Genomic DNA, 288,358 nt, shown 5'->3' with positions numbered 1-288,358 from the left:
AGACGTTTCATTTTCTTGTCAAAAATCATGGGAAATTGAACAAAAATTTTGACTTGTAAAGTTACTAGATCCAATGTCTGACCAACTTCAATCCGTCATAACTTTGTCGAAACTAAACCGATTTTCAAGCGGAATGTCATTTTGATCATGGTTTGGCATTTTTATTCATTCTGCATTTAAACTTTATAAACTTTTAAAAAAAAATTATTTTTTGCTAAAATCCGATTTTGATGCTAAGGGTACCCCCTTTGAAATTTTGAAAATTGAAATTTTTAAATCTTAAGCTTTCACTTTTATTCAACTCCTTACATCATAATTAGTATAAAACAACACTTAAAACTGGATTCTGAGACGTTTCATTTTCTTGTCAAAATCATGGGAAATTGAACAAAATTTTGACTTGTAAAGTTACTAGATCAATGTCTGACCAACTTCAATCCGTCATAACTTTGTCGAAACTAAACCGATTTTCAAGCGGAATGTCATTTTGATCATGGTTTGGCATTTTTATTCATTCTGCATTTAAACTTTATAAACTTTAAAAAAAAATTATTTTTTGCTAAAATCCGATTTTGATGCTAAGGGTACCCCCTTTGAAATTTTGAAAATTGAAAATTTTAAATCTCAAGTTTTCACTTTTAATCAACTCATTATATCATAATTAGTATAAAACAACACTTAAAACTTGATTCTGAGACGTTTCATTTTCTTGTTAAAAATCATGGGAAACTGATCAAAAATTTTGACTTGTAAAGTTACTAGATACAATGCCTGACCAACTTCAATCCGTCATAACTTTGTCAAAACTAAGCCGATTTTCAAGCGAATTGTCATTTTGATCATGGTTTGGCTTCTTAATTCATTCTGCTTTTAAATTTATTTAAGTTCGTAAAAAAATGTTTTGGCTCTAGATCTAAATCTAAATAAATTCCTGAATATAATGTACAAAATTATAAATTAATAAGTATTACAATATTATGACTGATATTTTGTATCTGTAATTGTGACTCATCTTTAACTTTAAATATTGAAATGTCTTCAGATTGATGTGCCCATCATGGATTTACAAGCTGACACAACACAGCCACTTAGCAAATCTTAAATTTTTTTTTTGTTTTTATTTTTATAAAAGAGAAGTTGAGTTGAATCTCATGAATGACTGGGCAGCTTCCATTCATGCAAACTGGTAGCCAATTGTCTGCTGCAGCTTATTGGCGCCCATAAAATTGGTCAACGATCGCTCCATTAGTTGCCAGTCCCTGCCTCTTCTCTTCCACTCTTCTCGTGCTCTGATCGTGCCCCCTTTAAGTTCCCCCTTGTGTTGTAATTGTCAACTGGCACGATCACAGCAACATCAACAGCTCATCAGGCTCAGGGGCTTGAGCTTAAACTTGGGTTTCCTTCCAGCCAGTCTGACAACTCAATAAACACACACACACACACACACACACTTACAGAGTGTTACACCTGACCACAAAAAGCCATTGCCAGAGTCAAAGTCAGAGATTCCTCTGGTTCTCGTCCTCGTCTCCTCTCATCACGAAACTCTTTGATTTCATTTCGTTACGTTTGCTGTGGCTTTTTTGCATGCTTATTGCCCGTTTTGATTGCAGGCGCTACATTCTGATTCTCAGTCCAATTCCAAGTCCCTGTCCCTGTCCCAGTCTCAGTTCCAGTCCCAGTGCAATTCGCAGTCTCAGTCGGTGCGAGTTCCTGGCCTGTTAAGAAGGCGTTAAATGCATGATTTGTGGCCACAGTCGGTTAATGGTAATGAAGCTGATGGTCAGTAAGCCAAACAGCCAAACAGCCAACAGCCAAAAGCCAAACGAGTTGACGGCTCGCCCATCCTCATACGATTTTGCTTTTTATTTCAATTAAGCCGCTTTTTTTGCGAAATGTTTTTACTTTATAGCGCTCTCACGATGTTTTCTGCAATTTCCACCTGAATTCTGTTACACACCGGTGAAGGGAAGCGGAAATGAACAGCCTAAGCTCACAAATGATGAACATTTTCAAGCAAAATAAGGATAATAACTCCATTAAGAAATCTAAGCGCAGCACTTATTGAATTAGTTAGTACTTATAGCTGTGCAAATTAATTTACTGTTGCTTTATAAGTGGGTAATTAATCTCTCGAATTTAAACAATCGAATAACGTGCTAATTAATAAACAAAATAAAGTATGATTTTATTACGTTAATTAGTACTATGGATACATTATCATATGTGATTGTACATTCATATTTACCCCCTAAGTGGGAAATAAATGGCAGTCTATTTAATGCTAATTTTTTGCACTTCATCCAAGCAGCTATTAAATTAATTTCTAATATTTAAGAAGTACTCTAAATTAAATTGGTTTCAATAATTTTCATTTGCAAGGTAAATTATATGCGTTGATTTTATCTGTGATTAGAAATATAATCTGAAATATTTTGAAAAGTATTATTTTACAAATAAAGATGAAGTCTAATTAAAAATGTAAAAAGTTTTGGGAACACATTACCCACCTTAAAACATAACTAAAATACTTTTGATATTATGATTATCTTATAAATTATTAACTTACAGTTCCGTTAAAAAAATACCTTTAGCTCAAATGAAAATATTGAATTTTTTTAAATTATTTGATATACGTACATTCAACATTAAACACAAAATATTCTATCCTTGAAAGCTATTTAAAAATCAATTTAAATTATTTAGATTACTTTATAATTTTTTTTATGATACCCATAGATATTTATTTCCCACACTTAAGCATCTTCAGTTTACTTATTTTGGATGGGTGGCATTTAGAAAGCTTAGTTTTGGAAATTAAAAGAAGTGAGGCATTGTTATTGTTTTTAGACCATCTAAGCGAAGTGTGGTTGTGTGACGTCATAGCCAAATTCGACACAAATGGCGCAGTTTAAGCTGCCAATAAGTAGACGAAGTGTATATCTATCTCCACAGTGTACGAGTACAGTGAACACCCAGGGGCGTCATGGTCGGCATGCAATTTGTAGGTCAAGTCTGGTTCGGGCTAATGTTCGCTGCAAGAAAGCAGTGCAAGAGAGGGGGTAGGAAGGGAAGGAGCGGGGTCTTTTTTTAAAGTGTGTGTAGGTGTTGCTGTCGCCGTCGTTTGCTGCATAAACTTTTCGCAGCCGTCAACGCCGTCGTCGCCGTCATCGTAGTTGTTGTTGTTGCTGATGGTTTTATTATTGTTGTTGTTGTGGCCAACCTTGTGCAACTTTTCAGACAGCAAAAGAAACTGCAACAACAACAAAAGCAACAGCAGCAGCATATTTAACTGCAGTCGGCGGCGGCGGCGGCGCGAAAACTACAACAATTGCAATGCCAATGGTTTGGGTTGGCCAAATGGCCAAATGGCCAACTGGCTGCCACGGCATCATAAAATTTAATTTCCTGCGCTTAAAGCTGGCCCAAATATGCCTCGACTTGAAGTATGCCCTCCGCTCTGCCTCGCACCCCTCCCCCCTTTTTTTATTCTCCTCCCTTCCGCTTCCCTCTTGGCCGCCCACTCAACGGCAGCCCGTTTTAATTGCGCTTTCATTAACGCGACTTTGATTTATGGCTACCGCGTTGCCAAAGGTTTTTTTTCCAACGATTTCTTTTGCAAATATTTAAACATTTTTTCTCCCTTCCTCTTCGACTCTGCCCCCTCTCTCTCTCTCTTTCTCCTCTGTGTGTTGTTGTGTTTGCGGTGTTTATATTGGTTTTTGAACACAGCTCGCAGAGAGCTTTTTGTTGAATACTTTTCGGTAGTCAATTGCCTTAACCACTAACAACAACCACAGCCACCACAACAACCACAGCGACCACAGCCACCACAACAACAACAACAACACGCAACTGATCAGCCGTTTACAAAACTCCTTGATGCTTTTGTTGTTGTAGCTACTGTAAAGTTATTGACTTTACAGACCGCAACTTGAGTGACTAAATAAACTGATATTTTTAGCTCCATGATGAGCCATCCTACAGTTTGGAAAGTCTGCACGATGAACTATCGACTGCTCTTAGACTTACCGTAACACAAGCTTTAAAGCTGATTAAAAATGTACCTTTTATTATTAGAAATATCCGTGGAAGCTATGACAATGGATGTCCACAATCAATTGATTTATGAACAGTTTTCTGAACTGGAATAATATTTTGAACAATTTCTATAAAAGAAAACAGCTCAATATTCTAGAGAATATTTTCTCTTTGACATAGTAAGGCATATATGTGACATAAAATATTATGATATGTTAAGAAAATTATATAAATTATAAGTTGATTAAAAATGTTGTACAAATGGTTATGCAGTTTATATATGTCAAATTTCAATCAATATAATTGATATCCAAATTATGTTTAAAATATTAAGTACTAATATTTAACTATCATTCACTTTTTTCAGTTTCAAATTCAAATTCAATTTTCCTTTGTTAATATTCAATTGATTTAACTTGTATATAAAAGTTTGTCTTAAATATTTAACTAACACTTTGAAATGTCATTAATTTAAATTAAAGTTGAACTTAAATATGTATATTGATTTTAATAAATTAATTTAAAGTAATTGATTAAGAACTTATATGTAACAATTATTTATATTGTTTTTTTCTTGATAAGTTGTAAGCGAATTGATTTTAATATTTAACTTTAATTTATGTATTATTCGTCTAGCTAATTTAAATGTTATGTAAACTATTTGTTAAAAGTATTTTTATTTATTATGCAACTTTTAGTTATGTGTTCTCTGTCAGCCGCTGGCAAGTTGTGTAACCTTTTTGATTTGTTGGCCCTCTTCGGGTTGAGCATATTGAAACAGCTGTTTGGGATCAGTGGTCAGCTTGGAGAAGTTGAATAAACATAAATAGGTAAACAGACGCCTCTATCGACTGTCGACTGTTTGACGCCACTCGGAGTAAGGCTGCTCACAGCTGAGGTGGATGTGAATGTGGATGCAACGCCCACAAGTTGCAGTCGCAAGTCGCAAGTCGAATATGCAAAAATTAGAAATGCAAATGCAAATGCGACGCGACGCGACGAGACTCGAGTCAAATGCTCCGACAACAGCAACAGCAACAACAGAGACAACAACAAAGACAACAACGCTGACGAAGTCGTTGTCCATGTGGTTGTTGTTGTTGCTGTTGACTTTTGATGATGCGCATGCGCAGCTCGAGCGCTAAAACGTGCGGCCACGTCGCAGTCGCAGTCGCGGTCGACGTCAGCGTCAGCGTCGCAGCGCACATTAAGCAGCGAGCACGTGCGCGCATGCGCAGCAAATAACTCGTCGTCCCCTTGGCGTCTAGGAGAGCAGAGTGGGAGCCTGTGGACCAAACAGCCGCATCCCTATATATGCCACAAGAGCGAAAGAGAGCAATGCTTGGAGCAAGAGTTCCCCACTCTCAGAGAGGGGAGTGAGAGGGAAATGTGAGCATGCCAACATGCCCAACTACTTTGTTTATTAATTCTTTTGCGCATTTTTTCGCGCTTGGCGCGGGATTTTTGTCGGTTTGCCGCCGGCGTTTTGCCAAGCAAGCTGGCCAAGTTTATTGCCGGTTTTCATTAAGAGATTTATGGCAGCAGCAGCAGCAGCAACAGTCGGCAGTCGGGACAGCAGCTGATGCTGATGCTTGCACTTGACCGAGAACGCCGCTGGCGTCCGTTCACGGTCTGTGCAATAAAAAATTTAAATTTGAAATTCTATGCTGCACTTGCTCCGACTTCAACTCCAACTCCGACTCCGGTTGCCGTTGCTGCCACTGCCACATTCAGTATTTGTTCTGCGATAGCCATCGCAGCTCTGGGCGACCTTGTTGCCTTCCATTTGCTTGCCAAAATGTCAAGCGACGCGTCTGCGTTGTGTGTGTGCGTTGTCTGTGTGTAAGTGTGAGTGTGAGAAATAATTTGGCTACACTCAGAAAAACATGCAGATTTTAATAGTTAATTAGGATAAATTCAAGTACAACAGTTTTCAAAGCGAACTAAGTTTGAAATTTTCAAGACAGAGTACAATGATCTCATTTAAAGTCCGCTGTTTGGAATCCTAATATAATTAAACTGAGTTATTTTTATGGGATTAAGTCAATGGAACTAGTTTAGTATAGATATCTCTGTTTTTTCTGAAAATATCTCAACCAAACTCACAGATTTTATATATTTTGTAGAGCCTTATAAGTTCTGAACAAATTTGGTAAAAATCTGACAATTTAAATTAAAGATCTATTCATTTAAAAAGGTATATATTTAAATACAGACATACCTAATTTTAGAATGGCATATTTTTCTAAGTGTACGGACCAAACCACTTGTGTGGCGTTTCTGCCCCCCACCCACCTCTGCGGTCATTCCAGCTTTTATTTATACGTTAAAAATGTGCGCAAACAACGGCGCAAAATAAAAAAATCATTTTGTTATGAAAACGCGCAAAGTGGTTGGCTTTGACACTGCGCGGCTGCCGATCAGCGATCAGCGATCAACGATCCGCAATCCACAATCCACAATCCACTATCTACGATCGACACAATCCACACACAAACGCTGGCTCTTTGACTGCAGCTGCTGGACATTCGCGTTGTCACTTCAATTTGCTTGCCAAAGTCTACAGCGTAGTTGGCAACGCTATATGTCTTCAAGTGTGTGTGTTTGTGTGTGTGTTTGTGAGTGTGTGCGGCAGCAGTTTATAAAGCCATTAATAACCCGCGCATTTTCAACAGTTAACTCGAAACTGCACACGAGACAATGTCATGGTTCATACATCAATTGAGTTTGCTTATTAGAGAAGCGTATAGCGAGAAGAAAGGAGCGAAGAGAGTGTAGAGTGGAACGTGGAGCGTGTAGAGAGATGATTGCGTGTTTACACAGAGGCAAGCATTCGATATGTGCGAGGGCAGCTAAGCAAGTTAATAATATTGAAAATAGATTAATTTTAGATATTTAAGAAACATCATAGTAGATCACCAATTCTTAAAAACTGTTCAAGTTTGTTAAGTATACTATGGGAAACGAATTTTGACAACTAACTTGAATTACTAGATTTTTTTCATGTCTATTTAAAAATAGATATCTTAAATATTTATTTGGAAGATATTTAAAGTTAAATTAACGTCAATCTGACCTAAATATGTGTAATAGATATTCTACTAGATTGATATACATTATTATATGGCTAAGAAATCTTTCAATATAATAAAATTAAATTTTATATAAATAAGCAAATAATCATTTTCAACAAAACAAATTTTGTCTACTTTTTTTACACTTTAACGCATCACTCTCTCCCCACAACTTATCAAGCTACTCTCTGGTTTGATACCTACCTATATTCATATCTCAGCAATGTTCCTTATAAAGCATACCCGCATTATTTGTCGAGGTGTCTGCTGATCAGCTCAGTAAGTGCCTTGTCGAAGGTGTCGTCTCTTCCTCTCTCTCCCTCTCAATATATTTATGGTTCTCTCTCTCGCTCTCTCGGTTGTATAAAGTGTCTCGGTTGATTCGCTTGCATTTGAAAAGAGTCACAGCTTAATTCGTTTGTGGGTGTTATTTGTGGGTAGTTAAAATAAATGTTCGTCACGAGAATTCGACGCATTCGCAATTTGCCATCAGTTGGCCAAGTGTTGAATGTTGTGAACTGCGTTAAAAGTCCATTAATTTTTTTTGTAATTAGTGTAGTTTTCTAGTTTAGTTTTATCGGGTAACAAGAGTGACATACTCGTAGTTCATCTACATATTGTATTTTATCTATAGGTGCGAGTTTCAAACTAACAACTTTGTATATCTTTTAGTTTCTATTATCTTTTGTTGTATTTTCTTTTTTCTTTATTTTTGGAACTGTCGCACACGAACGCACAACGGCGAGAACTTTTAAAGAAAATGAAAATTCCCAAAGGAAGCATAGATAATGAGCACAACACCACCCCAGTGGATATACCCCGACCCCGACCATTGAAAACTCGCCCAGCCGCAGCAAGTGTGACCGACCAGTCGGACTGACAGTTTGACAGACAGTCAGACAGTCAGTCAGTTGGTTGGTCGGTTGGTTGGTCAGACCGTTGGCCAGTTCGTCGTTGCGACGGTTCGACTTTGGCCGGTTGTTGTCAGCCATTTTGTCGAGGCACAATGGCAGCGGAGTCCAAGCATATTGCCATTGTGCCTCCTCCTCCTTCTCCTCCTCTTCATCTGCCACTTGTCTCTCTCCTCTACTCTGTCTCGAGTCGACTCTCTCGACTGGGTCGTCATTGCCTGTCTCTGCTTTTGTTTTTAGCCATTGTTAGTGGGCTCTGTTGCTGCCGCTTTTGCAACATTTGAATGATTCTCGTTGGTCGTGTCAGTCCCACGGGTAATTATTGACACGGTTGTATGCACGCAGCCCAAAAAATACTCACATACACACACACACACACACCAACACAGAAGAGAAACTGAGCAACAACAACAGCAACAAAACGAGCACAAAAGCAACGCGAAATAATAAAAAAGTCGACTCGAAATAATAATGAAAATGTCGGCATTCGGCATTGCATAGCAAAGGGAATGTCGAGGTGCTGCAAGGTGGCAAGGTGGCAGGGGAGCGAGTCTTTGTGGTAAGGTGGTGCCACTGAGTGGTGCGGCGAGGGTGACTCCGATACCGCTCGCACTTAACACGCACGCCAACATTAAAACCAATGAAAACTACAATTTGCCAGCTTATATTACTAATTTTTTATCATATACTACTCCGACTCAGTAATTTGAATGCTTTTACGTTTTTATAGCCTTGTGTAAAGGGTATGGAAACTATGTCACTGAGTTTGTCACTGCTGAACTAAAGAACCTATAAAAGCGCCCAACAAAAAAAATAATTTTGTGAATACATTAAAGCAATGATAATGACTGAAATAATAATTAAGTCTTAGAACTATTTTTATTTTAAGTAATTCGGTGCCTAAATAATAAACAAACATTAAAAAGAATACCGTATAATCTATCTAATTTTCCTAAAATGAAGAATTAAAGAAAAATTTTATATTTTTCATAAATAACAAATTGCTCTCCTTTTTCCCAGAATACTCTTTACTGTGATATGATACGATGTTTGTATAGTTTTCCAATATTTTTAATTTTTGTGTGAATCCTTTATTCTTTCTGCTGTATATTTTAAAATATCAGTTAATATTTTCAAACATCCCATTTAATTTCCATACAAATTATATGATATGTTATAATATGCTAGTCTTATAGTTTTTCTGTCCTCAATATTTCTATTATTATCTTATCCCTTTTTAAATATTTCATACTTTTATTCAATTTATTTTAATAAATTTTCTTTGAAAAAAGAGAATTCTAATGCCGTTTTATTCCTCTCAGAGTTACTTAAGTAGTTGAAAATGTTATATAGCATAGGGGCAGGTTTTTATCTATGTGGGTGTGTTTAGTGTGTGTGTGTGTGTGTGCTGTCAGCAACAACCCCAAAAAGGCAGGTGGCGTCGTATACAAACATGCACACATACTCATATATGGATAGGCTCTGTAGCCATGTTTCTTTTCGCATTCAATTTGGATATTGTTGTAGATGTTATATACCTGTAATTAAGAGATCTGACTATAAACATATTGTTCAAGTGCACAAGGCGCAACGCGAGGGTGTTAGAAATGAAAAAAAAAGTATTTCAATAATTTCTATACACAATGAGAGGCAACTTCGTGAAGCGCGTTGCAAGAGTTCAAATTGACAAAAAATGATAATAATAAAGTTAAAATATATGTTTTTTTTTATAAAATATAATATGAAGCCAACGCATAAATAAACATTATTGCACTTACGCTTCTGTATTATATGAATGTGAATAATTTGGTTGTTTACATTTATAACTTATGAGAGGTTTCCCCTTCTCTCTAAAACTGGCTTTCAATTATGCGCATTTGGAATTTGTTTGTTTTATTCTGCAATTTGTTTTTAAATTTTTATTTTGATTTTCGTTAAAAGGCTGATGCAATTTTTATGCAAAATTACTAACTGAAATTTGTGAGAGATTTCAAAATAATAATATTTGCCAAAATAATATGCATTTAAATTATGAGCTTAATGCAAATATCGTGCACCACATTAGAGCAAAAGGGCAATGAGACAAATTGACACTTTAATGATTTTGTTTTCGAATGAATGCGAATACTACAAAAGATAAAACAAATCAAATTATGGAGAAAAGTGTGTGATTTATATGTGCAACTAAATTTTTATATTGCCATTAACAAGATTATAATATTAATTAATTAATTGCAAGTAAATATAAATTTTTTTGTAATTTTTGGGCTCTTATCACCCCGTCATTTGGTTAATAAGCAATGACCACGGCGGTCATCTCGTTTAAGGCCCTATAAAAACTGAATCAAATGAAATGCCTTTTAATGACAACTTTCATTAACGATCTCCGAGTAACAACAACAAATTTACAACAGGCAGTAAGGTTATTAGTTAATTGTGACGTAGGCAATCACATTATAATATGCCCACTTAATTGTTAATTGCTTTTCGAACACTTTAAACAAACAAAAATAATACCCGCAATTATCGCATATCGCAATGAAAGTCGTAACCAATTGGGAATCGGTCAGTATCGAGTCTCGGTTATCGCGAATCGCGTATCGGGTGCGAAACAAAACAAAAGTCTCTGTAATATGGCTGTAAAACTGTCAAACCCAATGACTCATAAACTGTGAATGGCACAAGCCGTCATTTACGACCGCCCGTTAATGCTAATTAAATAATAATAAAACAATGTCCTTTGATCAAATAAAATGGTTCACTTTTTGTTTTTTTTTTTTCGAATAATATTCTTTTTTATTTGTTTTTTTTTTAAGTTTTCTGTTTGTTTTGTTTTTGTTTTCTTGGTTTTTAATTTCTCTGTGTAGGTGTATGTGTGTGTGTGTTTGGGTGTACGTGTGTGGGTGGAATGTACCGCTTTGTTGACTTGGTGCATCCATTGTTTTATAGCATAATTTATTATACAATTGAGGGCATGGCTTAATCTTAAATATTTTCTCATCTTCATAATATTCATCATCATTATCTTTATCATTATCGTTATCTTTATCAACTTGGACAAGTTCTCTCATCTCATTCGATTTCGATTTAGTTTTCAACATACCAAACAAAATAACTAAAAAACAAAAAAGTATTTGTATTTTAATTACACCCAAATAAAATCAATGAAAACCAAAAGCATTTTTATGTAATATTTAAAAAGTTGCATATTTACTTTATGTCTTTTATTCTTTTATACAATAAAAAATTAAAAAACGGCCACTTTTATAAAAGTTCTTGTACGTATATCAAAAACACGAAGCACGTTTTATATTTTTTGTTTTTTTTTCTTCTGTTTTATACACATCTATTATTTTTGTTTGAAATAATTTCATTTTGTATTTTAAATTTACATCAATTTTATATATTTTACAATTTAGCATTTTTGTTTATTTGATTACGTTTCAATTATATTTTAAGATTTAGCTACGTGTCTGTGTGTTTGTGTATAGGTGTGTGTGTGTTTATATATATTCGATTTGCTTAAAGAGAAAGTACAGTACTTACTAAGTAACTAAACGTCATGTGCCTAATTTATTAAATTATCGCCTAGAAATTACAATTTATTATTATTATTTATGAATATTTTTTGCCTTTTTTCTTAATCGTTTTTTTTCTTTTAATATTTATTAAAAAATCTACAATTGCATTTAAAGCTAAAAATATGACTTAACTGTAGTTTTTATTTACAGAATCTTTTGTATTTTCTTTTCGTTTATTTTTGCAATTTAATTTTAATTTTTAAATCATTAATTTTTATGTTGTGGTTTCCGCGCCGCGCGTTAAATTCTAAATTCTGTGTATGTTTTTTTTTTTGCATTTTGTATTTTGTTTATAATTTTTAGAGTACAATCTACTGGCTATATTTGTATATATAGTTATAGTATATATATATATATATATATATATGTATCTGCACGGCCGCTTTTTAAACTAAAACCCTAGCTAGAACCTCGAGTCTTGGGTGGCGGTTCGAACCACAGTGAGCACTCGCTACAAACATTATTTGCTAATATTTATATTTGTTGTTTATTTAACTTGTTTTTAGTTTCGTGTGTATTTCTTTGCTATCAACTGGGCGACAAGTTGCAAGTGTGGAGAGTGTGGGATGGTTTAAGATTTACCTTGCTTGGTGGTAACGCAGCTGAAGGCCAAAGGTTCGATAATATATGGTATATATAGATACATATATTGTAAGTAATTAGTATTATTAACAATTAATCTTAACACTTGTCGCACTTGTTTACTCATTTCTTTTGTTTAGCTAGTTATCGATATTGACTTCAATCCGATTGCGATTTAATTTAGATTTAAAAACAACATCACTTGGTTTCACGTTTGATTTGAATTGCGTGTTTTTTTTTTCGTTTGTTCATTAATTATATAAATTTTAAAAAATTTTTACATTTGAATTGTTTAGAAAGTTTTGGAAACTTTAACGTTTTAACAAAAAAATTAATTAAAAGAGGGGGGCAGCGAAGGAATATCAACTATATGCTAAATTTTTAACTCATCCAATTGATCCACTTGATCCACTTAGTTTTTGTATTTGTTTTTGTTTTGTTTTTGAAGTTGTAACACAGATTAATGCACTGGTAGAAATTTGGGGTAGTAGCAGCTGGGCAGCTGGAGAGGATCTATGGATCCTAAAGCTGCTCGCGCTTGCATTGCAGTCACGGCCACCCGTCCGGCATTGTGTCCTAGGAGGACTCGTAGCCAAACCAGGCGGCCGACGAATGCTATTCACCACCGGCACCACCGCCACCGCCAAAGCTATTGAAATGACGCACTGCACCCGGCGCGGCGGCGGCACCAAATTGCAGACTTAGCTCGAAGAGGCGACGGGCGTGCAACTGTTGCTGCTGCTGCTGGTGATGATGATGCTGCTGGTGATGATGGTGCTGATAGTGATGATGATGCTGATGCAGTGCCGCCGCCGAATGGGCATTCAAATTGAGATGACCACCCAGCACACTGGACGCCGAGCCCGCTGGCGATGCGGCACTCGGCGGTTGCAGCGGCAATCCACTGTTGCTGCCGGCACCCGGCGACAATTGTGAGCTGTTGCTGCCGCTCGTTTGCTGCGATTGCAGATGTTGCGCATGCGGATGCTGCAACTGATCGCTGGTGTGGAATAGATGCGGATGATGCGCGGGATTCAAGTGTGGATGCTGGTGTGGATGATGTGGATGGTGGGCGTGCTGATAACGCATGGGATCCATGTACATGGCAGCTGCTGCAGCGGCTGCAATGCTGGATGCCTGTTGTTGTTGTTGTTGTTGTTGCTGTTGCTGCTGTTGTTGTTGCTTTACTTGCTCCTCATTGCTGTTGTTGTTGTTGTTAGTGCTTGTATTGTTATTGTTGTTATTGTTGCTGCTGTTGTTGTTGTTATTATTTGTCTGACCACCAGCTGAGGAGCTGCCCAAGGGACTTTGTGGTGACATGACTTGTCCCTGGCTTGTCATCGTCACCGAGGATCCCGCACTGGAAGAGGGCGTATTGGGCGTGTGTTGTTGTTGCTGCTGCTGCTGCTGCTGTTGTTGTTGCTGCTGCTGCTGCTGCTGTTGTTGCTGTTGCTGTAGGTGTTGCTGCTGCTGTTGTTGTTGCTGTTGTTGCTGTTGCTGTTGTTGCTGGTGCAGACTATTGTTGTTGGCAGGAGTGGACGCAGCTGCAGCTGAGTTCGACTCCTGGATTTCTGATTGCTAGTGAGCCGCCAATTGGTGTGCCGACTGCATATTCTGGGGGCTCAACATGGGCGGACTGTGGCTATGCGAGTGGTTGCCCATCGGGCTGCCGTGCATGTCGTGGTGGGAGTGATAGCCACCATGATGCATATGACCCGGTGGCATGCCATCCATCATATCCCCACCCAGTGTATTTGGCGGTGTCATCCGCTTCTCCTTCTGCCGCCGATTGCAGAACCACACCCGCACCACCTCCTTCTCCAGTTGAAGGGAGTCCGCCAGCGAGGTGATCTCCTGGGCCGATGGCTTTGGCTGCTTGTGGAAATGCTGCTCCAGGGCACCCTTAACGCTCACCTCGATGCTCGTGCGTTTCTTGCGCTTGCGTCCCTGGGCGGCGATCTTATCGATGCTCGTCGGCGATCCTGTCGTCGAGTCCGCCTCCTCCAGCCACTTTTGCAGCAGCGGCTTCAGCTTGCACATGTTCTTGAAACTTAACTGTAGAGCCTCGAACCGGCAGATGGTCGTCTGTGAGAAGACATTGCCATACAGGGTGCCCAGTGCCAGACCCACGTCCGCCTGTGTGAATCCCAGCTTGATGCGTCGCTGTTTGAACTGCTTGGCAAATGCCTCCAGATCATCGGATGTGGGCGTGTCCTCCTCACCGCCACTAATCGTATCGCGATCCCCGCCCCCGCCGACGCCCATGTGATGGGCGTGTATGTGCAACTGTGGCGACTCGCCGCGCAGCGCATGATGCAGTGGCGCCACCTGGGCGGCATGATGTGCCGGATGATGGTGCAGCATGCCATTCATGGCCGCATGATGGTACTGCAACGGCGAACCGCCGGTGGGTGCATAGTGGCCCGCATGTGGGGCATGCCACGCGGCTGCCGCATGGGGCGAGGCCATGCCCTGTTGGATGCGCGTCTGTTGCGACAAATGTGACATCTCCTGCTTGACGGAGTCAACGGCAGCAACGGCGGCGGGATGATGATGCGTCGTATGGTGTGTGGGCAGCGACCACGTATCCGGATGCAATGCACTCCAGCTGCCCAATCCGGAGCCGGGCGTCAGGCCGCCCAAGCTGTTGCCCTGCCCCTGGCCCTGCACCTGTCCATTGGGCGAGGGCGACGATGGCAACTGTTGCTGGTGTGCCGCTGCCGCAGCCACAGCCGCATGATGATGATGATGATGCTGCATGTACTTCATCTCCCCAGCATCTGCGGCGGAGCGGGGCGAGGATGTGTGATAACCACCACCGCCACCGCCACCGCCGCCGCCGAGTGCCATGTCGAGATCACCGCTCGGCGGTGTCATATAGGAGGTAGCGGCCATCCCCACCGCTCTGGGGCTGTTGAGGCCCTCCACGCTGGCGGGGTAGGGCTCCAAGTTGGGGCTCAGTTTAACGACTTTGTAGACCGATCGATCGAAAGGAAGACCTGAGTCCCTATGCTCATTCCACTCAAACCGTGAGGCAACCGTTTTGAAGTCTTTTACTGGCAACGTGGCGACCAACAAATTTGTGGGCGTGGCGGGCGGGGCGCGACGATCGCGCGACTCGCACACACACACACGACACACTCAAAGCACACCCGCACACACACACACGCACACACGCCAGACAACACAACAAACTCAACAAGTTTCGTCACCGACGGCGTAACGACCAAATTTGTTGAATTCTTTGCTTCGTTTTATTTTCAGTTTATCAAAATTTGGTTACTTTTTATAACAGTTGTAATTTGCTCTTGTTGTTGTTGTAGTAGTTGTAGTAGTTGTTGTTGTTGCACTTATTTTGCTTGCTTTCAACACTTGGCACTTGTTGTTGAATTTAATAACGTTGTTGTATTCAATAAAATATTTGTATTATATTTTATAATTTCACTGTTGTTGCTCTCCGTAATCGTTGTTGTTTTATCGTTGTCAAGTCACAAACACATCGTGGCAATTTTCAGATATTGTGTAGATTGCGCTATTCAGAATTGTGATTGAGATTTTTCAGAGACGCCGCACATAACAGAGACACTGACAACTGAGAGACGCAGATGAGCCTATGGGACAAATTCACGTGCAAACTCGTAGAGCTATCGAAGTGAACTAACGTCATGCAGCGGCCAACGGCGCTACGTAGACGGCGCTCTCGACATTCAACAACGACAACACACACACTCGCACACACTCGCACACACACACACAGGCGCACGCACAGCGTAAACCAGTTTTCAACCCGTCTTCCAATATGCGAGGCGTGCAAGCGAGACGGCTAAACTGCCACTGAGCGAGCGCAAGCAGCGCAAGCGAGATGGCCTGAGAGAGCGCACAACGACTGGAAGTCGACTTGCGCTCTATTGGGCTCTACAGCGACTTTCCAGTGACGCCCACCAAACGCAGACTTCGTCACATTCCCATGCAGAGTGACATTTTTAATTGCCTGCTCTAGCACAAGGGAGAGCGAGAGCGCAAGAGAGCATAGGCATATGTAGATGTGCCTGTGTGTGTGCATGAGTATACATGTCTCTGTGTGTGTGTGTGTGTGCCTCTGTCAGGCATTGAAAGCTTTTGCTAAGGACTGAAGCTGAATTCAGGAAGCTTTGTTCAGTTTGCTATCAACGCTCTTTGGGCAGCCAACTTTTGCTTCCATTTTGTTATTGTGTGTGCCTGCGAGTGTGTGTGTGTGTATGCTTGTGTATGCTGTTGGAGTTGGGCGTGTGCATTGGGCAAATGGGCAATGGGCGGGCAAATGCAACTGGCAAACGGACAATCGCACAATCAGACAATCGGGCGAACTGGCAATGGACAACGGTTAACTGGGCAAACAAAGTCGCTATCTACCGATATTTATATATATACATTCGTATCGGATCCATCTAACGCGTCCGAGAACAACTGTAAAATCAGTCCGCACATTAATTGAATTGTATCGCGAGCCAATAAATTTGCATGCAAATCTTACAACCTTTTAATCTTCGTCCAGTTTCGTTGAGTTACTTTGTTTTTGTTATGCATATTTGTCAGTTACTTTTCAAAGAAAGCTCCATTGTCTATACAACTACTTAAAGTGAGTGTGTGTGTGTGCGTGTGTTTAAAGCATTCTCCTTAATAGTTATTGATTTCCAACATCCATCGCGCGCTTATTTTATTGATTTTATTTGATTTTCGAATTTTACAGTATTTTTATTTTTCACATCCATTTGCATAGATTGCGATTTGGATATGGAACAAAACTCTTTGTCGTCTTTGACATCTTTGTCGCCCTTTGTGTCTCTTCCTCTATCTTTCTGTCTGTCTATTTTTCTCTCTGTGTGACAGACATTGTTGCTGTTGTTCGGCTTTTGATTTAATAGAGCGTCCAAGCTAAAAATAGCAACAACAAAAATATATCATAATAGCAAAGCACATTATGTCGTTCATTTGATTGTGCTATCAAAGTTTCCACTTTGCGCCTAACGAATATGGCCTAAAGGTAAAGCAATAGTTCAATACACTGACAAAAATGTCAGTCAAATATTAATCAAAGATTCTATTCTCTCTTAAAATATCCGATTTACTTATACCAAAACATTATATCACTAAAAATATTTTATTTTATTAATTGAAATGAAATTACAATTTGAAGAAAATAAATTGCTATTATTTATATGAATTTATGGAATTGTTTTCTTATTTGAAATGACTAATTTGTTATAATTTTTTACATTATAAATTTAAGACAAAAAGTATAAATTAATAAGCTTAAAATTTTAACTACTTTATATTATAAATTATAATGAATTTGTGACTGTCAGCCGCTTCCTCCAATGGATTTAAGAAAAAACGCGCTAATTGTTCAAAAGTCAAATAAAAGTGATAATTTCATTAAATTATGTTTCAACAAAATGTATCTTGAATCTTTTCAAATAAAGTATTAAATGAGTTAACTACTAACTAAATATACTCATAATATAAGATATTATCTTTCATTAACAACAGGTTCGATATGCTTCAATCATTTGCCGGTATTACAGTTTGTCTAGACACCCTTTTGAATTCTAAATATTGTCTTTGCTTTAAACTTTGTGCCACATTATGTTTTTTTATCCGCTCTCGCATGCATTACTCTTGCGGCAGGTCAAGCGTCCAGTTTGTGTCAAAAGTTATGCAAACTAAGGTCAACGCCATCAGCAACAACAACAAATAAACACACAACAACACACACAAAACACACCGTCAAGTTCAACAATATTTGCATCACTTTGCTTAAATTTTTGTTGCCCTTTTTTATTGTTTCTGTTGTTGTTGTTGTGTTGTCCTTTTGGCCACACACTTGGGCATAATTAATAAGCCGCAGACCGAGTTAAACAGTCGGAGTCACTGCGTCAAAGTTTGTCACTCAACGCAGCAGCAACAACAAAAACAACAACAACGGGAACAACGGTCCTTGGGAAAATTTACATGATAATTAGGTGGCGGCGCTAAACAACAACAACAGCAGCGAGAGAAGTAAGAAAAAAAATGTATTTAAATTTCAAATGTCGAAAAAATCCTGTTTATTTCACGCTCTCCGACTCTCCGGCACTCCGGCTTCGACACTCCGGCTCTCCCACCTCGCCCCTGGCCCCTGGCCCCTGGCCCTCGGCATATGCTAAATGCGCACGCGCCGCGTTGGTTTTGTGGCCATGAAAGGACTTGTTGCATAATTATGCGCCGCATGCGAGTAAATAAAAAACAAATATAAAAAAAATGAGTGAAAAAATTTACTAAGCGTTGTATTTATGAATGAAGATCTCTCTCCCTCTCTCTGTCTCTGTCTCTATCTCACTCGCTCTCTCACTGCCATTGGCGCCGTTGATTTTGATGATAATGAGCTTGATTAGCATTTTGGCTGCATTTTTTTTCTGCCACTCGGCTCCGGTTTCTCAGTTTGCTTTCAGTTCGGTTTCAGTTTCGGGTCTCCCTCTCGCTCTCCCTCTCTCTCTCACTCTCGCACCTAGCTGTCTGGCCGGCGCACTTGCTTATAATTATTAGCATAATTTTCTTCTTATTTTGCATTAATTTCTGTGTGTGTTTGTTTGTTTATTAAGCAGCAGCAACAACAACAGCCACATAGATATAAGTATTGTAATAATGAATAAAATTTATATATATATTTATACAAAGTTTTGCATCTGTTTTGGTAATTAAAGTGCCATATAATTTTGAGAGCAGACATAAACTGGTCGGGTTTAAGCGCTTTATTTATCGCCCCGCACAATTAAGGCAATGCGCGGGAGGAGAGACTTTAAAATGGCAACATTTGAGTAGCTCATTGTTGGGTTATTAAACTACACCTAACCAAAAAAAAAAAGGCAAAGCAAAACAACAATTAAGTGCATTGAAACAAGTCCCAAAATGTACACAAATTAACCTAGAAATGTGTGTGATTAAGGAATTCAGGAAATTCTACACACAATTAAACTAATTGAATTAAGCAATAAATAAAGAACTTTAAATTCCAGATAAAACTTGTAAAAAAGATATTAGTTTTCTTCAGTTAAGTCATTAACAATCTTAACATTTTTTTAATATTTCAGAATTTAAAATTATAACAAATTTTTTAATTTAAAAACATTCTTTGAAAATTCTGAATATTTTAGTACAAAATTGTATAATATAATACGAATATTTTTTCTATAATTTGGTTGCATCTATGAAAATTGATATACAAGTAACTGTAATAATGATTTCCAGGAGTATCATCTTCATAATATTTAAAGATTCAAGAGTATTCACAATTCAAAAAACTTAAAAAATATGGATGAGATACGTGTTTTTTCTACTCATATCATCTTTATCATTTTAATAGATTGCTTTGCATTCTTAATCCCTACTTAATATGCATCCTCTTCACCCCTTCTGCGCAAATATTCATTTGCAAACAAAACGTTTCATTAGATACGTCAAAACTCAGCTGCAACTTTCAGGGGCAAGCGAAAAGACAACAACCAACAACCAAAGCAGGGCCATCCCATCAGATAGTCGGTCAACTCTTTACCATATGCCCAGCTCAAGAAGAAATTGCGCGCCAAAAACATAAGAGACACACACACACAGATATAGACTGACAGGAAATATGCACAACAACAAGACATCAATTGAAGAAGCTACCCAAGACAAGGCAAGACAACCCCTTTGGACTCAACCCTTTTTGGCAAGGTCAAAGAAGCGACTCACGTAGGCAAATTGCATAGGCAAATGTGGAACTCGAACTTCCCTTTAAAATCTTTTTTGCATAGATAGATGCAACGAACCATTTATCATTTTTTTCCGTTTTTGGGCAATTTGAAATTTGTGCAATTTTGCGATTTTGCATGCAACGGCCGTTAAAGTCTCGGTCTTTCTCTCTGCAATCAGGAAACAGGCCGCTTATCCTTTGGCCTTTATCCTTTCACTTTCGTCTACCTACAGACACACACACACAACCCTAGCCGAGCCAACAGTTTGCCAAATTCCTAAACACACACACACACAGACACAGGCATCGCTGTCATATGCAAATTAGCTCAGACTTAAAAAAAAATAGAATAGAAAATTTTCGAGTCCCGCCAAAACATAAAATACGCAAACGGGGCAGCAAATGGCAACGGTTGTAGCTACACTAACAACCGTCAGTTCGTCCTGACCCCGATCTCTGTCTGGGTCCTGGTCTGGGTATCGTCGATTCCAACCCATCCCCAGTTAGATGCCAGTTAAATGCATTTTTGGTGCGCCTCATTGGCTTTGGCATTGAGCGAGCGACGCGAGCAACTGTCAATGAGACCAAAGGCAAAGGGCAAATATGCAAATTAGTTAGCTGTTTTTTTTTTTCTTTTTTTATTTATTAACTAATTTATCTCTGCGCCGCTGTGACACGTCCGGATCCGCGTTTGTGTCCCATAGGCAACCCGCCAGGGTCGTGAAATATTGGCGAATGGCGGAAACAACGCAGCAAAAAGCGTTGCAACACCTGGATACATTTTTTTTTTTTACTTTACCGCGGTTTTTTATTGCCCCTTCCCGTGTGTGGAGGACATATTGTGCTTACGATGATGACAGTCGCCATTGATGTCGCTAAGTAGTTGCTTAAGTAGATGATAAAAGCGAAAGAGTTGTTTTTCTGAACAACTAAAAGGATTCAAGTTGAAGTTGGTTAGAACATAATTAACAATTTTTAGTTAATAAAAATAAAACGAATTAGCCATAATTTATTCAAATTAAATATATAGATATATTAATTTGAATTATCTAATAGTTAGAATTCTAATAATAAAAAACTTTTCTTGCATAAATATATTAAATAGCACCGTACTATATTTTTTAGCTTTTCTGCAAAAATCTTCAATAGCTAATTTCAGAAATGTAAAATTATCTCTAAAAATCTAATCCTAGAAAAATATTAACTAGCTTGTAAGGACAATATATGTGTAAAAACTACAAATTTGTTCAAAAAAATACAAAATTTCAAGCAAAAGGAAAAAATAATAATCTCCGTACTTAAATTTGTATACATAATAATTATAATTTTCTTATCATTACTCTTTTATTATAACTAATCTATTTTCTATTACTTATTACAATGCTGTTGACATGCTGAAACTCACTTTCATGCTTTTAACTCTCTTTTTATTTTAAACATCGAAATGAAAAGTCGAAAACGGAAAATAGAAAAATGAATAATTCATTAAAATGTTAAATAACCATAAAGTTGAGATTTGTGCTCTCACTTTCAGCCAGTTAATCGTTTAAGGCCCTAACCCAACCCACTGGCATTAGCATTAACGCTTATGGATCATCGCTGAGAGAAATTAAAATCCTGTTCACACCCACTGAAAGCGACGTGGTTGTCACAGTGACAGGAAGTGGCGGGGACTGAAACCACTCTTTCCTATATCGACTGAAGAACAAAAGGAAAAAAAAACATATGTCAATAAAAATCTTTTAGATATTCATTTGCATAATGCAGTCAAAAGGGCAAACGTTGCCTGAACCAACGATGGAGTGCTCGTTGGTTTTCCTGTCATCGGACTCAGTCGCAGACCCAGACCCAGAACTTTTTCCAGGTGAGGACTGAGTTTAAGCGACATAAAAAAAAAAACAACCAAGCAACATCAAAAAGACGACAACTGCAACAACTACTACTATTACTATGGCACGCATGTTTATTTCCTTCGACAAAAACAAACGCGTCGATATGATATCTGAAAGGAATGGGTAAAAGTTGCCTCACCAGGGGTGCATATCATTAGTGCTACAGCATAAAAACTGACACACATTTTCCGACTGACACTTTTTTATGAACTCTGTCTCTGCTTCTGCCTTTGCCTCTGTTTGTTTGCCTGCCGCACATCAAAGGCCAATCAACTCGTCCAACTAACTCGCACGAATGTGTGTCTTATCGGAAACGAGGAAGCGGAAGTCCACCCTTAACCCTTAACCCTTGCCTTAGCCTGTGCACAAACCCTGAGCTGAGGTGTGTGGTGAGTTTCCTTGGTTGCCATAAACAAACACATCACACGACGCAATTGAGAGAATCCTTGAATGGAAAATAAATTAATTAAAAATTATTTAATTAGTGAATACAAATCTTTATTAAATGAAATTAAAAATAACTTAACAGTGAAAAACATTCAGCATTCTAAATATTTTTTATACTTTAAGTTAAAATACAGTTTTAAAAAATAAAAAAGAACAAAAGGTTTTGTGGCATGCTGAATATTAAATATATTATTTATTTACTAATTGAGAGTATCCATTAATAGAAACTAATCTCAATAAACTGTAGACAGATAAAATTTCTGAGAAATAAAATTTAAAATGCTGAATTTATTCTTTGAAATAAAATTAAATGAGATAACTGTGCTAAAAAGGAGTATTTAAAATATAAATTATGTTAAATATTATATGTTCTACCCTTTACAATTATTGCAAAAGTAAAGTTTAAATTAAATTAAAATCTAAATAAAAAATTAATAAAAAAAGTTTTAACTAAATCCTTCTCAAACTTATTAAAAAAAGCAATTTTTCAAACTTGATAAAATAAAATATAAGCAACTAATTAAAAATCTTGGCTGAAATCAATCAGAGAAATCACGTAATGCAATCAGATCAATAAATCAATTTGAGTACAGCATTTTGGCGGAATTTAACTGCATCATTATTGCCGCAGCCTGCCTGCAAGTGGCAAGGGATCTTGTGGGATCTGTTGTCGTAAAACTGCTCTCCGATTGCATAATTTGGCCAACGCCTTTTAATTGAAACATAAACGCCATTTTTATTGCAAAAACGCACGCGCTAAATGATTGAGGCATTTTATTTATCGTAAAAACAAGTGAAAAAAGAAGCAATAAGCGACGCAATTTGCGCAGAAATTGCAAATCGCCCATAAGACATAAATGAAATTTTTATAATCGAAACGAGACACTGACGGAGGTCGTCACCGGTTACGCATGCGCCGAATTTTAGCGTCGTTTGGATGTTTTTTTTTTTTTCTGGTTTGGTGGTACTCGTATTATTTAAACTGTTAACTGTTATTGTTATTAAGTTTTGGGCCAGTGACAGCGTCAAGTTGCTGCCGACAAAGCCACGTTTTGACGCCCCAACGTGACATGGCCGAGTTGCAGACTTCAAGTTGAAGTCGGAGTCAAGGATAACGCGCTTTGATCTTCGTCGGCTAAAAGGCTAAAAGACTAAAAGCCAGGTCGGCGGGGGTGTAGCACGTGCAGTCTCTCACTCTCTGGGGGCGATGCTATCAACTCTGTAGGCTGCTGCTGCTTTCTTTAATAAGCACAGGCTAAAAACTGAAGCTGCGAAGGAAAAAAAAAACAAAAGACTTAAGACACAAACGCGTTTTCATTGCAGCCAGTCTGCGATGCTTTACACCTGATAACCGAGACAACAACGAAGACGACGACGACAACGCATCGACGCACTCATTGAGGTCTGCGGCAACAGGACTGCAACTATGCTATGCTGCTGTGATGTAATCAGACTGCTCTTCCTTTCTTTTCTCCTCCACTGCGGTTGCCGATTTGCCGTACGTGATATTGTTAAAAGCTTTTAATTGAAGTCATCTGCTTGCTCAAAACAGGTAGCTGCCTCTAGAGTCATCGTCATCGTCGTCGTCTGTTGCTGCTGCTGCTGTTGTTGTTGCTGCTGTCGATGTCGAGCATTTTTATGATTAAACTAATTTTTCTTGGCCGCTGCTCTTATAGCAGGTGATGTGGCTCCAGTTCCCTCCGCCTGCCAAGTTATTTTAATAAACTGCGCTACGTGCCACGCATTCTGAAAGACGATCAGTTTCAATTTTATTATTGTTGTGGCAGCCACCGTTGACTTTGCTGTTGTTGCTGTCGCTTTTAGATTATTTCCAGCACTTGTAAGTGTTTGTTAGAAGGGAGTGCCACCAACAACAACAACTGACTGACTGACCAAACCGCAACGTGCTCATTTAACAGTAGCCAACGAACGTCTCTCTCATAACAACTTAAGCCTGAATCAAATATTTTAATGATAGACATAATGGACGAAGATCCCAGAAGCTCTGCACTGTGGCGCTTGCGAAACAAACGAAAAACATTTATAGAAATCAATAAAAATGTTTAGTTGATAAATATAGGAGATATGTTAATGGAAATTCAACTATGTATAAACAATTGCAGTTCATTCCCTTTTCAACTCGAATTCATGCTACACCCTTTGGTAATTCACAGAGTTATCTTTATTGCCACAAAAGTTGCAACTTTTTTAGCCTGCACTTATAAGTCAATTTACGTAGTTCTCCGCAGGACTTTTGCGTATGCGTAATGCATATAATTTGCAAGAAGGCAGTCTCAAAAGACTCTCTTCTGTTGGCTTGCGGCATTTAAATAAAGTTGTGAAGTAGCGCATAAAATAAATAACAGACACTTGACCAGCTTCAACTACGCTCTATGGATTAAAATCAATGAAAATTTATACATCTCCATATGGTTGCTTATGGATACTAGCCAGCAGCCAGGCCATGACTTGCATAGAAGATACAAGATATGCGATACAAGATACAAGATACGAGTCATAACTATGTGCAAGACCATTTCATTTTTCAACAATTGACCAAAAAATACGCCTCAATAATCAAAAACGGGGCGTGTCCCGTTTGGGGGCCACAACTAAAGTAATGAGCAGTTCGCCACGCGCTCCTTAAAACCATTCCATGAATGTGAATACGAACACGAATACGAATACGAATGTGAATACGAATGTGAATGCTCAAAAGGCCGCAAGGCAGCTGGGCAATGAGAGGACTGCTCCAAAGGAGCCTGCACTCGAGCCTATAATTATAATTGAAATCAATTGATTTATTTGCGTTGCCAAGTCGCAGTCTATGCCAAAACGCATAAAGCCATAAAGAAAAATGGCAACAATACAATTTCTGGATTGATGTTGTTGCTGTTCTTTGGACTCGTGTGTGTGCCTAATTGTTGTTATTGGCCTGGCTGACTGGCTGACTGGCTGGCTGGCTGGCTGGCCAAAGTGTGCCGCTGGCCAAGTTTGTTGGCCCAGGCTAGGCAACGATGACGACGACGACGATGACGACGTCGATAAGGTCATGAGCAAGTGTCAATGCAGAGCATAAATTATTTAACGGGGCGTTGCAATGTTGAAGGTGGTGCATGAGGGCGCCGAAAGAGAGGAGTAGGAGGCTGCTTAGATAAATGTTGCACATAATGGTTTAATGTGTGCTGAGGGCCAAACGAGCAGCGTGATTGAGAATTAAACAAACCTAGACAGGCCCAAAAGGTAAGCGAAATGTAAGGATATATTGTCCATATAAATATGTTTATTGTTAAAATTATAAATGTTTAAAATACAATTTATTTGTTCATTCAGAATAGACCAAAGCTTGACTTGTCAATAATGTAAGCGCAATATAAAAAGAATTTTCTAACATTTATAAACAAAAATTTATATATTTACATATTTCATATTTATTTCAAAATCAAAGTTATTGATCTATTTAAGACAAATTAAATAACAGATTTATTCACAAAAACTTTTTTATTTAGATATATTTTTTCAGTTAAATTTTAAGTCAAATTTATTGATCTACTAAATACAAATAAAATAAGAGATATACCAAAAACAGGCAAATAAATTTCTACTAAGCTGCCTTCGTAGTTCTCACACAAGTTTGAATTAAAAAAAATTTTATAGTTTTTAAATTACAAAATAATGTAATCTTTAGAATATGCACATATTTTATTTATAATAAAGATTAAAATAGAATAAAAAAATAAATACGTCAGTTGAGTGTCTGTTGAATCATCATTTACTTAATATTTTTGCTCTCCCTCTACATTCCTGGCAATCTATTCAATCTTCACAAGCAACACACAACTGCACCTGCTGCTGCCTGTTCTCTGCTCCTACAAACTTCACTTGTGTGTGCGTTGTTGTCAACGACAGTAGCTTTTGTCTAAAAAAAAAAACAACCTTTTGTGGGCACCGTTGTCCATTCCTCAGGCCCCGATGCCAGTTGTCCGTTGTCCGTTGTCCGATGCCATGCCAACCTGTCTCACATTTCAAAATACATAATTAAGTATGCACAGCGAGTTTGTTAGATAAAAATCTTAAAAACCCTTAAAAAGCTTTAAGCGCCTAAGACACATACACACACTACCACAACTAAGAGAGAGAGATGGAAGAAAAAACCCAAAAAATAAAAAAAAAGAAGAAGAAGGCAACAACAAGTGGAGGGGCAATACTTGATGGATAACTTGATGAGTATCGGATAAGTTGTGGGGACTTTGTAGCACAGCATAAATGTGAGGCGCGTATACATAAAATAGTCGAAAGGCAGCAGCAATAACAAATAACAACAACAAGAACAACAACGACACGTAGTCGATGTATGATACGAAAACACTTTGGCGACAATCATGGGAAAGATTTGGTTTTTGGATTGCTTTGGTTTGGTTTGGTTTGGTTTGGTTTGGTTTGCTTTTCGTTGTGGCTATCAAAGCGGCCATTAAACGAACGGCCCAAGAGGTCAGCGCGATAACGAGCGAAAGCTAAGGTGGTTCAGGTGGTTGTTGTGGTAGTGCTGATAGCATTGGCTGACGCAGCTGGTGCTGATGGTGTGGGCTAACATCGTTTAACGAAGTCGATTTGTAACAGAGCTTTCACATGTGTCTCCAAATTCGAAAACCTAAAACTAAGAAAAAATCAAAATAAAATACCAAAAAGCAACAACTTGGACGGGCCAATCAGTTAAAAGTTATAACGAAACGAAAATCAAGTCAACAACAACAGCAAATCAATAAAGTTCCCAATGCCAAATGAAACAGAGAGAGAAAAGAAACTTAATTAAAAGGTCGCTGTTAATGTTGTTAATTTGAAAATATTGTCGAAGGAAACGGCTTACAAACACACACAACAATATCAATGGGGACAAAATACAAAAGATTCAACGTTATAAAATCGTAGAGAAACGCAATAAAAAACAGCAGCCGAAGCAGCTAATTTTTATGGCGGCCCCAGCTCAAAAGGCTTACAGGCGCTGACAGACATCTCGGCGGGATCTGGACAGCGGACACTCTAATCAAGCCTACAAGCAGGTTATCATTCCAAATTACAAAAACACAACACAACAACAAGGCAAACAAAAATAAAAGCCTCAAACAACTCGGCTCTTTTGCATGTGACAGCAAGTTCGTTGCCTAAGTCATTCGTTTCACATTGAAGTTGCACTAAATTCTTGGCTTAAGTTCAATAATTTAAATTCTGATAACAAGTTCGTTGGCCTGCTGTTTCATAAAATTTGATAAATATTGCAAAATTGAACCCAATTACGTGTATCAATAATTTCTCACATTAATCATTAAAATTAAATAAATGTTTGTTAAGCAAAAAGCAGCCTAACAGATCAATATATATTTATATTTTGCGGGAAGAAGTTCAACAGCTTTTTGCAAAACTATATAAAAAAAGAAAATGAGCGGTTTGTATTTTGTTAAAGCACAGATTTTTTATGTAAGCTTTATAAGGTGATTATCATTTTTTAAGAATTAAAATTTATTAAAAAATATAACTAAACATTTAAAATATATTTTAGAATCCTTTTTCCAAATAGATAATGAACTTTGGAGAGAACTCTTCTTGCTTTAAAGAAAACTATTACTCTAAAAAAATGTAAGAAAAAAGATTAATTATTTCTTATTTATTACTTTGCCTTGGGTACAACAAAATTATTCTAATAATAACAAAAATGAATAAATATAGTATAGTATGCGCCACATTATGGGGTAACACTCAAATGCGTTCAAATGGCGTCCATTTTGTGTGGCAATGGCCTTAAGAAAATTTCACTGAATTTTCAATGCGTCGTCGACGATTTCCTCAATCAAAACGAAGGCATTGAAACTGACACCACAGCAATACACCGACAAACTTGAAATACACAATAATGTAATAATAATAATGCATATAATGCATATAAAGAGAAAAGAGTGGCAACAACCACAACAACAACAATTAAAAACAACAACAACGTTAACAAAGGGGGCGGGCGGTTTGGGTCGATTGCTGCGTGGCCTCGGTTGGGTTTTTGGTACGCCCGAATGGCGATGCACGCACACCAGCACACACACATACACACACAGACACCAACACACGCACAGGCAATGTAACTTCAACCTTCAATTGTATGTAGTTGTTGCTGCTGCTGCTGTTGCTGTTGGTAGTTGTGCCGCTGCCTGTCACGAAACGTTATTCGTGCGGCCATGCGAGTTCACTGACTGCCTCCCAAGTACGCCAGTGTGTGTGTTTGTGTGTGTGTGTGTGTGTGTGTGGTGTGTCTTTTGGTGCTTTTCATATGTACACATTGTAAATTGTTGTTGCTGCTGTCCGTTCGCTTTGTTTTCATTGCTCTTTACCACAGCAAGAGTAACAGCAACAACTACAACAGCAACACCAAAACAACAACAACAACTTACCACAGCGGCCATATTAACATGCCTCTGAGTACAGTTTGCACCTGCAGCTACGTCAAAATCGTTAAAACTTTAACGACAAAAAGGTTCTATTGCCGAGCATTGCACGTGATTGAATCGAGCCACAATTAGACAATCCGCTCACGATCGCAGCTACAAGAACGCAAACAAGCAAAGACATAAGTAGGCTCCCCCTTCTCAAAAGCTAAAGAGAGAGGAGGAGTAATAGATGGTCTTAGAAAAAATTTCCAGCTATGTGTGTGCTAATTGATTGTGGCCACAATAATATTTTGGCAATTTGCCTGATTGCCAACACTTAGAGTGAAGCAACAACAACAATTCATGGACAGCAAACAACAACAGCATTGACTCATTATTTATATGTTTTGAAGGTAAGAAATATTTCGCATGCCTATTGATTTCGCCAATTTAGTGCGTCTTCCCTCTCGCTCTCGCTCTCACTCTATCCATCTCTGTTGTAGTGCTTTAAATGTTTAAATAAAGTAATCAGTGAAAGAAAAGCTTGAAGAAACATGCGGCTCGTTGTTGTTTAATTGCTTCACCTCATGCAAGTGGCAAGCAGTGAAGAGTGTGAGAAAACTGTGAGGCATGTTGTTGTTAATGTTGTTATTATTATTATTATTGTTGCTGCTGATGTGCAATTAAAAATAATATATGTATGTACTTCCATACACATACTATGTATGGATTCATTAGTTATTGTCTAATTGGTGCATATAACGAAAGCATTTGAAATATTGCCAAAGAAAAGGAAATAATAATAATAGACAACAATAAAATTTAAAATATAATCATATTTTGTATGTACTAGTATATTTTTATTTTATTTTTTATATTTACATTTTTATTCATATATTTTTTTCTTATATGTGTATGACTTGGTTTCTCAGAAGAATGTTGCTGGCCAATTGGAATTGATTGATGACTTCCTCCGCTGAACATAACGACCTACTGCCTAACTGCATCCCTAAGCAACGCAGCCCGCACACAATTAATTGACGCCACCATTTGCCATTTTATGATCAGCATTAAAGAAAGGAATCCGTCGTTATCCGTTTGACTTTTACGAGGCTTATCAGGAGCACCACATTTGATACCAACGTGGCACTGCCACTGCGACTATGGGTCATAAAGAGTCGCTGCAACAAATTGCGTCTCGTGCAACTGTGCGCCCACAAATCTTATCCGCCAGATGCACAAGATAGTGTCAGGCCCCGATTCAAGACAACGACGCTCAAGTGTTAATCTGCTGCTTAATGTGCGAAAAATGTACAAACATTCTTGAATGAAGACAGTCGACGATTCGTTGAGCAATGAAATGAATTTTATTTTCAATTTGGCTGCATAAAATCAAAGTTGCCCCAACCTAAGCAAAGCTGCCACTTTTTTATAGTACAGGTTGCTACTAATTAATATGCATGAACTGAGACTTCCTCTGCCGGCTACTTGTGCACGTTTCGAGGCATCCATCCAGTCTATCGCTCAGCTCAGATCTTGCTTTATATTTTGTCCAATTTCTTATGAAAGTTTTTTTTTTGGTGATGCTGGAAGAAGGCGTCGCGCATTTAGAACTCAATTAAAAAGCGGAAGTTTTTGCAATCTCTCTCCCCTTTCTTGATCTCTCTCTCTCTCTCGCTCGCTGCGAATCTCCACGCCCTTGACAGACATTCCATAGGCATAAATCAGCGTTTCGAGCAGACAAACGAGTACATATCTCACTAATAGCAGCAATTGTTGTCAATTTGCCACAAAACAGGCGCGAAAATGCAGACATAATTTTGTTTGTTTTTTTGCTGTGCTTCGCCCCGTCGTCAATGTTGTTGTTTTAGTTATTGTTGCTGTGGTTAACACACCTTGACAATTGGCTGAATTTAAATTGTTATAAAAATAGAATATGTCCCAAAACACGCGCCGCCAGCTAAGCAAATCAACAATGCAGTCGCTGGAGTCGCTTGGCAAGTTCGTGTCTTAAGTCTTTTGTTTTTTTCTGATTTTTGTTGTTTTTTTTTTTGGCGACAATGAAAGCTAGCGTTGCACTTTAGTCTCCGTACCCCTGTCTCCTGCCCGCACCCAACCCTGCGTCTGCGTCTGCGCATACAAAATGCCATTAACAATTTGTGCACATAGCCCCAACAACAAAAACAACAACAATAAAAACAACGACAACTACAACGAAAAATACTAAAAATCATAAAATGTGTACCACGCACAACGCACAAAGCTCTTAAGCGGCACAACACACATATTGTGTACAAGAGTTTTGAATTTATTTATGTCGGCAATTATTTTATTTATATTGTCATTGCACACACTCACACACATATATACACTGAGTTTTTGCAGTCTGATTTCGTAGTCAAAATATGTTCCCAACTTATGATATGCCACTCGCTTCTGTTGTCGCCGGAGCTACTGGTATTAATACCGCAAAACGACAGACGACAACAACGAAGACGACGACGACGACGACGACGAAGACGACGACGTTGGCGACTGCCAAAATGACACAGAACATGTGAGAAGAAGTATGGAGGAGGTGGAGCAATAGCAGTTAGTAGAGGCACGTATAATAGCAATGGCGCTTTAGGGAATAAATACAAACACACAGCTAATAAACGCTGTTTAGGGAGGACTGAGGAATTTATTTGTCATACTGAATCATAAGATTCTTTCATTTCTTTAATATTCGATATATAATTTTACTGTATCAAATTTTTTCTACTTCTTTTTTATATTATTTATAATGTTATAAAATTAATTTTTTAACTAATTATTAGTATATCTTTCGATTAAAATTTTCCTTTAAATCTAATATTTAATCTTTAGCTCATTTTTCTCATATTAGCATTTGAATACGTCTTAGTCTAAATCGCATACGTCAGAATTTAAGCAGTAAAGTCTTTTATGCATTTACGCCTACACAGAACGGTCGAGCAACAACAACAAAAACCACCTATGGCCACGTCTCGCAACTGTCACCAAATAATGCCCAGCAGCACCACCACCTCCAGGCAGCAGCAGTTTACACTAAACAACAGTAGCCCGGATTCGAGACCGAGTACAAACCACAAAACGACAACCACAAATACATTTTTGAAGCGAAACACCAAAAAAAATCGCATTTCAAATTCAAAACGCGATTTTTGCCGAGGTTAAACTATTTTATCATTGTCACAAACGGAATTTTTCACCAGCAATCACCTCGATCCGCTGTCCACCTGCCCGTACCCTTGCCCCTGCCTCTGCCTCTGCCCCTGCCCCATGCCGCAGCCACAGCCCCTCTGGCAGTGGCCACCGTTTGGCGATGCGTGCGAAAACGCAGCAAACACAACAGCAACAACAACCACCAAGAATAACAACAAACCGATCGGTGTACGTTTTAGGGCGTTTTCTGGCCACGGTTTTCTTCTTCTGGCCTCCTCATAAGTTTTGCGTACGCAGACAAAACCCAAAACAACGACGATGATGGAGACGCAGTGAGAAGAGACAGAGGGGAATGGGCAGGGGGAGGGGAAGGGAATGGGAGTGTAAGACGGTGACGGAGACGAAGTGGGACTTGGTTTATATCTCTTCATTTGCTGGCCCGTCCAGTTATTTATTGTATTTTACGTTGCTGTTGCGGTTTTTGTTACTGTTGCTGTTGTTGCTGTTGTTGTTGTCGCTGTTGCTGCCGTGTGTTGCTGTTTAATTGAAGGCCAAGAGCTGCCGCATTGCTGCATGCATGGCAAGCATGTCCTGGTTGCAATCGCAGCTGATGGCCACTGGCCAGACATGCCCTTATTTGCGCTGCCAGCCAAAACGGCCAGTGCATAAATTATATGGACAGCGTTTATAATACCCTTGACACAAGTTAAATATCCATAGTTTTCTTATCATCTTTGTAACGCCCAAGGACCAGAGAATCTATTATTTGAAAATCTAATATATAATCTAAAAAGTCTTCAAACTTTTCAAAATAAGTTTGAAAAAATAAACTTAGATTAAGGGATAGAAAAAACCTGACTAGCTCAAGAAAAAAAATAAATATTAGTTAATTCATTTTAAGAACTGGGAAAGTAAAATTTTCTTAGCTAAAAATAATATATATTAAAAGTAAATTGTTGTTATTAAATTGTTGTTTCAATTACAATTGTGCAAGAAATAAATAACAAATAAAATATTTAACACTTGATTATTAAAAATAATTTTATTTATTTCTGCTTATATTGTAAATAAATAAAAATAAGAAAAGCAACCAGACTTACCCTCAACTACATCAGACACTTTAATATGTATTCATTTATCCTAAAATAAAATAAAACATTTATAAAAAAATTAATAGCAATTATACATTTATATTTGAGTAAAGTCATACAAAATGTAATCTTATAAAATGTATGTCAATTCAAAAGAAGGTTTTCCATTGACACAAAACCTTGTAGAGTATTTTTCTTCCACGTTTTTTGGCATTGGTTTTCTGATTTTGGCCTGAATGATTGTTTTGATGTGGAAAATACATCTGATATACATATGTATTTACAATGAATACATGAAAATATCCAAGTATACACTCATACTCATACTCGTACATATACATATTTGAGTGGTGTGGGGCAGGAGAACTTGCGCAATGATCCGATCCCTACTTAGAATATGTAGCAATTGTTTTGACATCCATAAAACATGCGCTCGATTGGCCTCCTTAGGCAACGTCGCTCTAGATCATGCAAATCGCATCCGAAATCAATTAAAATGCAACAGCCAGGCGATAATCAAACTTGGGTATCCAACTCTCTAGGCTGGCGGTGCCAAACATGTCGTCATTTCCCTCTCCTTCTCTCGCACTCTTTCTCTCTCTCTCTCTGTCTCTCTCTCTCTGGGAGGAGGCAGTGATAACAATCTTGCTACTGACACTTATATAAGCAGTCAGCATCCGACTGACAGACATCGATCAACGACATTAACGCTGCATATATTGACATAAATTACACGATACCTTTGCTGCCTTCCATTTGTCGCATCTCTTCTCTCCCTCCAAGCCCTTTACAGCCGCATGTGACTATGATCTCAGTTGTTTTTGTCATTGTTGTTGTAGCTTGTGTTGTTTGTTAAACGATAAGCCCAAAAGTCATCGCCATTTAAACCAAAAGCAGCTCCAATCCAACACCCCAAAGACTCAGCTCAAACCACATCCACATTCGACAATTCTCATCCATAATCTTTGTCCATATCCACAATCCACAATCCACAGCCCACAATCCATCCCCAGAGCGCGTCAGATACGCATCAACGTTTGGCTAAACGCTATCCACTTTTGGGTTTTTCTTTCATTTTCATTTCCCAACGAGTGTTTTTTGTTGCAGCTCACAGAGTGTGACACTGTACTGGGATCCCCCACTCTTTCTCTCTCTCTCTCTCCCCACCTTATCCCCCTTGGCAGCGTCACAGATCGATATGTTAAAAACTGCGATTAAATGCGACAACCGACGGCTGCGTCTGCGAGTTGTGACAAACTTTGATTGACATGGCTTTTGTATGTTGGCAACAGCAATGCATCGAATTGCAAGAACAACAATCCGAATCACAATCACAACAGAGCTCCGAATCTCAGCTCTGTTTGTGAGGAGAGGGCGAAGGGTAAGCAAGATCTGGCAATTGTTGCAGCTGCACGGCGAAACAAAGACAGATCCTATCTGTGCTGCCGAGTACCGAGTTGAGACTGAGTAATTTCAGTTTGCCGCATTCGAGAGTTCCACTCAAATACGATTTATGTAGATTGTCAAATAATTCTACGCTTAAGTTTCCAAATGTTTATTACTGGTATATTTTCAATAAGTTGCTAAGTTGTATTATTTACTTAACTTTTTCTTTTTATTTTATGAAGCAAAGAAGAAATAAAATATAAGCCCTATGGGGTCTGTCCTTTTTGCACAAATCATAATTACGATGTTTAAACATTATGTATGTAAAAAGTAAATGTTAAAGTACAATTAAAAAAGGCACGTTTTCTCGTAAGTTGTAGTTTGAAATATGTACTATTTCGGTTGTTGATCGACTCTTAAAAGTATGCTATATATGAATTTATTATTTAAAATTTCTTCTCTGCTACTTAAAGATTTTTAATCTAGCTAAATATATTCATATCTGCAGCCAGAGACTTTATTGAAAACAGTAATTAATCAAAAGTAATTAATTTGAACAAGTCTGAATTCTGAATATTTACCTTTAATATTATCTGAAATAATACAAACAGGAAAAAAGCAAATTAGTTTAAAAAATTGATTTGATTTGATAAAAGCAATGACATTAACATGAACAATATTTATAGATAGTTGCATTTTAATTCTCAAGAGCGGTTCCGCAAGTAAGGATTTACAAAGTATTCATAATATAATAAATATTTAAAAATAATGCACAGATCGAAAATCGAGAAAGTAGAAACAACAACAACAACAACACTCAAGTGGGAAACAAAAGCAAAGTTGGCAGGCAACAGGCATAAAAGTCGTGATACTAACAAATTTCATTAATGTACAACAGCGGCAACAAGTTGCAGGCACGGCTGGCAAAGTATCGACTCGCCTCAGCGATGGCAACCTCATGCTCATCCTCATCTCCATCCTCATGCTCATCTCCTGCAGCATCATTGGCTACGGCGATTCCATTCATAAAACGGGCGCACTCTGGCATAAAAGGCAAACAAGGCTGTGGGGCAGCTAGAGAGGGGGAGAGTGGGAGAGGGGATCGAATGGGGCATGCAACAAACACTAAGCGCATTGCATGATTTTGCATAATTTTATGTAAATTTCGCAGGCGGCTCAAGACTTGCCAGCCGAGTCGAATGCGCGCAGGCGCAACAGCAACAACAGCAACAACAACAACAACAGACACAGACAGAGGCGGGGGCGTGGCAGCGTCGGGATTTGTTGCTGCTGCGGCTGCGCCTCGACGACATGATATATGCCACATGATGACCACGACTAAGCAGCCAATGCGGCAAACAGTAGCAATTGCTTTTGTTGTACAAGGACACGATTATGCACAGGATTCGGTCAAGGAAAAGAGAAGGAGGAAGAAAGAGTTAAGATGCCGACTGAGGTCAATTTATGCAAAGTGCAAAACGTGGCTCAGTTCAGAACAAACAGAACTGAAACAAAAGCAATGCACACATTTTTATATTATAAACAATTTTTACTCAACAAAATACGTAAAAGAAACTTCATTTTCAAGGCGCAGCGACATGCATATGACAATGACAAGGAGCAGGTAACGAAAAAATAATAAGAAACAGGAATTTATGTGCAACCAAATGGACACAAAATATTGTTTAGGGCATATCGAAACAGGCAACAGTTCCGCGTAATACAGACGAACAGAATGTGGGCAGCAGCCCCCACACGTCCCCTAAATGCACAGTGGAACAAATACGAAATGAATGGGGCTAAATTATACTAGTGATTAACTGTCATTTCTTGTTCTTGACTCGACTATTGGTGCTGTTAATTCAAATGCTTCAATTTGAATTTATTTAAAATATTCTGCTGTTTTTCTAACAATAATTCTTTTATTAATTTTTTTTTCAGTTCATAATTTGTATTTAATATTAATTTTAAATTTTAATTCCTAAAATAATTTTTATTCCTAGTAACTTTTTTCTTTGTCGACTGCTTTTAGTCGTGCATAAAAAAGAATAAATAAATAAATGCATATATTTTATCCTATACTGTTCCAAAATCTGCAATGTCATACACTAATAATAAAAGTGGGCTTAAAGTTAAAATTGTCGCAAAGTAAGAATTTTCATCTATTAAATGCGTAGGAAACCATATTGAATTTTAGAGAAGATATTTCTGTACTTTCAGTGGCTTTCTCTTAAAGCTATATTATTTTACAAATAAAATATTTATTGAAACTATTTATAATTTTACAAATCGGGATTTTTATCTTTTATTTAAATGCATTTAAATTTTTATTTTGAAAGGAAATTTCTAAGAATAAAATACAATTAATTAAATAAAATAATTATCTGATAAGTTTTTTAGCCAAAAGTATATTTTACTCCTACTTTAAATTTTGAATATTATTTAAACTCAAGTCTTCCAATTCCTTTCAGCCAAAAGTATTCATGTAAAATCATTACAAATTACAATAAAGTTCATACCAGTGTGCTTCGATGTAGTGCTTGTTCTTTGAATTGAAGTTGCCTGCCGGTAAGTTGGTTGCCGTTTTGCTGTTTGTTGTGTTGTGAGGCTGCACGTCAACGTCAACGTTGAACGACGAGTTGTTGCTGCTGCTGCCCCGAGGCAAAGAATCAGCTTCAACTTCAGCTTGAGCCTCAGTTTCTAATCAGATTCAGATGTCGTCGAAAAATGCGCGACGCGCTGGCCATTTTAGCCCCGTTGGATGTTGGACGTTGGTTGTTGGATGTTGGACGTTGGACAACCGCCCGGTTGGCGGCCGCGTAACACGGTAGTTGAAGTTGATGCAGAAAACTCGGCTTGTTGCAGCAACAGAATGACGAAGTCATAGCCGCGATGCGATGCGTCAATTTTAGATTCAACAAAAATGATTGCAATGCATGTTGGCTGCCCAGGAAGAGAGCAAGCGACAAGCAGAAGGAAGAGGGTAGAAGGCAGAGACAGACAGACAGACGGACAGACGGACAACAAGTCAAGACACCAACCAGTTTTTGGCCAGAGAGCTACACAGCCAGGGAGTCGGGTCTCAGCGAGAAGGCAGTCAGTTGGCAGTCGTCTGTCAGAGCAACTTGTGAAATGCCAATTTATTCGTTAGCAAATATTGCATCTGATAGAACAACAGCAACAGTGAACCCCTCGCAACTCCATCTGCAACTGCAACTGCAACTTTGACTTGGACTCTGAGTTGGAGTCGGAGTCGGAGTCAGAGTCTGAGTCTGGCAGTGGCTGTGATTTGAGTGCCAGTGCAACATATGCAGACATGACTGCCAGGACACAAAAGCCCATGGATCGCAGACAGTCTTGGCCCTGGCTACTGAATCATGTGTAAAAATCTTAAGTGCAAACAATTGTACGCGTTTATCGTGTCTCTGGGGCGACGACCACCATTGAAGCTAAAAACTGAAGCTGAAACTGAAGCTGAAGCTGAAACTGAAGCTGAAGCTAAAACTGAATCTTCAACTGAGACAAACTAAAGCTGGAGCAGACGGCTGGCAGCCAGAGATTCCGTTTAATTAAGCGCGCTTTTGTGAAAATTGGTTTAAGCATTTTTTGGAAAGCCCTTAAGGTAGGCACATACTTACTTACGATCCATCCATCCATCCATCCATCCATCCCATCCCATCGATCGATCGATCGAACGGATTTTGCCAAAAAATGAAAGAAAGACAAAAGAGTATCCATCAAATTGATCAAAGCTAATAAATCATAAAATGCCACAAAGTTGAAAAATAATAATAATAAACAAAATAACATTTTGAGCTTACGCGTAAGCAAAAGATGCGCACGGCTTTTACTGGAAATTGCCCGCAGAGGGGACAGGCTCTCAAATTAGTTTTTGGCCCGTTCGTCGCTCGTTGTCCGTCGTCCGTCGTCCGTCGATCGTTGCCCCCTTTGAATGCTGACCCAATAATTATGCCCCTTTGCCCAAGAAACCGAGAGTGAAACCTAAGCCCCAAAAACTAACGACGGACAGATACATTCTATATCTATAAGATACAATTTATTAGGCCCGCGGCTGGCAACAAACATTTTTGCTTATCACTATGTTACTAAGCTCAAAGTTTTAAATCTACAAATGCTCTAAGCTGAAAACATAATGGCTAGCATATATATATGACACTTTTGTTGTAGTTATAATAAAATCATTATTATAACAATTATATCAATACACATAAAATAAATATTTTGAAAAAGAATATAAATAATCAGCTGCCACGAAGAACGTTGCTCAGATTTCTACAATTCTTATAATTATTATTTTTTTTTTATTAAAACCTTAGCTACGAAAACTCTATAATTTAAAGCTGAAAAATTTTGCCACTTACGAAGATTCTTATTGCTCTTTCTGCCCTTATATTCATAAATATCTTTATGTAGGGTATTAACTCTGCGTTATAAATTAAATTAATAATAATCTTTCAATATACTTGCTATTTCCCTTTTAACAAATGCCTGAAATTGTTGGCCAAATAATTTGTGTCTTGTATTTTATAGCACGCGACACAGATAAAAAGAGAGATAGAGAAGGAGAGAGATAGAGAGAGAGATCTTCCAAAAATAGTGCCCCCAGGGGCAAATGTCACACCGAAGCCATGTCTAGACATCTTCTATGTTTGAGGTGGATTCCAATCCGAATCTCAAACTGACCGGGCTAATCAATTTTAAATGTGTTTTTGCGTGTCAATCGCTTGTTTGCGTGCCGACTTTTATTGATATGTTTAACTTGTTGTTGTTGTTGCTGTTGCTGTTGCTGTTGTTGCTATTGTTGTTGTTGTTGTGGCAGTGGTGGCAAGGCATTTGTTAATAATTGGCTGCTCGCCTTGAGATTTGATTGTTTTGAGTGAAATTCATTTGATTTATTGCACAAATTATGGAAAGTATCTAAAGGCGCTCGCGACCACAGACCCCTAAAGGCCTGTTAGGTATTCTACAAGCCTTGCAACAACAATAAATAAATGCAACAATAACCATAACACTGGCAACAGTACTCACAACAACAACAACAAAAATCTACTTTACACTTGTCGCTGACGCATTTTACAAATTTGGCACGCTTGACCATAAAAAATGGTCCGAGCCATTTGCAAAAAAAAGTGTGAAACTGCAAATGGCGTCGCCTTGGTTAGACAAGCTGATTCTCCTTCCCCGGCGCACCCTCTTCACTCCCTGCCCCCTTGACATAGCCAACTCTGGCTCTTGCCCCGTTTGGCATGGCATCGATTAGCATAGTTGTTGTTGCCCAGATACTTGGACTTACTTATAGACAGATATATAGATATCGTATATGCGCTAACAACTGCATTAGGGCTGCGTCAGGGGCGGCCAGGGGAAAGGGGCGTGGCAAGCGACAAGTCGGCCACGCGCTGCAACGGAAGTTCAACTCATTTGGCCAGCGGCAAACGGAAGGGATTTCTTTTTAAGCGCATCCTGGACACACGTCGGCCAATGTCTCCCAGGACAACTTCATTGATATATGATTGTGTTTGGAATACATTTTTTAGACGACTTCCTGTGCCTGTCTTTTGTTTGCGGCCAAGTGTAATAAATTTCAGCTATTCTCGAAAATTTGAGGTTGACTTTTATGAAGTTGGCGCTCGCATAATTCCCAATTTAATCTTCACACGCTACCAGCTATCATTGGGCCCATAAAAAAAAGCTGAGTATATACTATATTTATTTTCTTGTATAATTAAAAAGCGCTTTACGGCTGCTATGTTTTGACCAAAATTCGAAATTCAAATAAACCTCAAAATCTTCATCAATAAACTGACGAAAAATTACGATGCGAAGCAAATAAAAATCTCCAAAAAAAGCCAAGCTGTAAACATTATAAACCAGTCTGGAGACAACCCACGCAGTGCCACCCAAAACTCTAAAAAAAAACAAAAACAAAAGCAATGAAGAATCAATACCCCAATTCCTCCAATTGATTGGCTATATGCTTAATTTCTTTCATAGTTGTATTTTTATGGTCTCCACAAAATGATGTTTGTATCCCGACTGCAATATGTTGACAATAAACAAAAGATGGTATACTCAGTTGAATGACTGTTGAAAGTTTGATGAAGTGAGATTGTTGAGGGGCATATATTACGACCAGTTATGAGCACGGAATGGGACATAAGAAGGGGAATTATTAAACATCAATTTGTAGGCATCGTAAAACCAAAAGGATGAAAAAAATTTAATATGAAATCGGTAATTTTACGATATTAATTGGGGAAACTACTGTTTATGTGATCTATTATAAAGAGGTAAACCACTTGAAGATTTTTAAAAGGCGGAACGGCTTACAGAATATTAAAAGCATTTATGTACTTAACTTATAATAAAAATACATATAAAAAAATATTATTTTTTTATTTCTTTTCATCTGTTTCTAACAGCCATTAATAAAAATGTGGTTAATAAAATAAAAAAAATTTACTTATGATGATTGATTTATCAATGTTCAACTTTTCCTGTTGATACATATGCTTAAAATATTATTCTGATTTTAAAATAAATTTGGAAATTTAAACAAAGGAAGTGCACTTTAAAGGTTCAATAGAACTTCCTAAAAGAAGTAAATTAATTTTAACAAAATGCTATGTTGATTTAAAGGGAAATTTAATTAAAAGAAATAATACAATCCTTGGAACTGTTAAATGCTAAAGATATTTAGAGAAATAATCGTCACCTTCCAGATTATAACTGTACATTCTACACACACAATAATCACGTTTTAAATCTTTATAGAGATAGTTTCAATCGGAATTTCCACGCCTCTGTCCGCTACGTGAGATATGTTTATATCCCATATAATGATTGTCACGCACATCCTTAACACTTGTTCACTGTAAAAATGCAGGAATAAAGACAGGAACAAGACTTTCCACACATTTCCATTGTTTCCAGCTAAAACGGAAGTCGACTTTGTGGTGACGGTGAGGTCACACTATAATGAACACCCTCTAATAAAGACTTCACGTAGTTTTTGCCCAAATTGAGTTATGAGCGAAAACAAAGACGACAACAAGCCAAGTAGAAGATCGATTACGATCAGACAAATACACGATCATTTACAACGTTGTCCTTTCTCAGGAAAAACAAGACAAGTGTGGCAAGGATTGCAGGTACAACTGTTGTCAAGTTCTTGGAAAGGACTCGGACTAAAAGTGAAAGTGTGAGATGTTTATCCTGGTGGCGCCTAACGGTGAAGCAGACCTTATACCTTTATGAAGGCAATGGGAAACTTGGCTAAAAGCAAACTGCTATCACAATTGGTCACAATAAACAAAACAGCGCACCCAAATTATAATAAATATAACAAATTTTCGTTTGACTTTTAATGACAAATCGTGTACGTTTATAAGAAATGCAAAGCACGCAAACTTTGTGGGTTTGTTTTGGGACAGTTTGCATGACTGGAAATATTTGTGGTATTATTGATTACCAACATTTGCCACAGAAATGACTCTTTAACATCATTGCGACTGACAGACAAATGTGCCAGCTAAGTGAATAGCTGAGTTCACTCTGTCAGAGAGTCAGTCGGAGAGTCAGAGAGTCAATGCGTCTGTTAACCAGACATTAGACATTGTAATGCCCTAACTGCTCCCTGACTCCCATGTGCTAATTTGCATTGGACTTGCGGTGCGAGTTTAGGCTCAGGTTCGGTATTGGTATCGGTATCCGTATAGGTTTTGGTTTCGGGTCGCGACTTGATAACAGAGAACGTTCGATCGCTACAAACTATAGAGCGGAATAATTTAAAAAAAGCAAAATACAAAAAATACAAAAAAAGAGTCCGAAAAAACATCCAAATAGAAAATGAAGTAAAAATAAAAATAAAAACGCGATCGTCTGTTCGTCAACCGCAACAGTAACAGCAACAGCAACAACAACAATAAGAATAAACAATATAAATGGCCGCATCGGAATTGCTAATTTGCTATTGAGTTTGGCTGGCTCGCTTTGAGTTTTGTATGATGTGTGGAGAGCTTGGGTCTGGGTCTGGGCCGAGGGCCTCGAAAACGGCGTGTTCCTGGTACGTCTCCGTCCGTCTCCGTCCGTCCGTCTGTCCGTCTGTCTGTCATGTCTCTGACGACATTTTTGATTTTTGTGCGACATTTTTGACATGCGGATGTGCCATGTTAACGAGTCCCCCCTGTACCCATTCCCATTGCTCTCACTCTACCTTTCGAAGACAACTGTTTTAAGCCAAAAAATATTGCCTGGCATGGCAAACTATTCGCACAGCTGCAAACTTCAAATTGCAATGCATAAATTCTGAGGCCAGCACAAATCCTTAGCCATTTACAATAAATTGAATTCGACCAATGCTGTTGCGGTCAAGTTGCCCCCTCCCCGCTGCTGCCACTGTCCAGCAATCAAAGTTGCAACCAACCGAAATGCTTGAAAACCGCAGGAAATTCGTCGAATTTGCCATGCGGTCAACTGGTGGCTCAGCCAGCAAAAAGGATGCAGGACACAAGAAGCAGTCCTTACTGCTGCTGCTGCTTCTGGCCATTGTTGCCTGTGTCCTGTGTATTTGCCACATTCCCAATGCTGCCGAGTTGCCGAGCTGCCAGAATGCCGAGTGCGTTGGCGTATGCATAATTGATGCGAATGTTTGTGGCAGGACCTGTGCTTAGATTCTGAAACCGTTTCTCATAATTAAGTCGAACAGACCCCCCCCTTGCCCACTTCCCTTAAAAAAAAAGAGAAAAAAAGTGCATGCCAAAACCGACAAAAAGAAGCTGCTGGCAAAACAGAAAGACAACAACAAATGCACAAAGTATATTGAAGCTGAGATTTTTTCCTGTGGAAATTGTAAATGCAGTTTCTCGCCCAAAACCACAATATAAAATACTAAAAAAATCTTATTCCGTAACTTTAATTTTAAAATCAAACAAATAGTGTTATAATGTAACATTCACTTTAAAATAAAAACATATATTTAAAAAGGAGCTGTATTAAAAAAAAATCATAGCTCGTAGCTTTAATTTCTAAATTAATGAAAAAATTGTTTTCTGTAACTTTCATTTTAAAATAAAAAAAATATATCAAAATCCGTAGCTTTATTATATTTATATTATTTTAAAATCAAAAAAAAGAATATTTGAAAATCAGTTATATTTTAAATGTTTTGAAAAATTTTGAAAAACGTAAGAGAAATAAAAACGTATTCCATGTATTTACATGGAGCCTATTTACAACACATTGATTTTTTTATAGTCAATAGTAAAAATCAATAACTAAAACAGACAACTAAAACTACTTTAATCTTTATTATCCTTATTGCAGCCAGTTTTATTTATAGAGATCCGCATTCAACTGGTTTTTACAGTTAGCGTCTTAAATTTTATGATGTATCTAACGTATATCCAATTTATTATTTTATTTATATATTTTTTTATATGGCGCCGACAAACCATAAAAAAAATACGCAACAGCCCGCAGAAATTTACAATGTACAATAGTTTTGTTTTTTATGTGTTTATGAGAGTCAAACCGTTACCTAGATGGTTTATTTCCAATTTTCTTTTGGCCTGAACAGCACACACAATCTGTCAGTACACGGTAGGGCAATAAATTAATCAAAATTCGAGTGTGTCCAGTTGCCTAGTTGCCTAGTTTTCTTTGGAAAATTGCAGCTCACACCTACACAGAAAGATCTGTAAATGATTTGTTTGACAACAAACACAGTGGGACACTGAGTCTTGGCCTTTCGCAGAAAGGTAGCCCCGTCCAGCTATCAGTGCAAATGATCGAACACAAAACGTTGTGGAAATTGCAGTCAAAGATTATCAACATCGTCGTCAGCGTCACCAGACGTCGCCAGGCATCGAGAGTCATCGCCTGTGTGGCCATTTCGAGTGGGCATCATTAACCTTTTAAATGCCAACAAAAACAACTGAAACGAGGGACGAGTTGAGACCTCTGCAAATGTCAAACGTCATGGCCCTTATTGATGTTTGCTCGATACTCGGCCCATTCCTATGATCTTATTAGGCAGCCAAATACATACATAAGTATACTTATATGCATTGTACAAAGGGGTACACACAAAAGGACACCAGAGTCTAACGGCGACACACGCGTACACCAATTATCACCCACCCCCATCGAAGTACGATATTATTCGTCTTCTTCGACATAAAGGCAAACGTCATCGTTGACAGGCAAGTCATTGCTCAATGAGAGCCCTCAACTGGGCCCAGTGTTAATGAATAAGCAAAACAATAAAGGAAGGCAATGTAATTTCAACAAAACATTTATTTCTTATTCCTTTCCGATTAGATTGACCCTTACAATGCCGGCAATGAGCCGCTCAAATGACAAACATTTCAAAAAATAATACATTTAGCAAAATAAGGGGAATTTAATTAATTGGCAGCACTGCTATCATGATTTTATGTAAATGCAATTAATGAATAAACGAAATGCATATAAATGTTAAAGGTCATTTTTGGCTTAACGAATAGTCTATTTAGCAACATTTTTGAAAGAAAATAATGTTTTAGCCTCATACTGTTTCTTTCAAATATAACTGTCTTTGTACTGCTTACAAACTGCTTATCTACGCTGTAAACCAAGCAGTATACTACCAACTGCTTGTGTTAACTGCTTCACTTTTACCGTGCAGTTCAATGTTAATAACATGAATCGTTACTGTAATGCCAAATTCAAGCTGAACTTTGCAGCAGTTTCTGTAAAAAGTGAATGGCTGCAAATGATATTAAGGCAAAACGATTGAAATTTGACTGCAAGATTAGGAATAGTTTTCACGGGAGTGTAATATTTTGCGTGACACTATAAATATTAAAATAACCTTCATAAATAAAGATATTACAGCTTTGTAGGCCCTTAATGTGTTCGCCGTGTTACTTTTGCTGTACAACGTCCTTGTCTAGTTTATTTAGTTTATTGCGGAGTTAGTCACATCATAGATAGCACTTACTGCAACATCCTCCCGATCCCAGACCACACAAGGCAACAGTTAAACAATGCAACAATGCCGACAATCAATTCCCATGGCAACCAAGAAAATTCCGCCGTTGTTGTTTATTTTGGATACGTCGCAGTAGAAACATAACAAAATGTCGAGAAAGACAACAAATTAACGTTAGTTATTTGTGAAATTTTAATTTTAAATTTAATGCAAATGCTAAAAAGCAAATCAATCAAACGCTTTGTAAAATGTGTCAGTTTCTAGACTTTTTATATACGTAAAATTAATCAACAACTTGAAATATTATATATCTGTAAATTATACATTATAAAAACAAAAAGTATACAGAACCACAAAAATGCCAACGATTCCGAAGCGTGCTACCGTGGGCAGCAAAGGCACCGGCATGGAGTTCCTCAGCACGGGAATCACACGCACGGAAGTCACCGAGATGCAACTGAAATGGCAGGACAAACCCTGTCCTGCCCCACCCTGCAAACAGGCCTTCTGGTGGGCCAGTCAGCCAAAGCCCGTCAAAATCAAAGGTTGTCCCAAGTAAGTTTACACAGATTTCCTTGTGGGTTGAAAAAGGGAATCTATATACGTCACTCCAGAGAGGTCAATGAATCCATCAAAGAAAACAGAAAACGAAAGTTGTTGTCCACTCATAAATTGCGTAAATAAATTATTAAACCATTGCTGGGTATGGTCAGATAGGAGCTCAATGGCCAAGTTTCCAAGCACGCATTCTAAATGGGAACTTTCGTGTATTGTCAGCTATTTAGGTATGAAGAAGCAGAACTATGATATGATGGTTTGTTGGGTGCTTAAAACTTAAATTGACGTAGTTTATAGTCGTAAATGCCGTTAAATGCAAAAATAGACAGGTTAATATTGCGATATTGGTGACAGACTTGGGTCAGATTAAGGTCATTTGATAGATAAATGAAATAAAATAGGATAAGTTTTCTTTTAACTCACAAATTGAGATATTTACGAACGTGTTGCAAATGAAATTTAAGAATATTATATTACTCAAGAACTCGAATACAAAAAAAATTAATTGCATAATATTTTATATTTGATTGTCTATAATGAATGATCATTATCTTCAGTAAGATTCCTTTGAAAGTTAAGAACTTCATTTTTAACTTTGTAGGACTTTATTTATTATTTTATATCATTATTTGATTACTTAATTTAAGAGAATTAAAAAAAATTTGGACACATAAAATTATATTTTTTATTAAATTGAACCAAGGCTCAAACCCCTAAACCTACTTCAGAGTGTTATCATATATGTTTCTTATATAGTGAAATGCTTCTTCTGTTATTCCCTGCAATTACATGATTAAATTTTAGGACAATTCTTAGATATGTTTGTTGATGTTTCTTTTGAATTGATATAAAATTACAATCTAAAATTCGCGCCTTTTTCTTGTAATTAATGCTGCAATTAAAGATACTTGAAATAGGCTTTGATTCCATCTTTGATTCCATTTCCACTCGAACATTACCTTTGACCTTTGTGACAGCCACGCCAGTTGCTTGCGACACATCGATAGGTTCCAAGAAACCAACTCAGCTGCTTCATTAATTCCGCTTATCAGCGGCCCACGTCAACCCTGGGAGCTGGTTAGGGCGGAACTTGCGATTGACCTTGGCCAGTTCCAGGTAGACGACCCCAACACCCACCTTATTTCAATGTCAGCGGCAAATGCGTGAAGTCATCTTTAGTTGGAGTGGGTGACTGGGGGATTAGGGGATTGGGGGATTGACAGGAAATGCGCCACTTGACACAAGCAGTTGTTATATGAAAAGCTTTGGACTTTGCCAATTTCAAGGACACCGCGTGGTGTCAGAGCATGGAGGACAGCCAGGAAGCACTTTTAATTGGAAACACACACAAAGAGTTCAACTAAGTATAACTATGCCAACGCCAAGTGTTGGAATACATAATGTGGCATGCAAAAGGCTTTCTTGGTAGCGCGAATTTGGCGGCATTTCAATTGTGCGGCAACAGTCAGCAAAAGGCCGTTAATTGTTGGCAATGGTGGGAGTTTGTTGGGAGCCAAAGCACTCGCCTCAACCCTCGACCCACAACCCTTAACCCTGTGGCGCAGACAGCTGACCAGGCGATGGGCGATGGCTGCGGCCGAGCACCGAGCACCTAACACCGAGAGCCGTGGTCATTTGGCGTTCGCCAGTCGAACCGTGCGGTACAAAACGCGTGCTCCTTGCCGTCCAGCAACAGGACAAAAGGGGCAGCAAAACAACATAACAAAGGAAGGCAGAAAAAAAAGTAATATTGATTAACATTTTCGTGTGTCCGTGTGTCGGAGTGTCGGAGTGTCGTAGTGTCGACTGTGGCTATTTATAAGACGGCAAATGCGAAGCGAGTGATTCAATCGGATCATGCCAGAGACGAGCAACAGCCCCAAGCAGCACATAAATCCAGAACACTTCCCACAACAGAACAATAGACCGGAGCAGCGGGCACAGAACTTTTCCTTTGCCAGCAGTTATCCCTATGCACCAGGACGAACCAGCAACAACAATAGCCACAACCACCAACAATCCCCCTACAACGTGCAACGCTATCAGAGTCCCTATAATTTCCAGCACGTGGTCACCAACTCCTTCTCGGTGCTGCACAACTCCGTGGAGGTAGATTCCGATAATAATCCGCATAATCCCAAACCGAATCAAGCCATAGTGCGTCCCATCATACGTGAGCCAGTGGAACATGTAGAGTCACGTGCTGCGGCAGGTGCCTCATCCAGCAATCCACCATTGACCACGCGCTCCTTTTTCTCGAGGAGCACACAGGAGGTGCGCAGCTTTGCCGATGAGCTGAGCCAGAAGTTGCGTTTCCTGGCGCCGGAGGAGAACTACGGACGCGGTGGTAGTGGTCACAGCAGTGCCGGCAACGTCACCGGCGCCTGGAACGACATCACACGCCAAATGGAACGTCCACGCTTCGAGACAACGGTGCCCACGGGCATCTTCCTGCCTCCGCCCCATGAGCTGCAGTTGCTGCCCGCGTCCATGTTGCGACGCCATGTCTATGCCTACTCCTCCTATCCCATGATCTTGCACAGCTACTACAATGCCAACAACAACCAAAACAACCAGAACAACCTAAACAAGGATAACAAACCAATGCCTGCAGCTGAAAAGGAAAACAAGGCAGCGACAACAGCAACAACATCGACAACGGCAACTCGTCAGAATGGAGTGCGTGCCACAGCCGCTGTGGCAGCTGCCACCGCTGCCGCTGCTTCTGCTGCTGCTGCTGCAGTGTCCTCCAAATCCGAATCACTGTCGCTGGCCGGAGGTCTGCACATAACCAAGGCCCAGTTCCAGCAGCAACTGCAGCAGCGACGCAACGGCGACAAAAGGTAATAAGAACTTCATAAAAGGAACCCAAGTGAGCCTGACTATGAAAGACCCTGTACTTTGTTACTGCGACTGTGTTTAAACCTTTTACGTCGAATCATCGGTAGTATGACTCTTATCATATGTGACAAAAGTCAAGCTTTTATTTTAAAATTTCTCTTGTTATTTGTTTGCTTTCGATAAGCAGAAGAGGCAAGAAACGTAGCATAATTCAAAAAGAAATTTGGACATATTCCTTCAAGCTATAGGAACTTACATTCCAAGATTTGGGTCTCTAGCTCCTATAGCTTCGGAGATCTGAGTTTTATGCCAAGGTTTCCGTTCGAAACTTTATTAAATTTTTATTCTCACTTCTTCTTATTTTTTCCTGATTTCAAAGTCTTAAAATAGATTCTTATAAAATCCAATTTTTTAAGGAATCTAACTTACATGTATGATTTCATAATTTTTTATTAATCTATGATTTTTTACTCAAAGTATGGTGCGTTATAAATACCGCATAAAATGTATTATTCACATACGCATATTTCCCACATCGACAAACCTAAAAGACCCTTTGTATGTTTTAAATACAGGGTCTACCAAATATAAAAAAAACAAGCAAGGCCCAAACACCATCCCAAGTGCAAAAGTGGGCCAAGAAGCAGTTCGAAATATTACCATAAATTCAAACACGCGTGAGAGGGCCACATACTTATTTTGGCGTTTGTCCAGTGGTTGGGTGGCTCAGTAGTTGGTTGGTCAATCCTCTCACCACAGCCTTATATCGATTGCTGCGTCAACAATTCAATTAGAAATGTGCTACAATAGCTTTGAAATTTTCAACTCAAGTGCTGATTAATTTATTTAGCGCATTGTCGTTGATAAAACGTTTTTAACCCCCTCCTGATCACCTAATCTCACCCCCTCACATATGGAAGGACATCGACATCGTTATTTGTCATGCAACGGGCCTCTGGACTTTGATTCTCTTGCTCTACCTCTCTTAAATAATTTAAATCAAGATATTGTTGGCTCCAACAACAACAAGAACCGTAAAAAGAGCCTTATAAAAGAAGAAAACCAAAGGCAACAACAAAAAACCCGAACTGGGTGTGAAGTAAGGCAGCAGGACATTCATTCTACATATGGCATTTGGATCCACAAAGGCATGAGAATATAAATACCATCTAGTGCCAGTAAATTTACTCGTATTTATAAGTGTACATACATGTGGACATATGAAAAACTTTTGCTGCTGCCTCATTTTCAGTGAATGGTATTCTTATTTTATAAATGACCTCAATATGTACATACATATATGGGTTTCCTTTAATTACGTATTGTAGTCGGATAACTCATAATGATAATCTCATATTTGGATACCTTTATCTATATTTATTTCCCTTTGACAATCCTAGGATAAATGATCGCTATAATATCCTGAATGCCCTTAATTTATTCAATTAAAACTAAGTAATAGTGATTAATAATCAACGATTTAATATTTTTGCCTAGTTCAAAATTTTATGAAATTTTGTTAGTGTAGATTATATCTATTGAATAATAATTTTGGACTGCTTTTAATGATTCAATTTTCATTTGAAAATCATAAAATAACTCTAATTAATCTCCTTAATCTCTTTAATAACGTATATAGTATGTTTTTAGGTATACACACTTATTCATATATGTACATTTATATATCTCAAGCTACTGCGGAAATTTCGGTCTTCTGTGTAAAATGTAAATTTGACTTATGACCAAAATACTTAAGCAAATGAAAAGTATTTCAAGTGCCACCCAAACAATTCCCGTAGAGTGCAATTCCATTTTTGCTTTGGCTACTCTACTATAAAATCGTACTCGTATCTGAGTCGTCACTTTGGTTGATTGCTTTGTTCTTCAGGACCCAGACCCAGTGAGAATCGTATGGAGTAACCCCGGATTCGCTCGCTTCACACATGCGGATACCAGACATTTGCCATTTGAGGCCGCGGCTGCTTGGCTGGGAACTTCAATGTGACTTCCTGTTTGTGGGCCAGTTTTGTGCGCCAACAAACTCGAAAATTTGCATAGGTCACGAGTTCAGGTTCCAAAGCCCAAAGGAGTGCAATGTCTGACAATGTTATATATATAGCTGTACCACAACCTTATGCCTTATACCTATACATATATGTACCTATGTGTATTTCTCTATGTACATATATAAATTATCAAGTCATAAATAACTGACCAGTCCAGGTTCAACTTGTGCTCCCTTAAAGCCATTGTGCAAAATGACTTTAACCGTGTTTCAGCAGCTTAAAAGTGGGCTATAAACTGCCCCAACCATGTGACCCAAAAGTGTAGTGAACTTAACGGAAATTGATTCAAATCGGAGATGTCTTGACAAGCAAACGCCCCATTGCAAAAATTTGATACTTATCGCCTTGAGAGTGCAACAGATTTGGGTCTAAAACAACAAATCAAGGGGTGTTCGAACTGGGTCGAGGTTTCTTAATTGACTGCTACTATAGTTTTAACTCTTTGCAGGCCCGTCGTTCCACCGCCAGAGCCTTACATGAACATGATGTACGACCGTCGCGTCATAAAGGGAAGCAACTTTGGAACCCCGACAATGATTGCAAGTGTGCACCGATAGCAACCCTGACCCATGACTAATCGCTTTCCTGCATTTACAGGCGGACGTGGATCCGTTCGACAAAGCTGCGGAATTACGGCGCCGTAATATGCTACGCAAACGATCGATGCAGTGCCGCAATCAACGCAATGTCCTGGGAACACCGCCACCGGTGAGGGGCAGAAAACACGAAAACATGCAGACAGAGAAGTACTTGGAGAAGCTGGTACAGCGTCCGCCAGAATTCTCAGTGGACACACAGACGGACCTCTTTCTGGAGAAGCCACCAACACCGCCATATGTGCCCGCCAAGGTGGGCATCGATGTGGGCACCGAGATTGCCGATGGCGAGCTGTTCCACTTTGATGCCGAAGCTCAGCCCATCATTGATGTGCTTGTGGATGCCTGCATTGAGCAAAGCATGCTCGAAGTGGCCCATGAGATGGAGCTCCAGGCACTGCGCCGCAAGCAGGAGGAGTAAGTATTTGACAAATCATATTCTAGCTATAATCTTAATATATAAACTGCAGATTCCTGGCTCAACGCGAGGCGGAACTGGCCGAACTGCGCCGCCTGGAGGCCGAAGAGCTGCGCCTGCAGGCTGAGAAGGAGCGTCGCTTGCGCCAGGATGCCATTGCCAAGGAGCTGGATGCGGAGATGCAAAAGAGCGTTACGGCGGCTAAGCTGCTGCAAGGACACATTGCCAGCCTGGTGCCAGAGGTGCTGGAAAGCATTGAGCCGGCCAGTGATGCAGTGAAGAAGGAGCAGCTCATCAAGAATGTCTGCCCCTGGCTGTCTGCTGAGGTGGCCCAGGAAGTGGGCCACATAGTCGACTCACGCGAGATTCTCACAGCCATAATACAGGAGATTATCAAACAGCGCGCCACCGCCTACATGGGCTACAAGGAGGGCGAATCCGAGCCATCGGCGTCGGATGCGGGCATTTGTGAAGAGGAAGGTTGCATGACCGACGGCATGGAGACGTGCGCCTGTGAACCGGAAACGGAAATGTCCGACTGCCCAGAGGCGCAGCCATCGTCGCCGCATCTATAATGAAGGACGGAAATATGAATAAAATGCGATATGATTTGGTTTAGTTAAGTTTTGAGTTTGAGGCCCATCCGGTGGTCGTAAAGTGCATACTAAGAAATCCAAAGAGCCGCTTTGTCTTGTGTTTGGCAACACGCGGACGCGTCTTGGCCGCATGTTGCCACACACAATAACATAGACGCCAAATCGTTGCATCAAAAGTAAGCCAATATTGTTAAAGATTTATGTTTTACGCAAATTATCAACAAATAAAGCGATACAAAAAAATGGTACAAATATGTACTAAAAAAAACCTAAAAAATACCAAACTTGCCTTAGCAATAGAGTTGTAGTTTTGTTTAAAATTAGTTTAACATTTTACAAATTTAAAAGAAAATCTCAAATAATTAATCAAGTTCTTACAAAAAACTCTGCGAAAAATTTAAAAATTCCAGCTTCAATATTACAAAAATTAAAAGTAAATGTATTTATTTTTAAATTGATCATTTTTAACTAAAATGGTACATGCTGCCAGATCGAAAAATTATGCTGGCAACCATTCGACGAGGTGGCAGCACTTTGGCTTTGTTTGTAAATCAGCTGTGCCGTCTCGCTCTAAGCATTCATCATGTCCAAAATATTTACACCTACAAATCAAATACGCCTTACAAATGTGGCCATCGTAAGACTTAAGAAGGCTGGCAAGCGTTTTGAGATTGCCTGCTACAAAAACAAAGTGTTGTCCTGGCGTAATAACAGGTTAGCGACTATTATTAAATCACATGGTTGCCTATTAACAAAATTAACCAATTTAGCGAAAAGGACATTGATGAAGTTCTGCAAACACACACAATATTCACAAATGTGTCCAAGGGTCAAGCAGCCAAGAAGGATGAACTGCAGAAGGCATTCGGTGCCAAGGACGAAACAGAGATTTGCAAGGAAATATTGAGTAAAGGTGAACTGCAGGTGTCGGAGAAGGAGCGACAAAGTGTGTTGGACTCTCAGCTCAATAGTATAGTGAACAGTGTGGCGGCACTTTGTGTAAATCCCGAGACACGTCGTCCATATTCATCATCGATCATTGAGAAATCCCTCAAGGATGCACACTTCTCCGTTAAGATGAACAAAAACATCAAGCAGAACACACTGGAGGCCATCAAAATGCTCCGCGAGCACATGCCTATTGAGCGTTCTCGCATGAAGTTGCGCGTGACCTTTGCCGGCAAGGAAGGCGGTGGCAAGTTGAAGGAATCTGTGGTCAAGCTGGCCAATTCCGTGGAGCACGAGGAATGGGAAGACGCCACCTTGCATTTGACGCTGCTCATTGATCCAGGACAATATCGCGTCATAGACGAGCTGGTGCGCAACGAGACCAAGGGAAAGGGTCTCCTGGAGCTGCTGGAACTCAAGGAAGTTGTGGAGAGCGACGAGTTGTTTTAGATGTGATTACATTTTTATATAAATCATAATTGGATATTAATGTGAACATAAAGATTTAAAGAATAAATGGTCGATCCTGGTGGAGGTTGCTTCATTTGCGCTTCTTCAGGTTCTCAAAACGACGCGATAGCTCATCGAAATCTATTTCATCATCGTCCTCACGCTTGCCACTGACGGGCACATCCGGCAGATCGTTGGGCACATTGGGCAACGAGGGTAAATCCAATGGTGGCGGTGCACTGGGTTGCTCGGGTCCACCAGGCGGCAGCTTGGAACGTGGTTGTGGTTTCGGTTTGTTGGCATTCTGCAGCGAGAAATCGAAAAATGAATGAGAAATTGTATGAGATGGATAATATAGGGTGTCTATGTCGTCGGTCAAGTGCGAGTCGCTGACCTGCAAGTTGACAGGATTAATCGAGGAGTAACGTGGCGGCGGATCGTGCGGTTGGGGGCGCTGTTATGCGAAATAAGAATGCAAAATAAAATCATAAATAATAATAACAAAAAGATATGTAAATATGTATCTCAAGCAGCGGGAAGCAGGGGGATTAGATAAGCAGGCACAACGACAATGACTCATGGTATTCTCTACACTTACACGCACATTGAGAGACGTCACAGAACAAAGACATCGGAGATATTGATGCAAATTGGGTTACAATGAGGGGGAAAACAAGAAGCAAGTTAGTTTTGGAATAGGTCCAGGCGTACTACATGGGGGCAAACCTACCAAAATGTTTTCATCCGGACTGCCAGAGCCATCCGACTGCTCGGGACTGCCTTTAGTTTCGTGCTGTAAATTCCCAATCATGCAGAGACATGCTAATTACAGCCAATACATTCTACGAGAAGCGTTTAAGCTAAGAATAGACTTACATTAATAAAGTTCGTATTCAAATCCTTCTCCTCGGCGCACTTGCTCTGCGCCGGAGTCGGCTGATTGGGCGGTATGTTGTAGGCGAACGGCGGCGGCGGCTGTGCTGCAGCTGGAGCGGCACAGGCGGCTGCTCCGCCTCCACCACCACCACCACCTCCACCAAAGGGTGGATAATTAAATGGCTTGCTGTTAGGAGGAGCTGGCATTTCCGGTAATTGCGGCATTGGCGGATAGCCAATGAAACCCATTTGTGGTGGACCTGCAGCACCACCTCCACTGAGATTATTGCGGTCTGACAAATCAATGAGATGAGCCTGCGGATCGGGCTTCTGCTCCTCCTGCATCACCTGTGGATCCGGCTCGAATTCGATGTTGTAGTTCTTGGCAATCGCTATCAAATAGTTCTCCACAAGCAGCTTGGGCGGTGCCTGCAATGTCAGCTTGTGCATCAGCTTCTCCGACACGTAATGCTCTCCGGTTGCAGTCCGGGAGTGTTCCCCGAACTGTGGACCATACTTGTGCACAAAAATGTCGGAGATGACTTTCAGCTCGGCCACGTCGCTCTGCAGACGGGGACAGACCCACACGAGACTGGACACGGGTTCGGCTATGCCAGCGTCCAGTTCCTTCATCTGCTGAATGAGTCCAAAGCGTGCCAGGAGAAGATCACAGTACATCTCCACAATTTCCATGGCCTCCACCAAATAATCCTCACTGCAATTTTCCCAGTTTAAATATATTGTCACTATTCACTGTAGTCATAGTTCTTACCGTATAATATGCTCCACCCGGATTCGAGCCCGTTCAGTTTTTCCTGTGGCGAGATAATCGGCAATCTCCTTCCTCGATTTCTGTGTAATCTCTGCCTTCTTCTTTTCCAGCAACTTGAGACGATTCTGCGCCAAGCGCAGATTTGTCTTAAGCTTGTTATAGTTGGGACCGCTGGAGAACATTCTGTCACCTGTAGCTCTTTTTACTGAATTCTATTTACAATAATTTTCTTTTCTTTGTGAATGATTCATGAACTAAAGAAAACAAACTGTGTATGTGACGTCACGAACAAGTGCTGCCAACTATCCTAGCACAAAATAGATTAAATTTAGCTCAATAGAACGCTCATTGTTCACTGCTGAAACCTTAGTTGCCATTTTGTGTTTTTTAATTCTAACAAAATATTAAAAAATCTACAAAATTCTAAAAAAAAAAATTCTGCTCAAGTTTTGAAAACTCTAGCTTTTATATTAAGAAAAATTCAAAAAACTATTTTTGCCGTTTGCCAGATCGGAAATTTTTTTCTGGGAACAACCTTTTGATCCAGGTGGCAGCACTGGTTGTGTGTTGTTGCTTCATCTCCTCTTCCTCTTCACAATAAATTCGCAAGAGCTGCGCGCTCCTTTCGCGCTGCACAAAACATAGTTCAAACTGGCATTAAATCAAATTTTAATTAGCAGTTATACGTGTGCATTTGAATCGGTTAACCATGTTGTCAATGTGTATTGTGAAGGCAAAACTGTCGCGTTCGCGATTAGTTAATAAATGTGTGAAAATTAAGAAAACTCCAGTGATAAGTGGCTTTCAGTCATTTAGTGGTACCACAAAATTGATTCAGTGCCCTACATGCCAAATAGAGGTACCCCTCTATATTAGACGGAAACGCGCTAAAGGCAAACGTCGATAAAAGTGCAGAACAAAACGGAACACTGAACATGTTTGTAAACAGCTGTATCTGAAAACGCCGGCAGAGGGCGCGCGCGTGCATCCCTCGCTTGTTGGCATTGCCAACTGCAAGTAAACGCCATATTTGATTCTGCCTCGTCGCTTTGGTGTTTGTTAAAGAAAGCGAATTTTCATACAATCTCGAGCATAATTTAATGCTGAGACATATTTTAACAGAAATTAAAAAAGAAAGAGAAATGATTTGATAGATAATTGTGGGTGCAAGTGTGTTTGTGTTTAATATTGCAAGTTGTAAGGCGTAACAGCAGCAACGATTGGCCAAGGCCCAAAAAGGTAAAACGACGAGCGATGCGAAAAGGAAAATTGCGATGTGACGTCACAGACATACACACGCACATATGTACATATGCAGCGTACATACTTATGCTTGTTGTTGTTGTTGTGTATTCTTAGTGTAATTTATGTCTGCATTACAGCACTTGCCATGGAGCAATACATAGTACCGATTGAAGATACACAGCCCGTTTATTCGGATCTGCAAGTGGTGCAAGTGCCGCACGATGAAGTTGGCGTAAGTAACACAAAAACAAACAACAACAGTGAAAATTCTTAATACTTATCATTTGTTGTTGTTGTTATTGTTATTGTCTTGCAGTCTCTTGTGCTGCAGGACGATCAGCAATTGGTGTTCAACGATCAGCAGCAGGTTGTTTATCAAACCGCTGCCCCCGCACAGTATCAGCAACCACAACAGAATTATATCATTGGTGCCGAGCTGCAGCAGCAACAACATCCACAGCAGCAGCAGCAGGAAGTGCAACAGCAGCAACAACAACAACAGCAGCAGGTGGTTATGCATCATCAGCATCAGCAGGTTCACTATCAGCAGCAACAAGAAGCCCAACAGCAGCAACAATTGCATCTAGAGCAGCAACAGCAGCAGCAACAATATGTACAACAGCAACAGCCCGCCATTCAACACACTCAACAAATCTACTATACATCGGATCAGGTGTTGCAGCCCAATACAATTGTGCAACATGCCTCGATGCAACAACTGCAGCAGCAGCAAAAGAAGCAACAGCAACAAGTACTGCAACAGCAGCAACAATACCAACAACAGCAACAACACCCCGCCTATCAGCAACAGAGCACAGCATTGGTGCAAACCAGTCCACAGCAGCAGCAACAGCTGCTACAAAGTCCACAGCATCAGCAACAAACGTTGCAGCTGCAAGCATCGCCCGCTCAACAGCAACAGCAGCAACCACAACCACACCAACAGATTGTCTACCGCATGACGACAACACAACAGCAGCAACGCCAGATAAGCGTAAGTATCTAAGAATAATATTTATTTAAATGATTAGCCTAGTAAAGAATTTAAATTGTAATCGCAATTGTATAAACAAATTCTATTATATTAAGAAATATTCCGTCGTTTTTCTGTCATAATATTTCAATTGTTAACACAAATTTTATTTCAATAATTTTGTGATTTGTCTTGAATTTTACAAATATTCCAATTACCCTCAAGTCTATCGTTATAATATATCCAAATACAGTTCGCTTTAGCGACCTTTAGATTGCATCTCTTGAAAACTAAATTTCAAACAATAAGAGGTTGTCTTGGGAAATTTAATATTGTCAATTTTCGACTGTTTCTTTACTATGGCAACTATATATATTAGTCCGATTCTAATCAAATTTGCAAGACAACAGAACACAAAAATTTGTTTATATTAAAGGTCGCATATAGTTATCCGATATAAAGATTTAGTACGGATTTAGACGGATAAAAGTTTGTATATAAACAAAGGAATTATACAGTTAGTCAAGTAATTACTTAATGTATGAAATATAATAACACGTTATAATTTATGCAAAATAAAATATGGTAAATTTCTATTACTAACTTTTACTAACTTTTTATGCTTCTTGAGGTTTGACAAAGAATTTCAAAGCTTCCTATAATAAAATGACTTGGTATAATTCATGTGACAGTAGAAAATTTCCTAGAAAGCGGTATAGGCTATAGGTCGGATATATTAAGTTTGTTGAAAGTATGTAACAAGTAGAAGAAGGGTTAACAGACCTCATTAAATATATATATTATTGTCTTTATACTAAGATCCGTTGTATTTCTATCTTTAACAGCAGATGCTAAACAACACGCATGTGATAGTGCAACAGCCGACGGGACAGCAGGTGTTGATACAGGCGCCACAGCACCAGGAGCTGATAATGCGCCAGGCGACGGCCATTCCACAGCAGGGAATCAACATTCACTCGTACAACAATCGTGTGGTGTACACCACCTCACCGCAACAGCAGCAGCAACAACAGCACGTGCTGCAACATGTGCAACAACAACAACAGCAGCAGCAACAACAACAGCAACAGCAGCAACTTCAGTTGCAGGCACAAACCGCACATCTTGTGCACACACGTGTGGTGCCACAGCAAACGGGCAACGTTGTCTATCAGCAAGTTCAGATGCAAAAGAGTCCAATGCAACAGCAGCAGCAGCAACAACAACAGCAGCAGCAGCAGCAACAACCACAGGTGGTGCAGCAACCGCAACTGGTGTCAACTGCAACGCAGATGGTGCGTGCACCATTCCGTGGTAAATCCCCTCGAGGGGGAGCTGTCATCGCCAGACATCCGACTGGCACTGTGATTGCAACACGTCCGGCGTTAACGCCCACCATAATGCGACCCGCAAGGCCAAGGGGAGGAGGTGGTGGCCTGCAGACCGTTACCGGGGGAATTGTGAGGAGCGTGCGTCCACAGGGAGTGAGGCCCGCTCGGACTCAGCTCGTGGTGCAGGCAAGTCCTGGCGGCGAGGGTCCAACGATGCAGATTGTGACCCAGTCACAGATGACGAAACAGATAACCATAACGCATCTGGGGCAACCCGGAACTGTGACGGCGCCTGGCCAGCAGATGCCGCCGCGTCACGTCTATCGGCATCTGGTCAGCGATGCCTCTGGCAATCCTCAGCAGCAGCAGCCGCAGCAGCAACACCAACAGATGGTCGTGATGCGTCAACCATTGCGGTATCGTTCAGTGGCAGCACCTGCGCCCACAGTGGCTGCACCTGCTCCTAGCAACAGCAGTAGCAGCGGCAGCAGCAGCAGCATGGGATTGGATCTGGAGGAGCGCATACAGGCAGCGGTGGTGAAGAAGGAGCAGCAGCAGAAGCCGCCTGCCAATCTGGCCATGCAACTGCCCACGGCAGGCAACACCACGTTGACCACCTACTATCAGCCGGGATCAGCTGCCAACAGCAGCAGCGAGGAGGAGCAACAGCAGCAGACACATCAGCAACAACAGCAGCAGCAACAACAACAGCCAGGAGTGCGCACCGCAAGCGGCAACAGCATGACGCTGGCAGAGTTCAAGAAGCGTCAGACACTAGCAACTTCACCAGCTCCAGCTGCCACGCCCACTGCCGGATTGACGCCCATGCGTCAGCCCACGCCTGGCACGCTGGTGCGTCCAGTGCCCAAGCTGTCGCAGGCGGTGCCACAACAGCAGCAACATCCACAGACGCTGCCACAGCAGCAACAGCCGCAGCAGCAACAACAACCCAATGCTGGCGCTGCGCGCATCCCGCAGCCTCAACAACAACAGCGACAGCAACAACAACAGCAACATGTTGCTGCTGCCGCGCCCCCGCAACAATCATCGGTGCAACAGACGTCGCACAACAACTACGAGATTCACTCGCAGCATGTGCTCAACAATCGCGCTGGACAACCTATTGCAGATCGGGATCGCAACAGCGCCAAGATGTTGGTCATCCTCGCCTCCGGGGAGCAGCGTCTGATCACGTTCACACTGCCCAGGGAATCGTGTACGGTGCAGGATCTGTTGGAGCAGGTGTGTGTGCCCTTTGACAACACGACGACCATTCAATGTGTGGAGCATCGCGGTGCTAATGTGGATTTCGTGGTCACCGTTGGCTTCTCCGTCAACGAATCCGCCAGCGAGCTTATCTCCCGCGCCGAGGAGAGTCTCCAGATGAATCGGCAGCAGGAGAATGCAGCTGCAGCAGCGGCGGCGGCAGCAACAGCTGCTGCAGCAACAACAACAACTCCCGCATACACTCAACAGCAGCAACAACAACAGCAGCAGGCAACAAATGCTGCTGCAGCTGCAGCGGATCAGGTGAAACGAGATGCGGCAACGGGAATCGCAGCTGCTCCGGGTGCAGCTGCTGCAGCGGAGGGACCCAAGTTGATCGATGGCTACTACGCCGTCTGTCAGTCGTGTGGCTTCACTGGCGTCGATCATGCCAAGTGCGAGCGCTGCAGACGCGTCTTCCAGGAGCCGCCCAAGCGGATGTCCTATGTAACCAAGTCGAATGCTACGGCTGCTTCCATTGCCGCTGCCTCCGGAGTCTCTTCCGTAGCCTCTTCCTGCGAGACATCGGTGAAAACCATCGAGAAGAAACGGGAAATAGCGCGCCCCAACAAACAGCTGGGCACAGGAGGAGCATCCTCCTTCGGACCCGGCACCAGCAACTTGCGGGGCAGGGGCATGGCCATGAGAGGCGGGCGAACGAGAAGCGGACGCCGTGTTGCCGAGGTGGATCCTGTGGTGCTGCTGAGCAGCGAGGATGAGGCGGAACAGGATGAGGCGAATGCCGATGGCAACGTAAGTGCATCCCAACTATCCCAATATTTAAATATATATACTTATAGAAATACTTTCACAGTTTGCCGCCAACAATGCCAAACACAATTCCAATGGCACTGTGCATCAACTGCCCGCCGCCTTTGCCTGTGAACCATTGCTGCCCGAGGTGGACGAGGAGGCGCTATACAAAGGTGAGTAATCAATCAGCACTTTATTAAATTTAAATATTAAAATATTGCGACTCTATTGTGAATAAGACGACTCTATTGTGAATAGAGCGTGTGTTTATGCAACCCTGTGCTGCTTAAATTGCTATGTACATGGCGTGCTGTTATTTTGCTGTTGGTAATGCCGCTCACTTTGCACAGTAGTTGCCGTCTCAAGCCGCTAGAGGGCGCTGTAACACCACGCCATTTTTAATCAAAAGAGAGGCAGAAGAAGAAGCACACAACATAGCACATTAATTTGACAAGTTGCGAGATTGTGTTGCATTTTGACGAAATTGCAATTGCATTTTAAGACCTACTCTTATTTTTACTCAGTGTACATTTTTATTTATGCTTGACCATATAATTTTTGAATAAACAACAAAATAATGGACGATGACGGTAAGAGTTGTCTGCGATAATAGAAAGCAACTTGTAACCAAAAAACGAAAAAATGTGACTGTCGCCACATGTGTTAAAAAAATATATTTAAAGAAAACCTGATTTTCTTTGTGTAATTATTAAATAATATATTTGGTTGCAGATTTTGTGCGTGGAGATGTTACAGATCAGTCTGATACAGCCGAAGGCGAAGCATTCACCACCGAACTCACCTGCAAGTGTCTGCGTCTGATGCCCTATCGGTTCCACCTAACTGAACCGGTAAATGTCCTACCTCTTTTGTTGCTGACATTCCATTATTTACTTATACATTTTCTTTTCGACTACAGATCAGTCTCACCTCCAAGGGTCTGCGAATATCGGGCACAATTCCCGAAAAGGATGAGAAATTCGTGCTGCACATTTACAAACGTGAGGTTATTAAAGTTATTGCACACTTTGCCAGCTCGGAGCAGGCACAGCCTCTGGTCACACTCTACATGCTGAAGACCTGCGCTCAGTATGTGAAGACGCAGCTGCAGCTGCCCGATGATCCCCCCAATGAACGTAAGTAACAACAAATTAGAAACAACAACACTGGTGAGCTGATAAGGTTGAAAAATTATGCTATTAATGCAAAAAAATCAATTGAGCTATTCACTTCTATTTTTAATTACAAGTTAATTACAAGAGCTATTTTAAAGCTCAATACAATAGTCTTGGACTATCATGATAAGTATATAAGTTATTAAGCGACTGGACCAGGGTATCTTGTAGTCTAGCACTCTCGACTGAAGCTTGCTTTAAATTTGTAAAAAGATATATCACAATTCATATGATTTTCCAATTGTAGCCTAATATTTAATCAGCCCAGTTTCTCAGTTATAATTTGCAAAGAGAATTCTTATCAAGTATTTAATAACGTTATTCTCTCCTTGATTTATCCACAGAATTTGCCGTCAAGTGGCAGGGAAGTTTACACGAGCGTCGCCTTATTCTGGTCTTCGATACGATCAGCATTCCGGCACGGGAAACTATCAAGTCCATGTTTAGCTTTGTGGATGAGATTTCGGCTAGTGATGCAGCGGAGATCTTTGATCGCATTGCTGACTCGGATCGCAAGGTGCTGGACAAGCCGACACAGTTGCCGCCACGACAGCTGCGTCCGGATGAGCAAGTCAGTCTGTTGATGTATCCGCCCAAGGGCACGGGCGGTCTGTGCATCCGAATGGAGGATTATGTCTGCCTGACGAAGGAGTCGTATTTAAATGATATCATCATTGACTTTTATTTGCTCTGGCTGCGCAACACGCTCATTCCGGAGGCGCAACGCGAACGAACGCACATCTTCAGCACGTTCTTCTACAAACGCCTGACGACACTGACGCGTCCGGCGGATATGAAGCAGACGGCGGCACAAAAGCGACACGCCCGCGTCCAGAAATGGACAAAGCTGGTGGACATCTTTGACAAGGATTTCATCATAGTGCCGATTAATGAGCAGTCCCACTGGTTCCTAGCCATCATTTGTTTCCCCTGCCTCAAGGGACCCGTTACCTATGATACCAATCAACCCGTAGAGCCGCAGCAGCTGAAACGACCGCGTGGCAAGAAGGTATCACTTCAGATTGGAAACACAACCATCACGCCGCTGTCGAAACGGGAGACAGTCACTCTGCCGACGATGCCCAGCGAAATCTGTCGCATTGCCGACGACGAGAGCGAACGGGATGAGGCCGAGGGAGACGAGAGTGACATGGCCTCTGAGGACAGCGAAAACTCGAATCAAGCGCTCAGCAAGGATGCCACATCCGCGACAGCAACGCCTTCGCCGGCGCCAACACCTCAGTCATCTACTGGACCCGCCCGAGTCACCAATGATGATGTGCCGGCTGTGAAGCAGCCCCTAATCCTCATCTTTGACTCTCTGGCGGGCGCATCGCGGAGTCGTGTGGTGGCAACGTTGCGGGACTATCTGACGTGCGAGTATAAGATTAAGAAGCCGGATGCGCAGGCGCACATATTCAATAAGGACAACATGCCGGGACATTGCGTCAAGGTGCCACAACAGAACAACTTTACCGATTGCGGGCTGTATCTGTTGCAGTATGTAGAGCAGTTCTTCAAAGAGCCCATCAAGGATTACAGACTGCCCATCAAGCAATTAACGAATTGGTTCGACTTCCTAACTGTGACCAAGAAGCGTGAGGACATTGCACAGCTGATCCAACAGCTAATGGACGAAAGCAATGCACATCAGACACGCCTCATTCTGCCAGTCATTGAATTCCCCACACTCAATGGCCAACTCGTAGAGTATCCCGAGGAGACGGAGAGTGCCGAGTTTGAGGAGGAGGAGGGACACGAAGATGAAGATCATACAAGTGATGCGGTAAGTAATTCCTTAAGAGCCCTAAAAATGTATATCAACTAATGTATCTACATTTCTAATGACAGCATGACGACAGTGCCAACACCGAGATGGAAGTGGATCCCCCGGCGGAGGAGTTGCAGTCACAGGCAGCAGCAGCAGCAAAGACGCCAACAACAGTGACTACAAATTCCACAAACACCAACGCCAATGTGATGACGGGTACCACAGGACGTCGTTTTGTTCTAAAGCGACGTCTCCAAAACGGTGCTGCCTCCGGACCAGCCAACAATGCAGCGGAGAGCAACAACAATGGCAATGGCAACGGCAATCAGCTCGTTCCACAATTGATAAGCTCGCCCGCCCTAAGCAACAACAACAACAGTGCGTCTGGCGGTACCCTTGTATCGAACCGAGTGACCGGCGTTGGAAGCGGCAGTCTCAAAATACGAAAGATCGAGCCGTAGCAGATGGGGACAGATCCAGTTGCAGAAATCCCTCCGCTGCAGCTGTTACAGCTGTTGCGTCCATTGTAAATAATGCAGATGATATATATTTTAAATTTAATATGCGCCCCTCAACACACACCATTCATAAATTAAATTAAGTTTAAAAACACTCGTCAAATATAAAGAAACTATATTAAAAGAATATGTTGCATTCGTTTTCCATTTGCTGCTGCAGTTTTTGGGGAGGCTTTTTCCGATTTCTAATGCCTCCGATTGCCGCCCTTGCCCAAGAACCGAACCAGTTTGCGGTTGTCATGTAGGCTAGAATAGTTGCCATGTATATTCGCTGCCGTCACGAGCAATAGCCCATGTAGACTATATACATGGTGAGACTCCTGGAGTCATTCACACCTCTATTAAATAAATATCAATCAAACTTACACTCAAATTTTGAGTCTCTTAATTATAAAGTTTCAATTGATTAGAAATCTAAGATTTAATGCAAATTAATGTAGTTTTGAGTACGTGTTCCCCGCGGTAGTTGCCATGTAGCTAGCTAAGAATACATGGCACGCTACATGGCATACACACACACACGCACACGTCATGTATTGTTCGGCCTCAAAAGTTGGGTTATGTTTGCATGTCAACAGCAACAACAACAGCGGCTGTGGGTCGAGGGAAGAAGACGAACGAATGACGGCACAAAGCAAACTGCCAAAAACCGCTCTGCCTGCTTAATTCAAAGCGCGCATTTTTGTGTGTCGTTGAAATGTATTGGTGAGCCAACATCAATCGGTAATAATGTTTAAGTTTGTGTAATCTTCATAATTAAAAACGTTAATTGTTTATTTTAATTTTGAATTTGTTCTTTTTGTTGTTGGACACTTACCACTGTTGCAAACTTAGCTATTTTATAGCTTATTGTGTCTAGTTTCAGTGTTCGTTTGCTAGAAAAATTTCTAACTTGCTATTAGCTGAAAAACAGGCTAATTTAAATATATTTTCAACTAAGTTTTGCTGTTAATATTTTTGGTAATAATGTGCAAAGTGCCCACAAAAACAAATTAAGGTGCTTTCCGGCTGGAAACAGCTTTGGTTCCGCCTAAAATCTTGGCAACACTGGTGTGGAAACACTGTTTTAACCCAAACGCTGCCACCCTGCAAAACTTTTTAGTCTGGCAACATGTACCATTTAACTAAATGGAAAATCATTCGAAAATTTGACAAAGTACTAGCAGTTTCATAAAAACCCAAAATTAGATAATATAATGGTGCATATTATGTTGAATGCTGGGTGTTTGTTATGTTTAGGGGGAGAAGTTTTGGCAGTAACTGATGCCAAATTCCAAAAGTTCCAGTTTATATTGATATAAAAGTTTTTTAAATATACAAAATGCGGTAAGTTCAAGAAGAAAACCAGAGAATGTCCTTGTTTTTTAGTTTTTTTATATATTTAAAAAAAAAAATTTTTTAAAGTTTATTTACAAAAAAATAAATGCAAGCTTGTAGGAACTTTACTAGTCTATAACTTAATTTCAGTCTTCGATTTAGGGCTCAGGGGTCTTCTCCAGTAGCTTCTGGTGGATTGAGGTGCAGTCTTCCGTCTCCATTGAATTTTCCTGCTGCTTTGAGAACATCTGCAACAAAAAAGAGCAAACGTACGAAACAAAAAAAAAATTGTTCCTAATTCAGTCCAAAAGTCGTTTTCATGTGTCGGTCTCCAAGTTCTCTTGGTCTATCGCTCCGTTGTGGAGCACAAGTTGTGGCAGTATTTTTTTATTTTGATAGAAAAATTTCAGTTGTGGAAGTCAATGGAACCAGAAGATTTAAGTCATATATGTAGTTGTATTTATACGTTAACCAAATGGTTGAAAAATATCACATAATTATATATCACATACCCAAGGATAATCCTTGGGAAAGAAATTTTTGTGTTCAGTCACAAGTTTGAGTATTGTTATCAACTTTCTGTGCAGTCCGGGTTTAATTTGGTTTAAATTGTGAGTTTAATTTATGAGTGCTGTCGGCTTCTTAAGGGTGAGAGGAGGAAGATGCGGAGTGGGAGTGAGGGCGTTTATCGATACGCAACTCCGATTCCGATTCGATTGTCATTTGCGCATTTGCTGATTAAAAAGTCCAACTCTCGTTTGGGGAAATCACAGCACAGCACAGAAGGGGGAAGCACACGCACACACACAATGCACACACACACACAGAGATCACTGCTTTGATTTATCATCATATCATCATATAAAATAGTTAGTTAGTTAACGTTCTTGTTGTGTATGTTGTTGTTGTTGTTGCTGTTTGCTGTTGTTGTAACGTCTCTTTTTAAATAAAGTTCACATTTTGTGCTTGATATATATTTTTTTTCTCTCTTTTCTGTATTTTCTTATTTTGTGTGGTTTAAAATATGATTTTTTGTTTTGTTTATCATTTTGTGGTTGTAATTTGCTTATTTTGTAAGTTTTTTGTTTTATGTTTTAATTTATAGAACTTTCTTTTCGCAAGACAAAGAGCTAAGCAAAAGAGAGTGAGAATAGAGAGACAGAGAGAGATTTAGAGAAGGGAGAGAGAGTTGGAGTGTTGTGTATACGATTATTGGATCATTTCAATAATGCGGTATCCGATTTTTGGGTGGGTCCAATATTATTCCCGCTGCTCACTTAGATTACGTTTCATTATCATTAGCATTATCGTTATCATTTTCGTTATCATTTTCATTGCAACTTTGAAGACTTCTTCACACACGCGTCACTTTTCTGTGCATCAACTGTGGCTGAGGATTAGGAATTGGATTTTTCGCGCACTTTTCTCTTTTGTTTTGAAATACCCGTTAACAATACTCAATATACGCTCGATACACTCAACGCCTGGCGTCCCGATAGCTGCGTTGTCCACCACCACCACCACCATTGCCTCCGCCACCGCCACCACCACGCTCCCCACGAAATTGTCGCGAAGATCCGCTGCGGTTACCACCATAATCGCGTCGTCGACCGCCGTTGTTGTTGTCACGATTGCCGGCACTGATGCTGGGCACTGTTGCACCGCCGGCGTTGCCACCGCCGGAATTGCTGCTGCCACCACCGTTGGCAGCGTAGCCGGGAAAACCAGGTGGTGCTGCCACGGTGGGCAGACCGGCATTCTTCCAGGCGGCAAAGTCCTCATAGCTGGGCGCCTTATCGAAACCCGGCGGCGGTGGCCGCATCGGTTGTGGTGGCGGGTAATCCGGCAGCGGAGGTGCTCCGGGTCCGTCATAATAACGCACCGGTGGCGGCAGTTGCTCGTACATCGATGCAGGAGCACCCGGGGGCAGTGTGCCTGCCGCTCCTGCCGCCGTTGGCATGGGCAGCTGTCCGAAGGGCGGCACGAAGGGAAGAGGCGGCAACTGGCCGTGCATATTGCGTATGTAGTCCGCGACGTAAGCCTCGGCGGCAGCAGCTGTGGACATGTAACGCTCCCACGATGGCATCCCCATCTCCCCGGCTGCAGCTGCACCGCCAGCCATCTGCCTGTAGGGAGAACCACTGCGTTTGAATCCTCCTCCTCCGCCGCTGCTGGGCATGCCCATGCCCATGCCATGATGGTGATGATGATGGCGATAGGGTCGCTGGTGATGATGTGGTGCACCATGGCTGCCATAGCTGCGCTTGTGCCGCATCGGTCCCAGCTGACTGTTGCCGCGTCCTCCTCCTCCTCCTCCTCCGCTGTGACCACGACTGGACAAGCTCCTTGGTGCCTTGTAGATGACGTGGATGCCCTTCTCCCGCATCACGCGTGCCGTCTCCTTCGACTTGCGCAGAATGGGCGTCAATTCGATCTGTTCGTCCTCGGGAAACAGGCGACACAGCTCGCCGCCAATCTTCGGCTCAATCTCCTGACCATCTCGTCCAATCTTCACCGGTTTGCCCTCGTTCCACGAGTTGTGCAGATGCAGCGTTGCATTAAACGACAACTCCTTGCGACAAATCCAATCCAGTTCAATCACACCACCCAGAGCCTTGGGAGAAATGCTCGGCGGCAGCACCCAGGCCACCTGTGGAATATCCCGACGCGACGGCGCTGCCATGCGAGCGAAGCCCGCGAATTTGCCTGCCATGGAAATGGAAAGAGAGAAGAGCATAGACTTTAACTGCTGATAAGAAACAAAGTTATCTTTTGACATGCCGAAGATTTGATACCTTCAAAACCATAAGATATTATACAATGTCTTCAGGATGTATAAGATACTACCATGAACCCCATCTCTCAGATTGGCTGAGATATCTTAAAAAACATTAAAGTTTTCAAAACTAAATTTCGAATATTGACTAAGAATATACAAATTTGGAAATAAATATTACAATCCTTAAAAAGGAACAAATTGGTTAGGCCAAAATTAGGAAAAGTAAATATTTTTAGTAATCAAATACTTTTCATTTCGACTTTTTCAGTTTTTCCTACTACTGTTTAATAATATGGTCAAGTTTAAGAAATACTTTTAAATAGGAACCAGCAAAAAACAAAACACATTTTGTTACTAAAAAATGTTTATAGTGTTTAGAATTATCTAGAATCAAGGAGTGTCTAGTAGACACTGACTGCATATAAATATTGAAATTAATATACTTTTCGATTTGAGTTACTTTTCGATTTATAATTATTACATATTACTATATAATTTCAAGTGGAAAGGAAATTAAAAATATAATGAATAAACCAACCAGTCAAAAAAAAATCAAAGCAACTTTTTTTTAATGTTATTTAAATAGATTTGTCCTAATTTTTTTTGTTCTCCGCAAGTTTTTTGAGAGGTTCCTCATAAATTTTAAATCCTAATTCATTTTTCCTTATTTGTCCATCATTATGTTGGTTTCTAAGGATTTTATTCCTGTTTTGACTCACCGCTTTCGTTGACTGAGAATATGAGCAGCACATTGCGGGCTTCTTTGAAGGCCTGATTCAGATTGGCATCATTTTGGGGCAAGGTTGCCCAGACGCTCTTGTTCTTGGACAACTGGACATTGTCGCTGTTGTTGGACTTGATGAGAAAGAAGCGAGTGTCGCGGAATAAATAGTTCAGCTTGGTCATGTAGTCATAGGACTTTTGGGAATTGTTGCCACCCCCACCTGCTCCACCTCCGGCATCCTTCTCAGGTGTGGAGCTCTTGGAGCTGCTGCTGGGTTTTGCGGCCTTGCCGCGAGCACTGCCATTGCGTTTGTGCTGTGTGCCCGAATCCGAGTCGGAGGATTCGCTGTCGGACTCCAGAGCAGGCAGATGGGATGGCTTATCATCCTCGGCATCGCTTAGATCGCTCTTGGCACCTGCTCCACTCACATTGGCAACATTGGTGGAGCTGCTGCTGCTCGTGTTCTTCTTGTTCCTCGACTTTTTGTTATCGTCTCCATCCAGCGACTTGGAGTTGGACTTGTCGTCCGTCTCCAGGGTTTTCTTCGACTTGGACTCGCTGCCATTGGACTTTTTCTTCTTTTGGCCATTTAGCTCGCTGGGCGAAGCGGATCGCTTTGATGATGATTTCTTGGATGATTTACTCTTGCTCCCCGAAGATAATGTTGTTGTTGCTGCTGCAGTTGTAATTGCAGTTGTCGTCTTGGTAGCAGTTTCTTTAGCGGCTTTGGTGCTGGATTTGGACTTGGTCAAGCGCTTGCTGCTCCTGCTGCCCTCGACGGATGACGGCGCCGTGCTTACCGAACTGATGCTGGGCTCGGAATCGGATTGATCCATGGATCCGCCTCGCGATTTGGATGCCTCACTGCGCGTATCAAACGAGTCGAAATCCTGCAGTTCCTCAGCAATGTCTGCCTCATTCTCGTCCAGGCCGAGATGTACTGCGTCTAAATCGGCCATGTCGCGCATCGGCAACTACTCAATCCCACGTAGTAGATGCAATCAATGGTATTCTGTTTGTTTACCTGCTTTCTTGTTGTTGCTGTTTCTTTTTTGTTTTTCTTATTATAGTACTACGGACTGCTTGGCGGCGACTTTTTTATTCCTCTCTATCAGTTCGTTCATTCATGCGTGTGGGAGTGAGACAGCGTGCGGAGCAGCGGAAATAGACATAGAGAAAAAAATGCCAATCGATTTAGCAAATAGAATCTGCACAACAAACGATGTAAAATACACACAACTCAACACTCACTTGCTGCCTGTTGCATGCAAATACGTTGCAGCCTTTTTTCAAACTTTATTGCACTTAATTTCAAATTTTTCACAGCGTTAATTATTCTATTATTAAGAACAAACCTTTTTACACCGATTTTGCGTCAACAGATACAAGGGACCAATGGCGGTAGAGGAGTGCGGCTATATGTATATGAGGCGAATGCAGCGTTTCATTGCGTTTTTACATAAATACATATTTGCTTATCGATAAATATTTATCGAATATGTTAAACATACAATTGATCATTAAAAATGATTTCTTTTTATATACAAATCGAAATAAAAATTGAATAAATTATTGAATTAAAATAAGCTATAAATGTCGTAATTTTTCTGGAAACCAATGCTACCACACGTTTCAAAACTGTGGCGCCACCTTTTGTCTGGCTGCAAAACATGAATGCGCCACCTGTGGCTTAGATTGCGACAAATATAGTTTTGCTTTGCATTTCTCGATAAAATAGCATCAGCTGATTTATCGATAGGCAGCAAAAGAAAACAAAGAACAAGTGTTGACAAAATAAAAACAACACGGTTATTGAAACTAATTAAAGCTGTACATTGACTATTAATCACAGTGACTCATTGGAACGTGAAAAGCTTTAATTTTTGCCAGAATGGCTGCAAAAACACCAAAAGAGAACGAACCGCCCACTTACGAGGAAGTCATGAGTGCGAGTGCGCCGCCATACCCAGGTGAATACTTGTAACTTGAAATTATATTGGAATTTAACTTTAATTAAAGTATTTATATTTTTCAGATGCTAGACTCATAGCTGGAGTACATCATGGTGCACCGACAGCGCCACCAAACATGTCCACTTATGGAGCTTTTGAGACAACGCCAGTTAGTATTGTGGTGCAGCCAGCGCCGACTTCGGAGATAATTGTCATTGGCGGATGTCCATCATGCCGCATCGGTTATCTGGAAGACACATTCTCGCCGCTTGGCTTATGTTGTGCAATCTTCTTCTTCCCCGTTGGCATTATCTGTTGCCTGGCAATGCGAGAGAAGCGCTGCAGTAACTGCGGTGCAACGTTCTAGATTGAACTGCACATGGTGAAATTATCATAGGTGGCGTCCTTACTCACCACAGCCTCTTTGGAGTCTTTGGAGTGGAGTGCAGAGTATGGAACTATACATCTTACTCTATTTCTCTCAGTGTGGTGAATAGATATGAGGGCAGAGGTGGGGCGAATACGCCACCTAATATAATTTCATAGTGGAACATCAATTGTTATTATTGAAAAGTATTGATGACAAACTGGAAACTAATCCCTCACACATTGGACTGTTTATATATTTAAATCACAAAAATTGCTAACCGTTAGCTTTGTTAATAATTAAACTATGTATGTATACACGTACCATATGTAAATATGAATCTGTTGAGGCTCCTTTGACGGTTCTCCTACTCCTACAGCCGTCATTAGCCTCGCCCAGACATTACATTCCATCGGTTTATCAGTCCAGCATTGATGTGGATGTGGATGCTGCTGTGGTCTCGAGTCCAGCTTCCGTTCAATTTAATTGAAATATAATGGGGGCGGTTTTAAATTACGACGCTTGTTTGATTCGCTGCCTTTTTGCGCAAATATTTTGCTCTTTGTGAAATGTAAACAAGTGTTTAATGTTGACAACAGTAAGCCCGACTTTGGCATACCCTGTAAATAATAAAAAATTCATAAGCGTGACACGTCAATTATAAATTTTTTAAATTACATTTATATTATATTATCTTAAACCGAGTGATTTTTTATTGTGACTTGGTCCTAAATATACAAATATATGTTTCTCAAATTGTTCTATTGATTTTTCCAAATACTTTAAAACTTAGAGTATTGTAATCCAGACTGGACCAAAGACAAATTTTCTAAAAAAAAATGTATTTTAAAAACAAACTAAGAGAAATGGTATTTTTTTTAAATTTAAATTCTTTATCAAAAAAATAACCGCATTAAAATCATAGAACATTCCCTATAAAGAGTTAGGACTCTATTGTTACAAGATCTTTCCAACTGCTTATACTCCCTTTACCATTTTTTGAGTGGTCTACAAAGTCGCCGGCATTCACATCCGCCGTATGGGCGACTTCCAGACTGCAGTCGCAAAAGTCTCTCGCCTAGACATGTCCAAATTATCAGCTCTGCTGCTGTTCCTCATTTCGCTCGGTTCAGGAACTGTTCCCACTTTCGCCCGCTATAATGTGGTGATGGTGATCTTCGATGATCTGAGACCGGCTTTAGGTGTTTATGGCGATACTTTGGCACAGACGCCACATCTGGATGCCTTTGCCCAAGGAAGCACCATTTTCACGCGAGCCTACAGTCAGGTGAGCTAATCCATGGAGATCGTTTGGACCACATTCAGTGTGCTTCTCCCATCAGCAAGCGCTGTGCGCTCCCAGCCGCAATTCTCTATTAACCGGACGACGACCTGACACCTTGCATCTGTACGATTTCTACAGCTACTGGCGAAGCTTTGTGGGTAACTTTACCACGTTGCCGCAGTACTTCCAGGAACATGGCTACTATACCTACGCCTGTGGCAAGGTCTTTCATCCCGGCCTCTCCTCCAACAACAGCGATGACTATCCGCTTAGTTGGTCTGCGCCCGTGTTCCGACCCCGCACCGAGCAGTTCATGAACTCACCCGTCTGTCCCGATCATGGAGGAGGTGTGCTCCGCAAGAATTATCTTATATGCCCAGTGAAATTGCAAACGCAGCCATACAAGACGCTGCCAGATATTGAATCCGTCACGGAAGCCTTGAGATTTATTGATTCCCGCAAGCGAAGTCGTCAGCCGTATTTTCTGGCCTTGGGTTTCCACAAGCCGCACATTAATTTCCGCTTTCCCAGGCAGTTCCTGGAACATTTTCCCCTCGGACAGTTCTACAATTATACCAAAGATGCAGTGAAGCCACCAGATATGCCAGATGTCGCGTGGAATCCTTACACCGATGTGCGTTCCCGCGATGACTTCAAGAACAGAAACATCTCCTTTCCCTACGGTCCAATTTCCGAGTTGCAGGCGGCTCAGATCCGTCAGGCTTACTACGCCTCCGTTGCTTATGTGGATGATCTTTTTGGCAAGCTGATGTCTCGCCTGGATCTGGATCACACTGTGGTTGTTGTGCTGGGTGATCATGGCTGGTCCCTGGGCGAGCACGCCGAGTGGGCCAAGTACAGCAACTTTGAGGTGGCATTACGGGTCCCGCTCATCATACGTAGTCCAGAGTTTCCACTGATGCAACCACATCGCTTGCATAGCATCACTGAGCTCCTGGACGTGTTTCCCACGCTAGTGGATCTTGCACATTTGCCTCCACTTCCAGTCTGTAATAGAAGCAGCTCCGAGGAACAGTTGACTTGTGGGGAAGGCAAGAGTTTGTACCCTCAGCTGCAGGGAGTGGGCTTAGGTAAGTTCTCCATGATCCCTCTGGGATATTTATACTCTTGCAGAGGATATAACAATTTTTAAGGAAATTGAATTTAAATCGTCGAGAATTTTTCGTATCTTTTAAATTCTTTCATGAATAGAACCACTATTGGAAATCATGTTCATTCTGATGATAAAAAGGTCGAGTGTTTGAAACTAGTTTTTGTTATGTTTTGGAAAACGTAGAAAGGATTTTTGTATACTCTCTCTCTTAAATAAATACTTCTCACCTGCAGCTGAGGACTACGTCGCCCTGAGCCAATATCCACGTCCTGGCATGCTGCCCACAAAGCATCCCAATAGTGATAAACCCAAGCTGCGTAATATCAAAATCATGGGCTATAGTCTGCGCACCGATTTCTACAGATACACGCTCTGGGTGCGATTCCATGCCCATAACTTTAGTCGTGGTGAGTTTAAAGAGCGTTCCAATCGGAAAGCCGTATCTAATTAGAATCAATTTATACTGACAGACTGGCATAATATCTACGGCGAGGAGTTGTACGATCATCGCATGGACTCCGGCGAGGAGTTCAATCTGGCGTCGCTGCCGGAGTTCAATGCTATACGTCTTCATTTACGCCAGCAACTGATTAAGGCCGTTGGCTAAAGGGGTTCTCTTTAGTTATGTATTATTTCTAGACTAATGCATTTGCATAATACGAATAGTAATAAAAACAACAACAACACAAATATCTTGTAGTCATAATTGGAATTTAATACATCCGGCTTGACGGCGTTGCAAGCCTATCCATACATATGTAAGTATGTGTGTGTGTGTGTACTCGCACATACTTTGGGAGTAATTTTTCCCCACTCCAGTCTTGTCGCAGTTCGTGCCGCGCATGCGTGACTTGTGTCCATTGCCTTTTTGGCTTTGTTACTTCGTTTTGTGAATTTTTGTGAATGAAATTTTTATTCAACGTTGGCGTCGTCGACGCGTTGGTGTTGCCGTTGACAGCGACGCGTCGTCTCCGTTGGCGTTGCGACGCCCAAGCCAAAACTCAAGCCAAAAGCATAGCTAAAATTCATAGCTATAGCTAACATATAACCAAAGAGGCCAGCTTTTAATTTCACTGTCGTCGTCGCCGTTGCCGTTGGCGTCGCAGCTGCAGCTGTTGCCAGGCGGGTGAAAATATGCTGGCACTGCTCTGCCGCTCTGCTCCTCTGCTGGGTAATTAAATCTGCAGTCGACAACGCATCGCTTGATCAATCGCCCACCGCTCTCTGCTCTCATCCACACTCACCATACAAAACTCGCCATTCATCTCACCACTTGCTCTTCATACACAGTTTTGCTCTCCAATTGTGCATATACACACACACACACACACACATGCATAACTGTGCCTGTATTTGGCGTGGGCTGCGTTAAAGTCGATATGTTGGTGGCTTCGCTTGTTATATGGCCATATGGGCCGTGTCTTGAGGTGATTAAACTGAATTTTGGCAGCGCTTTTACCCGCATCGTACTCAAACTCAAACTCACACGTTCTCGTACTAGGCGACTGTGAACCACATTTGCTGCTTTGTGGCTTGCATAGCGTATCGGGTATGGCGAATGGGGGTGTGGCAGATGCCATAAATTGCATTTGTATTTGCCTACTCTTTGTGGCCAGAAAAAGTGCATTCGTTTGAAGCACTATCTTCTTAAATTGAGGGCTCAACTTACATGTGAAAATTATAGAATTTGATGCATTTACAAATATCGAGTTTTCCTAAATCAGAATCAAAATTAAGGCCAAAAAAATGATAAAACTGACATTCCGCAAGGAAATCGGTTAAGATTTGACAAAGTTATAACAGTTTGAAGTTGGAGATAGGGTGTTGAGTGTCAGGGTCAGCATCAGGTAGTGAAAAAATTTACAGTGTTGGAAAAAAAAATAACATTTTGCAATTTTGATGCAGAATAAAAATATAGGTGAAATAAATATAAAAACGACATTCCGCAAGGAAATCGGTTAAGTTTTGAAAAAGTTATGACAGTTTGAAGTTGAAGATAAGGTGTCAAGGGTCAGGGTCAGCATCAGGTAGTGAAAAATTTACAGTGATGGCAAAAAAAATTTAATTTTCCAATTTTGATGCAAAATGAAAATAAATGTGAAATAAATATAAAATCGACATTCCGCAAGGAAATCGGATAACATTTGACAAAGTTATGACAGTTTGAAGTTGGAGATAAGGTGTCAAGGGTCAGGGTCAGCGTCAAGTAGGGAAAAAATTTACAGTGATGGTAAAAAAATAGCATTTTCCAATTTTGATGCAGAATAAAAATAGAGGTGAAATAAATATAAAATCGACATTCCGCAAGGAAATCGGTTAAGTTTTGAAAAAGTTATGACAGTTTGAAGTTGAAGATAAGGAGTCAAGGGTCAGGTAGTGAAAAAATTTACAGTGAAGTCAAAAAAATTTAATTTTTCAATTTTGATGCACAATGAAAATATATGTGAAATAAAAAAAAATTGACATTCCGCAAGGAAATCTGATAAAATTTGACAAAGTTATGGCGGTTTAAAGATTTTGATAAAGTGTATAGGGGATAAAATGTATGGAAAAGAATGGAAATTTGAAGCTAGGCTTGGATAAGCGTGTCAGTACTTAAAGGGGACTAAGTTCGCATTATGTATGAGAATTTATGGCATATTAGAGATCTAGTCTGACAGATTTGCAGATAGATACGAGTATGATAGACTGGCAAAACAAAGATATATTTAGTAAGTTGTATAGCTTGTAGATAGACAGGCTCTCAAGCTGACAAGTAATTTTGAGCCACAAACACACACACATGCACACTCACAAATAATGTGAATACTTGTATAACTATAATGTGAGTATGTGAATGAGTTTGAGTTTGTAGGTTGTTGTCGTCGTCGAGGTTGTTGTTGTTTATTTCTAAGCTAATTCAAATGCGTGGGCGTCCCAAACGAAATTGCAAAATATGCGTAGGCTGTTTGTGAATATGACTGTGAGTGTGAGTATGTATGTGAATACTGGTATCGCTCCTCCATTCTCCATTCTCCATTCTCCAATCTCCATTCTTACCTACGCACAGTTTGCGAGCAACTGAACAGCAATATGACAGTTCCCTAACTTTAGAGACAACTCGTCGTCCCGTTGAAGTTCTTATTCAGTGTCTCTCTCTCTCTCTCTCTCTCTCTCTCTCTCTGTCCCTGTCTAAAGCTAAAACCCAAACCCAAAAGCTAAAGCCGTAGTTGCCTCGGTACAAAAAATGCTAATTTTCGTTGACATGCCATAGTTTGGCTAAGGCTAATGACGAAGGTTGTTTGTTAGCTTTGTCAGTTGATTTAATTTTTTCATCTTTTTTTCTCTTATTTTCCTAGTTTTTTTTTTCTGACTTGGCTAGTAAACTTTGTTGCCCATAACTGGTTGCCATGTGTGCAGGCTGGATAGGTAAACCGAGGGCTCTAAATTTCTTTTGACGGAATCTCCATGAATTAATGTTGTACCGGATTATGCCAACTGATCATCATCATCATCATCATCGTTAGTGGCCTCTCCTCAGGTGTCTGCCACTTTATAGTCGTATATATACTTTAATTTAGTGTATATGTATTTGATACTTATGCCCCAACAGATGTCAAGCTGTGTCAAGCTGGAAATTTTGGGTGATTACTTATGGTGATCACCGGATTTGAGCTGACAACTGACAATGCCAAATAGATAAACTTAAAGTCTTTTATATCTTGAGATCATATTGATCTTGCCAGCAACTCGCATCTTCCCTAAAGGATTCACTTGAACAATGAATTGATATTTTGATTGATTCGGTTAATTTCAATCGGTTCCATCTGTTTGAAAGATCATCTTTCCTTCAATGTCAAGGCCTGATCGCTTCATCAGTGCGTATCACAATCGGTTCTCTGCCAACTACAAAAAACTACAAACTACGGTCAACAATGGACTTTGGCCATAAAAAGAGACGACAATGCCAAAAAAAGAAATTGGTCAAGTAAAAAAATTTTGAATGAAATTCCAGCGATTCAGACAAACAACAACAGAATGAAAAAAAAAAATTAAGAAAAAACGAAAAAAAAATATAATAAAGAAACGAGAAGAACAAGTAAGAGTGCACTAGCTTAGAGTGACTGGGAGATACTCTATAATGCAGCCAGATATTCTATATACATATAGTCAACTAATTTGACTGACCAGTTACAAATTTCACAAAAAATTTAATTTGTGTAGATTTTTTTTACAATTACTTGATTTTAATTTAAAAGTGCTCTTGTTATATTTTTGAAATTTTGTTTAGAGATTTGGTAATTCTTCTTCTCTTCCATGAAGGGTATCAACTGAGTTCCTCATTCATGTGGGCCTTATAAAAGTGATGAAGATTACTAACCGCCTGTCTTGTAGCAACAAAATAATTTATTGAAATTCAAATTTATTACCTTCAGCTCGGGCTTGGCCCAGCTTGTCCCCAGCTTGGTCAACTTGCAGACTCTCTTAGTGTTTTTCTGCTTCTTTTTTTTGGTTTGGTTTGGTTTGATATTTTTTCCCGTTTTGGCTGTGAAGCAAAACCAATTCAGCTGGAATGCAACACATATGGCCCAGAGCGTTAAACATAACTAAACGAAACAATCAAGAATGAGTGTAGAAATTCCAGAATGAGCCCACGCAGCGAGCAGTCGAAGAGGGTAAAGCCCGAAGAGAGTAGAGGGTAGAGTGTAGATGGTAGATGGCAGGGGGTCGGAGATCGGAGATCGGAGATTGGGCGTGGTGTTGTATGATCAACGTTTAGCTGAACGGATTACGGAGTAAAACGAGAAAATATTTGCTGCTTGCTGACTTTTTACATGTGGCATAAACAAATACGAGTACGCTGTGCAAAAGCAGCAGGATCAAGGAGGGAGGTAGGGGCAGCAGTAGAGAATGTACTGCAGAGCAGGAAAGAAAGAGAGAGACCGAGAGAGAAGGACAGAGGAGAGTAAGACCAAAGGCAAATAATTTGAAAAGCAATACAGGCAGCCGCTGTAACGCGTGCTAAACAAGTTTCTCGATCGTTGAATCGCCGCATCGGAGATCGTCTTTTGTCTTTCAGTTTGTCTTCAGTTCATGTTGTTCTTTTTAGACCCTGTACTTTATAATGTACAATGAGTCTAATAAGTGTGTGTCAAGGAAATTGGAGTTATTTTCTCTCAGTTTTACTAAGTGAATACAGGGCTAAAATCCTTTCTTAGAAATTTTCTAGAGAATATTTTGAAAAAACTCACAAAATACAGTCTGCAAGAATCATAAACTAAAAATTCCAAACATTTAAACTGGCATAAATTAAACAGTATCAAATCCTCGGCGTTATTTAATAATACTGGTAGTATTACTTTTTTTTGTTTGTAAAATCAGTGCAGGGTCTAATACAGTCGGGCACTCTAAACTTTTATTTTTTCCACTAGTTTTTTTTTTTTGGTTGACCAAAAAAAGGGGTAGAGGTTGAAGTTGAGCAGAGCTTGGACTTGCACTGGATCTTGTCCATATAAAAGACATTGAGAAATTGTTTTCCTTTTCAGTTGGGTTTGCTGCTGCTCCTTTCAGCCAAGTTTTTATGATTATAAATATTTATGCTTTGCTTGGGCAAGGTTCTATCTTAGTCTCTGTCTTTGGGTCTGCTGCCTCAATTCAAATCGACGACGAAATAAAAATCTCATTTTTAACCGACAGACAAGAGCACAAGATCCGAATGAACCAGTCCCTATCCCTAAACGTCTTTTGCTCTCTCTCTCTCTGTCTTTGTTTTTGTCTCTGTCTCTGTCTCTGCCTGATCCTATTATGCGTTATTTACGGCCAAATAATTCAAATTAAGCAGCGCATGCGCAGCTTGAATACGAGTATCTTTCCGATATCTTGGGGATATCAACACCAACAATGGGTCTAACAATGGATCCAAAAAAAGGGGCCGCGTGCCAAAAAATTTTATGAACTTCAATGAGGGAGCAGTTCCTGGAAGCATACGCCTTTAGTACTTATAATGCCTCTAGCTATAGTTTGTTTTTTTTCTTCTTTGTTTTTGTTGTTGTGATTGTATTATCAGACAGAGAGCTGAGCAATGTTGTTGTCGATTTCGATTTCGATTTCGATGTCGGCTCGTGCTGTTCGAATGCTGCTGACGTTGCCAAAAGTTTACAATTAAATGATTTAAACAATGTGATGTGTTTTGCCCGTTTTACGGCTTACGGTTTACGGTTTACACCTGTTTGAGTTCAAACTATAAATACCCATGACGTTCATAAATATATCCACGGTTCGCCTCAGATTCGAGAACTGATTCCCCCTCTCTATATTCAAATATGTGTGTATCTAAAAATGTACTCACTTCCACTTTGTCGATTCGACGGCCCTCTCACTGTCTGTCATTATTTTCCATTTGAGTACGAGTATTTCAATGTTTTTCCCAATATTTCACGCCTGAATTTAATGAGCATTTCAGGTAGCCGTCGAGCGGTTCGAGCCAATTGCTGGCGCCAGTTTTTCGCTAAATGTTATTCGAAATATTTGCTGATGGGCGTTCCTTCTTCTTCTTCTTCTTCTTCTTGATTTTGTTCTTCTCCCCTTCCTCTTATATTTGCGGAAAATTTTGCAATTCGTTAATGTTTCGGCTGAGATGTGTTTAAATATTGTGAAAAGTTTGCTCGCAATTACGAGTATAATCTTAAAATAGTTTCCCATGATGGGTCAAAGGTCATAGGTTAAGTGTAGGAGGAGGAACTGACGAAAACTGGATTGAAAAGAATGGAGATCTGATGATTATTGCTTGTATTCATTTGTTTATTTATTTTTAATGTTTGCTCAGAGCAGTTAACCAAAAGTAATTAAATATCAGTGATCAGACTTATGTTCTTTAGGATCGAAACTAATTTCATATAAAATGCATTATCTTCTGCAACTACAAATAAATGAAAAAGCATTGTAATTTGTAATTGTATACATATGGATAATTGTATGTTTTATACTTATATGTATTCAATTCGCATAAATCTTTTTTTGATATCTTTGTGCTTCAATAAAAATCACACACATCGCGTTGCATTTTCAATGAGCGGTGCGGATGGAGGCGTTTCCTCAACCGATAACAAAACTAAACATGTTTAGTAAGTAAAATCAGGCACATACATATTTACATATGAATAGATATGTACATGTGTGTTGAGAGCAGCTGGCAGCCACTGTTGCAGCTTTGAGTGTTGTTGGTCTAGGCCAGGCGACCATAGGGCAGCCATTTAGCATACATGCGTGTGTGTACAGTGAATGAAATAATTATGTGGCACACAAATATACGTAAAGTAATTAAAATTTATTTGGTATTGATAAAAATGTGCAAGTTATTTTTGAATTAAAAACCGATGTTTTATTTTACTAATATCTTAATAAATTTCCATATAAAAATTACTAGAATATCAAAACAATCGTTACTTACTTTGTTAAATAAATATTACATATAAGCTTAATCTAAAATTAAATATTTGTTGGATTAAATAAGATAATGAGGTAAAGTTAACGAAAATTTGTTTCTTTTTAAACTGTTTAAATAACTACGGGTGTATCAATACTTTATCTAAATATATTAAAATGTTTGTCCTGACTGACTGAGCCAAAACAGTAACTTCTAGGAGTCTGAAATTTTTGCACAAATAAATCAATCCATTAACTGTTAAAATACTATATGTATAAATTCTCAAATAAAAAAATCTATTGATAGTATTGTTTAAAGGTTTTTGGCTTAACAACTAAATAATTGCGCGACAATAGTTTTTTGACATGAAATTATAAAATGTAGTATTAATATTGACATTTTAACCAAAATTAAATAATTTTTGGAGTCCAATAAAAATTAAATAAATATACAAAAAAAATTAAAAGTTTTAATCAAACAAATTTTAAAATTGGAGATGCACCAATACTTAGTTGATTCACTGTGCGTGTGTGTGCATATGTATTATTGTAGCAACCACTGGCAGCAACAACAGCAACATGCAGGACAGTGTGGGGCTATCGTTGTTGTTGTTGTTGTTCTTGTTGCTGTCGTTGTCTATCTTGCGGATTGATGGCAGAGCCACAGAGAGGAAGTGCTCTTCCGGTCTTACAAATGAAAATATTTATTTCTCTTTTGTTTTTTTTTGTGATGTTGATGTTGATGTTGTTGCTTTTTATTTTTATTTTTTTTTTATTTTATTTAATTTCATTTTACGAATAGATTGCGTTACGCATACAGAAAAAGGCAAACGGCAAAGTGTTTTTGAATAAGCTTGCGGATGGACAGAAGAGCTGAATGAATGACTAGGGTCTATGACTAGAGCTTGTACTTGCATCTGTGTGTGTGTGAGTGCTTGTGTGTATCTGTGTGCTTGTGGTGGGTCTGTGTAGCTGGTGGCATGTTTAGTGACGAGCTAAACTAAACTCTACCTTGCGTATACGTGATGTACTTGTGTGTTTGTAAATGCGATTTATTTATTAGCACCCCACAGTAAGCACCGCACCAAAAGCAGCTGCAAAAACAACAACAATTGACAACAACAACAATCGCAACTATTACTTTAAAAAATGCCGCGGTTTATTTGGATAAACATAAATCCAAGCGACACAAACACATTATCCCACACATTCGAGTCGATTCGAAACGAAACGAAAACCGAGTAATTTGATATTCAGTGAGCATCTGCGCAACAGCAGCAGCAACAACAACAATAGAAGTAGCAGCAGCAACAACAACAACAACAAGTCGATTTTACAATTTGAACATTTACATTTCCATTTGCATTGATTGTGCATGATGAATCTATGTGAGTAGACGACCAACGCACACACTTACATTAATTACATACATGTACATATAATCACACCCAACTAAACCGACTATTTGGCTTTTGTTGTATTTTAAGGGAACTCGAGTTCCTGTGTGCAACTGTATGTGTTTGAATTCCATAAGCAGGAGTATGAATACTATGAATTGTATGAGTGCTATGAATGCATTTGGGGAGGGGGACTGGGTGTCCCATTCCTGTTGCTTTTACATTTACAGTTAGCAAAAGTTAATTAAGTTGATATTCATAAAAAATTCGGAGAAAATTATGTGGCACTGCTGACTTCCAAATTGACCCCAAGCTCATATCCAAGAATGCCACATGCACACACACACACACGCGCTCGTATGTGTGTTTCTTCTCTGTGAGTCAACGCACGTTGTGGAGAATTCCTTGACCGATTTGATTAATTAATTAAAGCACAACCCTTTTGTGTCACGCTTGATTCGCGGATAGGGAGCGCAGTAGGGCTGGGGGGATGAGGTGTCTCCTAAAGTGTCGGCATTGTCACTTTTAAATACCCGTTATGACATTTTTCAAATATTTTGGCGACCTTTCGCTCTGAACTTGGAATGATGCAAGCTTATAAATGAGTCAGTTTTCAATATGCGACAACAACATTACATTCGTCACAGTTTATATTGTAAATTTGATCATGACTACTTAATCCATAAATTGTAAAGTCGAAATTTTTTGGAAAAATGAGTAAGCTCCAATTAAATTGAAATTGAAGAAATTATCCCATTAATATTTCTTCGACTAGGTTTTGAGTAGAATTTTAGAATATTATTGGCTTTTTTAAGATATAGACATTACTTTGTTACTTGCCTTAATTGTTTTTTAAAGAAATTGTAAAATATCCATTAATATCGGGCATAAATAAAAATATATTCACATTATTCAACTGTTTTTTTTTGTACAATATAACTGTGCTAGTAAAAAATCAATACGAATTTTACAGCCCGAATTTAAATTATATCTTTAAGCAGAAGAGCTTACTAAATTTTTGGATTATCTTTTCATTTTTATTTTCTTCTGCACATGCTTAACCCACCCTTTTTATCAATACTTATGAGTGCAGGGTATAAGAAGATCAGAAAACTACTCTTACAACAACAACAAAAACAACAAAAGCAGCGAATGAACTTTTAATGACCTTAAAGGACGTAGCAAAAGTGTTCTGTGATTTTTCTAGAAAACTGAAAGCAGCACAAGAAAACCCAAAAGCAGCAGCAGCAACTGAAGCAGAGGCAGTGGCAGAGGCAGAGGCAGAAGCGAGATAAACAGAAGCAAAGCAAAGGCAAAAGAAGTGCATAATAATAAGTGCAACACTCGAAGGAAGCTGTTGCCACACTCCACCAGCCCCTGCAACAACAGCAACAGCAACAACAACAACATCAGCAACCACAATGACAAAAACCAGAACGGTCAGAGAACAAGCAATTCTTATCCAAATGTGCCGGCAGTGAATGCCGCAGTCGCAGTCGCTGTCGCAGCCGCAGTCGGAGTTGGAGACGCATACTCAAGCCCAGGCTCAGCCAACGACTGCGACTGCGACGCCAAGTTGGACTCGCGAGAGAGTGCGAGTGTGGTGAGAATGGGGAGAGGAGAGCGGCGTGTGATCAGGTTGGCGTTGCTTGTTCTCTTTGCCTGCGTCGGCTGCGACGTCAGCGTCTGCGTCTGCCTCTCCCATTGTTGACCAGTTTTCGTGTGCTTCGCTGCAGTTGCGCCGCACGCACTAAAGACGATGACGAAGTTTTCTTGTACGTATTTGGTTTATTTTTTTCTGCTGTCTTCTTTTTTCTTTTCTTGTGTACAGCTTTTATTTGTATTTTTTATTATTTATCATTATTTTTACTAGCGTCATCGTTCACTCGCACACACACACACACATACACAAAAAGTGGGCTACCGTGCTACGCTCTGCTCTCGGCTCTACACTGTGCAAAATACTGCTGAGCTTTTAGTTTGGCGTCGCTTCTGCGCACGCGCTTATTGAATGCTGCAGCGTATCATTTTCAAATGAAGGCAATGCTAAAAACAAATAAACATACAAATATTATTCTGTCCAAAGTATACGACTTATTCTACGCTCTACAGTTCGCTTATATTAATTATAAGTAATTGGAGCTGCAGGGTATTTTCAATTCGTTTGCTTATAGAAACAACAAGTGTTTCTTGTTAAATCTTTCGCTGCCTCCCAAAAATAAACAAATCTTCCAGATAAATTTAAAGTCGACTGTCGCACTTTTGGCATACTGTGAATACTCTTTATTCATTTTTTAATTGCAGAATAAAGCTCTGCTGTATTGAGGTTTTTGTTGCTATTAAATATTATTATGAATTTTTTAAATTTAGTTTTAAATTCTATACATACACAGATACATATTTATTATATGATTTCCTATACGAATGTCAAAAAACATTGCTCAAAATATGAATATAGGAACCATTTAATTTCAAATTGATAATAAAAAAAACAATTTTATACTGTTATAAGAAAATAAAAGTGAAGAAAAAACAATTGGGATGATTTAAAAAAAGTAATTCATTAAAGCAGATATCAATCAGACCAATTCGTTTTAAAGTTAGTATCCAATGTATCTCTAAGTCAGGCAGAATTTGTTATATAATATGTTATATTTAAATGTATATTTATGTACGTTTGTTTGTGTTGCTTTCCAAAACCAATGAGACTGTGAGTCTGATTTTAAGACTAAATCTTATCCGTAGTTTGTCCAGTTGTATGTTTGATATTTTATTAACACCCAACACACACAAACAGTCAACAAAGTTTAACACGTGTCTGAGGAATATTGTGTTGTTGTTACAACTTCACTGTAAGGTTCACTCCTTGGAGAAAAATAAAGAATTGCTAAAGATGTAAGTCGAAGGCATTTAGAGAAATAGTCAAGCTGTTTGGCATGAAATGAAGCATCAAGTCCAATCAACTTTACTTTAAAGAGAGAGAGAGAGAGAGAGAGAGAGAGAGAGAAAGCGAAAAAAGAGAGAGATATGATATTTTTGAACATGCTGCGAAGGAAAGCTTAAAAAAAGAACCAACAACCAAAACAAACTGTATCTCTGAGGCAGTCGCTAACAATTTGAGCAAACATAAAGCAGCAGCACAGTGTGTAAAGAGAGAGAGAGAAAGACAGAGAGAGAGAGAGAGAGAGAGAGAGAGAGAGAGAGAGAGAATAGAGGGGAGTGGTAGATCGGAGCAGTTCAGTCAAACAGAAACCACATACCAACTACAATTATTTGTTAAAAGATTACTTGGCTTAAATACTAATGTGTACATACATACAAAACTCAGATACTGTATGTCTAGATCTGTGTGTGTGTGTGTGTGTGCTCGTCGCGCACTCGCATGACCTTGTGAAGGATGTAACTAAGAATGTGCGACAGTGCCGCAAAATGTATCGTCAAGCAAGAGCAACTAACCAAATAAAGCAAAAGTCAGGTAACAAACAGCAGCAGCAACAACAACAACAACAACAAATATATATATATATCTGTATATATGTATGTATGTGTGCATGTTCGTGGAGAGTCAGTCATAAAAAGCAGCGACCGAGTTCGAGTCCAAATTGGAGTTGGACCTCTTAAGAATGGGCGAAACAGCATTGAGAAAGAAAGCCTGAATGCCAGAGACGGCTTAAAAGCAGCTTGAAGTCAAGATCTTTTCGAGTGCGTTTCCGCTACTCAGCAATATCATCATGATGATCATCATGATCATCATCATCAACTTTATCATGATGATGATGAAGCACACGGCAGCCACATAAACTGCCAACGCCATTTAAGTCATAATTTAAGCCACATACCAGACGTGATCCTTCACAGATTGCATCGCGTGCTCATTCGTATATTCCCCTCCACTCCCCTCCTCTACCCTCCCCTCCCCACCCCTACCACGATGCTCTCTTCTCTTCCCGTGAAATAAACTGAACGGAAAAACGACTCGTAATCGTACACATTCATAAATTCACATCGTTACTTTGGCCAGATCGAAGCGTTTCTTATAAGGCAGAACAGACTTGTCAATATGCTTCGAGTTTTCAATTTACTCAAACGGAATCTCTTTCGATAGTATCACATACGAATTCCGTGTTCTTTTTTTGTGAGAATTAAGAAAACCAATATTAAAGAACGTAGAATTTAAATTAAAGATACTAATATAGTGTTGAAATATAAACGGAAACACATATCTGGATATTTATTTAGGATAAGCATTCAGAGTAAAAGTTAGGCGGTTTTGAGAAAAATATTTTGGATAAATATGCTATATTTTATTAAAAACATTAAAATATGAGATTTTTGCATTGTTCTTTTTTTCCCAACTTTATTTATTCTCATTTTAATTTCCTAATCATTTTATTAGTTTTTGGTTCTTAATTTTTTTATTTTAAAATTACTCGTAAATCCTTTCTAGTTTTGATTTCCTAAATATGAGATTTTTGCATTGTTTTTTTTATTAACTTTATTTTTTCCTATTTTAATTTCCTAATCATTATATTAATTTTTGATTCCTAATATTTTTTATTTTAATATTTCTCGTAAATCCTTTCTAGTTTTGATTTCCTATACTCTGTGTCCAAATTCTTTGTATTCTTAGTATTTAATTTAAAATTCTTATAGGAAATCCTCTCGATATATTAATATGTATATCTGAGAGCATGTTTTATATTGTCTGTAGTCGTAGTAGAAGTAGGAATATTACTGTGGACCAAGAACGCTGTCGCCGCATATAATTTGGCACATTAACAAGTCTCAAATTTCGCTTGAGTGTGCCGGGATCTGTGAGTTCTACTCGTAGGCAGTCTCACTAGGGGTCTCTCATTTGTTGTTGTTGCTGTCTTTGTCCCATCATTCCCACGCATCTGGGCACGTACGAGACTCAAGCGAGTGTGTGGAGTGATGTGAAGTGGAGTGGAGTAGAGTGGTTGCTAAGGCTATACCCAAACCAGATCTGTAGGAAACAAATGTCAGGCGTTTATGTTACAAGTGCCAGCCCACGAATCGACCGAAATATCCGTTAAGCGTTCGTTAAGCAGTCTCTTCGTTAAACAGTCTTTTCGTTAAGCAGTGTGCGCGCATGCGCTACGACTGCGACGCCGGCTGCGACGGCGACAGCGACGGCGACAGCGACGGCAACTGCGACTGCAGTTCTCTTTTGTTTTCGTTTGATGCGTTGAACATGCCAAAGGAGCACATGGTTTACTCTCGCATCCTGTCAGCTCTTGAAAGTGCAGCAACAACCATTCTTATCAATCTCTGAGTGGGCAATAAACGTACAGCGACAAAGACCAAAGGGTAGAAAGCTCTCACTCTCTCACTCGCTCTTCCTATCTCTCCCGCTCAGGCACACTTTGTAATTAATTAAAGAGCCGCTGCTGTTTGCCGCTGTCGCAGCTATGGTGACTGCGCCGCGACGTAGGCGTCTCTGTCCGCAATTCCCTCGGTGCGGCATTTACATAGGCATATAAAGCTTAATTAAAACAAATTAAAGTGATTGCCATTTAGTTTGAGGTTAATTGCATTAAATGCGAAAATAAAAGCAACACAACCGAAAAGTTCCTTTAAAATATGGAACAATAACAATTGCAGCAATCATGTTGCAAATGGGCGAATCAACAGATCCACAGTCCTAATCATAATTCAGATGTCTTGCACGCAATATTAATCAATCAACATGTAAAACTTCATATTCTTACTTATTAAGCAATTTTTAAAACTTTTATATAAAAAAAAGTAAAACCATATTTTTTGTGTTTTTTAATACTTTTACCTATTTTTTATATAACTTTTTATTTTGCCACATCTATCCTTTTTTAACGGGGCTTGCCTGATTAACCTGATTGTAAGGTATTTAAAGTAATTGCCTATTTGTAAATCTTAAGATGTGTATGTTTTATTTTATCTTAACTGAGAAAGGTAGCAGATCCCCTAGGATCAGCAAATATTTTATTAATTGAATATATCTATATAATCAAAAAGTAAAAGTAAAGATTTAATTTTGTAGCATAGTGTAATTGCAGTTTGCATTGTCAATGAGATTGGTAGATATTTTATTTAATTAAGAACAGATCATTCTTACAAATTTCTCTGATGTAATTTTGTTGCACAGTGTAATTGCAGTTTGCATGCTCTCCGGCACTTTAGCCCCGTTTCTTGGGATCTTTTCACGTTAGAAACTTATGCGCATCTTGTCAGCACATAAATTCTCATTATAGTACGAGCATATGTGCAATGTAAATATATATGTACATATGTATATGTACGTATGCAAGGGGTGATTGCAAATTGTAGACCAATTGGACGACATGGCCCGATGGCACTGAACTTTTGTGCTTAATTTTTTTGATATACTCTGAGAAAATTGAGCATGCCAATATATCATAGAATTTATAACAGATATATATATATATGTATGTGTATGTATAAAATAAATACATTTATTTATGTATCAGTATCAGTACACTTGTTAGACATATGAAAATTGTATCTTTTAACCATGCCAAGGGCTTCGCACTGAAGTTGCGCTTTGGAAGCCGGATGAGCATTAATTGCGTTGATTTTGATTGTCGCTGTCGTAGTTGTCGTAGTTGTTGTTGTTGCTCAGTGTGCAGTTGTCGCGAGTTATCGACGCGTGCTGTTGTTGTTGTTGTTGCTGCTGTTGCTGTTGCAATCGCAGCTCTGGCAAAAGCTGCGGGCTGCAAATGCGTGGCTGGTTCATTGGACTGCATACACTACACTACATACTCTACACTGCACTACACACAAGCAGCCGCATGCGCTGCTGGCTGAATAGGTAAAACTTTTATACTGAAGTCGTCAATGTGATGCTGCTGTTGTTGTTGTTGATGATGTTGATGTTGTTGCTGTTGTTGCTGTTGCTGTTGTTGTTGCCTTGCTGCGTGACTGTTGCGAGCTGCCTGCTGCTGTTGTTGTTGTTGTTGTTATTGCTTTTTTAGACACAATTTCCGGGTCATTGACTTGGACTTGGAGCATTTCTTCATTGAATTGCGTATGTAACTGCAACTGTGTGTGCGTGTGTGTGTGTGTGTGGGGATGTGTGTGTGCCTGTGTGTGTGAGCAGCAACACGATCAATAAACGAGACAAGCCAACAACAACAACAACAACAAGCCACACACAACGACGTTGGGCTAGAAGAAATACGATAAAATAAAGTATGTATGAATGCTTTAGTAAAAACTACTAGACTACTACATACCCTGTAAAAATAACGCACAGTTATTGTTGTAATTTTGACGCATTATTAGTGCAGAATACGATCCTTTATTACAAGAGAATTAGTAGTTCAAATGTCAGGAGCTTCAACAAAATATCTTAAAAGAAGTTTAAGAAAAAATTTGGAATTGTATACAGAATAGCTCGATACTGGAGTGTGTAATATCCTTGTATTGTTATTATTTTAATTACATTTTTACATAATTCTTTAAGTTCATAAAACTTCTGGTATTTGTATTCAATTTCTTAAAATAATTTAAAAAAATTTAAACATAGTTTTAGCAAGATTTTTAAAAACAAATTGAAGTTTTATTATTATTTCGTATTAGACAAAAGATAAGAGGTATTCTTTCAAGTGTCTAAAATTTTATTAAGTTATTAATTTTATTAATGATGAATTCATGAATTGACTTCATCGTGTAATCCGACATATAAAGAATCTTTTAGATTGCAGTTAGGTTTAGCAAAGAGGGGCGGTAGCTGTTGTGGTTATGTGAACGGGGCGTGGCAGCGTTGAATGCTGTTTGTTGTTGTAGCTCTTTCTGTAGTTGCTGTTGTTGTTGTTGTTATTGGAGGACGAATGCCGTGTGGAGTGTAATGCCAGAAAAAACAGTAAACGAGGCAGAGAAGGCAGCCTGAAAAGAAGAATATTATATCAACAACAACAACAACTGCAGATAAAACCATGCAACCGGCAAGGAAGGCGATAGCAACGACAGCACAAAACTAAAACCCGCTGCTCACCTGCGCAGCCTCCGCGCCTTAAAGAGAACCTGATCCCTAATGGCCAGTGTGAGGAGAAGACGCAGTCTCTCCTAGTGTCTGTGTCTGTGTCTGTGTGTGTGTGTGTGTGTGTGTGTGTGGAAATCAAGTGTAGCAAGGCAATGTGAAGGTAAAAGAATAAGAGCAGCGGGCTTGAGAAAGAAGGCAAAGAAGGAGAAGCAACAAGAAAATAAGAATGAAAATTTTATACTAAATTGACGCACATCAAATACTCTTACAAAGACATTACTTATTGGGTTATTTGCATAGTTTTATTTAAAAAAAAAACAATGCAAGCTGATATCTATTGCGAACTTTTCAAGAAAAGCGACAGTAATCCAAATCTAAAGAATCATTATAATATTGTATACCGTTTGGGTTAATAATGGATAAAGAATTCGACTAAGAGAAGTCAACCAGAAATAACTTAAAATAAAATTTAGAAATTGATTAAACAATGAAAAATTAAAAAAAGTTTAAGCTAGTGGTGTTGTGAAAAGTTTTCACTGAAAATCAATCAAATTTGGGAAAATATAAATAATAACAGTTCTTTATATTAAATTCTTTTTATCTCCTTAACTATAATCTTTATTTTTTTTAACTAATCCTATGAAGCCTATAGGTAACTGTAATAAAAAAAAGTAAAATACCAAGTAGAGTTACTATTTTTATTTTTAAGAATAAAATATGTGTAATTTTTTTTTTTTGTTTTTTTTCGTTTTTCTCAATGAGTTACATAGCTCATGTGAGAAATGTAACATTCTCGTCTAGAGTATAAAGAAATAAACTGAACGCGTCACGGAAAACTCGTTAATGCAGGCGAAGATTTCACTTGGAGGTCGGTCTACCAGTGCCAGTCCAGACCCACCTAAGTCCCAGGCATTTTAATCAGCGTGTCGCATAATTACCGGATGCTGTTGAACGATGCTGTCGGGACTGGGACTGGGACCGGGACCGGGATCGGGACTGGGACCCAACGCACATGCCAAGCGTAGAAAGACAGAGAAAGAGTAAAAGAAGAGAGAGAGAGAGAGAGAGATCGAAAGAAATAGAAAGATAGTGAGAAGAAGAAAAGAGGGAGCGGGAACTGAAGCTAGAGGGGCCGAGATACATATATGTACATATTCAAAATCATAACAAAAAATGATGGATGAATTGTCGCGCTGCTTGACTCCAATAAAAATAACTGTAAATGCTGCTAGCCCCCGACTGTAGATTTCTAGGGGGAGATCAGCAGACGTCGCCGTTGCTGCAACAGCCAAATTAAAATTATGTTGCATGCTCACAAACAAAAAAAAAAAAAAAATATTCTAGTTATCTGTGCGAGACTGAGACTGCAGTGAAAGTTGCTGCGACTGTCTGAATTCGAAGTATTGAAAATATTAATAGAACAAACTTGTTTTGACGGAAATGCACTTTACTTTATTTATCATAGCCGGCAGAGCAGAGGAAAGCCGAGCAAAGCAGAGCAGAGAGAAAAGCAGAGCAGCTGCTGCGCGTAGCACGTTGCACGTTGCGCGTTTGGGATGAATGAAGCAACATGTGAAGAGAGGGTGCAGCATCCTACCATGTCGATGATTCTGATTCTGTTTCTGATTCCGATTCTGATTCTGATGATCGTGCTGCTAGTTTCGGTGTACATATGTATATATGTACACATATGCATCTGTGTATGTCGAATATTTATGTATGCAGATTGATGGCCGGAAAAGATAAAGTAGCGGGGCAGTTTTCAACCAAAACTGAGTGCAAATACTTATCTTAGGCTTTTTTTTTTTTCAATTTTGTTGAATTAAAATTATTAACTCATTGCAGTAAAATAAATAAAATATGCTTAAAATTATTATTCATTTTTTTTAATATTCCTAATTCTTATTTAAAATATTTTAGTCAAATTCACAAATAACTTAACAGAATTATAAATGTTTGAATAGAAAATAACTTAGAAATTTAATTTGCATATTGTTATTAAATTATACAAATAAACAAGTAGTTAATTTTTAGTTTTTTTCGTTTCAGTTCATAATTTAAATTTAATATTAATTTTAATTATTAATTATTAATCTAATTTTTAGTCTTATTTGCAGTATCTTAATTTTTTTGCCGACTGCATTTAGTCGTGTATTAATAAATAAATAAAATATTACTAAGTGTAATAAAAATAATATATTTATTTATTAAATAGGATCTTAGTTTTTAGAAATTTTGAATGGGGCCGCAGAGTGTTAAAATTAAGCTTTCATCTATGCATTTCATTGTTGCCAAAGCTGTAATTACAATGTTTGTCAACATATGTACATACACACACGTACATTGCTCTGCCATTGCCAGATGTCTTTGGGAGAACACTTGACATCATCAACAATGCTCATCAGTTGCCCTGAGGCCCTGAGCCCTCAACGAATCTTGTCAAGGTTTATTACAATGTAACCACAAAAGCCGTTGGCATCAAGCGGCTGTCATGAAATATTAGAAACGCCAAACGCAAAAGTGCTTAAAACAACAACAACAACAACAACAGCAACAACATCAGGAAAGTTGTTCATGTTGCACATGATGTTGTTGTTGTGATTGTGATTGTGGTTGTTGTCGAGAGCCAAAGTTCAAGTAAGGTTGAAACCATTTGTCGGATTAAATACGCGCCGCGGTAATTATGTGCTTCGACTTGAAGCAACTGAGCAACCGCAACATACTCGTTGTAACATAGACATAGACAACAAGGCAAACAAACAAACTGACAAGATTCGACCTACCCACTCCCCACTCTCCACTCTCCACTCCCCAATTCACATCCCGACTTTGGCTTTGACCGAAACAAGTTCCAGAGTGGAAATTGAACAACACCAGCGATAAGGCAGCCGCACAAAAGTGTCAAATGAATTTGTCGCACTCGGGCAATCGGACTCGGGACATGCACAACAACAAAAGAAACAACAACAGCACACATTACAATAAAACAAAACAACAAAAATACAAATTTAACTGCCGAAATGACGAGCCAACAACGAGACAATCAAACAATCACGTGAGATTCTCTTGCCTCTAGTTCCCCACTTCCCACTCTTCAATCACCCACTATCACACACTCACACACACACACATACTTGTGTATTTGTGCATGTACAGGTGCTTCCGTTGTAGAGCGGATATGCGTATTTGTTGAATTTCGTTTACACCTGTTGCACTTACACGGAAAGAACATCAAAGAGAACTTCAACGAACATCGAACAAGGAGCGAGCGACGAGAATCGAGAATTGAGGGACGAGATACGAGATACGAGAAACGACGAGCAGTGCATACACAAACCACAAGCGACTTCCGCTGCAGAGGCAGGATCAATCAGAGTCTACATCTGGGACCTGTTTGCTTCGTTCGATCGGATCGTGCATCGTGGTGGAGTGAGTTGGCGTTTTTATTTTTAATACCCTTGCGCAGGGTATTTTAATTGTGTCAAGAAATATATATATGTAACTCATTAAAATACGCTTGATATACTAATGACCTAACCACAAAAAAAGGCGACATTTAGAAAAAAAATTGTTATTTTAAATTACATATTTTAATATTAAAAAAAAATAGTTAAAAAAAACTTTTAGCCCCAAAAATAAGCGACTTACGATATTAAGGCGTTTAACTATTGATCTGTCATTCAGGAGCTTCCAGCATGTCTGTCTGTTATATGTATTATTATGCATATGAGCTGTAAATGCAGGTCTTATATAGACATATATAAGTATATACGCATATATTTAGACTATACACACTGATAACGCTTCCTGGCCCATGTTCATTTCAGCAGTCGATTAACGAGAACGCTTCACCTTCGGGCAGCGATGACAGAGGAGCATCGCAGTCGCTGTCGCTGTTGCAGTTGCAGTTGCAGTCGCTGCTGCTGTCAGCGTCGGCGTCGCCGTCGCTGTTAACGTTGGCGCACAAAACAGCGGTAATTTTAATGCGGGCGCACACATCAAAATGCAGTTAGACTGCCAATCAAACTTGAGCTCATGTGTGTGTGTATCAGTGTATGTGTGTGTGTATGTGTGTGTGTGTGTGTAGAGGAAATGGGGTATGCCGCGTTGAAAATACTAAAGACAGGAAATGACCCCTAGCCTATCTATAAGGCGCATATCTAAACTTAAATGTTGTGTGTCAAGATAAATACGAATACTCTCGTATATCTAAACTGAATAATGTTATACATACGAGTTTGATAATACAGATTTATTTACTGATTTGTCTTAAAAATGCCAGACATGTTTTGGCTACTTTTCAGTCACATTTTCTGTGGAAACTCTGGGAAAGTATTGCCATCAATTCACGTATTCGCAGTAATTTGAACTGATCATCTTTCCCCCCATTTAATCCATTTACCATTTGTGGCACTTGGCAACCGTTTGCGGCTGTTGCAATAGTTCAGCTTTTGTCGCTTCTGTCCGTCTTATCAACTTCATTCATTAGAGCTGTCATTGCAATGTGTGTGAGTGTGTGTGTGTGTGTGTGTGTGTGTGTGTGTGTGTGTGTGTGTGTGTGTGTATTTAGTTATTGAGAGAGCAAACGACCCATTACAGACTTGCATGCTATATACTCACATCGTTAAATATAGCACACTTCAATAAAATCAAGAAAGAAAGGCTATCTTTGGCACGTCGAAGACTTAATACCCTTGCAGAACTCTCTACTCAATATTCGATCACATTTATATCAAGGTTTACAGATTGATAAAGATATCTCAAGAAACAAATGACTTTTTTATCCTAAGACTGGTTTTTGATCGATATGGAACTAGTCCAATTTTATTCAAATTTTATTCACGATGTAAATATAACAAATTTCCAAGTACACGTGCTGTGGGATTGGTTGAGATATCTCAAGGAGTAAAAAACTTTTTCTCACTGTAGACAAATTTTCGAATTTTAAGTACGATTTTATCCGAAATTATTTTGGCATGTTTACGTTTCCAGTTCAATTTTATCCAAATTTTAATCAGGATGTATTACAGATTACTAAATATAAGACTTAATGGGTTATCTCAAAAAAAAAAAAAACCGAAAACCTTTTCAAATAATTTGTGATCATGATGCGATTTGACCTATTCCGACATATTTGGCGCCTGAACGAAAAAGACCCACCTCCTCCAAGTTTTATTTAAGATACCTTTGATCGGGAATATACTATCTAATTTCTAGTGTCTCATCCTTTGATGCGTTACACATTTCGTGATATAATGGTAATACCCTGTGCAAGGCTATAAAAATGGCGTGGCAACGTTTCAGTTCGGTTTCCATTCATCAATATAAGAAAGCGACCCAAACTGTGTCAATCAGCAGCAGTAACGACAACGACAACGACATCAACAACGACAACAACGACAACGATGAGGCAAATACCAGTTTCGAGCGAATTGGCAGGTCTCGTGCTCTTATCAGACCCGTTCGCCATCTCAGTTTGTTTGTTGGGTGTGTAGTGTGCCGCAAAGTCGCCGCTGATTACATTTATTTTTTTCTGCTTACTTATTTTTTGCATAGGCAAAGGTGACCCGGCGAACTGTGAGGCTATCAGCGTCGACAAACATGCACGCATACAAACACAAACACACACACACACACACACTCACACACGCACACGCAGGCATACAGACATACTCTCACAGATGGACTCTCTTCAGTTGAGCGTTTGAAATTTACGTTGGGTTGCTTGGTTTGACTGACCGCGCGAATTATGATTGAATAATGTGTGCCCACAACGAGGGTCGTAGTCACTTGGCAGTCAATTATGCAAAACGGTTACTGCACTTTGCATTAATTAACAGCAACGGCAACAGCAACAGCAACAACAACGTAAACAACAACAGAAACATTTGCAAACTCTTTGCTGCGCTGTCACACAATTTGCACGTGTCATGCTTAGACCCCTAAGCTCAGCTTACAGAGCAAACAGCTGTTCGCCGCAATTGAACAGAGAGGGAGAGGCAGAAAGAGAGCGAATTGACAAGAGAGAGAGCAGAGGCAAGTGCTGTTGCTGTTTTGTTGTGCTGCGCTGCCTCCCTTCCAGTTTGAGTGAAATATTTCGCAGTTAAATTTAAATTGAATGTGTGTGTATTTGTTTTGCTTGTCTGTATGCCTGTGTGTGTGTGTGTGTGTGTGTGCTTGTATGCTTGCAACATTTTCAGTAATTTAAAAATAAGTGCGCCGACGACCGGCGGCCCCAAATAGCATCCGCGAAATGCAGTAGCAGCAGTAGCAGCAGCAGCAGAGCAGTAGCAGAGCAGCAACAGCGCTGCAGCAGAAGCAGTCGCAGTCGCAGTTGTTATTGTTGCCTACTGGATAGGCCCATGTGATGCGTCTGCAGCATAAGCGAGTGAGCGAGCGAGAGAGAAAGATAGATAGAGAGATGAGAGTTATGGCCGCGGGGTTGGGGCTGAAGAGCAGCAGGCTCCGGTCTCCGGTCGGTCCGTGTGCGCGAGATAAACAAACTGCCAGTTCACTATCAATCAAATACCGGAAACAGCTGCTTTAGTTTTATTTTGCCATAGCCATTTGGCACAGCAACACACACACACACACAACCACACACACATACACAGAGAGAACTCGGAGGCAGACAGACAGCAGTGACTTAGGCGACGGCTGCATCGTCGTCCACGTCATCGTTCATTTCAACGTGGCATCTACATATACATACAGTTAGTCAAGAAAGAGTTTTGACAAAACAAAAATTTAATTTTTTGAAAATAACCATATTCGATCAAAATAATTTTCACCTTTTTTAAAGTCGTTCTAAGGACCACAGACAATGTCGAAATTTTGTTATTGTCAAAGCACTTTCTTGACTAACTGTGCATATGCATATGTGTTTTGGAATAATAAGAAAAGAGACTGGTAATATGTATTTAGTATTATATGATTTTTTTTATTTTGTAGTTTTTAACGGAACATACATTCTAAAAACATTACATAAAGTTCTTCTTCATTCACCTCTTCATCATCTGCCACATCATCATCTTTATCATGATCATCGACTACTCAGTTTATTTAATTATATTAAAATGTACAAATAAAATAAATATTCTTTATGTATAGCTTGTATGTACTTGTATGTATAGTGTCTTAGATACTAATCGTTTTACTTAATATTCAATTTTTCTTGTTTTTTTTTTTTTTGTTTGTTTTTCACTATGTTTAAGGAGTTTTTTCTTTTAGTTGGTTTTTATGTGTGTTCTTTTTTTTGTGTTTAATAGTTAGGATTTAAGCATACGTACATTTTTGTTGTTTTTCTTTTACATATTATTACTAAGCTATTAGCTTACATATTACATATACATTTATAACATATGGTAAAATGTTTGTTGGTTTTTCTTCTTTTCAACATTATTTGATGTTTTTATTTTAGAAATTTGTTTCTTGCTGTTTTTCGCCTTTGCTAATCGGGATTGGTTTTTGCTCTTATATATTTTCTAGTTCTGCACTTATATAAAATTGTAGTTGTTGTTGTATTTTGCTGCATTTAGTTAAGATTTTGTTTGGTTTTTCGTCATATTCTTTTTTATTTTGTTGTATATTTGGAATTTTTCGTGCATTTTGTGTTTGTTATTAGTAATTTACTGCTTTTATTTACATTCCATGTTGGGGATAAGGGAATTTATTTTTACAATAAAAAAACAATGATAACAATTTGTCGTATAAAATACATTTATAAGAAATTAATTTTTATCTTTCGCTTCATTGGTTTTTATATTATTTTTAGTAATTATGTATAATAAAGTATGTTATCAGTTTCTTCGCTTATTTTCCTGTAGTAAAGTAACCTTTTTATGGCCAACTGACTTTTAATTCCCAAATAGTACATGTATAAGCACATTTAGACTGATCTAATAGCTGGACTCCTACTTGTAATATTCTGTAATTTGTTTCTCAAACATAATATTACCCATTAAATTCGTACCGTACTTTCAGTATAATATATTGTGCATAATTAGTTCATTTAATTTTACTTTTTCTACAACATCAAAAATGGACTGGTTGGTATCTTAAACATTTTGTCTACATTTGGGACTTGTTGTAAGTATACGGTATATGTATAAGATATATTTTTCAATTCGATTTTAATCGTTATCGCACATATATTTATCTAAAAATTTCAGGTTAGGTTCTTCCAAATAGTTCAGTTGTTGCTATAAGAAAACCAAGTTTACTTTATGGATTGTAATTAATCGAAAAGTCAATTGAAATGGAATTATATTTATTTGCATTGAACAGACGAAATGATACAGAAAAGCAATTGGCAAATAAAAGTTTGTACAAAAACATGAAAAGCTTCCTCGATATAAGGTTAACGTGAATTGTCTTCAAGATCTCGAAACATATAAATAATGAAAACATTAATTAATAAATCGTTCGAAAAATGTTAATTTTAATGCGTTTTCTTGGTTGTTGTTGGTGTCGCTCGTTTCAGTTGCTCATTCATTAATTAGTTTGTTTTAAATTAAGCGAAAATTATTTTTTAAATAACATTTCTAATAATTAATAATTATCTGTTTGCAGTCTTTGGTTATTTATTTTTTCTTTTCTTGTTTTGTTTTCATATATATATATATATTTTTTTTTAATTTTAAATCATACATTAAACATTTGTATATCTTTAAATCATACATTAAATATTTGTATATATATCTTTAAGTCATACATTTAATATTTGTATATATAGGCGTATATATATAGAAATTTCTGTTGCACCCCTAGCGACTTTCATGTGTGTGACGCGTTTTTTAGCACTAAGCAAAAAAACGCGCACAAACCGCGCCCGCGACTATTTCCGTTCCCGTTTCCGTTTCCGTTGGCGCCTTAGTAATCCGGACTGGAGTCGAGCAGCCGCTTCTCTGGCGTCAGATCGCCCTTGCGGAGGATGCGACTGGCTGCACTGCAGCCATGATCGAATCCCTTGCCATTGGCCTGTCCTCCATTCTGTGCCCCATTGTTGCCGCTGCCATTGAGGTTGCCCCCGATGCCGTTGCCGCCGCCGCCCAGTGGCACAATTGGCATCATGCTGCTGGTGGAACCGATGCCACTATTACCGGAGTGCTGGCAACGACATCCGCGTCCGGCAAATCTCGCATAGCACTTCTCGCAGAGCTTGATGCAACCGCGCATCGGCCAGTAACACCAGAGGCAGGGCAACACGATGGACAGGGCTCCCAGCCAGCCCCAGCGTTGGGTGCGCTTGTAGGGGCCGCAGGAGCAGGGATTGTCGACGCAGGGTGTTCCGGTGCCATCATCGCAGTCCATGTCATTGTCCCGGGCGCAGTGATAGAACAATGCCTTCGCACAGCACAGACAGGAGGCATAATCGATGATCGACTCGGCACTGCACAAACATGTCTTGTTGCACACCCAGGTCTGGGGCAAAGGTCGTGGACTCTGGCACTGCTCGCAGCGACACAGTCCGCAGTGTGGACAGACAATCGGATTGAGCAGCGACGGATCACCGCCCATGACAATGGATGCACCCAATTGTCCCCCGCTGCCGGGCAGAGATTGTTGTTGCTGCTGCTGCTGCTGCTGGTGTTGCAGCAACTCCTCCAACGCATGCATATGCTCCTTGCCGGATGCGGGCTGTTTTGTTATCGGTTGCGTTATCGGTTGCACTGTCGCCGCTGCGGCAAAGCCAAGTCCATTGCGTGGCTGCGCCGGCGGCGCAAATTTGGAGGCGGGTGCTTTGGTGTGACCATTTAACTGTTGCGCATGTTGCTGGTGTTGCGGATGCGTATGCGTATGTTGCTGATGCGTATGATGATGTTGCTGATGTTGCGCGGGAATTGTGTGCAAATGCGAATGTAATAAGCCATCGGTGCCATCGATGCCGCCCGCTGACGTTGACGTTAACGTTGACATTGACATTGACGTCGACGTCGACGTTGACGTTGCTGAGCCTGCAGCTGCCGTCGTCGCCGCCGCCAGTCGATTGATGTGATGATGTCCTCCTGCTCCTCCTGCTGCTGCTGCTGCTGCTGCCGAATGTGTCTGCTGATGATGTTGTCGCTGTGGCAGCAACAACAAATGATGCGTCGTTGTCTGGCCATTATCCTGCTGGCCAGCGGGATGCTGCGCTCGTGTTGCATGCTGCAGCGGTGTATCCACATACACATTGGTGAGCCTTTCGGATTCGGGTCGCGGTTGCGCCAGCGTGACGGGGGAGGCGGGCGGCTGACCCGTTGACAACAATGACACGGGCTCAGCGCTTTGGAAATGACTAAGGAAGTTGCTGTTGTTGCTACTGTTGATATTGTTGCCAGTGTTGTTGTTGTTGTGGTTGCTGCTGTTGTTGTGGTTGCTGCTGTTGTTGTGGTTGCTGCTGGTGATGCTCAGCAGCGGCACTGGCGGACGACGACGCGTAAAACTGGACGTCGATCCGGTGCTGCTGTTCGCCGTCGCTGTCGATGAGGAGGCGTTGCTGCTGTTGCGGCTCAAGCTGCTTGGACGCTGTGGCAGAAACGTCAGATGATGTATCTGATAATCGTCGATATCGGCCGTGGCAGGTATTATCGATATTATGTTGTTGTTGGTGTTATGGTTGTTGTGGTTGTTGTGGTTGTTGCTGCTGCTTGTTGTAATACTAGAATGTTGCTGATTGCAATTGTTGTTGTTGCTGTTGCTGTTGCTGCTGCTGCTGCTGATGTTGTTGCTGCTGCTGCTACTGCTGCTGTTGTTGCTGTCGCTTAACGCTGTTGGCTCCGGCGCCCTTGGTCGATGCACGCGCGGTAGGAGCTTTGGGGGCCGGGGTGGCGCCAAGGGATCGCCGCCATTTCTGCGATCCATGTAGTGTTGTAACCAATTCCAAGCAACAGCCTTGCACTGCTAAGGCCCCTCTTCCTCTTCCTCTTCCTCTTCCTCTTCCTCTTCCTCTTCCTCTTCCTCCTGCTCTGCTCTCTGCTCTCTCCTCTCCTCTGCACTCCTCTTCTTTAGCCCCTCAATAATTGCTGAGCCCTCGATAATTGCTGTGCCCGAAATCGGCTCGATTTGCCTTCATCCTAGCACGTTCTTTTCTTTTCTTATCGATTCCTTTTCTCTTTCTCTTTTCCAAATGCAGCGTCGATTGCTTTCTGTAAGAAAAACCAAGAAAAAAGAATGATACATTAACAATTAAGTTTCAAATTCAAATATCGGTTAAAAAAAACCGGAATATATTCATTGATTTCTAAAACGAACTACTTAATAAGATCAACATTTAGATTTAAAATCTAAATTATCGTTTTTTAAGCTAATTTGGATTTTAAGTTTAAATATTACAACAAATTTGAAGTTATTGCTAGATTGAACCGATCCTAATCGTTATACATGAATCGGTTAAACGGTTGTTTAGGATTGAATCGGGTTGGGTATAAAAAAAACAAGCTATGTTTTGGTTAGGGTTTCAGTTACAATAACCAATTTCAATCGGTTATTACCGGTTAAAGGTTACAGTGATTATCCCTGGCTATAACATTATGTTTAAGGTTAAGTAGGTAAATCAGTCAACAATGTATTGCTTTAATTTATGTTTGTGAATAATTTCAATTTCTATTATATTTGCATTTTATAAGCAACTGCCTCCAAATGGCACGTTCATATTCTTAGCGAGGGGGAACTCTCCCCCTGCCCCACCAGTTTAAGTGCCCTTGCAACATGGCACGAATTTGTTTATATACATATGTACTATATGTATTTCAGTGCCAAGTAAAATTATCTTGTTATTTGTTATTGTTATTGTTGTTATTATTATTATTATTACTCTGCTTATGTAGTTTAAAATTTAAAACTTTTCTTCATATGCGAGTAAATTTCATTGTTTGTAATTAATTTCGCGCTCAGCCATAAAAAGCAGCAACAACAAAATAACAACAATATTAGCAACTACAAAATAACAACAACAACATTAACTTTGGTCAGCTCAACGCCCAAGAAGAAGGTCAAAATCTTTGGCGTGACTTTTGTGTAAACATAATAATGCAAAGCTTTTTATAACTCGCACTCAAACGCTATTTAAAAACGGGTATGCATGTATATAAACTTGGCTTTATTCTATAATTGAAGCTTAAAGTTATTTATAACTTAATTTAAATTTACATTTAATAATCCTAGTTTCCAATTTTATTTAATTTATTTAATAAGTTTTTGCTAAAATTTTAAATTTAATTAATTATACATTTAAATAAATAATTAATCATTTTATTTATTTAAGAGGTATCCCTTATTTGATCACTATGCTGTTTTACTTTTATTTTAGTTTTGTCTTAATAAGGTTTTCAACTCTCTCGAATTGGCACTACAAAAATTAAAATTCACTTGAATTTGCTGCCTTGGACACATGATATAACTCGGGATCATAACTCTAATTCTCTGTCTTATTGTAACTTTTCTAATTTAGACTGTGTTATGTTTTTGTTGAAGGGTATGAGAGTCATGTTTAATAGCAATTCTGCAGAATTTGAGTTAGAATTGTTTTCTAAAAGTTTTACAAATGTTGAACCAATAATCTCTATTCAAATAATTTGAAATGACCAACATTAACAGCTTTTAAATAATAAAAAAATAGTTGTTTTGTTCGATTCTTATTATTTTATTATTTATTAAAATGTTTCAATAAATAAACTTTTACTTCTGGCTGCGCTTTTGCTGATGATATGATAGTGCATATATTATAGAAATATTGAGATACGATTGTATATGTTTACACATAATTAAACCCGTGGCACGAGTCACAAATAAGGAAATACAGGAAATTAATAAGCTTCAATAAAAGAGCGAAAAGTATGCGATTCACAAACAGACAAAGATTATCTATATCTATACCTAAAAAATGCCGATAAAAATCGCACAAATATTGTGATTTTTATTATTATTACTGTTATTATTAATAATTTTGCAGTTTACAAAATAGCAAGGAAAAAACAACGGCAAAATGAACACAACAAATGTTCTTAATGGATCTTTATAGATTCACCTTTACATAAGTAGTATACATAAATGTATATATTTATGTGAGTGTGTGTGTGTATATATGTAGAGACGTATTAGTGTGTTGGTATAAAAATTAACACAAACGCCCACTTATTGACGTCATGTCCGGTACTCAAAAACAATTTTCGAGAATGACCACAATTGAGAAAAACAAAATCGAAATAAACAGCCAACAGATGAGGAATGGGTTTCGAGGGGGGCACTAGAGAGGGGAGAGTGGAGGTGGAGGTGGGGCAGCTGTGGCAGATCGTTGCTGATTGCCAATAAGAAGAAAAGCGGCTAAGAACGGAACGAAGCGTGTGTGCGTGTGTAAGTGTGTGTTGTGTGTGTTTGCCAATCGTTTTGCCTGCTTTTTGCTGTAAACGTGATTTTGAGCATTTCGTTTGATTTTTCTTTAATTTCTCACAAATTCAAATTTAATTTTACGAGCATGTTATTGTCAGAATATTACCAAATTATTTAGTAATTTATTAGCAAACAAAAAAAAATTAAAATAATAAATACAAATATGGAAATAGAGATTTTTAATGCTCTTACAATACTTATTCAATTCATTTGTAAACTATAAATAAACAAATACGTATATAAAATATGTTAATAGCTCAAATACTCATGAACTGATTATAATAGAGATATTAACTACATAAATTGTATTAATTGAAAGTTAGCCAAATAATATTGAATAATTTTAAAATTAGCATGCATGAATAATCGAAATTATAAATCATAGGAATTATTTGAGATATTTAATAGCACTTATAATTTAATGGCAATTAATAAGTATGATTTGAAAACTCATGACACGCCCTAAAACCCAATTACCGTGCACCACAATAAAAAAAGAAACAAATAAAAATAAAAAGCAACAACAAAAAATATATAAAATAACACAAAAAATAAAAACACGCAATGCCAAGATTTTCGATTTCATTCTTAAATTAATTGGCACAGCCGAACAACAATAATAAAAACAAAAACAAGCACAACAACAACAACAATAGCATCACGTAATTTAAAAAGATTTTTCGTATTTTTAATTGCTTTAGAATTTCAGTGGTGTTGTTGTTGTTGTTGTTGTTGTCTCATTTTGATTTTGGTATTTTTATTTTTATTTTTATTTTTGCCGCCAACAGCGAGAACGAAGCTGGCAAACTTTGACCTTGGAGCGCAGTGTAGTGAAAAAGTGCTGCCAATTTTTTAAGTACATAGCACATTTTATTTATAACATTTGTTGTCAGTGTTGTTGTTGTCTCAGATGTTTTTGTTGCTGTTCATTCAGCAACGAAATGTAGCATTTGAATTTGAAACGTTTTCATTAATAAGTGAACTTGACGTTGCGGGCGCCACGAAACAAGTCACAAGTCGCAGTCGCAGTCGCAGTCGCTGCTGCAGTCGCTGTCGCAGTCGCCGTCGCCGTCGGCGTCAGCAGCAACGTCAGCATCTTAGTGACGTTGGTGTCAACATTTTTGTTGACTTCATTGAAACGATTCAAACGGATTCGACGGATTTGCCAATGTATTTGTATTTTGTTTGCCTGTTTCTGGTTTCTTGTTTGTTGTTTGTTAGCACAAACAAGTGTTTCAATTCAAATAAAATTATTTAAAGCAGAGACAACCTGCGACAAGAGCAGCAACAACAACAACAGCAACAACAACAACAGCAACAACAACAGATCGTTGCGCTTTTAAACTTGTAAAAATAAAAATAAACGCAGGCAAATCAAATGCAAACAGGTTTTTTTTTTTCTCAGTCTTCAATGTCTACTCGTTGTTGTTGTTGTTGTTGTTCTTGCTATTGTTGTTCTGTTTAAAAAGCCGGCGACTTATATTGGGGAGATGGAAGGGCAGGGAGTGGCAAGAGGGCGCGCCCCGTTGCCATTTATACACAACATATATATATTTAATTAATTGCCGCAAAAGAAATGTCAGCATGACCCAATTATCATAAAAACAAAACATAAAACCAAACCAAAAAAAAAATAAAAAAAAAAAAACAGCCAGCGTTAATAACGTTAATATTTATATGCAATAATTAATGGAACATTATGAACATTTAGCTAAATAAAAGTGGAAGCTGCATAAATTGTGGAATTATGGCTGGCAATAAAAAACAGCAAATAAAATGAGGAAACAAACGATAATAATATTAATAAGCGCCTTTCATTATAAATAAAAAAAAAAGTAATTAAATGAACTGAATCTAAATAAAACGCCTAGTTAATGTTATTTGCACTTGGCATTTGCCATGCATTTAATATATATTTGTATATACATACATTTATATATGCACAATTTGCTGAACAATCAATAAAATAGAACACTTTCGAGGCAGTCAGCAATGCTAGTATATAAATAATAAATATATAATTAATATATATATATAGTATATTAAAGTCAGAGTTGGCATATTTTTCAATGTATAACTGCATAACTTAATTAAAAATAATTTTTAATGAAATTATATACATATGTATAGATATACAATGTAGAAATGTGTTGAATTGAGAACAAAATGGGGAAAAGGCAACAGAGATTTATGCGGTAGAAAATATGTTGCCTTCTTTAATGCATTTTGGCGCGACGGCTGCTAAAAATATGTACGGATATGCCTAAAGCACGCGTGCAACAGATGCAGATACAGATACAAAGATACAAACATACAGCTGGAGATACAAACACAGAAAGCGACAGCGACAAATGAAAAACCTACACAGGAAACACTAATGACTGCAAGCAAAAGAGCTGCGGTAACGGCAAAGAAGTGGCAAAAAAAAAAAATGAAATAAAATAAAAATAAAGAACGGAATGGAAAGGAAGGGAAAACAGGGAAATCAATCGGCATGTTGGCTGTAGAATGAGGCATCCCAGTCGAGAATCATTGCCACAGTCGGAGAGCACAGATCATTAAACTATTTAAATGCCCGACAGAACGGCAGAGCGACAGTGACAGACGGACAGACAGACAGACAGACGGACAGACAGACGGACAGCTCAAGCCAGAGACTGGAAACTGGAAACTGAAAACTACGACTAAAAACTGAAAACTGAAAAGCAGACACAAGTAGTCTAAAAGGCCATATGTTGTGGATTTGCAGCAAAGGCAGCAAAGGGCAGCTAATAGTTTTCAAAGCAAATGAGCAGCACATGTGGCAAACACACACACACACACGGAGAAGATACAAGATACAAATACAAGCACACTTAAAGATACTCACGCATGCGCGCATCTGTAGCTCTACATAATGATGATGTTGCTCATTATGATGTTTGCTGCTTTTGTCCATTTTATATTCTTTACTTTTATAGTAATCATTGAAGCTAACTTGGCTGACAAGAGAAGCTGGGAGAGAAGAACGCACAGCAGAAGATCAAATCACCAACAAATGAGACTGAGTTGGGCAACATCAACAACAAAACTGGAAACGTGTTGTTGTTACTCTTGTTGTACAACGTTGATGTTGCCTGAATGAGAAAGAAGCCCATAAACTACAGATGATCGACCTCAAGATTTTCTTGCACTGATTGTCGTCGTTGTCGTTGTCGTTGTAGTTCTCGTTCATGACGAACTTGGCTCTTACAATTTTCTAGCCAGATGTATCTGTATCTTTAGCTGCAGCTCTAGCTGTATCTATGTATGTGCATCTGTGTATGTGTCTGCGTCAGCTGGTGCATTAGCAGTAGGTAGGTAGGTAGATAGATTTCAGGTAGAATCTCTACACTCTGTTGTTATAATGACTAAAGTGAGTTACAGTTAAGTGGCAGCCAAAAAGGAAGCTGCAACATTTCTTGTTGTTGTATTCAGAGTGCGTAAGTGCTGTTTCATTGTTGTTGCTGCACACCTTTTCCCAACAACAACAACAACGACAACAACAACGACAAACCTTATAGGTAGTTACCCTCACAACAGATGTTTTTACAAATTTTCATTCAAAATGTTCGTTCACGCTGTTGCCAGACCAAAAAGGGGAAATTTCTGATCTAAGAAAAGCAAAAAAAAAATCATTGAAATAGCCAGGTTTTTGTCTATGAATCAGGTTTTCCCTAAAAGAAATTGCCTCTTGATAGCTATAAAATTTCACATTACATTGAGACAGAGATAGATAACAAATTCAACTATATTACAAATGATAGAAGTATAGTTCACATAAGAAAACTGCAAATTATGCAGTTGAAATTGATGTGATCAATAAAAACCTGACATATATGCTCTCAAGATGATTTCTAATTTGATATATTTAAATAATTTCTTTGAAAAAATAATAAACATTTCTGTTGAATTACATATATATTTTTAAAATGATTAAGCCCAATAAATATAATTGTTTATATATATATCTATTTTAATTCATACCAAAACTCATTTTTCTTCATAAGATTAGAAGAAAAACAAGAAAATTTAATTTTTATTAGTCAAATAAAATATCTGATTTTTTTTTTGTTATTATGTGAAAGTAGTTGACTAATTGTATGTTATAATGCTACATTAGTTAATTTGATATTATAACATTTTAAAATAAATTATGCGTTTGAGATAGGATTTATACAAGGATTTTGCCGTGAAAGTTAAAAAAAAAAAATATAACGCTCAGTTTAAATATAGCACGACTCTGATGTGCTTCAAATATAATAATAATAAAAATATGTGGAGTAATTGTGATATTATTATTATTACAATTTTTAATATTATTAAACAGACTTTAAGTAATTTTCAGCAGTTTATTTATTTTCTACATATTAATAATTGTGCATGTAAAATCTTAAAAATATGCTGATTAAGCATACGTTTTTTTCTCATTTTCAGAGACTTGAGCTTGTTTTCATTGCGCCCTTTCTTTGATATTGTTGTTGTTGCTGTTGTTGCTGGAAATCTATTCGTATTAAATTCCGTACACGTTAATTCCATATTTATTTAAAAACCCTCATCTCTGCTTACTTCTGCTTCATCTTCTTCTTCAAGCAAGCAACGCCCACAATTTGCCGAGTTGCCCCCTCCAAAAACAGAACACTAATAGAGCCATAGACAAACATAACGTGAGTGTGGTAGAGAGATAAAGAAAGAGAGAGAGAGAGAGAGGGAGATGGAGAGAAAGCATACACATAATTTTCTATATCAAATTTTCGTGTGCTGTTCAAAAATTCCGGTCACATCCTTACACGCGCAACGCCCACGCAGCACAAGGCGACGTCGACGTCTGCGTCAGCGTCAGCGTCGACTGCGCAGGCGACAGCTGGCGGCCGCTCTCTGCCTATCAACGTATCTACGTCCTAAAGACATCGGCATAGACAACAATGTTCATTGGCTTGCCCAGCACACAATAAAAAATAAGGAGAAAAGAAAACAGAATACGCCAAAATGAAATAGGCGAAATTCATGACATGCTGATGATGACGTCAATGACTCACACACACATGCACACACTCATACACGTGAAAGGAACGCCAGCACGTCTGTCGTCTGCATCTTTGTACCTATGTATACATACATTAATTTTCCCCACTTTTATAGAACGCCAATGCTACCAAAAATAGCAGCAGCAACAACAACATTAACAATAACAATAACAACTGTGACAACGACAATGAGAGCAAACAACGACAGTCTTCTTTGGGGGCTCAAAGAGCGGCCAAAAAAAAGATGAATTCCCAACGCCCGACATTAACCTGACCCGCCTTAACTTGCCCTGAAGTACACACACAAGCACACATACACACACACACACCCACAACAGACACTCACACACACACAAACAGCTGAGCAGGCAAAAGTTTATCAAAGCATAGAAACAGGCGCGTGACTTGAGGGCAGCACACACACACACACACACACACACTTTTATAGACTCACACACACACACACACATACAAGTGTAAAGAGTCGCAAACACTTGACTGTCTGCGCTTTGCTATTTTTAGCCACACTTTTTGGCCAACACAAAAACGTAGCATCCCGCCCAACACTTTGCTGTGTATCCGTATCTGTATCTGCATCTGTATCTGTATGTGTATCTGTGTGAGTATCTGACAGATACAAAAAGAGGTGAGTGTCGCTTAAAGTGTCTGCCGTGCCATGAATTTCTATAAGCCAGGACAATAACAGCGTGGGCTCGTCTCAAGACGAAAACAGAAGCAAAAGCTATGGCAACTGTATAAAGATGGCCAAGGATCTGTAGTTGTAGGCAGACATGCATACATATAGACATGTACATGCATATGTATGTGCTTTGACACCTACAGGTGGCAAAGATCGCGCCTAGCCTAGACACTCCTGATTCCCTCCTTTTCTCCTGTATTCTGCCTGTGGCATCCACATCAAAGGCCGCCATTCAGTTTTGACAGGTTTTTTGGGCGTCATCTTTATACATTCTTATTTATTTCTATTTTGCTATCGTTTCATTGACGACATTCTCTCTACGGATTTGTTTATATATGTCTATATTATGTATAGTATACAATATATAGTATATATTCAATGGCGCTCGATTAATGAGCATTTTGTATGCGCTTCTCGAGCGACAACTATTTGGGTGGCCAGCAATTTGGGAAGAATTCAAAGTAGACGCCGCTTAACAGAATTACGAGACATGTCAAAACTAACAAACGAATGGCAACTTAAAACGGACACAGTAAAAGGGGGAATTTAGGGGTTAATGTGTAGGAATGAATGGACAGGGAATAAAAATATATTGTATTACATTTTAATAGAAATTACAATAAATGGTCTAGAATGTGCTTGGAATAGTCAATAAGCTGTCTAACTACATGATAGATACGTGTTTATATTTTATTATGATTCTAAAACGATTACTACATAAAAATCAATTACAACCCAATTGTGTATTTAGAATTGAAATGGAATTTAAAAAGATTTTCATTGAATGAGCAATAATACTTAAAAAAAAACAAACTCAGTTTAATTGAATTTAAATTCGATGACAATTTAGAATTATAATAATTTAATATTAAAAATAATAACTAGCACCAAAAAATCTATCATAATATAAAACTGATTCAATTAAGAGCAAAGCTTACATTTCTTTAAAAACTTTTGAAGCTATAACTTTTGTTTTTAAAGCGACAAATTATACTATGACAGAACAGAGTTAAAACAACTGAGTTAAGTCTAGAACTTATCAGTATAGATAACAAATTGATAAGTTGCACTACAAGCTGAATTGACCCTTATTTTGTTTACAATCTCTGAGAACTAGTATTTCTGAAGTAAACTCAAAAGTAAGCTAAACAACAAACGACGAAATCAACAAAATATTCTTATAGCCAGTGTGCCATTTGTTTCATCATCATCTTCAACATCATCATCATCATCATCATCCATTGCAATGCCCTACAGTAGTTGTTGTTGGGTTTATTTTTAAAAATTATAATTTTCAAAAATAACAATTTTGCGACGACAAAAATAATTAAAATCACATGTTTGCTTGCGGCATAAAATGTTTTCAGACTTATTCAATTTTTTTTTCTCTTTTCTTTTAAATATATGCATGTATTTATTATTTTGTTTCTCTTCTTCTCTCCTGCTCTCTGTATCTGTCTGTCTATCTGTGCTTTCCACTTGCTTTTGCTTTTGTTATTTTTCTGTATTTTTGCTCTTTTCTTGGCTTTTCACTCGGCGTTTCGCTTTGCTGGCAGCGCAAAAAGCCGCAGAAATTCAGCTTTTTCATCAAATTAAATTATTTGTCTACTTACATATTGATATGGGCATATAAATACGAGAATCTAAAACTATGTAAGTACACATATATATGTGTATACTTTGCAGATCTTAATTCTATTGCCGAAAGATCAAAGTTGACTATACTAAGATCACTGTTTAAGTGACAGCCTTTTGACATATTTAAGTATAATAACATTTATTAAAAAAATATATTTATTTAAGTGCTAATATTCAATTATAAAATATAAGAAAAACTCGAAAATAAAAGCTGTGCATTTAAAGATGATTTAAATACGAAAATCACAAATTAATAGTCTTAAATATATTGCATCCTTTTAGAAGTCGAGTATTTAAGATAAACCCGAAAACAGCAGCATATTTTTTAAGTAAAACTATAAATTAAAGGTGAGGCTCCTATAAAAAGGTGGTCTAAAGATTATAGATTACTTACTAAATAAAACTAATTGTTTTTCTTTTGTATTAAGTTTAAGTTACCTGTTCTGTCTTTGTGTCATAATAATCGAGATTATTTCTATGTACATATTATTATTTATCTATTGTAGATGTGTATTTTGCGCATTTATTATAGTAATACATGTGTGTAATTTAATTGTTGCTTTGCTTTTCTGAATTTGCGTATGTTCCTCCTCAGTTGCCACAGTTGCCCCAATTGCCGCAACTTTGGGGCAAGTCATGAAGCTCATTGGCCATGTTTTCTGTATTCTGCGTCATCAACGAGATTGTAGATTTCAGAGAATGTTTGGCTAATGCTTAAAATACCAACTTGTTGTTGCTCATATTTATTTGGCTAATCAAAAATTAAATATATTATTATTTTTTTTTTTTTATTCTGAGTGAGAACTTTGCGTTCATGAATGAATTTTGCTGTTTGTAGAATATTTTTGGCTATGACATAAATAAATATATGTATGTATTTGTGTATGTCAAATAAATTTAAATTAAATTTTATGCCAAAATGATAAAACTAATGTAAATCATGTTTCCATTTCAACAAAAACACAATTTTAAACGTTCTCTTTGGTGAGAATACTGAGGAACAGGGGAATTGGTTATCAGAACAGTAGAAAAAGTAAAGAAAACAAAAATATATCAAAATATATCTGATCGAAATCAAATTCATTTCCAAAAAAAATGCAGTCACGAGCCAAAAAAAAAAAGAAAAAGAAAAAACGCTCGTCAAGTAATCGTAATCGTATGTGGAACGCAGAGGCCATCGATCAAAAAATAAAAAATATAAAAAAAAAGTAAAGAAAAAAACAACAACAAAATGTTAACATGCCCACATCGAACTTATCGGCTGAAAAGTTTTTACGCCTCTTCATTTATTTTCGGACTCTCGACTTCTTCGGGCCGCAATACCCCCCTCCCTTACCGCTCAAGTGGTATCGCATGGTGGCACCTCTGGCTACGTTCTTACCCCTCCCCCCTCTGCCACTCCAATGGCAAGTCAGCTCCTTCAGTTTTTGGGTCTGATATTATAAGCGTGTGTCAGTGACAAATAGAAAGTAAAAGCCATACGAAAGTGTAACGCTTATCGAGCGGATGCAACTAAAAAACAAAATAAAGTATCGATGACGAAATCGGGCCATAAATAGAACCTCTTTTGCCCTATCCTATGCTTATGGAGCATGCAGTCAGTTCTCAAAACCCAAACCCGAAACTGAACCCGAACACCGCACGTGATATTATTATATTTAGTTGCCTGTTAAGATTAAAGAGCGAAACTTGCTTGGAACGACTTTGTGTATGTTTTCAACACTTTTCGAGTGCTCAGGTGCTGCATGGAAAATGACAACAATGAGTGAAAAACTGATAACTGATTAGACAACTGCCGGTGGCAAATTTACTGAATGGAAGTCCGATAATCATTTCACTCTTATCAGCAAACGGGCAACAATGAAACTAAACGAATGATCGAATCGATTTAACTCGAATAAAAACAAATCGAATCGATGAGCGTTAAAATCGAATCGCATTTGATTTTGATGATTATATATAGACAATAATTTTGCTATAATTTTATACTTAATCTGTCCGGTCGATCGGAGCGAGACAAACAAAACAACAGCTGCAATGTCAGTTAAACATTTTAGTTTTATATTTCCTATATAGTTATGCAATCAAGTACTAGAATAAAGCATTTATTTATACATTATTCCCAGGCGAAAGTACTAAAAATATTTCCTCATAAGAAACAACCTTAGATTAAATCGATTTATTCTTTGTAGAAATTCAAGCTTAAGAATTATCGAGCATTTCCAAGTTTATAGTTTGGATAAACTAAGAAAATATTGTCATTTGTTTTCATATTGACTTTTAAAAATCAAATGTTAAAGTTGAAGTTTTTTCACGTATTTCAAAAACAATCCTTTTCCAGGTTTAAATATGCGTTACTATGATATATGCATATATAATTATGAACATGCACACGTATTTGTATAAAAGTTAAGTAAGATTTGCATTTGTCACGACAAATCTTTAAGAATGAATGTCTCTAGTCGTACTCATATATGCAATATTGTGCATTTCCTGATAGATAGAGACTTGGCGTGAAGGTTACCACCCGCTTATGGAATTTATAAAACTAAACATTGGTTTTCCTACAACTTTTATCTATCATTTAAAAAAACTGACTGAAACTTACATTGATTTTCAAAAGCAATCCAAAGTAAATATCCAATGCAATAATAATGATTTGTTTCGATGCGAGATGATGCAGTTATAATCCGTTGTGCGATCGAAAATCGTTTAATAATGATATATATCCAATTAATGATGTGCTCGTCGTATAATCGTATAATCCAAAGTTTCCGTTTATTTTTTTTTTTGGGGCTAGCACTGGTCGCTCGGATTTGGCTTTAATTTGGTGGCTTTTAATTCTACTCGCGATCGCGACACACAATACATATGTATTTGTATATATGTATGTGCATACGATGTACATATATACAAATAGAGACGGTCGTAGAATTGCTTTTTATTTTGTTGTTGCTGTTGCTGTTGCTTTTTGTGTTATTTATTTAGCATTTATGTACATACTAAAAAATATTTTTTATTCGCTTTGCTGGTTTTTTTTCGCATTTCATTCACAAAAGTAAATTTAATTAACACAAAACGCGACGTTGACAGCGACGCTGGCAGAGCAGGCGACTGTTACAGGTTTGCGTGCCAAAAATATAATAATAATAATAATATTAATAATGAACGTTTGCGGCAGCGGCAACGACGACGACGACGGCGACGACGGTGACAACGGCGACGGTGACGGTGACAGCGACGGCAAACGACGGCGTCGTTTACGTTGACGGTGACAGCGACTGCGGCTCACACAAACACACACACACACAAGCGCTCGCACACATGCACATCAGCGAGCACACGGACACACACACACTGAGGCGAGGGCCACGTCGACGACTGTAGATGTGAGTGTCGCTTTGTACCTGTATCTGTGCGCTACGACACAACACTACAGTAAAAAAAATATTTTTATGCAATTTTATATAGACAAATTTTGTGTGTCGTTGTTGTTGCTGTTGTTGTTGCTGTTGTATTATTTTTTTGCTTAACACGTTTTGTATTTGAATTGAATTTTTTTCTGTTTTTTTTTTTCTCGCTAGATATTTTTGCCGTGCTCGTTGTTTTGTTGTTGTTGCTGTTGTTTCTGTTGTTGCTGCTGTTGTTGTTATTGGTGTTGTTGGTGTTGCTTTTGTTGGACTTTTAAATAGACGTCGATTTTCTTTGCGCAATTTACATTTTTAGGCACATGATTTCCATTGGAAGCAATTTGTAATTCCAAAATAGATTTTCAATTGCAATTGCAATTCATTTTTTTATTTTTGATTTAAACAAACACACTTTATATTTAGCACAATATTATTTAATTCTTATTGATTTTCAACTTAATTATTTCGTCGTTCGTTTTGTGCGAATGAAATTGTTGTTAAAAATTGTTTCAAGTGAATTGTTTTAATATGCCAGGCTAAAAAAAATTGTACTCTTCGCGGCAGCCGCTCTGCTCAGCTCCGTTCACGTTGCACTGTGTACACGCTCAAAGTTTTTGAAGCGAAATGAATGCCGAGTTCGTAGCGACGTACTGGCAACCGATGGATTTTTTCAACGGCGAATTCAATTCATTCTGAAATTGTGTGTGCGGCGAACAGAGCGCGCTGAGCGCGTCGCTGTGTGAGTGCGTCGCGAACCCAGTCGGACTCGAAGGCATGCCAGAAGCAGTGCTTGCTGACATGTACTCAACAAAAAGAGACAGCAAATAGATGTAAATACGTAAAATCAGCTTATGGGTATTTTCAAATATTTTTCAAGGCCTAACCGCTTTAATTCTTCGTTTTCATTTTAACTTTAGCATGTTTAAAAACATTGTGATAATATTTATACACAGCTCTAATCACCAACTCAAGGAAAACAACAAAAATTATACGATTTCTATAAAAATGCATTGTTTTGAAAACACGTTTCGCTATATCCGACTGGGTCTGCTTATGTATACTTTTATATTTGTATGCCTGTATTTGTATACATGAACATTAGTATCTGTGTGTGCGTACACACATATATAGTTGATCATTTACGAGAGCTAAGAGCGAACTCGCTCTTTGACTCAATGAATTCGCCCGACTCGCTGCTTGAGTGACTATAAAGCAATTTTTAACCACACAGCATTGTGAGGCGACAACACATGGTCGGCCTTTCTCAGCTCCCCCCTTCGGCTTGCAGCGCCCGTGTACATCCCAGGCCGAAGCCTATGCTGCGAGCGGCGGCGACGACGACGACGACGACGTCGACGAATTTTCGTACTAACAAGTAGGAACGCTACAGTCGAGCTGCTCCACTGTTAGATGCCCAGTATCACTTAACTTTGCAGTTTTGTTTAGTAAATAAAAGAAATTTAAATAAAAGTTTGCAATTCAAAACTTAAAACTTGCTGTTTAATTCAAAAAATCAGAAAATAAGCAGAAAACTCAATTGCATAATTTAAAAATTCAGTTTAAAATAAGAACAAGTGACAAAAATTAAGTAAAATATATGTGTATTACAGCTACACATTTAATCAAAACATTGCTTATTCTTAATAACATGGCTGCAGCTTTAAAATGGCTCTGGAAATTCAATATGTTTCTTCCATATTCTTCTTAAAAAATTTTGTATAAGTTCTAGACTCGGTCACAAAATCAATAGTCTGTGTACCCTTTGCGAACTGGGCGAAAAACCAACCGGACGTTGCCGCCACCGCCACCGCCACCGCCGTTGCCCCCCGCTGTCCATTGCCCGATACACGATGCCCGTCAGCAGCAAGCGACGGCAACATAAGCTTTGGGGCTGTGAAGCTTTGTCGCTGTGTGCGTGTATGTGTGTGTGAGCGAGTGTGTGTGTGTCTGTGAGTGTTGGGCGCTTCGCTGCGATGTTGTTGTTGTTGTTGGTGTGTAAAAAACGGAAATTGAAAATATGCCAACTTGTAGGCGCGCTCGCTCGCCGCGGCCATGTTGTTGTTGATGACGGAACAGAACGGAACGGCAAGGCATGACAAGGGTGGGGAGGGCTGGGGTGGGGGGAGGCACTTGTGACAAAATTCATGTCAGTTTTTCATTCATTTAAATTTAAAAGCAAACAGCCACCCCCTGCAGGGTGCCCCCACAGACATTAAAAAACACACAGTGCTGCCTACGCTGAGAATCCAGCACACTGAGTGTGTGTGTGTGTGTGTGTGTAAGTGTCTGTAATTCCCAATACTAAAACCAATTTCAATTCCAATTCAAAATTTAAATTCAATCACAATCTTCCCCCTGCTCGATATTGTCGATCTTTTTCAATGAATCTGTTTCTCAGTTGCATATTTTCACCAAAATATTTTTTAGCGCTGTGCCATAAAATATCAGCCTCAATGAGCGTTGTTGTTGCTCTTGTTGTTGTTGTTGTTGTTGCTTCTTCTCTATCTGTTTCGCTTTGGCTGCCAATATGAATGAAAAATACGCACACATCGAGGCGAAAGTAGCTACAAAACCACGGCGATGTTGCTGCTGTTGTTGTTGTTGTTTTTGCTGCCTATGCATGGATAGCTGCAGCTGCCAAGTGTGTATATTTATGTACATATGTGCGCGCGATTGTCAGTCTGCGAGTGTGTGTGTGTATGGGTGTGTGTGTATGTGTGCGAGTAAGTATCTGTATCTGAATGTTGCATGAGGTAAGCATAAGTTGTTGTTGTTCTCGTACCAGTGTGGTGTGAGTGGAAAAGTTAACAATAGGCCAGATCATAGACACAAATCATTCACCTGTGCAAGAAATTATAAAAGATGGTTTAGCAAATAAATAATACACATGTTGGTATAAATAATTTTTGTAGTTACAGATCCCTTTTTATAAAGTCCACTTAAAATGCATAGAAATTATTGTCAAATATGTAAATATCTCTTTGATAAAATTGAAATGGACTTAGAAAAAAGACCCTTGAAACTAAATAGTAAAAATTTAAAATAGTATGAAAATTTCATTATATTTTTTTTAAAAAGAAATTTAAAATAAATTGGTTTGCTTGGCGACCTTTGTAATTCTTGATTTTTATTCTTATTTCAAGCTTAAAATATATTTTAAAGTTAACTCAAGAAAAAGCTGAAAATTGACATATAACATTTGTATCTAATTATGTTTTATAAAAATTATTAATTTATTACTTATGATATTCCCAAGTTCATAACTAGTATCATTCACCTTTTAACCCAAACGCACTTGGAATTTGAGCAACAGTCGCGTCTCCAGTGTGAATGATATTGAAAGGCAAACACATCAACGACTGGTTCAACGTTGTCTGGCTGGTCTCTGGTTGGGCTGCTGTTAATGTTGTTGTTGCTGTTGCCGATGTTGATGTTCGGCAGAGTTGCCGAGTGCTCTGCGCAGCCAATATGAAAAAGAAAAATACACGTCTCTGCGGCGCGTTGGCAACTGTGCGCAACGACTTCAAACTAAAAATCTCAAAACCAGTAGCACTTTTCTTGGCTTCGACATAACAAAAAAGAGTGCGCGGCAGCAGCAACAACAACAACGACAACGACGATGGCAACAACGACTTCGTCGACGTGCGTTGAAAACAGCAAAAAAAATAACACAACAACAACACAACGACAAAAAGTTAAAGCGAGCGTGAAGTGTTGTTTGTTGTCTAATAAGCCAAGCCTCAAAAAAATGAAAAAAAAAAAAAGAAACGGGGTAGATAGCAGAGAGAAGCAAATCGGATCGACTGGAGATAACAACTAAAGAAAAAAAAAAATTAAAAATAACATACATACTTGTGACATAGACTATTGGGTGCCTAGCCACAGATTATTAGCCTGAACTTTTCAGGGCAAAAGGAAGTGTAGCGAAATCGTTGACTACAAATACGAATAGTTTTAGTTATAGCATACTATCAAAATGGCTTATTAAACATGCCTACATAAGTATGTATATATGTAACTATTACACATACATACATACAACAATCTGCCTGTATATATACGTACACTCACACTCACAACATCCACAGTCGACACTCGAAACTTCCTCTCCAATGCCACAAAACTCAACTCGGTTGAGCGAGCGACAAATCACAGCGCAGCGAAAGCGAATTCGCGAGAGTCAATTGAATTGTCTGAGTGAAAGAGAGGCGTGCGGCGAATTGAGAACGACTCGCTCACTCACTTGCCAGAGTCGTTTTTATGAATGAAACCGATTATAATGAATGGAGGCCTGCGCTGCCAGCGACGCTGCCCCGCTGCCGGCGTCGCTGCCATTGTCGTGTGGGCTGGCAAAGACAAAATTTATTTTCTGTTTTTGTATTATTTAAAATTGTTGTTGTTTTCATTTGCTATTTTACTTAATGTATTAATATTTATTGTGTTTTATTTCTCTTTTTGTTTGTGTAAATTGTTTACGCTTTTTTTTGGGTGAATTATATATTTTTTTCTTTTTGACCAGGTTTATGCGTGAATAATGGTCAATATTCGATAGACTTGCAGTCGCCCCAAATCAGACAAGGCAACAAGACGAGCTACTTACTATGTCGACAATTTTAAAACTTAATTTTATGGAAATTCTTTAATGAGTACACACACACACAAACACACACACACGCAATATTTGGGCATAATGAAACTGCGACAGTTTTTGGTAAATAAGTTGCCCACATCTTCTGATGAATGTGGGCGGAGCGGATGGCTGACAGCAGGCTGCCAATCTGGTATCTGGTATCTGTTAGTTGCGACACTTCTACATGCGAGTATACATATGTTTGTTGGTATTTGTATGTAAATCTAACCGTCGGCTCATTTAAAGTTTCGTTCTTACCCACTCAAAACTCTAGACAACAAGTTCTCTTTTTTCTTCATTTTAAGTTTTTCCAAACCGACTTCTTTCTGGCTGCCAAAAATGGTTATAAGTTTCAAATTTGATGAATTGGGTCAGCTGATAAAATGCAAATTGTTTAATACGCAAACTTTTACTGTCAAACATTATCGATTGTGACTTGGGGACATTTCAAAGGTTTCGTTTTCGTTTTTCTACAGACAAAAAAAAATATATATATATATATTTTATCTATCAGTAAATATCTGTGTCAATCGATCCAAATATTTGTTTCAGAAAATAAAAAAATGCATCTGTCGCAAATTCGAATTTTGTTATTTTTAAGCAGATACTTCAGAGTTTTTATAAAAAAAGATTGAACTTAATATCGAATCGAATAAAAAATCTTTATTATATCAAAGAAAGTCGCACAACTAATTGAATTTCCTATCTTATCTATACGAAATTCTGAAATTTGTTACAGCCAATTAGTTTGAGCATATATTGTATAAAACTCATGTCATATCCATACTCTTAAATGCCTTAAAAATTAACCATAAAACTTCCAACTTTATGCGGTTTTCTGTGCCCGCCCAAGAGAGACCTATAATAAATGCATATTTAAATTACAGACAAATTTGGACTCGTCGTAGGTTTAAAATCTTTGCCAAGTCAGCCGAAAATTGTTAAATGTGAAGCATTGGCTTTGGACTCGCCTTCAGTGTGTGCTTTGTCTGATTTGCATATGAGTGGATGTATGTATATATGTACAATGTGCATACATACATATATATTTTTTTATATGTATGTAATAAACTTGGAAAGTGCCCGAAACCGACGGCTTTGGTGGTTTGATCCGAAAGCAACAAACGCATGAAAAACTGTTTGACTTTTCAATATCTTAGCTTAACAATTTGTATTAACAACAGAGTTATAGCCGATGTCAACCCACAATTCAAAATTAAAAATTTAATATTTTCTTTAAAGCTTTAAATGTTATAGGTGTATAACTTTCATTTTAAAATATACAAAACAAAGAGTAAATTAGAGTGCATATATAAAATTTTAGATTAAACGGAATCTGAATACTTTTCCAATTCAAGCACTGATTTCAGAGAAAGGTAAGCCAATATTTTAATGTGATCAGTTTTAAAATGTTATGCATTAATGAATCTCAATAATTTTTTTTATTTGATTCAAAAAAATTAAGTAGTAAGCATTTTATTTAATTTTAAATTCTGCCGCACGTGACATTTTGCATGTCACATTTTTTTTCATCATTCATTTTTTGTTTTTCTTTTACTTTCTGATGAAATATATTTAAAATTTTTTATTTTTGTAATTAATGTGTTTTCATTGCATATTGATTAGCTTTGTAATGCTGGGAAAAAGATTTCGTCAAGTAATCATTATAATGAATACTCTTCATTTTGGAAGTCAATTTTCAAGAAAACTTGCAAAAATATAGAGTGAGTTTTTTTACTAATTTATTATGTATTTTCAGTTTTTGGGTGCATTTGACGATCTAAAAAAAAATTAGTTCGTTATATCTAGACGCTATATTGAACTTTCGTTCACTTCTTGAATTTCGGCGGAGATTTACTCAACTATTTATATTCGATTAGGTTCAATTTTTGGCTATTTGGTCATCAAATAATATAAAAAAAAACGCGATTAAGCTAAAAATATTGAATTTATAAAAAAACCCATTTATAGATGACAAAAGAAGAGGAAGAAGATGCCGAGAGGTGGATAATAAAATATTATCGTATTGTGGATCAACAACAGTCTTTATAACCGTCAATTAGAGCTGAATATCTTAAATTTCTTGCCAAAATTCGAGTAGAAATAAATAAAAGCACATGTAATTTAAATTAAATAATAAGCTACTGATTTTTCTGTTTTAAATATTTGATAGACTTGAGCTTTGAATGTCATTGAGTGTAAGTTTTCTTGAGTAGTCATTTTTACCATTTCTTTTTTTTTATCATATATACAGTTTAAGAAAATGACATATTTAAAATTGATTTTAAGCTGCAGATACTTAACACTTACTCCACTAAGTGTTTGAATTTATGCCTGGCATGGTTACCAGTTTTATGTTTCGATTTGAATGAGAAACCCTTTCGATCTGAAGTTACAGGGAAACTGTGAGGGTGTTACCAACAGTTGGCCAGACATTCATTCAGGCTTATTCACATACACAAATGTGTGTTTTTGGTTGGCCATAAATGGCGCTCAGCAGGCAGCGGTAGCTGGCCAAAATAAAGACAGTTGACACACCCGCGGAATGCCAAAGATTGTTGCATGCCTCATGCCAAAATGTGAATATGTTGCAGGCGCAGACGCAGCCGCAGCGATGCGAATGATCGCAGTTGGAGAATGAGTCTGAACCTGAGCCTGGAATGCCATGCAACAGTAGCCACATCCGCTGTCAACTTGGGAAATTATCGCAGTTATTCACGCAGCTCTCTGCCTTTCCCCCCTTTTCCCTTTCTCCCCCTCTAAAGTAAGCCCAGTCTTGTGGCTGCTCGCAAAGAATTGAATTTGATGTGAGCTTATGGCAACGCCCCGACTAAAGGTCCACACAAAAAGCAAAACTGTGTCTGCCTGATCTTGATTTCGAGTCATTATGATACCAAATTTAAAAATATAACTCCTTGCCTACCTAACTCCGACTCGGACTCCAGCACCGTCTTCCTCTGACTCTCCTACAATGGGGCTTATATGTTGACTTTACCGATCTCTACAGCCCCAAATTCAACAGGCAAATTAAACCAATTCAAATTTTTTTTTTGCTTTTGTTTTTTTTTTTTTTGTATTTTCAGATTCGTTCAGCTGTTGGAATTTGTCGACTACTGTTTTGAATTTTTTCGCCATTGCCCAAAGATGATTATCTGGCATAAGTCGAGTTCTCAATTAAAAACCTTTATGTCAAGACCTTAACTAAGCTGTTTTTTCTCAGAAACTAAAGATAGGAGTAGAAGGTAAAGTTATGAGCTAAGATGGCAATCAAAGACTTTTGTAAATAAACTGATTAAAATTTTAAGAATTATATCTAACAGATTGAATATAAAAGGCCACAAAAGTAGTAAACTAACTATCTGTAAATATTCAAGTGAAACATGTAGAGTGCATTTCAAAAATTCAACAGAAATTTACTCACAAATTATTGGAATTACAAAAATACAGTTTATATATCAAACATTGCAACAGTTCAACATTTTAAAAATATATCTCTTCAGAAGAAGACAATGCCTAATAGGGGAGTACTTGTGAAGTAAAGAAAATCCCTATTACTATACATTTTTTTATTTAATATTTTTCAAAAATCTACGTCAAAAATAATAATCGTAAATATTTTTATACCCGTTACTTGAAAAATAAGTAAAAGGGTATATTGTGTTCGTTGGAATGTATGTAACTGGGAGAAGGAGGCACCTCCGACCCCATAAAGTATATATATGCTCTTGATCAGCATCAACAGCCGAGTCGATATGGCCATGTCCGTCTGTCCGTCCGTGTAAGCGCCTAGATCTCAGAGACTATAAGAGATAGAGATACCAAATTTGGGACACAGATTTATATAGACCCCACGCAGGTCAAGTTTGTTTTAAACGCCCCGTTCCGCCCCGCAAATCGAAAAAAAACACACCACTCCCACAGTTTTTAAGATAATACAGTTTTTACGGTAATTAACGTTTTCTATTAATATTATCTATAATATCACTTTATCTCAGCAAGATCGGATAGGTAGAACGGGAGTAATAGCTAACCAAATAATAAATAAAGTTATAGTTGCAATACAATCACCTAAAAGTATGCAGTAGCTTTTATCAGGTAGTAATTTCTTTAAAGTACTTTGATGCATACTGAAATAAGTAACGGGTTTCTTATGGTCGGGATCTCGGCAATCTCTATATCTTTAAAATAAATAAATGAACTGTTGATCGAATTTATATTAATTTATATATGTATTAATTCCCAAATGAAAAAGATAAATAATGCAAAGGTGATACAAGCAATTTCCAATCAATACGAAATATTATTATAAAAATATTTGCCATCCCTATAGCCGACACAATAACAATACCCAGTTGTCGGAAGAGTCATGGCGAAATCTGAGAATTTGTGATATCGCAAGAGCTATCAAGAAATACCCAAAGGATATTCGGCGAAAAATGTGTAATCAGGAAAAATAATACGAATACTCACCAATTAATGGATAGCTGCGGTGGCGACTTCGAGTGTTTCAGATGAATGTCACTCACTATTCGTTTGAAAGTTTCTTACACTTGTACATAACAAGTTGATGCTATAATTGTTAATTTAAATAACTTATATAGTTGTTAAAAATGTGCTATTTATTTTTAGTATACTTTGCTTTAATTTGGTTAACGGACTAATTAATTAGTTGGTTAATTATGTGCAAACACTCACTAATTAGTTTGTTAAAATGTTTAGTTATGTTGAAGGGAATAATTGTTAGTTATATTACTTAATAAACTTTTTCACTTAAGCACTATATTTAACATTAACTTTAATTGTTGGTTAGCGTAATGAGATTACGTATACGCAATGTGCGACAATTTAGTGAATTTCGGTTAAATTATGTTGTTATCTTTTGAGTTAAGATGTTTTGCAATTAATTTGCGACTTCTGAGAAGCTGCGATGCTGACCAAATTTGCTGGAATGGATATGCACAAGCACAGGGAGTTGTACACAGAGTGGACTATATCCTGACTGAATAATCGGAGAATCGCAGAAACGCAGAGATTGTACGTTGAATGCAGTTTGACACTCGTCCAGAGACTGACACGACCAGAGACTGCATCGCCATTTGCATCGAGGAAATTGGCCAAAAGTCTCTGGGCTGCAGTTGCCATCGGCTGGCAACCGAGTCAATGCTCGGCAAAGCAACCGACGGACGACAGGATGCGACGACAATTGCACGACGAGTTCAACAGTGCTACGAAGTGCTACGAAGTCCTTTCGGATTGGGTTGGACGTGTTGCGTGGGATTCGAGTAAAGGTCTCATGTTGATGTGGCAACTGCAGCTTCACTTGCTGCACTTGCTCCATCCAATCTTTGGTTACTTTGCATTCAAATGGACAGAGCAGTTATGCAGTTTTTGGATGCATAATTTGATTTGCTCAAGAATAGCGCAAGTTCCCGATTTTCTGACCCTGACCATGCAGCTCATGGTTCACCCTAACCCCAAAGCGTATACTCCCCGCATCCGTCCCTCTGCTGTTGCCGCTGCCGTTGCCGTTGCCGTTGCCGTTGCAGCCAATGAACGTGCTGCATTCAAGGTCAACCGCTTTTGACGGCCATTTTGAAAATATTTTGCCGTTCAATGGCCGCCCGTTGCAAGCTGCACTTCCTGCCCAATGAGCTGGCCCTGAGACCGGAGCCCGCCCGCTGCGTTGGCGTCGTTGCCTTGGCAACGTCCTTCGATAGGCGTAACCTCGACATTGGCTCTGAATTCAGCTCCGCTTGGGGGTTGCTACTGCAGCGGCGGCTGCACTGAGCCCAAGGTCACCAGCACAACAACCAACAAAAACAAGTATACATCTCTGTTTATATATCTATATATATATATATATATATGCCAGATTTGCCAGCTGATATCCAGAGTTACCGCCAAACACTCAGATTTCTATCGAATTCATTTAATCGAATGTGCGCGTATTTTTATTCTGCCCCTTTTACTGTCCATAAATTATCAGCGAAACATTTAGATCTACGTATACATATACACGTATATAAATATTCAACGACATCCGGTCAAGTGCCACACCAAACTTGGCGTCGACAGCCGTGCCGCGTTCAACCAGCCAATTTGTTTGCCCCATCAAATTTATAAGACAACAAATATTCTTATTTAAGTACACACACACACACTCAAATAAAAAGAATTTTAATCATAGCTGCATCGTTTTTTCATATCTCAACAATAGATGTATTTATATGGACGTCGAAAACTAATTATCGCTGTTCAGTTGATTTGTAATTCATAATTATATTTATTTTCATATCCCATAATATTTTACCGATCTTCGTGTTTAATATCATTTCGGTTACAAGTATTTAGTACTTAAAATTTATTCTGCATTAACATTATTTTAGTTTGGCAAATTTACTTTTTTCTATAATTTCTGTTTACCCCTTAACATTTCTTGGATTATTTTAAACTTTCATAATATTATCAACACTTAATTAATTTCTATACCGAATATAATTTTGGACACTTTATGACCTCTCCATTGAATATTTTTTTGAGTATCATTTGGTATCATTTTAGAATATCATTTGGGTCATAATATTAAAAAACTTTCATTTGTTCAGGATGACTGCAATTTTCATCGGGGTGGTATAACTATTTTTCAAAAATTCTATATAAATTACAAAATATATAGATAAGGATATAACGATCTCTTAGTTCCAATATTATTGTAGTCCAGAGTTAATCGATTAAAAAAGTCTAAAATGAAAGATCCTTGTACGAGTAAAGATCGAATTTATAGAAATGAATGTAATATCTATAAATAAGTTAAAAGATACAAAAATAAACGACAATTAATTACGATGCGTACAATTTGAAATTCATTAAACAAAAAATGCTCACTAGCTGTGTGTGAGATATACATATGTACGAGTATGTAAGAAGTATATCTGTGTAATATGTATTTAAGTATTATGTATATGTGTAATATGTATTTAAATTGGCCATCCGATTTGTGAGGCTGAGTGGCTTTGACTTTGCTTTTGGCGTTTCTGCGGCCTGTGCACAAAATCTACAATGTACAATAAATTGTGCGCCGCCTGACGTCACAAGTGTCCTAGATAATCAACAACAACGTCGAGGTGAAATGTATAAACATGAAATCATGGCAAACAAAATACACGTACTCGCACAACAGATCCACAAACAAACAAACTGTGGAAAAGCACGTGCAATTGGCATTTTTGGTAGCGGAAACTGAAAGCTAAAGCTGAAAGTTGAAACTGAACTGCGATTGACGTTGATTTGAGTTGATTTGATTTTCGTTTTGTTGGCATTTTTTTTTTCAACAAATCTTTCACTTTGACTTTTATTTCTCCTTTCATTCATTACACAGATACTCAAAAACATAGATACAAACACACACACACACACCCAAATACCCTAAGCATTTAAGCAGCCTCACTTAAGTGGGCACGAATCCTTTGTAGCGGCCAAAGCTCGTTTTTCTCAATGAAATTTCCACCCCCATCCCCACACCACTTACACCACCCACTTCCCCTCTCACCGCATGCAGCAGCAGCAGCAGCAGCTACAACAGCAAGAAGGTTGCGGCACACAGCCGCATCGCCGCCTGTTGCCCTAGTTCCACATTCCACACATGACGCAGCCACAACAATAAAACAAAGAGCGGCCTTTGTGGATGCCATTCAGTGCGCCTTGTGAATGAAATTCCTTCTCTCTCTCACTCTCTCCCTCTCCCTCTCGCCCTGACTCTGTCTGCGCCGCTCTCTCTGCTCTCTTGCAGATAGCTGCCGTTTTTCAATGGGCAGCCCAGTTTCGTGGCGTCATTGAATACGCCTTGAGTTCATCCTGTCTGCCCTCCCTGACCTCTCCAGTCCTGTCGCCCCGCTCAGCAGGAGTAAATTGTATTGTCATTTCTCTGGTACGAGTATATGTGTGTATTTAGCAATTTCAAGATAATTCTTTATGAACATACACAAAACTAGGAATGTACTTACATCAGAGCTTTATTAAGTAACTTAACTTTCTACTCAGTTTCTGAACCAGAAAAGTATTCGTAATTTTTTTTTTAATATAGGCATGTTTTTTAATCCTTGAATTGACTTTTTGCTCTGTCTATTTATATACAAAACTTGGTACAGAACCATCTTTTGGCTGCAGGCAGCACATATGCCGGATCGAATCACTTCAATATATAGCTGTCATAGGAAATCGCTCGAAAATGAACATATAGACTGCAAAAATCTATAACTCAACAAACTCCTAGAGGGTAAAAAGCGATCTAGCAAGAGTTTATACAATATTAGCTTTAGAAAAAAATGGTTAGGAAATTTAACCTATTCCCGAGTAGACAATAAAGATGAAAACATATTTTCTGGAAGAAAAACCATAACTACCTAAGCTGGAAAAATATGTAGTGTACAAAAATAAAACAGAGAACGTAAGAATATTCAATCTCATTGAAACTTGCACTACAATTTAAAGAATAAATGAGGCTATAAGTGTACAAGGGACTCAAATAAATCCCTTAAGATGATTTGTATGAATGCAAATCTGACATTTATTAAATTCCTGCCAGAATAATCCGCTCAATTACAAAAGCTGTTGCGTAATCCGATTGCAGGGCCCGAACGAGTCCTTCAACTATAATCGAATCCTGCATTCGTTTCAAGTACACCGTTGGCATTCATTAACTGACGCACTTGCTGCACAACAAACCCCTTTCAGCATGTGCATATGTATGTGTATGTAACATATATATATACATAGATATGTATGTTATAGCCACTTATAACTGTGCCATGTTATGCGAAACAAATGTCCTTCCACGTCGCCAGTGTGCAGGTTGAACGAACCCGTATGGTTGACCCAGATTCTTTAGCCGCAGCCAGAATCGTTGCCAAGCTCTGCCGCTCCCCATTCACAATCTGCAGCATCCATGTTCACATTCACATCCACATCCACATCCTTGGCGCATTCAATGACGGACTATGAATGAAATGGAGCTGAGGCTCCACTGCGCATGCTACTGGGTCAATATCCTCAATGAAGGTTACACGCCCATTTCAGGCGCTTGTGACGTCATTGCTGACATAGTTATTGAAAAGACAGTTGCTGTAGTTTCTTCTTCACATTTTTTTTTTACAACTTTTTATTTTCTTTTTCTTTATTCAGGCGTAACAAAAAATCGCAGGCAAAAAATTGTTGTTTGCTGTTGTGCAAAAAGCATTTACAAATTTGATTTAAAACCTTTTAAGCACACATTGTAAGCGAGACAACAAACCATAAAACTACATAAAACCTACAAAAAATACCGCACAAAGTAAAATCTTCAAGCAGTCTGTAGTTGAGTTGGGTTACAAGTACATAATTGCGGTTCTTCTTGTTGTTGCAGTTGCAGTTGCAGTTACAGATATTTTTGTTGTTGTTGCTTGTTGTTGTACGTGATGTTTAGAGAATCTCAAAGAGCTTCTTCAGCTCGACCATCAACGCCCAATCGGCCTTTATTAAATCATCACGGAAATAGTCCTTGCAAGCATCAATGCTCTGGCGTGATATCTGCAAAGATAAGATATATTATTAGTTTACAATTTATAAATATATACAGATATAGGCAGGATATATACATAAAAACTTTGTTTTATAATTTCTGAGACTGTCTCAACTTTACATCCGCTTACTTTCCAATTCCATTTAATTATTTTATTTGCCAGTTGCATATTAATTTTCATAGCAGACAATTCTTTCAAAGAATTGAGAATTGCATACATATTACCAGTCCCTAGATGGGGCTTTAAATGGCAACGCACAACAATGACAATGCGCCGTGCACATTAAAATGCTGAATAGCATTCGCTATTGTTGCCTAAGCGAAACTCAAGTTTATTATGCAGCTTAGAGTACGAGTACAGCAGACATGCCCCAAGAAGGGGGAGGGTTCTTCCTATATAAAAACGATTAACCAAACCATTTTCAGAGCTGTAAGCGATAAAAGGGTCTCAGTTGACTTTAGGAAAGTAAAGCTCGTTAATGGGAAACAATTTTCTTTGTAGCTTTTCAGGTTGGAATTTAAATTATAGGTATATAAATATTTTTATTTTTTTTTTGATTATTAATTTAACATTGTAATTTCAATTAAGGCTGCAAAACGGTTCTAAACCGAACCTCGTAGTGCCGGTTCGGTTCGGGTTTTTAAGCAGCCTGAACCGGATCACGAACCGAACCCTTCAATGTATTTACTTTGCGAACCCAAACCTAAACCGAACCGCTTTCTAAAATAAAAGGTTCGGTTCGAAAAAAAAAACAATTACATAAATTTAATAGTTTTCGAATATCTTCAAATAAATTTAAAATATCATCAAAATTTATTTCTTTAAAAAAAAATTTAGTTAGTTAAAAATTTAGAGAAAAATGTATAACAATAAAAATATTTTTTAGTATGAAGTGAAACCAAGGTTCTTACCCAAACCATGGTTTCAGGAGGTATATAAACCAATTCGGAAACCGAACCGATGTCCTGCTCTATGGATCGAACTACCGAACCGAACCTTTAACAACATTTTGGAGGTTTGAAGCCTTGATTTCAATATTATATTGTTGTATAATTATGAAAAATAAAAACCGGCTTTTATAGCTAACTTACAACCACATTTTGACATTGATTGCAGTCGATGTGGCTAATGCATTAGACCTTCTACTTATTGCTGCTACTTAAAGCTGTCCAAGTGGCTTATCTAATTTTGAAATGGATACGACAAAAAGGCCAGCAAAAGTTAAAGGGATATACGATGGTATTTGGGTTTTCTGCTGCCTAGGTTTCTCTGTCTCTGCCACTGAACCGGGTCGCCAAATGCGTCAGAATCTCTGATAAAAAGTCAAAGCCACTGAAGCTTCTCTCTCAGCTGGCGGCACAATGCGAAAGCTGAACCCGTTGCACGCAACTGGGTCAAGTGAGTAGCCAAAAGCAACGCAACCAAAAACTAGGTTATTGCTGTGCAATGACGACGACAGCAACAACGACAACGACGACGATGATGACGACTAGAACGGCAAAAGTCAATGAACGACGGAGCAGCAAGTGCATTGCCGTGGAAGGTGAAACGTGACGTCAGCCAACGACCCAGCGAATGGGAGTGCCACTGTGGTTTCTTTCAAACGGACTTTGGGGTGGTTGCCACACCGCTGCCACCGCCCCCACGCCTCCTCCTGCTCACCGCCTCGATCGGGTCAGCCATGACATAATACCCTTTGATAGCATGAAAAGGCATTGAGTGCTATTTTTAGCTTGGCGGCTGTAAATAGATATGAATTGGAGAATGGGTAACACACACACACAGTTACACCCTCATACACACACACATTCACTTCGTCCTTGGCATGTACGTTTATGTATGTTTATTTAAAATATGCAAAGAAGGTTATTATAATTTGCTGCAAGTGTGTCTTGCAGACAAAAGAAGACATCTCTGATTCTATAAAATATATATATTTTCATGATCAGCATTAACAGTGACTTACTCAGTAAAAGTCAAATGTAAATTATTTATTAAAATAAAAAATTTATTCAATTTTACCCAGCCTATTTTTTGGTCAAACTTTAAAAACTTAAAAGAGTAGCAAAATATAAGAAATTGCTGTAATTATTTTTATTTTCGAACAAAATTTTCTTTTTTCTAGCAAAGGGTATCTCATAGTCGCGTACTGTCGTTTTAATTTGTTTTATGTGCGTCTTTTACATCATGTTGCGGTATAAATTTTATTAATCAACTCGGCAGGCAGACAATTTTTACGGCAAATTAATTGAATCAAACTCGCGGTAAAGTGGAGCTCAATGAGCAATTACCCAACGACAGACCATAGTCACTGCCCACCGCCCACTTCCCACTCTCACTTCAAGCAGACACTGCTGACGTCACTGTTGCCAGCGCATTGATAAGCGCCACTAAAATAGCACGAAAATTAAGTTATTATCGATTTGATGAAAATTTCCCTGCCCTCAACCACTCTTGCCACCCAAATGACCTTCGATTGACGTAAGCATTTTTTTAAGTAATTATTATTGTTAATCAAATGATGGCATTGTCCCTGTCCCTGTCCCCGCCCCCGTCCCCGTTGCCGCCTCTGCAATTGTAATTTGCTGGAGCGGAAGTTGCCAAGACCTTTTAACGCCACTTATATAAGTTGGCCCACACTTAACACAACTTGGCCATGTAATTTGATAAGCCAGTTGGCGGCAAATGGAATGAGAATCGAAATGAGGAATGGCGCATTGCCAAAGTTTAAGTGCTATTGACGGTATTGGGGCGATATTAATAATGATGTGATGTTTATTTTACCTGCTGCAGGTGCCACTCAGCGAATGGAACGGAAATCAATAGCAATAGCAACAGATTTGATTGCCATACTAAACTTCAAACCCAACATCTTATCTACAGCTTGACAATTGGCCAATTAATGTGAGAGCTATAACTACAATAGTACGAGCAGTTGGTGGTTTCAGATCAAAAACAATAGTGAAAACTATAAAACATCAATTAATATTTAAATAAAATTTTAGTGTCCTAGAATAAATATGCTTTTCAATTGTTTTTAAATAGATAATATAATTATTGTAAAAATAAAGCATTTTTTCGGACTTGACACCGACTTATGCATCTTACTCTAAATTAGATTTGGAAGCTTAATTATAATATCTTGAAAATTAAGCATATTTTTAGAATACCAAATTTTCCGACTATGGCAAAATAAATTAATAAAGTTCAACTTACCTTGCTAACCAGCATATCATCGGCCTCAAAGTGACGTCCAAACATTTTGGGTGATTCCCCGGGAATCGGTTCTATTTTAATACAAATCTCTTGACCTTTGCGCGCGAATTCAATATTCTTGTGATTCGATTCAATAGAGGTGACTATGCCAATGTCCACAAACTGCAAGAAATTGAAATTAAATATACATAAATAGAGCGTGTACAAAAAATAGAGCAAATGGAAAAGACTCTTGGATTATTATATTATTATGTACAGCAGATAACGCCACAAATAATTGCACATTAAGCTGCAAATAGTTGGAATATGATGAAAAACCCAAATGTCGAAATAGTTAAAATAGTAACATAAAATGCGACTCGGACTCTTATCAAAATACACACACACACACACTCACACACACATGTCTGGCGCAAGCCTTTATTGAGTGTGTGTGTGTGTGTGGCACTTCCTTAACATTGCGACTACTGCTGATAAACGAGCTTGTGGGTGTTTTGGCTAAATGGGTGTTTACAGCGGGTTAGATAACGCCCCCAAAGCAGAAACAGCAACAGCAATAGCAACAGCAACAGAAAACTATATACAGCTCTCTATCGCTGGGCAAAGTCATTGAACCAAATTGTAATATGTTTGTTGTCGTAACTCGTTTGCAACGACAACAACAAATTAAACACAGGAAACTGTCGCCAAGCTAACGCTGCCATAGACTGCGACTGCGACGCTGACTGCGCTGCCAGCGTCGACGTCGACGTCAACGTTTCCTGTGGGCGCCCCAATGGCGGCCACGTCGCCGTTGCGTTCGTTCGTATTTCATTCAAACCAAATAAATTATTGAAATTTTTTTCTCTCTTTTTTGGCTTGTTGCTATCGGTGCAAATAGCTACAACACATTTACATACATAGGGAGACACAGACACACATAGATACACACTCACACAGTCACTTAGAGACATTGGCGCAGTGTGAGGGGCGCATTTGTCACCATTTCCTGTCGTTGATTACTCATACGCTCCGTTTTCAGTTTTTGGTCTGCTCGTCGCATTTTTCATTAAATGTGTTAATTTATTGCCATTTCCACACAATTTTACTAAGAGTGAAAAACTGTTAGCCCTACACATTGCCAAAGGTTTAACGATCATATCATAATCAGTTTGTTGAATTAACTATAACTGCGAGTAGTTTGATTATTAGTTGTACAGTGGGTAATGTGTGTGTTTATCTAAAAATATGATTTATATATTTTTTACAGACCGGATGTTGTCTATTTTCACACAATAACAACAACAACAACAACATGAGCATAAGGCGCTGTCAGCTTGTTTTAATGTTTGCGCAAAATCACAATTTATTAAACAATTTATGAGACGCACTTAAACTATTTTATAGATCATATTTAAGATACTTTTTGTATAAATACACTTGTAATTAAAACGCAATCTTTCTACCCTATTTCTCAAATTTCCAATTTATGTTTGGTTTTTAGGTTTAAAATTTCTGTTTATTTTAAATTAAATACATTAAAAATTGAAGATACTATTGTAATAAATAACGCAATAAATATTACTTGGTCTCCTTCTCCCTTTCCCTACCATTCTTCTTGACTCTTTCACTCGATCTCCCTCTCAATCGCTATCTCTCTTTGTCTTTGTTTCATTCTTTATCATATTGTGCTTTGTCTTTGAAGCTTAAACTGCAGTTGTCAGCAGGAAACACTAAATTAGCTGCCGGCTGAGAGAATTACGGCATTTCGACACATAAATACAAGCACATAGATAGAATATACGTCTATGTATGTGTATGTATCTGGCAAAGGCAAATCAGAGTGCCAAAATTTGCGACGTCCGTCGAGAAATACACAACAACAACAACGTCAACACAAAAAGATACATTTGTGAAACACGCTTAGTTTTAGTTTTAGCTTTAATCGAATCGCTCACAAATTTCTGCCAACCTCATCAAGAATGGAGAAGAATGAAGTAGATTGAAGAAATCTTCGCTTTTCTTCGCGTCTAACAGAAGTCGACAGCTAGAAGATTGACAACAAGTTCTTTGCTTCTTCAATTATTCAATTCAATGGCTGGCTTTCAACATTTACTGTTTACTGTTTTTCTATGCAATTCAAATGAATCCAAGAGCCTAGCATAAACAACAAACAATCAACAAAAGATACAACAACAACAACAACCATACCAGCAACAACATTCAGAGAGCTTCCTACGTCATTTACGAGTGCTGACTGTATTTGGTTTTGGGCGTCGACTTATTCGACACTTGGCGCTGATTCGAGTGCTTGGCCTAAAGCCCACGTGGACTAGGCCTTTATATACACAGACAAGCTGGCAGTCTTACTACCATTTATATTCGCCAACTTGGCCTAAAATACATTTCAATAATTTTATTTATTATATTCTTTATCTAATATAGGCTATCTTACTGATGCTTTTTCTACTCTAGCTATCAAAGCTCGAATTAAGCTAGGCAAAAGATACATTTGCAATAAGATTGTGCAGTTGAGAATACGGCTAGTGGATACATTTGTAACTCAGCAACAATTGTCATTTCATTAGATTCCAAATTATACAATGCACTAGAGTTGAGAATAAGTCAAGTTGCAGTTGTAGTTGCTCATCTGCAACGCCTCGGCAATTTGACTGTAACTTGAGGGCTGTCAACAGCGTTAACAATGGCAACAACACCTATTGAATAAGCCGGGCAACAGAGGCAGCCACCACGTTTCCAGCTATCAGCCATATGTCTAGTCATGCTCATTAGCATCCGCTGTGAATGCAGCAAACGCCCACATAGTCAGTCCACATAAACACTAACAACAACACTAACAGCAACAACAACAACAACGGGATAAACATGGAAAAGCTCGTAGGAGGAGACGGCACAAAGGTCTTTCTTTCACTCACAGGAAGTCAGTGGGATTCAAATTGAAGTATCAACTCAGGTGGGTGCTGCAAAGTGCCAACGGTGGCCAACAACACTAACAACAACTACAACACCTTTGCATTGATAACAACTATGATAAACACACTTCGTTTATGAAGTCTCCTTTTTAAATGTTGTCGGAAACACTTATAGATACATTTATCAGGCATCAATACGAATATGAATCCAAGTGCAAAACAATAATGAATGAAAACACATCAAGTAATAAGTGCTATATAAAATAAGCTCGATGATCGATAAGAATCAACTGCAAATGCCTGATAAAAACAACAGCTCAATTGCAATCCCCTAATTTTGATTGACCATTTGGCTGACCGGCCAAATTGACTGACTGACAGACTGACTGACTGATTAAGTTGATTGAGCACTCTAGGAAGTGATTAAGCCAAAATTGAAATATTTCAAGGTGAGCAACTCGTCGCTTTGGCATTATGCAGTCAATTGTAGTTCAAGGTTCTTTACCAGTCTGTCCAAATTTATAAATACTTAAACTTATTTTTAATTTATCATACACATAATGAATGAGTATTATGAAGAGTAAACATTTAGATGACAAGAAAGTTTTCCATATTTATATTTGTGTTATATTTATATGTTTGAGTCTTTCAAGATGAAGAACTTTTCAATAGTTTTCCGATTGCAAATATATATTTTGTAGAATTTTGAAATGTACATATCTTTGATCTTTCAAAACTTATTATTTCAAAATATCTCACATCCCTATCAAGTCATATTAACATATTATTATAAATGTTTAAAAATGTTTTTATAATGTATCTTTTATAACAAAGTATCTAGCATCTCCATAAAGTCATTTTCGACTTGAATCGATTTTTGATGAATGATGTGTAGTAAGTAATACGCTAAAAAATGTAGAGTTTTAAAAATTTAAAGTTTTCCGAGATTAATCGCAATTTTAATGAATTTAAAAGAATACAGTATCCATATCGATTTTCCATTAGAAAGAATATAAATATTGTCATTTATATGGCCTGTTTAATGTCCATCTGCACAAAGTTAAGCTCGTAAACGTAATTGTAATCATTTTCAATCAAACTCCAACACTTATTTTTATATGACGCGTGGAACTCGACTAATTGGCCACATGACAACGAAATGGCCAAGCGGCCAACCTCACCAGACAAACTGTCAGCCCTTTTTGGTTTATTGTTCTACTTTGAGAAAGACGTCGTGGGCGTCAGCGTCGACGACGTCTTCAATTTTCTGTAGTACGAGCATATAACGTTGTCTGCTTCTTTCTCAAATTCTACGGGTTGCAGAATGCCAGACACGTACGCCTGCGAATCGAGCGGGTTCCCGCCTCATCTCTCGTTGCGATTAACAAACGTCAATTAAGTATATTTATTTTGGGAGCGCGTGTAACCAAAAACACAGAAAAAGAGACGAAAAAAAAATGAGAATAATATATACACACACACACACACTGGCATACAGAGAAATGCTTTGCTCCAACAAATACGTATTTATGCGATTTTCCGCCTTTTGTGCAAATTCAGCATATCCGGCCAAGAAACTGAAATGCGACGATGTCGAAGGCGACCAACTGACCAAGCGACCCATCGTCAGACCGACGACGACGACGACGACGTCAATTCCAAGCCACAAAATGAAACAAAACAGAAAAAAAACAAAACTATATGTATGGCGAGTAATTTGCTAATTACGCCAATTTCTTTTGTTGTTGCTATTCATTACATAGTAAATTATATATATACAAGCATATACATAAAACAGTGTATGTATGTCTGCAGACACACATACAAACATAGCCGATATAGATACAAATACAGAAACAGATATGGAGACAAGTCGAGGAAGACAGAGCGCAAAAAAACGCGTATCTAAGCGGATTTTATTATCTTATCGCAAGCCTGAATGACTTTCAGTCTCTTCACATGTGCATGTGTGCATGTGTGTGTGTGTGTTTGTGTTTTTTTTTATGACTGTGCAAACTACACTCGAAACATGAAGCGCTCTAGGCGGTCGCCTAGCCAAACAACAGGAAATAAGCATTTTTATGAATGAAACGACTGCGAGCGAGATACAGATACAGATACAGATACAGATACAAATACAGTTGCAGCTACAGATACAGATACAGATACAAATACAGATTCAGATACAAATACAGCTGTAGATACAGCTAGAGATCCACTTACAGTTACGTGCAAAATGTTTAGCTTAAGTGAAAATCCACAAAATCATGTTGTTTTATTGTACACTTATACGTAGATACATATGTATGAATGGTACATAGATACATATACGATGTGTGAATCTATTTCAAAACTTGTTTTTATAGTTTTCTATTAGCGTAGATTTCATTCATGGGCTCTTTGCCGCAGTTATTGCTGTTGCTATTGGTTTTTATGGTCTGTTTGCTCCACTTTACATTATACGCTTTTATTATTATATGTATCTAAGTTGATTTTTTTTTTTTTTTTTTTGTTAGATATGCAGAGCGATGTGTTGCTGTTGTTATTGTTGTTGTTGTTGTTCTGCTATATTGCGCCTACACAAATTTCACCATGAATAAATACATATGTATATTCTATGATAAGCACACACACTCACACACACACATGAGTTGAGTCAACGGACCATTCATAACTTTGCACTCATAAAATTTCCGTTTACTTCCGGCTAAGAATACACACCTGCCCATGTCTTAGCATTTATGAGAGGGTTTTTCAAGAACTTCCTTCTGCTTAACTCCCTCTTACTGTCTGCACTTTGTGTCGTTCGTTCACTTCCGACTTGACTGCAATGCCACGCCTCCTTGTAGGAGGACTGCCGACGTCAGCAAACACACACTCACACACACTCACACACACGCACACACTACCGCCTTCAAGTGCTTACTTAAATTTGGAGCGGTTAGCTCATTTTCCTATCTTTCATTCACATTCACAATCACATTCACTCATTCATTCTGTCTACGTGCGGAAGCATTCACATCCGTTCTGCCGCTGCCAACGGCAACGTTGCCTACTTCCGTTCTGTGGCAGTTGTTGTTGCTGCTGCTGTTGTTGTAGTTGTTACTGCTGCATCAAATTGCAACCCGCATCTGCCGTTGCCATCGACTGAAATGCGCTTCCGCAGTTGCGCCTCAGCTGCAACTTCTTTTCCATTTCCATTTAATAACTTCTTCCGATTCTTAGCGCTGTTTCTACCGCCTTTTGATTGTTGTTGTCATTGTTATTGTCACTCCCATTGTTGTCGTAATTCTCAAAAAATTCTCCTTTGTCGCTCACGTCTTTGATTCTTAACAATTCCAGCAGCAAATATGACGCAGCTGCCTATTGATAAAGTCGAGAAACAAAAGCAAGATTGCTCGAAATGAAATACCCTTCCCACATTTTTAATACATACTAACTCAGATTGAACTTTATTCTAGTATTATTTTAAGATATCGAATAAGATACCCTTTTCTACATTTTTATATATTAAGTATAAGTAAATATTAATTTCATAATTTATTCTGAGCTCCAAAATATGTATACGAGTATAAACGCAGAAATTTTACCCTGATAATTGACTTACCCTTTCTCACATATTTCACGAATAAATTTTGATTCATATTTAACGTTATTCTAGTAGTACTCAATAATGTATAATTAGCAGTTACATCATTTTGGTGTCTACATTCCAAATTCCCAGGCCAAGTTGGCCAAGTTTGCAAACGGAAGTTATACGCCCATGTGGTCTTAGCAATTCAGGGAACCGTATCAAAATCTTTGCCTGAAATGCGACGGCACATTCGTTAAGTACTCGAGATCCCCTATAAGGGGGACACCCTTTCACAATACTTTGGAACCGGGAAACGAAGCACAAAAAGAGAAAAGTGCTACTATACAATAAGTATTCGTAGGTAATCAAACCACGGCCCGGTGGCATTTAATTAACAAAAAAAAAAAAAAAACCGGCAGTTCGTTGAAAAAGCTTTCATTTCCGGTCGAACAACACTTGTGCATATACTCGTACTCGAACTCAGTATCAGCGGCAAAAGCAATAACAAAACTGAAGGCATGAATGAAATTATTAAAAGATATCGATCGCCTCTGTTCGATCTTGCAACCGAAAAAAAGAAACAAGTGGCAACTGGCAACCGGCAAGTGTTGCAGCCAGCAGCACAGGAGCCTGCTCAACGGGTAGCAGCAACAGCAAAAAAGAAACAAAAATGCAAAACTACCTACAAGATACATCTACATCTGCATGCACTACAACAGCAACTGCAGATACGAAACTGCTTCACGTCTGAATTAACAAAAACTTCGCTTTCTTCGGGCTTTGGTTTTGGTTTCGTTTTTGCTGTGCGCATTAATAACCGTCTCTAAGAAGTCAACCAGACTAGGCACTCACTCTATATGCATACAAATGTGTGTGTGAATAGAAATTAGTTATAGTAGACGCAGATACACATACACATACACGAACAACATACATATATCAAGTGATTGTCGGATTTGGCGCTGAGAAACGCCTCCAACTTCCGTTCGCTGTTTAGCTCGGCTTTTAAATGCAGCCAGCGTAGAAAATTAGCAACACAACATTAAAGATACACCTCGAATGTCGCAGTTTAGATACCCTTGCAGAAACGAGTATATTTATTTAATTAACCAAATTCAACTAACAGGGGAAACTACACTAAAAAAGAACAAATTGCCTCAGCTTCTTAGCTGATCGTACTTATTTTTTTTATCAACTATTTAGATATATTTTTTAAGATTAATAATTTAATATAAAACTAAATAATGATCTGATTTTAATCAAAAGTTAATTCAAACAAAAATATTGTAAGTAACTTAATTGATCATTGCTAACTATAATTCAAATATGCATAATTCACAATACTATTTTAAGCTTTATTCAATTAAAAAATCACTTTGAATCGATATGTAAAAACTCAGCAGATGGAATCAATACCCTATACCGACACAGAAGTAAAACTTTGATATAAAAAAAAAGTGCATACCCTCATTAGCCCCAGGGCAACTGTTGTCAAACGTGTATCTCAAATTACATTACACACTTTGACACTTGCAGAGACGATTGACAAGCTGGCCCAAATGTCGGCCTCAATTGACCTAAGGTTAAGGGTTGAAGCACGCGCAACGTGTAAGCCAAATATCCAACAGTTGATCGACAAACCGATCGATCGAAAGACCAAAAACGGGAAAAGGAAGTGGTTTTTGAAGCACAGTTGGTCAAATTGCGTATGAGAACGGAAGTTTTGGTATCCAACGAAACAATTACCGCGGCGCTGAAACAAAGGGCCATCTTATTATTATTTTTTTTTTTTATATTTCGAAGCTGGCGGCCAAGTGGTTAAGTCTCTGTCATTACAGATTTAATTATATAATTAATAAAGGCAATCAATGGCAGGGCAGGGCAGGGCAAGGCCTTGCTCTGACTTTGGCCCTCCTGTTCCAATGTCTATCCCTGACCATCTGGCCATCTGGTAAGGCAAACCGATCAACCGACACGCACACGCGGCAGTCGCTCCAAAGGAAGTTGGACCCCTTGTTCCAAGTCCAAGTCAAAATCGACGGAAATCGCGAGGCAATGGATAAAAAAGAACAAGAAAAAGAAACAACAACATTGGCGACAAGCTCTACACTGAGAGCATTCTTCGCAGAAATAACGTGCACATCTAAAGTAGAGTTGATTGGGGGCTCACATGTTTCAACCTACAGTTCGGAAAGACTATAGCAGCTGGGTTGATGAGCTACCCGACAAAGAGCATAAATAGATGGAGCAATAGCTCCTAAAAATTATGTAGATTTTCGTATTTCTTCCTTGCATAAAATAAAAGTGAAGTAGTATGTTAGTTACGGTATGAAATGTATCTGAATGAGTTTTTCAACTTCGTTGTAGGATATTTTCTGAAAAGATGACATTACGAGTAATTCGCACAGATCTCCTTTAGTTCTGTTGTAGGGTATTTTTCAAACTGGCATAAAGAATTTAAAAATCTGTATTAATATACTTTTGAAAGAGCTGCAAAAAAAAAGGAGGAAAATGTTAAAAAGAATGACGATAAATGACGGGAAGCGCACAGCTTAGCTGCGCTCTGCTGGATAATTGAGGAAGTTATAATTGCCAATGAAGCCAACTCGACAGACAGCCGGACAGACAGGCGGACAGACAGACGGACGGGAGACCAAGCGACCGTCCAGGCGATCAACTCTTCTCCCTGTTTAACTTGGCAAAAGTCAAGCGGAGAGCACAAAACGGAGGCAAACCCTTTGCTAAAAGATTCTTGTTGCTGCAGTAGCCATTCAAGTTGTCGTCGTTGTTTTCTTCCTCGTTGTTGTTGTTGTTGTTGGTTTTTGTTATTGTGGCAAGAGGAAACAGTTATTGTTGTGTCGTCTGTGACGACGGGAAACAGGACATGTCTTCGCATAAATTGAGGCGAGCGCAATCCAAAACGGAAGGACAAATAATTGAGCCTCAACAATCACATACATTTTATTTTGCAGCAGGATATCAAAATGCACAAAGGAAATGCACAACAACGCGTCAAAGGAAAGAGTCGCAAAACCAAAGAAATATCTCAAGCATTCTGAAGTTCATTTCGTAAAAGAATTTGGCAAATGAGCTGACTATAAACTTGGTATTCAGAGATACATACATATATATCTAAAGTTATATATATTATTTCTTCAGCGCAATTGCATCACGAGAGCATTGACAAATAAACAATAAAAAAAAAAAAAAGAATAGCCAAGTGTAGCAGACACAACAAACACAACACGCACCTGTGTCAACAATGAAAGCCTCGAGAAAGAAGCCCGAAGTCAGCTACAAAACCAAACACACAAAACCAGCGCCAGAATGACGCAGTTTATAAAGATGGGCCCTTATAAACACACACACACACACACACTCTCTCACATCCATACACTTTGTATCTAGATACTTGACACGCTTTTGAAGAGACCAGAGACAAGGATTTTCATTGTGTGCTCGCACAAGTCGCAATAGTTAGAATGATACCGAAAGTGGAGACCCTGTCTCTGTCCCTATAGATAGATAGATAGATATATAAATGGATGGATAGATGGATGGATGGATGGATCTACAATGCTTGGTCATTCAATGAACCTTTTGTGGCACTCTCGCAGAAATAGTTAAATATTTGCTTGACTTTGCTCTGTCCATATTGTACTTACCTCTTTGCTGGGCACACAGATTGGCGTTCCCACTTTAACTATGCCATTTTCTACCATAACGCCCATGACAATCGGATCGCGGCTGTTGAATATGAATTGTGGCAGTATCTGTAAATGGAATGTGAAGAAAATGAAATTTGATCAGATTCTGATATTGATATCCAATGACTCCAATAAATAGTAGCTTAAATTTAAAGATTGCACATAACAAACAAAAAATAAGAGCAAATTAAGCAGTCTTGGAATAAAAAAAAGGACCATTAGCAGAAAATGTTTCTGAATAACAAATCCTAGTAAATGGAAAAAGCAAAGATTTTTTTTTAAACTAAGAATTTAAGTCAAAAAAATGCGTAAAATCAACCAAATTTATTTATTTCCCATTTCTCTTGAGGATCAACCATATAGTCCAAATACTTATCTTGCTTAAATTTGCTTTGTTTCTGTAGCTTTAACGACTAAAGATGGTTTCAAATGGTGTTACGCCTGCAGCAGGCATTGAAACAAGCTCAAATAACTATAGAAAAAGTGGCACAGAGAACCCAGTGCAAGTTGATATGGGATGGAACGGATGAGGCAAGTTAATAACTTAACTAAACAACGTCATTGTTAAGGCAGTGAGGCCAACTAAGCAACCAAGCAACCGACCACAACTGACATTGCAGCCGTGTGGCATGAACAGCTGTGTACTATGTGTCCAATTAACAGCACAGTGGGAGACGACGATGACGATGGCTGGCTAGAATATATCATAAGTAAGCAAAGTTGATCTAGACTCTAGACTCTAGACTGTAGAGGTCTAGAGGGTCGACTGTGACTATAACCTAATGATTACCTATAAATCAAATACGGGCTGCTTTAACATTATTTGAGCAGGAAGTGTGGACGTGATTCAAGCGTCTTGGACAAGCTTTAATCGCTCGTTCGAGTGGCGTTTCTTGGCCAGCACGCATCATTAGCCTCAGCAAGCGAAAGAGAGAGAGAGAGAGAAATTACCCCAGCTGGAGATCAACATTTGCAGCAACAACCACAAATCCAGTTGATTGCATTTTACACCTGTAGCTTTTGGAATAATTACGTTTCGATCGTAGTTACATTGAGAATAAAAAGGTTTATTATATTTAATAACACAGAAGACTTAATACCCTTACAATACAGATCATTCAAACACTGAGGAAATTTTTTATATATATTTATTATAAACAAAGAAACCTTATCAGTCTGTAGTTCTTTACTTACCTTTAATTTGCATGGAAATACAGCTATCGATCGGAACTCTTCGCGTTTCTTCTGCTTTAACTCCTCACGGAAGGCGGTGAACTTGTCAAACAGATGATAGATAATGTCCGCTTGGAAGATTTTAACACCCAACGAATCTGCCATTTCCTGAGCCTCTCGCTCCACTTTCACATCGAATGCCAAGATTGTTGCATATCTGACGGCGTTAAGAAAAAAAATAAAAAACAAGAGACAATTAGAGAGATTGGGTTAGTGATCACGCCAAGGCAATTGTGTGCAATTAAAAGAAAAACAAATTAAAGCATCTACCAATTATTATGATACACAATAATAATCATTATCAACATCATCAGCATCGTAATGAACAAATGCATAGTATTGGATTTTGTCTGACTTAATCGCCTAATGATCTTGTCATCTAGGTAACCAGGAAGTCTGTAATAATTGTGATAAAGACAACGTTCTCTGCTTTTCTCTTGTTTCATTTGGTCAGCTTGGGGGTATATCCACTTGCTGTGTGCTTTGAGTGACAGGAAACAGTACATATTAACCCGCTACGTGCGATCGTTTCGACGCGTCACACTGGCGACAGGAAGGGTCTACAAATTGGGTGCCGCTCAAGACTTTTGGCAATACATTTGCAATGAAAATAAAGTTTTTAATATTAGAGGGTTCTTTTTGTAACTAATAATTTTTTAGTGTCCATAATCAAATAAAATAAATGCAATCATTTGAGAAGATTAACCAAAAAGTATAAAAATATAAAATATAATTTGTGTGCAGGCTTTGTACTTTTATGATTCCAAATAAAATCTCATATAATTGGAATTAATTTTGCATATTTGTTCTAAAAGAATGCAACGATCGTTTGGCAAAAAAAAAAGTTTGTAATAATATATACAATTTATATGTGTATAGCATTTATCTCGTTGGGAGGTTATATTTTATATTAGTTGAGAGTGTAAAAAATCACATAAAAGACGGTTAAAGATTTTATTATGTTGCTTGAAGAGATAAATCTGGACAGGCTGGGACGGAATGTTTTTCTTCCTCTTTAGGCAAGAAGGCTCTTAAACAAATTTCATGATCACCTGCAGCGTAAAAAGCAAATTTTTATGGTTTAAAATTCCGCGCGCGTAAGAATCATCAATAAATAAACGGCAACACATAGTAAAAATGTAATATTGAGTTTATAGCCTGACAGTCGAATCGAGTATCTGCAAGATACGCACACTTCAGCGATGGTGGAAGGGAGACAACAAATAAAAGAGTGCTTTAAAAGCATACATATATAACTCAAATGGCTGCGCATGCGCAAGGGCCGGAAATGTTCGGCAGCGGAAACGCCACGTCTATTACATGGGCGTAGATACTCGTACTCGTATGCAGATACAAATGTATCTGAAAGCCGCACATTTCTATTTTTCATTTTTTGTTGTTGGTGTTTCGAATGTGACGCAGTAATTTGAGCGCAGCACTCTCGTAGAATTGTGTGGGCAGAACGAATTGTAAATGTATCTCCTATCTGCGTCCACATCTGCATCTGCATCTGCATCAGTATCTGTATCTGTATCTGCAGCCTGTTGCTGTATCGCTTTGTTGCTGCCAAGCAGAGCACGAAAATAGTTGCCAGTTGCCATTGCAATTGGAAACTTGTCATTAGGGCAAAGCGGAGCGAGAGGATAGAGAGAAGAGAGAGAGAGAGAGAGGTGTTGGCATTGGCTATTTGGCATTTCATTTCCATCACTTAATGGTCAGGCGAAAAAAAAAAAATAAATAAAAAGACTCTAATGAGATAAAGCTGCCGTCAAGGCAAATATTTAAAAAAGGGCTCCCCCCAACCCCCAACGTATAACAATAAATCATGAGGATCGCTGAGCCTGACTGGAAAGTGCATTTTCTGATTGCCGCTAAATGAATCACTTAACCCAACCACAGCAGCGGATTCAGCTCCAGCTTCAGCTTCAGATCTTGTCGGCTTTATCACACGCTCTTCAAAGAGCCGCTTCATTCTCTTATAAGTCTTTTGTTCTCATCCTATCTGAGCTGTGGAGTGTGAGGGGGCAGTTGTGTTAATAAAGTAAAGCTGCAATAAAATTGAAACGTTCTCGAGCCTGTCTTTAAAGTTTAATGTCGATGACTACAATGTTGTCGCACTAACTGATACCATAATAATAATGTGTGATCTGCCTGTAAATACGCTCATTTAAAGGCAAAATTCCACATGAATGTGCTGATAATGATAGCCTGAATTGTAAGAAGCTTTTATGAAGTATACTCTTAAACAAATTAGCATCAGAAATGACTGACTTCATTATATAAAGACTTAAAATTTGGCATCCATTGCATTATAGTAAACTTTTGTTTACCTATCAAGGAATTCAAGTTAGCAGCGAGTAGAACTAAAGAATGACTCTAAATAAACATATAAATTTCGAATCTGAATTTTGATTACTTACTGTGCTTCATGTTCTAGCATAGTTGAAGCCTTCATCACATCACGCTTGACTACGGGACCGATGCGAATGGCGGAGTACTGCAAAGGGAAAGAGAAAAAATAAAATATTAAATACAAAACAATTAGTTGAAAAAAAAGTAGTATAAATTATGAATGTTCGTAGTGTAATCGATAGACTTAAAATTAAAAGACAGATTTAATTACAAATTAAATGCATTCATACATTTTAGTCTACTTAATTTTCTATCATCTCAATGGAGATCAAAAAAGAGTTTTACACTAAGCTGGCATAATAAATGAAATCGGAAGTTTATTGTTGGTTTGAAATTGTAAGGCATAACAATAGAACGATGCGTAAAATAGAACGATAAAGAATGTAATTGTAGAGCGGACAAACAACAACCACAATCACGATTGCATGCTAGAATGGCAAACGGAAGTGATAGCAAAATGGGACAAATAATCCACATGGCAACTGGAAACAACGAAATAGAGTCTCTCTCTCTCCCTTTCTCTCTCTTAGCCATAATCGCAGTAGATAGCTGGAAAGTTTCCCCAAATTTGTAGGCGGTCAAATTACGTAGAAGCAAATGCAAAGCTAATTAAAAAAAAGCAAACGATTCGATGACAACGAGGCCAAAAGGTAAAAGGTCGTACTGAAAGCCTGACACCTTCGAATGACGTCAACACTCAAGGCTCACACGTTGGCACTTTCGCAGGAGGAGGTCACTCCAAGGGCGTGGTCGGTGCTCAGCACAAGACTTGAAACTAAAATAAATCCAAGAATCGGTCAGCTCAATTCGTCAGTCAGTCAGTCAGTCAGTCAGTTCGTGTCATTTGCTACAAAAATGGAAAGAAAATAGCTGCTTAATTTTCTCAGCTTTTCAGTTCAGCACGTTCCGTTCAACTTCCGTTCTTCTATGCATACAAGTAAGTACTCGCATCTATTATCTGTTTTCGGACTAACTTCCTTTGCTGTTTGATTTCATTAAAAATGCGGTCGCAACGTGTTTATGAATGAAAATTAAGCAATAAGCTCTTCAAACTTCCATTGTGTGTGTGTGTGTCTGTGTGTGTGTGTATACGATGCAGGAAGAATTACTTCCGCTGTTGTTGTTTTTCTGTTTTCATTTATATGTATGAACATTTACTCATTCATTCATTCATTTACTCATTCACTCGCTGGCCTGTTCACTCATTCACTTTTTTTTTTGTTTTTGTATACCCTTAGAGAAGATACTAGCAGTTAGACATAGCATTTGTCACTGAAGCACGTTAATTTGAATGATGATTAAATTTAGCCCTATTTCGTTCCTAGTCTTAGTCTAATTCGTTGTTAGACTTATACTATTATTATTATTGATCTAACTAGCAAATATAATTTTATATACCCATTTAGTATCAGAATAATAATTGCTAGAATGTATCTAATGATGTAATTATTTTGTAAAATATATATACCATATATTATAATTTATTTTATTTTATTAAAAAGAAATTGACAATTTCTATTGCCCCCGAAACATTTTCTAATTCAGACTTTAGAAAATATAAAAGAAAGGGTATTTAGACTTCCGCACGCTTCAGCAATTGGTGCCAGTTTTATAAAGCTGTTGTTGTTATTTCGTGTTCTTGGCAGCAAACTACGTCGCATTAATGAAAACGTTGGCATTGTCTGCTTCTTTGCTCACTTCCTTCCTTTCTTTCTTTTAATGTCGATGTGAATGAAGATGTAAATGTGTATGTAGGCAAAGATGTATGTACATATGTATAATAAAGTGGTAGTTGTAGATGTATAAATGTAGTGTATACCGCAAAGCATGAGAAAAAGCGCACAAAACTAAATTCATTCATTAAATTCAGCAAAACAAATTCGACGTAAGAAAAGCGAAGAGTGAGAGAGTAATATTGGGAGAATGAGATAGAGAGAGAAAGGAAAAGGGTTGTTCCGTTTGAACTAAATTTCCAGCTGCTTTTGGGCCATTCATGAATGGAACCCTAACTTGAAAGCTTCACGTTGTTGCCGTCATCGAATTTGCCCTTTAGAATTTTTTTGCTAGCCAGATGGTAAATAGAATCAAAGTCTGAGGAGGCTAAAAAAGTTATGTTTGTGTTTTGTTTTTTTTTTTTGAGAAATTTACGTTACGAATTGCGCACTGTTTGCAATTATTAGAAGTGCAAGAAGGCCAATTATTTTGTTGTTTCATCTGGGTTTCTTAATTTTCCTTCTTCATTCTCTTGTGCCCCTCATTTTGCATTTGGTTGTGGGCGTTGCGCGTTGCGGGTTTCCATAACATTCGCATATTTGCATGCAACTGCGTCTCGATTACAAATTGTTGCCAACGCTGGTGCATGAGCAAATGTGTGTGTGTGTGTGTGTGTGCGTGTGTGTCTCCGTTTGCGAAACCTCTCTGTGTGTATATGTGTGTGCGAATATTGTTGACTTTTAATTAAAATGCATAGGGGAATCAAATTACCTACACATCTATATACATACATCATAGTATATACATTCATGTACTCTTACCTAGTCTAGCTACCTCAAAAACTGGCACTCAATGACGTCGACGCCCGAGGCACAGTGCAACGGCAGAGCCACACAATTATGGCAAAAGCAGCAGGAACAACAACTGCAACAACAATGCTTAGAAATGGGCAAATGCTGCATAATTACATTTACAGCCCAAATACCTGCATTAAACAAAACAAACTCAAAAGGCAGAAACTCCAGGTTGCTTGCTTTATTTTAATACACTATCAAGAGACTACTTTGACTGGTTAATTAAAATTGCCACCAATTATAACTATTTTTTTAATGTGTCAATTAATTATATTTTATTTAAACTATAATAATAATAATAAAACCTATTCTATTTACCAACAGCTATCCACAACATTACGATGTAAATATGCGCTAAATTATATTTTTATTTCATATTATTTTAATTTTACTATACTAAAAATTGTACTTCCTTTGCTATTATTGTAAAGAGTATTTACTGTTCGTTGAGGATTGTTTGTGTTCCAAATTGCTGTTGGGTTTTTTCTGCACAATTTTTCATTCATGAAAGAAAAACGTCACGGACGGACTGGCAGACTCCGAGCTTGTTGTTACGTATATTTTTTGTGCAATTTTTTCATTCATAAAAGAAAGAGATACAAAGTTAGAGACAGATATTGTTTGCATGAATGAAAACAACAACAACAATAACAAATTGCGTTGTTGCGGGTGTTTCTTATGTGGGTACAAAGTACCTATACCAATGCCAAAATAAGTGGGTAATAGAGAAAAAATGCAGCAGTAGCAATAACAACGCCAAGTCGGCCAAGAGTTGTATAAGCAACAAGGCAAACGACAGCGACGAGAGGAGCATAGCTTTTTATGAATGGCAGTAACGTCAGTCAGGTTGGCTACGCTATATTTGGCCGACAGTCGACTGCCGACAGTCGACAACGAGCAGCAAATGTTAATGAAGCCGCTTGCCAGTTTTTCAGTTTTTCAGTTGGCAACAGGCAAAGATTCAAACGGAATTTAGGCAGAGATTGCAGTTCAGGCCGATTGCATAACAGCACAACGACTGTGGCACCACAAACTTTGGGTGTTTGTGCCTCATGTTCATGTGCATGTTGTCTTCTGTTTTCAGCTTTCCGCCTGCGTCGCGTCTCATAAAAATGTGCAACCAACTGAACAGAAAGTCATAACTCTAAGCCAAGTCAGTGGCGTAATGGGAAATGCGACTGCCCAAATTCGATTGCAGCAACTTTAATTTATTTGCAAAATGCATGAAAATTGGCATGCATTCTTATAAAATTAAAACACATCCTGAAGAGGATAGCAGTGTCAAGTACAGCTTGGCAGCGAAGATATTCTTTAATTACACAAATTTATTTTTTCATCTTATTCTAAAATTCAACTTTATGAGTTTAAGGAAACGGACAAATTCAGCTAATTCTTCAACTTTGCCTAAGAGACATGTTATCTTGAAAGAACTTTAAACATTCCTCATTCTGACTGAGATTTTGGCTGTCTTTCGGGTGTGAATTCTTGCGGGGCGAGGTGCTGCTAATGAATTATGGTTATTTATACAAATATTATGGGTATTGCTGTTCTAAGTGAAAATTGTTAATCTTTAGAGTGTGTGACGCACGCGCCTAAGAGCGCTAAACACATGGCCAATAGATGGAAATGGGTAAAGCGTGGAGCAAGGGAGGAATGGAGAGCAGAGGGCCGACAGCAACAAGTGCAATTAATTTTTATGAATAGAAAGAGCGGCATTGATCCGCTGCTGCTTCAGCTGCCGCTTCATCTGCTGATGCTGATGCTGATGCTGATGCTGCTGTCGATACGCCCTGCCGCGTCGTGTTTAATTTATCGAAATGTGTAGCAAATGTTTATTTGATCAATAAAATGAATTACTGTGCGAGAGCAACTGTTAGTGCTTAAGTGTGTGTACATATGTGTGTGTGTGCGTGTGTGTGTGAGTCTGTACAAACAAGCAACTTGTCTACCAAAATGAATGAAACAACAGAAATAATAATAACTTTTCGTCGTGGGTCGCAATTAAAAGCAGCGCAAGTGCCTGACAGAGAGAGAGTGTAAGAGAAAGAGACAGAGAGAGCGAGCGAGAATAAGAGAAAGAGCGACAGTAATGCATGTATTTGTAATTGATTTGTTTTCTATACAATTTATTGTCTGGCTGTTGCTCTTTTCTTTTTTTGGAGACACTTAACTGAGCTTGTTTTTTTTATTGTTGTTCTTACTTTTGTTATTGTTAATGTATTGTGAATTTCTTAAATGCGACGCGCGCTCAATGAAATGATGCATGAGTTGCAACACTCAAGGAAGAAGATTCAACAACAGGGAATAAGTCTCCCAGACAGAACTTGGAGCCAGAGAAGAGAATACTCGAATCGCAAACTTATTACAGCATCAATTAATTAAATCAAGTAAAAAGACATCAATAAATTTGGACAATATCTTTCACATTCTTAAATGTTGTACGAAATATATATGTATATTTTCATATGGGAACTGTATGTTCATAACACACTTTTATACTCTGTGGCATACTCTTTGTCCCAGACACCTATCGTTTCGCATCCGCACCATATTTTATGGGCTAACACGATTTGCCGACGTGTCTGAAATCAATTTTTTGGCAGCCAACAACAGCGACCATAACAAGTGAGTTAAATGACAATTTCCGGTCAATTTGATCAAAGCCAATATAAATTCGGAATCCCAGTTCGTATTTCACAGCGTGGGGGCTTTAAATAATTACGCGAGCGCAACCAAAAACAGATACAAATACATATGTACATATACTGCAATAGTTACATAGTTTTGTGACTTATTAATATAAAGTTAGTCTATAGTATACACTATAAAATACCCTGCCAAAGTTGCAATACTTTAAGTAACTAAAACAATTTATTTATCTAGCTGATAATACCCGACATGACAAAAACTAGCCAGCAACCGTTTGACTGTAGTTTGTGTTGGCGCTAGTTATTTACTAAATTTGGCTTAAACGAGGGCGGAACTTGTTATGTAGCCGGCCGGTGACTGCCCACATTTTCCACTCAACTCATGAATGAATGGCAATCAAGTGGAGTCTGTCTGTCAGTCAGTCAGTCAGTTTGTCAGCTTGGCCATAATCGATTTTTGAAACAAACATGACGGCGACAAATTTAGCATCTAAAATGTGTCTATTGAAATTATATAGAAAGACTGCTCAACTAATAGATACTATATACAATAAAATGAATTTACTTTGTTTAATAACTTGATTAATTCTTTCGTTCAATTTATCTGTTAATTCTGATTCCGGGTATATTTTAAACTATCTTATCATTCATTTTCATTTGCCTCTACTCACTCATTCATTTATTCGTTCATTCAGTCACTCTTTCGGACCCAAAGTTGACAACTACACATGACTCTGAGTAGAATTATGTAAGTATTAGCTAATTTGCATAGTTGTCGGTTGCGTTGGCGTCTGATTTGGATGAAACCTTTAGCATGGGAAAGTGTTGAGGCTGCCGCCTTATAAATAATGAAGATGATGACACTGTGGGAAACCCTAGAAAATGTAGGCTGCTTGCGGCTAATGAGCTTGTAATGCTTTAGCTGGTTTAGCTGCCAAATAAGAGCAAACGTCTTTGGAACTAGTCTTGTTAATAGTTGTACATTAATTTATTTTAATGCAGAGAAATTTGTGTTTTTTAAGAATTTCACTTTATCTTCAAAGCTGTATGTACATATGAATCCCTACTTAACAGAACAGCATCAAAAGCCGAATAGATATAAAATAAATAAATACAATCATATTCGTCGGTAGTCTATGGAACTGATCTGTCGATCTCAGAAGTAAAGTTTCAATAGATTATTAATAAATATCAGTTTAATATCCTCTTTTATTTTGCAAACAAAAATTTTTATCGAGTTCAATTTTGATAGATATAGTCATTATCCTTTTATATTATTACATTATAAAAAATGTCTTAAATTTTATAGAAACTAGACTGAATACTTAAAGCTCCAATACTTAAAACTTAATAACATTAGGAATATATCTTTCGATCAAATCAAACGATATCAAATTTTCCATTTTTCCTGTATATATTGCTAGTCGCCTTTCAAACCCCTTGTGTTGCTTTCGTCACTAGCGTGGAATGACGTCCACTGTGATGGTATAAAATGCAGTGTTGTATTTAACAAATTATTTTAACTGTTGTTACTTCCGTTAAGCATTTTTCCAGCTTGCAATTAATTGAAATTTGAGCTCTTCATTATGCAAATATATGTTTATTCTCGTATAAATGTTTATAAAGTAAAAGACAAATATTATTAAATGAAATTCCTGGCTTCAGGTTGCACTACTGCATTCATTCATGAATACGATGCGGAAAAATGTCTATGTATGGGTATACATACATAAAAAAAAAAAGTGATTTGAAATTTGCAATGTGAGTTTCCATATCCGTTCAGGTACATACACATATACTTCAATTTCAGATCTATACATATTTACATACATATGTAAACGCATTTGGCTGGTATATATAGAGCGCATGATATTTTTAGTTGGGCGTTCAAAGTTTTTCTTGATTGGGGGACAGACGGCAATGGGATGGGATTGTATGGTATGGTATGGTATGAGAGTATGAGAGTATGTGATGGGATGGATAGGCAGTGCGTGTTGTTGGCTATGCGCCCGCCGCATGGCTGCTTGTGGCATGAATCATTCGATGTGGCCGGGATTGTACTTGTAGTTGTGTTATTTGTTACTGTTGTTGTTGTCGCTGATGTTGTTGCAACTATTTGCACCGCATTTATAAAAATACATTTTATGTTTACGCCGTTCTCGACGTAGTCGTAGTCGTAGTCGTACTCGATGTTGTCTGCCGCATTGGCTGCGAGGACGCCAGAAGGAGACGGAAACGCAGGTGGCGACTGGGGACTGAAGCTTGGGCAGACACAGAACGCAATGATGACGACGCCGACGTCGCTGACGACGCATCATGCACTCATAATTTTCCAAAAATACTTTTTGTCTGACAATTTACAACTTTTCGCCATATTTCACTAAAGTCAATTTGTTAAAAATCGAAATCCAAAAGAAAAGTTCTTCAACATTGCATTTATGATCATAAATTCACGGGAAGTATATGATCTAATTAAACATAGGTAAGTTTGGTAGATCGAAAGTAAACTTAAATATTAAGAAATGACTGATTGACTAGCAGATACTTTTAATAGTCTTATTTGGCAATCTTACATGAATTGCGCAAAGATTAAAGAGACAAACTTGGAGAACGATAAAACCGAATTTTACTAAGTATACATATCTTTATAAATTCTGTATGTTTTCAAATTTTCGATCAAAGTTCTTTTACAAACTGGCCGATCGGAATGGTGTAAATTGAAGCCTTTGAATTAAGACATAAGCAAATGTAAATAAGAGTTACGTATTTATCAGTCTATCCGTTTTTTAAATCCTTGCATGGACATGACTCTACATCACAAACAATTCCTAATGAATATATAAACAATACCAAGGGTAACATTAATAGTACATCTTCATCTAATCTTTTTTATAATATATTTATATATAAAGCACAAATTCAAACTGAAAATAAATAGCTACTTACCGGAATCTTGGAAGTGCGCAGAAACTCAAGCAAAGCTTCCAGTGAACCCAAAGTAGAGGCCTGCACATAGACGCCTGACTGAGCCAACTTGATGTGACTCAGGGCGCTCTTCAGTTCGCGGGCAACTTCCTCTCTGCAAAAGAGCAACAGTTAAATGAAAGTTCCAAAAGAGAATATAATGTATCAGTGTATCACCCACTTGCATATTTCGACTTCGTCGGGTTTGTGCGCAATTAGCAGATTGATGCCAGCAATGGCTTTCTCCAGATCCTTGGCAGCGATTTTAACACCTTGAGCCGCCTTCACTTCCTTGTACTCGACATAGGCGTTCTTCACCCGCAGCTCCTTCATAGGCTGTGGCATCAGGAGCGAACGAATCTGTGTGGTTATTGGCCCATCTGTGCCAGCCAAAATCATTGTTTGACCCTCACGCAATTTGCCGTTGATCAGAATGGCATCGATGGTGGTGCCCAGGCCGGGAATAGCTTTCACTTCCAGCACCGTGGCCTGCAGCTCCTCTGAGTACATGAGACGCTTGGCCAGCATATTTTGACAAAAGTCCGTAATCATAAATAGCAAATTTCCCATTCCTTCGCCAGTGATGGCGCTAGTGGGCACAAGGGAGATATAAGTCTTGGGATCTGTGTTTTCATAAAACAGAGCTGCGTTCAGACCCTGCTCGGCAAATTGTAGGATAACATCCTTAGTGCGCTGCTGGAACTCCAATTGAGTGTTGCTCTGCTGCTCCTTGATCACGTCGCGGACATCACGGCGAGGCAGAACTTGCCAGTCATACAGACGATCAATCTTGTTCAGGGCCACAATGAATGGACATTTCTTCTTTTTCAACAGCTGTATGGATTCAATGGTCTGCGGCTCAAGACCGTGCATAATGTCCACAACCAGAATTGCAATATCACAGAGAGAGGAACCGCGATTGCGCAGATTACTAAACGATTCGTGGCCGGGTGTATCAATGATCAGCAGTCCGGGAAGACGATGCACGAAGCTGGCACCATTTTTCACATATTTCGTTTGTTCCTTGATGGCATCGATGGGCACATTGGTGGCACCAATCTGTTGAGTAATGCCGCCCGCCTCCGAATCCTGCACATGTGTGCGTCGCAGTTTGTCCAAGATCTTCGTTTTACCCGTGTCCACATGGCCGAGAACACAAACAACACCGGCACGCAGCTCATCTGTAGTTCGCTTCTTCTCAGCCTCTGCTTGGCGTTTAATAATGCGTGCCTCAGCGCGTAAGCGACGCGATTCGGGATCATTGGCCGTAGTGTCTTCTTTTTCGGACACATCGCTTTCCTCGTCTGAGTCATCGCTTTCATCGTCGCTATCGTCGTCGTCGTCTTCATCGGTCTCTTCTTCATCTGCTGCCTCATTTTTGCCATTGTTGTTTGTTGTGTTGGTTGCCTGAGAGGATTCCTCCTCTGGCTCTGGCTCACTGTCACTGACATCCCAACTCTCCTTAACGACTTCCTTGGGCGCTTGATCAGATGCAGCAGCAGCTGCTGCTGCTTCGGCCGCTTCCTTGGCCGCCGCCTGGGCTTCTTCTTCGGTGGGCTCTTCCTTAGGACCCTTCTTCTTGTTTGGCCTTATGCGGGTTCCTGTAAAACATTTGAATTAATTTTACCATTTATTGAAATCTATTTATTACTTGTTACCTGGCCTGGCTGCACGTCTGTCGTTAGGATCGGGTAATTCGAGTCCCTGCGCTTTAAGCGATTCGAGCAGCGCCTGGGCACGGGCACGATCTTCCTTTTGCTTTTTGGTCAGCAATTTGCCTTCAGCCTTAAGGCGAGCCTTTCGCTCAGCCTCCTTTTGTTTCTTTTTCTCCTTGCGTTCTGCTTCCAAACGCACTGCCTCTAAGCGCGCCTCTTCACGCTCATCCTCAAGGCGAAGGCGCTCCTCCTCTTCTTTGGCCAGACGCTCCTCTTCCTCTTTGCGCTTCTTGAGCTGCTCCTGCATGGCGGCTACCATTGCTGCGGACATTCCTTTCTTTTTGGTGTCCTTTTTATCCTTCTCCTCCTCGGCCTCGGCCTTTTTATCTTTCTTGCCCTTTTTCTTATTCTTGCCAGCCTTGCCTCCATCGTCAGCTTCCTCCGCCTCAGCTTCTGGCCGAGTCACATCCTCTGAAACCGGTTCAGGTTCGGGTTCAGGTTCTGGTGCAGGTGCCTGCACAGGTGTTGGCTTTTGCTTAGGTTCAAGTGCTGCCCGTTGCTTGGCCTGCGCAGCCTCTCGTTTTTGTCTCTCCTTCTTCTCCTTTTTCTTTTGTGCTGCTGTCTTCATGCCACCAGCATCATCATTCTCATTGTCATCGTCTTCAGGAGCGGCATCCTCGACAGTCACCGCTTGTGGTTGTTGTTTCTTGTTTTTCGACTTGGACTTTTTGGAAAACTCATCGGCCAGTTGCTCGGGGGATACAACGGTAGCTGCTTGCGGTGCCTCGCCAGCGTACTCCGCCTGCAGTTCTGCCAGCATCTGGTCCAGATCTTCGTCGTCATCGCCTTTGCCCTTGCGCTTGGACTTTTTACCTTTCTTCTCGTTCTTTTTCTGTGTCTTCGCCGTCACCTCCTCATCATCGGAAGAGATTTGACGCGCCGGCGTTTCATCCTCATCGTCGTCATCGTCATCCAAGAGATTAAATGCTGACTTCTTAGCTGATTTGGCTTGACTTGACTCTTCATCGGATTCATCGTCGACATTCTTTGCCTTGGCCTTACCTTTGCCTTTGACATTCATCTTTTTGACACCCTTTGTTATGGTCTCAATCTGAGCATCATTATCGCTGCCTTCATCCGAATCAGCTGCGGCATTCTTGTTCTTCTTCTTGCCCTTCTGCTGATTCTTCTTGTTGTTTGTGCTCAGTTTCTCCTCCGAGTCAATGACAGGATTGGTTTCACTGCAATAAATGCAAATGCATTATTAACTTGAATAGAAAGTTGCCAACACGCCGTCGTGGCATCTCCACAAACAATAATAACAACAACAACACAATAAGAAAAGCGTACTCACATTTCGTCAGCCGACGAGCCACCCTCGACAGTGGTCAGTATCTCTTTCTTGCCCTTTTTAGCTTTAACCATCTTTCCTGACGCAGTCTCAACACGCTTCTTCTTGGAACACCCACGAAACTCCGAAAGTAATTCACTGCTAAAAGTGTACACGCGACGGATAGGAAACGAGGAGACTCTATCTCTTCCCTTCCAACAACTAGGTATGCAAATAACGACGCGGCTGCTAGCTGATCCCTTTTAAGCGGCAGCACTTTGGTTTCCTTGTTGCGGGTTAACAACTTGCCTGTTTGTATTCAACAAGAATGGGTTAAAATGTATAAATTTTCGCACGTTTCGCCGATTCGGTTAGCGAATACGATGCACCTGTGTGATAGCGGTGTGATAACTTCGATAACGCTATCGATAGCTATGTTGCTTTCTAGTTTTGATAATAGTTAAACGATACTATTTATGTGATACGATATCGATAGTCTTAACAGCTTTTATTTAAATTTTAGGTAATGAAAATTACAGCCATTTAAAAGAGTAGCTGCAAATTTAAAAATTTAAAAAATTCAAAATCAAGAAAAATTTAAAAAGATGTATTTGTTCCAAGAACCATTTTTCACAAAATACCTAAAATGGTACGACTTGCCAGATCGCAAACTTCTTTCTGGAAAAGGTGGCAGCCTTTCTGTTTAAGACGAGGAGTGAGTGAGAGAGAAGTAAAGCAAAAGAAAAACACAGTCGGCTTTAAATCTGGATCTTTAAAACTGACGTTAAATGTAGTGATTAAATTGAAAAACAAAGCTCGTTATTGTTAACGTTAACTCAGTAACCTATCTGACAATGAAGCCTACTCAGCCCAGTGGCAGCAATAGCAGTGCCAGCTGTAATGCCAGCAAGGTAGCAGAACCCATCGAGTATGTGACTCTAATAAGCGACGACTCCGACGGCGAACCGTCGCCCAAACGCAGCATCTCTGGAGGCGGTAACCAAGGCACTGCTCCAACCAAGTCCAAGTTCGACGACGACTCTAACGACACGCCGGCCACCAGTGATGAGCGACGTACAAGCCGGCGTAACAAGCCCAAGGTCGATTATACAAATAAGACTGCAGCAGCCAGTGCAGAGAACGCACCCTGTGACAAATCGAGCTCAGTTTCGTCGGGTAGCAGCGCAGGATTGGCGGAGAAACGCAATAGCTTGCCCTCGGAGCATCGTTCACGTAAGTCGGAGAGTGGCGTTCAGCAGCCGGCGAGCAGTGGGTCTCGTAGTGCTCCACAGAAGGATGCTGCGAACGGAGCCAGTGGTGAGTCAAAGGATGCCAGCACTCCCACAGTGCTGTCGGGACAGGAAGGCGCCGTCTTTCAGTCGCGATTGCCCTTTAGCAAGATGACGCCCAACGAGGAGGCCTGCTTTCCGGATATCAGTCGCTCCGGCATACTTGGCCATCGGGTATTCCTCAACATACGTAATAGTCTGCTCCATATGTGGGTTGATAATCCCAAAGTGCAGTTGACCTTTGAAAATGCACTCAAATGTCTGCCACCGCCGTTTGACAGTGAGCCAAATCTGGTTAGGCGTGTGCATTCGTTTCTGGAGCGGCACGGCTTCATCAATTTTGGCATATTCAAGCGACTAATCCCAATACCCAGCAAGAAACTTGGCAAGGTGATCGTTATTGGCGCGGGAATTTCCGGTCTAGCTGCTGGACAACAGCTGCAACAGTTTGGCATGGATGTCATTGTGCTGGAAGCACGAGATCGCGTTGGCGGACGCATTGCAACATTTCGCAAAAATAGCTATATAGCGGATCTGGGCGCCATGGTTGTTACTGGGGTCTACGGCAATCCCATGACCATTCTCAGCAAACAGATTGGCATGGATCTGGTGCCAATTCAGCAGACATGTCCATTATACGGCCCGGATGGCAAGCCGGTGCCCAAGGAAAAGGATGATGTCATTGAGCGCGAGTTTAATCGTCTTCTCGAATCGGCCAGCTATATTTCGCATCGTCTGGACTTCAACTATGCTGGTAATAATCCTGTATCGCTGGGCGATGCTCTCGAATGGATCATCAACATGCAGGACAAGGCTGTCCAAGAGAAGCGAGCTGCACACATGCACGAGATCATCGCGGCCCAGACAAAAATCATCGAGCATCGCAAGCGACTCAAGAGCGTTATACAAAGCATTGCCAAGCTCAAGGCTGACTATCAGGCTCTGGTCAACCAACGCCTACCCAAGAGCGCCCACAACGAGACCAGTTATGCCCAGCAGGAATACACAATTCGGATTAATCAAATCAAGCTGGAGGACGCTATGAAAGTCGAAGAAGAGTTGCGAAACCAGGGACAAAAGCTAGAGGTTCATCTACAAGAGATTGAACAAAATGCCCCCAGGTTAGTACATTTATTGTTTTATTATCAGGGAATAACACCGTAACCGTTTTATTTTAAGTACCGGAACTGAAACCGTAACCGAAATTAATTCTCTTTCAAGAACCGAAACACTTGTACCGGTACGGTTGTATAAAGTTGTCATAACTTTATCAAAACTCGACCGATTTTCAAACGGAATGTCGTTTTGATCTTGGTTTCGCCTTTTAATTCATTCTGCATTCAAATTTTAAGTAATTTAAGAAAAAAATTATTTTCGCTAGACTTCGAATTTGATGATAAGGGTCCCCCTTTGATATTTTGAAAATTCAAAATTTTAAATCTCAAGTTTTTACTTTTAGTCAACTTATTATATCGTAATTAGTAGAAAACAACACTTTAAACTTGATTCTGAGACCTTTCATTTTTTTGTCAAAAATCATGGGAAATCGAACAAAAATTTTGACTTGTAAGGTGCCTAGGACCCAAGTCTGACTAGCTTCAAACTTTAATAACTTTGTGAAAACTCGACCGATTTTCAAACGGAATGTCATTTTGGTCATGGTTTCGCTTCTAAATTCATTCTGCATTCAAATTTAAATTCCCTAGATTATTTCGGTTTGATTCCCTGAATATTATATTTAAATGTGTTTCTTCTAGCCAAGTATATCTATCCTCTCGTGATCGTCTCATACTGGACTGGCACTTTGCCAACCTGGAGTTTGCCAATGCCACTCGTTTGAACAATCTGTCGCTAAAGCACTGGGATCAGGATGATGACTTTGAGTTCATTGGACATCACACGACAGTGCGTAATGGATACTCTTGTGTGCCGGTGGCATTAACTGAAAACATTGACATACGACTCAACAGTGCCGTCAAAGAAATCAAATACAACAGCAAGGGAGTCGAGATTGTAGCTGAGAATCTAAAGACATCCAATTCGGAAGTGACATACAAAGCGGACTTGGTTGTCTGTACGCTCACCCTGGGAGTGCTGAAGGTTGCCGTTGCGAATGAGGAATCCCAGCATGCAAACACCGTGAAATTCGAGCCACCACTGCCGGACTGGAAGCAACAGGCCATCCGTCGCTTAGGATTTGGTAATCTCAACAAAGTTGTACTCTGCTTCGATCGAATTTTCTGGGATCCCAATGCCAATCTCTTTGGCCATGTTGGTAGCACCACCGCCAGTCGTGGTGAGTAGCTAAATTGTACAATAGCTAATGACAATTTTAAGACCATTCTAAACTATATTTTTAGGCGAAATGTTTCTGTTCTGGAGCATCAGTTCAACGCCCGTTTTGCTGGCTCTCGTCGCTGGCATGGCCGCCAACATTGTGGAGAGCGTAACCGATGACATCATTATTGGGCGTTGTATGTCCGTTCTGAAGAACATCTTTGGCAACACATCTGTGCCCCAGCCCAAGGAGACAGTTGTCACTCGCTGGCGCAGCGATCAGTGGGCACGCGGTTCATATAGTTACGTTTCTGTGGGCTCATCTGGCAGTGACTATGATCTTCTGGCAGCACCAGTTATACCTTCTAAAAGCCCGGAGCCACACTCCAGTAAGGAGTCCGAAGAACTACCACGACTCTTCTTTGCCGGAGAGCATACGATACGTAACTATCCGGCAACAGTTCACGGCGCATACTTGAGCGGACTGCGTGAGGCTGGCCGTATTGCAGATTATTATTTGGGGTATCCGGAGGGTACTCCCGGAGATATTGGCTACTCGATAAGTGAAGCTGCCAATTCGGTTTCTGTTGGCAATGTTGTCAAGTTGCGTGACCTCTCACCTCGTCTAACTGACTCGCCATTGCCAAAGAAATCTGAGGAGAATCTAAATAATGTCGAGTCAACAGAAATACCCTAAAAACTGTGGTTTTTTTTCAATCGATAATAAAAATAGGCTTAATATATACCTTGGGTAAATAAAAGTTAGTTTATATTTAATTTTATAATTTTTTTAATTTACCTATATTAAAATGCATTTCTTTAAATAAGTAACACCACATGGTACACATTGAAAAATTATAGTTTTTAAATTAAAAGACTTTGTCAAACTGCCAACTCATTCTTAGTTACAATTAATGTTGTTGCCTCTATAGAATAGCGTCAAAGTCGATTATAATCTGCTTTTTTGTTGGCATATGTTGCTTATAGACGATGCCAACTGCATCGAGCATGCGCTTGGATGCTTTATAAATGGATTTTTCAGCATACTTGTCGGATATGTAGAATATTTCTCTGATACCTGATTGAATGATTAGCTTTGTACACTCATTGCAGGGAAAGAGAGTCGTGTAGAGTCGAGTACCGTCCAGACTGGTGCAGTTGCTATTGAGGATTGCGTTTGCCTCAGCGTGTACAACATATAATTTTTTGCAATCCAATGGATCGCTATCACTATTCTTAACCCAAGGAAATATATCATCGCTACAGTTTCGCGGGAATCCATTGTAGCCAATAGCTACGATACGGTTCTGTTTATCCACAATGCATGCTCCAACCTGGGTGACAGGATCTTTGCTACGTTTAGCTGAAAGTAGAGCGGTGGCCATAAAGTAATCATCCCACATTAAATAGTCCTGTCGCTTGTTTATATGTAGCGAAGTTAATCTCTCAGTCGCCAGTGACAAGTCGGTATCTTCTTTTATCAGTTCCTCGGACATTATTCTGGAAATAATTATTGAAACGGTTAAAGCAATTAGTGCTTAATTCATTAGAAAATGCTATATGTGTTCCTCAATTATATTCAGCAGAAATAATGAAGCAACAATAAGAGTGTGCTTTTATGTGAATGTCTCTTTATTATTCATGTAATTTATGGTATAGTCATAAACATTATTATCAAATAACTGAACTATTCAGCAGCAATATACTAGAATTAATACATATGTAATATAATTGGAATTTATAGCAATTGTATTTATCAGAATTTAATGATCCAAATCAAAATGTTTTATTAGGTGCAAACCTAATTCACAGTTGACAGCGGTTGCCTTTATTTTTATTTTAGGAGCTCTTCTGCAGTTGAATGGGATTCTGTTTCAGGTGCAGATATATGGAGCGCATACGTGAGACGTCCTTGCCCGCTTTGTTGACCTTGGGATTAAAGTCGCAGAGCTTGGCAATGTGCTCCCACTCGGTGCCGGGCTCAATAGCACCGTTCTCCAATGAAGCGGCTTGAATTTCGGCATTACGCGAAGATAGTTTAGTTTTTGAAAGCGATTCCTCAATCTGTCGAAGCCAGTCGTCCAGTTCCTTTTTGGACTGTTGACGCAACTCCTCCTTCTTACGTTCCTCCTCGAGATCCTTTTCCTCAAGGCGTTGCTTCTGCTCTTCACGCCACTTTTTGATTTTCTCGGGTTCTTCACGAGACGGTGGTGGTCCCGAGATGCCAACAGGTTCGTTTGACTCGCTACCAATTACTTCGAAGCTGCCCGTCGATGATTCAAGACCTCCTCCAACGGCAGCAGATAGTTCACTGCCCAGTTCGGCACCGCCTCCCACTAAACCGCCAAGTAGTTCATCGTCAGTGGCAAGAGCAGTAGCTGCATTTGTGGCAGATCCTCCCGTTATTTCAGCCTCAAGGTCTCCCAGAACTGATTGCTCGCGGGCCAAAAAGTCTGCTGCTGGGTCAACTTCCTCTTTTGTTGCAAAATCGTCAGCGAAATCCATTTTGTACTCTAGAAATTGTCATATACACATATGTACATACATACATACATAGTAGTTACAGTTAATGGGCGTATTTGTCACTTACACGTATGAATAATGTGTAAAATCAAAGCAAATGAAATCTACACATTTCATACAATATCATTAAAAATACATACCTCTTGCTTTGATTGGTTACACAACTTAAGTTTTTTTAAATTGTATTATTCGTCTATATATACAACTTAAATGAATTGTTTTCTCAGTTTTAATCTTAGTTTTTTTTCTCAATAAAAAATTGTAGAGTTGTATCGTTCTAATGAACAAATTCAACTGAACAATCATGGATTTAGTTCGTTCACTTACTTTAGTGATTAGTTCAAAATTTACTTAATCGGAACGATTTGATCAACGTCAGTTCGGTTTTAAAAAGGCTAACGCGCAATTCAAATGTGAACTTATTATTAGTTTATTTGCAACAAATTAATCATTTAATGCAAATTATTAAATCAATATTTAATAAAATAAAGGCGATCATCGCTATGAAGGTTTGAAGTATGCCACCCATCGGGAGAAGAAGTTATTTTATTTAATTTTAAACAAAATTCGAATTGCGACAACTTTTTTAATTAAAAGGTTGCCGAGGGTTTAAACTAACCGAATTTTTTTCTGGGATGCAAGGTTGCCACCTCGGCTTACAATTTTGTAATTTTGCAAATGTGATTGTGATAATTAAAGTATTTTCACTTGTATTAAGATTAAAATTGTAAAAAGGTAACTTAGCACGATGACATCGTGGTGCTATTTTCATAAAAATCAAAAGATTGGAATAACCACTTTGCGTTTTTACATCACACTTTACAACACTAGATTGATAGCTGAGCAAAATATAATGTACATAAATATGTACATATGTTTGTATAAACATTCATATATACATATGTATGTATGTGCGTTGCTGCGTACGAACAGGGAGTTCAATATGTATGCACACATAGAATGCGTTAAAAATTTCAAAATATCCGAAAGCTCAACTTACCACATAAATAATTACAGAAAAGCACACAAGAAATAACAAATTAAGAACATGAGCCTCAGAAGACGGGTTTTAATGAACCGATTCACGTGTGTATTGCTCATATGAATCACTAGTTCCTTTTGTACTTGATCGGCCATTTTGGAGATTGTTTCACCCACAAAAAAGTTATGCAGCCAAATTATAGAAGTTTTCAAAATAAGTTTACTTAAAATTGCATGGTAAATTTACAAGTGCATAATCGAAGCAAAATATAAAGATGTTTCATCGCAGTGTGAATCTTATGAAGCAGTAAAACGCCCAAGTTGCTTGTTAGTGACTATCTTAAAACGTACGCACACATGTATGTTTGTATGTATACATATACATACATATATGTATATGCATGTAAAAAGTGTTTTCAAGAAAATATCAACTGATGTACACATGCACACAAATGTATTTAATGCATAAAAATAACTAATGCATTATGCAAATGCAAATTAGATAAAAATATTGATTAATTTTTTCGAATTAGCAAAAGTATGACACAGTCTTTCTATGCAAATTGTGCGCGGCATAATTCAGTTTTGTGTGTATGTATATATGCATAGGTACATACATACATACCAATGTACATATCGCGAAACATGCACTTGGCGCAGGGCTGCACACTCTTGAATAATTTTGAAAAATAACTTGGTTGCAGACACATTTATTTGGTTGCGCCTTTTTGGTTAGTGTACAGAAAATCGTCAGCAAGTACAAGTGCATGTGTATGTGTTTATGTGAGTGTGTGTATGTGTATGTAAATAGTAAAGAGCATGCCTGCTTGTATTTTATATATTTAGCCAATGCAATATTAATGATATAAACAAACCTGTTTTCAGTTCAAACACGCCTCATGGATCCCAACTCCAGTCCCTGGTCATACGCTTACAACCGCATTGTGCCCGGTTCAGCCGGTAGCACGGGAGGCACAGCGGAGGAATTTCAGCATCCGCACTTAGCCACCATAACAGCAGCAAGCTTAGCGAGCTTCAATGCAGCTGCAGCAAGTGGCGGCAGTTTTGTGCCGCCATCGCCGATCGGCAGCTATAATCCAGTATTCCAGCAGATATATCATCATGCAGCCGCTGCCAGTGTACAGCCGAAGCCGGCGCATTATGCCTCAACGACGGTCAACACACCGCACCGTCAACTGCAGCAACTGCAGTTGCCTACCAGTCTGGACAAGCAGCTGAGCACATTTCAAAATCAGGCAGCCGTCGCGGCTGTTTCATCAGCAGCCGCTGCTGCCGCCGCTGCCAACAATGTGGCATCGAACTATTACGGTGAGAACTCATCGTCGAGCGGTGCCTCACCTTCGCCTACCACAGTGGCTCTCACCTCAACATCGCTGACGTGGAACACGCCGAATATGCTATCCAATACGTTCCTTGCCATGCAGCAACAGCAGCAGCAAGCCCAACAGCAACAGCAGCAACAACAACAGGCGCAACAGCAGCAACTTAATCTAGTGGCTGACAAAGTGGTGAGTATATCAAAATTGTCATTATCGCAACAAAGAGTTGCAAATGGCCATGTCCGGGAACTTGAAGGGGCTCAGTTTGTATTGACAAAGAAAAAATGTCAATAACATTTGATTTGGTGGCATTTTCTCAGCTTCAACAACACTTAGTGCTTTGGTTTGGCGCTTAAATCTAGACTCGACTCAAAATAGGCCTAAACAACATCTTATAAAAATACTAACACTTAACACTGGTAATTAAAATGATGGACAATGATGAAAGTAGAGTAATTTAACTAGAAATCCTTTTGGTTCATTCAGAAGATGTCACCGAGTGTGGTGTATATTCATATAAATTTGATATAGTATTTGCTGGGCCCCTTTGGACGCTTCCTTGATAACATTGCCTCACCCTCTCATACTTTATGCCTCAACTTATACCTAACTGTCTATGTAAAATGCATATATTTATATAAATGTATCAAAATACCGAAACAACACAAACAATTTCCGTTTCCATCAAATTTATGTACAATACAAAAATTTACCTGACAACCTTCCACGGCTGCTTCAACGAATCTGTAGCAAATCAAACAAGAAAAGACGCAAATCGAAGCGTACAACGAACTAATTTACTTGACCCAATTGCAACAACAACAACAGCAGCAGCAGCAACAACAGCAGCAGCAGCAGGAACAACAACAACAACAGCAGCAGCAACAACAGCAATTGCAACAAAATATTGGTGAGACGGAAACCTACTACACAATAGATGGACAAAAGATAAAGTTGTCTCGCAAGGATCCGCAATCGATACACATCGAACAGCAGAATGTTAGTCCCGCCTATGCGGCACAATACGCGAGTCCCGCATTAAGCTCAGCGGATGGATCACCAATAACGAATTTGAACACTGTCGATGTGGCTGGAGCGCCACATGTTATTGTATACAAGACAACGCCGGCGACGGCAGCGTCGGCGACGTCATCGGCGGCATCCTCATCTGCATCGCCAGTGTCGCGTCGTACAGTGATGAATGTGGCAGGCGCGGGTTCGTCTGCAGCTCCCACAACGGTTGCCTACTCATCTGTGATACAGAGCACACTGCAGCAACAGCAGCAGCTGCAGCAGGTGCAACAGCATTGCTGGACAAAGCCAGAGGATGGGCAGGAGGATATTAAGAGTGTGCTGCAGCTGCATGTCAAGCAGGAGCATCGTCAGCTGGACTATGGCAACGATGCAGCCCCTGGCAGCACGGATACCAGTGAGAATCTCGTGTTTAACCTGCCGCCAGGTCTTGAGATAAAGCAAACATTTTATCAGCCAAGTGTCGTTGATGTTGAGTCGAAACAGGCGCAGTCTCAGGTGCAGGTGCAGGCTGTGGCCCAGGAGCATCTGCTGCCCCAAGGCCGTCGACAGCATGTGGTGGCCAATATGATTATGTCACCCGGGACATCGAGCAGCTTAGCGTCACAGATTCAAACAGTGCCAAAGGTTTGTATTTTATTTGTATGTATTCATTTTCGTTTACTCTTTTTTGTTTGTTCGTTTATGTTTTTACGTTTTTATGTTTGTTTTCTTCTGCTTCTGATTTAAATTTAAACTTTGTTGTGCTTTAATTCTTCATTTGAATCTGCCAGTCAATTAGATAGTTCGGTAATAGCCTTGTTTATTAAGAACTAATCAATTCAATTGTGTAAATTAGTTAAACAGCTTATAGTTTTAAATGTTGCAAAACGTAAGTACAAGTACTATTTTTTCGCTTAACTTCTGTATTATTCTTTTTATTATGATTTAATTCTTGTGTATTTTTTGGAGGCGGCTTTTGTTTTTATTTCATATTTAATTTCATTATGTTGTACAAATTGTTTGACAAAAATCATGTGGTCTATTTGAAACTGTGACGTGACGTTGAAAGTGTCAAGTGTGTGAAGTGTGTGTCTTTGTTGAGGTTGAAATTGCATAAATGGTATTTCTCAAGTCGAATGTCCCAACACTGTTTTTAAAGCAGATTTCCAGATATCGGAAACCATTATTGTCTCTATCTTTAATCGACGCATTTCTTTTTTATTGCTCTGTTGCAGGAGGATGTAAAGCCACCGCCCAAGCCGGCGAAGACGCCAAGGAAACGGCAGCCGAAGAAAACGTTGATTGCGAGTAGCGAATATAGCACAGTTCGAAGTCCACAGGAATCGCAGCATCATCAGCTGCAACAGCAACAGCAGCAGCACAATCAACAGCAACAGCAGCAGCAAAATACGTATTATGATTTCAATAGCAAGTGGAATACGCCGCTGAAAACAGAGAACAATGCGGCGTCGGTGTCGGTGTCTGTGTCGCCAGCGACAACTATAAACATACCCACATATCCGCAGCATAGTCAGCCGCAGCAACAGTCCTCACAGCAGCAGCAGCAGCAACAACAGCAGCATCTGCCGCAGCCCGCACACTTGCAGTCATCGCAGGCGCAGTCGCATCTCACACAGCTTGCACAGTACTATCCAGCATTTCCGCAGCCGATTGCATCGCAGTACACGGCGTGTATGCAACAGCAACAACAGCAGCAGCAACAGCAGCAGCAGCAACAACAGCAGCAGCAGGTGTACACTCAGCAACAGCAGCAGCAACAACAAGTGTATGCCCAACAGCTGCAGCACCAACAGCATCAACAGCAGCAACAGCAGCAGCAGCAACAACAGCAGCAACATCAACAGGATAAAATTGAGTCTGTGCAACAGCAAGATGAGGAAGGATCAAGTTCAGCAGATGCTGCTGCTGCCGAAGCGATCAATAAGGTGATTGTGCCAAACATTGAAGAGGAACTCGACTTTTTGGCAGATGCGAATAGTGCGCCGAAGCAGGGATATGCCAACTCACTGACCACCAATGGACGCGGCACAAACTCTTCGACGAATAATACAAACTTTGGCATACGTAATCCCAACAAAACGCCTTCACCGGAGCCGCCTTCTTCCACAGCGCACGAGTGCAGCAATAATGGGTTGACGCCGGTGTCGACAACCACGCATTGCACATCCAGTGGTGCATCCAGCTCATACAATCCGGCCGCACCGAAGCCTGTCAGCGTGGGCACATCGATTGGAGAAAAGAAGACACAATTTATGGACAGTTATCTCAAGTTTCTGCAAGGCGAACGCGACGATGATCCGCCGCCGGTTGTGAAACCATCGCGCAAGCTTAACTATCCACGTGCTCCATACAAACGTAAAGGGAAAAGCGGATCCGGTGATGATGCGTCCACATCGCAGGCAACAACACCAGGTGCCGCAACAACGGACAACCAGATAGTGCACAATCTGGCCGGTCTTGTTGGTGATGATGGACATCGAATTAAAATACTCTCACAAACTCAAATACTGCCGAAAAAGAGGCCACATGCACAAATGGTGGCAGCGGCGGCTGCTGCGGCGGCTGCCGCTGAATCAACAACTACCTCTGTCATCCAGCATCCTGCAGCTGATCAGACGACATCCTCGTTTCGGCCATATGCCCAGCAACAGCAGCAACAGGAGGCGTCTGCTCTCGGCACTGCACAGCATTTTGTGCAACAACATTGCGCGCAGTTGGGCGGCGGTACTGGGACGGGGGCAGGGAGCGGGAGCGGCAGTCAAGGTATGTTACTTGACCAACAGCATAATTCCAATAAGCACTCTACTATCGCAACTACTGCTGCGCCATGCAACAACAATTACAACAACAACAACAACCACCATCACACAACCGCCGAGGCGCCGCCAACGGCGACGGCATTGGCATCGGCATCCACCATCAACACGGCAGCGGTTAGCGCCAATCCTCATCACTTTATAAATCTGCTTTGGCCATGGCAGCATTAGCCGCGTTTTAATCGCAACCATACATTATACATATAATGACACACTCAACAGACGAAACATATTACGAACCTGTTACCAGGACGGGGACAAGGACAAGGACATGGACATGGACAAGCACTAGGACTAGGACTAGGATTAGAACAACCACCAGACACATGGACATGGACATGGACATGGAAACTGTGCATATGTAAAAACCGAATACATAAACTTAACTTTTAAAAAATTGTTATAAAGACGAAACGCATGAGCAAAAAACAAAAGTAAAAAAAGTATAAGTATTTTTGAGATGGAATAACGAGAACAAATATTATTAATTTAAAAATGAAAAAAAAAAATCATCAAAAATAAAAATCAAAACGTGTATTTTTATTATTATTTACTTAATTGTGAGCCGATTCGGCATGTTGATTGGATCATCGATGGCTGATCCACGGCTCCTCGGTTTCTTCTCGGCAAAGCTAAGGCAAATGGCAATGGCAATGGCAAATGGGTTAATGTTGATGGTTGATGTTGATGTTGATATTGATGTTGATGTAGTTGTTGTTCGGCGCTACGTTTGTTCTGTGCGACGGTTTTGCACCACCTCCACCACATTGATGCTTGTTGCTAACCACTTTTGTGCTCTCCACAGACCCATTGAATATGCCGCCACGTCGGGAGCAATGCTCCCGCAAGGCCAAGGAGAGCAGCATGCACGCACTGCTTTTGAATACGTCTACTATTGGGGAGGGTAATGCGGTGGGTGAGCCGGAGGAGTTCACTGACTCGGACACGGATCCCGTTTGGACGCCGCAGGAGGAAGACGTAAGTGTTACTCGTGCGATGCTCGCTCTCCATCGTTCCTCTTGTTTGTAACTCATTCCATCCACCATTCCACTATCATATTATCAAACAGAGCGATGACGGTAAGGGATATGGCAAGCGAAAAGCGGCACGGCGCATTAAAGGCACCCCACGCAAGAACAACTATTGCCAGCAATCCATGCAATTACAGCATCAACTGCAGGGTTCACAGCAACAGCAGCAGCAACAGCATCTTCATCAGCAGCAGCAACAGCAACAACAGCAGCAGCAGCAACAGTTACATGCCACTGGCGATGCCTACAATTCGCAGCAGGATCTGCAAGGTGGCCCTGATGTCAGCTATGGCAATGCAACAACGGGAGCACCAGCAACAGCTGAGAACTTTAAAGTAGGTTTATCATCTACAGAATATCAATTATTGTAACCTTCATCAAATTTACTTTTTCTGCTACATTTGGGGTCATCAAAAAGAAAATTATAAAATTCTTTTAAAGTACAGCTTTTTTTAAATTGTATAATAATTATTTTAATCATTTTATTCTTATCTTATTATCTCAAGAACTGTTGACTTAAATTTAAAACTAATTAAGAATGAGTAAGAGATATACGTATCAGCATTTAGGTTTTAAAATCGTAGCTGACGTTTTCAGTTAATGATAATAAAGGTCAAATCAGCTCCGAAAAACAGTTTTAAAAAATGATAGATTTAAAACAGATTTTGAAGAAAAGTTTGACAGTAGGAAATTTTTAAAAATTGTTTTCTCAACTGGAGCCTACTATGAATTTGGTGAAGGCTACAATCTGGATGTTACATAATGCTATCAACTATAATTTACATTTCTTGACTTTTGCACAGACTGGCGACTTTATCGTCTTACGCGCGGATTTGGTTAACGACTGGCCAACAATTTGGCAGGTGGACTCCAAATGTATATTGCAAAAGTACGAGCCATTTCGACAGAACGGCAAGACTTTCTATCGCAACATGTCCAAGGTGAATAAATGTTAATATCAATCTCCTTCAGTATTATAAATGTATACTTGTTTATTATTTTATAGTATGCTTCGTGGAATCTAGAAACGAAGAAACTCTACCTCAAAGCTCCCGTGCGAATCCAGCTTCAATCTCACACTGAGACAATTGTTGAGTTTATGCGTTCTGAGCTTTTAGCTGATGATACTGAGCAGTTTATTGAGAAGATAATGGAGGACTATCTGTCTTATCGGGATAATTTTGAAATTTATATACAAACAATGATATCGCAGGCGCTTGATCCAAGCTTTTTCTCTGAGATAACACGCGAGAAGGGTAAGTCTCAACGTACCTATAGAATATACACTTATGGATCGAACAGAAAAATAAAATAATAGCCTGACTAATACCTGCCTTATCCGAATACATTTTTTGACTTACTTTAAACCATAAATATATTGTGTAATATTCTATATTTATATAAATATTTAATTTATTTATTTTATTTTTCTTGTCATATTCAAGATGATTACTTTTTGGGTAGCGTGCGTGTCGTAGACAACATCATGGACAATTGTAAACGAAAACTATTGGCAATCACCCCGTGGACTCGAAGCATTATCTCGTCTATTGAGACTTGGCCAAAGTGTCACGTTTTTTCTGAATGGGTGCAAAACAATCTGACTCAGAAGAATTGTGCTGGCTGCCATCAACCAGGAATCGCCGTTCGTTTCCTGCTATTTGGAGAACCGTATAATCCAAACACGATGCAGACCATAACTCCAGATGCACGGATTGTATACGAGAAAGTAAAAATGATTTTTAAGTGATCAATCTTTCTGTTGCTAAAATTTGTCCCTTTACTTTCAGGATATTGTATTATGTCGAATCTGTGCTGCACGCGCGGATCTCTTCCATAAGATTGCGCATGAGAAGTTCAATCTGTTTATTAATTGTTCACAGCGTGTAACTGAGCAACAACAACAATTTCCGGATAAGACCTCAACCGAAATTCTGAACGATCTGTTGGCTGAACACAACTGGATTGATGAGGCAAGTGATTGTTGTGTTTTTCAATTAAATTAAATTAAATTATCTAAAGATTTTTCTCTAAATTCAGTTGTTTCGAAACATGCGCAATTGTTGGGCTGAGGTTGAGAGCTTGGAGCGACAGAAGCGCTTTCGTGAAGTAATGCAGTAGTTATCATCTATAATAAACACTATGATTTGGAGCTGGACCTGCTTGAAAATGTATTATTGTATACAACAATGCTGCAATAAACTCAATGAGTTGTTAATTTTTATATCGATAACCATATTCTTAAGTTGCTATGCTACATTAAGGACATTTCTCGTATTGCATATTGCATTTTTCTGTCTGCAATCCAACTATCAAGCTATAAATTATGCACATTGCATATATATCTTGTGTTGTGGTCCTTATGCTTCAACTCCATTTAGTTTCATAAGCTTATACTAATTTAACAAAAATAAGAAAATCAAATGTAACTCGGTTAATTTGTAATATTTTCTTAAAATCGAAAAGTCGCAAATCTTGAAATGTTACAAGCGCACCTCTGAACATTGAATAACATGTTTGTCATTAATGCAGACAAAAAAAAAATAGTTGTATTCTTCACATAAAGACACAGAGTAGAATGTATAGATTACTACCTTCTTATTTTTATGTATTTTACCGAAGTTTTTATTCTATTTAGCATTTATTCTAAGTTACATACTTAATGTAAATTTCTTTTGCTCTTAATTTCATTAAATGAATGAATAAATTGCTTGTAAATATAAAAATTCACATAAATCAATTTAATTGCCAAAAACTTTAAATTTGACTAAAATGTGGTTTAGCATTGGATATTGGCGTAAAGAATTAAAATATACAAACTGTCGGTGTTGAACATTTAGAACTGTTTATTTTATTATTTATTTCATATAATTGGGTACACCATATAATAGACATTAGAAATCATATAGTCTTAGTTTTATATACAGCAATGTTAGTTTAATAATAGTTTGACTTTCAATTTAAAGCAGTTATGTGTTTAATAAGTTTGAAATTTTTTCCCCCACACTCAAATCGCAAGAATAATGAAGATTGGAGCAAACATAATTCTTAGTGACGTTTTTTTGATGTCCTAATAATCCCTATATGATAGACATATAGGCAAGTGGTTTTCTCTATTTAAAAGATTGTAGAATTTCAATTTAAAGAATGCGTGTGTATTTTTTTGAGCGTTTAAAAAATTTTTTTTTATTTTATTTTAATTTTATGTATTATTTGCCGATTGATCGACAATTTGTATAATTTTCTTATTGTCGATTTTAACGGATATTTTTCAAGCTCGATTCACATTTTGCATTTACATTACTATTTGAAACAGAGAATTACTTGGAGCTATCTTTCCGTTAATATTCATCGATGATAAAACAGTACCAAATGAGTATAACATGCTATTTGCAGATGTTAAGAAATTACCTATAGCGCAAAGCAAGCAGTCGGACGACCATTTGACAAACTAGCAAGCAGTTCAACCAGCTGATTACATTTCCATATTAGCTCGGCTTGCTCAAATTTTTTTTAAATTTCTCAAATCGCGAAGATGTGCTACAAACTTAATGAAGACAGTTGGACAGTAATCTTACAGTATGTAGGACTGAAGGATCAATTATCATTAATGCAAGTTTCGGAGGAAATGAATACCATTGTTCAGAACAACTGGAGATACATTAAGGAGGCTCACATGGACAAAGATATCCTTGGAGAGTTTAACGAGGAGCCGAATGAAATGCACAATTTCCTAAAGCTCGCCTGTAGATCTCTGCAAAGGTTATTGCTCTATGGGCCATTCCTTAACGAACTGTTACCATCTTGGAAGTCGTACGACTTCCCCAAGGTCCGTAGTCTCGACTGTGCTACTTGGTTCGCATATGAGCATGATGACGATGTGACGCTGCTCCTCACAGAGCTATTTCCAGAGCTCACTAAGCTTACACTTCGAAACACAAACCATGGTCATCATCTATGGAACTTCAGAAAACTTCAGGAGCTGACTTTGCACTCCAGTTCGTTAGATACGCCAACACTTGATAGAATCTTTGGATCGTTGCCATTGCGGAAACTCTCGCTCTTCCCGTTCTGTACTTCTGAGGTTGGTGACCTTTCTCTGGTCCACAAATGCGCCACCCTAGAAGAGCTGCTAATTGAGGACTATAACTTGACGTTCGGAACGTTAAGCAGTTTACTGAAACTGTCAAGGTTTCAACGCTTGTGTTTCTACACGCGTGACTACTATTACAATTATATGCGTAATTTGAAGCATTTGGATCAAGAGTCCAGGGTGCGATCGCTTTTATTTAACTCATGTTCCTGGTATTTCCATGATGATCTGGGCTTGTGTGTTGCGCGTTTTTCAAATCTTTGTCGTCTAGTGGTACAGGATGATGACATAAATATGAAACAGCTGTATATAATTTGTTCCAATCTGAAAATTTTGGAGGAGTTACATTTGATAGATATTCGTGATTTCCCGTTTGCCACGGACATGTGGAACATGGTCGGTGCATGTCGAACCTTAAAGGTCCTTAACATATCTGACAACAAATTGCACGAGTTCTTTTTGGAAGAGAGTAGCACATGTCTAAATAAAGTACTCAAGAGACGTAATGCAAATTCCCCTGTCACTTTTCACGTCCACAAAACCAGACTGGCTAACGATCCTCAGAGGGTAAGTCAATACAATTAATTAAATATTTAAATTACAAATATATGATTAAATTGTTATTTCAGACAATAGATGCACTGCATCATCCCTATTTGAAAATCTCATTTAATCCAGTGCATATAGACACATTGACCATTGAGAAAAGAGCATTTATTGAAACGGAATTTAGACCGTTTTAAAAAAACCTGCTAAAAACCCAAAATGAAGACTGAAGAATTAATTGTGATTGATGCTTTTTTTCTAGTTATTCAACTTGCAAGTTTCTACAGCAGTAAAAATAATAAAGTAAGTTTGCTTACCAAAAGCATTAGAAAAATGTCCAACATAATTCCCAATAAAAATTTAATAATTGTTTTCTTTTTCAATGTTACTTGTTGTATTGGTTTTTAATACATACACATAAAAATAATACATACAATATATAAAAAATTATAAAAAATCAAAAATAAATATACATATATAGTAATTACGCTTTATCGGTATAGTTGAAAAATGCACTTTCTTAAAACCGATGGATCGTAGATGCGTCAAAAGGCGTACCAACAAATATGTATATATGGTACAACGTATAAATATATAGATATATTTGTTGGTTTACCGATAATTTAAAGGTTGTGGCATTGTTGCATCTGTATATCGATTTAAAAGATACGTTCACTATGTTACTAAATTACAGTCCAGTATATTTAGAAATTTGTTATTGCTGCTTATGTTTCTTGTATTTGCTGGTGTTGTTATTTATGGTTAATGGTTTAAATATGCTGCCAACTTTTACGTATTTGTATGTATATAAGGTATAATATGTGTGTTATATGTTTATATATATAATACATATATAAGTTTGCTTAGTTTAGGGGCTAAAATGTATATAGTTAATTTTTGCTAAACGATCACAATGAACAGGCACTCACTCAGGCACTCACATAGCCACTCAAACACTCATACATTCGCATTCATTCACTTATATCTTACAAATTTCGCACTTAGACTTAGGGCGCTGAACTTAATAGCTAAATGGGGGCTCGTTACGTATTCCTTTCATCCAACAGTTCTTGCTCAACGGATTCAAAGGGAATCAGAATCAATTAACAGGACAAGTCGATTCGATTCGATACGATTAAACAGATAATCGTAACCTATTTAATAATTGATGCTCTTTGAAAGTGTTGGCCTTAACTGTCATAATCTGATTGCTTTTTTCATTGCTTTGACAAAAGTTTTTATAAAATTTTGGACTTGCATTTCGTATTGTATATAAGAAGTTCTAATAACATTTTTGTTTCATGGATGAATGACTGAGAGGTGTGGGCGTGCAGCGGACGGGGCGGGGCGGGGGCGTGATATGTTCCACCTCGCGCTGTGCTGCACTTGTTCGCTAGCTCGCTTCGTTTATCGTTGTGGGCAGCGTTTGAATAATCACAGCAAATCGGCGCACACGCCACCGAACCACGCCATATAAAGTGGCAGCAAATAGACGATCAGAGCACGGCGGAGCGACATCTTTTCCGGTGCACTGGAGCTCCTCGTCGCGCCATCTGTTGACGAGTTGTGGACACTGCCGTCGTCCTCCTCATCAGTATCATCATCATCGTCAGCATTATGCGGCTCATCGAGATCATTATGATCGTGTGTGATGTGCGTGGTATGCACCAGCGGATTCTTGTCATCCACATTGGGACGCGATGTATGTGTGGTAACTGACGGATGCGTATCCTCGTCATCATCATTCTCGGCATCTACACGCACCGACGGATGCTCCACGTCTGGCTTGTGGCTGGGATCGAACGGACCCAAACCAGAGCCTTCCTCGTCGTCTTCGTCATCCTCAGAGCCCGAGCCGGAGCCGGCGCCGCTGCCCATATAGGGTTCCTCTGCAGGGCAAAAAAAGTAAACGTTAATACTATAATTAAAAATCTTTATTTAGAAATAAACTTATATCATGATTTCAACCAATATCTGAGATTTTCTCATTCACCAAGTTTATTTTTTTAAGGTTTGTTTATTTAAGCTCTTAAATCTTAATAGCGATTCCTACTCTTCACATACCTTGCTCGCTCCAATCTACATCCTGGCCGTTGTAGGCATTGCGCAGATAAGTGATTGCATTTTTTAGATGGAACAGCTGCGTGGACATCTGAGCCGTTTGCCGTGTGCTCACTGGATTGCCATTAAACTCGGGATTTGAACCATGCTCCGTAGTCACAGAGTGCATATATCTAATGGAGGAACAATGTCTATCAGTGTGTTCTTAAGTTGTTATCCAAGCAAGACTCACCTGTCTATGGTGTGTCCATTCCAGCACATGCCATCCACATCGGAGGATGCAGCTATGTCCTCGTTGCTGCATATCGAGTGTGGCAGATTCGACCAGAATTTCTTGTAGTCCTTAATACGCTGACGTATATCTCGCACAATCTTGTCCAGAATTGGGTCTCTGTTGCCGCCCATATTATCGCCATCATCATCATCGTTATCATTGCGATTGTTCTGTTGTTGTTGTTGTTTCCGTTTCTGTTGCTGCTGCTTGCGTCGTTGCTGTTGACGTCTGTTGCCACCTCCACCTCCACCTCCGCCTCCCCCTGCATTTCCATTGCCATTACCGTTGCCATTACCGTTGCCATTGCCATTGCCAGACATTGTCACCCCCTGCTCCTGCGATTGCGGCGATGTGGACTCTTGGGAACCAGGATCCGCCGCACGTCGCTCGCGAAGCACAATCGCCTCATCCAAGGTGGCATCAATGTCCAATGTGTCTGCCTCCGGAGCGTTCTCTTCTCGCAGTTCCTGCACAGCGGCAGCCGATGGCGCCAGCATCAGTTTGGGATTAGGAGAGCGTTTGGCACGTCGTAAAGTGGGTCGACCACAGCCCTGGAAAACACGATTGGTAATGGACTGGCCAGAATCCTGAAAAACAAAAGTAAATACGTTAAAAGATGATCAAATGTAGGTAACAGGTAGAGCAAATATTTGTTATGTAATTGTGGCTATAAATTAACAATCTTGTTAAAATCAAAAAGAATAAATCTGTAATATATTATACACTAAGTGCATTGTCCGATTGCATTATTAAAGCTTTACAGCAGCTATAGCTATATCCATAGGTTTATCATAATAAATAAAAATAAGATAAGTCATAGCTTGGGAAAAAAAGAAGAAATCAACCATAAAACTAGCATAAAAGCAACTTTAGCAGTGCGACCTGAGACAACTCAGTAAATTGTTTGTCTGTCTGGTCTGGTTGTGTCTTATCAGTAACTCTTTATCTGCAGAACCTTTGCTGTTGACACCAACTGTTTCGACTACCATTTACAGTTGAGGGTCGTGGTAGGGTTCGGTTCGGTTCGGTGTTTGGATTTAGGGCTGGCTCTTCAAAGCGACCGCTTGACACGATTATTTTGGGCCTATCCCAATGTATTTCGCCTGTAACTGTAACTAACTGTAATGACTAACTTCGGAGCTCTCACTGCAATCTCTGTTATGATAAAAATAAACTGCCAAAAGTCAAGAAACTAATAAGAATTAAATTAAAAGCTATTTTGCTTTCGGTCTTTACCCTTTTATGAGGCCGCGAGATAAATGAAAAAACACAAAATAAACGCGCAAATAAACACATTAAAAGCCAAATGCCGCACTATAACAACAACAAAAACAACAATAAGCATAACAACAGCAGCGACAACAACAGCATCACTACACACAAACACACACACACACACACATACAAAGTAGAAATGTATAAATTTTAAATGGAAATATAAATTAAATTCATATGGGAACCAAATGTTGTGCAAATAAATCGTTAAAATGGCAAACAAAACACAAAAATTATAAAAAGAAACTATGAAACGTTTAGGTAAACAATAAACAAGTTCAATGAGGCAAAGAGACTGCGAGGGGAAATTCTTTAAAATATTGTTGTAATCAAAATTCAATAAATTGTGAGAATTATTCATGTGTAAATGTTTTCGGCATTTAATTTGTGCATAATATTTGTGTAGCATTTTATGGCAAATAACACAACGAAACTTAATATTATTAATCAAATTTATAGTTCTCTGTTTGGGCAAAGAGAAAACAAAACAAGTTTAAAGACAAAACTAGATTCTAAAATGTCTTATCCACGCTTAAACGGTTTTCCCATATTTTTTTTTGATGATCGGGTTAGTCAGCTATTTAAATGAGTATGCGTATTAATAAGTCGCGTCCCGTTGACAGCTTTATGAGATAATTTATAACCCAAAGGCATAAACTAAAATCAATAGTTAGACAAAAACGAAAAATAATGCAAAGTCCATTTAATGTTAGAGTTATTTAAAAAATTTTGTTTGATTTAAGTATAAAGCGTAAAGAGTTTCAGTATATAAAACTTTATTGTTTTTTATCTAATTATAAATAATTATAGGTTTGTTCCATGGTTCCGTTTAATTGACTTAGGAATAACTTAATAAATAATACAAATTCAAATTGAATTTGATTTTTCTAAAGTATGTTAATTATAATATTATAATATTAACAAAGGAATAGAAACTCTGACCTAGATTAGCATACACAGTTATTATGCTAAATATTCGTACACTCACCTGGAAGTTCATGATGGCCTCGGAGATTTTGATATTGATGGGTTCCACAACCATCACAATGTTGAAAGAGCCGAGCATACGTTCCGCCACCTTATCCATGGCCAGGGAAAAGTTCTCCCACTCGGCGTCGAACTCATGCAGATAGTGCAGACATCCCTTGATCACATTCACACAATAATTGGTGCATGGTTTCTCCGTGTAGCCCTTGCAAGCGCCACAATGTTGCATTTTGGTCAATGCACCCGTGCAGTCCGGATTAAGACGAATCTGTAAGGGATTATGTGTTGGAATTATGTTCTGGCATCTTTGAGTCTGCATCACTTACGTTCAAAATACGCTTGGAAACTTCGGATGCAGTGGCAAGAGCTTGGCCATAAGTGCGTGTGGCAACAAAGGAGCGTTTGATTTGGACGGATAGTTTGTCAGGCACATCACCGAATGGCTTCAGTTCCTTCATATGTTGGCTGACGCACTGCATGTATCTGAAAGATGTGCAAAATTGTGAAAATTGTTAGTAACATAGTATTTTTCATTGTTGTGTGGGCCGGAAATCGTTGCTTGTTAAACCCAAAGGCTGAACGACTCGCGGTTCACAGATTCTTATGTGGAAAAATTATAAAAACAGTTGGCTGACTGCTCGCCTGCCATATGCTGCATGTTGCACGTTGCACCTACTGGCCATGAGAGATGGCAGCTGCTGTTGCTGCACTTGTAAGGCTGCTGCTCAACCAGTTGGTCAGCAGGCCAGGGAGTCAAGCGGAGTCGCCTCTTTTGTGGCAACTTAGCTGAAACTATTTTCAAATTACTCTGCACACTTGAAGCGCCAAAAGGCAGCTGCTTAGCTGAGGTTGATTGTCTGACAAGAGGGACATCTCAAAAGTTCTACAATGAATTAGATAGTTGGTCAGAAAAGCACAAATGGACATTGACATCTCCGATCAGCGTGGGCAGTTAGAGAAGTTGTTCGCAGAAGATGAAGAAGATCTTGTTGTGATAGAAATTACTTTTTCTGAATCCGATCACAGAGATTCAAAGCTCGGTGGACAGACGATTTAAGATAGAGTATTGTTTAAGTGAAAACCCCCTATTATTAATATAAATCCTAACTGTATGCAACATTTTTTGCATATCATTGGATTTTAAAATTCATAGATACGAATTATACAAATTACAATTAATATTGAGTTTTCGGTTAATAGCGGGTTCATTAAACTGCTGTCTGTGCCAATTATTTGGCTCAAACACCCGACGAGTTCACATGGCTTGTTGTTGTATGAACTGTAGAAGCTACCCCTTCATTAAGTGCAGCACACTCCGCTTCGGGTGACCCTCCGACCCCTCGTTCAGTCCAAGCAGACCAACCGCATACAGCAAACAACAAATAACACAGCAGCAAGTGGCAGCAATTACGCGACGCCATCGTCAACGTTGAGGCAATAAACGGACAACGTGCCAAAGCACGTACGACAAAACTAAAACGATGACAATAAAAACGAATTGCAGGCAGCAATTGCCAATTGGAAAGCGCGTGGGTAACACGAGCCACGCCGAGGATGGCGTTGGGAATGGGACTCGGAGTTGGACTGGAACTCGGATTGGGGCACTGCCAATGCCGCCAAAGCAAAACCAAAACCAAAACCAAAACCAAAAGCTGAACCTGATGCTGATGCTGAAGCCCAAGTGCCATTTGGCCAGACGCGCGTAACAATTCAAGCAAGTTGAGACCAGGAATGGGTCCAGGGCAATGAGCCAAGTGGGCGCAATTACGGGTTTGCAGGAAATGTGAGCAGCTGCCACAGGAACTGCCGGAAAGTGGGTTTCACAATATATGATGTTTTGGGTCAGAGTATATGCATATTTTGATGACATAGGTAACATCATATGTATTACGTTTTTTCAATTAAAATTCAATGCATTTTTTATCAGTGTACCTTATTCTTCTTTAGGCGAAAATAATCACTGTTCAAGTTCTTTAAACTTACTTGCTATTTTTCCTTTCCCCAACTGATTTTGATCTCAGATCATAACAAATACATATATGTGAATTATTATTGTGCTGTAAGTGCTCCATTTCTTATATTCCTCTACTATCACAGCTTTTTAGAGCATCGAGACTTCGTCGTTTTATTTAGCTAATTTCGCCATTTTCCTGTTAAGCGTTTCAACCGCAGGCATCAAGCAAACAAACAAACAACAACAAAAAAACATAAGCAATAGGCCATTTCTGTTTATACCGAGAGCAACAGCCAACTGAAATTGCAAACCAGAGTTTCAGCCAGAGCGGGAGGGAGGAAGAAGCATCGAGTCAATGCCAAAGTTCCATCAAAGCTTTGCCCCTTTCAGTCGACTAAGTCAAAGAGTCAGTCAGTCAGTCAACCGTTGACGCTCGACACTTTGCGGTTTCACACGTCTGCAGCTCCAAATCACATCTGTGAAGCGGGCCATGAATATGGTTTGGCAAGGGTTTCGATTACCCATTATACATATACTTAAGTCCTATGCTGTTGGTAGAGTTGTGAGTACTTACTTTTCGTCAAAGTCGTACTGTGCATTCAGAACCGTGAACATCTTTTGATAGAGCGTGTTGAAGAACTTGTCCATCACCTCCAGCAGATCGACACGACCGCGTGCATAGTAGTTCTCCAGTTCGTTGAACAGATCCGAAAAGACATATGAATTCTGTTGATAGATGACGCCATATGTCCGCATAAACATCGTATGAAATTGTGCCTTCGATTCCAGCAGCAATTTGCGAAAAATATCTGCAAAGACGAGTCGCAATGAGACGATTGAGAAAATGTGAGGAGATGAGGGGCAAGAAAATTGAGGGAAAATGTTTTATTGAGATGGCGCACATCCGGCGACTAAATGTTTAGAGAGAATATTTGTGGCAACTGTCGCTGCTGCATCCGCTGCACAAAATATAAATCTCAACATCCGCATTGTCGCATGCCACTTGACATTGCGTCTAACAGACAGTCTCTATGTAACCCGAAGCCCGCATGATCATCTCGAGAAACGAAAGCGGAACGGGAACGGGAACGAGAATGAGAACCACTTGACACCCGCAAATAGTTAACAAATCTGTTGTAATCTGTAATCTGTGGGCTGTCTACATATAATTAGAATTGGATTCATTTGTTCTACGTTTTTGGTTTTTAGTAGCGCCCGCTGTCAGCTTCAAGTGGCTGTTGAGGGATATTTCTGGTTGAATTACTTCAACTTCAAAACTTACCATTAAATTTGGTTGCTTTACCGCCCAGCAGCACAGACATTTTCGTTATCTGCTCCTTTGTGTGCCACTCGAGCTGCTGGCGCGATTGACCCGCCATCCGAGTCTCCATGTTGTAGGTGCAGCAGGTGCCCACCGAGGGAGATTCACAATAACGTAGCACACGCTCTGTAATTACAGAAAACAAAGATAATGGAATGAGTATTGGTTTATTTATATGAATGTCGTACATCTAGTTAAGAATTGTAATTTTAAAGAATGCATTTATTTCATAATTATGATATTATTACTATGATAATTATGATCAAATAATAATTATGATATTATTACTATGATAATTATGATCAAAATGAAATGATCTTCTTAGGGGTAAAAAATAAATATGCGTTTACTGATCATCTTAGAAGCATAATAAACTATCATAATATTAATTATCATTTATATCATTAGCAATTTAGAAATATGTAAATAATTAATTTCTAGACACAAGAACAAATCTAGTTCTGCTGATCAATAGAGCTCTAAATTACAAGCTGAACAGTTTATAAATATATAAGTATCTAAAGAAATTAACAACGTGTTGATTGTGTAATCCAATAGCTTTTTACATATAAGGATCACCATAGAGTGTCTCTTCTGTCTGTTTGTTGATTATTCATAAATTCCGATCTGTTGAACTGCAGGGTTATGTTTGTTTTGAACATTAGAGAGCCACTGTTGGTTGGATGCGTTTCATTTGTTTGCTGGTCAGTAAACTAACTGGAAGGTACTACAAATAGCAGTTGACGAACATTCCTAGAACTGGAACTTGCCACAGCCAGTGGCACTTTGAATGCCACTGCGACTGCCACTTGACATGGTAACCAAAAACCCGAAACCAAAGTCTGGGCAAGTCAAAGCCAGCTAACTGCGTACCATTCTATTGCCAGCACTTTTTTTTATTTTCCATTTTTTTTTTTCACAAGAAAACAAACGAAGCGTTTGCTACCGACATAATGGTATAACGAGTAACCGTAACCTGAACCTGAACTCACGGATACGGGTGCGGCATTCTCTCTCTCTTTCTTTCTCTCTGCATTGGAGAACTTTACTTGAGATTCTCAAATGTTTTCCGGGCATATTTACGCAAACATTTAACACGTTTACTTCATTTTTTTATAGGTGATCACAAAGTTCAGGTAGTTGAGGAAAAAACGAGAAAACTATTTAAAGACCGAGAAAAATTATGCATTAGTTCCATGCAACGATATAATCATGTTGTATTGCCCCCCATACCCCTATCTCCAATCTCCACTCTCCACTCTCCCCCTCCCAAAACTCCCACAATAGACTCCGTCTGGCATTTCTTTTGGGTGTTTTATGGCCAGAATTTTTGTTTATTTAGACAATTCTCATGAATGGGCAGACGAGCCCTGCATACAATCGAAAAGTTCCAACACTAATTGAAAGCAAACAAGATTGAAGAATTTTGAAGAGTTTGGAAAATATCGAAGTTAGAAATACTCTTAAAAATAAACAGATGAAATTTTTTACTTTAACTTTGCAACGATGTTAGTTTAAATCATCTATATTATTAGATAATCTGATTTTAAAATGTTATAGAAAGTATACGAAAAAGAACAATAAAAACTATTTAATATTTTGTTTTCATGTCTAACAGATACATTTTACAATGTTTGAATAATCGATAATTGACTAAGTTATAAACGAACATAAATACACTTTCTGAAAGTGTATAAAGAGTTGCAGTTGAATATATTCTATAGTTTTTTATTCGAGATATTCGATTTTGTATTCTGTATCTCTGGTTGTATCTGTATCTTTAGCTGCATACTTGACTTGTCTGTGCTCATAAATTTTTGCTGCCCAGTTAAATGCATCATATACAGTGCGTAGACGACTGTATTTTCAGTCTGCCTGCGTGTAATTGTGTATTTTGTTTATTTCTAATATAAATTTAGCTACTTTAGTGCACATTTTGTAAACAGAAAGTTCCCTGACAACAACTGATGATGTTCGTTCACTGGTTGTTTTATTTTTTTGGGGTGCTCTTGTTGATTTTATGGTGTGTACTAATTGTTATGTTGCATAAGGTATGAACTAAGTGCAGTACATACAACAATGGAGGAAACTCGAAGCCTTTTGCTTATCTAAATTGCCTCGTTACCAACGGCAACAATTGTGGCAACTGTGCTTACATTAATTGCCTGGCTGCCTCCGTCTCTGTGTGTGACTAGCATGGTTAATGTGGTTTTAGCAAACAGATTTGATAGCCAAGTTAATTGAAATCGAGTCTAGAATTGATAAGGTGCTTAAGACTTGTTAGATGTAGATAGAAGTATGCTTCCGCGTAGTTACTGCAACTTAGAACATTTTAAAGGATTTATGACACATTAAATGTCCACACAAAATGTTACCCATAAACTCAACCACACAGAATCGATAAAGAGTAGCTAAAATCTATGTTATAATAACATTTTTATGAATTGCTGCATAATTTCTCCACAGACAACAATAGAAGGGACAACGGAAAGGGAGAAGGGGATACGCATAACAAATGTTGCCAGGCGGCGATGGAAGGAAGGTGTCATGAACATAATAAATGACCTTAACTTACCGATATGCCACTTTTTCGTTACATTGTGCTTTTTTTTTTTTGGTTTTTTAGCTGAGTCTACGCAAAATGCACCCTGTTGTCTAATAGAAAACTCCAGCTTGGGCCTGGGTATTTGATAAAAGTAAAGGCAATTTCTCTAACACCACTCAACAACTAAAGTGCCACCCACCACTGGGCTCACATGTTGTTCCCTGGCTGAGCACACGCTATTTACTTAGTTGCCGTTGCCCATTTAAGCCAGGAGGGGTGAAAGCAGTCGACTGAAATTCATTTCAAATGATTTACTGTAACGATCAACAAACGACTCCTGCGGCGACCATAGAGCAACATAGAACAACCACCCCAAAAGGAAACAGACGACACCACACACCACACACAACATTCAAATGCTTAAAAGGGTGCGAAAGTTTAGCAACGCTTCTTAAAAGAGATAACAGAGCACAAGTCCTCGCGGGGGAGAGTGTATGATGGGCAGCCAGAGTGTTTAGCAGGTGTCTGCTTTTAGTTGCCAAGTTAGGCCTTAAGTTTCTCATTTTGGCCCTGAGAAATGATAAGTTGTAATACGCTGATGCACAAACCCTTGAACATCTGAAGCAGCCCTTAGCCGACGCTCAACAGGGTGCTTGACACTAAAATGCAACCAACAACAATTTGCTCCTTTGGCATGGAAAAAAGAGCAAGGCACACACTATGGGGAAAAGTGCTAAGATTGCGGTTATAATTGAGAAAGTATAACCAGTTGGATTTTTATTGATTTTTAAAATTTAATTATTTGTAAATTTAAAGGATTATAAATTACACAAATCGTTTTATAAATCTTTTAATAACAGTAATATATAAGATATTGTTATCGTTAGATATTCAGTATATAATATTTGAAAAGTATTGATTAAAATACTCAATATTCAATCAAACTAATTGCAATCAAATGATTTTTATTTAAGCTTCAGACTTTTCGATTGGGGTTAAATGTAATACATTTATTCAAAATAAAACAATTGCAATCCTCACTAAACTAAAAAATTACTTGACTTAAAAAAATATTTACTTTACATCGATTATGCGTTCTTTATGAATAAGTTGACAATTTAAAAAGTTTTGCTTAATAGTATATCTAGTTATTAATAATTATTAAAGCCACTCTACGAAACGTTCTGTTAAATAAAAGTTGCAACAAATTAATTTACCAAACTGTCCCATTTTCAGCATTTCAGGAGTTTTCCCATTGAAACTCTTCAAATTTCCTAACTCACTTTTGCTCTCCCACTTCCACTCTCTCCTCCCTCTTCTTCTCAATGCTTCTCTCTATCTTTCTTTGGACTCCCCTTGGAGATGAAAGCGCAAACGGGCAAAATTTTGAAACAGTTTGCGAGTGAAAAGCCAAAGCAAACAACAATAATAAAAACAACAAGAGTAAAACAAAAACAGCAACTACAACAACAACAACATTGCAACGAGACAAAAGCAGACGCCAGAACTAAAAGCGCCACAGCCCAACAAAAGTTCCATTTTACCCTCCTTTTTCCCTGAACTCATCCTTGCTCAAAGTGCGGCAAAGTTTACTTTTGAGTCGAGTTTCAATGGCCACTGCGGAGCAGAGCGAGACAGCTACAGGGATAGAGCGGGAGAGATAGCGCAGGTAAAGAGAGAGAGTGTAGCAAAGTTTCACTCATCGCTTCGTCCTTTTTGGCTTGGCACAAAAATGCGACGCGGCAGCTTTAACAGGCGCTCAGCAGAGAGCAGCAAGTGGCAACATGTTGCACACGTGGCCAAAAAGTCGCTCAGTGCAAAAGGGAAATGAATAGCCAGACAGCCGGCAAGACACAAAGTGACAGAGTGAGAGAGAGAGAGTTGGAATAAAAGAGTGAGAGCGAGCGCATGTTATGCGAGAGAGCGCGAGTCAATGAAAGGGGTCGTTGCACGCGCTTTCACTTTCAATTGGGGTTGCACGATGCGAAAGCACTGGGAGGGGGTGGGGCTAGTGCGGCATTGCAAACAAAATGGTTGACACAACAACAATAATCCTTGACGACCACCAACAACACACTGTTGCCGTCTGGCAAGGAAATTGCATTACGGTAACTTTTGCCAAGCCAAGAAGTCCCCAGAAAAGTTTAAGCAACCTGTGAGCTTGTCTATGAATTTTCCCTCACACCACAATTTTTCTTAACGAGCTGTCCCGTTTCATTTGACTTAAATTTCCGTTCTGCATTCCTATTTTTTTTCATTTAAAATGTATTTTTGTTGCTGCCTGCTAAAAAGTTCCTTGCTCAACTTTATGCTTATGGTAATGAGTTTTAATTAGGCGCACAGCAAACCCGACAGCAAACCCGCCCAGTCCGAGTCGAAACGAAGGCCCATCCCTCGACCAAGCAACCACCCGGACTCGAATAGTTACCGGGAAGTGGGAGTGGGAGAGGGGAGGATTTGGGCTTTTTTGGGTTCACAAATTACCCATAGGCTTTTATAAAGTGTAAAAACAGTGCTTTTAATTCGCCCGTAAATCTGTAAATTAAAAATTTTTAATGTGTGGCAACAGCTGAGGCAACCGTTGAGTTCTCTTGAATTGGGTCAAATCTTTTGCCCATTTGTTATAGGGTAGGTAGTAAGTACAGCAACTGTATTATTCTGATAATCCAACTTCAATTAAATTGTTTAAATTTTCCATTTTGGGGAATGCAGGAAAACAACATAACAAATGCAGATCTGTCGACGGTTGCATTCACATTAATTGAAAGTTTTGGGACTGCATGTGGATTTCAATTTCAACACATAACTCAATTGCCACCCGTCGTCAACCTGTATGCAGCAGCAACAACAACAGCAACAAACAAAGTTTGGCCAAGATAAAGCTGCAACTATTTGGTTGAAATTGAATCGCACTTAATTAATTTTATAACTCTAGACCTCCCGCCAGCCAGGGCAGAATCAGAAGCGGAAACCTTGCCCAATATCCACCGAGTACTAAGCATTATTTAGTTTATATTCAAACTAATTGATACTTAAAATAACAACATGCACAGGAAACACGCGCAAAAAGCAAACAACAAATGTCTGGAAGAGAGAGAGAGAGAGAGGCGCTCAACATGTTCAAGAAGTGAGAGCACTACATTAGGAAAAAACCATCTTGCAATGAAATCTATAAATATAATACTAAAGATGCTTTTGCTAGACAGCAATAAGAATTTTTAAAATCAATGTACTTTATTTAAGATATATTTTCAGATATTCCTTTATCGAAAGGCGTTTAGAGATAACATTATTTTAATATTTAATATTTAATAAATGTTTATGTCGTTATAAATAAAAGTTTTCTATAAAAATATGAGTTTAAAGGAATGTGCCTATGTTGAATGCTCCATTTCATGTTTGCCAAATAAAAAAAATTAATGTTGTTTACCTGCAAGTTTCAGTTCAAGTATTTCTGTAAACATTTATGCAAAAAAGTATCTATGCAAGATTTTTGCATGATGAATGCGCAGCTGAGTAAACAAATAACATGGATCTAAGCCGATACTATTCTATTATTATTGATATTTATTTAAGAATTAAGCATAGATGCCTAGTTCTTGATAAAAGGTAAATCATTCATTCATTCAGGTAATGTTTTATGGAGGAGAATTTGCCATTTCGACATGCATTCCTGGCGGAGGCTGGCGGCCGGCAGCTGAAAAAACTTGAGTTGAAGGGAAGGCGTTCGCTGTTAATGTGCTTTGGGTGCATGCAACATTTAGCATGCTCCACCTTCTGTCCAGCCTGTACCATTGCCCCATCCCCAGCTCCCCCCGTTAACAGCATTGCCCGCACTGTATGTATGTGTAATTACGTGTCGTGCCAGGTCGTTGCATAAATGCCAAATGGAGAGAGGGAGGCACAGTCGAGTTGGCTTTTCTTTCTTTCTTTCCTTCTTTTTTTTCCTTAGCTTTCCACACGTACAGACGGTTCTTTTAGGCGTAATTTAAATTACTCGACTGCAAAGAGGCAATGGCGGGTTGGGGGCAAAGAGAAACAAATGTTTATGCTGCCAACACGTTTCATGTAAACACAGTCCGGAGTTAGGAGTTGATGTTCGAGTTCGAGTTGTTGTTGGTTGGCTCCTTCCTGGTTGTATTCGGGGTCGAGGCTTTTTCCATGATGAAGTGACGAATGTTGCGAACTTTGGCGTTGCCTCATTCACATTTGTTTCATTTATTGTTGCAGTTGCCAAGCTGTCTGCGAATTCTCCCCCTTCCTCTTCTCCTCCTCCCCCCTCTGAGATGCTTCTACATGCATAAATCTGGCAATCAGCGCATTTTCCTTGCCGTCACTTTTCAAAAATGACAATTTCAATGCGCAAATGTGCGAAAATTCATCCAGAGAGAGAGGGAGAGAGAGAAAGATTACAAAAATAGCACAGCAGGCGGCAAATATTCTTGTTGCCATGTGTTGTTGTCGTTGTACTTCTTGTTGTATTTGCTCCTATATATTTATGAGGCGTAATTAGTCGGGAAACTGGTAAATTGCAGCTGAGTTTTCTTTTTTGATACTCTTCTTCTATGCTCCCTTTGGCACTGAAATGTTCCAATTGATGAGGTAAGTCGACATGTGGCCACAACAACAAATCCCAGAAAATGTCAGAAACATCTGCTATTTTTACAACTAACCCAATCTGAAATCAATTTATTTATGCATATCTGTATCTATGAGACAATACTTTGCATTATAAAATCCATAATTTATGAAATGAATTTAAGCTTCAAAGCAGCTGGCAATATATATTAATGTAATTTAGTATATGCTATAATTAATCAATTTTAATTTTTAATTAATTAATTCGTTTTTTTATATGATTTATTTTACGCAATTTGTTTATTTTCTTACAATAAGAGTCAAGTCTCCATTCGAGCCGTCAGTTAATTAAATCCTATACACATCTGGAACAATTCACAACTATGACAAATCATCTGAAACCAACGAATTATGAATAAATTGCACATAAATAACCACCCAAAAAAATAAAAGAAAAAGAAATTGTCAAATGAAGAAATAAGCACATAATGCGGCTCGATTCCTTTGATATCGCTACGAATCGAATGCCATTTTGAAGCTATTTTTGGCGATTTGTTTGTTTTGCTTGTTTGCTGACCCCTCAGTGCCCCCTCTGATCCGCACCGCCTAATGCTCTGCGCTCGGCATTCATTCAAGCAAAATTAATTAAACAATAAAAATTGATTAATGGCATTTGGCGGGTGTATGAGAAGGGAGAAATCGGGGGGGTGGGGAGTCAAACAGAACGTGTCCAATCGCCTGGCCGTCAGTTTGGCTAACCTGTTTGCTGTTTACATTCGCGACTTTGTTTTGTTTATGCCAGACAAACTCACACACAAATGCATAACAATTGGCCAACGATTCGTATGCGCAATGTAAGCCATGTAATGTGTGTAAAAAGTCTCAATGTCTCGGCCAGAACTGGCGTTGTTATTGTTGTTGTTAATTCGAGCAATTGCCGATTGGTAAAGTCTTGTCAACAAATGGGTCAAATCTGATTGAACTCGTAACTAATTGAATTAATCTGATAGTTAAATATGTTGGCTTGGTTCACTCTTGAATGAAAGGTGTTATATTAAATAAGTAGTTAAATTATAAATATATTTAAAATTAAATGGTATGAGAATATCGACTTATTAATATTATCTAGTTAATTATTTAACTTAAAATTATATTCGCATGACTCCATTATTATAAATGCAAAGAAAATCCTTTTGCTATCTGCTTGGTATTAAGTCTGGCATTTCTTCTTTAATATTCTATTAATGTTTCATAAAATACCATTAAACTTTTTATAAGGCAACCCAAATAAATGCAATGAGAAATCAAATGAGCATTTTTGCAGCTCATAAAACTTGTAGTTGAACAAAAAATTTTCACGCCATCAAGCAAATCATACTGAAAGACAGGGGGCCAAAAAAGTCGAGGTAGAGAAGAGCGGAAAAAAAGGAGAAGAGGTGGGCAATCAAAAGCGCCGCTTAGCCAGATCGAAAGCCATCGAAACAAGTTGTGTCTGTTGGCGGCTTGGATTTAAATTCGATTTTGGACGCGAGATAAAACGCGCGACAGAGATTTACAGCGGCGAATGGCAAAAAAAAAAGGCAGTCGAGTTATTCAAAGCACGTTCCCGTGTTATGGACTTTTTTTTTTTTTGCAAAGACTATGATGACGATGGAAGGACGGAAGGAAGGAAGGAGAGTCAGCCGGAGACTGACTGGTGACGGGGAGGACGACGTGTTGCTGTCAACTCTCTGGTCAGTCAGCATGCAACAACACGAGCAGCATTTTTTATTTAATTTTGTGGCCCAATTAAGTTGACGACGACGTCGATGACAATTGAAAAATGTGCTTGTACTTGGCCATAAAAAGCATTTAGGCCATTTAGAGTGGCCTCAGTCCCTGGTGTATGTCTCATCAGCTCTCACTCAGCCGCAGAGAAGTAAACGAAACCCTTTGCAACCGCATGGAAAACCGCAAAAGTCATAAAAGCAGAGATTGCCTCAATTTGCCTCTTCTCCTATGTAAGCTACCCAAAATTGTTGCTAACCGCATAACAATTTTGTAACAAAAGAGAAAATACAAATTATGAATGAAAAGGCCAGAAAACTCATCACCGGCAACACAGGAAAATTGTCTGCTTTAAATGAATTAATTTTATAAATTTACGATCATTTTTTGTCGAGCTTCTCTCTGGCTCTGAAATTAATCGACTGTAAAATGAAAAAAACACAACGAAAAATGAGAAAATCGAAGCCAAATGACAAGTAAACGGCGAAAATTGCAATCAATATGGCTACAAAAAAGGGGGAAAAAAAAACAAAAGCGAGAGAAAAAAAGGTTTGAATAATGTGGCCTTACAAAGACAGTGTCTGCTTGCGGTTACCAGACTATCGTTTCTCTGTCTCCTAACCACTCTCTTAGCCCGCACAGCTGCAATTGACATTATGTGTAAAGATATTGTATCTTTTGCAACTCATAGTTTAGCGTATCATTTGAATCTGGGAGGCAACGCTTGAATGAATTTTCGGTAGCTTGTTAACCCTGTCTTAACGGCTCTATAAATGGAAAGAATCTATTCACAAAATTCACAGCGAATATATATCGATAGGAAATTGAACTAAATCAACTGAAATAATGAAAAATGTAATAATGTTGTCAAAGTAAATAAATTTAAGTAGATGCAGAGTTTATACACAATACATGTTTATTCTTTTGATGTTTTTTTGAGAAAGATAACTCCTTCGATTAATTATCATTTCGAATAAATAAAATAATAAATATAATCGAAGTCAAACTTTATCCTTGATTAATAACTTCTGACACTTTAATGTGTTATAAGAATAAATATTTATAAAATATTGCAACACATTGTAAAAATTTCATAAAGATAAGTTTTGTTTGGTTTGTCACGCTACATTGAACATTAAAAAGTATTAAGTTTCATTTTCATGCTTACTTTATGTATTCATATTGATAATGACATCATATTTCTGATAAGCGTAGTCATTAAATTCATATATATACACTGAAAAAAAAGACCAAGTTCTAAAATCAAGAACATTCATCTTAAATAATTTGTTCTTAAAATAAGATTATTTTAAGACCAATTTACTAAAACTAAGATTATTAATCTAAAAAACCTTAAAATCTTAATATAAGAATAAAAATCTTAAAATGTAAGAAAAATATGTTTCTGGTAATATGTCTAAGAATTAAGATAAATGATTAAATAAAGGGAGGTTGAGAAAGCATAAGTAAACTTATTTTCTCAAAGCCTGCATTCGGCAATATACACATATTAATGCATATGAATATTCGTACATAATATACATATGAGTGTTTGTATGTACCAAACTAGCACAGAAAAATATAAAATGTAGTTATATATGTATAAATTTATATATGTATGTAAGTACATATTTTGCCTCAAAATTTATTGCGTTTTACCACTAACAAAAAACCTTTAATTTTATTGTAGTGATGTAAAACATCTATTGTTGAATATATATATACATATGTAGATACATACATAATTTGTATTACATACTAGCATATGTTTGCAATTTTGTGCAAACCCCGAATAGTTGGTTTCTAGTGTCTTATAAAAATATGCATATATTCGTATTTATATAAAGATATTACTCTTTAAAAATATCGATTTTTAAATCGAATTTCTTACGTTACTACTTTATTGTCATATTCAAGCGTCATCTCTTGCATCGGTAGATGCCGATTTTTAGAGAAGGCCACTAGCGATATTTTTAAGACACGTTCAATCACGACTGTGTTGGGAATGAATTATTTTGTTTAAACTCGTGCTCACACGCTTTTGTGTTCGTGACACGCATCGGCATCGGCGCACCACTAAGACAAAAACCGTTGGTTTTCATGTGTGCTTTGCGCTTTGCCAATAACGAAAGGAACTCTCGTAGTTGAATTAACGCAATAGAGTGATCGAGCATCAGTGCGATTTGATTTATTTCGAGTGCAAGTATTCGGAAGTGTTATATCATGGAAGCTGATGAAGAAAAAGTAGTGGCTCTGCTAAAAACATTCGGGATGGAGAACGTATTTGATTATTTGAAAGGTGAGTGTTAGTAAGAATTGATTTCAACTTGTGCAAAATTAATTCAATACACATGCCTACAGAGTTTTCGGAGCTCGTCTTTTTTTGTTGTCTATTCACATACACATATACATTCATATGAACATAAAGTGTTTTTTTAATAAAATATATTGAACATACTAAGTTTTAAGTGCTGTGAAAGTCTATTTAGTGCAAAATGTATGCATTTACATTTACGAATTGGTATGCACATATACATATATGTATATACATACATATGTATGTGTACATGAGTAGATGCACGCAGAAATTTTCGACGCTCGTTTTGTTTTGTGACTTTTGTACATTTTTCCATACAAATGTAGTATGTATACAAATACGTAAAGTGTGTTTAATAATAAATTAATAAAACGTATTAAGTGTTAAGTCAAATAATTAATTAAATGCAAACTTGAGGTGCGCATATGTGTTTCTGTGCATACATATGTACATACATACATACATACGTAAATTCGCCGAAATTTTTAACGCTCGCTTTTTTTTATTGGTGCTGTACATTTTTTTTGACGCTCGTTTTGTTTTGTGACTTCTGGGCGTTCTTACATACAAATGTATGCATGCATAGTGTACGCAAAGTGTGTTTAAATATAAATTAGTGAAACATATTAATTGTGAAATGAATTAATCAATAAAATTAAATCTTGAGGTGTGCATATGTATTTATGTGCATACATATATACATACATATGTAAATTCACCGAAATTTTTAACGGTTGTTTTTTTTTTTTGTGCTGTACATTTTCGCATACATACATACAGCTATCCAAGAAAGTGTTTTAACGTATTTTTTATTTTTTTTTAAAGTTAGGCTTAATTAAAATTAGGCTAATTAAAAATCCATAGGCAATATATATTTTTTTCAAGAAAAAATGTGTAAATTTTGGATATTGTTAAGACACTTTCTTGACCAACTGTTTGTGTGTACCTACATATTCACAATGTGTGTTAACCAATCAAAAGTTTTTTAGTGCTAAAAAAAACATTAAAACGGTGATGACCACAATGCGCATTTATTACCAATTATTACTATTCTAAAATTCTTCCGCGATTCTGTTGGCAAATATCTTCATGAATTTTACCAATTTTGATTTGATTTGATTGTGTATATGTGTGTTATTGCTGCTATTTTTCCTTTAACATATGTTGCCTCTTTTATTAATAAATTACTAATAAATCAAAAATAAATTTTTAAATTTTAAAATATATGTAGCTGCCAAGATAACTTTTGAAAGCTTAAAGCATTGTGATAAGGACGATTTGCGCGAGGCCATACCGCCGTTGGGTCTTCGGATAGAATTCCGCGAAAAATTATTTCATTGGCGAAAGACTGAGGTAAGTTCAACTTAAATTCGAATAGTTTGCTTAACTGCCTGCCTAATGTTGCTTAATTTCGATTAATACTTTTGAATTCGATTTGCGAAAAACTATGAAAACAGACTAAAATTTTGTTGAGTCGGTCTATCCCAGTGGTGTCCAAGTAGACTATAAAATACTTTTTCCTATCACATGTGCTACGAAAAGCATTTTATATCCTACTTTTGGACAACACTAGTCCTACCGTATGTGCGCACTAAGGGACAGTTTTACAACGTCTCCTTAAATTTTATGAAATAGCTAAATTTAAATATGACATTGATGTTTGCTTCAAAATATCTGTTGTATAGTTATCAAACCCCTTAAATAGACATTAAAATACCCCAAGTCATTTATATTTTTGTCTATTTTTCCTTCAGTTCGGAATAGATGACGAAACATTGTCAACTCCCTCAAGGGTCTTTGACTGGGTTCTTCACAAGTGTCCCTCGTCGGTATCGGGAATATCCGACAGCACCTCAAGAGTGCTACAACGAGTAAGAATGATATTTTTTGTACAGGATATTTTCTAAAACTATGTTTTTGTTTATTATCAAGGATTTAATTTGTGTGTTTAATGAATCCGCAATTGGCAAAACTTTGCTTGAATATGCTCAACAGAAGAACGACTTGACAAGCTTTCTGAGAAATTCTTTAGTCAAGCTGATTATTGAAGACGCTGTACGTAATAATATATCCATAGGAACAAATGACTTTCCGAAATTAGTTGACGAAATCTGCACCATATTTCCAAGTGAAAATTCTATGAAGGTAAATTATGAACAACTGAACTAATGATGTTAATAAATGGATTTCAAAATCTTAGCTTATTTTTTTATTACCAAACTAAAAATTGGCCATATTATATAACTCGACAACAACAGAATTTCATTAACACATTAGCACAGTTAATTTTTAAATTACAGACCATAAATTATATCTCAAATTTCAGTACCGATTATAAATTATAATTAATTTTTATATCATTCGCAGGAATATTATTTTATTCCTAGAAAAGGAAGAGCCAATGCAGGAGGAAAACTGATTGCCAGATATCGCAATCAGCGGAGCAAGAAGACTAAATATGAGTCATCTGTTTGCTCAACTGTTGTGGAGGAGTCTGAGGCTGACAAAACCCCAAGCGACGAGGTGGACTTATCAATTGGAATTTTCCTAAAAAACTATCTACAGAGAGACTGTTCCGATTGGGAAGAAGCAAAAGAGAAGTGGGGCGCTACTTTTCATATGCGTCAAAGTGATTTGGACTCAATGGATTCCATTGAATTTCTTAACAACTGGCCAAAGCTTAAGGATTCTAGGGCTTCAGATCTGGTAAGTAAAAGACAATCGAAATTTTTACATGTTTTCAATTACAAAATTACAGATATATATTGACTTCGACAAACTGTACCCCGCAAAGCAAGATTTTCTGCTTTCAAAATGGGAAGACTTTAAAACAAAGATTGCCAACTATTATGAAGAAAATCTGACAAGTGCGCGCTGCAAAGAACAATTGGCCGATGCCAAGAAGACAAAAAATAAAGGTAAGTGTACAAGAGCTTTTATATAGACATATATGATAGATGTTGTTTAATCATCGGTTAAATATGTAAATTAATATTTAATTCCTTTTTCATTTTATTCTGTAAAATCTGACCTACCCAAGAACTTTAATTTTTCATTTCAATTTAATAATGAGATTTTTTAATTTCTCTAATAGATGCAGAAGACTATTTGTTCGCTATTTTATTGAATGGGGTTCTGCCGTCAAGTGCTCGGTTCAAGGACAACACAGGAGCAAAAAAACGCAAGAAGGCAACATTAATCGAATCGCAAGAAAGCTTTATTCTCCGATTGATAAATATTAATGACTATACCAACAAGGTATCTATGGTCATTAACAAATCATATGTCGCTGGTATGACTGTGCAGCCCTTCATAATTGTTGAAGGATACACTGATACAGACTTAAAGACTTTTTATATATATTTTGATAAAAATTTGATAAAACTTCCCACTTTGCTAGATTGTATAGACGTATGCTTTAAATTGTTTCAAGTTCTTAAACTAGATTATCCTTTAGCTTGCCGTGATTCTTGGCTTTTCATTCAACAATATTTTTACAACATTAATACAAAGTTCGATATTAAATCTCCAAATATTACTTCCTTGATAAACTATTTAAGCACTGCAAAATAAAGCAATCGTCAACATGGAGAAATACACATGTTTTCTGTGTAAAAAGCAAGTAATTAAACCTGAAGTACTTATTAAACATTTTAAAGAAGATCACCTTCTGACTAAGAAAAATCTAAAACTATGTTGCGTTGAAAATAACTGCAATCAAATTTTTTGTGATTTCAGAAATTTTCGAATTCACTTGGAAAGATTACATAAGTGTACTACAAATGAAAATACTTCTAATTTCGAAAAGTCAAACTCTAAAAATATTTTGAATAATTTTACTGTAAGTGAAATGTCTATTAATAAGGAAATATCTATTCTAAATGAATCTATAAATAATGAATGCTTTGTAAATGAAAATGTAAATAATAAGCAAAATGACAGTAATATTCGACGCTTAGAAAGTAAGATGAAAAGAGAGGCTTTAAAATTAGCTTTAGGTTTGTATAATGAAAACTTTATGCCGCGAAATCAAGTAATAGAAATTCAAAACATGATCAAATCCTTGCTTTTGACAGTCTCAGTGGCATTTTTAAGTTGTATTAATGATCAAAAAAGTAAAGAAGACTTTGACTGTATTCTGCATTTTTGCGAAAATCCTTTCATAGATATCCAAACTGAGCACAGAATGTTAAAGGTTTTGCATAGTTTACATTTGTTTGAATATCCAACAAAATTTATTATAAGCAATAATATAACTGACATTATCTGCAATGGAAATCCCACATTGGGGCCTAGTCCTGCCAGCATTTATATAATGCCACTAGAATTTACTTTTAAATCAATTTTTCAGTTGCCTAAACTCTTAGAGTATACCTTAGAAAATACGGAAAACTTATTGAAAGAAAACAGTTTAAGTAATTTTGTAAGTGGTCAAATAGTTAAGCTTAAAATGAATTTATATAAGTTTGATATAGTTCTTCCATACGTATTGTACTTCGACGATTTCCAAATCAATAATGCACTTGGCACCCACACTTTTTCAATATGCGGATGTTATTTGAATTTTCCATCCATGCCACAACATCTATTATCTAAATTAAATTATATTTTTCCAGTTTCATTTGTATCTTCAAAAAATTTAAAAGATGTTGGTAACGTTAACGCACTTTATCACCTTGTACGTGAATTGAAACAATTAGAAAATGGCATTGAAATCGAAACTGATGGAAAAGTTCGCAAAATAAGATTTATTCTTGGACTAGTTGTTGGAGACAATTTAGCCGTTAATACCATAATGGGCTTTGTTCAGTCGTTCAATTCAAAACGATTTTGTCGAGCATGCTCAAGAACAAAAATGCAAATGCAAAATGATGTGTGTGAAGTAGTAGAATCATTAAGAAACAAAGTTAGTTATGAATTGGATTTACGCAAAAACGATTTTCAAGAAACAGGTGTAAAAGACGTGTGTATATTTGATGATTTAACAAACTTTCATGTTACTGAAAACTTTTGCTTTGACATAATGCATGACATTTTTGAGGGTGTGTGTGCCTATGATGTTTGTAATATTTTAACATCGTTAATTAATGATAAAATTATAACTTTAGACGACATAAATGGGAGAAAACAACTCTTTAACTTTGGCGAAATCGAAATTGGAAACATTTCGAATCCATTAAATATTGCAAACTTGAAAAAATGTAATTTAAAAATGACTGCCAGCGAAGTACGCTCTTTCTTCACTTTCTTCCATTAATGATTGGAGATCTTGTTCCTATAACAAATAAGCATTGGAAACTTCTTACAGTTCTTCTTCAAATAATCGATATTCTTTTCAAATCATCTTTTATTGACGAAGATTTATGTCGCTTAAATTTTTTGGTAAAAAAACATCATAGTAAATACACTGAACTATATGGTGCATTAAAACCGAAACACCATTTTATGGTACATTATAAAACTGCCATAAAAATGTGTGGACCACTTAAATATTTATGGACGATGAGGTTTGAAGCAAAGCATAAGGAAGCAAAACTATATTTTAATAATATTACTTCTAGAAAAAATCCGCCATACACAGCTGCATTAAAAGCAAGCATCAAGTTTTCAAAATTTTTGTTTGATAATGATAATGGTATTGAACCTATTCATAAAATATTAGGTGTTGAAAGCCAAAATGTAATCGAAAAAGCTCATATTATTTTATTTGCAAATCACGGCATAGATTTAGAAAGTTGTGTATTTGCTAATGACATTATTTATAAGGGAACACAGTATAAAAATAGTTATTACCTAGCTGTAAGAAGCATATCTTTTGAATTATATAAAATTATTTATTTTATAATTCATAACGAAAAAATGTATATTGTTTGCAACTCAATTAATGTAAAAGGCTTCGATCATCATTTTCAATCATATGAAGTTGGCGCCAAATGTACTGAAGCATGCCTTAAACCAATAAATGATTTTACAAGTCCACCTTTACATTTATATAGATTAAACAACTCTAAAACATATGTTCGCGAAAAGCATATATAATCAAAAAGATTATTTTCTTTTGTAATTATAAGAATATAAATAAACGGAAATAATTCCTAATAATTAATAAAACGCTTAAATCTTATTTGAATATTTTGGGTCTTACAAATAAGAATAATTCTTCTTAAAATTTTAAGAACTTTGGTCTCACTTTTAGAATTGTTGTCTTGGGATATTAATAGTTTTTTGTCTATAAATAAGAATAATTGTTCTTACAATTTTAAGAAGTTTAATCTTACTTTAAGAATTTTTGTCTTGAGTATTCAAAACTCTTTAGACTACAAATAAGAATAATTCTTCTTAAAATTTTAAGAAGTTTATTCTTATTTTAAGATTTGGGATCTTGAGAATTTAAAACTGCTTGGTCTATAAATAAGAACATTTATTCTTAAAATATTAATTCGTTTTAATCTTATACTTATATTTTTGGTCTTGTAAATATAAGATTTTTTTATCTTATTAATAAGAACATGGTCTTATATAAAATGTTCTTAAAATCAAGATGTGTTCTCTTAATTTAAGATTTTCATGTTCTCGACGCCTTTTTTAGACCAAAAATCTTAGTTCTGAGACCAAAATCTTGATTTTAGAACATTTTTTTTATCAGTGTAGTTAATTCTATCCATAACCTTTTTATAAGCCAGCTCTTTGCCCTTTTTGCAATATAAAATATCAAAATCAGTCAGGGAACATTTAAGTTTCCCCAAATTAGCAGAACAGCTGAGAACTTGACATTTTGAAGCATTTGACTTTTGCTAATGACTCATTCAACCCCAATTCGGGGGATCATCCGCACATCTGGAGAGGCCATAAACCACAATAGATTAATGCAGCTGTCAGACCCAGACCCAGACCCATTCTGCCCCACTTGTGGTTGTCTTACAAATTTCATCTGTCAACTTACAATGCCCCACCGTTTCTTAGCACCTCTCCCATGGAATTTCTATATGCCGTAAATCGTTTAAACTTTCAGCGTTGACGCCCACTTGTTGAATGCAAGAAATTATGTTATTAAGTCGGCAACAATTTATTTAGTTTAGTGCACTTGTCATTATATATAATTTATAAATTACGAGGGGAGACTATGACACCATCTATATAATCATATTTATGTTTCGAGTCGAAACTTTGACGCGTGGGCGACGCGACGTTCAAAAGGTCTCAGATCTGTGTAAAAATAATTGAGCAGCTCATGAATGTCATCATATTGCTGGGGGAGCTGTTGCAACTCTATAAAGATTACAAGATGGCTTTTAAAGTGCCATAAAAAACACACAAAAATTGTGTCGAACTTGCTCTGACTTTTGACTTGCTAGAAAAAGAATATCTACTCAAACGTTTAATATGCTGTTCAATGACCATAAAATGTCAAATAAAGACCATTAAGAGATGTAGCTTCAATGCCGCCTTTGCTGTTAATTTGCCTAAATAAACCTCATTAAATATGCTGACCAACAAATGGCCAATGGCCAATGATCAGAGACGCTAGCCTTTTCAACGGCAACAAATAAAAAAAATATAATTAATCATCATTATTGGCGAGCCAATCCCACAAATTATGTTGTCACATGCAAAAGTTGCGCATACGCCACGTTTACCCTCTCCATTCGTACTTATTATTGTTGAGTTTTTATTTTTTTCTTTTCTCAACAGTTTTCATCATTTTTGGGCTTCTCATTCACGCGTCTCTAACAGGATTATGTCGCACGCAACATTAGCGACGATTCCACTAACCAAAATCCTGTCTACCTGGCTGCTTCCCTTTCCCTGTGTCCCTTTGCTCTTTTCTCAAGCGTTGCCTAATTTGTCGTCTCTCCCTTGACTTCTCCTCTCTCCTCGCCTATTTACAATTTCTACCTGTTTTTCGAGCAGCGTTTTTCACAGCGTGTGTTAATTTTGTTGGAATTTTCGCTTGATTATGTCCACATGCATTTCAAATACGTTGTTGTTATTGTTGTGTCTCTGCTCAACCCGCTGCTCTCCTTTGTTGTGCTCGGCTACGATCGATTATTGATTTAATTAATTATCAACGCGCTGTGTGTGTTTTATTATACATTCATTTGCCTGTGCCGTAGATAGTTTTGTTGAAAAAATATTAATAAATTCTATGTATCCAATACAAATGTGTCTCTGCGAATGGCTTCATTGCATTTTGTAGTGACCCCCAACCGTCTTCAGCCCAAGGAATATTTCAAGATTCTCTCGATTGTGGTATAAGCAGCTGCTCTAGTAATTTATTTATTTTATCTATAAATACGGAATTTTCCATAAGATTGTGAGTCGTATTTTAGGTTAATAGATTGTAAAGTAACTTCTTGAATAAAATTATAATAAATCTATAATTATACATATTTTACATTTAGATTTTAGTTTAGTGAAATAAATTTGATAGATGGTAAATTTAACAATAGATAATTTGACTATTGAATTAAAAAATATTTCTGTAAGACCTCATAACTTCTAAAGTAAATAGTAATAAATTACCAATTTAATCTAAAAAAAAAAAAATGGCACTATTTCTCATTAGGTTCTAGTTGTTGTCGTTTCAGTAAATTTGAAACTTTTCCTTTCATAGTCTGTGCTTAAACGTGTTGACAACTTGTAAATGAAGAGAAATGTTTTAAAAATTGTCTGAAGACGCCTCTTCATAAAGCCCTTTTGAGCATGTGCCCAAGTTATTTATTTAAATTAAAATGCAGTTCGCGAGTCAAAGATACTTGTAGCAGACAAAGACGACAGCTACAATACCAATTGCAATTTTTGCTGCTGCCCACTCGCCACTTGCCTCTTTCTACTTGCTACTTGCCACTTTACAAGCCAGCTCTTTGTTGTTGTCCCCGTTCGTGCCGTTACATGCATAAAGCATGGCCTCTGTGTACACGCAAATTTATTGCTGATAAATTGTTAGCTTGTTTTGCGAAAGGAGTTGAGGGGCAGGCCTTTCTTATAGCGCATTATTATGGAATTGCCAGTGTTTAGGCGCAAATTGCACTTGCTTTAATTAGCAGCTAGAGAGTCATAAAGAGTCATGGAGTCATTGAGTCAGTCGGGCCAGCTGCATCGTGTTGTCGATTTCAATCAAAACCAATTGATTTTAATTGAATCGTGCACACCAACGTAAAGCATAGCATATGAAGAGATTGCACTTGGCTTCTATTAACCGAAATTTAGATGTTTGGCTCTTATTTCACAACATAGTTCAAATATGAATAACTTAGAAATGCGGCAGAGATGTAGAAATCTAATCAGACCAACAGCAGCTGAGTTAAAAGAGGTCAGGGATTGCAATAGATGGAAAACATAAGATAATGCTTGTAGAAGCTGAATTACCAAAGCACAGAATTTTATAGCATTTATTATTTTAAGAAAATAATAATAATAGATAAATCACATAATTGAATATCTTTTAATTTTCCGACTAAAAAATATTAATTCCTTGTAAAACTCATCTTTATTAAGAAAGGTTCAGATGTTAATGACGTCAACAAAACAAAGAAATCAATCTTCAACATACTATATTGTGTCAAATTAATTTGTAGAAACTGAACAAAGGCAAAGCGGAATAAACGAATACATCAAAAATTATTAAAAATTCATTAGGGAGCGTATAAAACAATTAATAAGCTAGAGATTTGAGATGAAACGTAGAAAATCGATGGAAATAAAATCAATGAACGCGTTCCGGACATTAGGCCAACAGTGGGCGTGGGGCGTGGCCAAAGTGAGGGGCCAACATTATTTTATCATTTTACGGAAGGCAAATCGAGAAATGCGCAAAATGCGAGACTCGGAGCCAAAACAGACGGCCCACTTGATGGGAACGTTGAAAATGCTTCACTGTAGATTCCTTTACTTATCTGCCATTCGTTTCTGGCCAAACCAAATAAACAAGTCGATGGAGAAGAGGAAGAACAAAGACTTTGAGACTTGAAGAACAACCACCTCGAGCCCCTTACCACTAATTGAGTGCGCAAATAAAAAAGATTGCTCTAGGAGTGGGCACTTGTGGTTCTAGCACTTTGATTAAATTCCCCTCTCATTCCTGTTGCCCCGGGCCTGTTCTGGTTGACATCCTCCTCATTCTGATGATGGTATTCAACCAATTAACGGCATATTGAGTTTAGAGACGATCTTCAGTAAAAAGTTGGATAGTGTATACAAGAGAGCAAGAGAGTGCCTCATTTGTTTGGAGTGCTGTGGCAAGAACTTGACCACAGGAAGCAGCCATTAAAATATTTGCAATAACGATGGAGACAGATGGAGAGGGCAGTGCGGAGCTGGGAAGACGGCAAGCTCGTTCTAGGCCAAAAATAACTTGGGATGAAAATACAGAGCCAACAGCGCATTCCTTGGCCCAACAACGTGCAACGTGAATTTATGAATCGTTCAGCCTGAATGAATCTTTTGCTTGGGTGTCTGCCTTGGCCTCCAACTCAGTCTCAGTCTCATTCTCAGTCTGAGACTTGGACTGTAGCTCGATCTTCGTCTTCGTCTACGTCTACGTCTCTGTCTCACTCCATCCTTCTCTCTTGTGTCTTTTATGTTGCCAGGCGACGATCTTTGCTTTGGCTTTTGGGGCGTTTACAACGCTTTGGTATCTTGTATTTATTTAATTGACGTTTGAACGTGTTGGTATTATAAAATAGCCACAGATCGAAAGCCCACAACCACAACCACATCTACATCAGAGCAGGTCCAGGACCAGGTCCAGATCCATACTTTGGCTTTACTCGGGGGGCAATTATGACTGCATCTGGGCGTTGCTGGACATGCATGTGGGGGCAATAGATCGACATCGTCCATTGACGTGTTTTCTGTTTGGATTGCAGTACGTGCTGGCAGTCTAATTAGGCCCTGGTACTAGGCGTTGCCAATGCATTGCCTGGGTGTTAGTTTATTAAGCCTGCAGTGCGTTCTTAATAGGCTGAAATATGCCAAAGATGTGCTAGGGCCATACCTATTACAGGACAATGTGGAGGTTCCAAGGTCTACCAAGAACATTTACTATGAATCTCTGAACAAATGACAATGAAAAATATTTGCCATATTTAAAAACAATTGTTGGAAAAATATCTAGACACAGAGAAAATTTGTATTGAGATGAAATATTCTAGAATATGGTTTAATTATTTATTATTTCTGTAAATCAAAGTTTTAAGATTATCTTGTTATAAATCAATAAATGTTATAATTTCCAACTTATAATGTTACAATAGAGGAAATAACTCAATCTGAACGTAACTTAAAATATATCCATCAAATAATTCGCTTTTCTAACCATTATATTTGAGAAACTCACAAGTTCTTACTCATGTAATCCTCAGTTTACACATATTTTGCAAGATCATCGACCTGACCATCGATTAATAAAAAATATTTATTTCAATTCTCTCACGATAAAAATGTCACTGAAATCTATTTCCAAAATAAAAAACAAACACTGAAAACGCAGGCAATAAATAAACAAGTTTATGCCCCAATTGAAAAGCCATTAAAAACGAGTCTAATTTGCAGGCTACCAGAGACAGACAAAGGTAGAGCTGGAAACAAATACCGGACGTGATTGGATGATAGACAACTATTTTGTAGAACAATCAATGGGCTATTCAGAGTGGAATTCACACAACCAGCTCCCACAGAGATAGAGAGAGAGAGAGAGAGAGAGAGAGAGACCATGGACCAAAAATTAAGTTGTAGCACTAACAAAGAGCAGCCCAACCGGCTGTCCCAGAGACCAGACCCATACCCAGTTCAGATCAGTCTCTACTTCGGGTCCAGTCTACTGATAAGATCATCGCAGCCGCTCTAATAACAGCCAATGATGTGAGCAACGACGACGACGATGCTTTAGGATATGACTTGGCAAATTTGTGTGTTATTAACAGAACATTGCCGAACCCGAGAGATCTTTGAGATCCGATTAAAACCATTAACACTTTTTGAAGCCGCTTGATGGAAATAAATATTGTCGACAATTATAAAATCAAATAAAAATTTTTTGTTGTTTTTTTTTTCGATGATGTTGAAGAAGAGAAATGTAAACAGTTTTGTTTTCTACATATTTGTTTCTTTGCTTTGACTCACCAACAAATCGACAAAAATTGTTGTGCGTATTTCTTAACAATTTATTGCTTATAGACAGGTAATTAATTCATTAACACTTTTAACGTATCAATACGAGTACAATAAACAGGAAAATCTATTTCTTTTTCTGTTCTGGCCACAGCTGTGCCTTGGTTGTTGATCTACGAGTAAGGTAATTCCGAATTATGCTATGACTCAATAGTTTTTGCTTTAAATTATATAAATACATCTATAAGCACTTTGGATTTAAGTAAAGTCTCCCCTAAAATATAAATACTTAAAGGAAACAAAATCTTTCAACGATCGGTTCACATAATGTTCGTGCTCTAGCGACCTTCACTTGTTAGCGTGATCTTCTCATCGAAGCTGTCATCGCACTGAGGTGATTTTTGCATTTTAGCATTAATTTGTATTTTATAAATATAAAATAATCAAACTTTGTACAATCTTATAAATACATATCGATGATTTCACAAGCTTGCTGTATTTTTCGCAATACACAGCTGATTTTCAGCAATTAGCGATCTGTGAAAATCACAGCTAGATAACAATAATTTCTATTGAAAGTGCTAGAAATCATATACAAATGATAATAATAAGTCTACTTATTTGATTATTATCTTAGATCACTAAGTTCTTATTTATAGAAAGAAGTTCTTCTGTATTGTATTCATCTTTAGCAATTCAACTTTATTTACTTTCTGAACCAACATTGAATCGCCTTTGGATTACACTCCATTCGTGCCGTTTTTGTAACCATTATCCTGTCCCATCTACAATGCATTAATCAAATGTCTATCATATCGCTATACATTGCCATTAAAAGCATTTTTTCATATTTATTTCGTTTCCGTTGCGACCCGAAAAGCGAGAAAACGCCTCAATTGGCAGTTGGGGCAAAATGGGAAAGAGCTATAAAAACTAATCCTGAACCATTAACAGGCGCACACTCAATGGACTGTTGAGATTATTATTAGTCCTCATCATGCAATATGCTGATGAAAAGGTGGCCCACGGGCATCTGGGAAAAAGGTGTGTGCTAATCACAAAAATCTGTAACAAGAAAAAAATAGTAGAAAAAAGGTAGTTGGGTTACCAGGAAGGGGCGTTGCTAAATCCATAACAATGGCCTCAAAGGATAATGCGTAACGCATAATGAGTGTATTGAGAGTTCAGGAAAAGAAAATAATCAAACAATGATGTGAAGCGTGTGGCTGCAGATACTTATTTGGGAATTTGCGGTGCGATGCCGCAACTAATGTGCCCCGAAAAATACAGCGCAACGAATCGAGTCAAGAGGTGCGCCCCATGCGACAGTTTTCCAGAGGTATCTGATTGACAGTCCGGGGCCAGAAAGACAACAGAAAATGTGTCAATTTGCAGTAATCTAATCTGTGTGCGGTCTGCTCGAAACGCCTGGACATGTATAATTCTTGAATGGAGAAAAGAAAAAACAAAACTCAAGACGAGGAAATTCCAATGAATTACGAGCGCTATACCATACTGTATTTAATCAATTATATATATTTTATATTGTTATCTCTACTGCTTGTGTGACGTTTTGTTTGTACAAATCGATCACAAAATTGTCGAATGTTGCACCCTAAATAAAAGGGAAAGTGGCACAGAGACCGAGGGTGGGGGATTAACTTGAAATATCCCCAATTAGCTGTACACATAAATCATCGAATAGTTTTTGTACGTTATTCTACGGAAGTTCCAACAACTTGCCCTGATTTGGGTTAAAGATCTGTTGTCATCGATAGCCGAGTTCGAGTTCGTGCTGATAAACGAGTTGTCAAAGTGTGTTTTTGAGGGAAAGTACTTGAGATACTTTGGCATAAAGGCGCCTGTTGCATCGAGAGATACAAATACAAAGATACAAATGTATATATACTGAAATAAAGACATCATTGCGAATTAAAAGAAACTCACAAAAGTACAGACCATACACCTGAGACAAAAGCTTAAAGAAATCAAGACAGAAATGTATCTCTGCTGAAATTAAGTTATTTAACAACTCCAGTTTAGTTAATTGATACTTTCTGGTTAAACAAAGCCAATCTTTAGTTTATAAAGTTGCATATCTTGTTGCAAAATTGAGAACTGCACGGGTATCTAAAATAAAGAAATTCCGGAGGCTTTCTTTGTCTGTGCATTGTAGGCAAGTGCTTAAAAAGACATAAATTAAACACTCGGCTACCTGTCATCATCATTCGCAGCATCATCATCTTCCCATAATCGTAATCATCACCATACTCGACATCATCATCATCATCATCATCATCATCATGGTCGTACTCAACGTTGTCGTGTCGGCATCAAAGCTTTGATTTCAACAGGGCTCCTCTCTTTTTGTTCTTGTGTCGAGAGTGTGTTGTGGTTATTGTTGTTGCTGTTACTGTTGTCGATGTTGTTGTTGCTCTTATGTATCCTACAGCTAACAATTAAGTCTAAAGTGTAGCTACACACACGTTGCAAGCAGACGACAAGAAAACTTTGTAACAAATTTCACAATAATTACGCATAGAAAGAAAAATGCGAACATGGTAGCATATGTTGCATATATATAAATGTGTACATATCCCAACTTCGTTGTGCAGTGTACTACACTTTGTGTGTGGTGCCATTGTCAAAGCCAAAGACTCCCATTGCCGGCATCATAGTATAAAATAAAATGCGTTTTTAATTTGCAGATGCGCGTAAAGCAAATAAAAAAAAAACAGAAAAAAACGAGCATATAAAAATGAAAAAAAAAAGAACTTGGCATGTTTCTCGTTTTTATTGTCGCCGCGATGGTATGGAAATTATTTGCGAGTGGCAAAAGGTATCCCAGGACAGGGGCTAAAGGAGAAGGGGTGGGGATACTGCACCGTGACCACCTGCCGCAGTTTGACTACAACACATACAACATACTCATAGGTAGACAGCTGCAGATACGACAAATGTAGCTAGGTGCCTTCCGCATAGTCGAAGCATTAATACACTGCAAGAGAATCGCAGAGAAAGGCAGTATAAACTGAGAAAGTCGGAGAGAGACATGTTGTTGTTACTGTCTTTCGAATCTTAAGCTAAAGTGCGGTGATATCGAACTAATTTATTTGATTTATGATAACTGCCGAGAAAAGTTTCACCCAGAGCTTGGGAAATTAAAAATAAAAATTCTAGAGAAATATACTTGTTAATTTGATTGGAAATTTAAAACATTATTAAATAATTGATGTAGCTTATGAGATTTTAAGAGTCGCATGAAAATTGTATAAGCTTAGGAAATTAAATTAAAAGAAAAGAATATGACTCAAGGAAATTATTGAACGAGATAGGCTTTGATTTTAAAAGGAATTGAAGAGCCTAAAGGGGAAATAAATTGCAACAATACAAGAAGAAGTGTTTACTTATTAATAAGCTATCATAAGAAATAAGTGAAAATTAAATTGACAGTCATATTTTATAGCTGCTTTCCTAAAAGAAGCATATTAAATTGATAAAAGTTCCATTTTATTATCTAAATTCTAGATAGAAAGGTTATTTTTTTATGAGTTTACAGATAGATTCAACATAGTTTCAAGTATTTATAGGATAGCTCAGTAATCTCATGAGTAAGCTATAGATCTTGTGGGTATTTACAAGCCATGTAACTCGCTATCAGTTGCATATCCTACACAATTCCAATCCAACTGACTGCCAAGTAGCGCATACGATGAGAGCTGTGCGTAAGTGTTGCACAAAACCTATCTATCTTTATGGCCAAGGTAGATAATGTGGCCCAGGCAGACAGTCAAACAGTCAAAGAGTCGCGTCTAGAACGGGTGCTCATGGCATGCCTCAAATGCCAGCACAAAGGCGAATGGAAAATAAAAAAATGAGTAAAGAGAATTCCCAGTCCAAGTGCAAGTCGCAGTCGCATTCGCAGTCGCAGTCACAGTGTCTCAGTGTCAGTCGAATAAGCCGTGGGTAATGAAATATTGCCATGTGCCAGCGCCTGCGCCTGTTGACTGACTGCAACTGCTGACTCCTGGCGACAGTCGCCTTCTCCTCCTCCTTTTTGTCTCCTCTTTTAGTATTTGCCCCTTTGACGCTTTGGGCAAATGTTTGCCGGCAACAGCTGCTGTCGGTGCTGCTGTTGTCGCTGCTGTTGTCGCTGCTGCTGCTGTTGTTGGTGTAGGTTGACAAACAAACATGCCAGCGCATAAAACAAGAACAAGAACAAGAGCCAAGCAAGCCGTTGCAAAGTCAAGCGAGGCGGCACTTGAATGCTGCCTCCTTGGGTTGCACTTGAAAGCAGCACAAGTTCCGCTGCCTCACCTGCCTAAACAGCAACCCCAACACCCTTTATAGCCCCTCATCGCATACGGCAACCATTGAGAATTGTATGTAGTAGACATGACCAAAGCCAACTCGAGCCATACGAAATTCGCATTCACGTTTTGGCTTTTTACCTTTGCGCCTATTTATCATCAAATGCAGCACGGAGTGGCAGCCTGAAAGCCAGGCGACAACGACGCCGACGCCGAGGCCGAGGCAGCTGCTTGAAAGGAAGCTAAATAAAGGTATGTTCTGCCGTGCAAAGTCGAAGTTTAAATACCCTAACAAAATGCAAGTAAGCAAATAAAGCACACCAATCTAAAAATGTCGCTTCTTTCTCGTTAATTTTTAATGAGTCTCTGTTTTCTTAGATTAATTGAGATTGGATAATGAAGCAGTTAAGTCTGGGAATATATTAATACTAACTTTAAATTAATTTCATTTTTCATAGATATTTATAGAGTCCCTATCTCATAAATTCTCTGCCTTAGGCTAGACTTGGATATATTAACTAGATCTTTATAGCATAAGTACTTAATGTAATTCAAAAGCCTTTTACAATCAATTTTATGATACTTTTGAGCCCCTGCAGTGTATATCTAAAGTCTGAGTCGCAAGGGAAGCATCTAAAAATGAAGTTGCCATGCAAATGCACTGGAATAAAGAACCCAACGACTCCATCGTCGACATGTGATACCATTTAGCCTAAACTGCGACTGCGATTGGAACTGGGACCGGGACTGGAACAGGCCTTCTTTTGAACCAAAAAAAGAAGCTGGTGCAATCAGGCAAAATTGTTGCCAACTGTGGCACCGACTGTGCTCCGTTGCACATTCTCTGGAATGTGCTCTCCCTCCGACTCCTGCTCTTCAGCATAGCGTGAGAAAGCAAAATATTGATTCAGAGACGACGCTGGCGATATGCAAAGCGCGATTAAATTCCTGAATTCCAGGCACCGAAAAACCGGCTTCCGATCAAGAGTCGAAAGAGGTGCTAAATGAAGTTCTTAATTAAGTGCGAGTGGCAGATGTTGGAGCAGAGCAATCTTACAAAATAATAAAAAAAAAAAAAAAGAAATAAGGATTGCTTTGGAATTAAAATGGGATGAGTTTTGGTTTTATATCGGAGTTTGAGTTGGGGGAACGAGTTTTATTGACAGATCGTTAGCTCGAGCTGCTGTTTGATTGCATTTATTGCATAATTTGTTAATGAATGGAAAGTCATGACACGCTTCGGGGCGAAAAATGACAAATTAGCAACATAATTGCTTGGGTTCCAAGCCAAACACCTCAAAATTTGTGGTACGTGGGAAAGGAATGTTGCTCGCCTTTTCACTGAAACTTCAAGCCAAAGAATTGACAAAGAAGATAACAAAGTTTGTGACTAGACACTAAATATAATCAAAGTGTTATTTTATTTACCAGATTGATTCACAAAGACAAGTAGTTATGATTTGTAGTCTATAATTATATAGGAATGTAAATCAATATACATACTCGGGAGATCCCAATATATATATTCATTAATCATAGAATCTGATTCAGAAATTATTAAATAAGCAAAACTCAAGTATTCTATAACTTCAACAAACCATCTACCATATACTTGTCCTCATGTTGAAAAGTTTTGTGTCCCCTCAAATGAAACCTCCTCTTACTCATTTGCTGAACTAACTTATCTGCAGTCTCATAAATTACAATTTAATTAACATTTTCCACATGCCACGCGAAAAAAGAAGCCCAGAAAAAAAAACTATCAAGAGTGCTATAAATAATAAAAGAAAAAGAAACTGAAAACTGATTATGATTAGTACTCGTAGAATGAAAAGGAGGAGGAGAAGTAGCCTCGATCTTCATAATTAAGCGACATTTGCGGCATGACATGCAACAAGAGGCAGATTAACATAAATTTTAAGACGTCATTAGAGGTCGACTCAAGGGAATGGACGAGGGGTAGGCCAAGTTTTATGGGGCGCAACAAAGTCGTTGAAGTACCCAACACCTGTCCGAAATTCTCCGAGTTATAAAAAAATATAAATTATTACGATTATTATGCACTTGACAGACAGGCAGGAGACAAAACAAGGCACAAGAGAGTTGCCACTCAAAGATCGTGTGAAGCGTTGGCGTACGATGATCATAATTGTTGATATTTATCTATAGACCAAAGACCTCAAGTCTTCAAGTCGCTTCTCTAATTATTAGCGCTAATTCTTTGTGATGTGAGAGGCAGACAAATCTTTTGAGAGTTGTTATTGTTTTCAGTTTGTAGTTTTTTATTTTGATTGAAAGATGTGCCTAATTGATAGTCGAGCACTCGCACGAGTCTTCAAGACCCCAAAGACAACTCCGGGACAACTCGAGACTCGACTCAGACCTCAAGTGCGTGTCATTGTGTAATTTGGCTTGATTATTATTAATTTGCAGACGCCGTCGACGTGGACGGTGCGGGTAATTGTTTTGAGGAGGTTTCTTTCAACCGCAGGCCAAAATATTTATTTGCTTTGCTAATGGAAACGGAGAGAGAGGGAGAGACGAGGTACAGGAAATGGAAAACATTCAATAGAACTTACATACGTTAAATAAGCACAATCTGGAGACTTACCTGTAAAGAGAGTAAAAAGAAAATTGTTTTAAATTCAGGTTATAAAAGCACAATATCACATATAAAAAAAAGTAGTTGGGGAGCAGATTCTTCTTTTTGTATTTATTCTTGAACTTTTTTTTATTATTCTTTTCTTACTTTCTATTGTTGGCTTTGGTATATTTGGATCTTTGACTAAATGTATTTGATAATCTTTTGTGGTTTGAATAGTTATTTTGGTTTGTTTATTTTTTTTTGGGTTTCTTTTTGTTTGACTGGAATGTTGGTAACTTATGACTTTTGCTGATTTCTTTCTCAACTTATCTCATATTTAACTCACGTGTAGTTTTCATGGAACTCAAAAAATAATTTATACAAAACGCAGTTCGCTGTTCTTGCCCCCTTTGGACTTCCTTTATTAGCGGGCTCATGTATTTCCGACTCCGCCTCCTCCTACGACTTCATCTCTTCTATCCTTTAGCGGCTTCTACAGACAGGAGCTGCACTTTGTGTGTATGTGGTGTGTGTTTGTGTAAACAGTAATGTAAATTTCACAGAGCCAGACTCAAGAGACAGAGATTTGTACTTTACCATGATGATTGTGCAGGGCACAGAGCCTCGCAGTCAATTGACGCTTTGTTTTATAACTTCCACGCCATAAGATAATAAACAACAGTTTCGATCGCTATATCTTTCTTTCATTTTCTCTCTCTCACTTTTTCTCTATCTCACTGTCATGTCGTAGAAGGCTTCTTTCTCGTTGCAGTTTTGGGCTGCTTAGGTAGTTTGTAGACCTTTGAACGACGACGACGATGAAGAGTCTTGTTGCAGGTTCAGAAGGCGCCGACAACAACGACAACAAGAACTGAAAACCACCAAAGGTGATGACTGCTGTAATTGTTGTTGTTTCTTGGTAAAAGGTGTTGTACACACACAGATATACACATGGGATTTACATTTCCTTACCGCAACACCTTACCAAGTGCTCCTCCGACTCTTCATTCGGTTTGTCTGTGAAATTTGTTGAAGTTGCTTTTTGACTCTTAAGGTGCAAGAGGTTCAGGATAGGGTGAAGCTACAGAGCTACCACACAAACAGAAACAGAAACAGACGTTTGAGTCTCCGGCTATGCACTTTGAAGTTGGATTTACGCTTAAGCTGGGTAGCAACATCGCAACAACACTCTACACTTTTCTTCACATAAGCAATTTTATCTTAAGATTTCCAAACTGAAACAATGACCGAGCTTGTTAAATTGCCCAAAATGTTTTGAAATATAAATTGTATATTATTTAACGACAGAATATTTTTTTCTAGCTTAAATAATAATTTACCACAGAATTTTCATGCTACTATCTCGTTGTATATGTGGATTTTAGATTTCAGATAGTATATATTCTTTATATTCTTTTTAAAATAAAGTATTAATAAGCTTTCTAATAAGAATGTACCGTTTTGAAAACATTTCATTTTATATTGTACTGTAATTTCTTTAACCTTCTCTAAACTTACAGGATCCTATGATAAGATCTTCTACAATTTCTTTCTTTATAATCCACTACTATTAATTAAATCCTATAATATTTTACAACTTCCAACTTTTTATAAAAATTTTGTATATGATCCTAAGACTTTTCTCTTTATTTTTTACCTTTCCACTTGTTTTGACATTTCACTCCTTTCATAGTTAATTATTTATTATATTATACGAGTATAACCCAATTTATTATCCTTTTTCTCTTATTAATTTTGTCCTTCTACCCCTCTTCTGCATCTACGGCAAAATTCCACTCTCTGATTTCTCTGTTGCATCAAAAAATCTTACAAATCTCTGGCAATTTACTTCAAAAAGTGGAGCACAAATCGCCAGCATTTAGCATTGTCCAAGACGCCTTTCAACAGTCCACAAAAAGGAAAAAAATGAAAGAAAAATCTGAAAAAAATGCTTGGACTGAAATCTGGAACAACATGCCATTCCACTCAACAAAATTGAAGCCTTTTGCTTCGAACGATGCTCATTATTAAATTTTGGGCATTGTAATGTATTTCTCGTACCACACTCTTCCATTCTTCTGCTCTTCTGAGGGGCCTGTGCTTGGCTTAATGGCTATGAAACACGCGTCGCATAACGGTTTTAATGAAACACTCGATTCCTCGTCGCCTCAACTCGATTCCATTCCTTTCGATGAGATGAGATTCCACTTGGGTGAGCCATCATCAGCCTCAAGTGCAGTTAAAGTGCGATTGGACGATCGGAACAATCTCTGATCTTTGTCGTTCAATCGATCGTGCAGCGTGTGCAGTTTACTTAATAATATTGTATATTATTTTTTTGAGAAATTAAAGTTCTTATGTTCAGTGTTAAATATTTTTCTAAAGCGTTGCCCTGCTAAATAGTTTTTTCTTTGCATAGAATTTGCGTTAACTCAACGCATCCTTGCACAATTTACGGCCATGAATGAAATGAGTTACTACGTTGATGCCGACAAAAGATATGTTTGCCGGGCCATAAAGAATCCAACACAACCGAACCGAGCCGAGCCAAGCCGACCCGACCCGACCCGACCCGACCCGTCTCGAGCTGAGTCGAGTCGAGTTGAGGCCAGTTGAGTCCACTCAACTGTGAAACAGGTACAGGTACTGAGAACGAGACAGGATATGAACAAGCATAGACAGGCAGAGAGAGAGAGAGGTGAAGTCAGGACAAACAGTCGGCAAAAGTACAAAGCAGTGTTTGGGGTGAAAAGAGATTTCTCCCGGTTCCCGACATTCCTTTTGGTTCCTTTTCACTCGATTTCAATGAACTCGGCAAATGTTGCAAGTGCAAAGACAAAACAAATACAAACAGCTGATAAAAATGCGATATACGACAAACATGTATCCATGAGATACATACAAGGGATTTGCTTCACATAGACAGACATCAGATACTCAACACACACAGACATAAACATACAGATAGACAGACAAACTATCATTACATTTACTTTACGGTTTCAGATTACGTGCGGATCTGCGCAAGGACAATTTCCCTGACGTTGCTTTCAATTTTCCTCTTTCGATTACATATCCCTTTGCATTGTAATTGTTAACCATTTGTCAGCAACTTTTCTATTTGTATGGCTAATTTCCCAGCTTGGCTAAGGCTATTTCTATTTCTCTGTGTACTTATGTTAAGGCAACATCCAAAAATGCCGGAAATGTCTTTATTTGCCAGCTGCGTCTGGAGTTCTGTCGTCTCAATGGTTATTTATGTGTGCGATTGCTTATTGGATTTGGCATAGACTCAATTGAAAGTTTATTAAAACGTATGGAAGGGGGGCGAGAGGGACGCTGGAAAAAGCAGACAGATAAATGGCTTTGTTGTTGGCACAGCTCAAATTGCCATTAAACTTCGAATGCAAAAATGGGGAAAGGTTAGCTAAAACTAACTACTCTTTAATCTAGAGAAGTCTTATATAATTTTGAGAAGAACTTGTTTGAGTTCTCAGTAAAAAAATGTTCAAATTTAGAAACTCTAAAATCAGCAGAAGATATTCTTGAGATAATAGCTCTGTAATAATTCAATAAGATAAATATAATTTTTATTAATCTTGCCCAATTTATTTCATTAGTGCCCGTAAGTAATCTAAACATTTTCAATAATTATAGCAGTTTAATGTACACACCAAATTTACGATTGAAAGATTAGGTTGAATACTTTTTGAATATGTTTTTAGTTTAATTTACAATTCAAAGATTAGGTTTATTGCTTTTTTGTTATGTTTTTAAATCCAAATAAAATTCTAAACTCAAGGAAAGAGCTAAGTAAACATGGTTAAGCAACCAATAGACAGTTTTTAGTTATAAAGTTAAGGACTTTTTAATCTATGAGCTCATAAACGACAACAAACGTTCATCTGTTGTCAGGAAGCCTTTAAAATCATCAGATGATTATAAGATTTAAATTTATGGTTTGATTATGATTGGCGCTTCCCTGACGCCGCCATAAAAGCTTAACTGAGATCTCCACCGCCTCGCACTTTATTCCAATTTCCAGTTTCAAATGCGTGGGCTGTAAAGTCCAAAATAAAAACTTGTTGTGGCATCGTTTGAGCTACCGACAACGACATAGAAGACGACGAAGACGAAGACACATCAGCATCCACATCCACATCCATATCAACATCCACATCAACATCCACATGATAGATATCCACATGGTTATAGTCTAAGCGCCTGGATCGTGTGGGTTGTTGTCTGTTAAATTTATCGCTCTTGACTTCTACGCATTTGATTTCATCTTTTATTTGTTATTCTTATATTTGCTTTTGGTTATATGAAATTTACCTTGCCAGTCGCTTGTCAAAATTAGTTTTCATTTTATTATCCACACATCATCGTTTGGATTTGTCGACTAGCGACATTTTGAGCTCTTTCGACCTTTGGGTTTTCAGTCTCTGCTATCGCTCATTGGATTTTTGTTGGGTTTTGGGTCTCGGCTTTCCGGTAGCCTCTGTCCCATAAAACCCACAAATTTATGACCAACTGACGCTTTGGCACTTGTGTTATTTGTATTTTCTTTTGTCTGCCTCTGTGTGGGCTTTTCAAATTTTCAATTTTTCTGGTTTTTTTATTGCATTCACATATTTTATAAAAATTAATTTTCATGTTGCTTTATTTTATGTATATTTAATGGTCTGCGAGGCGAGGTTTGCCGACCATTAACGAAATTGTCACTAAAATTTAATGGCCTGTGGCTAGATTCATATTTAACACACTCAAAAGTGGTTTTATAGCTTCAGTATTTCAACTTGGGAAAGGTCAACAGTTCTAACAGTTTTTCAAACGATATCTAATTGCCTATATCTTTAAGTATTTGCCAAATAAATAGAGCTAAATTTTCAGTGTTCAAGCTGAGAGGCTTTTAAACTTCAGCTAATGCTTGCAAAAACAAACAGCAGCTACGGAAATTGAAACTGGACCGTAGCCAACTAATTGAAAACCATTATTTGCCAGATTAGGCCAAAACAAATGGCCAAGGTTAATCGCAAGATTTGCATGATGCTCGGCTTAAGGCTCAATGTCTCCTTAACGAACTGTAGAAAATTGAAACCCGAGCAAAGCAATTGCATTTCATTTTAACTGTGTGAGAGGCTTAGGCTTATAAGGCTTATTCCCAAAAACCCGTATCCACTCCCAGACACTTGACTGTGTCAAACGACCTTTGATGGGTGAGTTGGGATAAGAGTTTGCAGCGGCCTTTAATGAACTTTTAGATACGCACGTAGCGCACAGATATGCTATACATTAATTACACTCTCGGGGCAAGAAATGAAAGAGGAATCATCAAGAAATTCCCTCGCGTGCTTATCAACAAACGCGCCATCAAAGTAGGTGGCGTAAATTAACAAATCTTTCATGTGACCTAATTAAATCAACGCGAGGTCGTTTAAATGTTCCTCCAGTCTTCTCTCTTCTCTTCTCTCTTCTGTCTTCTATCTGCGTTGTGAGGCGTTGATGCAGTTACTGATTTGTTGCCCCAGCACTCCAGCAATTTAACATTCGTCATGCTCACGGCCAAGCAAAATAACCAAAAGGCAGACAAACTTAGCTTCAGTCTACACTCATTGCAGCTTCAGCTTCATCTCATTTAAGTGGCCGATTGGTCAGCGGCATCTTGGGAAATCTGCTCAGCAGCAGCAGCAGCAGCAGCATCAAATTTGTTTGCTCTGGGGGGCAACAACTGGCAGAAGAGACTGTGTCTAAAGCTGAAGTTGCTGTGACCAAGTGGGGCAACGAAACAACGAATCCGAAGAGGCACCTCCTAAGGAGGCATGTCTATAAAGTCAGGAGTGCCATCAGCAATGATGAGTAGTTCTTGGCAATAAGCAAAAGTGATCAGTTTGAATTGCATTTAAGAGCGAGACAAGTGATTCTTTGTAAGCTTTTGAGAGCAACTCGTTTAATGCTGATCGTCATGGAATGATGATGATACTCAAGCAATAAAGGAAACCTACAAACTTCACTTTTTATTAAGTTTGCACAATTGAAAAATGTTTCTAAAGAGCATTGGAGAAGTATAGATCAACTATCTTAAGTGGATCTTCTAAGGTAGAGATAATAGTTTAAATTGAAGGAGTTTTTTGAAGGTAGAGATTTATGATCAGTTTGAATTGAATGATTAAAGAAAATGTATGGAATTTTTAACAGTACATCGACGATCATCAAATAGATCAGCGAAAATTTGACAATCCTTTAACGGAAACTCCCATTTGTTGCTAAAAGATATTTAGGTAAATTCTTAATACTTCTTCAATAAATTCTTAAGACCATTCGAAAGCAGTTAAAAAGTGATCATCCTTGTCCAGCTAAGATACAATCTTAGCTGGCTTCTTAGAACGATTGGGGACACTCCCTGCGTTAATGCTGATCCTCAACGTACCCCAGTAGCTGTGATTCATGCATAATCATGTAGATCAGTTGCCAGATTGTAATAAATTGCCCAACCATTTTATTGTTGTCTACAATGCCTGAACTTGTCTCGATTCACACCCTCAACTGTTAAATTTCGCAATATTATACAATTAGTAGATGACGCTGACAGATCTTTCTTTTTCTTAACCTTTTTCAGAGAAGAAGACACAGAAAAAAATAAGAAAGAACACCGCGCGCGATATCAAAACAAAAGATGACAACAAAGCAGCCTTGTCAGCGTCGTCAGCCAAGTTCTAAGAATGAATCATGCTGAGTAGACGCCATGCAAAAACTGAAAACGAGCCCAGGAGATAGAGAGAGAGAGAAGATCACTCCTCGAGCTGGTTGAGCAACGACTTAATTGCCACAGACTCAGCTCAACCCAGAGCACAAGTGTCGGATCCCAAAAATAGTTACGAGCCAAACGTATCAAGTCTCGAGACAGACAGACTGAGATTGAGGAGAAAGAGACAGAAAATGAGATGCAGATAGAGATAGAAGAACAGAACCAGATGATGACCATAAAGAACCTACACGGTCGGCATATTTTTCAAGGGCCACGTTGATGTGCCCAATGATTCCCAGTGTGAGAGCAGCGAGAGCAGCAGCAAAAAGGTCAAACGTGGCCACTTTTAAGATACGACTACCAAAAAGATACATATACAGGAGTTGCCCATTGTCCCAATGTCCAAGTTAGTTGCCTGTGTGGTCTCATCGTCTGCTCGTTGAGCATGAAATGTAAAAATTTCTGTAGCGTCAGCAGAACAGCAGAAGTAGCTCCTTAAACAAGTTCTCTTTCTAGAGCTGAAACTCAAGTTGAAGCTGTAGCTGTAGCTGTAGTTGTAGTTGTAGCTGGAACTGTAGCTCAAACTGAAGCTGGCGCATTCCTTCATTCCGAACCGGGCAGCGTATTTTGCAGTGACTTTCATATATGGACTGTTGCGGGATGCCGGCGTTTTGCCAATTTGGGCAGCTGCCCAGCTCCATCCCCATCTCCATCCCCATCTCCATCTCCAGTTCCATCCTCCCCTCTTTCTTTTGCTGTTTTGTGGTGGTTTCGTTTACCAGCATACCAATTTGGTCGCAGCCTTAACACCTCCAAAACATGCAAGGATCGTAGCTGTCAGAGACGAAGACGGAGACAGAGGAGAGATTGGATTCCATGTCCATGTTTCATGTTTTATGCGCATAAAATGCATTTTAATTGTTGCATTTGAAAGAGCTGAGATCGCGAGAGAGGGAGAGAGAATCTCAGCATTTTCTCACGCTCTGCCCAGAGATTATGTAGTCGTCTCGTCGTTTTTGGGCAATTTCATAATGTGCTCAAGCGTTCAGCGACTCCACAACATGGCAATTATCCACGCCCCAAACGGCAGCTCCAAATAACAATTACATTTTACATGTTTATTAATAAGCAAAATATAGATAGAGTGAGGGAAGGGGAGTGGAGTGGAGTGAATAAAGAGAGGGGGGGGGATGCCCAGAAGCGTCGGTCCAGCGAGTGAAGCAAACAGATAATTAAGTAGTTAAGAGCCAAGACTAGACTATGAGCTTCCTCTCCCTCAATCCTCCCTGTCTCTTGCTCACTCTTCTCTCAGCTTCATCTAGTGCCTTGTTAGGCATACTTGAAAGCAGTTAAGCGCCGCTGTACCTCAACTCTTTAGCTGTCTGCCCTACCTACCACCTCCTTCTACCCCTTGAGTCACCAAATGAAACTTCAGGCAAATGAAGCATTAAATCGTGCAAACAAACAAGCGACAACAACAACAACAACAACAACTAACAACTACGTATATGTGTACAACAAAGTTGTATGCCGACTCCAGATAATAATAGTCCGAGTACGCAAAATACTTAGATGGAGTCAGCTAGGAAACTTGGGTGATCGGGGAGACCGGGCGCCATAGCATTTACATAATGAGCATGTCGGGGGTTAAAGTCTTGAGACTTGGAAAATGCCAAGAAAGCAAAACTTGCAACATGCGGCAGTAGAGAAAGAGAGAGCGCGAAAGAGGGAAGAAGAGGGAGGGCAGGTAGGGAGGTGCTTGGTCTAGGTCCCACTTATTGTTATGACATCTAAACAAAGGACGCAGTCTGGCCATCAACAAATGCAACAATGAAAAGAGCGCGAGTCAAGCGGCAGGAAAAGGGGGAAAATCCCAGAAGTTATGCCACAAATGAGTCTTGAAAACATGCAAAAAGTTACTAAATGAGTAGTTGGAAAAGTAAGGTATTTTAGCCAACTATATTTAGTTTAAGCTTCACAACTGTTTCTTAAAATATCCTAAATACATACACGTATATCGAGTTGAATTCACAGTTTTTAAAAAAAAACTTTGATAACTAATGAAAAATGATATTCTGAATTTTCTATGGAAGTTATTTTTTGTATCCAAATGTATATGACATGGTAGACATTGAAAAGAAACGAATGATTGAAGAAAACATATAATCTATGATTATAAAGATCATCTATGGCTAAGGAACTAAATATCTTTAATAGACTTCTTCAATCTATTGTCAAATGACTCAAGTTTATTTAAGACTTTTGTAGGAGGCCATAAAATGATTTAAGCTCAATTCCCTAGCATTCTCATGGCAGGAAAAGGCTGAAAAGCAACACCACCAAAATTCACAATGGTCAACAATGCAACAACTTTTTAGGAATTATTTCGCATAATGATGATATAGTGCCGCATAGGCTGTGGCTCCGTGCAACACAACAGAAGAATGCGGCCGCAACGACAATGCAAAAGGGCCCAAAAAGCCAACAGAAAGAGAGAGAGAGAGAGAGAGACTGAGATGGAACAGAGAGAGAGAGAGAGGAAGTGGCATGCAGAGGGCCATTTAGTTTTGGTCGCTGGAAAATGATTAATAGTCGTGCGGTTGCTCGCTTGGCCCTGGCAACGGAGGACGGATGCAGTTGCCGTCTAAGTGGAGCAGCAGCAACGAAAAATCAACGGCGCTGTAAATTTCCTTTGGCAAAGGTAGCAACAGCAGCAGAGAGAGACAGAGATAGAACGTTCAGATGTTGTTGGTCTCAGTTCATGTTTGATTTTGTATCTCTCTGACTGTGAGAATGTTGTACGTGTGAGTAAAGATTTTATGTTGCCTGCTGCCGTTGTCTGCCAAACACTTGCCCCCTTATTCTCTCTCTCTCTCTTAGTCTCAGTTGCACTCTTGCTATCTCTGTCTTTTATTTTGAACGATTTAATGTTTTGTGAACTGCTTAAATTGTGCAAACAATTTGAACTAAGTGCCACAATGAGCTGAGGCAACAACAGCAACAGCAACAGCAGCAGGAGGAGGAGGTTGCACAAAGCTTTTTGATGTTGTTTGGGGCACCGTCTCGTACCTTGGACCTCGGCGCACAGGAAGTGCAACTTTAATGAAGCGTTTAAGTGGCAGTTGTTGTTGCTGCTGCTGATGCCAGCGATTTGGAAGGTGTTATGCAGCTGTTGTTGTTGCAATGAGGCAGCTATGGGAATGCCAGGTATGCCCTGGGAATCGAACCAAAAGTGTTGGCCAAAATGAGCTACTTAAAATCTTGCAACTAACTAAATTCGGACTTGCACCCGTTAACTGTAGTTTATTAACATGTCTCATTCCTTAAATATATTGAATTATTCAACTTAAACAAATACGCGTTCAGCTTCTTCATTGTGTGCTCTTAGCAAATGTGTAATTTAATAACTTGGCAAGAATCTCACGAGCAGACAAAGAAAACACCAGCACCCCCATCTTTCCACTCTCTTCCAATCTCTTCTCTTTCAACATGATTCATGCTTGCAACTCCAACACAAAACAACAACAAAAACACTGCCAAGAAGGAAATAAAATTCCACGCAAATCAACTTGAAAACGAACGGAGCGATAAAAAAAAACGAGAAAAAAGAGTTATCTAAGGTTGCCGAATATTTAATACCCTTGGCAGAATGCTAAGCTCAATGACAGCTTTACTATGATACACCTATAATTTCAATAAAATTGGGGCTTTACTTATATCAGAAGATTAAAATTAATAAGAAAATTATTCTTACTTTTATATTAATTTAGTCGTGAGAGGTGAAATATGTAATTACTTTTATTTAGTTTAAAAACTAGACTATAACTCAACAACAAGTTATTGTATTTTTTTATAATATAAAATCACGTTATTATTTTTGACTGATAGTTCTTATGACAGCTTCCAATAAAGAAATTTGATTTAATTTATATATTTCGATTAGCTTTTTTTTTTAAATGTAATAATTTTTTATTTGCTAGAAAAATTACGTAGTTTATGACTTGGTTTTTTTTTATAATTTGGCTAAGTTATTTATGACAAAAGAAATACTATACCGCATTTATATATATTATTTTATTTTATTTTTAGCTGTCAAACAATTTGAAAAACGAATAAAATTACTAAATAGCATTTAATATGTAAAGTTCGACTGTTGTTTAATAATTTTATTTGTACTTCAAAAATTTTTAATTTAGCAGTTTTAATTTCATGACAATGTGAATATATCTTTGGAAAGGGCATAAAAATGCCAACTCTAAATAACTTTACAGCAGAGCAGGAACAGAGACAGACGCTCTTTGTCTGCTGCTCTTCCCCCGTGCTTCTTCTTTAACTTCTTCCTTCGGCGGTGAGCGTCGCTCGATGGTTCTCCAGTGGAGAATCTCCACTGTCCAGTCAGCGAGTTTGGCGCATGCGTCGACTGCTCATCGATCGCTCGCTCTCTCTCTCTCTCTCTCTGTCTCTCCCTCTCCTTTGCTGTCTCCCATGGTTCACAAAAAAAAGGTACCAGTTTCAAGACCAGTCCCAGCAGAAGCTACAAACGAAAAGTCTCTCAAGAAATTCCTTTAGCACAACAACAACAAAAAAAGAACACAAAATAAAAAAAGACAACAACAAAAATCAAAGAAATCTGTTTCGGAGCGCAGAAGGCAAAAAATGTTGTCACACCGCTTTTACACACTGACCAACAGCAATTGTTGTTCTTGTCGTTGCTGTTGTTGTTGTTGCTGTTGTTGTTGCTTGGGCCTAGGCCAAGTTGTATGTTGGTTAGTTGGGACGTGAGCTCCTTTTGTAGATTTTAGTTAATTTGTATAAAGCCTGAATTAATCACGCTTAATTGCAATAAGTTGGCCAGCCTCAGCACGCTCTTTCTCTATCTCTCACGCTCTCTCTCCCTCTATCTTTCGTTCTCTCTCAGTTGTTTAGCTCGCTTTGGTTTTTACGTTTATTTGATTTGTTTTCAGGTAAACTGTTGCAGCCTCTGCCTTTTGCTTGTCTTCCCTTACCCTTACCCTCTCCCGCTCCCTTTACCTTACCCCTACTCCAGTCACTGCTTGTACCCCCCTCTCTCACTCTCTTTGCTCTTTACCTGCCGTTGTTTATTTTTGGTTTTCAACGTTGCTTGATTGGTTTTATTTTTTATTTTCTCTCTTCTCTTCGATGTTCCAATGTTTCTTTATCTTTTGGTCAAATGCAACGCGTTGCTTTGCGTTTTCGTTCATAATTTCATGGAAATGCAGCGTGAGAAAGAGACAGCGCCAGCAGTGAGACAGAGAGAGGGAGAGCCGGATCACAACAGGTATACTTCAGGGCAGTTTTTTCGGGCTTGATATTAATCAAGGTGTCATTGAAATCGTTTAAATTATGCACTCCAATCCAATGCAGTCCAGTTCAGGATTTGGTTTATTTTTTTGGTTGTCGGCATTTGTGAACCTTTCTCTCTCTCTCTTTTGGTTTTGTTTCTCATTTCTTTGTTTCTTAGTTAGATAAGTTAGCCAAATAAATAGTTGTTGCAGCCTCTTTTTGTTGGCCAAGTGTTGCGTGAGTCATAAATTTTATTGGCTCTTCTCTTCTTCTGCATTCTCCTGATAAGCGCCAGCGTTTAGATAAAGCTGAGAATTTCTTGCCTCGTGTAGACTCTTTTAATATCGACAACTGTTGCCCAACCAAATGCTATTTACCATGCATGGAAGTAGGTTAGTTGTGAGGCTGTGTGTGAGTTGGTATAAGTTGTAGTTGATAAGCACCATTGATAAGCAAATTGACGTAAGCCGGCAATATTCTAGACCGAATGGTGCCCGTATGTTGCGATTCAGTTAGGCTAAAGGAACTTAATGTGAGCTTGGATGATTTAGCAGATTTAAATTTGAACTTAAAACTTGAACCAAAATAAAATATTGCTTTTGGGAATTATGTATTAAATTATATTCCATCATGATCATTTGGATATAACTCACATATTTTGAAAATTAACTATCTTTGCCACAGTAAATTGAACCACAGTTTGTATTCGACAAATTATTCAAAAATATCTATTGAATGATGCAGTAACTGAATGTACAAAAAAGCATAAATAAACCTTGTATCGTTTTGTCAGAACAATTTGTTGGGAATAAGAAATCTTGGGGATTGAATATGCGTTCGTCAGTAGACTGTTACCTCGCACCCTATATTATGTTCTTATTGCAATTGCAATGCACTTACCATTACTGGGCTTTTGTGGTATCTCATTGGCATCGATGCCACGCGCCTGGAAAATGTGCGAGACGGCGGTGCAGTTGGGACTGAATTGGTCGAGGATCGAGGAACCGCCAGACGCAGTAGAGGTGGAACCTGGTACTGGTCCTGGTCCGGCAACTGGTCCGGGGGCTGCCAAAGCAGCAATGTGGGCGCCCTCTTGGGGTTGGGGGTGTGCCTGTGTTGCTGTTGACAGCATCAACAACAACAACGAGAACAACAGACTATTGAATATCACAAGTTGGGCGGCATTTGTTGTTGTTGTTGTCATTATTCTTCTTCTCCAGGGCAGACGTTGCTGTTGTTGTTGTTGTGAAGTTTGGTTGGCGAACATGTTGATGCTTTTGTTGTTGTTATTTTAATATTATTATTGTTGCAAACGTTTGTCACAATCGAAACACACGCACAAACACACAATCAGAAACAAAGACAAAGAATAAGACTTTATTTTTATTGCCTTTACCGGCTTTTGGCTTTCTGTTGTTGTTCTTGTTGTTGTTGTTATTGTGGTTGCTGTTGGTGATTTTCTTGCACTTTGCTTTGCGTGTTACGGTAAATATTTTTGGCCAAAGAGAGGGAGACACATACGCACAAAATTCACACAGACAACTTTAAGCATTACTTTGTTTTTGCCGGCATTGCACTTGCGTGCTGTTGTTGTTTTTGCTGCTGCTGTTTATAATGTGCATTTTATGATGGGCAGGTGCAGGCAATATACTCTTTGGTTTCGTTTACAAAAAGTATTTAATATCAACAACAATTAACGTAACGTTACGCATAAAAACACGCAAACACATTCACAATCTTATTCGCGCAACACACACACGACGAAGCCGAAGCGAAACGGAACGCAAAGAGACGTGCGTCCGAATCGAGCGCGGAAATTTGACTGACAACAGAAAAGAGTACCAAATTTAACATACTGTTAGGAAACAGTCGGCTTACATAATGCAAACAACATACATTCTATTCACATATGTGTTAACAGAAGATCAAAAAATGGTAGCAGAGCGCAATTTAAATTATTTTCGGTTATTTTAAACTAATTTTGAAATAAAATAATAATATAATGAAACAATTTTATTCCAAACTAAATAAAAACAAAATTGAATTTTATTAATGTGGGTAGTTTGTCACCAATGGGGGAAGAATTTTATTATTAATGTGAATTCAATTCGAGATTTTGACAAAATTCTAACAAGAATTTGGCAAAAATTTCAAAATTCAAGTTTCAATAAAATTGTAAACAATACCAAATTTATCCGATTTGCAATTTGATCAAAAAATTGAAATGGAGCCTTTTCCTAAGGATGCCACCCCATTTTATGGTCCCAAGGCTGCCACACGTTTCAAGGAAAAATATTAACCACATCAGTGGGTTAAAGAAGAAGCACCGGCGCGCAACTTAATGTTTTTTATTTGCTTAAGATTAATTTAGCAATTAATTTGATATGTAATTAACATTTTTAATCGAAAAAAAATTAAATTAAGGCTATAATTTTTTTTGAAAGTTGTAAGTTCGTCAGCCTTCAGGGGGAAGCCCTTGTTTTGTTATAAAAAATATCGACTGCTATCCCACTCACCGATAGTGAAATCGACTTTACTACTACACCAAAAGAGTCGATCGATATTTCAAAATGACAATAAAATTAGTGTTGGGAAATTCCCATCGCTATCGCAGCTGATTTTGGCGGCATCTCCACGAAAAAATACGCAACATTTTTGCTATTAGTTTATATTATGTGTTATTGTTAAGTTTCCTTGGTGTCAACTGTCGAAAGGATAATGACGGATAAGAGTGCCATAATCGATGCACTGGAAAAGCACTTTGGCCACAAGAGCTTCAAATCAGAGCTGCAGGAGCAAGCTATAAAATGTGCCGTAAAAAGTGAGCAAAACAATATGAATCTGTTTATTTATTTCACAATGTGTAACTTACAGAAAAACAGGATGTGTATGTCTCAATGCCGACCGGATCCGGCAAATCGCTCTGCTTTCAGCTGCCGGGACTAATGTGCGAGAATCAGTTGACAATTGTCTTCTCGCCACTTTTGGCGCTGATTAAAGATCAGATCGATCATCTGGCCAAGCTCAAGGTGCAGGCGGACTCGCTGAACTCCAAGATGAGCAGCAAGGAGCGTGAACGTGTCATTATGGATCTGCGAGCCATCAAGACAAACATCAAATTCCTGTACATCACTCCAGAGCAGGCGGCCACAAAGTTCTTTCAGGAGCTGCTCCACTCGCTCTACAAGCACAAGAAGTTGGCCTACTTTGCCGTGGATGAGGCGCATTGTGTCTCCCAATGGGGTCACGACTTTCGGCCAGACTATCTGAAACTGGGCGAACTGCGGTCCAAGTATCCGGACGTGGTTTGGCTGGCACTGACGGCCACAGCCTCCAAGGAGGTGCGTGAGGATATCTATAAGCAGCTGCGTCTTCGCCAGACCGTGGCACAGTTCTGCACGCCCAGTTTTCGATCGAATCTCTACTACGACATCGTCTACAAGAACTCCATTGAGGATGACTTTCATCATTTGGCCGAGTTTGCCCAGCACTGCCTAGGCAATGAGGCGCAGTTCAAATCTTTGCCAAAGTCACAACGCGGCTGTGGCATCATCTACTGTCGCACTCGAGAGCAAGTGGAGAGTGTGGCGGTGGGCGTGTCCAAGCAGGGCATTGCTGCAGTTGCCTATCACGCCGGCCTGAAGACCTCGGAGCGCACTGAAGTGCAGGAGGCATGGATGCGCGGGGATAAGCCCATCATCTGTGCCACCAACAGTTTCGGCATGGGCGTGGACAAGCCGAGTGTGCGCTTTGTCATTCACTGGGTTGTGCCCCAAAATGTGGCCGCTTACTATCAGGAATCAGGACGCGCTGGACGCGATGGCCTCCAGTCGTATTGCCGTCTCTATTATGGTCGTGAGGATGTGCGTTCCATACGCTTCCTGCTCCAAAATGATGCTCAACGTGCCCGTGGTCGTGCCGACCGTGAGATGCTCACGGAGCGTGCCCAGCGTCAGTTCGAGCGCATTGTGGATTTTTGTGAATTGACACGCTGTCGCCACAAACTCTTTGCTGATTATTTTGGCGATCCTGCGCCCGCCTGCACTGACCAATGCGATGTCTGCAAGCGTCCCAAGCAGGCTGAGAAAGCGTTGGAGACATTTCAACGTCTGTGCATGGATGCCACCTTCAAGTCGAATATTTCGCTGCAGGATTGCGCCGATCTCTATGAGGGTTAGTTTCCCAGTCAGTTATCTATCACATAAGCTGAATAAATCCCCTTCTCTTGCCTTTCAGGAGGACGTGCGGGCAGCAAACGAGCTGCCCAAGATTATGGCGATGGTGATTCGGATGACTCTGGCGAGAGTCATGCAGCGCAGTCCAAGCGTGCTAAAAAGGAAACGGAGGACTTTATACGGGAACAATTTAAGCTGCGCAAACAATTAAAATCCGCTCGGCAGCTGGAGCAGGAGACACACACACAAATTTCACGTGTGCGCCAGGCTCAGTCCACGGAGACCAAAATAGCCGGACTGCATCTGACCCAACGCGAGAAATATCTGGATGCTATAATAGATGCGCTCAAGGCGAATGCTCAAGCGTGTGAAAAGGATGAGGAGCAGCAACCACGTAGTGCTCTAAGACACAACGACTATGAGGCCGTGGGTGTGGATCTGGAGTACGAGGTGTTTCAGAAGCAGCGTGTGGTCAACATGTACCGCCATGCGATGGCCAAACAGGTGCGTATCCAGGGGATACCTTTCTAAGGATTCTTTATAGTGAATATTCAATAATCAGCTAAACAAATTTAATTATTTTTTAATCAAAATGAATTCTATTTAAATGTATAAATTGTTTCCAAAGCTGGCCATCATCAAGCAACAAACTACCAAGGTGGCGCTAATGCCGCTCCTAGCCGACTATGTGCCACGACCAGAGACGAGCGCCAAGGGCGTTTGGACGGGCGGAAGTGTTGCGTATTTTGAGCGTAAGCTGAAGGAGTTGGAGGAGCAGAAGCCGCAGTCATTAAAAGAACCACCAAAGGCATTGCGGGAACGCAAAGGATTCAAACAGGAGCAGAGCAAACAAACCTCCATAGCCAGTTTCTTTACAAAGGTCAAACAGGAAGTAAATACGGAAGATGAGGAGAAGGAAAAGGATGTAGGTGAGCCGAAAGAACAGCTGTTTGAGGTTAAAACAGAACCTACAGAGGCAACTGAGGATGAGCCAATGACAATCAAAGAAGAGTCAAGTGATATCACTGACGAAGTACCCGTGGATGAGCTGAAAGAGGATGAGGATTCAGAGCTTACTGAAGAGGAAAGGCTACAGAAGGAAGCACAGCTTGAGCTGGATTTTGGAGATAGAAAATATAGACTTATGTCCAATGACGATGGCAGCTATGATACACATCGCAAGTTACGCGTCTCCCACTTGGAGCAGGAGACGCAAAAGAAGTCAACGAAGCCCTCAGCCAGTAAATTCAACTTTGCGATACCAAGATCTGAAGAAGAGCAGGAGGATGAGGAAATAAAAACTGAAACAAGCATGGATACAATAGGATTCACAACTGCACGTCAAATTTTGGAGCAAAAAGAAAAGAAATTAAATGGTGCAGAGCGGGAGGATGAAAAGAAGCATGGAGATAAGAGAAAACAGGAGCTGGCAACAATGTCCGGTGGATTTATGACAGCACGTCAAATGCTGGAGCAAAAGAAGTCAAGGGAGGAGCAGACTAAAATAAAATTTGCAACAGAAAAGTCTCCAGTTGAGCGCAGCAAAGAGAAGACTGCATCGGAGAGCAAGGACAAAGAGAAGTCTTTGTCGGAACATGTTAAGGAAAAATATTCATCAGAGCGCAGCAAGGAGAAGCATTTGCGAGATTCCTCCAAAGAAAAGTCTTCATTAAGGCTCAGCAAGGAAAAGTCTTCTTCGGAGCACAGAGAGAAGTCTTCTTCGGAGCACAGCAAAGAAAAATCTTCTTCGGAGCACAGTAAAGAAAAATCTTCTTCGGATCACAGTAAAGAGAAGTCTTCTCAGCACAGCAAGGACAAAACGAATGCTAATCAGCATAAGAACGATGTGAGCAAATCTGTGGTGCAGTGGCTTAATCCCTATTATAAACGCAAAATTGCCACCAAGGAGCTGTTCAAGGCACTGGCCAAGCTCATCACACAACGTATCTGCGACGGCAGCCTAGGTAATTAAATAAATGAGACAATTGATTCAATAGCCTCATGAATTTACATTTCTATCCGCAGGAAACGGCGATGTCTGCAAATGTTACATCAAGGAAACGTTTCACAGCCTGAAAATGATTGAGAATGATCAGGACATTGAGAAATATTTTACAAACGCCATCAAATGAGTGAGAATGGAGTTGGACAATATTGTTATAAATTTATATGATCTAATTTTTTTACGGTCAGCTTGTGTAAATATCGTTTGAGTTTGTGAGTTATTTGTATGTATTTTTTTTTTCAAATTATTGATGGATCAATCGTTATGAGATTGAGATTGAGAAATTACATCGTCTGCTTTGGACTGTTTCCTACAGTTATTGATTTCTGATTTTAGAGGAATAGAAATAAATGAAACCCTATTAATTGTACCTGCTTTATATTATATATGAAGTGACTAAACAACGAAGAGATATTATATTGAAAATTGGCTAATCAATAAAGTTTTTAAATGCGGAAAATATATGTATGATGTAATTAACTTTCATAGTTATTTTAGTGAAAATTTATTTCTTTCGTTACAAAAATATTCGGTGTAAAACTTATGTTAGGTGAATTAGAAAAAAATATTATCGTGATTTGTAATTTCTTAAAGAAAATCGGGATTGTAAGCGACTCTTCTACATTTTCTTTGTCTTTTAAAAATTTCCTACAATTGTGTTTTGTACATTTTCATTTCAATGATGGCAATTATGATGTTTTATGATACAGATTTCATGTGCTTCTGAACAAGTTGTTACAATTAGCAGGGGAACAGGGAAGATATCTTAAGACTATGCTCTGTAAATATTACAGTCACACTAGGCAAACGCGTGGAACAGCCCTCGCCCATGTCATTCCAGATCTCCATGCACTCCAAAGCGAATGGTGAGTAGCACATCCAATAAATAGACCAAAGCGGTAACCAGCGAAATGGAAGCAGTTGCCATTACCAAATCCAGACGATGCATATTCGGGTGCCAGTAGTTACGATCCTTAGTTGTGCTCCAGTCCCGGAACAACAATGCTGTCACCGCAATATAAAGCACGAATCCCACCAAAGCCCACAGTGTCGCAGTGCGCCAAGGTGTCCTAAGTTATAACAGATTATCATATTTGGACTCAGATTTTTGGATTTCATGGTACTTACATATCTCCAAAGAGCGCCATGATCAGATAGATCGCCGTGTAAATGGCCAATGCTCCGAAGGTCACATAGCACAAAGCCATCACTCGAGGCGTGATGAAGACACGTAGATGCGAATTGGTAGCTGGCTCATCGATTAGACCCAGACAGCATATTAGCAGGCACTGTAAAGAAGGTCAATATTTAAAGTAGAAGTTAGAATTCATAATAACAATATAATAGTTAGATAATATAAACATTCCATTAAAAAATTGAATTTTGATTGATTATTGATGCAGAATCAAAATATACGTCAAATAATGATGAAATTGACACTCCAAAGAGAAATCTGGAAACTTTTTGAATAATCACTAATCTAAGCTATAGATAACTTAAGCTTAAGCCATAGTTTAGTTACTTCTAATGAGTTTGTTTAACTAGTTTCTAACATAATAAATTGTCATTTAACTCACCAACTCGACAATTTTGATGCAGATCAGGGTGTAGGTTGCCTTCTTGTTGCCATTTGTCGTGGCAAAAGAATTGTCATCCGCCGGAGACATATCGACGCGTGAGATTTCTGTGAGGAATATGATGAATTATTCAATCAACTTACGAGTTAATTAATCAGCCAAATGCTTTATTTTCTATATAGAGTAATCGCAAGTACCTATTGAACGCAAGTAGCTCATATTGTTTATTCGTTTTTCTTTTGTTTTTTTTTTTTATAAAGTAGTCTCTTGTTTTGGGCAGCCTGTCAATGAAACATTTGCGAGAATTTGTTCTTCAGAAATATCTGTCTGGGGTTTATTTGCCATATTTGTCTCGCTGGGTTATTTGTTAAACTCATTTGTGCTCAGTGGAGCGTGTTGAATGCCACGCAATGTGCTGGGAATTTGTGTCAATTGTTGTCGCTGGCCTCCCACATAGCTTTCAAATGGGCATCTAATTGATTGTCGGGACAAATGCTCGAATCTAAGGGTTCGATGATATCACAAAATGGGTGTGGGTGCTAAACTTCCCCCAGCTGCATACAAATGAGCCGAGAAATGAGTTGTTCAAATCCGTCAACAGCTGTCGAAACGCAGTTTTATCATCGGTTCGATAACTCATTTATTTCTAACGGTATTCCATATAACTTGAAGGTAATTATAGGTCATTCAAACCAACCAATAATCACACTTAGGCTAGACCCAACACTTCCATTGTTGTTATTCCTATGTTGTATTCATAATACTCGGTACTTTGCACTCCATGGTTCACTTATTCGAAAACTCACTCATTCATTCATTCATGCCCCATAGGAGTCGTCACTCATTGATTAAGGCTAATTGCATTACAACAACGAAGCAGCCACAAAGCGAATAATACAAAATACCATAAAAGCTGTGAAGCGGGGGTGGGGGACTTTCATATATAGTTGACCCTCGTAACCCCCTTCTTCACAGACTTCTCTCAGGCAAGTAAAATGCAGACTGCAAGCGGCAGAACTCAAATCCCCAACGAAAAACTTTCCCTTAGTATTTGACAGAGTGGGAAAAAGAGGAAGCAGGAGGGAAAGTGTGAGATAGCATGTGACGCCTTTCTGCTGTTCGCTTTAGTTTAAGGTACTACATAATACACATTTTAGTGTCTAGGGTCTGAAAATCTGCAGAGGGCTTAGCTGTTGCGTGTTTGTTGAAATTGTCGAATAGAAAAATGAAAAGTAATGAGTTCATAAAACATTTGGGAAACTCTTTCCTACCCTATCTTATAAATATTGGAACATTTTTGAAATCAAAACAATAATTAAAATAAAAGTAAGTAGTTTTATGAATTACATTGAAATTAATGTTAAACCTTAAAACATATCTATGATCAAATTTAAGTGGACATTTAAAATTATATAAAGAGATCTGAATAAAAAATGAACTATTACATAGAAAAGTTGCACATTCTTTTCAGTATACAAATTAAAGCTAAGTTCACTTAAACTTACTGAAGAAAATCAACATTTTATACAAAATAGTTCAAAATTTAGTTAAAAGAGATACAATTATTTTTGTTTATAGAGAAGTATAATTAAAAAAAAGTATTTTGTTTTAGAAATATGTCACATTAGAAGTAAAAGCTCATAAACTCCCAAATATCTCGACTACTCGCATTCCGACTTAACGACTATTCGATCAAATCTAGAAAATTGTGGTTAAGTCATTTACTCAAAGCACTCATTGTACTCGAAATAGTAGCACTCAGATATTCAAACTGTGCACGACAACAGTATTCATGTTGTTGCTAACAAATATTTCACGTCTTTTTTCTTGAGCCAAAACAAAACAATTTAGAAGAAAGCCAAAAAAATAAATAAATATGCCCGAAAAAAAAGAAACAAAACAACTACAAAAAAATGTAAACAAACAGCTTGGCCAGATGAACGGGTTTTGAGAACTGTGAGAAACCCGACTTGAGAGAGAGTCAGAGCAAATGAGAGAGTGAGAGAGGGAGAGCCAGCATGGCAGCCACACCTGTTTTGCGCTCGCGCAGCCACAAAACTTGCGCTCTCTCTGTTTGGCTTTTAAATAGTCTGCACAATATTTTAACCGTCAGTGTGCTTTAACCTCGTTTCGCTTTCAGTCTTTCGGGGCAGGAGTTTCTCAAAAGGGGCAGCCCTATAACTGGTCTGGTTACTAACTGGTCGGAATGGGTCATCGACTTGCCAGTTATGTATGTTGATGTTGATGTTGTTCTTCACGTTTTGTTTTGCTCTGCCATTCTTACAAGCCAAGACAAGAGTTAATTCAATTTGTTGTGGCTACTTCAGACACATGTGCATTCTATCTCGCTTAATTAGCTTATTTTAATTTCAACTAATTTCCACATTTCCTGTGTCTACAACTGCAGCTAGCTAAAGAAACACATCATCTCTGGCATCTCAACTCATTGAAAATCAAAACAAAACTCGTTTCTACAACGCAATATTTGTTGTGTTTTCCCCGCCCGCCCTCACACGCCCCCTCTCCCATTCTCGATTGCATTCATATGTATGCACAACTGGTAAACTGGCTTTGGGTAGACACACTTTCTGTTAAGGGGCGCCTACTGTACTTTGCTTTCGCCCGATTAAGGGCAAAACTGCGGTGTCAAACTGAGTAAAACTTGGCGATTTTCTAGAGCCGAGCGTTAGTTTGTGGTTTGTTGTTTGTTGACCTCATTTGGACTCAAACCTCACAGATTGGCCAGCTAGCCTGACTCACCCACACCTGGCTTTCGGTCCGGTCATGCAATTTGATATAACAAGTGGGGTTGTTACCTAGGCAGCCCGCTTTCCATCAACACGGGCGGGTTGGCCAATTCAATAACAAACCCAGAGTTGAAGGTCAGTGTCAGTAAGGTAGTTAACTTAAGTCTTCTAGTAATGTAAAACATGTGCTTCAAGTGTCAAGTATTATAAACAACATTTGTAGTTTGATAAATAAACAAAAATAAACTCTAACTCCTCTTAAAAAAAATCATTTTCCACAAAGAAACAAATAATTTGTTATGTTATTTAAATGGTTTTCCAACCTTAAAACTGCAAGCATTCTAGTTTGTAGAGATCTGGTTTAAAATGTCATTTCTAACATTTAAACAACTTTAACTATATTCAAATTTTATACAATTTTTTGTGATTAGCTGTGGCATTTAAATATTTTTGTATTTATCACACCAAAACATACGTAGGATAAGTATCACAATACAATTAACAGCTTCAACTGCCGTTTAAAATTACTGTTTCCAACAAGTCAAATAATCATCAAGTTTTTAAATTGTTTCTTGTATTAATCTGCAATTTTAATAATTTTCTTGAAACTATTTTGGTATTTCTTAGCTTTATTTGTGTATTTTTTTAACACGCCCAAATTGGTTTCCCACTTGTTTTGCGAGTGAAATTGCTTGTGAATCATAAAATCAAATAAACAAAATGTTAGTCAGTGTAAATTGTGCATAATTAGCAACAATATGTTACGCTCTTGTTGTTGCTGTTGTCGTTACTATTGTTATTTGCTGTACTACAATAACAATTATTTTTCGGGTGGGGCTACAGATGCCCTGAGAGAGAAATGATCTTAGAGAGCAGACAGAGATCTGTCGATGACTCTTACTCTGAAGTCGAAAAACTTATTGTATAAGATGCATTTGAGCAATGCTACAGATTAGTTACTATATTTAAAAATTTAAAAATATTATTGTTGTTTTTATTGCTTTTGCTGATTGGTTTAAAACAGGTTTTAGTTTAGTGTTTATTACAACATCGTTTGCATTTGCGTACTTGGCTAATACACGTACTTATTAGAGGTGCAGAAAAGTGCAGCCAATTTGTGTTAGCTTTTAGTATTCTTCACACACACAAACACAAATACAGATACAGATGCAGCGAGACACAGATACAGATACAGTCAGATTTTCAAGCGCGCAAATAACGTTTTGTATTTTATGATTTTTTAATCGGAAAACTTTGAAACTGAAACCGACGAGACGCCAACGTCAACTGTTGTAACGTACTCAAAACTCAAACCGTTGAGGCCTAAGCCCGCCAACCAGCCCCAGACTAAAGCCCACAACTGAGAGAGGAACTGAGAGAGAGAGAGCAAGTGAGAGATTGACAGAGAGAGCGCTTGAAACATGTTTAAAAACCCAAATGGAGCCAAGTGTTTTTTAAGCTGTTTGCACAACTAATAACTGCTAAATAAATAATTGAAATATTCAACACGAACTGTCAATAATTAATTAACACGTTTATAAATTGCAAAAAACCATAAATGTAGCGTGAAAAATTAATATTTATATTTAACTTTGTTTTCAATTAATGGAAGGCTTTTTGGACACCAGTGTAGCCAAAACAGGTTAAGCTAAGACAGAGACCATATAGCTAAACAGGTTAAGCCAAGACAGAAACCATATAGTGTGACGACACTGTACAGTTACGTTGCGGTTGCAGACAAAACTAAATGGGAAATTCTCTAAATGTTAGAGCAACAATATCCCAAAGAAGCCGAAATAGATATTTTGTGAATTATCTGAGAGGAAATGGGAAGAGTTTTTATCTCAGAACTGTGTCGTTGAAAAATTAATTAGTTTATTTTTATAAAATAATTTTTTTGCCGACAGTGATAATTATAATAATACAACAATAATATACAGTTCAAAAGCATAGCTTTATTTTCATTTTTTTCTTTTTTGTTATGGTTTTTAACGCTCGATTTTTTCATTTAACAAAAAATATACACAGATATCGATAATAAACTAAGAAATAAAAAACTTGAATAAATAAAATAGTTGTTAGCTGTACAATTAATTAAGAATTAGTTTGCATTATACAAATTATAGATTAGATTTACATCGTTTAAACAACAAAACTTAAAAACAGTCTTTCCGTTTACACGCACACAATTAATTGCCGCTACTTAAGAATAACAATAACTAATTACAACAACATAAAGAAACTGACATTTAAACAAATAAATGCATTATTTATCATATGGATTCTACATACTAAATATGTTTCATATATACAGTTTGGTTTTTTAATTAATTTAATTTCTGGGTTCTTCTTCTCTCCATTATATGTTACTTTACTAAAGTACAATATAAACGCTCACAATTAACAGTTAAATTATTAAATAAATTGAAATCAAACAATTCTGAAACGACTTAAAGTTTTTAAAGCATACTTTTCGGCTGAACTGACAAATGTGTGAAAGTTAAACTACTTTTAATATCCTTGCAGACAGTATTTAGTAAGTAAAAATATATATGATGAAATAATTTTTAGGAATTTTTCTCAATTTGACATGTTTATTTAATATCAAAAGGATATTTCTGCCTTTTTGATTGGAAGAATAGTTTTTTTTAATATCCGACAATTCGCCACCAATTTTTTTACTGGAATAATCTTATATAAAAGCTGCCACGAAAAGGAGTTATCATTTCAATACAGAAACTCGATTATAAAAAAGAGTAAGCAGTTATAAAAGGACAACCTGCAAGGTTGTCTTATCTACGGCATGCCAAAGGTAGCATTTCCATTGTGGTAGACTAATAAAGCTTGTGAATTTATTATTAGTAGTTATCAAAAATTGAGGTTACCCATTAAAATTGGCAGTATTAATTTGCGAGCGTCTTTACAGAAGTAGTACATAAGTTCTAAAGTCTATACCATCTTCTTGTATATACAGTTTAGTTTTCTTTACCTTTTTTGTATTCTACACAAACGTTCTAGAATTCGCGATCTCGAAGAACCAAACTCAAAGGCGTTTTAGGCGCCAGCAGAAACTCAAATTCCGTTTGAAGTGGCTCCACGAAGCTGACATCAAATGCCAAAACAAGCTGTGAGTAGAAGATTAATAATTTGATAATATAATATATAGAAATTGAGAATCTCACCTTGGCCAAAAGCAGCACAACCTCCATTTCGACAAATCGCTTGCCAGGACAGGTGCGTCGTCCCACCCCAAAAGGCACCACAATGTTGGCACTGTCCACGTTGACTGTAAAGTTGCCCGTTCCTGGATCAATCCAGCGTTCGGGACAAAATTGTTTGGCCTCTTGAAAGTTGCTATTCTTGTGACAGGCGATCATGTTCTGGCACAGTACAACCGTCTGTAAAGAGGATAGCGTACTATTGAAGAGTGTTCATAAGGATTCTTTGACTTCATTTTGTACTTACGCCCGCATTCAGTGAATAACCGGAGAGTTCCATATCCTCTTCCAGTATTCGCGCCAGGCAGAAGGCCGTGGGCCTCAGTCTGTACGATTCCTGAATGCAGGCCTTTGTGTAGGTAGCATTGGTCAGAGCATCCTGCAGGATATTTGTGTCGCGATACTCAAGGAACTCACTGAGAATGCGAGGCATAGCCGAAGGATCTCCCGTCACGGAGCTGAGCACAAAGAGCAGCGTATTGGCTAGCTAGAGAAAGGAGAAAGAAGAGAAAAGACAGAAAATATTAAGTATTTGAAATCTTATAATCTGTATCTTTTTTAATTGATATCTGTCTCAACTCACCGTCTCAATACCCGCGGCTATAAAGTCTATAATGGCAGACTTCTTGTCGCGTATGTCCAAGTCCTTGAGCTCCAGAATGTTAAGGAATACGCTGCGTAGCCCGCCAGCATCATCATCATCGCAGGCCGCCGACTTTCGATGCTCCTCCAGCTCGTTGTCAATGATCTCAGAGATGACACTGTAAAGAGGCATTAGCCAAGGCTGAGGATTGTAGGCTGTAAGCTTCTTATACCTACTCATAGATCAAGTCCTCGGCGCGGGCAAAGTCCCGATACGTCTTGGTGGGAAAGTATTTCCACAATCCCAGGCCATAATACGAATCCCGCTGAGAGATGAACAATTGCTTGACGGCCGCCGCCAGTTGACTGATCTTCTCCGGCTGCTTGGCATTGGCAGCCAGGAATCCCATCCGCCGTCCGAGCATCAAGGTGCAAACGGCCTCCAGACCCATCAGGTTGGCCAGCTCTTCGAAGTTTGGCACCACCTGAGTGTGAGGATCCCGTCTGGCCCGAAGAAGCTCTACGAAATCGTCACAGACGGCATTGAGGGCGGGCAGGAAATTCTGCAGGATTCGGGGCGAGGTGATGCTGGAGGTGAGGGAGGAGCGAAGACGTTGCCACATCGGTCCCTGTTCATTGACAATCCCAACGCTGGCATAACGATCTGGTCGAGATTGGCGATACATCACAATGATTTCTGTGGGAGGTCGAAACGGATATTTGCTGGGATATTTCAGGACCTTCTCGAGATCCTCGCGCTTATATAGATGCACAATGGGTATATTGGAGGGCATTACCTCCAAAACAATATCACCATACTGTTGATTAAGATCTGTAGTTAGAAAATCAAAGAGAGAGAGAAAGAAAAGATATTGGTATGGGCTCTTTGATATTTAGAGAGTTTTTCACCTGCGTAGACCTCATGCAGCTTTGTCATTTTATAGCGCCGAAAGAAGATGAGGAATATCCATTTGGTGCCCAGAAAGGGTATCCTCTGTGGACCCGGAATATCCCAGATGCTGCGACGCTTCCTCTCCTCAATTGGCGTGGCATAGTAGTAATCCTCTAGCGGAGTATTCTTCAGCAAAGGCTTCAGATATATTGCACTGATCTTTTGCCTATGAATCGCGCAATAGCAACCGAGTAGAAGTGCCAGGGCGAGCAACAGTATCACGGCCATTACCATTGGACGCTATAAAGGAGAGAGGTTTAGTTTAAGTTGGAAGGGGGAGTCTATATACTTTAGTCGCTTGTCTTACTGATTTATCGCGTTTTAAAAGCTTTTCAAAGTTTTTATGCAAATCTTTTTAGCACTCGAACAATTTTAGGCCTTTAATTAGAGTCATGAACAGGCCCCAAAACCAAACCCAAACCGGTCTCTGATCTAACCTCCCCCAGTTGCGTTTATCAAATGATACTTGATACAAAAAATCGCCAGCTAGATTTACTAATCATCGATTTTGCACTGTAATTGCCAGTAAGATAACCATTTTTTTTTGGTAGATTCTTTTTCTTTTGACAAAAACAAAAGTAAAAGTCTTAAGTTGCGCATTTTGAAAATTGGTGAGTTTTATGTGAAATTCGTGTTTATTCAGATAAGATAAGCACAACAACGATACAGTTCAAGGTTGCCCAAAATAAAAATTTAGCCTACTCCATCGTGACTTGCTAAAATAAAAAAAAAATATATAAAGAGAAAGAGAATAAAAAATGGGTTGATAAAGAGAAATGTGTTTTAAATTGCGATGGTAATTGCCTAATATCAGACAAGTTTAAGGTCATTTAGATTGTTTAGCAAATGCAAAGATTATTCTAATAGAGCTGACAGTTAAGTTAAACCTTATTCAAGTTCAAGATTATGAAGAAAAATTACTGAATGACAAAGAATTTCGTGATAGAGCACATAAAGTATATTGAAGAAAAAATTACATTCTTATTAGAATCTAAAATTTAATTTGCAGAAAAATATTGCAGCCATCTTATTTGTTGTGTTTATTTCTTATCACTTGTTATAAAAATATCTTTATATATTTAATAAATGCCAAAAAGCCGAATTCGTACTGCAACTAGATAGGAAAAAAAGCTGTTTTCTGAAGCGTCATTTCTCGAAACCGTCATAAAGTTTGTTGTGATAAACAAAATACACAAAAGTAAATAATAAAATATATATGTACATATATTTATAGGTATAAAAAAAGTGAAATATTTATTTGCGCATTAGCCCAATAAATTTCTAGAAGTTGTGAAATTCTAAACCAAAACAAAAAGCGAGAAATGAAGCAGAGAAGAGAAAAAAGATTGAGAGTAGAGAGAAAACTTTCCCATCGTCTCGTTTTACATAATAATAAATTACATAATATGCTTTCTAATGTCGTATTCTAGTTGGTCGATGCTTTCTTCTTTTGGCCTGCGGCTGGTTTCAGAGCCGGTTTTCTAACTTTGGCTTGAACATAGGCTTCTAACACGGCTCTAACGACAAACCAACTGAAAGATATCTACCACTTCCCTCCTTGCCCCTTGATCAATGTTGTATCTGCATATTAATCACGGTGCCGGCAACCGCAGAGTTGCTAGAGCTCTGTGTTCAGCTGAGAAGAATTCGCAAGAATTCTTATTAAAAAGCGAGTTTTTTTTTTGTTCTCCATGTTCATGCTCAGTCAGTTGACGGCTTGGAAAAGTGAGAAGCGCTTAGAACGGCGCACGCGTCGCCCCAGAGATGAGGAAGTGATTAACAGCAAAGAAGGAAGTGCTGAACTGGCTATGATTTCAATTTCTTGTGTTTCTACTTTTCGCAAACAAGCCCATCGTATAATGTAGAGAGGAACCCGCTATATAAAATATCTGAACCGACATTAAGGAATAGCGCAATGTCACGTAGATATCCCAAAAAACATGCTCTGAACATTACAAAAATTGTCTTATCTTAATTTCTTTGCAAATAAAATTCGGTTGCTACCACATAATGATATACGATATGTGTGTGTATGACTTGTGTGGCCTGGACAAATAATGTTTATATCATCTATGTGGAGTCTAACAACATTAATCATTTTCAAGACATGCCTAAAAGTCGTAGACATATTGATTGAATTTGATTTTAAGATTATTATGTGAGTATCATCAGTATCATCATATAAGCACACTAAATGGAACACTGTTTGAATAAAAAATTTAATTTGAATAAGGAAACATTATTAACGAATACCAGTATTTCTAAAAATAATATAAAACTGGAAATAACACTCATTCATTTCAAGCTATACTAAAAATAGAAGATACTAAACAATTTTTGATAACTTTAGATACAGCATTATTTTAATTTCGGCAAAACTATATGTATATAAAGATGGAATAGAGTGTATCTAAGAAGGTTTAAGGAAGAAATTATTTTAAGTAGAGCTATTATTTCCATTACATTTTCATATTAAAGAATTCTAAAAGACTTTCTTATACTAAGTGTAGATTTTTTTAAGAAGTAAGCAATTTTAAACAAACAAATTCAAGCAAACATAATTTAAGCCACCAAATGTAGCTCTCAACCCACTGTTCAGGTCGCACGCCCAGTAAACGCATTTGTTGCATTCCTTCGATTAATTCGTTGATAATTTTTCAACTTTCTTCAAGTGTTTTTAGTGACATTGGGTTTAAGTTTACAGCTCTTGAAGAATGCTTTCTCAAAATTCAACAAAAATGCATTTAATAATTTAATAAATTCAGCAAATTAGTTTGCATTGAACTGATTCCTGTGGCGTCAGGCAGTCCAAGTCCAAGTGCAACTGCAACTGCCAAAATATTGTTGACACCTACATAAAATTATTTAGCATTTACTTTAAAGTTTAAACGAACAACGACGTACTTATACAACGTTGCTAAAAGACGGCAGGCAACAAAATGTGACACAAAAAAAGTGATTAAAATAAATACAGAAAAAAATGTTCTACCAATTAGCCGATTTTTTGTTGTTGTTTATTTTGCGAAATAAACAAGTTTGTGTTTTCATCAGAATTTACATAAAGTTTTTGAACATATTCTCGGCTATTTTTATTGGCACATTTTTCACATTTATGCAAATCAAACCAAATCCATAATAAGTAAGAAATAAAAATAAAACAAATAAAATTTTGAAAAAAAAAAAAAAAAAGAAATAATAAAAGCCACGCGATCCGCTGCGCAGTTACAGAAGAAGAAACCTCAGCTCAATGTGTAGAACGCTCAACATCAGCAGATTATGTCACTACCGACCATATAACATTGCACACGCAACGGAACCCAACCGAACCGATGGCTTCATGGTCACGGCCAAGCTTCAAGCGACAAACGGCCAACAGCCAACAGCCAACGGCTAAGAGCTAAGAGCCAACAGCCAACAGGCAGCGGACTAACAATATTTACTTTGCTCATAGCATTTGTCAGCTGTTCCATGTACAGATAGATGGATTGAGAGAAAGATGGAGAAATAAAGAGAGAAAGATAGAGAGAGGTAGAGTGATCTCAGCCCATTACTTAAGCTCCATCCAACGTTTGGCCAAGTTCAATGTACGGCCAACGACGCGCGTGAGACTGACTGTAGAGTCAGCCAGCAACCACCTATCAACTACCACCCTCGTTTCCCCCTCTCCATAACTCCTACTCACTGCTTTCGAATTGAAATAGAGAAATTTCGCATTAGATTTTTGCAGAAGAGCCAAAGCCTCAAAGCCGGCTCTGAGCATGACCAAACAAGCTCTTCGTTAGTTGTTGTCTTTTTTTTATTTATTTTTTTTATCTATTTTTTTTTTTTTGGCTAAGTTGTCTAAGTTATTCAATAGCCGGCATAAAACTCACTGAAAAGACGTTAGAAAGGCAATAGAGAAGAAAAGTGAAAGAACTTTTGACTGCTTAGAAAGATTATCAGCTTGAGATCATAATACATTCATTGAATAATAATGAGCTTGCAATATCTATTCATTTTTAAATTCTTTTCAAAAACAAATAACAAAGCCAAAAATTATGGTAATAGTTCACAGTTCTATAAATGAAAGTAGAAGAGAAAAGAATGAAAAATGTCTATTGATATTATGTATTCATCAAATGATACAGAAAATAGTCCTTAAAGATGGTCGACATCTATAAAGATGTAGACGAATGCTATGATTTGAATTAAATCATAGATCCCTAGATATAGTATAACAATTATTTATATTAAGTAACTGAAAGAATCAAGTCCAACATATTACAAATAATTTTTGCACAGACAGTTCCATTAAAGTTCGAGCTTAAAGTAAATCTTTACTTCAGAGTAAAATGGTTCTTTCACGTTAAGCTTAGTAAGCTAAATAATATTTATTAAGGCTAACAAAGCTACTAAAATTCAACAGAAATTTAGAATAATTTAAATACAAGTTAAAATGAAATTGATAATTGAAAACGATCATGTCATTTATAAATAAACACGATGAATAAATGGGAGTGTATGCACCTCATATTTCATTCTCAAAACCCAGTTCAGTCCACGGTAATCGTGCCATAAACGAAAATGTATCATCGCCTCCAAAAAAAACGGGCGGTCAATGTACGGTCTAAAAACCAAAAAAAATTTATAAATAAATAAAACAAAATTGAACAAAGTTAAAAATGTAAAAAATAAAGCAATACAACGACTGGCATTCACTTTGAAAATGTAAAAAATTTACACTCATTTATTTGTGTTTATTACAAATCAGAATCACAACAACAAAAGGCGGGTGTCAATTACGCAATGTGCAAGTGTGTGTGTGTGTGTGTGTGTGTGTGTTGAATGTGTGAGAGATTGTGTTCACAGCTGATGGACGTTTTATTTTTTTAATGATGATAATGAACTTGAGGCGAATATAAAAAAAATATTAATAAAAAGCAGGCGAATTTAAATACCTCATATTTAAAAAAAAAAAAAAAACAACAGAGTTATAAAAATAAGCATGCTTAAGTTATGGAAAAGTTTGTTACTCCTAGAAAAGGACATGGAAAATTAAGCTAAAAGGGTATTTGCTAGTATAGCACTTTTATCTAAAACCTTGTTATTTACAATATTATGTATTTCTCACATTGCAAGAGTTGAAAACTCTTGAGACCCGCGTGCTACTGCCTGATAAATAATAATGAGAAAAAAATTAATAAATAAATAAAAATGAGCTTACACACACACAGTCAATAAACAAGAGCAGTAGCCGTGAGAAGAGCTAAGAAGCTAATTGCAATTTAATGCGTGTGTTTGCCAAAGTACAATAAATAAATACATTTATGTATATAAAGTGTATATTTTATATACAATTATTTGCTGATTTCATTTTAAAGTTGCGTACATTTAATTATAATTGTACTGCATTTAGTGATTAACTGCCTCAACTCGAAACAAATCTGTGGGGGTGCTCAAGCGCAAATCTTTAAAGATCTTGAAATGAAAATTAAAACAATAAAATTTAGCATTGAAATTAAACCATATAAATGTGGATAAGTAACAAGGTATGTTTTGTTAACTTCATATATCCTATTGATCGATATTGGTATGTTTTTTAAATCTTCTAAATCAGTTAACAATTCTTTGATTTAATGGATTTGACCTTGACACATTTGAACAATTCTTTATTTACATATTTTAGTCATGACTTTCGTGCAAATCTTTACCAATTCTTTAAAATAATTTGTTATTGCCATCAGTTTAACTCATTTTACTTTGAAAAGCTTTGAATTCTTCCAGAATTGCTTGAACTCACCTTATTTGTTGTATAATTGCTTTTGAGAAATCCTTTCTGATATTTGTTGCTTTTATTGATTTAAAGTCTATGGACTTTCAGCTTTCAATTCAGGCATTATTAATTCACTAAGTTAAGCTATACACTTATTTTAAATATTTATAGAGAACATTGCACTGTATTTATACGGATATAAAAACTATTATCACTAACCGGCATTTAAATTGATATTGAAATTAATTAATATTATTATTATTACTAATTGATCATTTCTTTTTTCTAGAATATTTTATAAATATTTTAGCTATATTGCACATTGATTATATTTGTTGTTAAAGCTTTATTTATTGACGCATCTTCTGCGGATCTAATCAGAATCAGCTGCTCTTCTTGTTGATGTTACTGCTGCTGCTGTTGTTGTTGCTGTTGTTGTTGTTATTGTCGTTGCTACTCGTCATGGTACCGAAAACAATAGAATACTATGCTAAACATTTATAATCGCATCCAGACATTGCACTTTTGCACTCGTCGTGTTGTGAAGGAGATTCGTAATTGCCGACTGCCTGCATATACTTATTGTTGGGTGTAATCAAAACCGCATCCGTATCCGTTCAATAGAATTATTATGCGTGCTTGTGTGTGTGTGTGTGTGTGTGTAGCTTCTAGCGTTTTGTTCAAATCTAAACCAAGACCGAAGGAACTAACACAACTGGCGACAGAATATCAGTAGCAGTAACTACCACAGTGTCCGCTGCGATGACAACTGCGACGCTTAGTCAAAGACTGACTGAATATGAATGGGAATAAAATGTTGAGCCCACAATCCACGATGCCGTTGACGAAGACGAAGGCGAAGACGAAGACATCGACGATGAACGATCGTTTGAGCGCGTCGGCAAAACGAACGCGAGCAACTCTTCAACTGATTTAATAAGCAAGCACAATAGCAACAACAACAACAACAACCATAACAGATGCAACAAGTGGCTACGAATCGAATCGATCGTGTCGATCGTGCAATCAACGAACCAAACGATCGATCCATCGATCTACCGACCGACCGACCAGCTGTTCGAATCCGTTTTGTGTGAGTAAACTAAGGTTCTATACATGTAAATGTGTCTCTGTGTGTGTGGGGTCTGGTCTCCCGGCAGGCGATGCCGCATATGATGATATGATAGCATCGTCGTGTGTCCGAGCCCGAGCCCGAGTCCGATCTACGCTCTCACATGCACACGACAGCCTGTTTCACACACTCTCTCCCTCTCACACACACGCGCTTACGCTCTTGCTCTCGTTTGCGCTCTGGCTCTCAGTGCTTGCTCTCCCGCTGATAAGAGGACAGCAACAACAAGTGCGCCGCCGTCTGCCTGCTGTTCAATTGCTCAGTGTGTTTGTGTTGTTGTCTCTCCTTCTCCTTCCTATTCCTCTTCATCCTCATTTTTTTTTGCATATAAAATCTCAATGAAAGTTTGCCAAGAAACAATGGGTCCCAAGGCGATTTGTTGCTATTGTTGTTGGTGGCTTATTGAAATGTTTACATCGAGCGCGCATTTATGCAACATGATGACAGCGACAACAGCAACAATCGCCAGCAACAACTACCTCAATGCGTGGCCGCGTGAGCTGACTGAGGGGCCTCTCTCCCAGATTGCAGCTTGGCGTGAGGTAGGTTAAACTACTACCACTGCAACTACAACTACAACTGCAACTACAACTATGACTATGACTATGACTATGAATACTGCATAACTGGTTCGTCTAGGCACATTGAATCAGCTGTGTTGTGTCTGACCGACCTGCTGCAACAATGTTGCTGCTTGACGGCGGCTCTGATTTGTGATTTGTTGTGCATGTTGTGAGCAATAGAAGAGCAGGAGGTGGAGGAGGGAAAGCGACTTAGGGATCGAGAATGAAAATGTAAGAGGAGCAGATGGATATGGCGATTGAGAGAGATAGAGAGAGAGAGAGAGAGAGAACGTTCGCATGAGAGAGAGAGAGAGAGAGAGAGGGAACAAGTGTGCGCGCTAATTGTCTTGATTGGGTTTTAAATTAATGCGAATCTGAGTTGGAAGTTGTGGTTGTTGTTTTGTTTTTGTCATACGATATGTGTATGTGCACACATGATTTACGAGTGAGTGTCTGTCAGTGTAGTAATAGTTTAATAGAGCAGATCAGAACAGATCATGAAACTAGAGTTTGGGGTTGAAAACAAAATAGAACAGATTCTGATTAAATTTAGCGCGCGAGAAGTGGAACTCTAAACTTGGATCATAGGGATTGCGAAAGTACTTAAATGAAAAGAGTTCTTTTTAAGTTTCGTAATAAAAAGATTTGATTTTATCTATTAGAATTTAAACATTGTACGGAAGAAAACATTTTTCAAAACAAAATCTTTTCTAAATTGAGCTTCAGGCATTAGCTTAAATTTTAATTAGTCAAAACATATTTAGGTAATAACAGCTAAATAGATTTAACAATTATTAAACAATCAATGTCAATTTTTGAAAAAGAGTTTTTTTTAGTAAGAGTTCTTCTTTTGAAAATATTATATTAAGTCGAAGAACTAATAGAGAATTAGTATGAACCATTTAAGAAATTCTAGAGTTTAGGGTTGATAGATTATAATTATTTTAGAAAAGTGTACCAACAGATCTTACAAACCGCAAAAGACTCTTCAGAACGTATTCTAAATTCAAATTTTAAATTTTTTTTATAACCGTACTCAAAGAATAAATGTGGAAAGGATTCTGTTCATAACATTGGATCATTCGTAACCTAATTAATTTATTCAATGGCTCTTCCATTTTTGTTAGTTCCATTCTCAGCTGCATTGATTTCTAAGTAGCTCACACGCTCTGGAATGGTATCCTGTCGATCAACAACAATAACAACTACAGATGAAAATGACAACAAAGTTAAGAATCCACTTTTATATATATATCACAAAGGCTGGCTAAAGAAACTAACTAACAAACTGAATGAATGACTGAGTGAGTGAAAGAGTGAGAGAATGAATGAATGAATGAGTGTGTGAATGCAAGGGCATGGGCTTTGCATTATTAATTAACTTGACTGTTGTTGTTCTTGTAAATCCCACAATTATGCCATACCAGACTGCCTGCCTGCTGCGGAAGGTTTCCTCGCCTTGTCGCGTCTCATCTCCTCCATTCCTATTCCCATCTCATCTTGACTCAACTCAACTCAACTCATCTCGTCTCGTCTTGTTTTGGTTTCTGTTTCGGTCTCAATCTCGGCTCGGTTGGTCAGTCAATCAAAGGCAAAAACAAAAAGGCAACACTGTTAATACTTCTTTTCAATTAGCTGTGGATGCTGCACACACAGACACACACACACAAACACACACCGCAATAACAACACAAAATTAACAACAGCTACAACAACAACTTCAACAACAAGCCTCTTTTCCAACGAACAGGTTTTTCACGCGCTGTGGAGGACGCCAACGTTCTATGCCTTGTGGTTTGTAGTATTTTCAAGATTTTCATTTGAATTTTCATTTTACGACAAGTTTCCTCCTTTGGGGCTTAGAACTTTTCTCTCTTTTTCTTCACTTTTCTAATCTCCACAATCGTATGTCTCTTCGAGAGACACTCAGAGAATCTGTGAGTGGCTGTGTGTGTGTGTGTGTGTGTGTGTTTGTACAAATGTATATGTAAATGGAGGCTATTTGACTCGTCAGGCAAAAGTTCTTTCACAACGCGCCCGCCGCGACACTTTCGGCTCACTTCATTTTATGGACTAAAGCGTAAAACTTGGATCGGGTTTTGCACCGAGTCGCCGCATCTCTTGGCTCAGCAATTGCAATTGGGGGAGCTGCCTCTGGATGGAGCCTGAGCTCACTCCCAGTCCCAGTCCCAGTCCCCGGTCCATTCCCCGGCCCATTCACCGTCCTAACCTCCGTCCCTACAGTCGTCCCAGTTTCAGTTCCAGCTTCAGCTGCAGCTTCAGTCTCAGTCTCGGCCAGAGCAACAACAACAGCATTCCCTTAACATTTAATGAGCATTAACAAGCTGCACTTAAATGCAATAACAACAACAATTGATAACAAGCAAGAATGCTCCATTTGGAGAAGAGAGAATGAAGCGAGAGAAAGGGTTTTGGCGATCAGCAGGTGCCCTTCTCAGCAGTTCTCATCTTAAGCAAGAAAGTGATATTGGAAATTTGTCAGAATGGAAATGGAAATGGAATCAAAATCTGGCTAAAAAATAGAACTAAGCATCGATTTACATTCAATATTTCGAATCTATATATATAAAACTCTTTGTCCTGACTCACTCGTTCACTCACTTACCGACTCACTCACTCTCTCACTAAGTGATCACTGCACAGACCAAACCATAAGACCTAGGAGGCTGAAATTTTCACACAACATAGCTAAGACAATATTTCATTAATAATGAATATATATGCTCGGTACAATATTCAGTAAATATATTTGATAATATTGTCGATACCGGTAACGATGAAGTTACTGTTTTACTTTTATTCACAACTCCTATTAGATTACCACAATTATGTAATCGATAAGCCAATAGAAGATTTCTGTTTGATTAATTGATTGATTTGTAAGCAACTCGTTTTCGAGTTCTATGTGTGAACTTACCCAAATGTTGGAAGTGCAGGGTGCATTGCAACAACTACGAGTATTTACTCACAATCAGCTCCACGCAGTCTGAGTGCACCGGGCATAAATACGAGTACTCGCACTCGTATACGTACGAATACTCGCACTCGTGCGTGTATGTGCGTAATCGTGTTGATGTGAGTGTTTCGCTTGATTAACACGAGCTGCAAATTCATTTTGCCTTGTTGTCTTCCTCTATACATTGTATGTAAGTGGGCAGATGCATCTTCTTCTCTGTCTCTGTCTCTGGCATCCTCAAGTGCTTGATGATCAGTTTTGTGTGTTCCAGTTGTAAGCGGTAAATCGATGCTGAGGGCCATCACTACACATGCGTTGATGTGTTCGTGTGTGACCCAATGATCTACAAAAGGGCGCGGGCAGCGGGTCTACAAGTTGATAAGAAAATCGAAATCAATCAGAGCGATTACTTCAGCACGAATTGGAACGTAATCTACTATTATACGAGCAGCGGCCCTACTTTACACACTCATCCACACACAGATACGCACACATAGATACAGATACAGATACAAATACAGATACATACAGCTGTCCATTCATTGAAGCACTCACATTCCCCCTACCCTTGATTCGAATTCCCATTCATTTCCATACGTTGTTCGTTGTTGTCGTTGTCGTTGTCGTTGGCGTTGTTCGTTGTTATCGTTGTCGCTTTGCTTGTCCTTGAACTTGACCCAGCAGCGCTGACGAGTGGCCCTTTTTTATTATTATTATTATACAAGTGTACACTCCGTTCTATAATTAATAAATTGTAGTCTGCGTGTATCGCTTTTGTTCCCTCTCTTTCTCTTTCTCTGTCGCTATCTCTATCTCTCTCTCCCCCGTTCTTTCTGATTTTGATTGCTTGTGTGCGTTGATTGCCATTCGCCTCTTTCTTGCCACAGACTGTAATGTTCTTTAATCTTTATTCATTTTTGATTAGTCTCCTTCTTCTGAATTTGTTTATTTTTTGCGTCTTAAACAAATTTATTAACACTCTGTGTTTTGATCTATTGCACTTTACTTTGATAACATTTGACAATTTTAGCTTAACAATGCCTGTTGTTTTTCGAATTATAATATGTTTACGGAGTCGCTGCATTTCTTAATTAATGTGAATTAAAAATGCGCTTCAGACAGATCTTAAATAAAATCCAAAGGTTAATATGAGCTGTAATCAGAGGTTATGAAAGATAACTTATTGGAATAATTTTTAATTCCAGAGTCAATTCTTGCTATGTTTTTTCTTTATGTCTAAGATTGTAAAATTTAAAAAATGTGGATGAATAAATATTAAACTCATTTATAATAATGCATTTCCGCGATAAAGGGAATAGGAAATTATATTCAGTAATTTACCTTCTGACTAGGTTTTGACTTTGGCTTTAAATTTCGCAGTTAGTTCTGTTGCGTTTTCTACTCGTATGTGCATTGACATCATAATCCGCTCACTTACTTTCCCAGACTTTCTCATGGGTCTCATCGGTCTGCAGTGGTCGGCAGAATTTGCGATGGGTTTTTGGTTTCATTTTGCATAGGTCAAATATTTCAATATTTCGTTGTCGAACGATTTGTTGTCATAGCTCTGGGTGCCGGGTGTATTGATATGGCGCTATGGCGCTACTCGTATTACTCGACACCAACTCTGTCTCTCTCCCCCCTCAATTTATACCCAGCGCCTCTTTTCTGGCCAGACTCGGTCTGCTTGTCTACAATTTCAGTTCATAGCGTTTTTCTAGGTTATTTAATGCGCTTTTTGCAATTGCCGCATTAAACGCAGCTTATGTGAATTGCATGCAAATTTCGTAACAAAACAAATTTAGCTATAGGCCCAGACTTGCACGAGTCTTTGACGTGATAACTGTTCTTCATTATGGTCAGACGAAGGTGGTGCACTAGGGGTGGTCCAACAATGCGTATGCTTAATTACTTGTCAATTAATTATGTTTGTGAGATAAGAAGCATATGAACTTCCACTTTCTCATCACCTTTTTTTTTTTGTAAATGTGTATTGGCAATATATAAGTATTAACCTTTTTATCATAAATCTTTAAATCTAGATAATTATTATTATTATTATTTAATTTTTAGACAGTACACAAAAAACAAATAATTTGTCAATAAACACTCGATTTATATTTTTATTTTTATTTTAATAGAAGTTGTAGAAATTAGCGCCACCACAACGATAGACGATCATTTCTCAAACTAAAGAACCTTTAAGTGCAACGCTTAAAAGTATGCAACAATCATTTGGTTTCGTGGTTAGCTAACTCCGCAAACAGAGAAGTGAAACAAACAGGGTGCCACATTTAAATACCCACACACACAAACAGGCATATCACCTATGAACATACACATAAATAAACATTTTTAGTAGAAGTATAAACAAATGATCAAATTTAATTAATGGCACATTTATTTTTGTTGCCGCCACTTAATTTTTATAAATCGCAATTCAGCCAACGCCAGCGCGTAATTAAACATACCAAAACCAACAGCAACAACAATTGCATGCAACAACCATAACAAGCGGAACAACAACAGTAGCAACAACAATTATTACGCATAACCCACAACATCAACAGCTGCGACAGTTTTTGAGTTTGTATTCTGAAACATTGCCATTCAACTGGGGGTTAAGAGGACGAGGACGGAAATGGAACAGAGTGCCGTAGTTAACCGAAACCAAACCCCTTTGACGCTTTGGTAAAAGCCACAAAATGCGTGTTTATTAATTAAGCGCATTTGTTTTCATTAAACAAACGTTTTAATTGAGCATGAAACTTGGCGCCGAAAATGGCGCGACACAGGGCAATAGACGCAGACCGACGCCATAATATCCCTTTGGCAACCCCCCAAGTCAACCCAAGCAACCATCCACCTGACAGTTAACTCGCCTCTGCTTCCACTTCTTACCCGTTCCGCACAGCTGCCTTCACATATTTGTACATAATAATTAATTTTGTGTATTTTAATGGATTATTACGAGTCAAAATCTGCGTGTCTCGGCATTTTTGTCGGTCTTGATTGAAGAGAATAAAATGATATGCATATCAAAAAGAAAATTAAAAGAGTATGGTAACCCTAAGAAAGGAACATAAGATTCCATTCTTCTGTCAAGCCTTGTAATACGAAGAATTACGATGTGCATTTTTGCGTTCCCACTAAATTTACAGGTTAATTAGATTATAAAAATGGCACATTAATAAGTGTCATATTATTGATAGTTTAGTTTTTATTTAGATTATAATTAAATAATCTAAGCTGTTAAAAAAGATTAAGAGATAAAAAAAACAGATAGAAAAGATAATCAACACTCACAGTTATCTTCTGTTTGTTCAATTTACCACATTGATTTCTTTATTTTCCTTTTGGGTTGAACAAACCAGATAAGAACTAAAAATACACAATTTATATAATAAAGTAATAATTATTTATTATCAAAGCTTTGGCAAACTTTAGCATTGTTAAGTTCTGAAGTGTTACTTTCTTGACTTGGCTTATTTTACAAGGCAAGTATGTATGCCATAAAAGACGTCTTGGTCTACACACATTTGGCCATATCTGCTACTAACTCATCGCCCCAGAAACAAACGCCGCACACAAATCATAATCCTGATGGTCATAGATAAAGTAATGCGGCGCTTGCTGCTAAATGGATTTCCCAAAACATTTGCCAAGTTTATGAAAAATAATCATAAAGGCGCACAGAGACGCAGCCAACGATATACTTATATATATTATAGAGATATTGGAGGATTTACGCACTGAGTTGCGTGTGGACTGGCGTATAAAGTGCTTTTAAAAACAGCCAACGAGTTGATGTGTTGTTTGAGTACAGGGCAGGAGGAGGTTAAACTTTTTGGGGCCGAGAAAAGTGTTTTTCATAAGCAATAATAATAATTTCGAGGCTGAATTTTAATTGCACCCAAGTGGCACATTGAAAAGGCAGCGAACTCGGCAAACAATATAACTTACAAAGGGACCAGTTGAATGATGGGTTACAAGAGTTATGGCTGGAGAATCAGCTAACAGGAGTTGGCCAAATAAGTGGGTTAAGCTCAACTGGTCGCGTCTTCTTAATGAACTGCAAATTATTTATATGTATTATGAGGTAAAAAGAACTATAAAAATTGAATCCAAAATAAATTTAAATGAGTTAGTTAATATTTATTATAGTTGAATGCTTCCTTTAACTATTAAATATTAAACATTAAGGTTGCTGTTATTAATAAAAATATATTTAACTTTCAATTGGTGTGATTAAACTTTTTTTAAATGTATATTAGCAGAAAAATATGTTATGTTTTCTTAGTTAATTAATTTCCCATAGTAAAGCTTAATATGTTAATCAAAGTTTGTAATCATTATTCCATGTACTAATGAGAACTGATAACAATTGATAACAACTGCAATAAAGAAATACGCCAAATTTATGCTTTGTATGTCTTTGGAAATGGCGAGGTAAAAGTCAAAAGTATAAAAAAAAGTGCGCAACGAATTTTTAACGTTACCATATTTTTTTCTCGTGTTTCTCGTTTTTCGAATTCAATTTGCGTCAATGTGCGGGCGGAGGATGTAAAGGGATATCAGTGAATTGCTACAGAAGTCGTCCTGCAGGGTAAGGAGAACGACAGAAATGGGGGGTGAGTTGAAGAGGAGGAGGGGCAGGGGGTGGCACACACCTCTCCGCTTGTAGTGTCGGCAAATGTCATAAAAATATGCGACATTTCGTTTTTATCGCTTTTGAAAAACTTTATTCTTGGCGCTTGGTGGTGCACGACCACCCAACACTTTGCTTTCTGCTTTTCGTTCTCTGTTCTCTGTTCTCTGCTTTCTGCTTTTAACTTGGTTCGATTTTTATTTTATTTACAATGGCAATTTCTTTGTTTTAAACAAGCAGCGCATTGCTTTTTATATGTGTAGCTCGATTGGCGATTGGAACGCGCCCGATTGGCTGCGATTTGAATTGACTTGGAGCGGGTTTGCCCAACGTACAGTGGGATAAAGGTAATATTGATTCGATAAAAATTTAATTAAATCAGTAAATTAACTAACTGAAAATCATCTTACGTTGCAGTGATTGGAATAAACTACACAGTAAGAATTAAATTGTTTGATATACTCTATTAAATTGAAACAACTTCCAACCGATGTTAAACTTTATGTTAATACAAGAAACGATTATTATAAAAAGACTTAATATTTGTAAAAATAAAATTTAAATGAAATAGAAAGTTAAGTCACATAATTTATATCTTTTAATTTTGATTGGTTTCACTGATTATATTCAACTTTTATTTTTATTCCGAAAATGTAGACGACGATCCTTTTAATATAACTCACAGCCATTAGGATAACTTTCCTTAGTTTAGTTTATACCATATCCATTTTCAGACATTATTGTTCCACAGTATGACTCACATTGTCCCATTCCAAGGACCAACTCACTCCAGTAACTTAACATCATCAACAACATGGCTGCTCCTTTTAGAATGGGCACTCGAGGAAAACAGCTTTTTCGCGTCGCCATAAAATGCAAGTGGTCAAAAAGCAGCGAGAGGGAGAGAGAGAGGGCGATAGAGAGTGAGCAGAGAAAGCAAGTAAAATCAGAAAATGAAAAACGAAGAAAAACAATTAAATGCCAAGCAGCAGTGGCAAACAGAATCCAACAGTCGTAGGATAAAGAAAACAAGCAAATAAACTTGCGAGCTGCATTTGCGACACGTCGAAAAGCATCCGCGCCAATGCCAACTCAGTTTAATTGAAATCAAGTTGAAGGCGTTGGGCAGTGGGCGGTGGGAAGTGGGAAGTGGGCGGGGTCTGGCTTGCAAATCGAATTGAAACACCAAAACGTATTCGAAAATCGACAGCAAAAGTAATTGAAATTGCATGAGCAACAATGTGTATGACCAAAGTTGAGGAGGGGAAAAAGCCAGAGGTTTCTGGCAGCAACGAGTGGACAGCCCCCTCAATTCCCCACTCTTTCTATAAGGCACTTTACACATAAATTGGCAACAGGACGACACTGCGACAGAAGCAAGTGAAAAGAGAGGCAAGCAAACCATTTAAATACTCTCACAATACAATTTTTTGAGAAAAAATATCTATTTTAATGCATATTTTTATAATTATATCATTATTAGTTTGATTCAGGGCATAATACTGAATAATATTTATTTTGATGCTAAAGGTCAAAACTCATGCGAAACTGAACAAAAATTTTGACTTTTAAAGTTACAAGATCCAATGTCTGACCAACTTCAAAACGTCATAACTTTATCAAAACTAAACCGATTTTCAAGCGGAATGTCATTTTGATCATGGTTTGGCTTCTTAACTCATTCTGCATTCAAATTTTATTCATTTTTAAAAAAAAATTATTTTTTGCTAAATTTTGATTTTGATGGTAAGGGTACCCCCTATGAAATTTTTAAAATTGAAAATTTTAAATCTCAAGTTTTTACTTTTAATCAACTCCTTATATCGTAATTAGTATAAATCAACACTTTAAATTTGATTTTGAGACGTTTCATTTTTCTGTAAAAAATCATGTCAAAATAAACAAAAATTTGGACTTGTAGAGTTACAAGATCCAATGTCTGACCAACTTCAAAACGTCATAACTTTGTCAAAACTAAACCGATTTTCAAGCGGAATGTCATTTTGATCATGGTTTGGCTTCTAAACTCATTCTGCATTCGAATTTTATTCATTTTAAAAAAAAAATTATTTTTTGCTAAAATTCGATTTTAATGGTAAGGGTACCCCCTTTGAAATTTTTAAAATTGAAAATTTTAAATCTCAAGTTTTTACTTTTAATCAACTCCTTATATCGTAATTAGTATAAATCACCACTTTAAATTTGATTTTGAGACGTTTCATTTTTCTGTAAAAAATCATGGGAAATTGAACAAAAATTTTGACTTTTAAAGTTACAAGATCCAATGTCTGACCAACTTCAAAACGTCATAACTTTATCAAAACTAAACCGATTTTCAAGCGGAATGTCATTTTGATCATGGTTTGGCCCCGAAATTCATTCTGCGTTCAAAGTTTTGAAAATTAAAAATTTTATATCTTAGGTTAGAGTCGCCGACCTGCCATTTAGCAAGTATTACAAGTGGATTGACAAAGTTCCAATACCCGCTGAAAAGTTACTAAAGAAAGTTTTGTAGAGCCCTTACATTTTTTTTATGGTTTTCGTTGACGCACCCACGCTTTATAGTAAAATTTATGAGGCATGTTAAGAGAATGAAAATTTTCAGGGCTTAAGCTGATTAGCTGGCAAAGGAAGGAAAATAATTTTAATTTTAATTACTGCGTCGAAAAAAAAGTTTTCACTTTATATGCTATTCAATTTGCGATTCATTTCAATTGGCATCAGGGGCTTTAAGCAATTTGCAAATTGTTTTCTAAGCGCACAACGGACGCAAAATCGAAAAGTGTCAGCAGAATAAACGCTGACAATAAATAAAAATGGAAAATGATTGAAACATGTGTCGTATATTCATCGCTTGCTATGCCATACACGTTTGTGCCTCTGTTCTGTTCTATTCTATTCTGTTCTATCTATACTCCTCCTTTATCGCATTGTTATTCCCACTTTACTCGCTGTCAATAGCCGGGAAATGTAAACAAATAAGAAAGCAATCACTGGCGACATTTTCAGATCTAACGTGTGCGCGCACTAAAGTATGCTATAAAAAATATGATGAGAAGTGCAAAGAGGGGCGCAGTATTCCATATAGAAGTGTATGTATGTGCTGACAAAAAACACATAAAAATTGTTCTTTAAGAAGTGTTGCTATTGTTCAGGCATCAAATTGTATACGTGAATGATAAAAACTGATGGATTCTATATAATAAATTCGTATTGCAATTTATGGCTAGCAAATTGAGGCTATAAAACTAAGGACTTGAGAGCCTTTTTAATTTTGTTAAATGAAAAGCGATCAAGTGTAGAAAATTTTCAATTTATTCAGATGATTATCATTTTAATTATAATTGAAATGCTAATGAACATTAAATGAAAAAAGTGATTTGTGGAATTAAATTATAATAATAATGCCATTGTTTTTGTTAATTTGATGCTTAATTATTTAATTGTTTTTATTATAATATATTTAAGTTGTATTATACGTATATAATAAAATATCATCAATCCTGATATATACATGTGCAAAATTTTATTAGTCGTATTAGTAATTGACTTTTGCATCCTTCAAATTAATTTTCTTTCTTCCTTTACCACTGTCTGCTCTTCTATAACAACTGTACACTCTTCAACAGTCAGCCGTATCAATATCAATAATCCATATCGATGTCACACAATGACAAGCCCAACTAATACCTTATTGATTGCTTATCAATAACATAACCCTCTCGTCCTCTCGCTGCCACCGTCCAAGCAAACCCAAAGCATTTACACCACATAACTCGGAATCAGTTTGTTGGGTCTGTTGAAGTATAAAAGGGTTTTATGACCTGTTTGAAAACCATGAAAACGAAATAAAAAATAAACGAAATATTTTTCTATATTGTATTTATTTTTTAGTAAGTGGGGAGAAAACAAATCCCGAACAAACATTAATTTGTAACGCACGTTTGGCCAATTTCGGTTTCACAATTTGCTTTCTTTTGACCATGCTAAACCAACAAAATATACCCCAATGACCGCATAACGAGCCGAAATCAATTTGCCACGTTGATAAGGTTAGGCCAACAACCCTTTTTGCGTAATACTCGTAAAGGGGTAGGGCAAGAGAAAGCCCTGTCATAGCCGGGATTTATAGATATTAAATTAGACAAGATTTTAACGCGCACGTAACTTTGACATACATCAAATCCCGGTAACCCAGGACCGACTTAGCTTTGAGTAATAACCTTAACAAAAAAATGCAAATTGCATGCCAAATGTTGAGATTTTTTTCAGCTTTTCTTTTCTTTACTGTCTTGTTTTTTTTTATGCTGACCATTCAAATATTGTCGAATGTCAGGTTCAGAGTGTTGCACACATGTGTCTTATTTTGTTATTGCTATTGTTATTGGTCTTGTGGCTGTTCCAATTTTATTTTGAAATCGAATTATAATAATACAACATAATAATAATAATAATAATAATAACAGCACTAAGCAGTAAAACAAAGAAAACACCAATATCAAATAGGTGTGAAACTCAATTTGAGCGGTTTGGTCAGCTATTGGTCAACGCAGGGAAGAAAGGTCGCATCAATGGTCACATCTGCTATCCGGCAACAGGAAATTCAAATTTCAAAAAGGATTATTGGTTGAACATTGATATCATTCAAATCCGAATGGGGGTAAGGGTTGAATTGATTATAGCCAGATTGAAGTGGGTGCTGCTTATTTCATTGTGCTTTAATATAAACAGATAAATGTCTGAAGATATATTGGTGGTTAGCTTTAAAGCATTTTCTATCTCTAAGAAAATAAGTCTACAGTGTTACTTAGTCTTCTTTATGTCTTGATAAGGTCGCAGTTCACTAACTGAAAGATATTTTGACTTAAAGTTTATTAAACTAAATGAAAAATTCATTAATATATCTAAGTTAAAATTTTGTCATATAAAATGTCAATTTTTTGTAAGAAAATAATAAAAAACTATTATTTATTTTGCGTATTGTTCTAAATTTTACTACAAAATCAACTTAATAGTTGAATAAATTGTAAATACACTTACTTTCCTCATTTTTAATTATTGCTTTAATTTTTATTATTATAAAAACAAGTTTGGCTAATTTCATATTATTATTTGGTCCTCAGCCATCTCTCTTTTCATTGATTTTCAACAGATTATAATCGGTAAGACCTTTTTGGAAAGACTTCTGTGCATTGTTTGCTCCAGGGTTTTACAATTGCCACCTTAAGAAACAGAGTCATAAATACCAGCACTGAGCTCTTTTCCCTTACTTTGCCCCACTGTCCGCTAACAGTTTAATGAACTGTGTGCCATAGTCAAAAACTCAACCAGATACAGATGCAGACACGGCATCCACATTAGCCATGGCTATTTACCTTTTCGTTGATTTTAGTGCCAACATGTGAAAAAAATTGTGGCTCACAAATTATTTATTAATTACCCGCTTTTCGTGTCTGGGCCATGAAATGAGTTTGGGCCAATTTTTATGAAATGCTCCCGCAATGCCATAATCGAAAAGCAGATATTCCAAACAATCTTCCCTGCTTATCGTAGTTGTCAAATCTTGTGATTTTCTTGTATTTTTCTTTTTTGTACTTTTTGGCGTAATAAAACAATAAATCAATCAATGTTTGGGTTTATTCATAGGCTGACTCGATGCTGTTGTGTTTCGTTATCTTTTTTCAACTTTTTAGTAGCTTGTTAGATTTTTTTATATTTTTATGAATGCTGTTAGTTTTGGGTATTTATGGGTCCAACGTCATATTTTAGAGAAAAGTTCAGTTTTTCTCCATTGTTTTTCAGATCTGTTAAGTGCGATAAACTTCTATGACATTGTTGTATGCATAAATTTATATGGAATTGTTAGTCAGATCAAAGTTAAAGATGCTGGGCAAATAAAGTTGAGGTTAGCTACATACAAATTCCTACGTAGAGATGATAAAGTCTATTAAACAGTGTCGAAATCAACAGCAACAGCAACAGCTGTGGTGAAAAAGGGTTCCACACTTGAGTGAATCCACAAATTGAGTTTGAGTCCAATTACTCTCAGTCTGCTCACTCATACACACAGAGCAAACAATGGCGACAGCATCTCTTTAACGATATCACGTTCTCTCTCTCTCTCTCTCTTTCTCTCTTGCTTGTGGTAGGTGTGGCCTCTGTTTCGTTGTTTCATTACCATTACGTTCCACATTTCTTTGCTTTGTTATTGCCCCCCTTTTTGTCTGAGTAAATTAAAATTGTGTAGTTTATTATTAAATGAAGCGCATTTTTGTATTTGTATGCGTCTCTTTGCTATATCTATATGAGTGTGTATGTGTTTTTCTATATAGAGACTTACATACATACATGCATTTTTATATAGAAATATGTAAATCGGTAGCAATTTGCTGGCAGTCACATAATAATATTGAAATGTTAATTAGCGTATTAATTAAGCTTTTATTTTATTTGTTTGCATTTGGGTTTTGTAGGATGGACAGGCGGGTAATTAATTTTAAAGAAGCAATTTATAGGTATGATGAAGCAGAATTTTAAATAAAGTAACTTAATAATAATTGAAATAAATTTACTCTGAATCTTAGTGATACATTTATATTGCAAATATTCTCTACTTTATTTACAAAAATACAATTATTATATGAGAGTGCAGTAATAATATTTTTTATTATAAAAAACAACTATTATCAAATTGAATATTAAACATTTGCCAATGCCTCCTGTTGTTTACACAACTTGAATATTCAATTTACATTTATTACTCTTATTTATGCCAATGAACAAAATTTAATTATTGAAATGAATAAATCCACAATATAAAAAAACAAAAAGAAACTGTTACTCAATCCCTGCCTGCTACAGCTTCACTTAATATTTATAGCTTTTTAAACAAATAAACAGCATTCACAGTCGAGCCGCGCCTCAAATAGAGGCCACCCACCGACGAGTATTCGTGAAAATGCACTCAACCAGACACACATACATAAACACACACACTTACACACACACACATATATAGAGCTCTCTCTCACATGCATAACACACTCTCAGTCCAGTTCCAGCTCCAATCCAATCCGAAATAGTTGATTTTAATGATGTACATAATAAAATTCCCATTCGTTTTGTGCCAATGCCAATGCGTTCCAGCTTCATTGCATGTTTACATTGATTGTGGAACATTCACACACACACAGACATACGCAGGCACAGATTTCGCCTGCACACTGATTTACTTGAGTGGGAATGAAACAGTTGCTCGTTTGCTTGCTCTCTCTCAGCCATTGTTGGGATGCTGCGCTCGAGTGAGTGAAAAAGAGCAACCAGGGTTGCTCAGACTCTGACTGAGACTGAGATTGCTGTGCGTTGCGTTGCGTTGCGTTACGTTGTTTCCCATGTGAAGTGAAGTCGTTCGAGTCAATTTGGAAATCATTCGTTTGCCTTAGGCCTAAAGAAGCGGACACGCGCGCGGAAGAATTGAGATACCTCGTACTATAGTTAGATGAACACGCAAAGTTGACAAGTGCATACAATTGCTGAAATTTCGAGTTCTTCAAAGTTCTCAAGTGAAGTTGAAGTGTCTGAATTTTAATTGAAACTCTGAATTGAAATCAAATTGATCAAAGTAAAGCAAAGAGTTTGTGCTGAAAGAAAAAAGAGATATCAAGTTTTGTAAATTGATCATTTAACATTTACTGAGTGCAGCGCGTTTTGAAGATATATCCCAAGCTGGGTAGTCCATTTCTGCACACTACGCCCCCGGGTGGCAGCTGCAGCAGCAACAACCCATCCCCCACACCACACCACAGCATCAACATCAACACCAACAGCAACAGCACATCCGCTGCCAAACAGCTTGCCCAGACATTCCAGCTGTCGGCCAATTCGGCCTTCAATCTCGCCCTGCCGCCCAGCTTCTATCATCGCCACCTGCCCACAGACGCACCCAATCCCAGTTCGGTTAACGCTGCGGAGTGTGCCGCCCTCGACTACGTCCACTCGCCCATCAACGATCCAGCCACGGACATGGATCTCATCAATCCCTATATGCGTCATCACAGTTTCGCCGCTGCCGCCCAGAGCAGTCCACCGTCGGCGGCACAGCGTCATCATTTGGCCGCAGCAGCTGCTGCGGGATTGACCAACGGATTCGCCGATGTTCACGCTCATGCAATGGCCGCGGCGGACTATCAACAGCAGTTGGCGGACTATCACAGTGCGGCGGCAGCAGCGGCTGCCTACGCCAGCAGCAACAACAACAACAACAGCAACAATAACAACAACAACAGTCCCTTGATGCTGCTGAAGGCGGCACAGGGCGTTGCAGCTGGCGCCCGACTGGAGGCGAAGTCATCAGCCGAGGATTCGCCGTCGACAACGCCACCGCCTGCCTCGTCGCGCCTTCACTCGGAATCGTCACCCTCGCCACGCTACGAGCACAATTCCAGTCCCGGCGTGGACAGCGCCAAGTCCTTTGCATTGAGCCAACGGAGCAGCGGCGGCGAGGATCATTGCCAGAACAGCGAGTCCAGTCCGCCACCTCCCGATTATAGTCCAGAGAACTTGACCAGTCGCAAGTATCAGCATCCAAACAGCGGCCTCAATCCGCTCAGCCTGCACAACAACAACAACAACCACATTAACAACAACCTTAGTGGCAACCATCACAATAACAACAACAACAACAGCATGGAACACAAGATCCCATTGAGTTTTCTGGGTCCGCCGCTGGCGGCGCTGCATTCCATGACCACAGAAATGAAGACTGCCCAAGGCGTTGCCGCCGGAGTTGGCGGTGCCGGCAGTGGAGTAGGTGCCTCCGGAAATGGCCTGGGCTATGGCCACAGTCCCAACTCGCATCTGATCAGTGACCGGGTGACAGGCTCCAGCTCCAGCAGCTCGACAACAACAAACTCACAAGGCGCCGCCAATCCACATGGCATCGATACGATACTATCGAAACCACCGCCGGTGACATCGGCGGGTCTAAGTGCTTTAACGGGAGGTGAGTGCAGAGTGAAGATAATAAACTACTGAGAGAAAAGTGTTTAGAGTAGTAATTACGTTAGTTATAGACCAGAAAAAATTTGAGTTATTATATGTTAGTCAAAAATAGAGGCAGAAACTGTATTATTTGGGATAACTCCATTCAACTCCATTTTAATAAATTCCTGATTACTCTCATTAGCAAAATTTAGTTAAAATGTGGTAAAGAAACGTGACATTGTATGATATTTAGTATGACTGATTTGAAAGGCAATTTGTAATTTATAGATGTCTATTGCATAAATGAAATTATTTTCAATTTGTTAACAAAACTTATATAAAAAAAAATTAGGATTATACGTTTTTTAATTTTTTTTTAAGTACCGGACATAAATATTATGTTAAAGTCAATAATATTAATAACAACTAAGTTCTACATATTTTATTTCGAAAATAATTCTCTATTAAGACAACTTTTTCTGGTTGCAATTTTTAGTAAAATTGCCTGCACTTCATTTTTAAAATCAGTGAATTCCTAAAGATAAAATAAATATTCAAAGCCATTCGAATTAAGAGGGAAAATCTGCTATAATTAATTAAGCAAAGCACATGGTAAACATTTAAAACCTAATAAATGCGACATTTTGCCCATCATTATGCAATGTTAATGTATTGAATGGACATTATGCATGCTCCCAAAAATTGTTTTAAATGATTTGGAAAACTGGTTCCAGCGCAGAGTCAAACAAGCGTGTATTGTGCACGAATCCGGTTTGACATGATTCCACTATTTAATAAAATGGCAACAATGGAGAATTCCCTCTCTGCTGCTCCCTCTTGCCATATCTTCCTATATGCACGTACATATGCGGAGAGTAGAGCATTTTATTGGGCACAATTTCCAAAATCATATAATATCAAATCAAATTGCAAAATGACGCAAAACGTAATGCGATCTACGCGTCGTACTTAAACGTTCAGCAATTAGTTGTCAAATTGTTTGTAATTAAATCAAAATGACACACGAAAAACGGAAGGCAAGTGAGGGGGAGGAAGGGAGAGGAAAATGTGACTTTGCCTTTTCACTAAAATGATTTCAAATTTTGACAGTTAAATGTAGCCCCAATTGTGCGGCATGACAGAGCCCAACATACTATACAGACCAATCGAGGGAGTGGGTCAACATTTGTATGAAATGCTAAAGGTAATGGTAAATGAGTGGAGGGGGGAAGGGGTGGAGGGTATATTTAGCGACGGGGCGTTGACAATTTACCATAACATTTTTAATTATTTTTAACGAGGGCGTTTATGTGATTTGTTTCGTTTTTGTTTTCTTCGATTTTTTGGAACCAAATGTTTTCATTCTTTTTATGACAAATTATTTAATGGCTTTTAATTAAATCGTTCAAATCGTTTGATGGCTCAACTTTTATTCTCGATGAGTGGGCAGATGTCTATAAGCTTATAATGAAATTATTTATTTCAATTCCGATTTTTCTAGTGCGCCTTGAGACAAAAAATTGACGAATGAGTTTTATAAATTTGGCTTGTTGATCATGAATTCGGATTAATTAAACAATGTTATGAGAGATTGGTGTTGTCAACAGCTTCATGGAATGACTAAAGATCCTTTGACTTTGACTTTGTCTTGTAGAACACAACTAACAAGCCGACCCAGTACTTTAAAATACAAAGTGTATACTAAGTTTGTTGAAGCAAAATATGTGTAACAGATGGTGGATTGACAGACCTCATAAAGTATATATATTCTTGATCAACATCAACAGACAAGTCGTGACTATAAGAGCTCTCTCTTGAATCCCACTTCATATGTTTCTGAATTAGTAAAAAGTTGCTTTAAATAATTTTTATTCAAATTTAAAATTAAAATTTTTATATGTGTATAATAATTTTTTCACTTTGTATATATTTGATGGTATTTGTATCATTGTCTTTGCTACCGAACAATTACAGGATCTTTTACAGTCGAGTTTACTCTACTAAATCCGTTTTCTAGTTGTATTTTTTTTTTTTTTGATAATACCAAAGATAGTGATTAGCCATATAAAGAACTTCCTTTATTTGTTTCGAATTCTTAGGATTATTTTTAATCTGAACCCATCTTAAAATTGAATTTTTCTCCGTTTCAGCAGGAATTCCACGCTTCTCCATTGCCGCCGCTGCGGCGGGCATGGCCCAATATCTATCGCAGAGTCAGGGGACTCCACTGAAGACGCACGCTGGTCACATCGTGGATCGTACGCATCTGTACTGGCCGGGACTACAGGGTCTCGTGGCGAATCCGATAGCGTGGCGCGAACGTCTATCGAATACAAGTAAGTGATTGAATTCGACAGGCGATTAATGAATATGCTCACTAATTTGCAAATAAGAGGGCACTCCTACACACACACACACACACACAATTCATGCCACTTCATGGCACTTTGAGAGACTTCACAACACTCCACACTTCATTCACTGGCTGGAAAGTAATCAGTGCATTCATGTTGCACGGTGGCACGTAATTTGGTTACAATTGTTGTTGGCCCCTGGCCTGATGATTTGTCAACAATGAAAGCCACACCTCGAGGCTTTAATTTCATTTCGAATACGAGTTTTAAACCTGATATCATAAGTTCATTGAAGCGCAGCACATGTCGCTCTCTGACTTCCTGTTGATACCGTTAACAAAGCGCAGCGAATGTGGCAGTTGCCCCTAATGATCATGGATCGCTCCTCAAGTGATTACCAATATGACGCGTCCAATGTGCTTAGTGCAGTTGCCAGTTGGCATTAAGATCCCATTGGCACATTGTCCAACTCATTAAAAGAGCTGGCAGAAAAAAAAGAGAAAAAACAGAATCACTTTAACACGATCAACGATCAACGAGATCGACGATCGTCGATCGACGCATCCATCCATCCACAGAGCTGACAATGACTCCACATAAAAGAGTTGCTCTTTATTTTTTTTTTGTGGAGTGAAAAGCATATGAACAATTAATTTACTCGCACGCTTTCGAGCATCTTTCGACTTCGTTTTGGAGGCGTTTGGGGCAACAATTTCTGGATCTGGTTACTTCATTATTACGTCTATTTATAAGGCACTCCGAAGCAAAGCTCATTAAGTAATCGCCCAACTCCAACTCGAACTCGTTTTCACATTGTTTATTTATTTAAACATTCCCCTTCCAGCTCGAGTCGCCCCTGCTGTCGCCGCCTCTGGTTAATGATCGTTCGCATTGGCAATTGATTTGATTTGATTTAGTGCTTTGGCTACTGCTGGGCAGCTAGGGAGCTAGGGAGTCAGCTGCTGTTTGGCCTTTAATTGCGCCGATGACTGTGCACATTTTACCACTGTCAAGTCGAAAATCGTACATAATTTTCTTATTGAATTAGTGACGAGATCAACAGAGATCGTCGAAAGAGAAATGTTGTCGTTATGTGTGTTTTGTTTGTCTTGTGTTCGATTTGATTTCTGAAGTGTGTCGTGGAATGTTTGGTAGCTGCTCTGATTAAATAAATATTGATTCAATTGATTTGCCAAACAGTGTACGAGTTCATGTCTCAAGTGTTATCCAAAACTGGAGCAGACTAGGAAGTTAAGATAATATAAAGAAATTGATATATGAACAACATATTATTATTTTTAATATAATCTAGCTACATTGCTACTGATATATTTTATTTACACATTGCGATTAGCGTTGATAACTAACCTATCCAATAATTTCAACAACTAACTGACTCTCTCAATGCGATAAACACAGCTGATAGCAACTTAATTAACGATATTATATTAAGTGCAGTGAACCTCGTGCATAAAGTGTCTGTGCAAACACAATTTTAATTCCCGAGCCCATAAAAAGCACAATGAACTCATATCTCATTTCAGTTGCCGATTGACTTTAATGAATTGCAATGCAAATATTAATAATAGTAATAATAATGATAAAAACAAATGTGCAATGCTTTTAAATCAAGCCCCAATTATTGGTCATAATAAACAAAGTGTGGCAGGTGACAAAGCAAATATACAAATGCATGTGCCACGCATTTAATTAATATGCCACAAAAAGGTAAATAATGCAACAACAAAAATATAATAAATAAATAAATGCCAATCAAATTCAGCTAATCAAATGCAATGGCATTATTAATAACAAATAAAAAGTGCAACAACAACAACAAAAACAAACAATAAAACGAAATTAATATGAAAATCAAAACAAAAGCCGAGTGAAAAAATATAGAGCATACTTTTCAGCGCGCATAAAAATTTCAATAAAGCAGCAAACGAGCGCCATTTTTGGTGCGATATCCTGTGTGCGCAGCTTCAACACACACACAAACACACACTCACATAAAGCTTGTTAACATGACAGCCTACAAGCATATAAACAAACACACACACACACACAAACACACACACACATATTCACTCAGCTGCCCCATTTTGGCATCCCCCGTGAAGCAACCCCCTTGTGCTATTTGTAGGTTCGCTCTGCCATCGTCTAGATAATAATGTGGCAACATATTCTCGCAGCGTCTGCGTTTGCCTTTATCTTACGCCAGTTCCCCTCCTCCTCCCTCCTCTCTCCAATCAACTTCATACTATATATAACCAACATTTATATAGAGCAACAACACAACAGGCTCTCAACGGTTGCTTTAACTTTTCCGGCAAAAGTTTTTTTTTTTTTGGTTTGTTTTTTTTTTCCGCTTTTTGTTTTCGATTTTTGTCTGGCCGAGCAGCTGTCGCATCCTCGTATATTCGTCGACATCGGCGGCATCTTTCAGCCATAAATATGTATATACAAATAATAAATAAATAAATATACATTTTTGTGTAAATAATAATACGCACACACGCAAACCCACATTGTGTTTTATGTAAATGTGCAGATTGTGTGGTATATATGACAATGTTTTTGTGCTCGCAAAATTATGTGGAAACGATGAGCAAAAACATTGACAAGCAAGTAAAATATTTTCCTTGTTTTTCAACATCTTTATGAAATGGAAATTTATAGCAGAGTTTCCAATTGATTTTATTTCATATAAAGCTGTTTAAAATAAGTGCTCTTTAGGTGTTAGCTAAATAAATTGCTACTTTAGTGTAATTTGTGAGACTAAAATCTTAAGATTTGAGAGATCTAACTGATATTTTAATGCAGAATTTATCAAATATTCTTGTCATAATTTTAAATGTGATTATTTAAGGATACTACACGTATTAATTATGGAAATTATAATTACAGCTCTGAAAGATGTAAGAACGTATACTGTTACTAAAACTATATTGAAATATATATACTTTTGTCCGATTTGGACACATCTGTCACACTCCTTGTCCAATACTTTTTTTTATATCTCGTACAAAGCCACATGCTGTGAGTAAAATAATTAACTTCAGTAAAAAATAAATATGACATTAAAAAAGATGCGTTAAAAGGCAAGAGCAACTAAAAACACAGCCAGTTATATAGTCAGAACTGCCCATAACAAGAAAACAGCCAACGGGCAAATGAGGCAAACCAAAACCGCAGTCTACATTTGACACAATTCATTAAGCTTAATGAAGACAGCAGCCCAACAAGCCAAATAAAAAAGTTACAATTGCCAGAGAGAGAGATAGAGAGAGAGAGAGAGAGAACTAGACAGATAGACATGACTGGAATTTTGTATGTAAAACCTTTTGTAGCTGTTGCGTTTAATTAAAATTCAAGTGGCATTTTGTGTGTCGGTGTCGTCGTCCTCATCGCTATCCAAAAGAACTTGTGCTTTGAGCATATAATCGGGCATAAAACAGGCCATAAAACAATGCAATGAAGCCAGCACCGAGGGTAGGATACCAAAACACACGACACTTAATGAGCGGTGCTACCTATGGAGAGGTTTATAAAAGCTTCAGATGAGCAGCAGTCGACAAGGGTTGCAAGGTATCGTTAAGTTTATTAGGGTAAACAAGCTGCTTATCGTCTGCTGTTGAGATTGGCATAAAGATATTACAAGATTGTTATATGTATGCACATACATGTGAGCCACAGTATGGGTAACGAATTCAAGATTCGACATTTGACATATGATTAAGGGGAAGAAGCCATTGTTGTCAACTTCACAATGTCACAAGGCTCTTTCAGTAGGTTTCAAGATGGCCGACTGTTGTCGAGACCTCAAAATGTATAACGTACAAAAAGAAAAACAAAATTCTGTAAAACAATACAATTCCTAATAAATCAACTTTTCATATATACAAAATCTATTAAGTATTGTATTAGGTGACAAATTTTATTGAACGAAATTTTTAAAAATAGTTAGGTTTTGATAGTACGTTTTTATGCTGTACTTGTTTAATTATATTCCAAAATAGACGTGAATAAAATTTAAAAGATATTAAATTAATATTAGTTTTCATTAAATTCTCTTGCATATTTATACATATTAGCTTGTTATTTATTATTAATTATTCACGAGGTCATTCAGAATTATTTGAATATGTATTTGAATCCATATGACATGTTAGATTAAAATGGAAATAAATAATATTTAATTATGTTAACAGCTTTACTAGATGATTACCAAAAGTAATGCTCAGATTATCTTTGTTAATTTCACCACATTTTCCGACTGTCTATCAACAGTTGCCATCCACGGCTCCCTCTCTCTATCTCCCCCTATCAATGTCATTCATTCTCTTGTTCTTCCCAAAACAAATGACTTTTTAATATTTTCAATAAGGCAACATTGAACCAAAAAACAGCACGCCCACCTGGCACGCCCTTCGCCACACATTATTAATATCAATACTGTAAAGAGAAAAAACGAAACCCAAAATATTAACGCCATAAAAAAATAAAAAATATAATAAAAGAGAAATTGAAAGAGAACAAAAGCGAAAATAAAAAGGAGAAAAGTGCAAATGCAGCGATGCCAACAGGGTGACTTATGCGATTATAGACAACTGCTGCAGGGCCAAGGAGAGACAAGAGAGGAGAGTGGCGAGTGGAGAGAGGAAGAGGAGGGGAGAACTGCCGAGGGTCGCTCCAGAAAGTGAGCCTGTGCCTGCCAATTCATTTCATTTTGTAGCAATGCGTGAGGGCCGTGACATGAGCAAATAAACGCTTCATATTTGTCGGTTATTTATGAGGGTCCTTGGGACGCAGCTGCAGCCCAGTAGATGCCACATAGAAAGAGAAACTGAGAGAGAGAGAACTCGCGACAAAAAATATAAAAAAAATTATCACTGCTACAATTTTTCTTGCTAGGGATTAAGCTTGTTATGGTCCAGGCATGGCCTTGTCGTACTCCCCCTCAAATACTGCCTGCAAATATTCTCCATGGCCGCTTTATTGACAAGTATTATTCCCTTCACATTTTTTGTATACTTATGTTAAGCTTGTGAATTGTCTGCGAAAAGCAAGGAAGGACAAAACAAAACATAAATTTTATTGCACATATTTATTTTGACGCATTTTTATTTGTCTTTATGTTTTATGTTTATGAACATTGCAATCAAATTGTTCAGTTGCAGCTGGGATGCATATGGAAATCAATTAATGGAATGGTTAGAGTAAGATAATTGTGAGTTCTTAATATACTTTAAAGCAGTCAACAAGTGGATTCCTTCAAAAAAATATATTATCAAATAATAAAAATTCAATTTTCAGTGCAATATGAACAAATTTTATTATCATATGATATATTCTTAATATCAACGTGACAATACTTTTAGGTGAAGATACACATTACGCATAAAAATTTATTAGAGTTTTGTTTTAGGATAAATATTTAATTCAACCCAAATTTCCTTATTATCTAAGTAAAACTAAACTTTCTCAATGTATGTGCTGCTTTTATCCCTTTATCTTCACATACTCATTCCACTCTAACTTTAACTGTAATCATTTAAATTAATAATTTTGTGGAGACTGCACCAAAGTATCATAAAGGGACACAAGTTGCCGGAGTAAAAAGCAAGTAAAGGTATCTCACATTCAGCAGGCAAATGTTGAAATAAATTCTAAGGGCATGAGAATAAACCCACATAGAAGACCGACTCTTTCTGCCGGCAAAACCTGTTACCATTTTCAACCCTCCCCAACTCCTACTTCAGCCCAGTCCCCAGGACACTTGCGGCTTTACCTTTTTACATAGCGCCAGGCGCGTCGTGTGCATATTTAGTTAAATCATTTCACATAATTAGGGATCATTTAATAATGGGGTGACATTAATTGAAAGCACACACACACACATATATATAGAGACTGTCACAAGGGCTACAGGCAACCCTGATGAGGAGGACCTCCGAGTCACCCACTTCCACTTCCACTCCCACTCCAGCTACCGTTTAATTTTATGGCCACCACCCAACCATGTCCACTTGACTGCTTTTACGAGCCTTCTGGTTGGGTTGGTGGTGCACGTAGCGCCCTCTAGCGCCGGGGGCGTGTTGCTCTGCTTTTATTGGCCTCCTGTCGTCGCAGTTCTCGTTTCCTTCTCGTTTGTCGTTTTTGCTAATTGATTTTAATGAAAGCCCAAGGCCCATGCAAAAGTTTAGTGGCTCTCATAAATTCTGTGGTCAATTTGGGTTTGTTAATTGTTGCAACGTGGACGTTGGACATTTTTTTGGCTTCTCTTTTTTCCTAATATTTCTGCTACCTCAGCGGTAATTAGTGTCTAATTATTATGCGTGGCCAGAACAGCAGAACGACCATAACAATAGTTGGGCCACAATGAATTGCCCAAAATATATTACAAAATTTGCATTTGCTTTGGGGAGGCAAATCAAATTTGGAAAACCAATTGAAATATGATTTTCACATGTTAAACAGTCCCCAGTTAGATACCCTACCCATTTATAAGGCTAAACAACCGCACTGCGACTTTCTCATCTCGAGCGCCTCTCAAAATCGCAGCTGTCGCCAAACGCGCCCCATAAACAATTAATAAATGTCAAAAAACTTTGCCGCAACAACAGCAACAACAACAACATGGACTTTTTACTCCCCCCTTTCTCTTCTTTTTACGTGAGTGGAGTGTGGCACATTATTTTCTCGCTAAATTTTATGACATTGCTTATTGTTTCGAAATTAAATTTTCTGAAAATGCTGTACAACTTTCGGAGCTTGTAAACACGGCTCTTAAACATAAATTTAACAAATTTGAAAAGTTTTATGAGCAAAATGTTTATAGCAAAGGGGTTTATTGGATTGGTTATGTTCAGTACTCGTAAAGTACATTATCGCAGCTTGTCTTGATTATAAAGGCGCTGAGATGTTTTCTTCATGAAATAAATAGTAAATTTTAAAGTGAGTTTAAGATTCAGCTTGATTTTAATTTTATATTTTGTAATAAGCAAGTTATTTTGATATTTAGTTTTAAATTCATATTTTTTATGTAGTTATCATCTTTACTATGGATTCCTTAACAAATGTGTTATTCTTTAATAAATTAACCAATTGAAATTAACAAAATAATTAAAATTATTATATTTGAATATTGGGAAAAAATTAAATTAAATTTCATGAAATTATTTTTCATTACAGTGTCCGCCAATCTGTCACAGTCGCATCAACATCATCCATCGAGCGATAAGGATGGTAAAAAGAAACACACCCGCCCAACATTTAGTGGTCAGCAGATATTCGCCCTGGAGAAGACATTCGAGCAAACCAAATATCTGGCTGGACCAGAGCGTGCCAAGCTCGCGTATGCCTTAGGAATGTCCGAGTCGCAGGTTAAGGTAAGCAATCGGATGAAACATGCGAGTATGCAAATTAAAAACTCATAAAATGGCGGCGGGTATCTAACCAAATAAACCTTAAAAAAAAAGGTAAAAGATATGATCCCTTTGCCCCCCACTTTGCTGCTGCTCCCTCGAGCCATTGACTTTTGTGGCAATTTGCATTTTTATTGAAACGCAAAGCTCGAGGATTTTTGCTTTATTTTTGTCGAAACCGAAAAACAAAATGGCGCCAATGGTCTGCCACTGGTTATACCAGTTTCATTGCCTTCCTGAGTCCCTGTGGGTTATGCCCTAAAGGCTTAGTGCACATGTCTGTCCCTGTAGACCCCGCCCCGCCCCGCCCTCGACACTGCCCGTGTCTCCGTTCCCGTTACAGACCTAAAAAACATTCCCGTGCGCGTCATTTTAAAGTTTTCGGCGAAGGTTGTTTTTTTCCCATTGGCCCCCTTCCCTTGTCGTAAAATGTTATCAACAAATAAATCCTTTGTGTCGTCAAATTTGTCGAGCGGCGTCGCCATCATCGTTCCTGTAATCCCCACCAGAAACGCACGTGTCATTCCCATTGCCCGTAAGTCGCGTGTGCGACGCGGTTTTCGGATCTCTTTCTCATTTTGGGCTTGTCATTTAAATTAGTCCTAAGCCAGGGCAGTTAATTGGTTTTGCAATGGGTTCCATTTAGTTAGAAATCAGTCAAAACATATGATAGCTTAGCGATCCTTGAGATACTCAGCTGAGTTAATTGGCAATTTTACAGGTGGAAAGAGCACGAGTTGGGCAATAAGAGAGATAGCTATAGATAGTTATAAAATTATTTAAAATCTTTTTTCAAGTCTTAAAATATTATAGAAGTTCTATAAAATATTAGATAATAATTATGTTAATCGAAATTTTTGCATGTGTTTCAAACGCAGATATGATATGATAAATTTAATAAAAAAACTAAAAATGTTGACTAATGCAGCTAAGGACTAATGGAATAATTCTTTTATTTTTTTTTTTTTTGAGTAAAGTATTATTTTAATGGTATTTCCGTAGGACATTAGCGATATTTTTTGCGGAGTATTTACAAAAAGTTCTTCAATAAATTCATTTGAAGCGTGAGATACGAAATTTTATAGAAAATTTTTAAAATTTCAATAAATATTAATGCTTGCACAATTTATTCATTGAAAATTATTTATTAAAACTAAGAGTAATTTGATAGCCGTGTTCCAATCTGTAAAATCTGGTTAAAGTTACAATTTCATTCTTAGATTGTCCCATTTGCAGTGGCATTTGTCAGGCAATTTGTACACCCCAATAATTGCTACCCTCTCACTTAAGCCCTTCATATTGCACCCCGGTAAATGCTGCAGAGCTGTTCTCAACCTCAAACAACTGTGCACAAATCAGGGTTCTCAGTTTTGGAGATAGTCGAGTGAAAAAAAAATCACGTTTATGATGAGCCAAATGATTAATTACCAATGAATGAGGCCGTTGGCATTGTGAGGCATTTGAAGCGGGAATATGTTCCAGAGAGAGAGAGAGAGAGAAAGAGGTTTGGGATTGATGGCTTGAGCTGCAGCTAAATATGCGTCATTTGTGCATGGGCTAAATAGATACAGAGAGAGTGAGAGAGAGAGAAAGAGAGAGCGGAAGAAGGAGAAGGCACTGATGACGACGAGAACAAATGGACAGAGAGATGGATGAGTGCTGGGCAGGATTGGGAGGATTGGGTGGCCTCTGTCTGATAGACATGCCAAATGACTGCATGACTTTTGGGTGAGTGTAAATTAAATTCTGTGCAAGGACACAACAACGACGACATCAGCTTCATACATATTCAATTAGTGTGCGAGTGTGAGTGTGTGTGTGTGTGTGGGTGTGTGGTTGCTCTCCTAAAGACCGAGATGAAAAACAGCCATGACGATGATAGTATGCAAATTGACAAACAAAAACACAACCACTGGACACACTAGACACACACACACTCTCACACACACACACACCCACACAATCACACATACACTGAACAAGGGGTCCCAAAAATATGACAGAGACACACAAAATGCAAATCAAAAGTATGTGAGAGTGTACATGAGCGTGTGTGTTGGTGTGTGTTTGTGTGGGCGTGTCTGCAACTGGGCGCATGCCAAATGATCTTGACAAGAATAATTGCGCTGTTATCATAATTAAAACCGTTTTTGGACACAGGACACAGAACTGACTCCGTCACAGTCCAAGTCCGAGTGCGAGCCACGTTTCGTTTTAGCAATCATTTAATGCAAATGGTCGCCATTTTGTACGTTCTTACACTCCCACCATCTCACTTTCTCACTCTTTTTCTCTTTCTCTCTCTCTCTGTATGTGAATTATAGCGTCTGCGTCCATTATTAATGACAATCTAGCTGTGCGTCTATGTGAACCATAATATTATTGCATGATTGTTGTTATTGCTTTTTCGTGATTCTGTTTTTGCATAAATACTCGTATACATGAACATTTCGACTGATTGTTGAGTACATGCATGTAAACACGACATGTGATAAAGAAATGGTATTGGATTGGTTCCCTTTTTCTGGATGGTTTCGAATCATGTTTTTGCTTTGGTAATTTCATGTATTTTATTCAAATCTTCAATTGTTTGACTCTATTTACTAATATCAAACGAATAACATTTGATTAGATTCTACGTTTTAAGCAGTCTAACCATGTATAAATCTCAAGTAACTTAGCTTTGGTTTAACTTTGGAAGAAGGGCACAAATCTTGCAGTTAGAACACTACAACTATGCAAAACAGTCCCAAGAATCTCAGCTAAGAAATGAATTAGTTCCATTTTAGAATTTGCGTTGTTAATCTAATAACTGTAGTTAAAAAATCACACGAACAATTTAAAATATTTTCATGAAAAATGAGATTAGATTCCACAACAAAACATATTTAAAGTCGAAAATTTCAATACAAAGCCAACACAATAAAATGTTTCATATAGAACTATGATAACCTAGACGCAGATCACATGGCTAAATAGAAACAATGATTGCTTAGTTTTATTATTATATTATTTAAAATGGCTTTTAAAATCTTTTTAGAATGCTATTTTATGAAAATCAAAACTCGCCGCATAATTAGCACATGTATAATGAAAGCTTATAGACCAAATCAATTCATACTGCGACTGTCAAAAATGACAATGACAATGGTGCTATATGAGGGAACTACATAAGTGACAAGCCGACAAGTTGACAATGGGACAGGCAGCTCATAAAACTTATGACAGATTTGTGAAATATTGTCTAATTGATTTTTAGGAACCGTGATAGAAAAATATTCGAAAGAGTACCACACAAAAAAAAAAAAAAAAAATACCAGCTGGTTTCATTGTTGTCAGCTAATGGATTTGATTGTGTGTTAATGAATGAAGAGAAATTCTATTGAGAATTACGAATGAAACAAAGAGAGACAGAGAGAAAGAGAGATGGAGTAGTGTTCCATTAGAAGCGCTATCATCCAATGCGCCATTGCTCCACACTATTCAACTCACAATTAGTCAAATAAAAACACATTTTATGTGCTTTGCCCTCACGTTGATGGGCAACAAAAGGCAAATAAATCACAAAATCACATAAATACGAATACGGCCATATATAAGTAGTAGATAGAGAAGGTGAGCCTGTCGTTCAAATTAAAATTTACGAGCCGCTCTTAAAAGCCAGAACTACAACAAACAAAAAATTGTTTGTTAACCAATAGGAAAAAAAAAACAGAATACCAATCGTAACTGCAACTTGTCAGTCGATCAGAGGCGGGCAGCGTGTTCTAAAGGTGTGCAGCCATGTTGTAAATTTTCATGACTTTTAAGTACCCAACAGCCAACGATCCGATACGATCCGATCCGATCCGATCCGTGCCCAACCAAACAGGACGCGTAAATAAATAAATTTCCAATTTGGTCAGAGTCATATATTTGCCACATCGCTGAGACGCGAAACGAGGGAGTGAGGCAGCAAAATAAAATACAAAAAAAAGGTTTGATTTTGACATCCGTTTCTACGAAATTTACATACCGCTTTTCATCCTTATCTGACCCACGGACACCTGACGGACGTCCCGCAGCGGTGGCAAAAAACAACAAACAGCATATGACCAAAACATTGGCATATGTTTTATAACCTTGCGTTGCGTCCTGTTCGCAATAAATAAATCCGTATACCCAAACCAATTGAATGCCCCATTTTACTCCGAATCGAAGCGTAACGTCCACGTCAAATTGATTGCCACAATATTTGATTGACTTTGACATGTTGCCTGTCATAAATATTCGACTCCCTTTGACCATTTTCTTTTGCTTCTGCTTTTGCTTTACCTCCTTGAATTCTAGCTTAAAACCGATATTGATCTCGTTGGGTGGCCATAAATATCTTGCGCATATTTCTGAAACATTTGTCGGAAGCAGATCAATCGAATAACGAAAATATTTTTCAATATTCAAATAGTTTGTTAATTTTTAATACAAAAATTAAATATAACTCTTATTTTTAATTTACACTTAAATAACTAGAATCTGAAGTAATATTTAAGAATAATAATCTAAATCAATTCTTCACAATTTTATTTTAAATTTTAAGTTGCCTTACTTCACTGCTCTTAAATGGCTTTAAATAAAATAATAAATATTAAAGTTCTATAATTAAGAATATCAACTTTTCTGATAATTTTATTCAAATTACTAATATTTTTTTTTAACATATTTGTATATAAAAGATTTATTTAGGTTTCTTCCTTCAATAAATATTTTTTCATACTCATAAACTTCGATATCATAATTTTTAACAAAAATGCACAGAATAAGAAAATTTATAGAGCGCTTCTTAAAGTTGTAGGCATTTAAGTTTAGTCGAAAGCACAGTGACAAGGCTTCAAATTCAACAGTCTGTTGCCTTCCACTTAGAAACTATGCTTTAGTGGGTGCTAGATGACGCATACACCATCGTTATGATGTCGAAAACGACAACGACAACGGCAATGGCAATGGCAACGATTCCTTGCATAACATTCCCATTCCCCGAGAGCAGACTGGCACAAGTTCCTCTTTTGGTCTACCAAATCCCGAAACAACATGGACACAGCTGTTACCAAAAAATAATGACCATGAAAAGCAGCCTTAATGATGCCAACTAATGTTGTTGTTGGCCTGTCTGTTGTGCTGTTGTTGGGCCAGAAAAAGACGACCCAGTCTCACACTCGACTCGACTCGACTTTAATCTCTGTTTCTTTTTCCACGGCATGCTGCGGCATGTAACACACGAGAAAATATTAATTGTGTTTTTATTTCGCATAATGTTGCAAATAATAATTACACAAATGTGCAAATGAAGTTGTAAATTATGTTGTATCTGGTTTAATTGCACCTTTGGGTCGTTACTGGCGCTGATTTTTGCATGGTCCGTCGAAAGATATTAAAATTTCATAAATTATTGTGGAACCAATTGGCTCCAAAGCAGTGTTTTCTGTAAGGGAATAGTCTGGAGCCAAGGATCGTGGGATTAATAGGTGAATAAACTTGAATAACTCGAATTATAATTAAACAAGACTAATTTGAAAACAGTTTCTTAACTCTTATAATCGGAATATTGTTTTTATATATATACTAAAATTTTTTAAAATAAAGCGGAACCGAAAGTCTTAAACCAAGTATTCTTGGACTGTTTCAAACTCAAACTTAATCGATGTTTTAATATATTTTAAAAGAGCTTTTATACCCTGTTTTTTGTGCGATACACACTCCAATAATTCGAACAAACTCAAGTAACTCAGCTTTTCAATGAGCTAGCAATATTATAAAAGCAATTCTAATATGCTCCCCTTTTAAATAGGCCAATTTAAGTTGAAATGGCCATTTGAAAGCGCTGTTAATGACTTGAACTAACATACAACATGTTTGCCATGATGAGCTCCTGTCTGGCCAAAACAAAAGCGCTTCATCATCAGGCAAATGTTGAAATTATGCTTGAATTTTTGCAACAGCACTCGGGTGAAAAAAAAAATGGGAGGAAGAAAGAAAGCTGGAAAACGTGTCTAGGCCTATGCAACAGAGGAATCGCTCTTCAATGGGCAATGCGTGGCTTGGCAGGGTGGCATGCAACATATGTTGCCACAGGCCAGTCAGGCTTGGTTGCAAAATGGAAAATGAAGCGCAACCAAAGACGTTAGTCATGGTTTTGCATAGTTTTTGCTGTTGTAACTGCTGTTGGGCAACAACAACAACAACAAAAACAACGCTGTCCAGGGCTTAATATTGTCTTAATTGAGGGTTAACCGGCGTTGATGATGCGACTTATGGGCTGTGAGACGGGAGATGGTGAATTGTAAATGGTAAATGGTAAATGGGTGACGGGCTTCGACTTAATGACTTTGACAATGTGTGCCTCATGGTCTCTCTCAGCCGGACTGCCTAATTACACATGAAAGTTTCGGGTTCGCTTGCTTAAAACTTTAATTGCCACACACACACAGTACATAATTCTAAAGTTTTCTTCATTTCAAAATTGGACTTTTACAGGTTTGGTTTCAAAATCGTCGCACCAAATGGCGCAAACGTCATGCGGCGGAAATGGCAACGGCTAAGCGGAAACAGGACGACATGGGTGGCGACAACGACGGCGACTGCAGTGAGACCATGGACAGCGACAATGAGAGCCTGGACATGGGTGAATCCCCAGTCCAAAGTAAAAGGAGTCGCAGCAGCACCAGCTCCCAACAACAACAACAGCAGCAGCAGGATAATTATCGTCATTAAAACGAATTTACAAAATGGCTAAGGATATGCATACACAAATACATACAACAAAACGAAACGAAACAAAACAAAAGAACAACAATATTAAGCGTCAGCTAATAAACTACAACAACAATAACACAGCGAAAGGTTCTCAACATTTTTAAGGGCATTTCAGTTTTTTATTAGCTAACGAAAAAAGGTTTTGCCACTTTACAGTCTTCTGAAGACGTCAATTTTAAGCCTTAATTTCTATCCACATTCCCCCTTACCCCCTCAAACCGCCCCTCCACCCTTGTTTAATATGTGTGTAAATATTTATGTTAATTTTGAAATCGCGCATAGATATATAGAATTTAGATATTTTTTGTATTTAATAACCCGGCTCTAAATGCTAAGTCGTCTTAAGGCACACAATTTACTGAATTTATTACATATTGTATGTTTAGTTTGATAGTTTATAAATAAAATAACGTCAGCGAAAAAACGAAGAAATAACAGCAAATAAAAAATAATACGAAAAATTAATGCATCCCTAAAATTAATGTCATTTCGTGCATTAGAACAGACTTTAGTTTTATTTCTAATTTAAATATAATTAAAATATGCAAGCGATAAAATAATATAATTATTATAATAACGAATATTATTACAATAATGATGATGGCATACTGCAGTAAATTATGTAAAATGTACTTAAATTAAATTGTAATTTTAATTATTTCAAATTGATAAAGAATAAAATGATACAAATTACGAAAGACCTAATCTTCTTGTTGTTTCTAATCATAGCTTCAATTTTAAAAGGGTTTTGATAACTGGATTGATGGTTAAGCACCTGTCATATTCACACCTAGCCAATAACATGATGTACAGTGAAACTCACCTACAACAAACAAATAATACACATTGCTCAGCTCAAAAAATAAATCAGCTCAGTAACACCCACAAGAAGAGGAATGACAATAGATGCAGGTCTTAGGACTCATAACAATTAGACAGACCGGAAATCAGCTTATAGAAGTCAAAGAGTCACTGAGTCAGTCAGATGACAATCCGTCAAATATAGTATACCCGAGTTGCAGTCAAAAGGATTAAGCCAAAGAGTTTTCGGCCAGACAAAAACGGAACAACAATGAATGGGAAATGTGTGAAAAGAATCCAACTAAAGTCCAAGAAGTTAATCAATCAACTGTCAATCAAGTGAGTTGAATGAAATTGAAACAGGTTGATGGAACAATAAGCAATACCGAATTATTAATGCCCTCTGGATTTGAGCACTTGACGAATACGAATGAGAAGTTAAACATGAAGATGAAGAGAAAAGAGACAGAAGTTGAGAAACCACCTTGGAGCTAGCTTCTATCCATTGATAGGCTTGTTAGTATCCCGCCTGCTAATGACTCTGTTGCAATCGACACACATCTACCATATCTACATATACCTAATGGAGCCAACATTAATCATACTTTAACTTTGTGCCTCTGCAGCTCTATGCAAACAATGATCTATTCAAAATACCATTAGCATACCGCCGATAATTGACTCGACGAGCCATTAGCGGATCCGATCCATGGCTATGCCATAAAGTAAACAGCCGCCGTATTACGTTGTGAAATTCCATTCCAGATCAACAAACATGAATTATATAATGCTCATCTGGTTAAACTGCCAACTCATTCAGAGAATAACCCACAACACACGTTGCACGTTTGCAATTCTTTTGATTCCTTGGAACAACTTCCGCACACTTCCGCTTTGAGACCTGGTTTCAGTATCATTCTCCGGATCTCATTGTTTTCAGTTAACTTGTAGTACGCGCTGAAAGTCAACTTCCAGCAATTGACGAACGAGTGTGAATTGCCTTTGAATTTGCCATTCCGTTCCAGCTGCGCAGGCGTACAGTATACATTCGTGTATGTGCTACGTGATCTGTCTACGTGTTCGGCCTTTTGCGATCACCTATCCGGCATTCAGGTAAATCCCCTTAAGCCGCTTATTCCGTCCGAGAGGTTAATAGAATTTCGGAATCACAATAAACTGGTCGGTCTCTCGTACGTGTGTCCCTTGTGTATAATTTGACTTTGCCTGTTGGACTCTGTTAATCTGCTTGCTGAAAAATTGCAAGCTGATGTGGATTGTTCTTTTTTTTTGGGTTTGCGAATTTGGGTTCGGCTTTGTTTTGTATGGTATGTCAATAAAATTGATTAATTGCTTTATTGTTGAGTTAGGAGATGAATGGGCCAGATGAGAATTGCATAAGATTTAGAGCGGCGTATTAGAAAGATTTACGTGATCCTTGAAATAGCTAAGACGATTGTAACATATATGTGTTCAGAGAACTCAAATGATCAACTATAAGGATTTTTCATTTTATTAAATGAAAATAATCAAACGAGTATTTATTCCATCAAGTATTACACAATATATTATTCAAATTTAGGGAAATATGTTATCAACAATGGATAAAATGATGTCTTCAAAATAAACTTGTTTCTAAATTACGATACTTACTATTCAGGCCTGTTTCGGCTTTCACTTTCGTCAAGATTTGTCGGAAGTGAAAAATTTACTTTGTGTTGGTGAATTTAAGTCCAATAAAAATATAATTTTAAAATAGCAAGGGAAAACAGGAACAGGCCTGATTATTATTTCTTTGTAAAAATTAGATTTAATTTAAATTTAAAACAAAAAATGTAAATACTAAAAATGTTAGTAAAAAGATTATAAAGATCTGTCAGTTTGATGAAAATACAGCATTTGATTAATTACATTCAGAATAATTAGAAATCAACATCTGTTTAAAACAATTAACATTTCTATTGTTTTCCCCTTTAATAGATTGTATTGCTTTAAGGGAATTTCCCATACCAAATACCAATATTGAATGTTTTTTTAATTCGACCTTTAACTACCGTTAATAGTTATGCAATTTAACTCCAAATCGCTGCCTGCAACAAATAATAATACTATTTCCATAATATAAACCAGAAAAGCAATATTTAAGGCCACACAGAGATCAATAAAGACAAATGCCGTAACAATAGTTTGTCCCCCTTTAGGAAGCGTAAAGAAGTACGAGCACGAGGATATGTGGAGGACCATAAATAGCAATGGATGCTCATGAGGCCAAAAATGTACTGCACTGTCAGGCAAGGCATTTAGCCTGACAATGACAGGCCAGCAGCTATACCAATCAAGCCAATGCCCCAAAACCCAGCCAGTCAGCCAGTGAAGTTGGCCATCAAATTGTTTGGCCTGGGCCAAAAGCAACGTCGCCGCAATCCCCCCGCGGGAATGCCGCCTATTCAACTGACACCTCATGAATGTCCGGGAGCGCTGAAACAGAGAAACAGAGACACAGAGACACAGACACAGACAGAGGCACCGTCAGAGTTTTTGGGTTGGGAAGGGCCACTAAATTGTCCCTCGACACAAATTCGAAATCGATAAATGATAAAAATCAACAGAAACTTCATGGATGGGTCTATCGCTTGCTCGCTCCCACACATTGTGAAAATGGGTAATGGAAAATGGGAAATGGCGGCGATGTCGCTTCATGAAGCTTTTATTGTCTGTCTATTTCTAAGCTTTGTACATGGACTTCCCAAAAATCTATTGCTATCCCGCTCGATGGATTAGACTTGTTCTCACTCACACACACAATCGCACACACACACACACACAGTCGCTTGTGCAGCAAATTTTCGAAAACTTACCAAATTGTTTTCGTTGTTAGGGTTTGCCGGGTGGATTCCAATGCTGATATACGAGCACTGCAAGTTGGTTCGTTGCTTTTGCACTTCCCCCTCGTCCATTTCGAGGGATGTCTATGTGTGGCTCTCACTGTGTGCTATATGGACACACATACACACGTGCATATTTATGTCTCTTTGTGTCTGTGTGTGTTCATTTTTGGATCTCTCTCTTACTCTTACACTTGCTGGTTTTTACAGACAGCATCGACATTGATTATGCTATGTTTTTTTACTTGTTCTTTGTTTTTGCTATTTACATTAAATTGAATTATTGTTTATGCTTATAGCAAAACAATGTACGTATGTGCTTTTAATGAGCGTCGCTTAAATTTATGTACATTTAAGGTAATAAACATGGCATTTGAACGAAGAAAAAGAGTTGAGTCTATGAAATGTTCAATTGAGACATTCCAAATTGAAAAGTGATGATGCTTATTATTGATCTCATTTTTAAATAATGCACATTCCAATGTCATCTAAGATAAATTAATTGAATTTAATATATTTCAATTAAGTAAAAGAATATGTTTGCAATACGAATTGTCATTTAAATATTTAACTGATGTTGTGTTGAATTCCAAACCTACTGTAATTTATACAGACTTAAAATATATTTTTTAATAAATATAAAAAAACTAAATTTAGTAAAATGACAATGAAAATCTAAATTCTTTTCACAATTTCTATATAAGTTATATTTTATCATTGCTATTTACTTAATAAATATAAAAGATTTCTGTTTGCGACGAAAATTCATTGTTTTTGTAAGAACAACATTAATTTTAGACGAATGCTAGGAAAGGTAAAAACACTTTAAATTGTATTGCATTTAATGACTTTTTTTAACATAACATCACAGTGCTGATCATGCTCATACGAATTTTTGTGAATTTGAAAAATTTTTAATTAAAATTTTCAGCCAACCCAATCAACTTGGACTGTTAATGAGCTACCCCGGAGTGTTCGGTAGCCTATTAAAAATGCAACAAACACGTCCCAAGAAAAGAAAGCAAAACCCAAGCCCCAACAAAATTGTAGAGAAGGTCAAAATGTAATCAAGCCCAAAACGGCAATGAGCTCAAAGCAGCTCATCAACTTCACCACACAAACACAGAACGCAGCAACAACAACAACAACAAAAAGAGAGACGCATTGGCATTGAGTGAGAGTTTGAGTTTGAGTGTAAGTCTTGGCAGCCGAAGCCACGCCCCCTAAAAGCAGCGTCAGACATGCGCAGAGAATGGGAATCAAAATGGCCATGTAAAACGGTTTCCTGTGTTCCAATTCCATTTCGTTGCATGGCAACTGCGCATGAAAAATACACACAAAGCGTGAGAGCGAGACAGAGAGAGGTAGAGTGAGTGTATGAGTGAGTGAGTGAGTGAGGGAATAAGTGAGTGGTGGGGAGCTCGCTTTTTAACGCGCTCGACATGAAAATGAGCAACGAAACGTGCGACAAGCGATGGAGTCCATTTTGAGTTTATTGTTTGATGATTTGAACATTTTATACATATATTGTATTGTATACATGTGTGTATATACGTATATATGAGCGTGTGTGAGTGTGTGTGCTTAAGCAGCTGTAGTTGTATCTCTTTCAATGTTGTTGTTGCTGCTTTTGTAATTGCTTGCTGTATGCTAGTTACTTGCTTTAAGAGTATCAGCTCTCCTACTCCCCCTTTTACCACTTTTTCATTGTGTGTTTTTTTTTGCACAATCCCAAAGTGGATTATTGCAATTCTTTTTAGTAGCAATCGTTGCACTCTCAATTTTGGCACACTGTGCGCCTCTCAATGCGTTTCCCCATCAAATGTTATTTATAAGTTGACAACTTTCTCTTTTATACGAGTGTATCTGCTCTCTCCTTCCGTGTTGATCCCCCCATCTGCCGAATTTATTGCTCTTTGATTGACATTTTGGCCAGGGAAATCTGCGCGGGAAATGTAATTAATTTGCGATATAATGCATGCGTTACAGCATCTCATCAATTTCTATTGTTTAAGCGTTTGTCACCTCACTCTTCCTGTTTATCTCTCTTCCTCCGTCACGGCACAGTTTATTAATTGTCCATTTTTATGCCTCAAATCCCAGAGACAGCCAGACATCTATTGTTATTAATAGGCATTAAGTTTTTAAATATGACTGCAACGAATTGAGATTTTTCTACCCATTGTTGGACGAGTCAACTATGGAAATAGTCGTTGAATAAAATTAAATGACTTGTAGGGTAGTTGGAATATCATACGTTGGCTAATTGAGTTGACTGTCAACTCAGATATTTTATTATTATATTATGCTGCCATTAGTATACTTTTTATAATTACATGTTCGATTTGCGTAATTTCTTCAATCTGAAAATTTGGGAAAAATAGCTGTGCCTTATAGAAAAATTAAACAAGTAGATGCATTCTCAGTGTAGATTTTTTTGGGTTAAATAAAAAATATTTAGGCAAGTTTAGTTAGTATGTTCTTTTTATTTATTTGTATTTATTAACTTGTATATTCTGTTTATATCTTTAGCAATTAAAGGTTTACAAACACAGCTTTATCTCATCTTTATCTTCCCTCAATTTTCAAACCAAATCAGCGAAACGATGATAATCCGAATTGTTTTCAACTTTAAGGTAGTTGCCTATATTCAATGAAATAACCATAAAAATAGTTACCGAACTCAATAAACTGCCAAACAAAAGGACAGACAATCAATTCGACGAGTAGATGCAATTTACACTGCTGCGAAAATCTTCAACTGACATTAAAGGCAACTAATTTATGGCCTTTTAATTTAATGGGTTGGGCTGAAAAGTGTCCCTCATTTAGCTGGAAGTCAACTCAATTCCGGGTGGGTTGTTGCTTTGCAAAATCAAACACATAAAATGCTGCCACAGATTCTATATCTATCTCTTTCATGTGATATTATGTTTGCTACTGTTACCATTTCAAGTTCATAATCTATCACATATGAGGGTTGCAACACGAAGAAAACAAAAGTCAAAAAAGGAAAAAAGACGAGCAAATCGATATAATCGAATAAATTTATGCTGCAAATGTTCGTCTTTTTCTGTCTATTTTTTTCGGGTGCTTATGTGGAAAATTTTTAATCTATAAATATCTATAAAAATCAATTTTGTGTTCACACGCGACAGTTTAGCCCTTAAATGACTTTTGGGTTCGGTTTTTGGCGATCAGTAGACTGACAGACCGGATTAATTGCAGATGTTATGATTTTTTGTGGAAATGCGATATATTTTTCGATACATTTTTTCCACACAATTTGATATGCCTGCATGGCGATTTCTGGATGACTGA

The 288,358-nt window shown here is 38.1% G+C and overlaps 20 protein-coding genes across 38 annotated transcripts; 10 read left to right on the top strand and 10 right to left on the bottom strand.

The window, feature by feature from the left end:
• Positions 1-12,106: 12,106 nt before the first annotated feature.
• On the bottom strand, positions 12,107-15,590 carry LOC117788702 (POU domain protein CF1A). Its single transcript, XM_034627541.1, has one exon. It carries the CDS (start codon positions 15,082-15,084, stop codon positions 13,768-13,770), a length of 1,317 nt encoding a protein of 438 aa, XP_034483432.1. The 5' UTR covers positions 15,085-15,590; the 3' UTR covers positions 12,107-13,767.
• Positions 15,591-45,619: 30,029 nt separating this feature from the next.
• LOC117788763 (radial spoke head protein 3 homolog B) lies at positions 45,620-52,668 on the top strand. The gene is made up of 4 exons (XM_034627626.1): positions 45,620-45,902; positions 51,261-51,351; positions 51,410-51,825; positions 51,879-52,668. The coding sequence occupies exons 1-4, from the start codon at positions 45,706-45,708 to the stop codon at positions 52,399-52,401; spliced, it is 1,227 nt and encodes a 408-aa protein (XP_034483517.1). The 5' UTR covers positions 45,620-45,705; the 3' UTR covers positions 52,402-52,668.
• Positions 52,669-52,965: 297 nt separating this feature from the next.
• Positions 52,966-53,945, top strand: LOC117787452 (ribosome maturation protein SBDS). Its single transcript, XM_034625990.1, has 2 exons — positions 52,966-53,136; positions 53,193-53,945. Exons 1-2 carry the CDS (start codon positions 53,006-53,008, stop codon positions 53,818-53,820), a joined length of 759 nt encoding a protein of 252 aa, XP_034481881.1. The 5' UTR covers positions 52,966-53,005; the 3' UTR covers positions 53,821-53,945.
• LOC117787450 (IST1 homolog) lies at positions 53,812-55,767 on the bottom strand. Of its 5 annotated transcripts, XM_034625982.1 has the most exons (5): positions 55,469-55,755; positions 54,697-55,411; positions 54,551-54,613; positions 54,215-54,274; positions 53,812-54,124 (listed from the first exon to the last, which is right to left on the bottom strand). In XM_034625982.1, the coding sequence occupies exons 1-5, from the start codon at positions 55,648-55,650 to the stop codon at positions 53,912-53,914; spliced, it is 1,233 nt and encodes a 410-aa protein (XP_034481873.1). In that variant the 5' UTR covers positions 55,651-55,755; the 3' UTR covers positions 53,812-53,911. The 5 variants fall into 5 exon arrangements, with proteins under 5 accessions (XP_034481873.1, XP_034481874.1, XP_034481875.1 ...); XM_034625983.1 differs by lacking the exon at positions 54,215-54,274 and having other exon boundaries at positions 55,469-55,756; XM_034625984.1 differs by lacking the exon at positions 54,551-54,613 and having other exon boundaries at positions 55,469-55,756.
• A 274-nt stretch (positions 55,768-56,041) lies between these two features.
• On the top strand, positions 56,042-64,624 carry LOC117786697 (sentrin-specific protease 6). 3 transcript variants are annotated; one of them, XM_034625046.1, is made up of 9 exons: positions 56,042-56,707; positions 56,851-56,945; positions 57,030-57,707; positions 58,535-61,036; positions 61,098-61,209; positions 61,769-61,887; positions 61,956-62,172; positions 62,556-63,997; positions 64,063-64,624. In XM_034625046.1, the coding sequence occupies exons 2-9, from the start codon at positions 56,859-56,861 to the stop codon at positions 64,441-64,443; spliced, it is 5,538 nt and encodes a 1,845-aa protein (XP_034480937.1). In that variant the 5' UTR covers positions 56,042-56,707; positions 56,851-56,858; the 3' UTR covers positions 64,444-64,624. The 3 variants fall into 3 exon arrangements, with proteins under 3 accessions (XP_034480937.1, XP_034480936.1, XP_034480938.1); XM_034625045.1 differs by having other exon boundaries at positions 58,532-61,036; XM_034625047.1 differs by lacking the exons at positions 56,042-56,707; positions 56,851-56,945; positions 57,030-57,707; positions 58,535-61,036; positions 61,098-61,209 and adding an exon at positions 61,438-61,626.
• A 2,271-nt stretch (positions 64,625-66,895) lies between these two features.
• On the bottom strand, positions 66,896-70,770 carry LOC117787264 (YTH domain-containing protein 1). Of its 2 annotated transcripts, none has more exons than XM_034625747.1 (3): positions 70,572-70,770; positions 69,316-70,428; positions 66,896-68,523 (listed from the first exon to the last, which is right to left on the bottom strand). In XM_034625747.1, the coding sequence occupies exons 2-3, from the start codon at positions 70,286-70,288 to the stop codon at positions 67,295-67,297; spliced, it is 2,202 nt and encodes a 733-aa protein (XP_034481638.1). In that variant the 5' UTR covers positions 70,289-70,428; positions 70,572-70,770; the 3' UTR covers positions 66,896-67,294. The 2 variants fall into 2 exon arrangements, with proteins under 2 accessions (XP_034481638.1, XP_034481636.1); XM_034625745.1 differs by having other exon boundaries at positions 70,676-70,766.
• A 317-nt stretch (positions 70,771-71,087) lies between these two features.
• Positions 71,088-72,297, top strand: LOC117788444 (brain protein I3). The gene is made up of 2 exons (XM_034627222.1): positions 71,088-71,290; positions 71,356-72,297. Exons 1-2 carry the CDS (start codon positions 71,212-71,214, stop codon positions 71,637-71,639), a joined length of 363 nt encoding a protein of 120 aa, XP_034483113.1. The 5' UTR covers positions 71,088-71,211; the 3' UTR covers positions 71,640-72,297.
• Positions 72,298-72,647: 350 nt separating this feature from the next.
• LOC117787509 (iduronate 2-sulfatase) lies at positions 72,648-74,728 on the top strand. The gene is made up of 4 exons (XM_034626055.1): positions 72,648-72,927; positions 72,983-74,015; positions 74,272-74,445; positions 74,509-74,728. The coding sequence occupies exons 1-4, from the start codon at positions 72,679-72,681 to the stop codon at positions 74,643-74,645; spliced, it is 1,593 nt and encodes a 530-aa protein (XP_034481946.1). The 5' UTR covers positions 72,648-72,678; the 3' UTR covers positions 74,646-74,728.
• A 24,786-nt stretch (positions 74,729-99,514) lies between these two features.
• On the bottom strand, positions 99,515-115,622 carry LOC117788713 (protein sprouty). Its single transcript, XM_034627554.1, is given in 4 exon segments — positions 99,515-100,765; positions 100,768-100,884; positions 100,886-101,964; positions 114,198-115,622. Coding segments are annotated over 3 exon segments (1,968 nt in total). The 5' UTR covers positions 101,681-101,964; positions 114,198-115,622; the 3' UTR covers positions 99,515-99,709.
• A 13,128-nt stretch (positions 115,623-128,750) lies between these two features.
• On the bottom strand, positions 128,751-157,796 carry LOC117788712 (eukaryotic translation initiation factor 5B). Its single transcript, XM_034627553.1, has 9 exons — positions 157,429-157,796; positions 156,078-157,315; positions 154,601-156,020; positions 154,402-154,534; positions 146,249-146,325; positions 143,790-143,985; positions 142,554-142,661; positions 132,403-132,564; positions 128,751-129,193 (listed from the first exon to the last, which is right to left on the bottom strand). Exons 1-9 carry the CDS (start codon positions 157,497-157,499, stop codon positions 129,086-129,088), a joined length of 3,513 nt encoding a protein of 1,170 aa, XP_034483444.1. The 5' UTR covers positions 157,500-157,796; the 3' UTR covers positions 128,751-129,085.
• A 315-nt stretch (positions 157,797-158,111) lies between these two features.
• LOC117789037 (possible lysine-specific histone demethylase 1) lies at positions 158,112-161,747 on the top strand. Its single transcript, XM_034628035.1, has 3 exons — positions 158,112-159,814; positions 160,451-160,989; positions 161,054-161,747. Exons 1-3 carry the CDS (start codon positions 158,259-158,261, stop codon positions 161,665-161,667), a joined length of 2,709 nt encoding a protein of 902 aa, XP_034483926.1. The 5' UTR covers positions 158,112-158,258; the 3' UTR covers positions 161,668-161,747.
• A 51-nt stretch (positions 161,748-161,798) lies between these two features.
• Positions 161,799-164,615, bottom strand: LOC117789039 (probable deoxycytidylate deaminase). The gene is made up of 2 exons (XM_034628038.1): positions 164,494-164,615; positions 161,799-162,470 (listed from the first exon to the last, which is right to left on the bottom strand). The coding sequence occupies exon 2, from the start codon at positions 162,464-162,466 to the stop codon at positions 161,897-161,899; it is 570 nt and encodes a 189-aa protein (XP_034483929.1). The 5' UTR covers positions 162,467-162,470; positions 164,494-164,615; the 3' UTR covers positions 161,799-161,896.
• LOC117789038 (clathrin light chain) lies at positions 162,580-164,568 on the bottom strand. 2 transcript variants are annotated; one of them, XM_034628037.1, is made up of 2 exons: positions 164,494-164,568; positions 162,580-163,483 (listed from the first exon to the last, which is right to left on the bottom strand). In XM_034628037.1, the coding sequence occupies exon 2, from the start codon at positions 163,473-163,475 to the stop codon at positions 162,810-162,812; it is 666 nt and encodes a 221-aa protein (XP_034483928.1). In that variant the 5' UTR covers positions 163,476-163,483; positions 164,494-164,568; the 3' UTR covers positions 162,580-162,809. The 2 variants fall into 2 exon arrangements, with proteins under 2 accessions (XP_034483928.1, XP_034483927.1); XM_034628036.1 differs by lacking the exon at positions 164,494-164,568 and adding an exon at positions 163,634-163,791.
• Positions 164,601-173,105, top strand: LOC117789036 (mediator of RNA polymerase II transcription subunit 15). 8 transcript variants are annotated; one of them, XM_034628027.1, is made up of 12 exons: positions 164,603-164,711; positions 164,764-164,821; positions 165,360-166,003; positions 166,565-167,473; positions 168,064-169,612; positions 170,471-170,643; positions 170,735-171,031; positions 171,500-171,637; positions 171,703-171,952; positions 172,142-172,425; positions 172,487-172,669; positions 172,737-173,105. In XM_034628027.1, the coding sequence occupies exons 1-12, from the start codon at positions 164,709-164,711 to the stop codon at positions 172,815-172,817; spliced, it is 4,569 nt and encodes a 1,522-aa protein (XP_034483918.1). In that variant the 5' UTR covers positions 164,603-164,708; the 3' UTR covers positions 172,818-173,105. The 8 variants fall into 8 exon arrangements, with proteins under 8 accessions (XP_034483922.1, XP_034483918.1, XP_034483917.1 ...); XM_034628026.1 differs by having other exon boundaries at positions 164,764-164,833; XM_034628031.1 differs by lacking the exon at positions 164,764-164,821 and having other exon boundaries at positions 164,601-164,711.
• A 1,093-nt stretch (positions 173,106-174,198) lies between these two features.
• Positions 174,199-175,722, top strand: LOC117786547. Its single transcript, XM_034624865.1, has 2 exons — positions 174,199-175,356; positions 175,419-175,722. The coding sequence occupies exons 1-2, from the start codon at positions 174,232-174,234 to the stop codon at positions 175,530-175,532; spliced, it is 1,239 nt and encodes a 412-aa protein (XP_034480756.1). The 5' UTR covers positions 174,199-174,231; the 3' UTR covers positions 175,533-175,722.
• A 265-nt stretch (positions 175,723-175,987) lies between these two features.
• LOC117786546 (glypican-6) lies at positions 175,988-227,289 on the bottom strand. Its single transcript, XM_034624864.1, has 8 exons — positions 226,372-227,289; positions 183,169-183,333; positions 182,461-182,695; positions 180,259-180,415; positions 179,934-180,200; positions 177,629-178,257; positions 177,400-177,569; positions 175,988-177,224 (listed from the first exon to the last, which is right to left on the bottom strand). Exons 1-8 carry the CDS (start codon positions 226,736-226,738, stop codon positions 176,770-176,772), a joined length of 2,445 nt encoding a protein of 814 aa, XP_034480755.1. The 5' UTR covers positions 226,739-227,289; the 3' UTR covers positions 175,988-176,769.
• Positions 227,290-228,067: 778 nt separating this feature from the next.
• On the top strand, positions 228,068-232,113 carry LOC117786573 (ATP-dependent DNA helicase Q5). The gene is made up of 5 exons (XM_034624901.1): positions 228,068-228,292; positions 228,346-229,644; positions 229,708-230,150; positions 230,275-231,610; positions 231,672-232,113. Exons 1-5 carry the CDS (start codon positions 228,190-228,192, stop codon positions 231,776-231,778), a joined length of 3,288 nt encoding a protein of 1,095 aa, XP_034480792.1. The 5' UTR covers positions 228,068-228,189; the 3' UTR covers positions 231,779-232,113.
• A 27-nt stretch (positions 232,114-232,140) lies between these two features.
• On the bottom strand, positions 232,141-237,279 carry LOC117786574. Of its 2 annotated transcripts, XM_034624902.1 has the most exons (5): positions 237,061-237,279; positions 233,426-233,509; positions 233,229-233,335; positions 232,780-232,940; positions 232,141-232,721 (listed from the first exon to the last, which is right to left on the bottom strand). In XM_034624902.1, exons 2-5 carry the CDS (start codon positions 233,445-233,447, stop codon positions 232,484-232,486), a joined length of 528 nt encoding a protein of 175 aa, XP_034480793.1. In that variant the 5' UTR covers positions 233,448-233,509; positions 237,061-237,279; the 3' UTR covers positions 232,141-232,483. The 2 variants fall into 2 exon arrangements, with proteins under 2 accessions (XP_034480793.1, XP_034480795.1); XM_034624904.1 differs by lacking the exon at positions 233,426-233,509 and having other exon boundaries at positions 232,160-232,721.
• Positions 237,280-238,063: 784 nt separating this feature from the next.
• Positions 238,064-246,618, bottom strand: LOC117787448 (ecdysone 20-monooxygenase). 3 transcript variants are annotated; one of them, XM_034625978.1, is made up of 7 exons: positions 246,507-246,618; positions 240,685-240,967; positions 240,013-240,607; positions 239,777-239,954; positions 239,441-239,680; positions 239,158-239,373; positions 238,064-239,100 (listed from the first exon to the last, which is right to left on the bottom strand). In XM_034625978.1, the coding sequence occupies exons 2-7, from the start codon at positions 240,959-240,961 to the stop codon at positions 238,990-238,992; spliced, it is 1,617 nt and encodes a 538-aa protein (XP_034481869.1). In that variant the 5' UTR covers positions 240,962-240,967; positions 246,507-246,618; the 3' UTR covers positions 238,064-238,989. The 3 variants fall into 3 exon arrangements, with proteins under 3 accessions (XP_034481869.1, XP_034481870.1, XP_034481871.1); XM_034625979.1 differs by lacking the exon at positions 246,507-246,618 and adding an exon at positions 241,035-241,149; XM_034625980.1 differs by lacking the exons at positions 238,064-239,100; positions 239,158-239,373; positions 239,441-239,680 and having other exon boundaries at positions 239,866-239,954; positions 240,009-240,607.
• A 17,203-nt stretch (positions 246,619-263,821) lies between these two features.
• LOC117788077 (brain-specific homeobox protein) lies at positions 263,822-281,410 on the top strand. The gene is made up of 4 exons (XM_034626743.1): positions 263,822-264,800; positions 266,932-267,117; positions 274,333-274,529; positions 281,076-281,410. Exons 1-4 carry the CDS (start codon positions 263,822-263,824, stop codon positions 281,310-281,312), a joined length of 1,599 nt encoding a protein of 532 aa, XP_034482634.1. The 3' UTR covers positions 281,313-281,410.
• The last annotated feature ends 6,948 nt before the right edge of the window (positions 281,411-288,358 follow it).

This window comes from Drosophila innubila, assembly GCF_004354385.1.
Source record: "Drosophila innubila isolate TH190305 chromosome 3L unlocalized genomic scaffold, UK_Dinn_1.0 0_D_3L, whole genome shotgun sequence".
Lineage (NCBI taxonomy): Eukaryota > Metazoa > Arthropoda > Insecta > Diptera > Drosophilidae > Drosophila > Drosophila innubila.
This window is presented reverse-complemented; position numbering and strand designations above follow the sequence as displayed.

Bases quoted from the DNA above. Each gene is read 5' to 3' on its own strand.
- LOC117787450 (XM_034625982.1), bottom strand. From the start codon at position 55,650: ATGTTCTCCAGCGGTCCCAACTATAACAAGCTTAAGACAAATCTGCGC. The intron at 54,614-54,696 runs GTAAGTCTATTC...GGGAATTTACAG, and splicing joins TGAATACGAACTTTATTAAT to CACGAAACTAAAGGCAGTCC. The intron at 54,125-54,214 runs GTCAGCGACTCG...TTCTCGCTGCAG, and splicing joins TTAATCCTGTCAACTTGCAG to AATGCCAACAAACCGAAACC.
- LOC117788763 (XM_034627626.1), top strand. From the start codon at position 45,706: ATGCCAACGATTCCGAAGCGTGCTACCGTGGGCAGCAAAGGCACCGGC. The intron at 45,903-51,260 runs GTAAGTTTACAC...AACTCTTTGCAG, and splicing joins AAAATCAAAGGTTGTCCCAA to GCCCGTCGTTCCACCGCCAG. The intron at 51,826-51,878 runs GTAAGTATTTGA...TATAAACTGCAG, and splicing joins CTGCGCCGCAAGCAGGAGGA to ATTCCTGGCTCAACGCGAGG.
- LOC117788712 (XM_034627553.1), bottom strand. From the start codon at position 157,499: ATGGTTAAAGCTAAAAAGGGCAAGAAAGAGATACTGACCACTGTCGAG. The intron at 157,316-157,428 runs GTGAGTACGCTT...CATTTATTGCAG, and splicing joins GGCTCGTCGGCTGACGAAAT to TGAAACCAATCCTGTCATTG. The intron at 156,021-156,077 runs GTAACAAGTAAT...AATGTTTTACAG, and splicing joins CAGACGTGCAGCCAGGCCAG to GAACCCGCATAAGGCCAAAC.
- LOC117789037 (XM_034628035.1), top strand. From the start codon at position 158,259: ATGAAGCCTACTCAGCCCAGTGGCAGCAATAGCAGTGCCAGCTGTAAT. The intron at 159,815-160,450 runs GTTAGTACATTT...TGTTTCTTCTAG, and splicing joins ATTGAACAAAATGCCCCCAG to CCAAGTATATCTATCCTCTC. The intron at 160,990-161,053 runs GTGAGTAGCTAA...CTATATTTTTAG, and splicing joins TAGCACCACCGCCAGTCGTG to GCGAAATGTTTCTGTTCTGG.
- LOC117789038 (XM_034628037.1), bottom strand. From the start codon at position 163,475: ATGGATTTCGCTGACGATTTTGCAACAAAAGAGGAAGTTGACCCAGCA.
- LOC117788702 (XM_034627541.1), bottom strand. From the start codon at position 15,084: ATGGCCGCTACCTCCTATATGACACCGCCGAGCGGTGATCTCGACATG.
- LOC117786574 (XM_034624902.1), bottom strand. From the start codon at position 233,447: ATGAGCTACTTGCGTTCAATAG. The intron at 233,336-233,425 runs GTACTTGCGATT...TATTCCTCACAG, and splicing joins GAGCTACTTGCGTTCAATAG to AAATCTCACGCGTCGATATG. The intron at 232,722-232,779 runs GTAAGTACCATG...GTTATAACTTAG, and splicing joins ATGGCGCTCTTTGGAGATAT to GACACCTTGGCGCACTGCGA.
- LOC117786697 (XM_034625045.1), top strand. From the start codon at position 56,859: ATGGAGCAATACATAGTACCGATTGAAGATACACAGCCCGTTTATTCG. The intron at 61,037-61,097 runs GTAAGTGCATCC...ATACTTTCACAG, and splicing joins AGGCGAATGCCGATGGCAAC to TTTGCCGCCAACAATGCCAA. The intron at 62,173-62,555 runs GTAAGTAACAAC...ATTTATCCACAG, and splicing joins CGATGATCCCCCCAATGAAC to AATTTGCCGTCAAGTGGCAG.
- LOC117787509 (XM_034626055.1), top strand. From the start codon at position 72,679: ATGGGCGACTTCCAGACTGCAGTCGCAAAAGTCTCTCGCCTAGACATG. The intron at 72,928-72,982 runs GTGAGCTAATCC...TTCTCCCATCAG, and splicing joins TCACGCGAGCCTACAGTCAG to CAAGCGCTGTGCGCTCCCAG. The intron at 74,016-74,271 runs GTAAGTTCTCCA...TCTCACCTGCAG, and splicing joins GCTGCAGGGAGTGGGCTTAG to CTGAGGACTACGTCGCCCTG.
- LOC117786573 (XM_034624901.1), top strand. From the start codon at position 228,190: ATGACGGATAAGAGTGCCATAATCGATGCACTGGAAAAGCACTTTGGC. The intron at 228,293-228,345 runs GTGAGCAAAACA...TGTAACTTACAG, and splicing joins TATAAAATGTGCCGTAAAAA to AAAAACAGGATGTGTATGTC. The intron at 230,151-230,274 runs GTGCGTATCCAG...TTGTTTCCAAAG, and splicing joins GCCATGCGATGGCCAAACAG to CTGGCCATCATCAAGCAACA.
- LOC117789036 (XM_034628026.1), top strand. The intron at 169,613-170,470 runs GTATGTTACTTG...TGCTCTCCACAG, and splicing joins GAGCGGGAGCGGCAGTCAAG to ACCCATTGAATATGCCGCCA. The intron at 172,426-172,486 runs GTAAAAATGATT...CTTTACTTTCAG, and splicing joins CACGGATTGTATACGAGAAA to GATATTGTATTATGTCGAAT.
- LOC117789039 (XM_034628038.1), bottom strand. From the start codon at position 162,466: ATGTCCGAGGAACTGATAAAAGAAGATACCGACTTGTCACTGGCGACT.
- LOC117787264 (XM_034625747.1), bottom strand. From the start codon at position 70,288: ATGCGCGACATGGCCGATTTAGACGCAGTACATCTCGGCCTGGACGAG. The intron at 68,524-69,315 runs GTGAGTCAAAAC...TTTCCATGGCAG, and splicing joins ATTCTCAGTCAACGAAAGCG to GCAAATTCGCGGGCTTCGCT.
- LOC117787448 (XM_034625978.1), bottom strand. From the start codon at position 240,961: ATGGTAATGGCCGTGATACTGTTGCTCGCCCTGGCACTTCTACTCGGT. The intron at 239,681-239,776 runs GTGAGTTGAGAC...TCCTTTCTCTAG, and splicing joins TAGCCGCGGGTATTGAGACG to CTAGCCAATACGCTGCTCTT. The intron at 239,374-239,440 runs GTAAGTACAAAA...TCCTCTTTACAG, and splicing joins GTTATTCACTGAATGCGGGC to ACGGTTGTACTGTGCCAGAA.
- LOC117786546 (XM_034624864.1), bottom strand. From the start codon at position 226,738: ATGTTCGCCAACCAAACTTCACAACAACAACAACAGCAACGTCTGCCC. The intron at 180,201-180,258 runs GTAAGTGATGCA...AATCCCTTACAG, and splicing joins TTTCCAAGCGTATTTTGAAC to ATTCGTCTTAATCCGGACTG. The intron at 177,570-177,628 runs GTGAGTCTTGCT...TTCCTCCATTAG, and splicing joins AATGGACACACCATAGACAG to ATATATGCACTCTGTGACTA.
- LOC117787452 (XM_034625990.1), top strand. From the start codon at position 53,006: ATGTCCAAAATATTTACACCTACAAATCAAATACGCCTTACAAATGTG. The intron at 53,137-53,192 runs GTTAGCGACTAT...TAACCAATTTAG, and splicing joins TTGTCCTGGCGTAATAACAG to CGAAAAGGACATTGATGAAG.
- LOC117788077 (XM_034626743.1), top strand. From the start codon at position 263,822: ATGGATCTCATCAATCCCTATATGCGTCATCACAGTTTCGCCGCTGCC. The intron at 264,801-266,931 runs GTGAGTGCAGAG...TCTCCGTTTCAG, and splicing joins TCTAAGTGCTTTAACGGGAG to CAGGAATTCCACGCTTCTCC. The intron at 274,530-281,075 runs GTAAGCAATCGG...GGACTTTTACAG, and splicing joins TGTCCGAGTCGCAGGTTAAG to GTTTGGTTTCAAAATCGTCG.
- LOC117786547 (XM_034624865.1), top strand. From the start codon at position 174,232: ATGTGCTACAAACTTAATGAAGACAGTTGGACAGTAATCTTACAGTAT. The intron at 175,357-175,418 runs GTAAGTCAATAC...TTGTTATTTCAG, and splicing joins TGGCTAACGATCCTCAGAGG to ACAATAGATGCACTGCATCA.
- LOC117788444 (XM_034627222.1), top strand. From the start codon at position 71,212: ATGGCTGCAAAAACACCAAAAGAGAACGAACCGCCCACTTACGAGGAA. The intron at 71,291-71,355 runs GTGAATACTTGT...TATATTTTTCAG, and splicing joins GAGTGCGCCGCCATACCCAG to ATGCTAGACTCATAGCTGGA.